General features: G+C 41.1%; 3 protein-coding genes across 5 annotated transcripts in view; 1 reads left to right on the forward strand and 2 right to left on the reverse strand.

Annotated features, from left to right (window-relative positions):
- Positions 1-13,824, forward strand: part of WNT2 (Wnt family member 2) — a 19,338-nt gene extending 5,514 nt beyond the window's left edge. The window contains exons 4-6 of the mRNA XM_061467663.1: positions 906-1,183; positions 4,484-4,748; positions 13,237-13,824. Of these exons, the coding sequence (XP_061323647.1) occupies positions 906-1,183; positions 4,484-4,748; positions 13,237-13,466 (773 nt within the window). The 3' untranslated portion in view covers positions 13,467-13,824. The remainder of the gene's footprint in view (positions 1-905; positions 1,184-4,483; positions 4,749-13,236) is intronic.
- Positions 13,825-21,387: 7,563 nt separating this feature from the next.
- ST7 (suppression of tumorigenicity 7) lies at positions 21,388-171,025 on the reverse strand. 3 transcript variants are annotated; one of them, XM_061467661.1, is made up of 15 exons: positions 170,597-171,025; positions 93,127-93,209; positions 84,413-84,572; positions 79,367-79,421; positions 78,716-78,831; positions 77,492-77,567; positions 74,288-74,442; positions 70,442-70,539; positions 57,874-57,988; positions 48,591-48,663; positions 46,935-47,037; positions 37,319-37,469; positions 30,535-30,627; positions 27,400-27,539; positions 21,388-21,711 (listed from the first exon to the last, which is right to left on the reverse strand). In XM_061467661.1, exons 1-15 carry the CDS (start codon positions 170,745-170,747, stop codon positions 21,616-21,618), a joined length of 1,665 nt encoding a protein of 554 aa, XP_061323645.1. In that variant the 5' UTR covers positions 170,748-171,025; the 3' UTR covers positions 21,388-21,615. The 3 variants fall into 3 exon arrangements, with proteins under 3 accessions (XP_061323645.1, XP_061323644.1, XP_061323643.1); XM_061467660.1 differs by lacking the exon at positions 170,597-171,025 and adding an exon at positions 153,527-153,563; XM_061467659.1 differs by lacking the exon at positions 170,597-171,025 and adding an exon at positions 133,373-134,006.
- A 13,318-nt stretch (positions 171,026-184,343) lies between these two features.
- On the reverse strand, positions 184,344-216,400 carry CAPZA2 (capping actin protein of muscle Z-line subunit alpha 2). The gene is made up of 10 exons (XM_061467664.1): positions 216,300-216,400; positions 200,115-200,178; positions 198,145-198,196; positions 197,372-197,435; positions 196,629-196,835; positions 195,405-195,484; positions 192,536-192,614; positions 188,911-188,982; positions 186,209-186,271; positions 184,344-185,322 (listed from the first exon to the last, which is right to left on the reverse strand). The coding sequence occupies exons 1-10, from the start codon at positions 216,336-216,338 to the stop codon at positions 185,182-185,184; spliced, it is 861 nt and encodes a 286-aa protein (XP_061323648.1). The 5' UTR covers positions 216,339-216,400; the 3' UTR covers positions 184,344-185,181.
- Between the last annotated feature and the right edge of the window lie 21,011 nt (positions 216,401-237,411).

Genomic DNA, 237,411 nt, shown 5'->3' on the forward strand with positions numbered 1-237,411 from the left:
ACTGCACAGAAATCTACTTCTCACCTTTTCCACGCTAAAACCTTTAAAGTATGAAAATATCCCATTACTATAGAGTTGTGACAATATAATATAGCTCTGTTTTGTAAATTACTACCTCCTAAAATAAACTTAAGCAATTACTGCATTGAAATACATTCCCAATAGCCTAAAAGTAGGCACAGTCTAGAAATGCAGATAATCTTTGGTATAATAAAGTATCTTCATTAAGTGGAGGGAAAACTGCCCAAGCAGCTGGCGTGTAGAAGTCACAGCTGCCAGGCCAAATCCTGCCTCAAGCATGACACACGCAGTGCCACTGATTTAATGGAACTTGTTTGTGTGAATTACGGTTACCGGGCTTGGTTCTGGGCAGAAAATCTAAATTTAACTTATTTTCAGCAAATAACACCCAAGATTTCCCCCTGCTGCCCTTTAAGCAGGAGTGTTTATTCTGAGTGCTTCGGAAGAGGAAAAGCTGGTTTCAAGCCTTATTTGCAGTATTTTGCAAGCGTGCATGTTGTTTCAGAGTCCCTGCTTAATAATTTCTTAAACCTAGCTCTGTAACAGCACTTCATATATTCTCTAAATTGATGAAACATGTTAGAAATACCAGCTGTCCTATTCACATATCTGTAGAGAGCAACTGATCCATGAAAGTATATTAATCAATATCAGAAGCAAGCATTTAATGTTTTCCAACTCTAACACTATATTGATGAGCTTTTACCAGGGAGGGGTCCAAGTTTAAGCCATGACTAATTCTGGCTCCAGGGAATGTGTATTATTTGTGTGATTTCAGCCCGGTTTTATCTTCTGCTTCGCAAAAATGTCCAGGCTAGCTGGGCTGGGATAGCTGCTCAAAATAAGTACCCCAGTGGTTTTAAAGTGACTTCTTTTTGTTTCAGGTAGTCGGGAATCTGCTTTTGTGCATGCCATCTCCTCCGCTGGAGTTGTTTTTGCCATCACCAGGGCATGTAGCCAAGGGGAGCTGAAATCCTGCTCCTGTGATCCCAAGAAGAAAGGCTCTGCTAAGGACAGCAAGGGCCATTTTGACTGGGGGGGCTGCAGCGATAACATTGACTATGGCATTAAGTTTGCCAGAGCTTTTGTGGATGCCAAAGAACGGAGAGGAAAAGATGCAAGGGCGCTGATGAACCTTCACAACAACAGAGCTGGAAGGAAGGTGGGTATATATCCAGCAGATGCCTGGAGATCCTCTCAGAGAGTTCTCAGGGGTCTGGGGCAGGTAAAGGTTGGCTCTGGCTGACAAGTCTCAGTAGTCAGGAAGAAGTATGGGATGAGCAGGAGCCTGAGGTGGTGTTTCTCCCTTGGAGGCTTAGTGTGGCAGAGATCTCCAATCAGGTCATTTTCAACTGCTTAACAGTACTCCTGTCTGAGTCTGTTCATTGGCTCCTTGTGTGAGAAGATAAGCAGGAGTCCAAGTTGTTGTAGCATCAGTTTGCATGGAGAAACCTTCATGCAAATCTCCATGTTTTGAGCCTTACATATGGAAGGGGTTTACTTTTGGTTAATATAGAATAGAAATTCCTAAGGGAGGCTGAAGGCCAGACTGAAGAACAGGCTTGACTGTTAAAGAGCAAACTCAAAATAGCATTAGAGGGAAAAAAAAACCATCGTGTCCCTTCATGTATGCATACGGTAAACCTAAACACAAAATGAGCAGAAAGAAAATACGACTTCACTTTTTTAGACAATGAATCCAAAACGCATGTCCCTCCAAAAGGCATTTTCTTTGTGGCATGACCTGCTCTAAACAACCCCCTTTTAGAAATGTTGTATGAAAATACCATTCCAGAATTTCCACAAAAAGACTCCTTACTTTTTTGTTGTAGGCGAGTAGGCGTAGTTGCTGAGTGTACCGGCAACTGCTGGTGCGAGGGCTGAGGAATACATGTGCTCACATTTCGTGGTGATAGCTATAAAGAGTAAGAATAGGGCATGGAACTGGAATATGCTGTGCCATTATTCAAAACATAATCAAAATCTGCTCCATCCATGACAACTGGAATAGCACAGAAAAATATTTCATAGTGCTGGACCAAGCCCTTCTCAGATGATCATAGAGACCTCTCTGTCTTTGGTTTTCCTTAATGTATATTCAGTAGGGAGGAAATCGATCAAATTCTGATCTTTTTTGTATTAAGAAGTTCCCTTTATAAACTGTAAAATTATTCTATATTAACTATCCCTTATTAGAAGCAAAGATCTAATTTTAATGGCTTGTACTGCAAGAAGATGATTTTCCTGATAAGTATTTCTCCTTTGACATCTTTTCTTCATCTGTTTATTACCAGCAGGTGTAATGAATTTGTAGTACAGACAGACGAACCTATTGCTTCATTACTGAGTGATACTCATATGCAATACTATGGCTGTATTTATGTCACTGTCCAAAAGAGACTGCAGTCTTCAACACAAGCAAAGACTTCATCAGGGTGAATTAGCTCCCTGTACTTCCTGTAATAGTTGAGCATCTTAATAAGTTTAAAAAATATATATATAGAATCACGGAATAGTTTGGGTTGGAAGGGGCCTTAAAGCTCATCCAGTTCCAACCCGTGCCGTGGGCAGGGATACCTTTCACTAGAGCAGGTTGCTCAAAGCAGTAAAGAATTTCCTCCCAATATCTGATCTAAATCCACCCTCTTTCAGTTTAAAGCTATTCTCTCTGTTCTATCCCTACAGACCATTGTAAAAAGTCCCTCTCCATCTTTTTGTAGGCTCCCTTTAGGGACTGGAAATCTACTCTAAGTTCTCCCCTGAGCCTTCTCTTCTCCGGGCCAAACAAACCCAACTCTCTCAACCTGTTTTCACAGGAGAGGTGCTCCAGCCCTCTGAGCATCTCTGTGGTCTCCTCTGGACTCACTGCAACAGTATACGCCAAATAGTAAGGCAGTATTGGTAAGGAGGTAGGGTTTTTAGAAAAAGATCAAATTTTCCTTAATAATTATATTAGATTAAAAATAACCCATTCTCAAATGCTCTAGGCCCTTGCTTACTGAGAGGCGCGCTGTTTTGTAACCACCATGCAATAGCGTAGGTTTAGCTGTGCAAGGATCTCACAGCCTCAGCCTGCCCACAAGCCGGGCATTTGGATCTGTATGAGACCAGCTGTGAGCTCGCCATTTTCTCACCCCCAAAAGGGGTTTCGATAGGTTTCTTTTAAAACTAGTCTATTCAGTTTTTACTAACTCAAAAATACTTAGAATCAATATTTATAATATTCCCATATGAGTCATACAAAATAATATGCTATGTATCATTATAGGAACATCACTGACAAAAAAATTGCAAGTCCTGCACTCCTATGTATGTGATTCTTCCACTATTCCAGCAAGTTGTTCTAAACCTACAAGTAGTTAAACTGATTTCTACTCAGATAATTAAAACCAAGCATCTGCTTAAATCCCAGTTCGTGATAGTACTATTGGCAATGAAGTGGGGCTGTGGGAATGCCAGTGACTTCTTTGAAGTAGTCATATTGTTTACAAGTTGCAAAGAAAATTAAAAGTACTTTGGTTCTAAAATACAATTCTCACTTTATAACTTAATGCCTGACTGAAAAACACTGCCCTGCTGTGCATCAGTCTCGTTTCTAATCATGGACCTTTCCTCTCTCTTACTTTCCTCCCATGATGCTGGTCTTCTTGTACAAACTCTAAAATGTCCATATTCCATGAGCCCTTAAGGCATAATATTTATAGATTAAATATCAGCATCTTCAAAATTACAAATGAATTATTTATTGTCTATGGACCCATCTGTTGTTCTCCAGCATCATACAGGTAGCCTGAATGTCTGAGAGGAAGCTGTAATGGCTTTAGTGCTATCCAAACATTAAATTAATGATGAAGGTGATCTCTCCAGTGCAAACTAATGAAGGGCTTATTCTAAAGTGTTTGCTTGAAGGTTTATAAGCATTTAAAATCTATTGTATTTTAAACTTTTGCATGGATGTGATGCCGAGCCCGGGGGGGATGCTTTGCACAGTCTGTCAAATTATTTAAATACGAAATGCCTATAAATGTCTGGGCAATATTTGAAACACTATTCAGGGCAGGGAGCAGCTTTGTGAATCTGAGCTAGAGAGGGGCAGCATGGCGGTGCTTCCGTGGGAACAGTGGGGAAAGAGGTACTTTGGGCTACCAAGAGGCTGAGTGATTCTGTCCACTTCCCAGACCTCTTCCTCCTGTGCAGCCTTTGTCCTAGCGTTATGGAGCATCCCGACCCTCGGGACGGCTTGCAGGAGTGAGGAAGATAAGCCCACCAGCCGGAGGCTTGTGTGTAGGGTTGAGTCAAGCAACCAGAGCAGGCCAACCGTGTGGGGATGACTTGATGTTACCAGTGGGTGTCACTACAGACCGTGATTTGGAGACCTGCAGGTCTGCGAGGCTGGCATTGCAGGATGAACGGAAATGACACTTTGTTTTATCTGTGTATATTTTACTGCGTTTCTAAACAGGCCGTGAAGCGGTTTTTGAAACAGGAGTGCAAATGTCACGGTGTGAGTGGATCATGCACTCTAAGGACCTGTTGGCTGGCCATGGCAGACTTTAGGAAAACGGGAGATTATCTGTGGAAGAAATACAATGGAGCGATTCAGGTGGTCATGAATCAAGATGGCACGGGTTTCACTGTGGCTAATAAGAGATTTAAGAAGCCAACTAAGAATGACCTGGTATACTTTGAAAGCTCTCCAGACTACTGTATCAGGGACAGGGATGTAGGTAAGCCTCTATCATTACACCTGAATGGTTTTATTTCAGACATTTGTACTTTGAAGTACTTACTATTGAGTGTGTGTGTATGTGTATATGTATATGTAAATCCATGCATGTAATCAGCAGTAAACGGGCAGGAACATATTTTGGAAGGCCGGTTCTTTACAAGAAGAATAGCTCTTCGATACCCCTAGATGTTAACCAGACACTAGTTCTAGTACAATGCAGCAGTTTCTTCCAGGTGCTAAGGAGCTCTGGAGCTGCTGCAAGGCAAAAGCTGCTTTTAGGACAAGTTTGAGTTCTGCTCTGGGGGCAGGTCCATACTTTACACAGCTTGTACATGCTTGTATCCCACAGCTTACTCCAGAGCTGCCAGATGTAACTACATCAGTCCCAAGCCTGTTAATTCTCTATGTCCCCTTCTGTCACATTTCTTCTTGTCCATACTGTTATGCTACTGCTGCAGACATCCAAGAGACCAGTGTCCTCCTCTATCTGGAGCTGACTGTGGATCCCCTAGTTGCAGACACAGCTCTCCCCATCGATAATGTAGGTGTGCCACTGTCAGTATGTGGGACAGGGCATCTAGAGGACATGCAGGTGGATGAAAGGATAGAGGTCAGTGGGGCACAGCACACTGCACTGAGTGACACAGCTCTTTGCGAGACAGTGTTGGCTCCGTCCATGATAACCATCGCGTTTTCTGAAGAGCTGTGCCAGCTCCAGTGGGAAGAGGTGAATTTTCAGGGCTGCTGTTCACATGGAATTTTTTCTGCTTTTGTAGTTTTCAAGAGAGACGCACTTAACAGTGTTACAGGATTCAAGGACCTGCCAAGCACCAGGAATCCCAGTGTTGGTTCATGACCCACGTATAGTATTTCCTGATGCAGCAATTAAGAACTAGCAACTAGAAAACCAGAAATTTGGAAAAGAGAGCCAGGCTGAATAATGTATGAGGGATGTTGTGGAACTAATTAATAGGTTGTATAACATACCGGATTGCACCCTGTATGACATATCTGTAAGTATCTGAATAGCAATGCAGCTCAACTCCTTTTGGCATTGCTGCATATTTACAGTCCAAGTTTACTTGGAATAAGCATTGCAAAACAACTGCACTCAAATAAGAACAATATGTGAAATCCTGGTCATGTACTCTTGACTTCAGTGAACCCAGGATTTCCTCCAGTACACTCGTGTTGTACAGTGTTTCTGGTTAGTTGAGTAGCCAAGGTAATTTTAAATGTTATTCATGGCTTTTGCAGGTGATGCTTATTACCTGCACAAGTACATATTGTTCCTTGAATAGCGGTTGATCCTGTAAAGTCTAATACTTTAATCCAAGTGAATAAATGGGCATACTGCAGCACTGTGCAGGGACTAGCTTTGGCGATTAGGATTTATTCAGAATTTGAAGTTGCCTCAATCATTGTAAAACCTGTGCTTCCTTTCTCCTGAAAGGAGAGCTTGTACGTGAACCACTTTTATGTCAAAAAGCCATTTAATAATCTTTTTGTGCTGAGCCTAATCTCATCTGTCAGCCTTGCTATCGTGGAGGAGAGTGGGCATTTTTGCCTGCAGTATGTTGTGTGCTCTTGCCTGATGCTGTCAAACCTGCCCAGAGATGGCAGAGTCTGACATGTGCTTTGGCTCAGCTCGAGATAAGGCTGTGGGTGAGGCCGTGTTTCTTCCCTGCCCAGAATTCAGAGAATGTGTCTGTTTGGAAGAGCACATTTTTGGCAAGCTGTGGTAAACCTTGAGTGGGATGTGGGATGTCCTGCTGCCTGCATGGAGCAAAAGAGAATCTAAAGCTCATTTGGCTTTGAAAGAGGTGATTTCTGCAGCTGAACAGCATTTTTTCTTTATTATCTTTGGTTTTCCCTCTTGAGTGGTCCAGAGTGTCAGCCCTGTTAAATGACTGGAAATGAAATGAGATTATGGAAGTCTGAGTTTGGAAATAGGTGGGGAACATCTCAGCATCAGCTAAATCTAATAACACAGCACGTCAGTATGCCCTTGAATACAGTTGTGCCTTTCATTCTTGCGGGAATTTAATCGATTTAGTGCTTCAGGAAACAATCAATCAAACAAAATATCTGGGGATTGGTTAGTACTGGGACTGAACAAAGGATTCCCACAGTAAAACTTACGAAGCGTCACAACTTGACTAAGAGACAGCTTCACAAACTGTAAAATGACCAAGCCAGTGTCCTCTGTGGCTTGCATAAAGTAATTTACTATGGCCAGTAAATTGAAGGTGCTCAGGGCCTGTATCATCAGTGCCTTAACCAAAAACCCCACATCCTTCATCTTCTGCCGTAGGAGCTTTTAGCACTGGTTCTTTTTTCTGGTTGCCAGGCAGGCACTGGAGGGTCCTAGGGCTGAATATACCCCACTGGGTCTGGCAGTATTTCTGGGGGAGGCAGCTGGACGTACATACATGGATCACCCGTACAAGATGAAGAATGTGGTATTAATATTGTTTTTTTTCTAAAGGAAAAGAGGAGTTATTAATTTGGGGAGAGGTATAATCTATGGAAATCACTGCTAGCATCTCAATAGCAAGAGAACGCAATAACCTAACCACGTCTTGTCTAGCATTAAGATTTCAGGACTTTCAGAAAAGGACCAAAGGAAGATTATCAGAAGTGTTCAGAATTCATTTAACTCTGCTTATGCGGAGCTGAAACAATCTTTATTCACAATTTTGTACTCACAATCTGATAGAAACAGAGGTAGGACATCCAAGAGGGATACGAAAACCTTGTCATAAACGTACTAATTTTTGCCACACTTTGCATGATCTTCTCTTACATTATCATGAATTCCCAGCTCCCCAGACCAGTGCAGAGTAGCCAGGACTGCACATGGGGAGACCTGTTAGAAATTATAAAGCTGTGAAGGAAAATAAAATGATTTCTATGCAAGCATCAGTCCTTATGTTGTACATACTGTCTTACCCTTACTGCACCTCCAAAATGCTCTGAAAAATGCCTCTTGCTTATCTGCTTGTAAGCTTCAGTCAGTAGCCGTTGAAGTTTCAGAAGATTGCTGTCTGACCATCCACACAGGCTGGGTTGATTGAAAGCTGTTGTAAGTTTACCATGCTTTGAATGTACTATTGGGTAAGTAGAGACCGTGTTATAACATAGAAGCCATAGCGTGGGCATCACCAGGTTGCTGGCCAAGCCTTCGTTACAGGCTGCTGTCCATGCACACTATGAAAGCAGTGTAATGTCTTCCTGCAAAAGAAAACATTTCAGAACAGGCTTATTACAAATTAATTTGTACAAAACTCTCCGGGCAGTGTTTGAGTGAGGCCTCTTCCTGCAGGGACACCCCCACCAGAGTGTGCAGAGCGAGCTGGGCTCAGCTATGTGTGTTGAGGTGGTGCATATGAGCGGGCAGGTTGTGTGCCCAGGCCGGGACACCAGTGTGGAGGTGATGGGTGAGCGGCAGGGTGGCGTTGGCAAGCGTGTGCTGACTGTTCACAACTGTTCTGGCAGCAGTGAGGCTTTGGCCATGTGGGGGTGGCGGTGGAGCAGAGGTAGGGCACATCTGTGTGCAGATGATCTTGAGCTGTTCCAGCAGTCCTTCAGGACCTGCTGCAAACCCATGTGCTATGTGCTTCAAGTCATCTGCAGGTTTCTCCTGATGCTCATGTGGTCATGATTTAGGCACTTGTAAAGCCAGCATCGCTGCCTCTGCCTGTGCGTGGGGTGGGGATTATGTACCTGGGTTGCGGTGGCTACTTTGTGTATTCCCAGTAGGCATCTGGGGTGTTGTGATGGTGTTTGAAAACCCTCCACACCCAGCTCTGTGGAGATGCATGTGCAGTGCTACAGGCAGCCCCTGGAGATGCGCATGGGGCAACAAGCAACATGCCCAGGGTCTGTTGCTTCTCTTCACAGAGTTATTTTCCTGTTAATTTATTTCCCCTGCTGCCCAACATGAGCTATTTGCTGCATTTTTGAGATGAATGAGACAGAGTCCAGAGCGAAAGACAGGTGGGAAATTCAAGTATAGCCTGCAAAGTACTGGTGCTATGCAAGATGTGTTAGTGCTTGAGGTATGTAACCCATGGAGGGAAACCAATGCTGATCTATGTTAGAAACTTCTCACTGAGATTAGCTACATACAGGCAGTTCCTGTGTGACTTCTTGGCTTGTGTCTCCCCCTTTACACATTGCAAACTTGTTGGGTGCACTCCCAGCCCCGTGGAAGCTGACAGTGGAGCTCGCAATGACTTCCATCAGGGCAGCTCTCCTACAAGCACCGTCCGGCCAGGGAGCCGTGCAGTCCCCCCAAGAGCCACTGGGAGTGGAGAGGTTATGGCAGCCTTCAGAGCAGTTGGAAACTAGAAAGAGACACGTCTTCACTCTAAACTGAATCTGTTGCTGGCCTGGGAAATCCCAGCCCCTCCAGCAAGGCTGCTGCTGGTGTGCGCTGCCTGTTCTCTTCAGTGGAAATTGGTTATTGTTGTTGGGGGTTTCACTGTTTTATTTTGGGTTTTTTTTTTAGGTGAAAGTCAAATAATCAACGATTTTATTGCTTAAAATCAGATTGTTAATCAGTAGGAATAGAAGGGAAAACTTGAGTTTTAAGGGAATAAATACATCTTAGTGCTGTAGGGTGGGAAAAAGATGTTTTTCAACTCTACCATATGTTTGCTTAAGAAAAAAACTGTGCAAACCAAGAAGAAAGGGTTTGATGTATGGGCCTTAAAAGTTGGCAGTGTTAAAAGCTGAGGATGTTTTGGCAGGTATAACGTTGTGTTTCGGTGTGGCAATTCCAACGCTTGAAATAAACACAAAGAGGTTGCATGAAAGCTTTTTGCAAGTTAGAACATCCTCCTGCCTCTTAAATGCTGAGTAGGTGCATTGCAAAGGTCGGAAAACTGCCTTGTTTAGTTTGGTGTCTTCTGCTGCCTTCATCACCTGGGCACCTGAGTGCCCACTGAGGAGCACTGGCCGCTTGCTGTCAGTATTGCTCATTTTCTTTCTCATGAGAGAAGCTGCAGAGATGCTGAAGATGCTGTCTGAACTGTCAGCAAACATTGGTTTTGCTCAGAAAATAAGTGTTTGTATGAGCCTGCTTTCGTTTCTGTCACGTTCTGTGGATAATTTAGCCTCCTCTCCTAGTGGCACAGTAGATGATGTATTCTGGGCAGTATCAGATGATACCAGCTTCTGACTCTGTTAGCAGCTGAAATCATTTTGCATTTGAAGTCAGTGGTAAAACTCCTGTTGAAACCAGTGGGTGTCTCCTGCTGAGGTTCTCCTTCACTGCTGTGCTATTTCCCCAAGCATCTGGAAATGAGAATTTTGGAGTTGGAAACTAGCCTATGCCTCAGCTGAGGAATGTGGTCAGACCTTTCCAGGGCAGGTCCTGCAGGGTGTGGGGGGGCTGGGGTCTTTCGTCACCACCTGCAGCCAGGCGGGAGGTGAGCTGAGGTGGAAAGCAGCTTTGCTGTTCCTCTGATGGAGAAATGACACTGGTCTGGCCACTAAATGACAGTGGCACAGTGAAGGATCCATTGAGTGACCAGCTTGTAGCACACAAACCACATGCAGAGAGTGAAACACTCAGTGTTTTGACATCTACCCCAAATCACAGGTGGAGATAGTTGTCCTGGGTGTGCTGCATTACACAGCCCAGGCACACCAGGACACTGAGGCTGGGCCTTGTCCGTGGGGTAAAGCAGGACGCAGAGCAAGGGAGGTGAAGGGGAGTGGTGCAGGGAGGTGAGCAGGAATTCACACCAAATTCCTGACGCAGAACATTAATCGCAGCAGTGGCAAGTTTTGCCTTTGTACTTTCCTTTTTCTTTGAGCAGAGGGCAGGACAAGCACCTATAAAAGTGGCTATTCAGTTGTATTTTGTACAATCTGGGATGCAATGGATATTGCTTTGGGCTGACAGAAGCACCAGCACTAAATAAGATGTCACAGTGCTCTGCACAGCATCGTGGATGGAGGAGAACGTGGTGGCCGGGAAGCAGGGTTTGGTTTGCTTTCTGCCCCAGGCTTCCTAAGGGACCACAGGCAGATCCTGTAGCTTTGCATCCTCCTGACTCCTCAGCCCATCCCCAGGCTGCGGGCACCCGGGATCACAGGAAGTCTTTCTTGCCCCAGTGTCGAGCGATTCCTAAAAAAGGATCTGGGAAGAGCCTTTTGGCATCCCTGCTTTGCCTGTTGAGTAGGTTGCCTCAGTGCAGCTGGCCTTGTAGGGATAGCTGCATAGCAGAGGGCTTGCTAGGGGTGATGTCTGCTCATGGTGGTACTTCTCTGCCCCAGGACCCTCTGCATGGGATCCAGGCACCAGCACTGGCTGTTGGGACAGGAGACCGGGAGTTACTGCTGGTTCCTTGGTGCAGGGTGAGCCCGATGCAACGTCACTGGTTTTTACATCCAAGTGAGGTGCTCCCCAAAACAGCAGAGACTTTTAAGCACTGTTCAGCTGCCTGCCAAAGATGCTGTGCAGAGTGCTAGTCCCTGGCAACAGTGTGAGCAGGCTTGGATCCACAGGACATCCGGGATTTAACAGGCTACTGGAGCAGAAGCCCATCTCTGGCTCTGTCCATCTGTCTTCTCCCTCTGCCTTTTCCCTCTTGGGTGGCTCAGCAGGTCTCTACCTTGCTGGCACAGCAGCACCTCTGCAGCTGAGGACCCTTGAGCTGGGGGCAGGTGGCCACCCAATACCTCTACTCACTGAATATTTGAATATTTAAATAAACACAGGTGTAGAGGTTATGGGGGAGAAGGCTGAGATGCCTTCCAGGGACTCAAACACTCCTCCAAGCAGCAGTCAAAGCCTGTCCTGACTTAGATGCAAGAGCCATGGTCTGAGAAGGTGACTTCATGGAAGTCCATGAAACTCCTCACTGCCTCAGGGGCTGGACCCAGGCCTGAAAAGACATCAAGTGCTGTAGGGGATGGAGAAACAACAAATACTGGTGTGTTGTGAACTGCTTCAATACAGCAACATCAGTGCATACAACCAGAAGTACACCATAGGGGAAAAAAAAAAGAAAATAAGAATTTATGAAGCTTAGATTTTTAATAATTACAGCTTATGATTTATTAAGATGGATTTGCTATCCTCACTCATGCAAATTTCAATTAACTTCTGCACGTATTTTTTTTCTTTGAGAAAGTAAATTGTTGATGTTTGATGTACATCTGTTAATAAACTTTGTAAAATGTTTCCAGTTAATTTGATGACCACAGTCAATATTTAGGGAATCCTGTTTTGGCCAACAACATAAGAATGGAGCTATAACCAGGTCTAGGGAAAATGTCAGAACAAGTTAATCTTCTGGATATACCTGAAATTGGTTTATTGTAGCAATACATAAGAAATTAGATAAAGCAATGAGTAGTCATAATTTTCAGATCGGTAGCAATAATCTGTCAACAGCTGGGGTGTAGATCCCAAAGGGTACCCTAAAATAAGCTTGTGTTAGATGAGCAGTTGCTCCTCTGTGGTTCAGTTGCTGTTCCGGCAATGACATGCCTTAAAGAGCTGTTTTGTGCCACGTGGAGATAGGCAGAGGCATTTCAGCCACTCCAGAGAGGTTTTAAGAACATGAAGAGACACCCCACTTCACACAGCCCTGGGGACTGGTTGCACGGCTGCCTCGGGGAGGGTGTCTCCTTGCTGGAGAGGACAAAGGTGCTATGGAAAGATGAAGCAAGCATGGTGATACTAACAGAATCAGGCAGCGCCTTGAAGTATGGGGTCCATTTTGCACCTTCTCAACTCCAGACCTGATTTCTAGGAGAAATTTGAGAGCAGTTTTACCTTATTATAGGTATTTATAGAATCATAGAATAGTTTGAGTTGGAAGGGACCTTCAAAGGTCATCTATTCCAGCTCCTCTTCAATAGATCAGGTTGCTCAGAACCACATCCAGCCTGGCCTTGAATGTCTCCAGGAATGGTGCATCCATCACCTCTCTGGGCAACCTGTTCCAGTGTTTCACCACCCTCATCGTAAAGAATTTCTTCCTCACATCCAGTCTGAATCTCCCTTCTTTTAGTGTAAAGCCATTACCCCTCATCCTATTGCAGCAGGCCCTGATGAAAAGTCTCTCCCCATCTTTCTTATAGGCCCCTTTAAGAACTGAGAGGAGAGGCCACAATAAGGTCTCCCCAGTCTTCTCCAGGCTGAACAATCCCAACTCTCTCAGCCTTTCCTCATAGGGGAGGTGCTCCATCCCTCTGGTCATTTTTGTGGCCCTCCTCTGCACCCTCTCCAACAGGCTCATATCTTTCCTGTACTGAGGACCCCAGAGGTGAATGCAGTACTCCAGGTGGGGTCTCACTAGAGCAGAGCAGAGGGGCAGAATCATCTCATTGGCTTGATACTGAATCCCTGGAGGTGTGATGCTAAAGGATCAAATACACTGCAGGTTATGTCTCCTACCCCTATTTCATGTGTTCTATCCTTCCCTAAAGCCCACCTCCTGACCTTCACTGCGCTCCCCTTGCAGGGTCCCTCGGGACAGCCGGCCGGGTTTGTAACCAGACGTCCCGTGGCATGGACAGCTGTGAGGTGATGTGCTGTGGGAGAGGCTACGACACGTCCCGTGTCAGCAGGATGACAAAGTGCGAGTGCAAGTTCCACTGGTGCTGCGCTGTGCGCTGCCAGGACTGCCTGGAAGTGGTTGATGTTCACACCTGCAAAGCACCAAAGAGCGCTGGCTGGATCTCCCGTACATGATGCGCAGGCTACTGGTGCTTGAGGACCACAGCTTTTGCCCTCCCTGGTCCACGCAGGGAATATGCCCAAGGTCTTCTTTACTTTTACGTCAGTTTTGCCTTTGTCTTTCATTGCGCAGAAGCTGATGACTAATCAATACAAATTCTGCAGCATTTGCTTCCCATTTCTGCATGACAGTGCTGCTGCTGAGTTGTCTCTGCATAAACTGAGGCAGCTCTGGAAGGATGTACTTCTGGCAGGACTCTTCTGACCGACACTCAACTCTCCTTCAGACTCCTTGTGGCTATTTGTTCCTGCCATGAGGAACACAGTGAGATGCAAAGATGGGGCATTTTCTGCAAGGCCACCACCACCAACTGCATGGCTGACTTTGCTCAAGCATCTTCCGAAGGATCTCGTGCTGGTCCACAGTCACGCGTCGGATACTGAAGCGCTCAGGAATTTGAGCACCAGTTGGTGATTCCTCCGTGAGAGAAAATCTGGGGCCAGGCTGGGTGAAAGGCTTTACTGAAGGAGTGTTTGTCCATCCCCAGTGGACTGGGGTTTGCAGTAATGTGGCCACCTGAGGCCAACCCAGCCACCGTTGGCACACTGTGGCTTCCTGTGGGGCAGAAATTGGCCCATGGCGAAAAGCAAAGGAAACTGCAGGAGATGTATCCAACCACAACACTCCCATAAGCTATTGAAAAGTCAAAGCAAATGTCTTAGTTATGTATTTGTGAAAACTTGCCTTAAAAGCTTTTAAAAGGCCATTAACTGCTGTGGATTTTGTGATCTGAAGGATCAAAGCAATTTGTTTTGCAGCTTAGTGAGAGCTGGGTATAGCGCACTCAGCTACCAAAGGATGAGGTTTTCTAGTTGCCACTTACTGAATAAGCAGAAAAACATTTGCATAAAGCTGATAGAGAAAGAAATACCTTGTCTCAGTAATGATCGGGTTTCTAAAGAATCTATCGACTTCTATGTTCTTTTAAATGTAATAAATCTATTAAATGTGTTCAAAATTACACTTTTTATTCAGATGGGAACAGCTAAACAAGATTTTCCCTGAATACTTTCTGCAAGGACTTGTGTTTATGATTAAGGGTGCACTGGCCTTCAATGGAGGCAGTTACAGGTTGTGCCAGGTCTATATGCTGGGCTGGGATCAGCATAAAAACCAAATTGCTGGAAAGATGTGCAGGCTCAGGAGGCTCAGAAATCACAGCTTCATGGGGGAGGAGCTGGGTCAGACAGGGACCAGCTGCCTCTCCTCTCCTCAGAGCAGAGGCCAGCAAATGCACCAGGATGAAAGATAGGTTCTGTGCCAACCGGTCTTATAAGGCTCTAGAAAAGCACCAATGAACTTCAGGGACGGGCAAGGTAACGAAAAAATAACATCGCAAATAGAGGTTGAGTGGGTGATAGAACATACTGTAGATGCAGGTAAAATTTCTGTATGAAAATGAAGAAGATGCAAGGAACCCTAACAGGTACAAACAGTGCATGAAAAAATAATATACAAGTAGCATATCATGGCAATAATGTGAGCACTCTGGTTATGTTGATTTTTTAAAAGGAATATTTAAAAGGAATGGGATTTTACATTCAGGGGCTTGAGGGAGCAGTCATTTCCATCTGTAAGGCTTTGGAAAATGTTTGTATCATTAAAATAGGTAAGTCATCTCCAGAAAGCACAGCTGGAGGGTCTAGAAGGGTATTTATTTGGAAAATAAGATGATGTCTCGGTTACTGTATACGGCATTAATGCCATGATCATGGCTAGAAGTAAGAATAATCACGGTATAAAGCAACTGCTGGTGGGAAAAGCCCTATCAGCGTGTACAGTGTGTGCAGTACGCACGCATACAGTGCAGGTGTATATATGTGTACACATTTATTTCAGTGGTTACCCTGTTGGCCTCACTACTGCTGGCAATTCTGGCTCTGGGCTGGATGAGGAAAATTTCATACCTGGTTGTATTTAAAGGTGAGCTCCAAGGAGGCTTTTTATTAGCATTTCATTATGAAATTAAATCCACATGTAGTTCGCAGCCTGAGCAATATCACACTTAAGCCTTAAAGAACTTAAAAGCAGTATAACAATTTATATATATATATATATATTTTTTTTTTTTTTTTTTGCGGCAGGTTTTTTTTAAAGATCCAGGGACCCTTTGAGTAGTCTATAAATTCCCATGTAATAAAGCTGAAAATATTTTAATATTCTGGGAAAAAAAGGAACTTGCTCCAGGCAGTTGAGTAACAGGCAATGAAATCAGATCACTTCTTAACTCCATCATTTGGTTAAGACATCAGAAAACAAACCCACCTCAATTCTGCAGTCTCAGGTAAAATGTTTTGTGGTCATTGTATTAAAGGTGGAACTTCTGTTCCCCAGCATGATCCTCATCCTCCCCCAAGTGCATCTTCTTGCTCCAAACTTTCCCCTCATCTCAGGGGCCTGAGGTTCCTGAAGGTTGCTCTTTCCAGTTAAGACCAGGCAGATGGTGGCGTTGAGTCCTTTGGCCTTTTTGGGGTCCTTCCTGACCAGATCCCTGCCCCATTTGGCAGCAAGCCCTCCAAAGGTGCACACAGCAGGCTGAATGCTGTATTTCACACAAGTGCCATATTCATAAGCTTCAGTGCAATGCCTCCACCAAATTCCTTTTACCAGAGCAAAACCAGGATATTTCTCAGCACAACAAATGTGTAACTGTTGAGCTGGCCAATTATTTGATTACTTTTTTCTTTCTATATTTATTTATTTATCTATTTTTAAAAGAGCTCAAGGTAGACTTCTTACAGCATTCCTGCTGCTTCTTCCATCAAGAAAAGTACTTCGGAGAGCTTTTGCTATTTCTTAGTGGGAAAAGATGCTTGGAGATGTAAATATTGTTAGGAAAGGTACCTCCTTGACCTTCGGCTAACTAAATAAAGGAAAAAAAGGGGGAAAAACCCACAAAGAAACAGAAATCAGGCAATGCAAATGAAATAATCCTGTATAATATTCTATGGAATAAATTTACTCATGTATTTAGTCATGAAGAGGAAGCAGCAGTCCCTAGGTAGACACTTCAGTGTCAGAATAACACTAGCTGAGGCAAAAGGTTGTAGGATTACTTTTGTTTTAAATATGCAGTCCAGTTTTCTTGAGGGAGTTCCCTTCAATTTGCTGCATGAAATCAGAATCTAGCAGTGCTCTGCAACAGCGATAGCCTGCCAAGCTTCTGCGATTGCTCCCTCCCTGCAATTTTCTTTTTTAACAAACTTTCCCCTAAAAAGCCTGTTGAGCTGCTTTAGGAGAAATGGAACTTTTCTGGACCCCAACTTTTCTGAATTGGGGTGTATTGTTAGGGCATGTGTGTATTGTAGCTCGAGAGACTGTTGTGCTGCGTCTTTGTTTCTTTCAAAACTATCTAAACTCAATGTGTGCACCTCACCCTGATCTCCCATTGTGTGCAACCTTCTCTGCAGATGTGAATTAGAAACAAAACACTGCATTTTTGGTACTGGTACAGCAGCTGAAGAGCATCCAGCCTGGATGCCCAAATCACACCTACATTGAGCAAGCAGCTGGTGGTCCCTGCCTGCTGGCTTCATGTCCAGCCTCTTCTGGGTCTTGGTTTATGGTGGCAATGGGGAAATTAATCTTTTACTGGGGATTAGTGAAGATCTGGGGCTGAGGAGGATGCTTTTGCTAGGAAAAAAATAGCTCTTAATCCAATGTGGCAGCTTGAAGTGTACCAAGGCTTGCTCGTCTCCATTGGTTTTGCCTTGCACTCTGAGGAAGGGCTACAGCCTCCAGGTGCAGGGGCTGGCCACTTCTGATGGCAGAGGTGGTTTTGTGGTCACATATAAGAACCTGCAGGTTTCTCCTGCCGCTTCAAACAACACAGGCACACTTGTATTATTACCTGAAAACCAGCAGTAGTTCATGGGCTGTGAACATTAACGCGGTTTTGTGGGGTTTTTGTACAACAGCTCATTTGCCTGATTGATTAAAGGGATGTGACTTTATAATGCAACATTACAGAAGAGATTCAGAGCAGCCCTGTGGAGAAGGACTTGCAGGTGTTGGTTGATGAGAAAATGAACATGAACAGGCAGTGTGCGCTCACGGCCCAGAAAGCCAACCATATCCTGGGCTGCATCAGAAGAAACGTGACCAGCAGGTCAAAGGAGGTGATCCTGCCCCCCTACTCTGCTCTTGTGAGACCTCACTTAGAGTACTGTGTGCAGTTCTGGTGTCCTCAACATAAAATGGACATGGAACTGTTGGAACAAGTCCAGAGGAGGGCCACGAGGATGATCAGGGGACTGGAGCACCTCCTGTATGAAGACAGGCTGAGGAAGTTGGGGCTGTTCAGCCTGGAGAAGAGAAGGCTGCGTGGAGACCTTATAGCAGCCTTGCAGTATCTGAAGGGAGCCTATAAGGATGCTGGGGATGGACTCTTCATTAGGGACTGTAGTGATAGGACTACAGTCCCTAATGGGACTGTAGGGTAATGGGTTCAAACTTAAACCCTAATGATAGGGGTAATGGGTTCAAACTTTAACAGGGGAATTTTAGGTTGGATATGAGGAGGAAGTTCTTTACTATGAGGGCAGTGAGGCACTGGAATAGGTTGCCCAAGGAAGTTGTGAATGCTCCATCCCTGGCAGTGTTCAAGGCCTGTTTGGACAGAGCCTTGGGTGGCATGGTTTAGTGTGAGGTGTCCCTGCCCATGGCAGGGGGGTTGGAACTAGATGATCCTTGTGAGAAAGAAGCAAACATAGACAAATCTGTGTATGACTGCTCTCCCTTGGTGGTTCTGTGTGCCTTTCTGGTCCCACAGTGGTGGGAACAGGCAGGAGCCCTGCAGGTAGTTGGGTGGCAAGTGGAGTTGGGGTTACCTTGCACACTTGCCTTAACTACAGCTGCTGAGGTATTCAAACCTTCTGTTCACAGCAAATAACTGCAAACAACAGCCTTCCCTTAGGTATACCACTCACCTCTCCCAGTGTGGCTCTTGCCTTGGATCAGCTGTAAATCCATGCAGTCAGAGGCCAGAAGGTGGCCAGCTTGGTTTACCTGATGCTCCTGGGGGTCTCCTTTTGCTCCGTGCAAGCTACAGTGTAAAGAGATATGTGCATCCAGAATAGTATTAGGTTGTCTTCAGAGAAAAAAAACAGGAACTGTTGATATTTGGAGTTTAAAAACCTTCTTTGCCTCCTTTCCTTCCTACCCCCCCCCCACTCCCCCCCCCCTCCAATTTGCAAACTGAAGATTCGGATGTGTTATTATCTATTCCAGATTTCCAGAAGGCTCATCTCCACACTAAGCCAGAGGCTCTCCATCATTATAATCATGGGCTATGTTTGCCTTTTGATCTAAGCTATGCTGAACTTCAAAGGAAACATGTCAGGGGCACAAAAGCCTAAGGCAATAAACTGCTTGATGAAACAGAAAATCCTTCTGTCTGACTTTCCTAGTCTCCAAGATTCCTAGAATTATAATTAGAGCTAAAAAGGTATTTTCTAGATTAAATCCATGGTTCATTACTGCGTATAAGGGAGATGGATACTGGAAACAGCAGAAACGGGATTGCATAACTGTTTAGCCTGGATAAGAGAAGGCTGCGTGGAGACCTCATAACAGCCTTCCAGTATCTAAAGGGGGCCTATAAGGGTGCTGCAGAGGAACACTTCATCAGGACTGTAGTGATAAGAGAAGGGGTAATGGGTTTAAACTTACTTAAACAAGAGAAATTCAGGTTAGATATAAGAAGTTTTCACTGTGAGGTTGGTGAGGCACTGGAACAGGTTGCCAAAGAAGTGGTAAACCCTCCATCCCTGGTGGTGCTCAAGGCCAGGTTGGACAGAGCCTTGGGTGACATGGTTTAGTGTGAGGCATCCCTGCCCATGACAGGGGGGGTTGGAATTTGATGAATTTAAGGTCCTTTCCAACCCTAACCATCATATTTTTGAGTTCCTGAAAGTTTCCCATAGTTCAATGAAGAGACCTAATTCTTCTAGGAGGTCAGCATTCCTTTTTATCAGATTATTACAAATCATAATTTCCACACAATCATAACTTGCATTTTCTGTTCTTCTAACAGAAGGCCAAATTGCTACCTTAAATTGCTGACAAACATGGACCTCTGTATATAGCCAGTAAAACACTGATAATGCAAACACGTTTACGTATTAGGACTCTTAATCACAGCAGTTTCTTCTTTTAAATGTAGGGGGTATATATAAATGAACTTGGAAAGGTTTTTAAGCGGCTGGAAATAAGCGACACAAAGCAGCACAGGATAAAAAGATCTGATTCTCAACAACCTTAATTCTGAAGGCACCTTTGCGAGGCAAACCAATGGATATGATTATCCCTGGTTCTACAGCTGGAGAGATGCAGGAGCACCTCCTGTATGGGTGTCCTCTGTGCCTGTTCTACCAATTCAGATTGAAGACCAAGAACACAAATATCAGCCCATTCCACACTTCCCATGTGCTGTTCACTAGCAATCCACTTACTCTAATCTCACACCACATCTCACATTAAATGTGAGCTGTACTAATTTCAACATTAAGAGTGATTTGTTTTGCAGGAATAATGGCCAGAGATGAAAAACCTGTATGGAAATCCCCAACAGTGACATAGCGCACTGGTTTTAACATTCGGCCACAGGGCTCTCTGATCTTCTATGTACTCCCTTACGACCAATTTCTCCTGGTGTGGGGCTGCCTTGCTTCCTCACAGCATAGCAGTCACGCTTTAATGCACTACTATTGCTCACTTGGGCAAAAATCTTTTTCCTATGTAGAGTAGTAAATCTGTAATCAATGTAATGCACCTCCTGGTTGTGAAGAAGCACTTTTTGTTTATACCAACTCTGTAATGGGAGTTTTGTCTTTGCTCACTCAAACTTACCTTCTGGTGATCACAGTCCCTGGAAGCTGGTCAGCATATTTAGAACAGCGAAGTTAGCCTGGCAAGGTTGAAGTAGCGCTTTTGATCCACTGCATTGGGTTTATGCTTCCTTATCTGGGGGAGGAGTGGAAAAAAAATCTTTGTGGCATCTGTAAGGTGCACTTTCAATTCATGCCAGACAGGACCACTTGCTTCAACTTCCAGATCAAATTCTTAACCTCAGAGCTGGGCTTGTGCATTAGCTGAAGTGTCTGTGGGAAGTTTCCATCTCCACTGGGTAAGTTATAAACGAATACTTACTCTAAACCTCCCACAGCACAAGGATAAGATTTCCTGAGGCAGGCACTAATGACAAAATGCCAACCTCTCTATGAATTGTGCATGAACTAACATTAACTTTGCTAATGAGCTTCTGGTCTCAAGCCAGCAGTTTATAATGCTGATGTTTAATCCCTACAGGAAGATACACTTGCTTTTTCATACTTGAAAAATACTAGCAATGCAATAAAAACTCAGCAACAAATATATAACAGCATGAATGCAATGATCACTCACAAGAAGCAGATTTATTTCCAGTTCTCTGCCATTGCCTATGGTTTGTTCTGTAGACAGAGAGCAAAGTATGGAGCTTCGGGAGGAACTTGAAGTAACAGTGGTGTGAGGAAAATCTGTGAAGTGTGTGGACTTTCTGAAAATTCAGACTGACCTCTGTGCAGAGATGGGAGTCAGAAGCCCAGTGTGCCATCCAAACTGCCTGGGGAGCCTAAAGCTGCTTTAAGCTTCTAGACAGCTTTAACTGTCTAGAAGGCTCGTCTAGACTGTCTGTAGCAGTGAGAGCTTCACCCTGGCTGAACTCTGTAAGAAAGGGCAGTGATAGTGTTCCTTAATTGTAAAGTTATTAGCATTTTTTCATTAACTGAATGGAAAGCCAAGCTTTAGCTGTGGTGAAGCAGATACACCACACGTTTTTTTAAGAACAGTAAGTACAATCTGAGCTTTGAAGAAGATGCCAACAGACAGCAGTGCTGCAATACACAAAAGTTTATTTTTAAGTTTTTCTTTTCCGAAGGCAAAATATAATAGAACCTAACATCAATGTATTTTGTACAACAAAACAGATTTTATATGAGAACAGACAATCCATGAAGAGTTTTTAAGTCTTAGAACTGCTTCCCTTTTTTATCATGCTTTCTTGTGGTCAACAAAACGTTGGCACAGAAGATGTCACGGCAGTCAGTCAGCAGGCGTGCTCCCTCAGATCCTTGTCAGCTGGTGCCACAGGCTGGAGGGAAGGATACTTTCTACTTTTTCCATCACAAAATTTAGAGGGGCAAAGAGGGTGCTGAGGAACTGCAAAGAAATCAGATAACATTCAGATCAAAATCCAGGAGACAATACACCTCAAAAGAGAGCTGTCCAGTAAGACGAGAAACTCTTGCTGTGTTATTCTGTAAACTCCTGCAGCATGATAAAAATTATACAAGGCACGTAGAAAGATTTTCTGCCAAATTCTGAGCCTTGCACATACACAGATGTCTGGATTTTTGCAGCAAAGAAAGCAAAAGCCCCATTTTTATGAAGATCAAAGTGATGAACTAAAAAAGTTTTCACACGTCCCATATCCTACAGTCAAGCTCATATGGAAGCCACTAAAAGCTCAAACCAAAACCTACTGAAGGGAAAAGAGAGGCTTTTTCATAATGGCAGAGTCTGCCAGACCACATCTCAGAGACAAAAACTGTGTCTTTAGATTGAGGTTTAAAATGGTTCAGTGTTATGTACAGTTCTGCTATATACACCACAGCATCTATAACTGGAATTTATTTTAACATCCCCCCTCGCTAACACAACACATCTGGCAATGGTGAAAGAGATTTCAATATATTGTTAGGACAGGCATATGTGACAAAAACCAAGTGAATAGAAATCATTTTATCACAAGAAAAAACACTGCCAGCTACACTTCTCAGAACTCAGGTACTCGAAGCACTCCCAAAATTTTGGGAAATACATACTAACTGTGCTTTACATTAACTGTATGTGTTACATACAACTATTCTGAGGCCCTATACAGGTACAAGAGAGCACAGTAACATACAAAGTCATCTTCACCTTGAGACTGTGAACACTGTGGCTTCTAACCATTTAGGCTAATGCAACTTTGCTAAAAATAAACAATTCTCTTTGCAACTAATTGGCAAAGAGGTGAAAGAGGTTTGTGTTTCTCTGCAGTCAGCACAAAACAGGTAAACTCTGCTTATTGCACCAATGGGTAAATGAACTCAGCTTGGTAGGTCTATTAAAGAAAATCTGGTGCTAGATGTGTTCTCTTTTTTGCCCAGAAGAACTCTCTCTCCTGATAAAAGAGAGCATCAGACTGTAAATCCTGTACATCCCTTTTCACAGTCTGAATTTGTTCCATGTTATCTTTACACACATGAAGGACACAGACGTGAGGGTCTGGTTCGCCTGTAGTCACTGAAGAGAACTAAGCACTTCCAGAGAGCAACTATACCCATCCCAGGACCAGAATGGCCCTTTGAAATGGTCTCTTTCCTCTCTGCCCCCAGCTGCAGAGGGAGTGGTTGTTTTTTGTCTTCTCCTGTAAAGCAACGAGGAGTGCCTCACAGTGCAGGCTGCTGGCCTGCCCCACACACTCCAGAACTGCTAGCACAGCTCTGGCCCATGCCAGTTAGTCTCTCTTCAACAAAGCCCAGCAGAGTTTAGGGATAGCACAGGGCAGGGACAGTTCTAAGCAGCCAGCAAGGACAGGGCCATCCTGCCTCGGAAGGGAAAATAAGTTAGCGGTGCAGACGTGAACAGAGATAAGTCACTTGCCTTTGGAGCCACAGGACAAACAGTATTTTATTACTTCATACAGATATGTCCTTGGTCTCTAATCTAGGCTCTGAAGTACCTAAAGTATGAACAATTCAGAAATTGTTACAGGTCTTTGTGCTGCTTAAACACAGCTATATATGGCAAATGTATTTAAAATGTTTCAAAACTGCAATATCCAACAGCCAGGGATTATAACCATTTCAAGGTATGAAGCAAGAAAACGTCTGCAAACAGTTTCACTGTTCACCAAAATGGGCTCTCTGCAGAGTTTAACTGTAAAAATGTATGATGTTGACAATGTGTATGCATTTTAAAGGTAATAGTAAGCATTCAAATTCTTTTTACCTCTTGGACATGTTTGCATAGAATACAGACACTACACGATGGACAACTTGTGCATCAGAGGAAAAACAGGTAACACCATCCCTGGTAATGAGGTTTTGTCTTAAGCACAGGTTGAAGAAAAATCTTGTAACTGAAGCTGAACAAGAGTATTTCAGTTGTAGTGCCAAAGGTCAAGCTGTGTAACATGAATTGCAGCTGAATTAATATAACACTGATTTACCTAATCTCAGAGTTTGTCATTACTATTACAAGTGGCTTAGCCTAAGTAGAAGCATTCCCTCTGGTTAAGCTGTGAACAGTTTAAGTAAATAAGTCCCTTTAATTTTGCCAAATGCAAAAAGCTCACTAGAGGATATTTTCTACTCTTCGAGTAGCACTTAATCTATGTGGTAAGCTTGCACCATCACATCTACTTGGATAAAACTCAGCTTTGTAACCAATGCAAATTACACACTTGTTAAATCAATGAAACAAGAGTAATTTGCTTGACAGTAAGTTTCATTGCAATTCATAGGAATTTTGTTGCTGAAATAGTTGACTGTATCCTGTAACAAACTCAGCAAAGTATCTGTGGCTTAAAACAAGCCAAGCTTTTCTCCACTTGGAAAATGAGCTGGTGTACAAAATAGATTTAAATTCATGGATACCGAAGCCTGGCTTCACTGAAGTCCAAGTAAAACTTTTCCTGACAGCAAGAGGTTCAGAATAGCACGTACTCAATTCTACAAGCCCATGTAAACAACATCTGTGCTGGGGGCTATCTGGGGCTTGGAAAGCTCCTGGTGCTCCTGTCCTCAGATAGTTATGGGCAGCTTGTTTGCCACATGGCAGCACCCAGGAGGGCTCAGTCAGCATGATACAGGTTTTTTTTTTCCTTTCCTTTTGCCACCATGTTGGTTGGTGTTCGAATGGAGGAACTATTTATTGCTCAGATTGGATGTACATGTTCCCTGACTCAGTGCCTGTAGAGATCCAAGCAGATGAAATATCTCCCTGGGTAAACCCTCTTTTTGAACCGAGGTCTCATTCACCGTATGTGAAATACTGAAACAGATCATGTCAGTGATCTCAGGCAAACAAGGGAATCAAATCAGAGAAAAATAAATTACTTTCTTGAGTTTCACTCATTTAAAAAATTTAACTAGGCCCTACACTTTTAGACATGACTGATGACTTCAAATGCTTTTGACTGCTGCATCCAGCAGAGGAACACAGGGCCCAAAGGGACTGTCCATCACAGTGGCACAGGCCACATTTGGCAGTCTCTCATGTGGAGGGGATCCTCAGCACTCAAGGGCTTTTTCTGCCTTGAAGAACACAGTGTCTGGGTTAATGGGCTATGGAAAAGGGGCAAGAAGATGCAACCTGGAGGTCAGGTCAAAGCCAGTTCCCAACTCCTAGTCATGCTAACCCACTCAGGTTTTATGAAATATGGTGAATATCAACTTGTAGTAACACAGCTCTGGGCCATGATGGCGATATTACATCTGTGCAATGCTTTTGGGATTGGCAGGCGTAAAAGAAGCAATAATTTTGACCTTTTAAAATTAAAGCATATGTGTACAGTTTCACAATGTAATCTACCACATCACAATGACTACCAACCATACCAGCATGGGTAATACAACGTACATAACCACAGCAACGGTCAGCACATTCATTTTTTAGCTATTTATGAAGCTAGTTAGTAATGAAACAATCTTCCCTAAAATTGAAAGGGACTGGCCAACCTCTTCTGTTTTGTTCTGATACAGCTACATCTCAGAGAGATGTCTGCCATTATTTTCTTCAATCTCAGACACCTGGGCTACTTTTCCCAGAGGAGACAACAAAATGAGCCTTCTGAAGCAAAGGTGTTCTATGAGCTACTAAATGAATGTCACAGGCTTAAATCGTGCCCTGCCTGTGTACAACAGAAACTCAGCTGCTCCATATAGTTGTTTATGGGGATTAAGATACAGCTCAAACAAGTCACAATATGTATTAACTGACATGCCAACTGCATCCATACAGGTTCAGAGATCTTGAGTAAGCTTGCCAACCCTATGCACATAAAGCAGCCCACATTTCAATTATATTTGTCTGCACTTATTTTACTAACTAGGAGCTTCACCTGCTCCTATATGCAGAACTTAACAGCCACACACAGAATCCTGAGGTATCCGCTCTAATTAACGTCAATGGCAACTGCACTTACACACCAGGGAAGCAGATCTTTCTGGTCTGCCTCTGCTTCCCAAATGGCTTTGGAATGTGCAAGCTCCAAATCACACAGAGACAGTTACTAATGCACCAGTAGTGATATCTCTGTTTGACTGCACTCAGCAACCAAAGCCAGGTGAGTTAAGACCATGAAAACATGCTACTGATTTTATCAAATTCCAGTTGCTCACTGCCTATAGCAAGAGCACCAAGTACAAATTCTCATCATGCTGCCAGCTTGAGATATATTCTTTGTTCAGGATATGAGGCTGAGAAGCACATGAACAAGGCTAACAGGAAAAGATTTGGGACCATTAACAATGCCAGTATCAGAGAATTGCACAGTACATTAAAAGAGCCCGCTAACAAGGGTCATGCATTTCGATGACTTCAGGAAAAAAACATAAGAAAAGCTTTAGAAAGAAGTTTACGATCATATGCCTGAGTTACACTTACTGTCCACAAAACACCTACGTATACACTCAAGAAACAAGAGAAAGTAGTATTTCAGGTACATTTCAGCGCTTTTTGCTGGTAGTTGTAGTATCTTTTGCTTGGTGACATCTAACTTTATTTCCTGCCTTTTAGAGCTAAGGAAAGAAAACACTTAACATTAGGAGCTTGTTACTGTACCAGACCTTTATCGCTCACAATTCTGGGTGGTAGAAGGTCTGGTTCACTAGGTTGTCTCTTGCCATTTGCAAAGGATTTTGAGTAAATACGATCTGGAATTTGGTGAAGCCTTTCAGCCTTGCCTCCTCCACCCTGCTTCCTATGCTTCCCAGAAACAAAAGACATTAAATAGCCAAGAGTCTATTTTGTAAACACAAGATCTAAAAGAGACACAAATACACATGAGATAATATCTTGCAGCAAAGCATATTCAGTACTTCTTGGAGAAGCAGCAAAGCATATTCAGTACTTCTTGGAGAAGCAGAAAGGAGTTTTTACTATCCTAGAACTTTTCTGTAAGTGGATTTTTCATTACCTAGCACACTGGAGCAGTGATGTTCTTGGTTTTGAAAAGAAAAAAAGCATGTTTCAACATAATTCACAGCCCTTCCCCTTCATCCTCCAACATTTATTAATCTTTGGTGGACTAAAAAAGAAGAATTAGTAGAGGCTTCCTGGGATGTAATTAAGAAAAATTATGAGGGAAATATTGAGACTATTTCTTTCATAGCTTTGTGGGGAAAGAACACAGAAATTTGCCCTGGTTAACAGAATACTCTCTTTCTGCTCATTCTAAGAGTTCATATTGCACTGGAAAGCATGGCACAGTCATTATGGCTCTACACAAAATAAGAGGGATTCTGAAAACCATTATTAGGTTATTTTATTGGATTATATATGAAAATACAGATACTCCCTTCTCAAGGGAATTCCCTTCCCTCACCAAGCCTTTTTGGCAAAATCACAAAAGATCTGCCCTAACAAAAGAACCCTATAAACCAGAGAAGACAGACAGTAGTGTATTCTACTGATTAACTCCCTTAACAATTGTTCAAATGTCCCCCTCTCAGACATCTCTTGATGTTTTATTTGTATTACTGAATATGCATATATTTAATAACCGGCACTATTAAGCTCAGCTTTTCCTGCATCTGTGTCTTTATTTACCAGAAGAGAGCAGCAGCAGAGAATACTCACAGCTTTTGCGAAGACCCCCATGAGCTCTGGGAACTGATGTGTCAGGAGGGCTAGCATGGCTGTGAAAGAACATAGTCCAGCAGTGAAAAGGATGAAGAAGGGAAGCTCCTTCTTGGGATAAACTGAAACTTCATGAAATGCTGTAGAAAAAAAGATGGGAAGGAGAATGCATTATAAGTTAAAAAAAAAAAAATTGAAGCAAAACCTAACCAAAACCAAACCAACATTCCGATGTGGTTTAAACAGCCAGAGACACTGAAAGATGCTTCTGAAGGCAAAAAGACATAGAAGGTCTGAAACACCAAAGGCCAACATTATTGTTGTGTCAGTCAGTCACTGCCAAATAATACTCATCTAAAGACTGTATTTCTGGCTTATTCTGGTCCTACATGCACATTACTTTTGCCTTCCTTGGTCAGCAACTATGAACCCACAAATAAAATACCAGGTTTTTAATCCAGGTCATTGACTAGCCCCATGTTTGCTAATGCTGATACACAGATTGCATGGAAACATACACCTGGGAGCAGCAGTGAGACCAAGCTTGCAGAAGCATTATCAGTTTAAGCAGGCTATAAAACTACAGTCTTTGCAACAGTAAATTCTGAGGGTTTAATGAGCAGAACCAAGAAAAGTTAACTCAAAAGTAGGACATATAAACAAATACTTTAAATTCAGATTTTCAGAATTATCTGTATATGCAACGCAATTTTCTAATGTGTTAAAATCTGGGATTTAAATTAGTAGTGATTTTTTTCTAAGGTGTTTGTTAGTCTACACTAAAAGGAATACAGAAATTTGACTCTGGTATGATAAATTGCTCACTGGGCTTTGGAGAAAACAGCACTGAGAAAGCTGAAAAGGTCAGAAGAGGATAATTAATATTTTACTGGAAGAATATATATCCCTTTAGCTTCTATAGCAGCTCAAGTTCAAGGTGAAAATTTGGCTGGGTTGACAAAAGGTCTGGTTGACTCTTAGCTGTCTGCTTCACTCATTCAGTCCATAGTTTGGAGCTACAGCCATGCTAAATGCAAACATCTTTCCTCACACAGGACCAACCTCAAGGCTTCCCATATACTCAAATCCTATGACTACGCATACACACAAAACACTGCTCTCCCATTTTGCCTACTTTCTTTCTTTGCTTCAGTGACCAGCTCTCTTCTCATTGTACTTGTAAACAACATAAACACAGGGTAATCCAGCAACATGGCAGGACAATATTCTTGACTGCATTCATCCAGAGTAGCGTAGACCGCAAAACTTAACGGCAGGAATTCTAAGAGTTTGATTAAAATATTATAAGCTAAAAATACATACGATCTTTTGGTCTGACAATTCAATCAGTCTAAAAATAAAACCAGATAATCTGCAGCTTCTCTTTGATTTAAATTAAATTTAGGGATTGGGAAATACCAGATCATGGACTTCGTATGTTTCTTATGCTCAGTTTTTTGCACTTGCTTTTGACACAGGCTCAGACTTGTTGTTCCAGTCTGTTATCCAGTCATGGCAAAAGTTTTGTGATTGATATTTTTAATTTGGATAGCCTACCAGATCTCAGTGTTCTGATATAATTCCAGATGACTATCCTTCAAAACACACACACAATTAAAGGGTGTGGACAGGTATGCAAAACCCCTTTAAACAACCTGTGTCTGTCATGGTATGTTAAACCCTTCCCTACTAAAACCCAAGAGATTTTGCAGCGAAAAGCATTTCCCGTAACTGCCAGAGTAGAACCCAACTGCCTGCACATGCTGTTAAAGAGTCCCTTGCTTCTAACATTTGACAAGAACAATTAGTTTTGCATCTAAAAAGAGAACACTGAGCTATTCTGCATGATTTTGACATTCCTAAATCTCCTGACACTCCACCCTTCCCAGCTCAGCATCCCTCTGAGTAAAGCAAGCAGAGCGCTCTAAGAGGTGTTGTTATAATTAGGGTGATTATAATGGGGTGGGGAGATACTGTCAGTTGCCAAGGATTTCTGTGTAATATCAGCAAGAATGTACTGTGAAGGAGAAACTCGCAATGAGCAGATTTTTGCTGTATTATTCTCACCTAATGTTCACTTATGTAGGCTTATATAAAGTGGCAATGAATTTTTTAGCCCAAACCAGAGAGGTTTTGAATGAAAGAATACAGAAAGAGCAAATTCCCTCTAAACCAGCCTGCACAGCAGAAGCAAGTTGCATTGTACTTTTCTCAGAACAGATTTCTCTTTGTTCCTTCTTCAGGATAAAGATAATGAGAGAAGAATCTCCTTCCTCGGATCAACTTGGATCTCCTTTGCCCTGACCCTGCAAACCCCTCTGCACTTGTGTGTGTTCCATTTGTGCTCACAAAAAGACCCACTGTGAGAAAATGAAGCATAACTGTTTGCAAGACTGGTTGCTTTGCTCTTTCTCTGCATTCTTGTGCTTCACTGCATGCACTGTAGTTAAGTCTTGTTAACTTGGACTGTAACACTTCTTGAGTGCTGGATCTATCTGTGTAACTTGCAGAGCACTGGGAATGCTGTTGGCACTTTGCTGCCAACAAATATATGTGTTTATTGTATGCCAAACAATACATGTGTTTATTATATGCCAAAAACACATATAATAAATGACTGAGGTAATTTCACATCAGTTTCTTCAGCACATACACCATTACATGAAGAAAACCTTTCTTGCTATTTAAGCATAAGCTGTCAGAGTAACAGCTGCATTAGTGATCCAGTTGTCCTCAAGCAGGTTTGATCTTGCCTTGGAATTCAAGTAACTAGAGTTAACTCTACAAAAGACTAAAAAGGCCATGCCATTGTGCTTTTGGTTTGATGGGATGTTACCCTAGATGAAAGATCAGACATAGTTTTTAGTGTCTTGACAGGAGAGAAGATCAAGATCTAATTGATTTTTACCTCTTCATTAATCTCTCTCCCTGTCCCTACACTGTCACCAACGACAAATATAGTTAACTCTTATGAACTGTGGTGAGGAGCTGCCTCTTAAACCATCAAGGGAGCCCCAGAGAACTGATTATTCTAATCCAGTGTTTTCAATTTAAAAGGCATTACTGGAGATCAGTGCCGCAAGACTCAGGTAAACAATTATTTTATGTCAACAGTAAGAGGGAAGTTGGACGTACATGGTAGTAGTTCTCTATCTGCAGTTTCTGTACAAATAGGGTAAGGGTAGAAAAGATGTCCTTTTTCCAGTGGATAGGGGATCATTCTGAAAGCTGGAAAGAAAACAACACCGTGTACAAGTTACTGTGTGACAGTCACATATTTACAGACAGTAACTATATTTACAATTTTGAAAAATAAACACAGACAAACCACAACATTTATATTTGGTTGCAAACACAATAGAAGTTGCTTAATGAAATGCCCAAATACAAATCTACATTGAGTTTTTAATCCTGCAAACATTTATGTTTCTTTTCTTGGGAAGAGGTTCAAGAGCGTCAAGTGAGATAACATTGCAAGTACATACATAAATGATTGTATGATCAGAGCCCATGATACTTACAATTCCATAGCCAAATTTACATACTCTGCTGCCGCTTTTAGTCTGTAGAATTTTTAACCTTCAGGTGAAAGAAGTGTATCTAATATAACAGGTACAGCCCTCAAAAATGACCAGCTGAGCTTGCGTATTCAAGCCAATACTCACAAACTCTGTGCATCAAGTGAAAGACAAGTTTTGCATGGAAAAAAGTAACACTACCTTTTTCCCATCGCACTCTAGCAAATCAGGTAACACTGATGACTCAAGGTCAGAGAACCAGTTTTCCAGCACAGTCATGTTTTCATTTTATATTTGGCTATCAAAGATTAATACAGAATTATTAAAACCAGGCTCCTCACATGCATTCTTTTTAAATGCAGCAGATCAAGTGAGGTTTCCAATATAAATCTCGAGGTCATGGATTAAATACTCCTTAATCTTATACATTTTAAAAATTGAAAATAATAACAGAGAGGGAGGGAAATGGATTACTAAATCTGGATGGTGCTGATGTCATAGGCCTTCTGAGGGAGGTTTATGGAAACATCAGAATGCTTGACTGAATTATAGCTTTGCAATCAAGGCATCCTTTTCCATTATCCTATATATTATTCTCACTGTTAAAATGTCATCAGGGTGTTATTCTCACTACTCCTATGAACATCAGTCACTGAAGCAATATTTTCCTCAACAGATGTCCTAGGAGCAGTGTTTATTTCAGACGTTAGGTACAGCCCACTGCCACACGATAACACTCTAGTCATTATCTTTTGCTCACAAGACAACCGAGGAATTGCTTATAATACACAATACCCCAAAATTTTCAGTTGTGCACACTGCATTTGAAATAATGCTAGCTGTATTTTTTGGTGCAATTATGAGAGTGTATTTATTCTGAATTATTGTGTTTCAAGCAATAGTAAAGAAGGTAGAAATCCTCAAAGACTGTAAAACAACCTGAGCTGTAATGCTCTCCCAATATTCCCCCCCCCTCCACAGCACCCCAAAAAGCCAAGCAGAAGTACAATAATCCAAGACTTGTATGATGTTCACATGCAGCAAATGTGAGTGTCTGTGTAAAAATACGTGGAGGGATGTTCAACACTCATCATTTCAAAATCACTAGCACAAGCTTTTCCTTCCAATTTGCCTTAATATTTGAACAGATAATCAAGCCTCTTCTGCCTCACCTTGAATCACAGTAGTATTACGATTCTAATAAAAATAAAAAGGGATGGTAAAGACGTTGCTTTTATAAAACAAGTGAAAAAACGTCTGGAAAGATTTGTCAGAATATAAACAGCCATCTTTGATGTGAGACCAAATATGGAATATTTAACAGCAAACCAGTTTATTTAGCAATGTTATCAGCCATGGAAGAAAGTGCTCTCCTTCATCTGTATCAGTTTGTGTTTACATAGGCATTTCTCTGCCTTGCTTTTACAGTATCACCTGATCCTATTTTATGTTAACCAATTCAGGTAGCACAGAGGGAGTTTGCCATTCATCCATGCGCTTGTCCTGAGAGCTACTGCAGCATTTGAGAACCCCTAGGTTTTTCTTCTTCATGCACACAACAGGAAACATGACATGTTTAGAAACTGACAAACAAGCACCTCACTCTCTTTTGAAATTTGGTTACATTTGAGACTACAGACCCCTTGTACAGAGCACCTGGACCAAACCCAGGGCAACGTTTCACATGGTGTCACTTGGGCTTTTTCAGTTGTACTACGAATAAAACTGTGCACTGACTGATTGAAAGAAGAGAGATCAGGAAACAACCAACATTCCAGCTCGATGATGATCATTATTTTTATAACCTCGCTTTTCTCCACTGTTGAATGCATTTTGGGAAAAACATTCTGTGAGAATTTTGGAGTTTTAAATATCACAGTGATATTTCTGCATAAAGTTTGTTAGAGGTTGTCTTAATTAGGGGTGATCTTATTCTCCTCCAAAGCATTCAAAATGTAACCCCCAAGTGGCTGACTTACTGTATTTAATTCTGCTCAATTCCCACAAGGTCAGAACTAAATAGTGTATATATGTGGGCATTAAATTCCTACATGCAAGCTACTAAAATGAGACTTGTGGTTATTTAAGCTCACTGACAGAATATTACAAATTCAAGACATGGCAAACGCATAAATACCTGGGAAGAAAGCCAGGTCACTGACCTGTGCTGTATATAGACAGTTGATTAGAACTAATATTTAATTAAATTTAATTTCTCTGTCATGTTTCCACTGCTTTTAACTTACATTTGTGCAAAGATGCCAAAGAAACCTTTTGCAAGTAAAGGATATAAGAGTGACATAAAGAATTCATTTCATCCGTATACAGACTAAGATACGAACCAAAAGTTATGATTATTGGACTAAATACTGGTGAAATCATTAAAACCCATGGAAGTCTTTATGCGCGAGCAAAATCCGAACAAAATTCTTGAGGGCTGGGGCACTGTTCATCTCTCTCTGAAGGCACTGAGCAAAATGAACTATGGATTTTTCTTTAGAGGTTAGGCAACAATACTCATGTACACCTTTACAGGCTACTATACAAATATTAGCTAATGAAGTGCAAGTATCATGGAATATAGCCCTAGAGGGCAGGGGGCCCAAGACTGTTGGTTGATATTCAAGGGTCATCTGCTACAAGCTCAGGAGTGTTGCATCCCCAGATGCAACCAGAAGGAAGTGTAGCAGGAGGGCCAGGAGACCTTGGATGGATAAGGAGCTGCTGAAGAAAATTCAAATGAAAAAGACGCTTATAATAAGTGGAAACAAGGACAGGTGGCCTGGGAAGAGTACAGAGATGTTGTCCGGGAAGCCAGGGACCAGGTTAGGAAAGCTAAGGCCCAGTTAGAATTAAACTTGGCTAGGGGTATTAAGGATAATAGGAAGGGATTCTACAGGTACATAGCAAATAAAAAACAGACTAGGGAGAACACAGCGCCCTCAGGAAGCTCTTGGGAGAACTGGCTACACAGGATTTGGAGAAGGCTGAGGTTCTGAATGACTTCTTTGCCTCGGTCTTCACTGCCAAAGGCTCTGACCACACCACCCAAGTCTTGGAAGGCAGATGCAGGGACTGTGAGAATGAAGACCTTGCGCCCACTGTAGGGGAGGATCTGGTTTGAGACCATCTTAAAAATCTGAACGTGCACAGGTCCATGGGTCCTGATGAGATCCATCCACGGGTCCTGAAGGAGCTGGCAAATGAAGTTGCTAAACCGCTGGCCATCATATTTGAAAAATCATGGCAGTCAGGTGAAGTTCCCTACGACTGGAAAAAGGGAAATATAACCCCCATTTTCAAGAAGGGGAAAATGGATGACCTGGGGAATTACAGACCAGTCAGCCTCACCTCTGTGCCTGGCAAAATCTTGGAGCAGATTCTCCTGGAAGGCATGCTAAGGCACATGAAAAACAACAAGGTGCTTGGTGACAGCCAGCATGGCTTCACTAAGGGGAAATCCTGCCTGACCAATTTGGTGGCCTTCTATGATGGGGCTACAAAACTGATGGACAGGGGTAGAGCAGTTGATGTCATCTACCTGGACTTGTGTAAAGCGTTCGACACTGTCCCACACGACATCCTTGTCTCTAAATAGGAGAGACGCCAATTTGATGGATGGACCACTCGGTGGATAAAGAACTGGCTGGATGGCCGCACACAAAGAGTTGTGGTCAATGGCTCAATGACCAGTTGGAGAGCAGTAATGAGTGGTGACCCTCAGGGATTGTTGTTGGGACTGGTCTTGTTTAACATCTTCATTGACAGTGGGATTGAGACATGGACAGTGGGATTGAGTCCGCCCTCAGCAAGTTTGCTGAAGACACCAAGCTGTGTGGTTCAGTTGACAGGCTGGAGGGAAGGAATGCCATCTAGAGGGACCGTGACATGCTTGTGAGGTGGGCTGATGCCAACCTCATGGTGTTTTGAGACCTCACCTGGAGTATTGTGTGCAGTTCTGGTGTCCTCGACATAAAAAGGACATGGAACTATTGGAACAAGTCCAGAGGAGGGCCACAAGGATGATCAGGGGACTGGAGCACCTCCTGTATGAAGACAGGCTGAGGAAGTTGCGACTGTTCAGCCTGGAGAAGAGAAGGCTGCGTGGAGACCTCATAGCAGCCTTCCAGTATCTGAAGTGGGCCTATAGGGATGCTGGGGAGGGACTCTTCATTAGAGACTGTAGTGATAGGACAAGAGGTAACAGGGGAAGTTTAGATTGGATATAAGGAGGAAATTCTTTCCTGTTAGGGTGGTGAGGCACTGGAGTAGGTTGCCCAGGGAGGTTGTGAATGCTCCATCCCTGGCAGTGTTCAAGACCAGGTTGGATGAGGCCTTGGGTGATATGGTTTAGTGTGAGGTGTCCCTGCCCATGGCAGGGGGGTTGGAACTAGATGATCTTAAGGTCCTTTCCAACCCTAAATATTCTATGATTCTATGATTCTGTAAGTTCAGATTGCTGTGGAGGTAATAAAGAGCAGAATCAGTTAATGTACTTAGCTGGGAATGCCCTCACTGTCTTCAGGCACAGATGACTAGATTTCTTTAGTGGCAGGAGGACTGCAGAGCAGCCAGCCTTCTGTGCCAAAAAGCTGGTCCTTGTAAACAGCCCTTTAGGCACTTCCCAGCCTGTCAAAGCTAACGAAGATCTATTTGCGATTCCCTGCAAAATACTGCTCCATGATGATGGTATAATGAGCCTAGGGATAAAGAAATTCTGCAAGCACCTGAGGAGAAGAAACACTACAACCCACTGAAAATAAGCCACTGGGAAAGAAGCTCTGACAGAGAAAGTAATAGACTGGGAGAACTGACAGGAAAAGAGCACGCAGGTAGGACAGAGAACAATGCAGCAGAGCAAACTCCAGGTGGCAATTGTATGGATTACTGAGTAAGGTGCTCCATACACCTAGAAATAAAGCCATTGATTCCTCAGGGAGCCTCCATTGGAAATGAGGCATGTTCAGCCCATTTCATGCAGTGACTGAGACAGTAAGTCTTTTACAATGGAGGTATTAACTGCATTTCTGTAGGAATTATCATGGTGACAAACTTTTTTGTCAAAGCTAAATGAGAACAGAAAATGGAGAAAGAAAAAAAAAACCAAGTGGTACAATAAAGCATGGAGAGGCGGAAAGAGAACAGGAAAACAGAATAAGCAGAGCAGAAAAGGGAAACGAGATTTCATCAAGAAAAACCTGCATTAAAAAAAGGCTGATTATAAATGGTACTTTTCAGTTCTCTTAAACCTGAAAAAAATATCAAAGACAGGATAAGACAGGCTAGAATATATGACCTTTGGAGGTCATATAACTCAAAGCAGGGTTATCTTCAAATTTAGGTCTGGTTGCTCAGAGCCATGTCCAGCTGAGCTCTGAATGTCTCTGGGGATGGAGATGCCACAGACTATCAGCAACCTGTTCCAACACACCACTACTCTCATTCTGAAAGTATTTTTCTTATGTATAGATGAAATTTCATGTTTCAACTTGTGTGTATTGCCTTTTGTCTTTCTGTTGTGCCATTCTGCAAAGACTCTTCACTCTGTCTTCCATATCATCATTTCTGTTGGGTGGTTGAAGGCAGCAACTGGATCCTCCCTTCACTGACTAGAAGTGTTTTCCAAATTGAATAAAACCAGCTCCCTCAGCGTCTTTTCCTACATCACATGTTGTAGTCCCCTTTGTATCCTAGTAATTCTCCACTGGACTCATTCCAGCTTGTCAATTAAAAAAACCCACCATAAAATACTGTGTTGTCTTATACTGCACATTAATATTTATCTACCTATAAGGCACTTTTGTAATTTCCCAATATCAAACCATTCACAGAACCACAGAATCATTTGGGTTGGAGAGACCTTCAAAGATCATGCAGTCCTACTCCCCTGCCATAGGCAAGAACATGACTAGACCAGGTTGCTCAAAGCTCCATCCCACCTGGCCTTGAGCACTTCCAGGGATGGGGTATCCACAACTTGTCTGAGCAACCTGTTCCACTGTCTCACCACCCTCACTGTAAAAAATTTCTTCCTTACATCCAATCTAAATCTACCCTTTTTCAATTTGAAACCGTTAATTCAAATAATAACAAACAACTCTCTACAACTCTGGAATAAGGAAGGCAAATTATTATCCCCTTGTCTGTGAGTAAGACAATATGCCTCAATAAAGATGGGAAATCTTGTTCAGTATTACAGAGACAACACAATGAAAGACTTCACAACCCTTTTTCTCATTAAACGAAGTTTGTATTTTCAGTTTTAATTGCCAATATTTCAGTGCTGTGAGGATATAACTGACCTCCAAAATTCCCACATATTACACAAAAAGCTAGTATTTTCTCATGACATTCAATAAAAATATTTTATTAGCTCCTTTGTAAGAATGAGGATTACTTACTGCCTTCCCATGTACAGTGTAAGAGATTCAATGCCCCCTCTACTCTTTTCCAGTGTTGAAGATGAAAGAAAGCATATGCTATTGCTTCACTGTCCCCTCTCTTCAGAATATGTTCAGGGGGCAGAATTAAGCTTTTCATTTCTAGAAGATACTGTAATAAAAAAGCAGAGCACAATTATTTCAGAGGTAATAAAAACCACAAAAAACTGCCTGCAATTCAACAATGCACTCTGAAAGGTCTATTTCCCTAAAGTACTTTCACTCATCAAATGTGTAACATCACCAATTGCACTTGAAGATAATTACTGAATTATTCCCAAAGACTAAGATATGCTGACAGATGGTTAATGTTCTACTCTTCAGCTGCAGTAGGAGGACTACAGAGAATTTCAAAGTGAGATGTCTCTTATCAAAGGAGGTGGAAATAAAGAGCTTAAAGCAGAAAAGAGAATCTAATTACAAGAGCTCTCTTAAATTAAAAGTGTTTATACTAAGATTAAGCAGTTTGATGCACATAGTCTTTCTATAAGCAAACATGCCGTGCTTGCAGTTTGCACACAGGTTGCTTTACTGCATTGCAATCAATTGGTTGCTAGGTCTATGAATAAGCAAGGTTAGTAGGCACCAACAAGTTACAAAGTAAAAAAGTTACAAAATGGAACAACTAACTGATTTCCAGAAAAATAGTTTATCTTAAACTTGCTACTTGATATAGTTACTGAAAATGGTATGAAAATGAAAAGCACAACTGACCAAACCCACAAGCAATATTCCTCATTTCTGGACCCCCCCCCAGCAGCAGCTGATGCCACAGGAGAAGACAGAGGTCCTGGCTGTCATTCAAGCAGGTGATCTTTCCTCCTTCCCCAGCCCATGAGATAGACCACTACCATTTCAGCAGACTTCAGCTCATCAGTGGTGGTACACTACATTCCAGTTAGTGGAGGGGAAAGATGTACCCCTTCTGACATGCTTTTCAGGGAAAGGAAGGACAGTCAGACATCACAAGGTACTGAATCAACTCCTGTTTGTCAGATCTCCTCTGAGAAGTGTAACATTACCCAGCTGTGTGCTGACTGCTCTTGAACAGCATAGGAAAACTGTTGCTCTCTTCCACGATGCCTAAGACTAAATGTTCTCCCTACCAGACTACTTAAATGAACACAAAAGGCAGCAGGAAAGTCAGACAGTAGGCTGTCAGGCCCTAACACAAAGTTCGGAAAGTAAAGTTATGGTTAATCACTGGCATAAAGAGAGTGAGTGTGCAGCTCCTCAACTTTATCCTGTGGTTACGCACTGGTTTGGAAGGAGGAGGACTGCAGGACCTAGGGACTGACAACAACCCAGTGCAGGCACCCAAAAGAAGGCAACCTGCCTTCAGAGGCGAAACAGAGGAGGCATGGGTGGTAACCTTTCACAGCTCCTCTTAAACACTGACTTTTGTGGACAGGATGAGCTGGTGCAGAAAAGAGGAGGAAAGAGGGCAAAAGAAGGTAATGAGAACTGAAAATCAGACTTGGGGAAAGGAAGAGGAAAGGTCCAAAGGAAATGAGCACCACTAGCATGAGGTTATGGAGGGATAGAGCTAGTCACCCTTTGCCTGAAGGAGCCTGGAAGGAGCAAACAGCTAAAAGATTTGAAGAGACCATGGTCAAAGCAAAGAACCCTGCAAAATAGATACTTCAAAGGCGAAAGCGAAACCACAAGTGTTTCTGATGCAGGTAACAGTATTAAAGAAGGAGAAACTGAAATAGCAGTGGGAGTAGTAAGTGTGACACTCGAATTTTCTCTAAAGCCTTTCAGAAAAATCTGACAGAGCTGCAGAGCAGGTGGGTTAACGCGGGAAGCTGCAACTTAGTACGCAGGACAGGGGATTAAGAGTGACAGAGAGAACAGCATAAAGAGCTGATAAGAGGGAGGGAGTGCCAGGCTTACAGAAATACAGCAAACATTCTTATGTTTGCTCTAATGAATGTGCCAGCCTTTTAAAAACATTACAAACATACATTATATTTAAAAACATTAAAAACATACATTATACCTGTTGAGTAGAAAGGAATACAGCTGCAAGAGCTGCATGTTTGTATCTGGTTTATTAATTTAGAACTCTTATTTCCATTCTCTTTTCAAAATTAAATGAGAAAGTAAGTACTCATATTTAAATATTTCACTAAAAAAACAAAAAACAACAAACAAACAAACAAACCACAAACTCAATGCCATGTCACTATTTGTAGGGAAAGAAAAACCAGGAAGGAATATTCTATTTCTAGGAGCATTGAGATGAAAACATGTTATTTTGATTCTTACGTATTATTTGTTATCGGTGATTAAGATCCAAATCAAATGGAAATACCAGATGGAAGGATATATCTTGGCACTTGCAAATCATTCTTAGCCCTTACTCAGTTGTGTTGATTTTTCAGTCTGTATTTTTCTCAGTTTCAGAAAGAAACCCCTCCCTCATTACTCTACCACAGCTACTTTCCCAAACAAAAAGTACATAATCTAGTTCAGTGGCATTCAAGAAGACACACACACAAAGTTGACTGATTGCTCATTTGGGCCTCATAATAGTTTTTGGTTTATACAGAAAGGTCAGCCACAACTTTTTGCCATGCAAGCTGTCAATTAATTTATTCTGGAGGCATTCCCAGCAGGAATGCTAACTGTACACAGCTCCAGAGATACCTTGTCTGGAACACTCTGTACGGTTCTCATCAGGTACTTACAGAAACGTAAAGACCAATTTTTTTGTGCAGAATAGAGCTAATCAAATAAATGTCAAGTTTGTTTTGTGACAAGGCACTTGAAGGCTTCCATTTGTTTAACTTATCTAAATAGGAGTAATAGGTACCAAAAGGCACCTAGCTGCACATAGGGCTTGATTATTATGGAAGAAGAGCTATAAAAATTAGGATGGTCTTGATGTCCCAGAATATCATATCTGTTTGTGCATTGCTGTATTTTCAAGGGGAGTTCAGAGCCTGGATGGCTTTCAGGTTCCTAGATATCTCACTGACAGGGCACAGGGTCTACCTGGAGAAACCATGGCCAAGGGCAGCCCCCTTTTACAGTAACTGCAGGCCACTGGCACCCAGATATTGACAGGCAGGACTGAGCTCCAGCAATCTGATGGTTTTCTAGCAGAGTGTTCATGAAATCAACATGGTGCCCCTGGAACGTTTTGGATTGGACAAGCAGACAAATTCTAATAAAATGAAATTGAATGAAAAAAAAATCTTCAAACTATCTAATGATAGCTGCAGTCCTCATGCTGCCCATATAACATGTGAATCACAGTCCTGATGGACTTCTGCATGCAACAAGTATCTCCAGCCCTTGGAAAAAATCAGCCAAAGGCAGACATCTGATTGTAGTTTCCAAGAGGCTGTCATTGCACTTAATCAAAGATACTACACTAGACAGGTACAGTCTTCTCTTCAGCAACCAAAGACTTCAGGGTGGGAATGTAACTATTTATATCTCAACATTTCCAAAGGCCTCAGTCCAGAGCTCAGCCCTTGTTGTTAAAGTATTAATATAGACATGAGATCCTACCATACTACTAAAATTCATACCAGTATGAACTCCATCTGGCTTTAGAAGAAAACAACCTACACCACTTAACAGACACCCTATCAACTGTAACTCCTGATACACTGGCATCCTCTCAGATTCAATCATGACCTTTACAATTGAAGTAATAAAACTTCACTACCTTTTCAATACATAGGGAAGATGTGAGCTCTCTGTCATCCTGACAGGGCTTTGAATGTACGCATGGTTCCACTTCAGAGGGAGGGTTAAGTAACAGGCTAAATGAGAAACTTAGTGAAGAGCCAGCCATCATGGAGGAAATGAAGAGAAGGCTCAGGCAGGACCTTACAACAGTCTTCCGATACATAAACGGTGCCTGCAAGGAAGCTGGAGAGGGACTTTTTACAAGGGCAGTTAGTGATAGGACAAGGGGGAATGGCTTTAAACTGAAAGAGGGTAAATTTAAATTAGATATTAGGAAGAAGTTCTTCATTGTGAGGGTGGTGAGGCACTGGAACAGGTTGCCCAGAGGAGCTGTGGCTGCTCCATCCCCAGCAGTGTTCAAGGCCAGGTTGGATCACAACTATATGAGATTATCATGTTTCTTTTAAAAAGTAATCACCTCAGGAAAGACAGTGTAGAAAACTTCAGCCAGAATGACCTAGTCTTAAGTTATGAATGAATACTGAAGTTGTGCAATGATTTCCTGTCATCAACAGATGGCTCAATCAGCCTTTCTCCACTGCGTTGTTATGGCTTGGCTTTTTTTTGGTTGTCTTTTGTTTTTCTGGTCTCTCTCTTCTCTCACCCCAAACTTCTTCCTGTCAAAACCCTGTATTTTAGTTATGACAAAGGTCACTATTTTTGACAGATGGCTTCTGGGCCAGTTACATGACACTTTAACAGATACTGCTCAGCTACAGCCATTCTGTACACATATGGGAATATGCCTTTTAATGAGCATTTGGAGGATGACAATGGACCTTGCATACAGGAAGTGCAACATGGTGGAGTTTCTATTTCTCTTGCTTGAATTGATTGAATATACATTCTTTATTTCACAATATTGACAGTACCCTGGCTATTAATGCTCCTCTGGGAGTGCTTTTAACATTCCACATTAATGAGCTACTTCAATATCCTTTTATGAAATAAATCAACCTATCTCAGGCAAGTTTCCTTCTTTTCCTCAATTGTGCAATTTGCCTCTGAAATTACAGCTCAGGCCACAAATAGGCAAGAGTCACCCCTGCACCTGTGACAGCATTCCTCCAGGCCAGAATATGAGAATTTAACATTGTTTGAACAGGAACTCTCCTTATCCCAGAGGGATGAACAGCACAAGCTTAAACCAGTTCCAAAACACCGGTTTCTACATGCCCAGAGAAGCTACTTTTAGGTCACCTTACAAGTTCTCATTGGACTGATGGTAACTAAGAAGTTTGGCCTCTTTGCTGAAGATACAAAACCAAATCACTGTCTTATTGAACCATTAAAAACTCTCGTAGACATGTCTGGAATAGTTTCTCTGTAATATCATGGGGTGTGCAGAACAGATTCATTTCCCATCTGGTATATGAATTTGTTTGCATTATTTGTTTCTATTAGCAACTACAACTTACTAGAAACCACACAAGCATACAGACAGACACAGGTCTTATAAAAAAAATAAAATAAGAAATAAATGAGAAGGGATGAAATGGAGAACAGATAAATATTGAAAAGTGTTTAAGTCAATGGTTTGTCACATCCTTTTAAGAAACTACAGACAAAACGGCATTTCTTAAAGTAATATCAATTTGAAGTTGTCTGATTCAAATGCAGCACACTTCAGCAGATATTCTCTTTAAATCAACTCAGCTCCTGACTTACTTAGCAAACACATACAACTGTGTGCAGATCACACTTTTGACTCACTCTTAACAATCAGACATATGGCCCATCATCTGCTTTCCTTTTGACTTTACTGAATAGCTTGTGTCTCACAGATCACAGAAAAGAGGGGGTGCTTTTCAGGAGTTTGAATGTAGGGAGGGAGCCTTGCAAGTCAGTTCAGAAAGAGTGTTCCACAATTGAGGAATGTCCCAGAAACAGCTGTGGAACTTTATCTGTATTAGCTTGGGATAGTTGCATTACATATAAGCGGGGAAGCTCCAAACACTACATATGCATAATAATGAAGTCTTTATATGCATACATACATATACTTTTTTTCCCACCCACTCCACAAATTATGTACTCTCCATGATGTAGGATGACTACTGTCTTTGTCATACAAAACACTCTGGAATTACAGTGATAACCCAACTCCTTCAGTGGCAACAAAACCCTTTTTGTTTAGCTCTTAAGTTTTTGAGCAGCACATTATCAGACAGCATCAGCACATTTCCTTGGGACTAAAACTCCACAGTGCATGGTGCAACACTAAAACAAAAGGATGCTAATCCATAGAATCTCATTTATGATATAGATGGTTGAAAAAAAAACCAGGCAAATCTTCACAAACAGGTGACCCAATTTGTTGGGATTCGTCTCATAGTGAAATTCACAGCTCTTTCCTTTGTTATCTTTCCTGCTGTACTGCTGACTTCCAATCTGCTAGTGGTTATGTCCCCCTTTTATTATAAAGAACCCTCAAAACATTGCCTGGTGAAGCATTTTCTTTTCACATAGGCAATCTCTGCCAAAGTATAAAGCTGCAATTTTCTGTGACTGAGTTTTCAGTAACAAACAAGACAAACTGTAGATAAATGTAGTATCTTTTATGAGATATTTTTCTAGGACAGCATAAAAAATTGAGCCACTTTCAAGCACAGAAACCTTTTTACAGATTAGATGTCTTCAGAAGGAGAAGTCTTGATCAGTTTGACAGTGGTTCCATTTTCTCTGCAGTCAAGGAGATCATAGTTGACAGACCTGAGCTGGTCTTACCTTGCACAGCTCAGCTTCCAGAAACAGCACAGCCAGGCCAGTTGCCCAGCTTCCTGGAGAGATCTGGCAGGTTGCACTGAGCTCTGTACTACCTTTTTTCACTTAAACCAAATTCTAGTACCTCCACATGTCATATCTTGACTCCACTTTATTGCAAAAACAACGAGAATTTATCACCTATATCTGAGACTTAATGGATTTATCTCTGGGAATTAAACTGCCATTGGAATGTACTCAGAAATGGAAGAAAAAACCTGTGTCAAAAGGAGGTGATTTGCTGAAAAGGTGGCTGCCTAAAGAAAGACTGTCAGCCATACTGGGTCTTTGCAAACGCCATTTTTGTGCAGACAGAAAATAAACCCCAATGTGATGTACAGTCATCTAGAATCAGTGAAAGTGAGTGTCAACATCTTCATGACATACACACTGGAAAGACCCCAGGACCATGCATACACACTGGTTCCCACGTGGGGAGTAGGTGTTTTTGCAGGGTTTCTCACCTCTGAAGATTGAAATCTGGGACTTTTAAACTTCTTCTTCTTAAGGGGTGTCTACATCTTTAGATTACATTCAAAGGAAAGTGTAAGAAGTGTATCTGACCTCTGCAACATCACTATCAGCAGTGGACTGCAATCTGGCCATAATCTCCTAGGAAAAAAATCAGCAGCATTGTAAGAATCCCATGGTCGTTTTACACAAACCTGCAGTAGGTCACAACGGGAGACTCAGTCTCCTTTTCTTGCTAAATCCAGCTCAGCAACATCTCAGTGTGTACAGAGTGTCTCCCCTGCATTCCCTCCCAGAATCTCATTAGCAAAGATATGCCATTTCCAGTTAAATGTGTTGAAAATGCATATGCAGTAATAATCTTCTTATGTGATAATTCTGAATTTTAATGATTTGCACTGAAAATGATAAAATCTCTTTTTGTGACAAACCAGAAACATATCAAACTAATTTTTTTTCTCTTTAACTGTGCAATTCTCTGCTTTGAAAGCTTCTGCTAGGCACTTTGCAAGTGTTCTAAGTAATTTGTCACCTTTGTTTTTTCCTCACTCTGACCAAGAGACTCATTAGTGTTTAAATCCTAAAGAAGCTCTGTAGGGGTATTAGTTTTGCGACACTGCTAGATTTCTTGTGATGCTGCTTGCTAAAACTTATCTCCATTTTATTAAGAACAAATTGGATATGGCTTAATCATAATTGAGTGGAAATTGAGGTGTAACATCCATAAAATGTGCATAAAATTATAATGAAAATAATATTTTTGCCACTTTAATATCCTTTAGCTAATAGCAGAAAAAATGAGTGTGAAATCAGTAGTGCTGCATATAAATCTGTATTAGGTTACACTGTTTTAATGTTAAATTATGAACTAAAAAACCCCCTCTGGAGTCTGCTCCCATTACTACCTTGTTATCCTGATAATTTGTATATTTCACAAAGGTTTGCAATGTCAGTGAAAGTTTGAAAAACTGAGGGAATCAATGGAATCAATTAACAATGTAAATTGACAGAAAAGCTCAGGATCTTAAATGAGGAAGAGCACTGGAATTTCTTGATTTTCCGAAGTACCAAAAGGAACACACATTCTGCATTTCACACATAGTGATACTTGTCAGAAAGGAGATTCAGCCCTGTATTGAAAAGCCACCTACACAGAAGCTGGCTAGTGAGAAACAGGTCACAAGCAATGAATGAAAGTACTGATTTACAGGAAATCTTGGAGATCTGGGAGTGCAGAGGTTATGCAGCATCTGCCACAACTTAGAGGCAGATTTTGCAAAGGAAGTCAAACCAAAGAAGAGCAAGTTCTTTAGGATAAACAGAAGAACAAGCAAAAAGGTAGCAAATGGAGACTCAGCCTCAGTTTCATGGCAGTGTAGAGCATGGAGACAACAGCAGGATGGACATTAGGAGCATGTACGGAAGTGGAAGCCACTGCAGCCTTTGTCTTTGTCCTTGAGCAGTGAATTAACCAGTCCCAAGACAGACTAGTATAACTGACTTAAAGCAAAAAGATCCCCATTCAGAAACAAGTAATCCAGTGATAAGAGAAGTAAATGCAATACCATTTATTTAAAGAGGAGGGAAACTGTGTGTGTTAATATGGAATCATTAGTATGTAAGCCGTTAAAAAAGATTTTGATGGAAAGAATTACCAAAAGCATGGAGGAAGTGAGGAAAATGAAACAGGCTCCCAGGGGCTGCTCATGACAGGCTAAACTGGTATCTTTGCTTGGCAGATATCCAATTTTTTAGACAGCAAGGACAGATACTCTAACTGGGCTTCAGTAAAACATTCAGAAAGGTTCAGCCAGAGAAGGACTGAAATAAAGTCTTCTGCACCCCAGTGGAGGCTGCTTACTTTAAAAGGGCAATACCAGTCCAAAGGTTTGTGGGGTGAGGTTCAGAGGCAGATGTCCAAGGGCCAAAAAGCACGTGCCTCTAGTCTGCCTTTATAATGAACTTACAGACTGCAATACTAACAGATGATGAAAGAATAATGTACACTAGCCTTTAGTAGCCTCTGGGTAAGATTCTTACTTCTAAGATACATATCTAGAGAGGAGATTAGGGCATTAGACATAAATCCCTCTTCTTACTTTGCAGTTCTCAGCAATCTTTCATCTCTGAGCTTTGCATTCTCAGAACTTAATGACAGGGTGCTGCATCAGGAATTACTAATGCAACTTCTATGAAGCACACCATGAACTCCAAACATAGGTTCCTTTGTATAGCATGCCAAAAATGTATTCTTACATGTAATCATCAAAACAAATAAAACATGCTATTTTCAACTAGAAGATCTTTAATGACTATTTTGTAAATTACAATCTGTCTTTATGTATGATTCTGTCCTGCAGCGTAGCATTAGCATTTGGTGGTGTTTACTACCACAGTCCACCATGTAATTGCTACTCACGTAAAGGACTCGCTTCAGCTAAAACTTCAAGTTGCACAGTCCAGAGTAGAAGACATTGAATGTGAAATACCAAATGAAAAAACTGTGCATACTATCAGCTTCTTTCTCTTCTCACTGTTTGCTTCCCTTTCCATATCATCACTTGTTAATCTAACACAGAAATCAGGAATCAGGTCCTCATCAGTGTTAAAGCTACAACAATGCTTTCTCCATACTCACTTTTGGCACATGTGGATTAAATTCTACTGCTCTGTGAATAGCTTCTACTGCATTCATCTCTGCAGTACTCAACCCTCGCCTTGAGGCAGCCTCTGGAGAAAATCTGCAAAAGCAAAGAAATAAATACATTAGGTCAGAAATTCTAGTAAGAAGCAGCAACAAAAAGAATCTAGAACATGGGCCCATGTAACCAAACTGAGTCAATTTCCTATGCTCTCCAAACTTCCATAGCAAGTGGAAACTCTGAGTGATCTATTACATCAAGGCCAATGAAAATCCCAGCAGAAGTGGAAAGCATGTCTGCGTGTAATCATGGAAGAAATTCAGTTCAAACAGTCCTTTCTCTGTCACTACTCTAAATTTGCGCTAAGTACGTCACTAAGGGGCATAATAAAGGCTGAAGTTGCAGAAAAAAGAAAAGCAAAAAAAACCCAAAAAACAACCAAACCAAAAAACCCAATGTCACATTATTGTTGGAGGGTTTCTACTAAAAACAGGTTTGGGGAAGTTTTAGGGAAGTTCCCAACCCAATGCCCCTGGGTCAGGTTGGGATGGAAGCACGATGCAGCAGCAGTAGCGGGTGGTCTACTGGCCGCAGCACCATTGAGGGTAGCATGCCCAAACTGTGGGCAAATCATCTGCCCCAGTGAATGAAAAACCAGACCATGCAATCTCTTTCTCACCTCACACCCCACGGCTAACTCCAGAGCTGTACTTGGCAGGCAGACACCACAGGGAAAGCTGTGACAACCTTAGCCCTGCCCTCCCAAGCTGGAGTCGCTGTGTAGGGAGGAAAGATGTTGCAGTAGGTACTGGCGATCTACAGGATAAAAAGAATGAAAGAAAATTACTTAGATCTTGATGTGTACATACACTTTAAAAGCAAAAACTGTCAGGATGTCAGTCAAGAAAATGGCTTTCCACCCTACTTGCTTTCCAACTTTAGGGAGGCATTCGACCCTCAGGTACACAGACACAACTCTGCCTGGGATTTGTGTGAAGGCATCTGAGAGAAGAATTGGGATTTTTGAGCTCCATCTCACAAGGAGCTGAGCACCCTTTCATAGTGGGCCAATGCTCTTAAGTCCACAGGCATCAAGTAGATGTGCTCAGCACCTTGGAAGGTGGAGACCCAAGAGAAAAACATAACAGGAATGAGCAGATACTTGTGTCTCTAAAAATATGAACGTCATCTACCTTTCAGAATCCCTGACATAGTAACGCTAAATCCACCTGCTGCTATTTAAGTAGACGAGCAATCATCTAACAGCACTTGCAAAATGACATTGCTACCAGTGCATCCACATGTATTTATTACCTTTTTGTGGTGAGGTTTATACAAAGTCGAAGAGGTTCAGCCACACAACACCTTTTAGTTGCATCTTCATTATACTATCTAGGAAGCCAAAGCTCACCCAGAGAGTATATGCAAAACTGAAAAAATAACTGAATTTATGCTATTTCTCTTGTGTTTTTCTGTAATATCTGAAATGCAATGTTTGATCACTGCAATTCTTCCTTATATATAAAGTAATTTTATGAATTTACTGCAGGACTGAATTCTCCTGCTAAGCCAGCAGATTGTTAGGGTGTGGGCTCAGCTATGAGAAATGTCAAGTTAAATCAGGAATTTTGCAGTGGTTCTGATGCACTTACTTGTCAGAGACGGCTCTGGCTTTGAGCAATGCAGCTGTGTAACATATTGTTGCTGATTTTGGTAAGCTTATATCTGTTGAAAAGAAAGAAAAAAGCAAATGTGAAAATGTAAAAGTCCTCAGAAATACTAAGTGATTGATACTTTGGAGTATGCATGGCACACACAAAATTATTATGTGAACTAAGAATACTTTCTAATCTTAGGATTTGTACTCCCACATCACATGTATTTTTGAATTTCCACCAAATATGAAGGCTTTAAAACCTGTGTTAATGACTACTGAAACTGCTATTTAAGCAGCAGCTTAATGAGCATTAGAGAACTAATTTGAAGAGTGGCATGACAGAGACATAATGAAAGAATTCATCACTTCATACATAAAGGTACAGGTAACCTGGAATACATTAATTTTTCCATAGTCCACAAAACATCTAGGTAATAGCTGAGGGCTATCTTATTCTCTCTTCTTGTTTTCATTTAGATGTAGTTGTCTAATGTGAGTATGTGGCAGCTATACAAGTTAAGACAGCTACTTAAGTAATAATGGATTTGACTTGTAAGCAGACAACCATTAGATTTATTGCAGCTAAAGATCAACAGTAAAATAAGGTGGTTTGCTTCTTAAGGAACTCTTGGAACAAAAGATTTACCAGTCTCTGGCCATTTATGGTATTCCAGAGACATATAGGAGCCATAAACCTGACTTAAACCATTAGTTCAACTTATACCTGTTCTCTACCAACAGACTGGCACAAAGCATCCAAAAGTATACATTTGTTCCCACTGTTACAGAGAATTAACTTCACACTAGTCATCTACTCAGCAGACACATTATTGTATAGTGACTGAAATATTCCAGCATGAAAAAGTTAAAGATTAGAGCTAAATAAAAACCAAACAAAAAAAATCCCCCAAACCAACCCTCACTAAAGGCTGGATTCTGCAAACACTTCTGCACACTGCAATATTATAGCTTCCTATAGTAAATAGCAAATATACACAAGGCACTGGAGTAGGCCCAGTGTAAAACTGAGGAGCAGCTAATCTGACTATTCTTCCAAGAAACTATTTAGCCCTCAGTTTGTCATTAGTGTTGATTAGAAAGATGAAATTATCATGGAGCTTGATAACTTTAGGGTTAAGGGAACCTTGTTATTTACTGAACCCTAATGCCTTAAAAGACAGGGCTCCAAAAAGCAGTTAAAGAGGACAAGGAAATCCTATCTCAGTAGTCACCATCCTTCACTTATTAACAAACAACCAAGCAGAACATTGTTCTATTAGACAGGAAACTTTGCCAGAATGACTGAGGCACTTTGAAAATGCTACCTGTTAAATCCTCTCTATTGTCTTTTTATGCACTTGCACTTCAAGTATGAGATGCAAAGATCTTGTGGGATGCTCCCCTACCATATATTCCAATTATAATTTCACTGGAGTATGTAATTGTAGTGACTAAAGTAATTAAAATCAACAGCATGCCAAGCAGTCTGGATGACAGATATGTTAATTACTCCCCTAATAGCAGCTAGCTACAGACACAGATGTGAGCACATCTTCAATGACAGGAGGAGAAAATAGTTATAAGCATCTTCAATAATTCTGCTTATACCAGGTTTTCTTTAACATTAGGAGTTAAAAGCCATTTTCAGTAAACAGAAACGACTTTGCAGAACATACTGGTCTCTGCCTTTCAGTACAAAACTTATTAATCAAATCATAAATGGAATGAAATGTAGAGGAATGGAAAAGAAAAAAGGAAAAAAAATAAAAACCCAAAACCCAAAGAAAACCAAAGATGTGCTGTCATTTTTAAGGTTTTCAATTGGTTTATAGAATACTTTATTTTCCTCTTACCTGTAAGTGTTTCTCTGGGCCATCAAGCCACAATTACCTTACACGAAATATTTTCCTCTCCATCAGTTCAAACCTAGCAATGTTGGTTTAGGATCTGACCTTCACAACATTTTGCACAGAACAAGAGATCTTCCTAGCAGTCCTTGGAAATGATTCTATGATTCTATGAAATACATTTTTCATAGACAAACTCCACATATTAAAAAAGGACCAAGAGAATGTTTGCCTGGACTTCCTCAAATAATGCAGCAAGAGAACCACTGCACTTTTCTATGTTAGAAGGAGCTGAAAACTAGGAGGAATCAAGAGGTCTGCAGTATGAACCGATGTAGCAGAGGATTCCCTATGCCAATGAAAGCTGCTTGCTCGATTTCATCAATGAAAGCAGGTATGCCAGTAAAAGTGAGAATGACAGCAAGAAAATCACAATTCAGCCACAATACACAATCCATGAGGTTAAACAATGAGACCACTCAACACACAAAACCCGTCTAATCGCATGTATAAAAGCTAGTTTCTGCATCAGATCACTGAAACTTGAATGGAGAATGTTCAGTGGAAGTTGTATGGACTCAAGTTGTGAGTATGAGTACAATTACTGGCTAAGAGATTTAGATATCATACAGTGGGAACTGAGCTTGATACAGGGTTAAGTATATTAAATCAGAACACCCTATCACAGAACAATATCTTCTAGTAGGTAGTAAGTGCTCCTGAGCTGGAAACATCTACGCATATAGATTGCAGGATGATCCACAATGAACTGCAGGCATCTGTAAGGAAAGGCAATGTGGTGAGGTGAGATAAGGCTCAGGAACACCACATGAGTCATTCCTGCAGAAGAAATAGGGTTTCTCAAGGAATGTTGTGTTCAAATACAATCACCCATGGTCAAGAACAAAAGTAAACAAAAAGACTGGATTGAAATAATGAAATAATGTCTGAGAGAAGATACAACTGTTCCCTAGGCATACCCACAAGGAACACAAGGAAATGAGAAGTGTTGCTTAGGTAAAGGATAATGTTGGCATATGTAAACACTTCAGAATTTAGGCTGGAGATAAAAAGGTTTTTGAGAAGGGAATTTTTGAGGCAGATTTCCGGGTAGAATAGTGGGGGCAAACAAAATAGCTTATTCTAGAATGGAGCTTGCTCAGCTCATGGAAGGGGTAGTATCATATAGTGAATGCAAATACAAGGGACCTTACTTACCCAGGAGGCCTCTTCCAGTACTATGCTCCTAATGTCTACAGTCCCTCAGAAATGGAAAAAATACATACAAATGGCAACGTTTAAATTACTATGGAGATAGCCCTCAGTAGGTCCATGCCCGCTTCCCTCCTAAAGTGTTTTGCTTTTTATTTGCTCCATATTAGCCCATAAGAATTTAGTTCAGCTATAGTCTGGTCTGACCACTCAGTACTTCAAAATCCTCATATAATTTAGGCTTCATCTCCAAAAACTGGACCCTCATATTTAGAGAAAAGCATGAATCAATTATTTTTGGTTTACAACTTGCATTTAGCAAGGGAATCAAGCCTAAACTAGCCCTAGAAGAGGTCCTCTGTCAGGAACCAAAGTGAAGTTTTTCATAAATGACTGTGTCCGACTCTGTGAGCCATCTGGCAAAATATCTTCACATATACTGTTTCCCAACCTCCTGTGATTACTTGTGGGCTCTCACAATGTGCTGAAAGATGTGACTGCTATTCTGTTGTCAAATCCTTTGGACATTTTTGCCTAATAAGAACTGATGTGTCAATCTAAAAAAGGCTCTCTTTCCTTACTTAAAGGTACTGCTTGTATCTTTAACAGTATATAAAATAGTCTAGGCTCAATTTACTAACATTTTCTTTTGAGTAGCCCCGGTCAGCTATGGGGAGGGCTGGGAAAGTTAATTGTTACTGTCATTTGCTTCATAAAGCAGTTTCTTATGAGAGTGAACTCATGGAAAGATGCTACGGATACAGACTTTCAACCATAATATTGCTACTTCTCTGATCCAAGATATCCACAATATGCAATATATCATCCAAATAGGTCATGGGATCTACCGTTCGTATAAAATAGCAACTAAATCAAGAAATTATGAATCTGAATATAGACTGGTGTAACACTCCCTATCCAAGCCATCAGAAGACCCCAAATGTGAAGACAGGCATGTTGCAATTGCGTTAGACATTAATAAATGCAAAATCTAAGTCACTAATCAGAAATTATTCCTAAATTTGACCCCAAAGTGTACGATATTCCTAAGACAACAATACCTATTTCTATGGGCTTAACTTTAGATAGGTGAACAGTTTTATAAGCATTAACAGAACTTAAATATTTGCTGAAATCTGCTGTACTTACGAGGCCATAATTTGCACAGCAAGAACTGCTAGTTCTTCTCCATAGCAATAGAGACTACATTAAGCTGCTGGAATCATTCATATATTTCCAAATATGTAATTGAAAGTATATCAACACACTGGACTAAGCTCTGTGAAGATGTGAAACAGAAAACGGTGGAATACAGGACTTAATATTGTGCTGTGACTTGAGGGTGAACCCCAGCTCTGAGTTTATCTCCTTCAGCCTTTCTGTAGACAAACAAGTTACAGGCCAACACTTGCTCTGTCAGCACAGAACTCTCCCAGTTCTCTGCACTCGCAGGCCAGATTATCCACTCTTGCACAGGTGGTAGAAAAATTGCTTATGGGAAAGATTGAGTGCTCCAGCAAAGAAGTATGTATAGGCTAGATCAGTGATGACAGAAGAGAGATGCAGTCATCTATGAGGACACAAATACTAAGAAAAAAAAGTGAACTAAGATGATACAAATAGTCAAAAAGCAAGAGCAATGGGATAGAATTAAAAAAAAGAAAGTATGAATGGAACATCGGGGGAAAAACACTTTGTCAAAAAGATCTAGTATTGTGTAGTATTATGTCCCATGAGAATAGTCACTGCATTTTTCCACAAAATGTGGTAGAAACCATGCTGGAGGGAGCAAAACTATGAACACAGTAATCTAATGTTTGCTTTGTGCTTGCAAAATTAAGCAGTTCTGATTCTCTGCATTTTGACATTCTTCCTCAGTGGTGGGAAACACCCCAAAACAAACACAAATACATATCTATGTATGTTAGGGCCTGGATTTTGGTCCCCTGATAGGACAGGGAGAACATTTCAGTACAAACAAAAAGTGTTTATTTTGCCATGACCACAAGGAAAACTTAAAACTCTTAAGTTATAGAAAGAACTCTATGGTCACTGCTGGTTGTAAACACTTCATATGCGGCTCTTGCTGAGGTGCTTATCTCAGTGACCAAGCAGATGTCAGCCCCTTTGATTCAACAGATTTCAATTCTAAATGCATATAGAGGGGAAGGAATAATTTCTTCTACAGGAGATTAGAAAGAGGAAGATTAGTATAATTAGTTTAGACTTTCTGTGCTTTTTCACAAGCAGGAAAAACCAAAAACCCCACAGAATAGTATGGCAAAAAACCAGACCAGATGGTATGAACAGACACCTAGTTGATGCAGAGACCTAGTTGAAGTGACAAGTGATTTTGACAAGAGGGAAAGAGCTGAGTTCTTAGAAGCGGAAGCCGAAAAAGATGCAATGAAAACAAACAAAAAAAAAAGGACAAATGAATCTCCTGGTATTGCTGTTACACAAAGTGGAGCTTTTACTTGATTTGCATCTCTTGGAGAAGGTAGACTAGACTTTGGTATAACCTTAGCTAAACTTTCTCTTAAGGCCTCACTTTCAAAGAAACAAAAAATTATAAAATAGTATGCATAAGGCAATGGTTGCTTCCATCCTGCCACTTGCTACATCTTTAACTCAGAAGGAAACCCCTTTTGCACTTAAGACACCTACTCAGTTGGGTCCACCAGGTAGCACATCTTCTCAAAAACATAAAACATAATCATTACAAGCAATGAAACTGACTGAGTGGAGCCGTGATCTTAAATACATACATACACACAAAACCCCTGGAGACCATAGCTTATGTAATTGAAGTTTCTATGCAGTTAGTTCATCAATCTGCAACCATCTACAAAAGGAATACCTTCAAGTTCAATGTAAATAGAATTTACACATTTTATAAGTATGTAAGGACATGAAGAACTTGGACAGAGGAGGACTGGAGATAGGAGAGTAGTCTTGAATATGCTACATTTTAGTGAACCAATTTCTCAACATGAACTGTTTGGATTCCACTAAACTGAAAGTATTCCAAGACAAAGAAGACTCTGTTTCTAAAGTGTTTTTCCAAAGGCCTACATTTTGATTTGATACTAATTTAAAGCAGAATTCTTTGAAGTAAGCTGTTACCAAATAAAAAAGTGTCAGAGCCTAAAGCAAAACGAGACCTTTTGCATTTAAACCCCATCTTCTTTCTATGTATCTTTTCGTCTAAATTATCTTCTCAAGTGAATTCTGGATTTGGCACTCTGTCTACATGGTGATATAATCTTCATCCTTCTTTGCAAGGGTGTAAGTGAAACGGCAATCTCTATAAGGTGTTCTTCCTGCAAACCAGAAGGCTTACAGTCTCACTGGAAAACACTGTCATTTAAAAAAAAGGAAAGGAAGAACGGGTTCAGGGAGGAACCATTGCATCACTATGACTAAATACACAGGCATCCATTTTTTTTTAAATCTGACTTTCAGTTCCAGAAAGGTCCGAGTTTTCACAGTGCCCAGGTTACAGATAATAACAATCAAAGCAACTGGCTGCCCAAGGAAATTCACAAATCATTTGCTCTAAGCATCACAACAAGTAGACCTACTCCCCTGGAAAACAATCTGTTTAAAAAGCAAGGATAGAGGAGCAGAGAAACTTTATCTACTATGAATACCAGAAGCTTATTCCATCAAGAACAGTCTATTTAGCAGCCATAACTATTTCTGCTATAAATAACGTGGATATGTGTTAAATCAGAGCCAAAAATCTTTTCAGAATTCCAACAGTATTGAGGTCATCTACACTCTATTGACAGACACTGAACTCTGAAACCATAATGATGTAGCTCAGCAACAGTGCATGCCGTCCCACTAATGAGGCCCTTTTTCCATGAATAATGAGTATGGACATCAGCTCTGTTGCCAGGTACATAATATAAACAATTTAACACATGGCTTTTGGTAAAGCAGTGTGTCTGCCTGCAGAGGTTGAAGTTTCACATAATGTGATCCAACTTTCTAGCCCAGGGTGGGGGCAGACTGCTCAAGGAAATAATTTGTTCATATGTTATCAAAATACAATAAATCAGGTTTGGTCTTAGTCAAAAAAAGGCAGTGGAGGGGGACCAAAAGAAACAGCAGATAGGAAAGTATAAATGAGTTCATTGTTTTATATTCTAATAAATCTTACAACACATGAAGCTGATGAGTTCTAAAATGAGCTGAGACTCCCTGAGATGGGCCTTCTGAGACTCATGAACTATAAGGGTTATACTGGTTAAGACTGTTTGCTGAGTCCTTGTATACACCTAGTGTATGCACACACCTTTGCTTCTACATGACAAAGCATGAGTTGAAACTGAGGTTCAAAGTCAGAAGAGTTTTATTTTGAAAAGCCTCATTTGTTGTATTCATGACCTTCGTTTTGATTCCATCAGATGCTTTTAAGAAAACAAAACATGCCTTCAAGTTTTAGCAACTTCCATGACACCAAGTGCCACCATGGTATTGTTTAAAACTACGTATCAGTGCTTTAATATGTATAAGTAGAGCTGGAACAGGAGTTTAGCTTAAGGCTTGGGAGGGCATGGCTTAACTCCCTGTTCTGTCACAGTTCTGTTATCTCCCATGACTATTATCTCATAGCTACATTACAGACTAGAAGGTGCCAAGATCCTGTGGTGCCTGGAGCAAAAAAATGGGCATTTCTCTTTACTTGTGTCTTAATGAGCCAAAATAAAGTTCATGGGGATCTACACCTGTGTCACAGGAATACTGAAACACAAGATGCTACAAGAAAGGCTCTGATGTCACCACTTTAACTTCAACCACTTTGCTTCAACCAGACAAAGAATCTCCAAGATCTCTCCCAGAGTCATTACTGCTACTGCATGGCAGTACTCAAGGGCCTGGGTGACATTTTTATCTCTGCTTAGAATGATTCCAGAAAGAGTTTAAAACATTGTAGGCTGGACTGTTGCAGTGACTACAGTTGCCTGTAATCAGCTGCTTATTTATCTTGTGCTAAACAACTTCAGCTCTGCTACAGTCTGCTGCCAGGGTCTGAAATTCAGCAGTATGATTGTTAGTATCAAGCCAATGATTTCTTGCTAGCCTCATCAAAGTTTATCTTTTTTTCCTAATATGTTAGAAGAAAGTAGTTAGTACATACTCATTAAAAGCTTCTGCAATTTTTTTGGTATACCCTCCAAAGATTCTTTGCTCGTTAAGTACACAGGGGTCAGCACCCCAATAAACTTCTGCGCCATCCCCTTGCCACTGTTCCATGTGACAATATGGGGCCAAGTACTGGGGTTGATAACAAGCTCTAACTGTTCAGTTTTTTGGCACCCAGGCAATGCAGAAGGAAAAATTAAATGAAGAGGAGGCAGAAGCCACAGAGAAAAGAGTAGATGGAAAAAATGTCTAGTAAGACAGGAGTTGGAAAGTGGATGAAGAGATGTACCATGACCATCACTGCCCTGAAGACTGGGACAGGTAGGTAGGAGAGGCAGAAAAGTATGCAAGTTGATGAATGCTGCTCAAGAGAACTGGATTATATTCCTGTTTCTATCAAAAGTTTCTACGTAATACCAAGAAAACCCATTTAATTTAAACTAAATGAAGTATGCCAGTTGGCATTTCTTATGCCGTCCTTTCTCTGTTTGAGACCCTGGTGTCAGGAATTCAAGTTCAAAGGGGTAGAACTGAAGGCAGCAGGAAATGTGATTTGAACATAAAAAGTGATGTAATGTTGCATAAACCAATGTTTACTGAAAAATGCTGAAAATTAATGCAAAAAGTTCATCTAATCTTCTGAGCTTTCCAAGTTTTCCCATAAGACATTAAGTCTGCTACTCACTAGCCTGCTGTAAAGTTAAATCAATTAACATCTGTAAAACACTTGTATGCTAGTAAGTCAACATTCATGTCAAAGTCCACAAGGGAACTGATAATCCTTACTTCAGACAAGGTTTGAACAGCATGCAATAAAAAGTCTGCAGAACCTAACAGAACTTTTAAACATCAACAGAAAGCAAAGAGCATTGAAGAGCTGCTAGTGAGTTCCATTATGCTGTACGATGAATTATGCATGGTCTGCCAGAAAAAAATACATAATATTTAATTTTTTGAGTAAAGACTGTGTAAAAGCATCCATGAAGCTTGTGATCAAGAGTTTGACTTGGAAACATTGCTTCTGTGCTTACCATATAGAGAAAATATAAATATATATGAACTTACCATCATACTTTGCTAAAACTGCCTGGACATCTGCATATGCTTGCAGTTCCAACAAAGCCTCTAGCAGGTTTTCATGGATGTTGAACATGCTGAGCAGAGGAAACTCCTTCATCAGCTAAAATCAGTAACATAGGAAAGGGTTAGATTACTTACATGAAAAGGACTTGTTCAAAATGCACTGAAATAACCACAGCCAATTTCAAACCCCTCAGTTCCCCTGTTCTTGAGTTTTTAATTGATACTGGGTCAGGTTTCTTGACAAGACGTACTTTGCAAAAGATGTAATTATTCAAATCCAGGAACACAGCTGCCTGAATACGTAACTCTCCTTCAAGAGACTTAAGAGGCTTCTTCACAGTAAAGAAGAGTTATCTTATTGTACTGAAAAAGAATCTTCAACAATGTAGCTTCTGTGTACCAACAGTGAGTAATCCAGCACCCCTCTCATATATTAGTTGATAGACAACCTCATAAAATACATTTTAAAATAAAGAGAAGAAGCTTACATATATGCGACTATACTATAAAGTATGTGCTATTAGGATCTGTAATTACAGATACTTTAGGACACAACTGCTATTGTGGCCAATAATAAGAAGGGTAAAGTTTAACACTATAACTAAGAATCCATGTTGTATGACAAACTGAATGAAATGTGTAGTTAAAATAATCTAATCTTTTTATATGTAAGTGCCTTTACTTTACAAACTAACCCTTTGAGAGACACCAGGGATTTGTTCTTAGACATCCTCAGTTTTGGTGTCTGCATAGATTCAAATGACTGAAGCTGATACTCTATTGCATCTCCTTTTTGAAGCCACACCTACTAAGATACATCCATGGTTTTTACTGCAGAATTGGTTAAATAATATTTTTATTGTCAGAATGATTCTTTAAAGAACTGAAGCGTTGAAAGATCCTTGCTTCCTTGTGTCCTCTTTATTGTTCTTATACCTTAATATGATGTAGGTTCAGCACAAAAAGGTTCAATACTGTGTGGAGCTGATATTACTGCTGTTCTTCAGGAACTTGCAGGGAACACTATGATATACAATCTCTCCAAGATGGTTTATGAGAACAGAAATAGTGTAACAAGTGAAGTAAAGATAATGATTCAAGGTCAACCTTGCTCCATTTGAAAATAACAGGCTGGACCTGAAACATCTGTCACTTAATAAACCTACCTCTGAAGACAGAAATACAGAAACTTATGAGAATCCAAAAATTTTAATATCACAAACAGACAACGTAAACAAAACAATCCAGAAATAAGAAGGGTGGAGAGTCACCATGAACCTTAGAAAATAAGAAACAGGTAATACACTAGACCTTCTTCACTCTGTTAAGGAAGAGACCTTAACAGGTAATCTCAGATACAAAGCACAGAGAATTTCTTCCTAGCATTAACGCTCTGGCATAAGCTAATATAAGAACTATTCTGACATTAGGAGATAAGTCTGTCTAATTTGGCTCTTTGGATAGTATTTACTTTGCTGCAGTTTGAGGATTATTAAAGTATCAAAGGCAGGGATGGCAGTCCTTTGTTCAACTGATTATATAAGTTTCTGGTGCTAATCATGATTACTGAGACTAGGAGTTGAAAGAGCTCGCTGAATTTTTGATGCCAATGGCATGGGGATGGCCATCAAGCTCCTGTTTCCAACGGTAGGAGCTGAACTTGTGAAGAAGAACACAAATAAAGCTGCATAGTTTGCAGGCTTTTGCCTTCCTCCATTTTACCAAAAAACAGACCACAGGCCTTAGTGCTCCTCTAGGCAACTGGAAGGATTTGACAATAAAATAAGAAGTTTAAGTCACTGCTCATGAAAAAAAATAACTGCAGGTGAAAATTCACATAGCTGGATTCATCGGTTAGGGATCCATCATACAGCCTACTTCTCTTCATTCCTGTCCTTACTCATGATTGCATTTTTAACAGAGGGAGCTACTATTTGTCAGGAAAAAGCATGACAGAACCTCGTCCTACGTGAACAGTGATCGAAGGTTCAGAACAAACATCTTACAAAGAAACCTTTCCAAGGGATTAAGAAGATTATCCCAGCTCATTGAGAAGGAATAATGGCTGGCAGAATAAAGTTCCCTCCATCACTGAAGAAAAGGGAAGAGCAGCAATTAGTTATAGATGAATTGTGGCCAATAAAAGCTCTTACTCTAGTTTTCTGTTTCACACAGACATCACTCACTGATCATCCTTTTTTTTCTATTTTAATTAGGTTCTGTCAGAGTGATAAACCCTGCCTAAGACACCAGCAGAATAAAGGTCAGTTTTTAGACTGCCAGAACTCCAAACTGAGAAGTGTTAATAGAGGTTTCATCTGTGAAAGGTCAAATGTTAAGAAGTACAACCAGTTATTATGAACTCAGTTGATATTGTAGCTGCAAAAATAAAACACCTCCCAGTATCCACTCTGCTATTCAAACACTGACTGTGCATAAACGACAGCATGTTTGCTATTAAAAAAAAAAAGAGAGGACATGAACTCATTTCTCTGTCATTTTAAGATATAGAGTATATAGTTTTCACTGCAAATAACTTTCAGTCACAGTAAAAATTTGGTTTTTGAGAAACTTCCCAGAAAGTAAAGCTACTCAGATGGAAGAATATCACTGGGGAAATAAAACAATGACACAAAGGTTGCAACATAGGCCTGCTGAGTAGTTAGGGCAGGCCACACACTGCATCATGATGAGGAGCAAAGGAGAGAAGGCCATGAGCCTGCTCCCCTCCCTTCAGATGGTGAGTAAGGCTGGCTCATACTCTGCAGAGAGATGCAAAGATGGGCATGTTAACCCTGAACACAGTATGAAGAATGCACCCTAGAGTTCCCCAGACCTGTACAACATTGAGCTCTAATGTGGACTCCAGTTTAAGATGCACAGACCTCACTCTGCACCCAAAGATGTGACCGACTGGACTTAACGCTGAAGTGACCAGAAGCTTCCATATAGTTTGGCTTATCAATTTTAATTCTCATTATGTCTTTACTGTAACCTGACAAATGCTTTCGAGTGGCAAGCACTGCACTCCAAGAAAAGATGAAGACTCCATTACCATCTTTCTCCACACTTTGAGCTCTCAAGAGACAGCCATCAAGCTCAGCCCCCGGGATTTCTCACCACAGCTGCTATAGCTTTTCATGTGAATATTACTTAGGACTAAAAGATTCATTATCATAGAATGGTTTGGGTTGGAAGTGACCTTAAAGATCATCTAGTTCCATCCCCTCTGCCACAGTCTGGGACAATTGTAAAATTCCAGTTGGTTGGTTTCTGAGCTGGTATGAAAGAACAGTGGTTCACTGAGCAAAGCTTATTTTCATACCATATGAAACCAGATACCACATGGCTATGCATGTATCCCCTTTTTACAATATAAGGATGTTCAAACAGCTATTGAACATATCATACCAAATCTATGTTCACAAGGCTTTTACTTTAAACTTGTATTGGTCAAAAGGCCTTCTAGTGATGAAATTCAGACCCGGGGCTGGGTTAACCCACATTCTGTTCTAATTGCTCTGCATGTCTGGGGGGAAAATAGGTACATGTGTAAAAAGTGGAAGTGCTTTTCATTAAAAGATTCATTAGGTATACAGCAAATATACAGAAATGGTAGCTTTTGCAGATAATTAATAACTTTGATTTTTTTTAGATAAACAATATCTTGGGACTATAAGTTTGCAGAGAAATTCTCAAAGTAAGTCTGACACAATTGGATATCTTATCACTAGTCCTGGAAGAATCAGATTTCCAGTCTCACTCCAACCCATATTACAGGGTGCAGGTTCAAAGGCTTTGTGATGGATATGAAAACGTGATGATCACAAAAAATGCTTTACGGTACAAGGAAAGCCACATCTGATTTATTGGATCGGCAACAAGCTTTATCTCCCAGAGAACAGTTTAATGAAGAGAGCTCCCTTCCCTGAGAATATTTCAGTCACCAGCACTTTCTCATTTAGATCTAATTTTTGAAATATTTTCAAGGAATGTAGCTTTAACTGTTGCATCTGTTCTTCTCCCTGTGCTGACATTAACATCAGGCATCAATGAGCTATGATACATTATTTGTGTAGAAAACAGCTCTAAGCTACAGTTTATGACTATAACTAGACTGGACTCAAGGGAATACAGAGGTGGATAAATGAATGATATTATTTATAACCTGGTGTTGACACATTCATTCTCCATTTGCATTATGGCTGTATGCATGGTCACATATTTTATGGCCAGTGCATGCAACCATTCACTGCTGTTTGTATCTTCTCAGACAAACACATTTTAGATCAATGTATACAATTGAGGGCATTTGTAAACATGAAAAATTAATTCAACTTAAAAAGAACAACCAAAACAATACGCAAATAAGGAAAATTCAGTGCAATCAGTGAAACTGTTACAACCTTAATTCCTAGCGCATCTATTCCCACAGTGAGTATCTCAAATGGCAAAATCTGTCCCCTAAAAGAGGACTGACCGAGGCTGCCATCTTCCAGCTGCAGCTGTTTACCACCACTGAAGAATCAAGCACACATTAAGGATAGCACTGTTATTTTCACAAGAACTTCACATAACTGCTTTCTAGCATATGACTTGTAATCTGTAAGAACTGTTAACTGACAAGGGAGAAAAGGCATAACTCTAAGCCATTTCTGAGTAGAAAACCAGAAACCTCAATTTCTGTGAGCTTCATTGTCTACAGCTGAGCTTTCAGATGTCTAAGCTCTGACTGAAGATTAACCTGGGCTTGAGGCATTTGCAACATGTCCGTACATGTTGACTCTCAGACACACTAATGCTTAAGTTTTCCTCCTGGCCAGCTCACCTGGCAGGAACAGAAGCACCGTCAGCAGGCTAAGGCTGGCACACAAAAAGGCTCTATTAACAATGTCAGATGCTTAAAAGTTAGACTAACTCCTGGCCCGAAAACTGCAACTCATTCCAGCATGGTCTTTTTGTGAGTGAGATTCATGTGATATAAACAGACACTCTCATAGCTCTCATAGTTGGAGAATGATCTGAAATAAACTGGACCTACCTGAATTAAAGTTCTTCTTAATTACAGCAAAAGTAGAATTCTAATATTTAACAAACTTCCCTATATGCCGCATTCCTTTTGGCAAATAATCACTATTTTTTTTGAAAACTGCTCCACAGTTACTCTTCCACAGCTCTGAGAAGATGGGAACTAAGAAGCAAAATCTGCCAGATCCTGTTCTTTTGGAGCTTGGAAAAGATTAGCAGTAGGACCTACATATTTTCATCTGTATGTGGAATTCAGGGAATTTGACATGTCATCTAGTGGTTGAACTTCAGTGTCAGAAAAGAGACCCAGATCCAGTCTACACTAATTGTGGAATGGCACATGTATAAAATTTGCAGACATTCCATTTATTATTTGCCAAATGTGAATTTAGTCCTAGTGCTCTGTAATATTCACAGATAATACGACTTCTTTTTAATGTAGGGTTACCAATAAGTCAATAAAGTGGAAAATATCTTACTGAATATGTAAAGTCTAAGGAAATATGCTAGAACATGCAGCCTTTATGTTCTCTCTTAATTGCAGGATTAAAGCCTTTAGAGTATGACTTGAGTTCTTTAAGGAACATAATTATGAAAATGCTGTTATTCAGACTGTGTTGTAAAAATGCATGTGTTTCAGGAATTTTAAAGGCAGATGTGGAATGAAACCAGAACAGCACAAGTTGTTCCAGATGTACATTTACTACTAAAAGATCACATCACACAAAAGTAGTAACAGTGATAAATTCTAGTGTTTGTTACATCAAGGATTAGTAACTTTATAAAGCACAAGAAGAAAGTCATTACTCATAGGCCACTTCAAAAACATTACCTTCATCATCCCAAAGTACTTTTTGCAAAACTTTGCCATATTTTTAGAAGCAGGTTTTAAAATTAAATTAAAGTGAGGAAATTATCTAGTAGCTCAAAAATGAGCTAGGAGATTCCAGAGACGAAAGAACATAATTAAAGGACTGTACAAAGCCCCTGAACACAGAGTAATGCAAAAGGGCAGACAAAAAGGAGTCCAAGTTACCAGGGCACCTACCAAGACTGTGTGAACACATTCTATCTTAAGAGAATCACAATGCTGGAAGCCCTTAATTTCTATGAGAAGCATCATTAGGGACTGTAGTGATAGGACAAGGGGCAATGGGTTTAAACTTAAACAGGGGAAGTTTAGATTGGATATAAGGAAGAAGGTCTTTACTGTAAGGGTGGTGAGGCACTGGAATGGGTTGCCCAAAGAAATGATAAATGCTCCATCCCTGGCAGTGTTCAAGGCCAGGTTGGACAGAGCCTTGGGTGACATCGTTTAGTGTGAGGTGTCCCTGCCCATGACAGGGGGTGGCACTAGATGATCTTAAGGTCCTTTCCAACCTTAACTATGCTATGATTCTATGATTATTAACAGGTTTAGGTAGTAGTCATCAAATTTCTAGTTTTGGAGGGGTTTCCGCAGGATTACAGTCATGACAAAAGTGAGGCACCTGCGTCATGTGCATGTAAAAGGCATGTGTAAAAGCACCATCCAGGGACTCACAGTAGTCTCCATTTTGCTTGAGTCCATTCAAATAAGGGATGTTCCAACCTACCCCCCTGCCCTTGCCCGTAATGTGAATCTGTGACAAAACAAATCACATTTGAATATACAGACATGTTAAACTTGGCAATGTTAAACTCAGTATTTAACTCTGAAATGTTAAACACTGCCTTTATCACTTGCTCTTACTGCAGGGCTTGGGGCTCAAAACAAGAATTAACTGAAGACACTACTCTGTGGTGTAGAATGGCAAACATCACCATTCACAAAAACAGCACTCTTCTAAGATTTGTAAGATAACCCTTGGTCTCATTTAACTAGGATGTACTTTTCCTTCAGATTTTAATAAATGGTACTTTAAATAACTGCTGCAGATGTTAATAAAACTAGAACCCCACTCAAGCAGAGCAGCCTGCTTAACCCGGTCTGTGTAACACAAGCCAAATAACATAACTCGCTAATCCTTGCCTCAAGCACAAAAGTATTTGGGAGAAAGAGAGTAGCTGCAATACAAGTAGCTGCAGAAGTACGTTACTAAAGAGCTAGAGATCATTACATCTTTATTAGCAATTAGTAATCTCCTTGTTTCACACAGCTTGATTCAAGATGCAGAACACTGCCCCAGCACCTCTTACCCAAGAGGAAATCAGCAATGCACACAACGATACAGAATTGAAGAAAATATTGAACAGAAAACCTTATTCAAAGCCCAGCAAAAGAGGTTGTCAGGAAAGTATGCTAGCTTTGCAGAACCATCACACTGGCAAAAATCACTAATACCACTGGTCATAAAAAGATAAAAACCCAACCTACCCATATTGTTGAAATTGATTAGTATGGCTGAGTACCCTTTTGAAGCCTTCAAGTGACATAACCATTTTAAATGCTCAGGGCAGCCCAACTATTTAAAGAAATTATCATGCACCCCTTTGATGTCCATTTACCACTCTTACAGTAGAAGCTGCTTAGGTACTGATAATTCCCTGGTGTCTCCTGGAGCACAACTATACACTTAGAGTCTGCAGGTGGGTACCAAGATGAACACATAAATACATCTAACTGAAATATCTTAGCAAAGTTCTCAGAGCTACGTACACAGAATTAGACATCTAGATCCTCTACTGTAGTCTGAAGAGTAATTTCTCAGGAGATGTGGCTGATCCTAGAAATAAAATGTACTCTTCTGACCCTTAGAAAGCATTTTTCTTTCTATCCTTGCCCAGAACTGAGAAGAGACCCAGAAAAGTTGCTTCTCTCCCTAAACCTCACTCATCTGCAAATAAAGCTGCAAAGCATGGGGCAAGTTGCAATTCCACTGTGTCTCAGAAAAGTATACTTGTTAAGACTATAAAACAGTCATGAGGGGAGCACAGGGCTATGGGATAGGTGATAAAAGACATTCTAGAATGAGTTTCTTTCATGTTCTCTCTGACAGGGGAGCAATTAAGAGCTTCTGTTCACTCTGTCCACTAGCATGCCTTCTGCCTGCCACCATTCCCTTTCCTGAATGTACATCACCTTTCAATGAAAGCTTGTTCCACAGTGCTTCAGAACAATCCCCAGAAACTTGAATTAATTTAATAATTCACTTTCTTGCATGGTACATTTGCACCTGGATATTCCAGTAACCCAATGGAGGGAAATACTGTGTCATTTCTCCTAAACTCAGTAGAGCAGTGACTGATCCAGCTGTCCACAAAGTACAGAGGGAAGTGCCTTTGCGCACCCTCCATATCCTCTTGTTTTTCAATCAATAAAAAAAACACAGAACACAAGCCCTGTACACCTGCGTTTTCTGCCATTGAAATGGTGAGGGAATCTTCAAAGAGCAGACAGAGAGCAGCTGGTTCAAAAGGCTACCTTTGCTGGTCAGCGTGTAGCTACTTGGCTTGCAACGCTGTCCACCGTAAAGATTCAACACAAAGGTATACTGGGGATTCCCCACAGCCATCATTAAGGCCTTTCACCTCTGCATACACCAAATTTGCCAATGTCATTTAGAACAAACTTGTTTAAATCCTTTTAACATACTCAGCACAACAAATAAAACAACCAGCACTGTAGTCTTTCTCCTCAGGGACAGTAAAAGAGATCTAGTTCCCTCACAGACTGTATCATGCATGCTCTGTAGAAACAGGAATAAAACTGGAGTAACTCTGTTGACTGGAGTTCTTCCAACAATACACTAATCAAAATGAGATCACAAGTGAACTCAATATATACAAATAGTGACAGCTGCTGGTTTCTATAGCAAAATATAGTAAATAATCATCATCACAAAATACAAGCAAAAGCAACACCTATTTATGATGCAATTACATGCTTTCATGAAAATTTCAGGTTCATAATTCTCATCAACTCAACTCAACTAGATGACATCCAAGCAGCCAAGCTAGCAACAAAATACTATCTCAAAATTAATCACAGAAGCAACAGAAATTCCTACCCTATTTTTTTAAATTTAAAAAACCCTGGGTTTAAACAGTTTTAAATAAACTGGTTTTAAATATAGCATCACAGAATCATAGAATAGTTAGGGTTGGAAAGGACTTTAAGATCATCTAGTTCCAACCCCCTGCCATGGGCAGGGACACCGCACTCTAAACCATGCCACCCAAGGCTCTGTCCAAACAGGCCTTGAACACTGCCAGGGATGGAGCATTCACAACTTCCTTGGGCAACCCATTCCAGTGCCTCACCACCCTCATAGTAAAGAACTTCCTCCTCATATCCATCCTAAAATTCCCCTGTTTAAGTTTGAACCTGTTACCCCTTGTCCTATCACTACAGTCTCTAAGGAAGAGTCCATCCCCAGCATCCTTGTAGGCCCCCTTCAGATACTGGAAGGCTGCTATGAGGTCTCCACGCAGCCTTCTCTTCTCCAGGCTGAACAGCCCCAACTTTCTCAGCCTGTCTTCATACGGGAGGTGCTCCAGTCCCCTGATCATCCTCATGGCCCTTCTCTGGATTTGTTCCAACAGTTCCATGTCCTTCTTATGTTGCAGACACCAGAAATATCTTCAATATAGTATTAAAATACGATTTTCTTATCAGCAGTGTATATAACCATAACACAAACACAAAAAAAAAAACCTACAACCATAAAATCAAAACCTTATCTAAGTCACCAACAACTCATTTTTTTTCCATTAAGGTGTTTTAAGCAGGATCTCAGTCTTTTCTTATATAAAATTCAAGTAAGACAATCTAATCTATCAGTAATATCCTCAAGATGGCCTCATATATGCAATGAATTAAACACTCTGAAATACTTTATTTTTTCAAAGTGGCAAAGACTCACTACATCCCAATATTTCCCAGATGGTGTCATGAACCTCTTAACACTTCATTTCCATCTTGTTCCATGTCTTGAGAAACCTGTTTTCAATCTTTGAAACACAAACAGGGCCTCCACCCTCTGTCCCCTGATGCTAGATTCAGCAGTCCCCAGCCAACATGTTCTTCATTTTTTTTTTTAGGGTGAATAAATTCATCTCCTCCCTCATCAATCACACAGAAACATTCAATGACATATTCGTGTTGTTCAAACTTTTTCATAAGTGTATTATTTACATCTTCTATAAAGAAATGGAGGATACGCATTCATCAGAAATAAGTAGCTCCAAGTCAGTCTAAGCAAAGCATCTGCAAAGCTGACTTGACCCCACTCTTGCTCCCAGTGTACTGGAGTTGTGACCTAGAGATATTGCTGCTTTTACATGCCATCTAGAGACCTGCTAATTCTCAGCTCTGCTTGCTCACAATGAAGAGCTCTAGAGGTATCTAAATTCAGTTCTGAGAATTTGGCTTATTGTCTGCGTGTGGAAAAATACAGAATACACTGATCAGAGCTGAAGCTCTGGAACCTGAAATTCTATCTTTATACCTCCTTTGTCCTGCATCCAGTCCTTTCATTTTAGTAAAACATTCCTATTGATAAGATCATTTTCTGTCCTTCGAATGTCTCACAAATGATGACTCTGGCTCCCTGTTTTTTGAGATCCACATTATACCTAAATTCAACCATACATAATTTTCTTTCTAGTGACAAAATGAGCCATTCATTAACATCAAAACTTTCTGGGTCTCACTTGCATATGAAATCTAGGACTTTCCCTAGAGGGACCACCCAAGTTCTCTGAATCCAGTGCTCTGCATACAGAATTAACCACACATACTGACATCAGCAGAAGAAGGCTTCACGGAGTATTTTTTCCACATAGCCCTATCAACAAATCACAAAACATATCCAGCAGCCCATAGTTAGTTCCAGAAGTTAACATAATTATGATCTGTGACATTTGAATGTTAAATTTAAAATTTTATCTTTCTTGTATATTAATGCCAGAACTTAGAATTCCAGTGTTTGTCCCTGAACATCTCAGTATTTGTCCCAGAGTGCCTGTGCAACAAAATTCATGAAGAATCAGTAGAGCTTGTTGGACCAAAACCAACATCTTTGAAATCAACATTGTCCCATCTGACCGCAAGACTGCTAAAACAGGTCGTTCTTCCTCATCCCTCTTTCTCACACTCCTAGCTGTACATGGCTGGGTTTTCAACAAGTTCTTTTTCAGCACCTCTGTCTGGGGTATCTAGCCTAGGGAGTGAGAGCTGTGTACCTGAAAAACCCCCGATAGAGACAGGAAACAAAGTTACTCACCACTTGCCATCTGGTAGATTATTTAGGAGGAGGACCTGCATTACTATGATGATCTCTGCTCAATGTTTTCAAGAAACATTCCTGAGTGCCCCGGTTCCAGGAGAAGATGCTGGGTGCTGGATTCTAAGCTTGCAGACTTACATGCCCTATTGCCACTGATGTAAGCACCTCAGCACCAGAGAAAGTCACTTGCCTTTTTACACTAAAATTCCCACTGACTTGCAGTGAGAACTTCCCTTTTCACTAGGCAAGTTTCAGGACCATTCATCTGAGCTGCATAAAGCACATTTTACAGGTGCTTCATTATGGTCTGGGACTCCATTTTGTGCCTTTAAAATCTAGGTCCTTCAGCTTAATTTGTAGAACTCTACCTTCTGCTAGATTCATCTCTACCTCACTTTTGTGGGAACTAGAAAACCAAGTGTAAGAAAGGAGGACACAGGAAACGGGTAAGCAGTTCTACCATCATCTGTTCTGAGTTCTAGGACTCCATTTCTCCTTCTGTCACAGATGTCTTAGTTCAGGTGAGGCAAGTCACTGCCTCAAAGAACTTTGTTCTTAATCTGCATCCAAGGGATCTCACTTGAAGAAATGCTAGGCATTTGCAGCTCTATCTAAACTTGAGCATTTTACACACCTGAAAAACATACAGTGCCTTATGTGGCAGGGGCCCCTCCTGCCATCCCCAAAATAGATACTGTTTGGTGTTTCAAATTTGTAGCTTTGTAGCTTACTGACTTAAGACTACCACGGTAGCTCCCCTGCCTGTAGAACAGGGATATAGTAGAACAGGGATATAGCCATGCTGCATCTCAGAGGGAAACTAGTTCATTATATATTAATTACTTGGGCTGGACTTCTCAGTAATAGGTTTTGCATGAATAAATAACTCTGTCCTTGGGTGTGAACAGTGTAATATAAATAAGGCACAGAGCCAAACTGCAGCTTTGGAAGGAGCAAACAGAATACCTAAGACCTGTTTATTAAGTTAGCAGCATTCATAACATGCTTCAGAAAAAATGTTAGGAACTTCATGATCAACAATAAAAGACTGTACTCCACTGCACATGTACCAGAATAGGAAAGACAGTCTGTATGGACAACTGTCAATCTGGTATTTTATGACTTCATAGTATTACTTTGGTAGCCTAGCAAATAAATGATCTTTTAGCTTAATCTTTATGTATATTATCCACACAAAATTACTATCAGCAGTGCTCCGTGCAGCATGAATGGATGTTAACTTGTAAAACAAATGTGTATGACTTCTAGCCACTATTATCTAAATATCACATGCGAAACAAATCCAAACTCACATCTCTCATCATTTTCACTGCTTCCCTGGTCCTTCCCAGCTTTCTTGCACACATTGCCAGCCTCCTCTTAATATAAACTAACACATTGGTGTCCCTTCCTGTATAAGAGGAAAAAGAAACAGTATTAAGACAAAAAAATTAAAAACAAAGGTTCATTTAATATTCCAGTACAAAATGAAACACAGTTTTCTTGCCATTTTTTATTAGCTATCATCAATGCTGTCACAATAATTTTAATAAAAAATTACCAAATTCTACTGATTTAATGTGACATAACATCACTGAAATCAGTGGAATTACTCCAGATATTCAATGGTATAAATAAGGAACCATGTGTTGGAGTTACACCTATGACATAAAAGCAGATCTGAAGGTACAGAGAAAGCTGCAGGTTATAGACCATCAAGTAATCAAGCAAGGCAAGGAGAACCCCTATGAAGTTAACACTGGCACAAAACTCTGTGGTCACACACAGCATTAAATGACTTACCCATTCATATACATGGATAAGACAAGAGCATCCATGAAAATGCACATTATATCCAGCTTTTTTTTTTTTTTTAACTCATGATGTACGTGCTTGTTAATAGGAGAGGCAGCAAAACAAATCCTTATCCTCTAACAGTCTTTTTCTTAATGATTAGAAGAAAGTAAGTATACCCTGAACTTTCTGTTTACAAAGCCTTTACTTGTTGCTCAATTACCATCTTCAAATTTCTCACTTTGCTAGTTACGGATAGCAAAGTAACACATTCCAGATATAACAGTCCTATGTGCTGGAAGATGCCCTACCAGCAAAGAGAACATAAACTAAACAGCTGCAATAATTGTTATCTTGGAGAATTCTTATTTGTTTCATTTCTCATTCTCTTCCCTGTAATTCCAATCTGAAATCCTAACATGCTTCTGGACCATCAGGAAATAAGCAGACAGCTAATCATCTATAAAATTACCTTATTGTGAAAATGTAAGATCTTTGTTTATAGCATGCAGTCTGCAAAGATTTTAGTCTGTTCCTAACATTTTCAAGTCTGTCATAATAAGAACAAGATGTACACTAAAAAGTTCCAAGTTCCTACAAATTGTTTTAAAACTGTGATTACAAGTTTCAGTCAGGTTAAGAAGCAGATTGAAAGGTTTGACTTTAGAAGCAAAGTAAGTATGAGAGCGAAGGAATTTCTTTAGCTTATGCAATTCCTTGTATCTGTATTGACTTCTGTTGATTTAAAAAACAATTTATTAGCTACATCTGTTTTAACATGTTTATGTAGTGAAACTAAGAAGGTATACATTTATGTATACATATATTATACATTACTGACTGATGGCTTTGCTTCATGAGCGAAGATTTGGGAAGGGCTTTAACCATGCTTACTACAGGCACGATGACCAAGGGCATGTGGGATATGCAAATCTGGTTGGAAAAAAAGGCTGCTTAGGCAATCAGGAAGTGTCCGACCAGGACTGTCATCTCCTGTGCAATCTCGAGCTACCCATGTGCTGGTCCACCTGCATGCAAGGCTGGATCTGCAGCTTCCCATGCACCTTGTCACCTACTGTTTCGACCCTCGCCTGTCCATTACAGACAAGTGAGAGTGAGCCCTTCCAGCCTGTGCAGTGGATTTTATAGGTGAGGCGCAGCTTGTGCAGAACTGGCCTCACCCTTTACACCTGAGTTTTAACTCCCACGGCCTAGTTAGCTAGGATGGTGACAGCAAAGTCCACAGGTTGCAGCTTTTGTAAGAGTGTCCTTCTCTTCGATGGAAGACCATACAAGACTAGGCGAGCTCCATTATATACTATGTAGTGAAACTAAGAGGTATACATTTCAGGCCATGCTTCTTTTCAGTCTTTTCAGTCAGAATGGTCAAAATTTACTCACTATGAAATCAAGACAACATTTCAGGCCAAAATTTTCAGAGGTGAGTAATGATTTAGGGTGCCTAACATTGGCCACCTTAAAAAGAAGATTGCCCATGCTTTCTGTAAACTAGCACCTTTTGAAAAAGGCTAAGTTGGGTAGTCAAAGTCATTATTTACTCTTAAAATTCATGGTCTAATGTAAAATACTGTATGAAGGAGATGAACATGTAAATAAACAGAAATATAGAGTAATATGCTGTTGTTCAAGAAATTACATTGTGTTTTTCACTGTAAAGTTGAGATGCCCACTTTCATCCCAAAGTCAACTTCAAGGGCCAGAAATGGAACAACAGACATCTCAAAACCATGGAACTGCAACACATCTGTCCATGGTCCTCCCTCTCTAAAGAGAGATGACCTCTTCACATTTGCCAGCCATGCATAAGTCCAGCATATAATCAAGAGAATCCTACATGAAACCCCTGTGTCCAAGGCACCATCTGAGGCTGGAAGTTCTCTAACTCCTCTGGGCACACACTAATGCTATTAAGGGGAGTCTGGGTGGCATAGAGAAGTGTGACCACCTAGCCCCTTCTGAAGCCACAGTCAGAGCTGGCAGTCACTTTTCAGCCCCTCCTGCTCTGTGGCAATGCATTTAATTTGGCAATTCAACTAGTTACCTCTTCTGCTGTCATACTGAACGTTCAGGATATCAAATTTAATGATGACAGTAGCCACTCAGCACACACAGCTTACAAAAATACCATGCTTATATGCCTGTACAAACTTTGTCAAGTTATCCTGGACATACACATTGTGAAAGTATTTAATTACTCTTATTGTGTATTGTTCATAGAATCGCTGTTATTTTCTGCACTCAGGATGTATTGAGTGCACAAATTAAGGTTTCACAGGCAACTGTAAGCCTGCTACAGCCTGAAAATCGCTTCAAGGGCTCAGCTGCTCTATTTTTTTTTTTTCACAAAAAACACACAAATCATCCTTAATATAATTTTATAACCAACAAATGTTTAAAACACTATCCCCAAGCTTTATAAAACCTCACATTTTTAGGCACAGACTTATGTACACTTTTGAAACCAGAGATCACAGACAATTTCACTATGTACAATTTTGATCCGCAATCTTCAAATTATGTGATAGCCAGAGGCTCTGAATTCAGGTCCTGAAAACTTGAAGATGCCCAGAGTATGTTAGTGTTTCTACTTCTGTAACTGCTGTTATTTTTTGCCTGAGGTAGCCATTTAAGACTAGAAATAACCTAGACTGCTTTATTTACCTTTTTATTCATTTACTAGCAGTGAATCCTCATGTATTTTCTTATGCTTAAAAAACTTAAAAAGCATATAATAAATATCATCACAACAGCTAAATCTGCTTATTCAGTTTCTTCTAAATATACCTTCAATTAGAGCACTGTATTATTCCAGTTGTTAACTTTTATGTTTCTGTGACTTTTCGTGATGTATGCAATTAACTTTCCAAATGTCACACTGGTTAATGGGTCTCACTAACTTTTACACAGAACAATGTGGTATATATATTTACCCTCACAGCTGATGGAAAGAAGCTGGCCAAGCACCACTTCACTCCTGTTTCCATCATTCTTTACTGCCTTTTCACAACATGAGCCCATGAGCAACTTCCTAAACCAGTGCCCAACATTTTCTTAATATCAGATCTCTGACACCTTTTGGCTCTACTACCTTTTCTCTTCAGTTAAGTACATGCTCCAGTATTCTGCCACACAAAAGAAAAGGTGTATCCTTAATCTGAGCATTACTAGCTCAGGAACTGAATCAAGCAGAAAACACTGAAGCCTGGCTCTCTTTTCCAGCCAATATTAAATACTGAGTACATAGTTATGAGAGGGAAAAGAAAAAACACAAAACAACAAAACCCAAAGAACTCCCTGGAACCTCTCTCCATTTAGAAATGGCTATTCCCTCCAAAGAAACTTACTGTGTTGGGCTTCATACTGGGCACCATGGTGCTGTAACTGCTGACTGCGCCTGTAGCAGCCCTCTCCAGCTTTCAAAGCTTGCTTGAACAGCTTCTCTGCTTCTACAATTGTTGTTGCTTCCTCTTCAGCCAGGAGAATATAGGCAGTAGCACACCTGCAAAAATATCAGAGGAAAAAACATGAGAAATTTGCACGAAGTGAAAGCTGTACAAAGACATGCAGCCTGGTAAGGATGTACTGGATACAGAGGCCATGGAGTTTTGCCCATACCCATATAACTTTCTAATGAACTATTCGGATGAATAAATATTCTAGCTACCAGACCACGACTCTCATTTGTAGGTACTGCATCACTCAGCCACTTCAGGAAACCTATTGATAACTGCCCCAGAAAGTAAAGCACTGTCTCACTAAGCAGTCACGGCCCACCTCACTAAAACTCCTTCTGGAAATCAAGACTAGTTTTATGCACTATGGTTGTAAGTGAAAAGTCCTGCACCCGGGTTGGTGCACAAGTACAGGCTGGGCAAAGAATCGATTGAGAGCAGCCCTGAGAAGAAGGGCCTGGGGTGTTGACTGATGAGAAGCTCAACATGACCCAATAGTGTGCACTTGTAGCACAGAAAGCCAGTGTGCTGGGCTGCATCAAAAGGAGTGTGGCCAGCAAGTTGAGGGAGGTGATTCTGCCCTTCTACTCTGCCCCATGCGACCCCACCTGCAGTGCTGCATTCAGCTCTGGGGCTCCCAACACAAGAGGGACATGGACCCACTCCAGTGAGTCCAGAGGAGAGTCAAGAAGATGCTCAGAGGGCTGGAGCACCTCTCCTGTGAAGACAGGCTGAGAAAGTTGGGCTTGTTCAACCTGGAGAAGAGAAGGCTCTTGGGAAATCTTAGAGCAGCTTCCAATAACTAAAGGAGGCCTACAAGAGATCAGGAGAAGGACTTTTTACAAGGGCATGTAGTGATATGTCAAGGTTGGAATGGCTTTAAACTGAAAGAGAGTAGATTTAGATTAGATATTAGGAAGAAATTCTTCACTGAGAGTGGTGAGACACTGGAACAGGTTGCCCAGAGAAGCTGTGGATGCCCCATCCCTGGAAGTGTTCAAGGCCAGGTTGGATGGGGCTTTGAGCAACCTGATCTAGTGGGAGGAGTCCCTGCCACATTGGAACTAGATGATTTTTAAGGCTCCCTCCAACCCTAACCATTCTATGATTCTATGATTAACACAAAATGTCTCCATTACTGCAATGGTATAAAAAGGATCAGTAGACCTGTAACACTTGCCATATGCAAAGAACAGATCATGAATGTAATTGTAGAGATTAAAAATCAAAACAAAAAACCCCAACCAAGCCACAAAACAGGAAAGCAGCTTCAGGAACACATAGAAAGGTGAAATGCATGGTGGGAGTCACCTCATCCAGCTTTTAGCTGTCTAATTTAGATCTCTTAATTATCTGTGCCCCTCCATCTCCATCAAGAAGCACCTTCACAAAGTCATTCATTCCACATTTAAAGATCTCTCTAAGAATAGGCTGAATTGCTGACTGGAGGTGCGTCTCCCACTGACTGTAGAGGGAGCCCAGGTAACTACTTTAAAATCAATGGCCACAATTTACAGCTGAAGTTAGGTGTGTTATAGCTGTTGACTTCTTTCCAATACAAAGCACAATGCTGATCAGATTATTCTTTATACAGAAATAGAATCAGGCTGCAGCTGCCTGTAATTCAGTTTCACAAAGAGTCATCAGCTGAGGAACAAGAAACACCACGTCTGAGTGAAAACAAGATTCCAGGCACTAGTTGTTGTGCACCACCCAACTGGAAAGCAGCTTGACAGAAAAAGATATGCGTGTCTTTGTGGATACCCAAGTTGACCACTACTTAGCAATGTGCCCTTCAGCAAAGAATACAAATGAGCTGTATTAGGAGGAGTGTAGTCAGCAGGTCAAGGGAGTTGATCCTTCCCCTCTAGTCAGCACTAGTGAGGCCGCTCCTGGACTGCTGAGTCCAGATCTGGGCTCCCCAGTACAAGAGGACAAGTACAAGACAGTACAAGAGAGTCCAGCAAAGGGCTGTGAAGATGATTAAGTGACTGGAGCACCTCATATATGAGGAAGGACTAAGAGCTCTGAGACTGAACCCTGGAAGCGAGAAGGCTCAAGGGGATCTCATCAATGTTTGTAAATCATTTATGAGAGGGTGCAAAGAGGATGGACCAGGCTCTTTCCAATGGTGTCCAGTTACAGGACCAGAGGCAAAGCACACAAACTGAAACACAGGAGGCTCTGTCTGAACATCAGGAAACACTTCTTCACTGTGAGGGTGACTGAGCACTGGCATAGGTTGTCCAAGGAGTTTGTGGAGTCTCCCTCCTTGGTCCTGGACATGGTCCTGTGCAATATGCTGCAGGTTGCTATGACTGACTGGGGATGGTTGATCCAGATATCTCCAGAGATCCCCGCTAACCTTCATTGCAATTCTGTGATATGTGAGTGAACAGGATAGGCCTACTTCTGCAAAAGCCTTTTATGCTATGTGCTCCCTCAGTTAAACTGCTGTCCAGGAACAAACAATTCTTTTTCTTCTGATGAAACACATGAAGGACAATCTGTAAGGCACCAGTTCATGGAATTCTAGAATGCAGTAATCTCTGACAGCAAGCTAAGGGAGTCTTTCTGCTTTATGCACTTCACCATGCCAGTAAATCATCACAGCGCTGCATTTACCGTGGGATATTACATTTCTCATTGAGAAAATAAGTACCAGACTCAAAAAGCTGAAAGTCCCAGAAAATTACATCATATTCCCTCTCAATATGAAATGAATATTTCTAAAGGTGTTTATGAGCCCCTTCTTTCTTGCCTCTCTTCAGGATGACTGAAAAATCCAAAAGGAAACTCCATCCCATAAAGGCATATTTCACATGCTCATTAGGAGGCAACTTAATTAATACTTTGCTGTGCCAACTGAAAGCCCACTGACATCAATAGGAAGACTCCCACTGTCACCACTGCCCTAAGGATCTTCTGGGTGGCTAGCAAAACATGCAGCTGTGCTTTTTTGCTCCCATTGTAGGCCCTCCTGTGACAGGCCTGTAATCACGATTAAAAATTGCTGTTGCAAACCCCCTGCCTTAAGCTACCATCAAATGGATTTTTAAATGACAGGAAATAAATGTTAATGTTGTTGTCACTCACTCATTCAATTCCAAGGCTTCATGTGCTGCAGAAATTCGGGCTTGGGGGTTTCTCTCTCTCCAGGCTTTTTGCATTACTATTCAATAAACAAAGCAGAACAGGGGCATATCAGTCATTATGGCGTTAACAAGAAGTATCTACTGCATTAGAACAGCAGAATTTATTGCTCTCAGCCTGACTCACTCCAGAGCATTTCCAAGAACTCAGTGATCACTTGAAAGACACATACTCAACATGAGCTTTTTTTCCCCAAATATTCAGCTTCATTTTTTCACTTAATCAAACTTTTTTCCATGGGAAAATCCAGTTAAGAGATCATGCCATCTGCACTGTCACATAGAGAGGTAACAAGCAGCTTTTTCCTCTTGGGGTAGTAAATCCCACAGGGCACAAAAGAATACAAGAATAGATGGCATTCTTACTTCTTCTAGTTCCTTACTTTGCTGCTGCTTTAGGTGAATGTTAAATGGCAACAACATCCAAGCTAATCAGACATTCTTGTAATTACTCCATTGAGTTAGGAAAACAAGATTTATATTTATTTTGTGCCAAAACAGTATGTTCTCCTTTGAATTATGCCCTCAGAATGGAGAACCCAACTGTCGGTACCTCTCCCTTCCTAAGAGACAAAGACTTTTCAGAGGCAAATTCTGATAATTGAAATCGCTGTCGTATATTTTTACCAGAACCAAAGTCTGCATGTGGATTTAACAGTAAAGGCTTAACACAACTAAAGCTGCTTATACAAATTCAGTTGTAAATGTGTTCCCATTTTTTACAGAGCTTCTAACTACATCAGGGAATGAAAAACAGGACTGAGGTTTTACATAAGCTCTGTCTTCTGTCATCATAGACTAAATGGGACCTGGATAATGTAACTCAACATACTACACTGCAGCTGGAGCCACATCAAGTTATACGTGTTTGAAGCCACTGCTAGAAACAGGAGGAAAAACCAAGTTTTTACACTTGCAAATGGTACCTTGAATGACTTCAGCACGACAGCAGAATAAAATAGTGACAAAACTAAATAGGTTTATACTTATATAGATACATGTTCAGATTTAGAATACCATGAATCCATCCGCCATGGCTTTCCATGCTCAAACTTTTACTTTTCCTTATCTACCTCAGAGAACTGATGTCTGACTGCATTTTTTTTTTGCATCAGTTTGAAACAATCATTAACCTATTAGCAAAAACAGTTGTTCACAAGTCTCTTACTAGCATCTGCAGGCCGTAAATGATCTGTGTCACATGTGAAGAATGTCTGATGGTCCTGTGCTGAAAGATTCATATCGTAGTAAGTCAAAGGTTCTCTCCCTGTCACCCATGTATACCTGCAAACATGCCAAGAAAGACATTTTGGCTGATGAGATCACATTCAGCAAAATTAATCTAGGAAAGAATCCTAGACGTTAGAGATGGCCATAGCTGACTAAGTTCACCCAGACAATCTCCTAACCAATATACACTGCATTTCACTGTACTGTGATGGAGTGACAGCAGCTGAACCTAAGCTAGTAAGGATGTTGGAAAGCAAACACTGGAAATCGGTAATACATATATTCAAACATTAAGACTACATGAAATCTAGATATAATTCATTAGGTTGTTTGCTATAACTATTTGAACAGAATTACTTGATTAACAGTACCAGCTATTTCTATTCTAAGGTCACCAAAAATTTATGCATGAGCATGAATTCCTATTTCTTTTCATTCAGAAACATTTCACAAATGACAGAGAAACCTGGCATGAGCACGTGTCCGCAGCTGGTTTTGGTTTTCCATCTCTGAGTTAGATTAATGGAAAAGTACAGTTAAGGTCCTTAACGCAGTACTATGCCTGAGACTGGAACATCGTAGCACTTACCGATTATATTCTGCTCCTCTGAACAGATTTAAAGGATTTCGCCAGACTTTGCATTCTGTCATAAATAGAAATACATAATAATGAATCTCTGCCAAATTACAATGGTAAGTGAGGTTTATCAGAAACATCAGTTACCTTCTAATGAGCCTTATCAAATGACATAGATTTTTTTATAAGTACAAATGAAGGCAGAAAAAAAAACAAAACAAATCAAAGCACAGAGATGTAGGTAACCAGACTGTTTTCCCTTTTAAAATAGTAACTTAATTATAAATTAGTGTCAGCAAATGTAATCATTCCAGACAAATAACCACTAGCAAAGCTCCAAATGCCAGATGAAAAGATAATACTGATTAGTTCCAGGATGTGCGTTTACCATAATGCAGAATTGAACAGGGATCACACTGGGTTATTGCACTGAAAACCAGCAATTAACTCAGCCCCTACAGACTTGGTATTTCTACAGAAGAATTTCATTGTCCAGTTAATACTGTCAATCAATGAGCATCTCAGCTCCAGTTGCCAAATGTAATCCTTCTTAGCTCGTGAGCTAAAGGATCCATGGCAACATCTGCTGACCTTACTGAAGTTATACCAGGGTTGACAAAGGATGCTGAATAGATTGGCAGAGAAAGTTCAGTTCATTGCAAGTGTTTGGCAACACTAAAAGCATTTCATACATTTCTCTTGGGGAAAAAAAAAAAAAAAAGCAAATTCTTCACACTACAGGGGGGAAGAGAGAAGAATATTCGTAACAGCAACAGCATATTTTAAAACAGAATGTAAAAAGAAATAATAAAAAAAAAAATAATCGATTTCTATAGCTTTTGAAAAGGTGAGCTCTTAATTCTGGCTTTTCTTCCTTTACTTTAACACCAGACTTGTTCTCTTCATTTCAACACAGACAATTCACTCCAGTGAAGGTAAGACCAGAATCAAACCTACTATTTGCACAAAGTCTCACTGAGAGGCAACATGTTGCACCACATATATGCTATTGGATGATCCCTCGTGTGGTGCTGTGCAAAAACTCATTAGCAGCATTGGCCCTCCAGCATTTCACCAGCTGCCTTCCACCACCAAAAGCCAACCAGCACATTTTTCCCTCTGAAATTTTGTGCCATCATTTCTAAAATATCACAGCAACAGTTTTTTTGGTGGAATACTGAGTCAGCAGGATATCTACCCTACTTTATACAACCCTGATAAAGTATATGCATGTTCCCTTTATGCCCGTTTCATTAAAGAGACAGATGGAAATACAGACTGGCAAATCCAGCCCTTCTCTTTTCTCATAGACATAGCTCCCAGTTCTGAGTATGAGGCTAAAGTGGCACAGAGAGAAAGCTTTTTACATAAATTATTTGCAATAACATGATAACACCCACAGCTACACAAAAAGTAGTCAAGTGCCATAGGAGGTGGGCTCTCAGCTTGCTGCCTACATTACCTAAGACATGCATAAAACATGGAGACGTGAATGGGAAGATGTTTGGGAAGAGTGAGTGCACTGACTATGCATCTGCATCTTTCAAGCAACCACTTCAGCAGGCAGCTAACATTAGAAAGATCTACTGGTTTAATCAGCAGAAGTGCTCAATCGACATTCAGCTGTTCAGTTGTGCAGCCAGAGGGTACATCTGTTTGACCAGCTTCAATCTGACAGTTTTTACATAATATGACTTTCACAGCATCGTAAATGTTAAATCAACATCAGCCTTCTCAGTTCCAGAGGTACAATTCAATTCAATGGCTTGGCTTACTTCATTTGCAACCAACAAGATCAGGCAACAACTACTTGACCACAGTGCTCATCTTATTTAAATTTAAGCCATTACACTTTATCTTAAGTACGAAGTACTGTAGTACTGCTGCAGGGAAAGGTAGAACTGGGGAACAAAAAGCAGAGGTGAAGAAGGGATTTTATTATCACCTTCTGTCCTGTGGGTAGTCTGGCATCTGTCTAGCTAGTTAAACATGATGTGCTCTTTGCTCCTTCTATCTTGGTATCTGCTGATACCATGGTCTCAGTACAACAACCATTCTTCTGACCTTTTGAAGGCAAAAATATCTACTCCAATACTCTACTACAGTCAGACATCTACATAGGGAAACATGGTGAGCCAACCAAAAAAGCCATCTTTGCCTTGTTGGATAGCGAAAGAAATATCCCAGTGCTGATGCATGGCAAATTGCAAAGGTTGCCTTTTCTGTTACATTACAAACTAATAATATATCTGTCCTTATTTTATATAAACAATAAGGATTTATTAAAGAGTAACCTTACTAATCTTTTAGTTCCTTGTCCAATGATCACATTTTGAGCACCAATATCTTTCTGAAGGCATGAGTAACAGGCTATCTGTACACACTATCCAGAGACACTGGGACAGTCCCAACCCATAGCCTCAAATGCCAATGCACACTCCTTTACTATTTCTTTATATCAGAAAAGTCAGGGTGCTTGGACAAACCTCATTACTCAAAATACTGTGCCTTCTACTTTAAAACAACGGGAGTTAATTCAGAGTTGCTGGTGTGACTGACCACACTAATGAAGCCGCACAGATGTTTATAAGCCATCCCATGCTTTCTGCCAGTTCACCCAAATCTAGTATCTGGACCATGCAGTGCCACTATTCACAGCCTTTGCTGAGGTGGGAATGATGAGAGTTGAATTTGCTGTGCTATATGGAAGCTTCCTGACATATTCAGTAGAGAGCAAGATTTTTTGAGGCCACTTATTTTATTTAACTTGTGAATTCAAAGCTGATTTTTGCTTGCTTGTTTTCATGAACACTGAACAGCAGAAATAAAAGTTGCCATGTATAGACACAAGCACCTCAGCTGCTAAACGATCATGTTTTCTCCATAACTGAATTTGGTGTTTTTTTTTCCATTCGTGTTTCCTCACTTGTTAATTCTAGTATATTTTAAAAGTCTGCAGAGGAAATAAATTTCATGAAACCATAATTGATTCTAGAGGCACATCCCTAATGAAAGCTGAATTAATGTCCAATATTAAGATAATGGTCTGTATTCCAAGCTAGGGCTGAAAGAGGTAAGCTTCATTTTACAGATGAGGAACACAAGTCAAGATGCTCCTCCCCTGACCTCCATTAACAGCAAGTATTTCCAACTCAAGCCAGCAGCATTTCAGCATCTTCCATCAGTGATGGCCTAAGTTCTCAATCCATCCTCTCCAGGTAGCTGAGTCACCCAAGCACAGAGACGAATTTGCCTGGGACTCAAGCTCTTCGGTCCAGCAAGATCAGGACATAGGAGGCTGATTCATTTTAGGCAGACTGGCCTGTCTCTCTGAGGAATGATTTACAGACAGTCAGACACCTGACTCAAAGCTCCCCAGCAGAATCCCAAACCCTGTAATGTGAATGAAGTGACCTGCAGGTATAATCCTTCTGTGGCAGAGCTGTAGCAGGACTTAAGCTGCCTCAGTTCAAAACTGACATCCTCCCCTCCATGGCATGAACATCTAATTTCTTCTGATATAACTCTGTCTTTACTGGATGTCTTTTCTTAAAACCTGCATTATGACTTGCCCAAAATCACAAATCAAATTAGTAGCAGAGTCAGGAACAGAACAAGCCCTTAAGCTATAAAAGTTGCTGTGCTTCCACTTACTAAAGTAAAATCTAAAGTAAAATCTGTTTACATACTACTTACATGTTCTAAAAAATAAACTGATGCAAACAGAAGGAGATGGGCATGCCTGACATCTTTTTCTGATTCTTTATTTTAACAACACTTATTCTTCAAAATATTTTAATAAAAATACTCCCTGCCTTTAAAGATAATATTGCAGAAAGAGCACATGCAATTTAGCAGGGCTTTCAAAAGTCAGAAATAGATGCACTGGCAACATGGCCTCAGCAATAAGCATTGCATGAATTAGGAAAGATATAATTAGCCAGAACAATTAATGAAGCAGCTCTGCCTTTCATCTGACCACAAAACAAGTTTAAAGGAAGCCTTATCTGGTCTCATGGCTCAGCAGAAGACGGTGTTTCTTGTTGCTACAACCCCATGCAACGCTACTGCCTTGAGAAGAGTGGCTGGAAAGCTGCTCAGCAGAAAATGACCTGGGGCTGATGACTGACGGCTGCTGAACATGAGCAGCTTGTGGTCAGGCAGCCAAGCAGCATCCTGGCCTGTATCAGCAATAGTGTGGTCAGCAGACCAGGGCAGTGATCATACCCCTGTACTGGGCACTGGTGAGGCTGCACATCTAGTACTGTGTCCAGTTCTGGGCCCCTCACTATAGGAGAGACATTGAGGTGCTGGAGCTGGTCCATATAAGGGCAACAAAGCTGCTGAAGGGTCTGGAGCACACGACTGATGGGGAACAGCTGAGGGACCTGGGGTTGTTTAGTCTGGAGAAGGGAAGGCTCAGGGGGACCCTACTGCTCTCTGCAACTGCCTGAAAGGAGGCTGTAGTGAGATGCAGGTTGATCTCCCAAGTAACAAGAGATCAGACAAGAGTAATGGCCTCAAGCTGGACCAGAAAAGGTTTAGATTGGATGTTAGGAAAAAATTCTCCACAGAGAGGGTGCTGAGGCATTGGAACAGGCTGCCCAGGGAAGTGGTGTCCCCGGACAGTGTTCAAAAGTTTTCAAAAAACATGTAGATGCCCTGAGTGACATGGTTTAGCGGTAGATTTGGCAGTCCTGGGGTAACGGTTGGACTTGATGGTCTTAAAGGTCTTTTCAAACCTAGCTGATTCTATGCTTCCGTGGGCCTTCCCTTCAGCAGGCTGCCCAAGGCTGCCACAACAGACCTGACCTGAAGTCGGGGGTGGCACCGCTGGCTGGGGTGACTGTGGAGTGTTTGTGGGCAGGAGGGCCGACTGCCCACGACGGCTGTGCCACTCACCTGAGCCCCGGCCGGAACCCAGCAGCCCCATCCTGCTGAGGTTCCACACCGGAGCGACCGCTGGCGCGCAAACCCCGGGCACACACTTCCGCCTTCCCCCGCGCTGCGTGCCCGGGGTGCCGCAGCAGGAGGTTTCGGGCGGGAGGCACCGCTCACCTGAGACGCTCTGCCGGCTGGAGTCCGCGTCCCCGTTGGCGGCGCTGGCGGCGCTGGGCGCGCTGTTGTCCACCCCGCCCAGCAGGGGTCGCAGGTGGCTCACCGAGACCTGCTCGATGAAGGAGGTGCCGTACTTGCGGAAGTACCACCACTCGAAGATCTGCAACACACACACAGCGCGTCAGCCGCGCCCGCCCGGCCCTCAGCCCGCGCGGGAACCCTGCACAGGCGCAGGCAGGCGGGTTCCGGCCGCCCAGGGGTCCCTGCCTCCTGAGGGAGGCACCTGCCACCGCATTCCCGGCCGAGGAGGGCCGAGGCACCCTCGCCGAACCGGCCAGCCGGTCTGCCGGTGGCATACAGAGGGCTTAAGTTCCATCCAGGTTTGTGCCGAATCCGGCAAATCGCTTTAAAAACCTGGTGAAAAATCTCACTCTCGTCAGCAGAAAGAATCTGGGATTTATTCATTTATTTTTTGTTTTATCACAACGTCACATTATTTCTTTTTAAGGCATTTAAAAGTGCTAGGACCATTCCTTTAATTTGACTCCTGGAAAAAAAAAATAACAACCAAGAAGATAGGAGCTCAGCTCCACCCATTCAAGGCCAGGCTGGCCAGGGCTGCGAGCAACCTGATCTAGTGGAAAGTGTCCCTTCCCGTGGCAGGGGGTTGTAATTGTGAGTGAGCGTTGAGGTCCCTTCCAGCCCAAACCAGTCTGTGATTCGATGATCCTGTCTGACGGCCGCGCAAATGGGATGCTGCAGTCAGGAATATGCTCTCCCCTCGCCTTTCCCCAGCTCACACTGCAGTCAAGGGAAAGTGAGGAAAAGCAGGTTTGCTTGTTTTCCCAGTAATGCTTCCAAAGGACTTTACTGGGTTTAATTTAATGTTAAAAATACCTAACAAACTCCAGGCAGCTGAATCCTGTTCTGTTCAGGGCTTTTTTCCCCCAACTGAACTGTGATTTTGTTTGTGAACTGTGTTTGGTTTGGGTGACTTGGGCTGATGCCAAATTAATTTTATCTTCAGCATTTTGGTTCAGTGATCAGGGAAAAAAAAGAAATATTTACAAAGCTCTACTTGGAAAATCATTCCACAGCCTCAAAGAACCCCTTATAATTGAAATTATATACATAAATATGGACTTGCAGTATTTTCACTGAGGAATTCTATTCTTGGGTAAGAATACATGTATTTCGGGAAACCACATAAACCTAGAAATGAAGCCTGTTTCATATAAACAGGAAAAAGGTTCTGACTGTAAAAATTGTAAAGGCACAGGCACTTCTAATGAGTATGTAAAATGAGTGCATTTTGCAGTTGCACTTGAATCATCGCCCAAATGTCTTCATACCAACTGAAACAAAAGCAAATCAAAGGGGTTTTGAAAAATTTGGCAGTACTTTGTAATACTGATTGCACTAGAAATTGTGAATGAACGGTCTTCGCCCTTTAGACGTTACTCAGTGCCTCCATGTTTTATGCCAGTGCTGCAAGCTTTTACAAGACATCTACCAAAACAACGAAAAGGTTATTTATTAATTTTTACAACTAGGCACAATCAGCGAAGGAAACATGTCCACACCTCTGACCCCATCAGCATGCTGTGCAGCAGCTTCTGGTGTGCCAGCCAGAAGTCAGCCGGCTCTGGAAGGCCTTATGGAAGTCCACCTGCTGCAGAGAGGTTCTGGCTGGGCTTCACACTGTCACTCACACAATGTGTTTCCAATTTTTAGCTCTCCTGAGCTCTTTCTATAATCGAACTGACTTGTGTCTCCATGGGATTGTCTGTAGACAAGAGATACTCCTGCTCCCTTTAAATCATTCCATGGGGGAAAACCTTCTGGCATAGTAAGAAAATGTTCCTTTCCAAAGAACAGGCCAATACGTTGCACACTGGGGCTTCCCGGATGTGCAGCTATGTTGTTAAAGCACCTAGAGCATTCATATGGATAAAGCTGCACTGGGATGGAGTGGGAATGCAGCTGGCGGCCACTTGAGACAAGTTCACACAGGACTGCCTGGCAGCCCTGGTGTTCACTTGGTCCCCAAAACAATCTAATGGCTTTTCTAGGAGACATCAACTAGGAAGAACAGATCAGCTTCATGAGTAAAAGACAGAAAGGCTATGTGAACACACTGAGATCACAAGCATTTGGGAAGATAAAGCGATGGTCAGAGAAACTAGAACATAAACACACCCAGATCTCTGTGAGCAAGACATCCCAGGCAAATGACCAAAAACCCGCACAGCCAGGGCAACTCCTCCTTACACAGGCTCCACAGTGCCTCTGTCGCTGTACTCATTCCACCAGCAGACACTTGCAGCAGTGCCCAGGTGGGAATGCTGGGAGCCAGGGACAGAGTGCTGAGGTACTATCACTGAACACTTGTTCTGTACTGCTGATATACTTCCCCTGGCATGCAGCACTGCCTCCAAATGCTGGAGATGGTGGACAGGGAGCTGGCATGGCTGAGCATGCCAGCTTTGGTTTTAGCTGTTCTCATGCTCTTAATGCACACAACACTTTCTAACGGGTTTAGAATTTAACTCTTCTGATCTGAGACCAGGCAGCATGTGGCTGACTATGAGAGAACGGCTGTGCCATAAGATAAAAGTCCCAGATCTGCTGTGAACATCTGTTTCTGTTTTATCTTTGCAAACTTTGAAGCTTGAACCAATCAAGTTCTACCTGCCCAAGGCCTCAGAGGGAATGGCTGTTTAGAATCAAAGATTACAGTCTTACACTGAGGCAAGGGATGCTCGGTAAGACTGTCACTGTAATGTAAGTCAGGGCCTGAAGTACAGCTGCCAGACTGGCTGCTCACATCTCTTGGCAGTTATAGACCGTATCTAACGGTATCCATGGCAGGGGGGGCTGGAACTAGCTGAATCTTTAAGGTCCCTTCCAACCCTAGTCATTCTAGGATTCTATGATGATATGATTCTAACAAGCTTTGTACCTTCTGTAGGAGAAGAAAAAAATTAGATTTTTCCAAATGTGCTAATAAATTCTTGGTCGTTATTTCAATCATAATCAGCTTTCCGATAAAAAGTCAGTAAAACCCAGAGAGGGAGAGTGGCGCAGCACAAGAGCATGCTTGAACCCACTTGCACCGCACAAATATATACCAGCTGGAAAACTGTCACACTGAATTTCAGTAAAACTGAGAGTACAAGCAGAAAGAATGTAGATATGTGTGGTAAATACTACAGCTCAGTGACAGAGACTTGCTGAAACGTGACACAGCTGTAAGTCTGCCTCGCTAGACTTTACATTAATTACTTTTAAAAATGACATTAAAGCTCCTAAATTGTTTAAGGCAGCTTTAAAAATATTTACAATGTTGAGTGAATTCAGTGCCAGGAAACATCAGCCAGATCTCAATGCATAGAGTTTCTTAGAAATTGAAGTCATAAATCACCATCATAATAAGTCTTTGCTTGGAGTGGTTTGTTCAGGGTGTATGAGAATGTAATCTGTAACCTGGTACTGAAGTCAAAACAATAAATTCACTGTGCAGAATTTTTATACCTTTCTCAGTGTCAGCTGTTTTGAAACCCAGTTTCTGCAAATCAAATTAATTTCTAACTGCACCAGCCAGTTTGAGAGCAATGTGAAGTCAACAAGCTTTTCACACTTCAGCAGATGAGAGGTATCTTCAGAATAATAGCTGACTATAAGGCTTAATTAATTACCCATTGAAAAAGGTCTGGATCAGAGAGGAAATTAAGGAGAAAGATCATTTCTGCACCACTTCTAAAAGATAAGGCTACCTCACTTCTGGCACAGATACAGTGGGAGGGAAGCTCATCTTCACAAAGCTTGTCCCCTCCACAGGAATAGCATATTTCTGTGGGCTTTTTCTGTTTGGTGCCTGTGCTTTCAAAGTGGAACAGGGTCGATAATCTCCATTATGTTCACAAAGGCCAAGTTGAAACCCTGTTCTGAACATTTACAGAAATCCAGATCTAGAATTTTTTAGTCTAGTATTGGGTAAAATGCTTAATGTAAGAATATTTGTTCTGGAAAATCCTTACTGATGATTTCTAAAAATGCATGCCTATGAAAAAGCAACCTGAAGGTGACAAATATATTTGGTAAGCTGGTTAATCACTCGTAAGTCTTCTCAATGCATTTCAGATATTTGCTTTGGACTTTTTTTGCCTTTGCTTCTCTGGGTGGATACTTCTCTTCCCCTGTGCAATGAAAACATTGCAGTCATCCTCTTTCTTATCTCTGCTCTAAATCCTGGATCATTTTATTTCTCTGTGTAGCAACAAATCTATTTTGCATCACTTGTATATCTGAGCTTCCTGCCTGTTTTTTCAGAACAGATATTCTACCATAAATGCACCAGTTCACAAGGGATGGTTTTGATAGTGGCTCTCACTGAGCCAAGTAGCGATGTCTATCAGTGTTTTGAATTACGCTCTGTTAATCGTATCCAAGACAGGCATCCTCTCTTACAGTGATCTCCGTAGTCCTTTTCTAGTGTACATATATCGAGTCTTCAAGAGAAATACTATAGGAGCAACTTCCACAGCTCCAAGTTTTCATTAAGCCTCTTCCAGGTCTCTGAAGGGTAAGATTTGGAGTACTCTCCTAATACGGTTACCTCAGTGGTAACAACCATCTAATGGATTTAAATGAAATTTACTCTCTTGAGGAACAGGATATCAATAGTAGCACTTGATTCCACGGTTAAGCCTATTTGATAAATAAAACAGGACCACAGCACAGGTTTCGCTGGCTTCATCATTCGTACTGTTTGCTAGCACACTGCCTGGCCTGTGCCAACTCTCCCAGGCAATGACTGGACACGTTCTAGGGATATCAAAGTCCAGGGGCTGTTTCCAGTAAACAGAATGGAAAAGATCATCCTGTTTTGAGAGGCAAGAGTGTTTATCCATATGGATGTAACTATACACTGTTACTTGCCTTCCAAAAAAAGCAAGTCCCAGGTCTGTTTTACTTAGCTGTTAGGGGTAGCCAGCGACTCAAGCAGATCTTCCAGTCCTGCCCAGCTTGGTTCTAGAAAAAAGTATGCTTCTGATGATGCTTTCAGTGCTCTTAACAGCAATCGTGAAGGCTATGCAGCCCCATTCCTTCTGGATTAAATACACCAGTTTAGCATCCTCTTAGGCTCTGCTCCTGGTTACTGAACACCTACTTGTCGTATCTCAAGAAGTCAGCATGAGCAGGAAGACACATGCAGTGCTAATGAGCAGCTATTTACTTACACTTCATCTACCTCTGGAAATACAGAAATGGGAAAGAAAGTAATATACTGCTTATATTATAGGCACTTAAGGCTAAGTGTAGTACTTCTCTCAACATTGGGTAGACCCCAGTTACTTATGATACCTCTCTCTTGTCTGTGGACTGGATTATAGGTCACCTTCCTACAGACCCTTCCCCTCTCATCTGCTCCTTGGCAAGTGTTTCCAGTTTCTTAGGAACCCCACAGGGATTGTGCCCTCCCTGACCTGTCAGCCTCTGCTGAGCAGAGCAGGAACTTTGAACAATTACCAGGTATTGCTTTTCAGCCACCAAAGATTGTCTCCACACAATTGTCAGACTTTCTTGGAATCTGTGGCAACACCCAGAACTCAGTCACCTTTCTGCCTCTTTGCGGCAGACTACACAAAGGTAATGAAACAAGCAGAACACCACTTAATATCTACAGAAAATGAGAGGTCCCTTCTGGGTTACTCAGGTCCTCTCTCTCTGAAACCTCCTGTACTAGTACTGTTGGCTATGAAAGGCTGGGACTCTCACATACTATACGCACTCGGGTAGTAACAGACAGCCCAGCTGCTCAGTGCTAGCCAGTGTGCAGACTCACCCATGCTCTGCCTCTGTTAGATTTGGTTTCTAATTCTTTTTTTTTTTTCTGAAAGACTGGGTATTTGTTCATTGCAGAATGTTTCTCATTGTGTAGGAGAAAACTCTTGTTTGTCCCAAGCTCTGAAGTAGAATAACAAGGCATTCTTGGTGGAGATTCAAGACTGGGCTTCACTTCTGCCTGTGCTTTGTTAGAACTGAGACTCCTTCAGTTTGCAGTGCAAATGCCACCGGCACTTGCTAACCAGCTTTCACTCTGGTGATAACTGTATGTTAAATACGCAGCCTTATTTAGAAATCTCAGTGGCATTTACATAGTTCCAGTTCACAGCATTTACTGGATGTCAGTTGTGTTTCATGACAGTTTTATTACCCTACCTGTGGAAAACCTTTGCCTCTCAAACACTGAACACAATGCAGCTCATTGTATTCTGTGAGACAGAACCCTGTTTTTTACTGGATCAAAAGTAACTGTGGCGAAACCAAGTTTCCAATACAATATTTCTAATGCACCTTGGAACTTAATCTGGTTCCTGTTTTTGATGCCTAAAATAATGCAGGCATGAACTGAATATATGATAAACTGTTCATTTTAAACTATGTGCTGTAGTCAAGAATTATTAGGGAGAATGCTTGAGATAGAAGAGTATTTTCTGTACAGTTCTCAGCTATGCAGAAAAGAAAGTCTGAAATCCTTGCTTCATTTAAGTCACATTGCCTACAGCAAAGCCAGAATTTCACCTAAAGAATGAAAACAAAGTAAAAGACAAAATAAGAAGGGAGAGTAGTGTTTTGCAAAGGAGTCACATAGCATGCAATTGCCCAAAGCTGAACTCTGCACAGTCATTATTACATGAACCAAACATGAAATAGGAAAAGCATTCACTTTCCCATCGGTTACCACACTTCTGAAATGATGGATTTTTCCATAATTTCATAACCTGCAGTGCTATGATTTCTCCTTCTGATTAGGAATTGCAGCCAACTGATAACGGAAAGAAATCTGCCAGACCATATGGTGGAAAATTCCAAGGAATATTAGTACATCTATACTGAAAAATACCCCAGTGATGCAGTTTTGACAAGAGAATGTTTATTTTATAGATGAGTTTCACTGAATACCATTAGCAGGAGTGAGAATCCTTTAGAACTGAAGCTGCTGTTTAGTGTGACAGGTAAGTGTGCGGTCATAAGGGCAATTCAGCATGTTACTAGGCCATTGGTAAACAGCAAGATGATTAAGAGATTATTAATCTGAACCACAACTGGGGCTAGTGACAGACTAGCACTACCTCACTAGGACTTACTCAGCTGTCTTTCCTGATGTATGGTTGTTCAGTGTGCATTTTCTTCTTGCCATGACTGTGTCTGCTGAGTTCCTTTTTCATTATCCAATTTACAGACCACATGTCCCTCTTGGACACTGGTCCCTACAATCTCGGTTTCCTGGTTGTTACCTGCCAGGCCTATGTATCTTTTGCACAGTTAGGATGGTGGCATATGAAAAGCAAACAACAACTGGTAGCAGTAGTAAAGGTCCACAAAAAAGAGCTTTCAATCTTCTTCCAGTCTGTGTCTATGCCTCCATCACCTCACTGTCCCTTCAACTTGATCATAATGGACTTCATCATACAGCATTTAGTGATTTTTTTTTTTTGTTAGGCTGGCTCAGTCTAATCTCTTCTTGGAAGGCTTCTATCAGTCTTCTTTTGCCCCTTCTTCATATCACATTCTTGAAAAGTCTTTGCCACTTTCTTCTTGTACTTCCCATCAAAGTACAGCACTTAGAAATTTCTTGCTTACAAGTCTCCTACTGGACTTATTCTTCAGAAACTGCCTTCATGACTACGCTATAAAATGTAGCTACACTTGCAATCGTGCTATACACAGAATGTAGTTACAGATCATTTGGTCTCTCTTCAGGGTTTTTGTTCCTGTTTGATTCTGTAAGGTATTTTCATAAGGCACAAACTGTCTTTTTTGTGCCCTCTGTCTTCACTCTCTAATATGGAATTGTGCCTATGAAACCATGTTATTTCTCTCATTCCCTCTCATCTTGGTGATGGGGCCCGGCCTTTTAAACATTTCTTCTTTCTGAGTGGCAGTACTGAATGAAACAGTATTTTCCTTCCATGCATTTGAGTTGTGAAGAATTGAATCCAAGTCTTAAATGCTGGCCTCCTGTTCCTATGCTGAAAGAAGCGTTGATATCTCTGGAGCTCCGTCCTGTACTTTGGGTCTCAATCCATACAAGAATGATGAATGCTCAAGGTGCAGACATTAAGTATTTGCCTTCTGCTACAAAGAAACCCGAGAGCAAGGCACAGCAGCAGTGCACCTGATGCTTTATACCTGAAATCATCTAAGGGATGAGTCTCATATGCATTCAGAAGTTAAGGATGCCATTTCTTTGTCTACACCAGCTACAGGCAATGTGGAAGTGAAAGGTGTGGATTTCCCACACCAAACTGATACAGTTTAATTAAGATCCTGCTGTAATTAAGCTGAGACAGTTGGAAGCTCTTCTCATCTTTTTACCTGCCTTTTTATTTCTGTAGTACTTGCCAATGGAAACACCTAATGTGCAAACACTTAAGAATTACTATAAGGTTGTTAGTGGGGCACATTGTCTTTCAAGACTTTTTTTCTTCAAAGACATATAGCACTGAAACATTTTCTCTTTTATTTTGTTCCCACAGTAAAAAAGAATATACTTTCTTTTCTGTAAAGAAATACAGATTTTATGTACTGCAAAAATGTAAGTTTAAGGGGGAAAAAAGACACCCATTAACTTGGATAAAGCCTGAAATCTCATTCTGGATAACGGTATCAATTTATAAAGTGATATTAATGTATCTAGTACTTACCAAAATAAGTCCAGAGATTAATGAGGAAGTGCCTGTCAGGGCAACATAGAACTTGGGGGTTAATGTGTTCAAAAACATACTCACTGGAAAAGAAAAGAGAGGAAACCATGAGTACAAGAGCAGGACATGTTCTCCACATGTGTCCCCTCCTCCTCCCAACTGTTTTCCAACCTCAGATAAGTTATTACCTTACTTTTGGTGAAAAAGACAAATTTTAAAAAGCATCCTGTTCCATCTGCCTAACATGTGATACAGCATTAGACTGCCACATGCAGAATTTTGTTTTCACAACAGTCAGCCACAATTCATTGGAAGATCGCTGCACATGCATTCAGGTCTTTCATGTTCCAGTCCAAGCTCCACTGACATTGAGTTCAGGACTGCCCACATTACATGGAAGACATTTCTTTATTGCATTTGCTACTCCACTGCAGTTAGAAATTTTAGGGTTGATCTCATTGTCCTGCATTCAACACTGTCTCAACATCCTGCATGATCTTGGTAAATCTGGACAAATTTTTAAAAGCCTTTTATTTCTCATCACCTTGGTTCCTATTTTATGAAGTAAATTATAATAGCATTTCCCTAATTCGTTCCACTTCATTAAAGTTGGTGAACCACTCAGTATGAGAACAGTGAGTAAATGCAAATAACAGATTAGGAGAAGACCTAACTGGCTTTTTGATAATTAGGGGTGAAAATCATGATAGCTATCCAGATTATCTGAAATCTAGGGCAGAAGCAAAGCCAGAGAAGCTACAGGGAATGGCAGTTCCATCTGTATGGGCTTCTGGAAATTCAAAGAGCTTTTTCTAGTCATATCCTATTTTGACTAAAGCTGCTCAGAGAATCCCCAGGTAGTTGTGCTCAGCCCCCCACAGAAAATCCCTATGTCCTTAAGAGAATAAAATAATGTTTTTATAGGTTTTGGATCACTCTACAGAAGCTACTAAGGAGAACTGGAGCTCTTCCATGAAATTCTAGGTGTTTAAAGAAAACTCTCACCTTCCCCTCACCTCCACCTTCCACAAATGAAAACATTCTGTATTAAACTACATGGAGGGTTAGAATATCTTCTGTAAAAAAAAACCTACTGTTTTTTTTTACACTGCCAGTGCCAAAGTATTTCTCAAACATATACACATATATGTATACACACACACACACACAAGCATATATATTTGTATACATAGATGCATCCATGACTGAAGAGGGAACTGACAACAGTTAGCTGTTAAATTTAAAAGGCTTGTATCAGACTACCAGTCATTAAAAAATGCTGATAAAAAGATACGGATACATAGATGGGAGGCCCTCAGTTCATTCCGTTCTCTTTAGAAATGACACTTACTGAGATTAAATAATATGGAGCCAAAAAAAAATGAAGAGAAGATTACAACAGCAGGATACAAATCATCAAACATATGATTAATTTTCCATGACCAGTAAAACAGAAAATTGCCTTCCAGAAATGTATCACTAAAAGAGACTGAAACCCTGCAATTCAGCTACTTTGTTTGGGTTTTGGCTGCATATTTTCTGTATTTTTTTCTTGAAAAAGCCGTAAATTGTTAAAATGGAAGTGTCATTTTCTGCTCTGCTGGAGTGGCATTAAGCACTGAGCTGGTACAGCAAAGAACTAGTTTAGTGGGGTTTAATTCCATTGTACATTTTCTTTCACAGATGAATTAGATGTCAGATTCTCAGCTAGTGTAAATAAGGATAATATCCCAAATTTTACTGTGTGCAGTACAGCTACACTGATTTATGCTGGCTCTGGCTCAATAGTTGGGATTTTCCCACATCTTTCTTTCTTTTTTTACTGCTCCCATTCTTTTTTTTTTTTTTTTTAATATGTCTAATACAAGCTGCCTTTGAAATAGCAGTCCCTACTTTCTCCAGCCCCAGTACCTGCTAAGAAGGGAGAGGAATGGAGAGACTGAAATAGCTTTGGGTTCTGCCAACCAGCATGATTCCTTTAGAAGAAACATTCCTCATTCTGGAATGCAAATCTAAGCCACAGACATAATCAAACTATGTCACTGGGGAAATTTCAGACTGCCAGTGAAATTACTTCCTCTGCTTAGGTCAGGATATTCCTGAGAGAGTATATGCTCTGATGGGATATAGATGTTCATAGCTCCCATGTAGCACAGTGCTGCTGCTGTGCCAACAATAACATGAAAAGCCAGGCCATGCTTTCTCTCCCACTCCTCCGCCACAGCTTCACAGCTCCTGGAATGCTGATATTTCTTCTATTAAACTGGTAAATTTTTCCTATTACCCTAGAGGAAACTTGATTTCCAAGTTGTGAAGCCACCTAAATCTTCTGTGTTTTAGAAGAATCTCCATGAAGGCTATCCACTGAATATGGATATAGTCTATTTGTTTTAAATTCCTATTGCCTGTTTCACTAAGAAGTGCTGCAAAGACAATAAAGTTTCTTAATCAGTGATGAGATACTCATCATTACTGACTGCCATCAATAGAATTTGCTTTCAGAAATGCATTTCCATTTTGAAGAGCCCCCTCAACAGATCAGCTCCATGGAGCTTATCAATGCAGTAGAATAAATGAGGCTCTTAAGAAATGCTGTTAGCTTCTCTCCATCACCACTCTTTTACAAGGAGTGTATACTGAGTCATAGACAAACTCTGTGACCTGAATGAAGACAGGATTCAATTTATGTGTCATTTGCACCATTGTTACTGCTTTCTTATTTGCTTGAATGTATACTGCTGCTCCTTTATGATTTTCACTTCACTTTTAGAGCTTAACCATGGGAGCGGGCAAGGCGAACAGATACAGCGCTGGATGCTTTTAGATTCTATGGGCTGGTCTACCAGCTAACTGGAGTAGCTCAGTACATTTGCTACAGTTGCACTTAAGTACCAGAGCTGCTTATCTGGACTGTATCTCCCTAATCCTTTCGCCATTCTTATTACTACTCATTAACTATAAGAATATTCTGTTTATTAAGAAAACTATCAACTTTTGCAAATTATTAATTACTCTCCCAGTCCCTTTATGTTCATAAATATTAACAGAAGCAAACACTTTATAAGAAACATCTCCAAAACAGTAAAACAAAGCACTGGAGGATCTGCAGACAGACTGTTTTTATTCTGAACTTAATGAGAATTCAGTAATTAGAATCATAGAATCATAGAATACTTAGGGTTGGAAAGGACTTTAAGATCATCAAGTTCCAACCACCCTGCCATGGGCAGGGACACCTCACACTAAACCATATCACCCAAGGCCTCGTCCAACCTGGTCTTGAACACTGCCAGGGATGGAGCATTTGCAGCCTCCCTGGGAAACCCATTCCAGTGCCTCACCACCCTAACACAGGAAAGAATTTCTTCCTTATATCCAATCTAAACTTCCCCTGTTTAAGTTTTAACCCGTTACCCCTTGTCCTGCCACTACAGTCTCTAATGAAGAGTCCCTCCCCAGCATCCCTACAGGCCCCCTTCAGATACTGGAAGGCTGCTATGAGGTCTCCATGCAGCCTTTTCTTCCCCAGGCTGAACAGCCCCAACTTTCTCAGCCTGTCTTCATATGGGAGGTGCTCCAGTCCCCTGATCATCCTCGTGGCCCTTCTCTGGACTTGTTCCAACAGTTCCATGTCCTTTTTATGTTGAGGACACCAGAACTGCACACAATACTCCAAGTGAGGTCTCACAAGAGCAGAGGGGCAGGATCACCTCCTTCAACCTGCTGGTAACTCTCCTTTTGATGCAGCCCAGGATATGGTTGGCTTTCTGGGCTATGAGCGCACACTGAAGCCGGCTCATGTTCATTTCCTCATCAACCAACACCCCCAAGTCTTTCTCTGCAGGGCTGCTCTGAATCTCTTCTCTGCCCAACCTGTAACTGTGCCTGGGTCCCAGGTGTAGGACCTTGCACTTGGCATGGTTAAACTCCATAAAGTTGGCATCAGCCCACCTCACAAGTGTGTCAAGGTCCCTCTGGATGGCATTCCTTCCATCCAGCATGTCAACCGAACCACACAGCTTGGTGTCATTGGCAAACTTGCTGAGGGCGCACTCAATCCCACTGTCCATGTCACTGTCAAAGATGTTGAACAAGACCGGTCCCAACACCGATCCCTGGAGGACACCACTCGTTACTGGTCTCCAGCTGGACATTGAGCCATTGACCACAACTCTTTGTGAGCGGCCATCCAGCCAGTTCTATATCCACCAAGTGGTCCATCCATCAAATTGGTGTCTCTCCAATTCAGAGACAAGGATGTCGTGTGGGACAGTGTCGAACGCTTTACACAAGTCCAGGTAGATGATATCAACTGCTCTACCCCTGTCCATCAGTTCTGTAGCCCCATCATAGAGGGCCACCAAATTGGTCAGGCAGGATTTCCCCTTAGTGAAGCCATGCTGGCTGTCACCAAGCACCTTGTTGATTTTCATGTGCATTTCTTTACAGTTACCATTCTGGCAATGCAGAAATCATTATCATATCAAATGTCTGTCCTGTAGTGAACTCAGGTTTCCTTCAGTGTGCTGCAATAAACTAGCATCATTAGACAATGCTAAATGTCCATCTGCCCAAATTTGGATAGCAGTATTTTTCTCCTCTCTCCTTTTTTAAACTGTCTAATCCTGGGGACTGGGGAGCAGAAAGAGATTTCTGGGAAATGAGATTTGACAATGCCAGCAGAATGAACTGCAATGACTGCAGAATAAAGAAGCCAAGTAGAATCACCAGGGAAAGGTGGCACTGTACATCCTTTCTTCTGAATTCAGAACATACCTGTGTGTGCCTAATTATGTCTGTCCACAAAGGGAAGATGGTGCATCTATTCAGCTTGGAATATCATCTCTGTAACTTGGTAGGACTTAAAAAGGGCAACTAATGAGTATCTAGAGAAAGAAACTTGCCTGATGTTCCTACAGAGCCAACTCATCTGAAATTACTGTCAAAACTTGATTATTTCCACAGGCTTCAGATGATGAATGATTTATTTTAGGTGTGTTAGCAGAGATAATGGAATACAGTACAGCCTGTTTTGGTTTATTGGTTTTGGTTGTTTGTTTGCTTTTTTTATTATTTAAAGACAACCAGAATGACCTATAAATGCTGTCTAAACAAGCCAAGTATGTGTGCTTGTGAGAAGCTCCTGGCCTTACAAATACCCACCCCCCTCTCTCTTCCCTTCTCTTTATTGCTTTTATTATAATCATGCCTGAGTCACCCAGAATAAGGCCCTACTTACATTTCCAGAGGTGCCTACATTACATTGGTGAATCATTCCATCCTATTGTATAATATCTAGGGAAGGACTGTTATTCCATTGTTAACTGTGCATGCTCACAGAGATGAATTTACATCTTATTTGGTTCACGGCAGACAAGCTAAAAAAGCACACAAGTCATAGCTAAGATTTCCTGTTGAGGCTAATCAAAAGAGGCAACTGAAATGTTCTTGAAAGCTGATGCCATTTCATTCCTGTTATGTATGTTATTCATTTCCAATATTCATGATTCATTCTGAATGTGGGAATTAACAGGAGAGGAAAATCCAGACATTTTTCAAGCAACAAAACCATCAAATCACATACAATGTATCATTCAAGGTGATAAAAACTATGTTGTTTAAAATATTTTTCAAGGACTTGAGGCATTCAGATTTCAGGCATGTGAGGAACCCCAGTAGGAGGGAAATAATGGGGTTAAACTGCTTAAAGTATCATCGTGCTGCTGTAGAAGTTAATTACATTAGAAGATCACTAGGAGAGGGAACATTGCAAACTGCCTGCTATTCCCACATGTGGATCTACTGAAATGACAGCCCCATTACCTACTTCTGAATGTGAGACTATGTAGCTTGCACACTAGATGCAAACAAAAATTTAATAGCAGTGTTACAGAAATCACACATAAACAGAGCGAAGATAGGACTGCATCATTTACAGCACTTTTAAGAAGAAAAATAATTTTCTGAAAATACAGATAAAATTAAATATATGTCAATAACTGAGTATAATAACTATGTGAGACAAGGTTTCTGGGTACAGTAGTAAGTTTTATAAGAACAAATGGCCAGAAATCATAGAAAAGCTTATAGTAACAGAACCCTTCCAGTGTGTTACTGATCCTCAAGTCATCATGGCTAAAATGTGTGTCACTAAGAAATTTTGCTGTATTTTATGTTCCCACTCTCCATCATATTTGCTTGGTATGCGAACAATGCAAATTCTTGTAACACCAGAGCCAAGAGCTCAAATCCTTTAGAGAGGCAACAAGCTAAGAAACCTGTTGCTGAAGACCTTTGACACAGCAATTCAGTTGCTTTTCACTGCAACCATCCATTCAAGCTAGTGTTCAAACACGATACAGACGACGCAGCAGAGAGTGGCTTATCTCACAGTGGCCTCACTGTATGGATTAATGCAGCCCTCTGATTCCAACTGGTTGCAGCGGTGAAGAACTCTTCCACCAAACTGTCAGCAAAGAGGGCAAAATAAAAATGAATAAACTTATTTTAATAAATATATAAACTTCCCCTCTCTGAGTAGAAAGTGCTGCATAATCTTGAATTTAATTGAACTATTTATACATAATCTTTTTGAATCTTCAACCCATCTGTCTTAAGAATGTTAACAATACACTTTTGGGAAAACATGCTAGGGTCAGGCTGAATTATGCATTATATACTATGATGGCCTCCAGCTCAATATAAATATAATCCCCACCAGGTTTAAAGCCAGTGCAGTGTGTTGTCTCAGGTGTCTCAGGAAAAAAGAAGAAAATAAAAGAACAACCCAAAACACCAAACTCACAAGCTTTTACCAGGGTTTTCCCTGGGAAGCTGCTAAGATTGTTTTGACGTCTTCATGCTTCTTGAATAATTACCAAAGAAGAAGTAATCATTCGAATCTTTAAGAATGCTGCAGAGTGAGTTTCATTTTTCCTTGTTGCAAATGCTATGAAGCTTCCTCCTGAAGGCCTTTTCTCCAGATCTGGTTTCAAAACTTGAAAAGATTTGTCACTCAGAAACAAACATGTGGCCAGTCCATGCAGGATATCTGTGTACTATGCACAAGGAAATCCAGATGCCCACTCACTTTGTTCAACCACATTCAGATGTCTGGAGCCTAAGCTAACTGGCCAGTGAAGCAGTCTGTTGCTCTCAGTGAATCCTGGATTAGACCCTAAGTGAGAGAAAATGGTGATGTGCCAAAAGCCACCTATTACTTGAGAAAAATAATGAACTCTGATTAACTGTACAGATGTGCATAATCAAAGTTCTGCCCTCACAGATATTTCTAATTAATGAAATAGAACTTTCTGGACTGAAGAACACCACGCTCTCTCTCTCTTCCATGTTTCCACATCTTAAATGTAGCTTTTCGCTTTCAACAGAATACCTTTACCACAGTTAAAAGGGGAGTGAGTAGGAATGGTCACAGAACTGAGGGCAGAAGGACATACAGGTGAATCAAGGCAACCAAATCTGGATGACAAAATACAACTTAGACGCTACTGTGACATGGAAAAGAGAAAATAAAAGAAAACCAGATTAGAGACAGACAAGTATAATACAGAGATGAGTTAAAACAAAATAAATGAAAAAAATGAATGGCCATAAAAATTAACATGACTAGAAAGGAGATAGAGACATGAACAGCAAAGGCAAAAAAGACACACAAGAAATGACACATGCAACATGAATGTAAATAAAGACTATTTTTGTTTTACAAAAGATGTCTTGCAATTCAGAAGTACCTTTTCATTGGGAGAAGACTGCCAACGCTAATAGCTTCCGTCATGTAGGAAAAGATACAGTCAACAAGTTATTCCTTGGTATCAATGTGCCTGGACATACAGGCACCGGACACAGTACACCTACCCAAAGAAAAACAATTTCTCTTGCGAATTCAAATACTAAAACCAGTTAGGATTGCTAGACTCAAGCACGGTATTCTGCTGTTCCATTTGTCTGAGGTCATGAACTCCCCACCTTGTGGATTTGAAGAGAATAAAAGTATGGAGAAAAAAAGATCAACTTTCCCCCATGAAAGCTGCTATTATAATGCAAATTTGCTGCCACGCAGTTGCCCCTGCCAAGGGACAAGGACATTTGCTTTTACTTTCACAATGTGGTGGTGACATGAGTTAATTATACAGTTCCTGTTAATTGCAGAGCATGCTGCATGAACACGAATATTTGCTACTATACTGGCAGAAAAAAAAAAAAATAAAAAAAACCCAAAACACCCCCAAAAACTGCCCTCCCAAACAAAACAAAAAAAAAACAACCCAGCATTTCCATTTAAAGAAAACATGGGAGAAATCCTTTCCTGGGACCTTAGAGCCCTTAACCGTCAGGGACTAACTACTGTACTTTTTTTTATGATCACCACAGTGTCCTAATGCTAAAAGCAGACTCCAGGTATTAATATGTACAGGTGGAAGGGAGCAACTGGGCAAGTAAAAGTGAGGCATGAAGGATGAGCAATGACATACTGAGTACAGACATTAGTATTTGGATTTTCAGAGCTGTGGATGTGTAAAATTAGGTTGTTGTTTGGTTCTTCATCAACTTGTCTTACAACACTTTCAATCTCACTTCTAAAATCGGGCTGCTTGCCGCTTGATTTGAAATGCTGTTGTTACACAACTCCCCTGAAGATTTTAAAGTTTCGATGACACCAAGCTGTGTGGTTCGGTTGATACCCTGGAGGGAAGGAATGCCATCCAGAGGGACCTTGACATGCTTGTGAGGTGGGCTGATGCCAACCTCATGAAGTTCAACCATGCCAAGTGCAAGGTCCTACACCTGGGTCGGAGCAATCCCAGGCACAGCTACAGGTTGGGCAGAGAAGAGATTCAGAGCAGCCCTGCGGAGAAGGACTTGGGGGTGTTGGTCGATGGGAAAATGAATGTGAACCGGCTTCAGTGTGCTCTCACAGCCCAGAAAGCCAACTGTATGCTGGGCTGCGTCAAAAGGAGAATTACCAGCAGGTTGAAGGAGGTGATCCTGCCCCTCTGCTCTTGTGAGACTTCACTTGGAGTATTGTGTGCAGTTGTGGTGTCCTCAACATAAAAAAGACATGGAACTGTTGAAAAAAGTCTAGAGGAGGGCCCGAGGATGATCAGGGGACTGGAGCACCTCCCGTATGAAGATAGGCTGAGAAAGTTGGGGCCATTCAGCCTGGAGAAGAGAAGGCTGCATGGAGACCTTATAGCAGCCTTCAAGTATCTGAAGGGGGCCTGTAGGGATGCTGGGGAGGGACTCTTCATTAGGGACTGTAGTCTGTATTCTTCCCATGCCACCTGTCCTTGCTTCCACTTATTATAAGCCTGTTTTTTCATTTGAATTTTCCTCAGTAGCTCCTTATCCGTCCAAGGAGGTCTCCTGGCCCTCCTGCTGCACTTCCTTCTGGTTGGGATGCAATACTCCTGAGCTTGCAGCAGGTGATCCTTGAATATCAACCAACAGTCTTGGGCCCCTCTGCCCTCTAGGGCTGTATCCCATGGCACCTTCCGAAGCAGGTTCCTGAAGAGGCCAGAGTCTGCTCTTTTGAAGTCCAGGGCAGTGAGCTTGCTGCATACTCTTCTCACTGTCCTGAGGATCTCAAATTCGAGCATCTCATGATTGCTGCATCCAAGGCTGCCCTGGATCGTCACATTTCCAACGAGCCCTTCCCTGTTGGTGAGCACGAGGTCAAGCACGGCACCTCTCCTTGTCGGCTCCTATATTACTTGCAGAAGGAAGTTGTCTTCTACACAATCGAGGAACCTCCTGGATTGCTTGTGCCGGGCCGTACCTTCCTTCCAACAGATGTCAGGGTGGTTGAAGTCACCCATGAGAAAAAGGGCCTGCGAGCGTGAGGCTTTTCCTATCTGTCTATGGAGTGCTTCATCCGCAGGTTCTCCTTGATCAGGCGGTCTGTAACAGATGCCCACAGTAATGTCTCCCATAGCTATATTCCCTTTAACCCTGACCCACAAACTCTCTGTTAATTGCTCACCTGTCCCCAGACAGAGTTCCATACTCTCCAGCCTATCCCTAACATAAAGAGCAACTCCCCCTCCCCGCCTGCCAGGCCTGTCTTTCCTAAAGAGCCTGTAACCTTCCATACCAACACTAAATCAGTAATAATGTATTTCATTGCAAAACTGTACTCATGCACTGCAACCAAATTACCTTATTTCCACTCTGTACCTCCAAATGCCCAAACAAATCCATATTTTAAAATTATTCTTAACATCAACTATGTTAGAGATCATTCATGTAACTGAACTGATGCAGCTTTATCCCGTTTGGACAGGCACTATTTGTGAAGTCGAACCTGCCTCTTAACTGTTGCTTATTCTGAGGCATTACACAGATTTATGGGGTTTAGTCTTTCAAAGCTGTATTAAAACAAAAGCCAATTACTAAACCTTATTATCTAGAGTCATTTAAGACAATTAATGGCTTTTGTTCTAAGTGCCAGATCAGCAAAGTTCTCTCAATGGAACAGGGGAAGTTTTGCCCTCTTCTTTCATGCAACACTCAAGGAGGTAAGAGCTTCATTAAATCTTCTTGATTTTGGTTCATTAGCTGTCTAAAGAATATCCTAAACTAAAAGTTTGCCACAGTGATTAATTCCAGTGCCTCAGATAACAAAGATGAATCTACTCTTGAGAGATAAATCATGCAGAGTTTTCACCGCCAACTACTGGCATTCCACAAAAGAGAAAACATCCCATTGATTCCCATTATCCAGGAACCTCTCTTGGAGGAGCTATTCCCATGCTAAGACAAAAAGAGGCACATGAACAAAGCATCCTCAGCTGCCCTGCAGCCTCCTTTTGTTCCATGCAGGATTTGATATTTACACTAAACCTACAGATAAGAGAAGTGTCACATCTTCCATCCTTGCTTGTGTTTTGCATTCATAGGCATACAAAGACAAGTATCATCATGGTTTGCGCATCCAAAAAAATCGTGTCAGCAATGAAAAAAGTTCAGAAAATATCCCTGAAATTTGCATCTTGACTAATTTTTTTCTATTTTTCAGATAGATTTCTTTTTCTTTTAAATTCTGAAGAAATATTCCATTCTGGACTTTTTTATTCTAACCTTGATAGCCTCATTCTATATAGCACATCTATTTTGAGAGTCTCTAAGATCATGATCTCTTTGCATGCAAGAAATTTGCAAGGTGCTTCTTGGAATAGAGGTGACTGGAAAACATTTTCTTAATTAGAGCCAGCAACCTCATGAAAACTCCCTGGAGGTCTACAATAGTTAGTATCATTATCCCATCATTGAAAACTCATCTGTGCTTCCTACTTACAAAATCAATAGGGTATTTATGCTATTTTTCCTCTATAAGAAATTTCTACTTATAATAAATTTCTATATGAGGCAGGGATTTTTTTCCCCAGTAATTGATGGTCTGAGTAATGCAGCACAAAAAGAAGGGAAAAATAATTTTCCATTACGTGTGATTGATTATTCTTCTGTATCTAATAATCAGCTTTCCCTTTTTAAGCCTTCTTAAAGCTGACACACTGAGTAATCGTACCAAATGGACAAGAAGACAAGTTAAGTAGAAAACTTTTACTTCTCTGCCTCCATTTTGGGTATTTCAAAGAAAGCATAGGAGCAGGTTTGACAAGTGCTGTATAATTTCCATTGCCTATCAGTCTCTTGGGACACCCAAAAGTTATTAAAATGGAAAAGGCTCTGTAGTAACTCTAGAGAGAGCTGCAATCTGCATTCAGGACCTGACTGATGAGGAGATAAACTTTTGGGGGCGAATTCTGCATAATAAAGATTTTCAGTAGAGTGAGCTCTAGAGAATGTCTAACCAAACGCATGGCAAATGGCACAGCAAAGGCTGAAGTCAGACTTTTAAAACATGGGCTGGTCCTCCTCTCCCTAGAGGCAGTGAGTCTCTCTCCAGTGCAATTTCCTCCAAAGGTCTCATGTATCTGTTAGACAAAACTGGACTGTCCATAGTTCTAAAGCTTGTATTGTTTCACAAAAAGACAAATACAATGCCACTTAAGGGTACCTCATTAACTATAATGTTATTTAATTTACCCTTTGATGAAATCCCAGGAGAAAAGGCAGTGCAAGACACCCACTATTTTTCTTACTGAGTATTTGGTGATTTTAATTCCAAACACAAGCTGTGGCTGACCTGGCTGAAAACAACTGTGAAACAGCTTTCTGTCCAATAGTGTCTTCTGTAATTTTCCTTTCTTCTGTTTAAAATTACAAGTCTTTTCAGAGGCAGGTCACCTCATGAAGGTAGGAGGGACCACAGAAAGAGTGGGACAGGACTCGCAGGCAGAAGTTGGTGAGGTTACTGCTGTGCAGAACTGTCACTTGACCTGCCAGAGCAGTCAGGCTGTTCAGAAACACAACACAAATACACTAACCCCAGCACTCCCTGTTACTGTCTTATCTTTTTTCCTCTAAAACCAAACAGCAGGGAGAGAGAAATGAAAAACACCAAACTAAATCAGCCAAATGAAGCACATCTGATAGACAAGCCTGTATGAGAAATAACACTGTGCAGGACTTAACTATACCTGTGTATCACCCCTGTTGCTGATCCACTCAGGTACTGTATTGGCTCTCACTTGAAAATTCAAAGCTGTGTTGGGAAGCTCCCACTTTTAGGTCCAGCCTGGAACCTGTGACAATAAATGCCCACTTACCTAAATTCTCCAGCTGGACATCCAGGGGCTGTAGAGTGCACCCCACATTTTAGTAAATAACTCCAGGGAAATATTCTATATATCATTCTATATCAAACTATAGCTGGATTCCAGATACCACAATGCAAAAAGCAGCTTAAAAAATACAAAATCTCCTTGTGATTACCAGGCTGTGTCTTGGTTTTTGTGAGAAAAATGCTGAGCTAAAGGGAGGACACGCCAGAAGCGTGGCCAGGCAGCAGGGCTGCCCTTCCCTTCCACTGCATCATGCAGATGAGGGTCTCAAAACAAACAGGTAATGGCTGAAGATCCTCTTTGCAAGTTTCCCCCTTGATTCTGACTTGAGCTACGGGAATTCTGAGTTCCTCAAAACTCGGGCCACGATGGCTCAAATTGAGCATCTGCAATTAGAAATTGGTTTTGAAAGTTTGGTCAGGCAGGCAGTGAGTCGCTGAGGTGAGACGAACATCAGGAGCCGAGCTTTCCATTCTCCAAAGGCTAGTAAAAGCTGAGCACTGAGCAAACACTGCTGCCTGTATGCATTTCCAAACACGACTGAAAGCTACTTCACCACTGCACCCGGAGACCAGAGAAGGCTGAGCTGCAAAACAGCCTGTCAGAATGCAGGGAATTTCTTGCACCTGCTTGTTCCTCTTCTGTTCACATTACTGCACCTAGCACTAGTAACCACGGCTGTGCTAATCCTCAGATACTGGTGGTTAATTATGTTAATCACTGCATTGGGAGTTTTGTCAGCTGTCCTTTAAGTTGGTCTACTCAGATCACCCTGGCAAAAACTGCCTTTGGAGCTAAAACTTGCCATGTTTTCTCTTGATGCAGTAACAAAAGCTTCTGATTTTTTGGGGGGGTGAAACACCAGCTAAAATATTCAACAACTGGGGACCTCACATCTGCTGCCTGGTTTCTCTATGCATATGGTTAGGCACTAATTCCCATCTAATCCTTGAGGAAGAGCAATAGGAAAGTCATCTCCAAAGGTGTAGCACGTGGAACCGATTCCCCTCTGAACACACACATCTGAGTGAGCAACTGCTTCAATGGAAAAATCCAGAAAAAAGCTTTGAGAATGGCAGAATACCAAAATCAATACAGCAATACGTTCAAAGTGGGCTCTGGTACAGAAAGCTCAAAGAGGGAATGCAAAATTATTGTGAGAGGCTACTTAACTTAATGCTTTTCAAAATGCCACTTGGCTCAGAAACAGGGAGATTTGGAACCTGCTAAGTGTGTTTAAGTGCTTGGATTGTGGCATTTAAATGACCAACAAAACCCTTATTGCTCATTATTCAAAGCACGAAATACCACCAAGAGAAGGGCAGCTGACTTTCTGGCTACAAGTGCCCATTAGAGAGATGCACTTAGGGATATATAATACCACAGCAACATGGAATTTGCAATAGAGCTTGGCTTCTGCTCCTAGCTTTATGGCTGGCTTGCCTGCAAGTCTTACAATGCTGTGTTTTGGGGCCTCGGTTCCATGCCTGTACTTAGCTAAGGGACCTAAGTAACGTTTTGTGTGCAGTAGCAGCAGAGATCTCTGCAGTCACCTACAGCTCCCCTGTTCGTTTCTTCACTTACACATAGCACCTGCCTAAGCATCAGCAAAGTAAATTGTTCTGGCCTTCTCCAAGGATCATTTCTGGTAATGTCATCCTCCAAGCCAAGAAGGCTTTACAGAAAACAGCCGATTATTTTCAAAGGAAGGTATTTCATCTGATCTGAGTACAGCCTGAGTACAGCCTGTCCCAGGACAAAATGGTAGTTTACACTATGGTGGTCCATGAAGTAGACTCACCTGCTCTTATTATGTAACAGGTTTTGAAGATGAAGTAGAGCATGAGAAGGTATGTAAAGGTGATTAGAACTAAAAATTAACAGTTTTTCAGGCTTAAAACCCCCCTACAGCAGGAAAAGTGAAGACTCACATATTTTAGTTATCTAATAACTAAATATAATACTGTATTGGGCTTGGGTCTCCCTGTATTTTGTTACCATCTCCCTATTTTCTTTGCTACTTTTAAAGAAGAAAAAAAGCTCCCCAAAGGAGTTTCTCTGAGCTCCAGCAACACTAGCACTATTAGGGAATGGTCTGTTGAAGACCTCTTTTTCATATTTGATTAATATTTCACATGGTGAAGAGCTGCCACTCAGCAGAAAGATCCAAAACTTTGAAAATAGGAAACATCATCAGCAAGGGGAATTAAGGAAAACCATCTGGGCTTATTAAAGCATTGCTGCCTGAACAAAAGAGCACAATGTCCTAATATGTGTGACAGCTCACCATCAAAGCCAAGCCATCAGAAGCCAAAGGCAGGAGATGCCAATAGGTCTGTGAACTTGAAATGGTATCAAGAGACATTACCACTTTGTAGCTGCACTAGAAAATGTCTTTAGCTGACATGCAGTGGGGCAAGATTTGTTTATTTCTGCATGAATGCATCAACAAAGAAATATTAAATTAACCGTTTCCAGAAAGACTCCCATTTTCTCAGTAAAACATAACACTTTTTTTTCCCATTAATGAGTCCTTTGCCCTGAAGATACTCAATTTTTAGATTAAATATATAAATCCAGCGATTTTTAACATGAGACTTATGAATATGGCTTTGTGGGCAAAATGCACCTCTTGAATTGGAAATGTTCTAATAGGTTTTAGGCTTCTCCGAAATGATGGTTTCCTTTTGCTATGAAGTGAGACTCCTGAGGAAACCACTCCAGGTCTGTTGCTCACGAAGTACATGCGTAATTTGGATAATTAACTGAATGCCACAGGGTCATTATCTTTTCCCTAAAGCTGTATTCTCTTTTTTTTTTTTCCTGTAAGAGTTTTCCCAAGTTAATTTAATATTGTCAGTTTTCCCAAGTTAATTTCACACTGCCAACTAGGTAAATCCTTCAGAGATCAGTTCGTCTCACACCAGAGCTGGGCAGACAGTTCGCAGTGGTTTTTCCTGCAGTTTTAAGTATGTTGCTCTTACTGATTTTCAAAAACAAGGAGACATTTTTAATCCTATGCCTGATTGCTCCTTGTGAGGTAAAGCAAAAAAGGAAGGCAAGAGGGCATTGTTCAGAATAACAAAGCTCTTTTTGCCCCATCTGCCAGTCCCACTGCTGTCGATGCTGTTCAGCTGTGAGAAAACGCTGACTGCATGGACGTATGTCAGGACAGCTGAAGTGCCACAAAACGCTGCAGACGTTTTCCCGTACTGAAGGTTCGGGAAATGCAGGTGAATGCTATAGAAGAAGATAAGCATCACTGAGGCAAAATTACAAGCAAACACGTAGCACAGATATTCAAATGAATAATTAAAGCTGAGTTACAGCGTGTGCCTGGGTGTTTGAAAACAAGCCCCTGAGGAGTGGGTAAGGAGAGGCCTCTTCACTGAAGTGGCCCAGGATGTTCTCAGGGGCTGGAGAACCTCCCCGCCATGCAGAGCACACTGATACTAAGCAGCTCAGCTTGCCTTCTGATGGGCTGCAAAGGGAAAACAGAATTCATATCCTGTGGTTTCATGCTTATTTCATATAGAAGTAAGCAATTTCTGCCAAATTCTTACCAATAAAATAAAATAAGCAACAAAAAGAAAAATCAAGAAATAAAATGAAACAAGCCTGCAATTCTCTATCAACAGCCACTAACTGTGTAATCTTCTTTCTGTGTAGACCACTGCTGCTTTCTCTGTTTTGCTCTGAGCAGAGAGAAATTTTTTCACCACAGGTATACTCCCTTTCTTTGAAATGTTTACCACCAGGAGCACTCCACAGAACTGACAGGGAAAGCACAGGGGCTCTGCTAGCAGATGGGTTCATTAAGATTTTTTTTGCTCAGGGCCAGCATCAGTGGAAACCAAAGTGCTCTCCATACATCAGATTAGCTGAAGTGCTTGCCTGGGTCTAAAGGACTGAATTACTTGTGCTTCCATGTCTTCAGGGCACACCTGCAGTTTGTAAGTTCATTTGCCTACCACACCAGCTTCCAACTCACAAGGACGTTTTTGTTTTCTCTTACGCTGCAGTAGTTTTAAAGCCTCTTCTTGACTTCTTTTCTGCAATGTGCATCCACTTCCTTGCCTCCATTGCAGCTCCTTCCCCTTTGACTTTTACATTATTCATTCTGGCTGTCATCTAGCTCAACTCAGTTTCAGTTTGCAATGTCATCTGAAAACAGAATAGATCTGTTGTCCTATCCTGTCCTGTCCTTTCCCATCTGCATGCATCAAGAATAACCTCAGAAAGGAGAAAGAACTGGACTTGCGAAACATCTGTCCATGTCTTTTCTGCCAGGAACAGACAACAGTACCCATTTCTGAAGAGTTCAGCAGAAGTTGCCACTTTTCCTTACACAATCTAATCATATGGTGAACAACAGTGGACTGAATGTGTAATGAATGCTGATGGGCAAAATCTCTGACCAAAGTCCCCACTGCCACAGAACATTTTTATATGTTTATTTTCTCATTAAACTGTTTTGCAAAGCTTTCCCTAAAATCAGATTTCCCTGCAGTTCAGCTGAAAAGGCAAGGAAAGAATTCCAAGAAAGTGGTTGATGAACAAACAGATTTGAAGGAGAAGGGGGAATGATCAGGAAATACAGCCAGTTATTTAGAATAGAAAGCTCCTTTAACCTTGAAGGAAAATAACCCTGCTAAAGAAAAGGAAGTGGCACCACTGCTGTGGCTCTGTTGCAAGAATAAAATCTATGATTTCTGTACCACCTGGTGTGGTGAAGGCACAGAGGCTCGTGGAGGGCTGCCCTTCTGTGAGGATAACCCGATGAGGTGGCCACAGCCACCCCTTCCACTTTAGGGCAGCACTGCCTCTGCATGGCTGAGCCCTTCTTTGAAAGGGAGCCCCAAGAAGCTGAAATCAGTAATTGCCACACACTGTGTGCCAAGGCAGGCAAGAGGCAATGCAGGCCATCTCTGGACAAGGTCATTTAACAGGGTGATGCTGCCCAGGTGACACATCCGGCATGAGGAGCAGTGTAAGGAGACCCTGCTTCCTACTGACAGGTTATGGTGCCCTTGTCTCCAAATCCCATGGATACAGAAATACAGAATCACAGAGTCATTAGGGTTGGAAGGGACCTCTGGAGATCATCTAGCCCAACCCCTCTGACAAGGCAGGGCCACCTAGAGCAGGTTACACAGGTTACCTTCTGTTTACCTTCACTTCTCTCTGTATTGTTTAAAAGGCACGTACCTTATTTTTGCCTCCTCTTCCTAGATTTTTCAGAAGTGTGTTGAACTCTTAGGCCTTTTTCTACCCTATCCTGATAGATTCAGCTCCTCTGGTGCACTCCCAGGAACTGGACAGCCATGGCACGCCTTCCCTTTGAATGAACTAAGGAAGAGGTTAAAACCAGCTGAGTGCCAAAGGGCTCAAGGTCTAACTCTGCTCCCTTATCATATACCACACAGTATCTTGACCCAGGCACAGTGCCTTCTGGGGGCACAGGGCTGCAGGTATCAGAACTCACCACTCAGGGCAAACACAACAGCATGGCAAGAGTTCATGTCATCAACAACGTGTACTGCACTTTAAGTGACTTCATTTCTGACTCACAACTCAAAGAGTGAAACAGTACGATTTATTATAATCCACCTTCTAATGCCAAAAGACCTGTTAAAATATATATATATACCTGTTAAAATGTATATTAGAGAACCCAAAATTCACTTCATGTGCCTTTTTTCTTCTTTATTCAACTGTCTTCCCCCTTCCTCCACTTCCACATTCATGTGATGCTAAGCCACTTTCTAAAGTAGGATTAACTGCAGCTGCTAGAAAGCAGCATAATAATGGTGCTTTTTAATATAAAACTAATAGAGAAATAACTTCTGGATATCTAGCAAAAGGGAATTTATTAATGAAGTCACACACAGAAGCATGTTTCTTGCAAGGAAATCTAGGAATGGCCAGAACACTCCACTTGTTGTTTTGTCGTTGTTTTTTTGGTCACTTCACAATACAACATGAAACACTGATGCAAAACCAGCATGCAGAGTATGTTGCTTATATCTGCAGTGCATGGATCGGTACTTGTCTATCATGAGACAGAGCTAAAAGCAGGTATAGAAAGAAATTAATAGAACTCAACAGCTCTTGCCAACCAAAATCTCCCAGTGTTTGCCTAATTACTCATTTTGCTGGTAGTAAGCATGTTTATAATCTCTGCAATTTGCCATCATATTTCCATATTTGTTACATTATTATGCACAAGTTAAAAGGAGAAATCCAGGAAAATCTAAACAGGTCTCAGCATCCAAATGTACTGAATGGCATTTGGTAAAGAATTAGTGACATGACTGTAATCTCTTCCAAATGGCCTTTTCCAGTTAAGTTTGGGCCTCTTATTCTATTTTCCACCATCCCTCCATGAGATTACTAATTCTTCCAAACCTCAACCTCATTTCTGTCTTCAGGCCATCACAATCATAAAAGCTCTGCAACCACAACATGGAAGATGCCAAAACTGATGTCCAAAAGAAAGCCTCTATAACTCAAAGCAAAATAAACCAGAGTAAGTGACACTACTGCTTCAGAAAGGCTTGCATGTATGGAAACTAACTTGTTTTTTCCAACTCTAACAAATGGTCTGAGGAGATCATCCCTTCTAATAAAATTTGCTTTGCACTTCAGTGTCCTTTCCCTGTAGATCTCAAACTGCACTGCTAAGCATTGCTCATCAAATTCGTATTTTAGAAGGAAAAACTTGGATACAGGTAAGCACTAGTAAACAGTGAGTGAGCAGCTGATCTGAGAAGAGAGTGGCAGGGGAAACCCATCTACTACTCACCTTGAAAGCATGGGAAGTTTTGATACTGGCGTTAGCAGGACCAGGATTTCACCCCAGCAATCTGATGCCTCTGCCATTTCCCTGGTAGGGTTAACAAATAACTCCACAAAGTCTCATCCAGGTAAAGCCATTTTGCTAATTTTGCCTCCAGAAGGCTGTCAGCATTATAGCAGTAAGCTATGCAGGGGGTAATTAAGTGGTTACAGCAGACTGCACAGTTCTTGGATGATAGCTTTTCTCTTGCACATTGGTTATGAGTAACAGTTACGTACATTGAAGAGAAGAAAGCATCATCAGGGCCCTATTTCCAGGCAAGAATGATCTTAGAGCACCCAGAAAGACGGATCCGATAGACAAAACCCATCTGTTTCAGAGCTGATTTCATTATTTTGTACATCTGCTCAGTTCATTTCATTTGGCGTTAACACACTCTGCTCCACAAGACTTTTTTACTACTGAAATACTAGTTAAAGAATAATAATTTGCTACTGTTCTCTCTGTATTGCTGCCTTTTCTGGACAGCTGTCATGCTGCAGATGCTGGGAACAAGCCAGCCACCACAGGAACTTTTCCAAAGAACCCCACTGAGATATGAGAACTTGTTGTTCAAAGAAAGTCCTCTCGTGCCACCACAGGGAGACCATTCTTCTGTTCCCTTCAGGGCACCCTTTTTTCCTTACATAATTGTTATGCAACTTTTACATAGATTTTTATGATATGATTCATGTGTGAATGTAAGCACAAGCGCAGGCATGCCTTAGTGGGGGAAGTAACAAAAACAAAATGGCATAGTGCAGTTCCCTTGTTTGGGTATGTTTTGGGGTTGGTTTGGTTTTTTATTTACAGCTTTGATGGTCATTTTCACATTGACATCATTTTCATCATCTAGCTGCTTGACATTGTCCTGCCTAGTGGTGACAAGGCTCTCTTTTATTGACTTTATTATTGATAAAGTAATGCTCTAATAAAAAGGGGACTGCTTAACTCCCCTTCTTATCCTCAGGGGATGAAACCTTCATCCTCTTCAACTCTGACACTTGCTGCTGGTTAAGGACGGTTGGCTAGAAATGAACCCAGGTATCCTGTAACTTTCTGTACCTTTCCTCTACCTATTCATGTACCTTCTCTGTAACATATTAGGAAGCACCATACACTGATTACTGTGTTGTAGGCTAATAAGAATCTACAGGTGATTCACAACAATTCAAAAAAAGCTCCCTGCTTCACTACATGCCCTGGAGCCTCATACCTGATAATACCTAGAGCCTTGCTGATCCACTTCCCTCTAAAAGCAATAGAGAATATGAAGCCAAAGGTGCATGTTAAAGAGTGCTTCAGGCCTTTCTGCTGGAAAGACAGGAACTTCCCGCTTCCCCAGTGCAATCTGGATAGCTGTGTAGGCTTCTTGAGGAGATGTCTCAGGGCTCACAGGTCAGCCTAGAAGCTTTGCTTTGTGATAAAGCTCCTTCTCCACCCTAGTTAGGGCATCAGAAAGGCTTTTGGGGACACCCAAACAGCTGCCTTCTTCATAAGTTTACAGACAGGCTTTTAAGATCACTTGGACATCTTTTACCCAAGCAAAGAAACGAGGAAAAGTGGTCCTCTTGCATGTGATCTTTAATGGGCATGGAGGAGATAGATGTCTTTATTCATAGCATGGAAGGCTTGAAATGTGTTTGCTTATGTATTTCTCTTATTTATGTAGCACATGCTGAAGAAGAATGTATCAAGATACCTGTGCAAAAAAGATTAGAAAGCCAATCTATTTTACTGAGATCAGCAACTGTTCATGTAACCACATCTGATAGGTTTATCTCCCAGTATTTTCCTCTAATCTTCCCCTTGCTGCAAGCTAGAATCTTCCTGTCATTCTCTATGTGGGATGTTAGTGCTACAAGTAGATTGGAGACATATATTTCATTTCCCCAGCCTGTTTTTCACTTTTGGAACTTAATTTCATGTCTTCTTGCATCTTACTGGAAAACAGCATAAATGCCCTCGCACCTTCTTCAGAAGAGATGCTTGAGAACACAGTGATGCTTCTCCAGGCTGATCAGAGCTTCTGGTTTTGGTAAAGCCTCTTTTACTTTACAGAAATTTCCTCCTACTGAGAATGGCCTGGTTTTCAACATGTTTTGTAGAGGGGCTCTGAGAGATACAGATAAAATTATCTGGAGATTTTCTTAACTGAACATATTTGAAGGTTATACCTCTTCTCCTCTTCTAGTTTAAAATAATTGTAGAATCATAGAATAGTTTGGGTTGGAAGGGACCTTTAAAGCTCACCTAGTCCAAACCCCCTGCAATGAGCAGGGACACCTTCCACTAGATCAGGTTGCTCAAAGCCCCATCCAACCTGTCGTTGAACACTTTCAGGAATGGGGCATCTATCTACTCTCTGAGAAACCTGTGCCAGTATTTCGCCACAGAATCATAGAATCATAGAATAGTTAGGGTTGGAAAGGACCTTAAGATCATCTAGTTCCAACCATGGGCAAATGAACATTCATCTAGTCCCTGCCATGGGCAGGGACACCTCACACTAAACCATATCACCCAAGGCTCTTTGCAACCTGGCCTTGAACACCACCAGGGATGGAGCATTCACAACTTCCCTGAGCAGCCCATTCCAGTGCCTCACCACCCTAACAGGAAAGAACTTCTTCCTTATATGAGATCTAAACTTCCCCTGTTTAAGTTTTAACCTGTTACCCTTTGTCCTGTCACTACAGTCCCTAATGAAGTGTCCCTCCCCAGCATCCTTATAGGCCCCCTTCAGATGAGATCTTCACACAGCCTTCTCTTCTCCAGGCTGAACAGCCCCAACTTTCTCAGCCTGTCTTCATACAGGAGGTGCTCCAGCCCCCTGATCATCCTCGTGGCCCTCCTCTGGACTTGTTCCAACAGTTCCATAACCATCCCTCATCATAAAAAATTTCTATGTTATATCTAGTCTAAATTTAGTCTCAGTTTAAAACCATTACCCCATGTCCTATAGCTACAGACCTAAAGTCTATCCCCAAATAATGGCTCTGTTTGTCTGCTGCTGAGAAGTATATTGATTTGGGGTGAGCTGTAGTATGAGCAATAACAGCAACCAAAAAATAAATGAAATGTTACATTAAGACCAATTGTTGGAATTTGAAGGGTCTGATTCCTCATTCAGCGTACTGATATAAGCAGATATTTTTATTCCATGGAAAGAAAAATAAAATGCATGTTTGTTCAATATTTCAAAAGCTTATTCCATTTAGAACTGCATGGCAGTCTAAACTTGGATGAAAACCAAATAGTTAAGCAAATTATCAGCATATTTTGATGATAAAATGTTTCTCAGGAGGACAGTAAGAAACAAACATAGATCAAGATTTTTGAAAATACCTTATAATTTTAAAGGTTTAAATTAAGGCACTTTAAAAACTTCTAATTGAGGAACAAAGCGTATCTTCTATAGGATCCTTTGGAAGACCTTAGATAAAGTGTCCAATAAAATGGGATATAAAAAATATCACTGAGAGCTTGTTTAGAACAAAAGCAGGGGTTTTGGCCATGGCAGAATGTTTGCTGTCAGAAAAGGAAAAGCCAAAACCCAACTATTGTCACACAACCTCTCTAACAACAATAAAATCCTTCAGTATAAATTCAGCATAGATCTGGACAAACCTGACGCTGCAGAAGATGGGGAGAACATCTAAATGTTTCATCAAGGTTTATTACAGAGCACCCTGAACAACTGCTTACTGCTGCAAAACCCCATGAGGTGAGGTAGGGCAATGCTGTGTTAAGATGCTCATTTTCATCCAAGACAGCTGCAAAACCCTATTAAACAGCTTGACAGACTAATTAGCTGAAGTACAGTGCTGAAGAACAGTATTTCTTTGGTATTATTCCACTAGCTCACTTGAAACTCTCTCTGCTGCACAGTGTAGACACATTCGTCATCTGAAAAACTTACCACCATTTATTAAGTGATGATCCCCTCATGACTCAGTTTGTCCCTCAACCTTTATATTAAATTCTCATCTTCAGATTTTTGGAGCTAAATATTCTGCTGCATGTCGAATGCCATAAATAGCAGCTGAATCTAATGAGGCCTGTATCCAAAATCATAAAAGAACTCACATAAAATGCCACTTCCATATTTATTTGAAATGTTAAAAACTCTCAGTCTTCTCAGGCATAATTAAAACTTGTGTTCTGCATGAACACAAGTATTATGATTTCCCCCTCTAGGAAATAATGATCTATTATTTAATGGCATTGAGGCATGTTTGTATGACTGGCATCTGACAGATTTCATTAAAGTCGTATTTCTTTGAAAAGTGAGATCCGTAACTCTGTTTAATGTAGGACTCCCTCTGTGCATTTTATTTGTGCAGATAGTGAGCATGCTTGTATTTTCCCTCTTTGCTGACAGTAAATCTGCTTCTGGTATTAAAGAGCAATACATTGAAGCAAGCAGAAATTAGACCAATTTTGTATGTAAATTTAATGTATGCAATACATATTATACAATATATGTGTGTGTGTAAATTATATGGATTTTCTATTTGATGGAGTTAATTAATGTTTACCTTACTGCTGGTTTCACAGAGTTGGCTTAATACCTAAGAAGGTGCTTTGCTGTTCAGACCCCCCACCCTGATCTATACCTTCAAGACTGTACAACTTTCTGTCCTGCAGTGCAACCCCAGCAGCTTGCTCCCGCACAATGCTGGACCAGAACATCAGCCTACAGGTGCCCTGGATCTCTGTGCGCACTCACCAGCAGGCTGAGGACCAAACAGTGATGAACTGCGGGTCTTCCCCACTACTACAAGAGAGATTCAAGATGTTGCCCCACTCAAATTTGCATGTCTTGCTTACCAAATGTATTGCAGTCATTAGCTAACCACAATTCTAATTCCTATATTTGAATGCTCTTTCATTTACTACTTCCTTTGGTGACTGTAATTACATTTCAGAGCTTATTGGCTGGGAAAGTCAAATGACATGATATGAAAAGAACAAGATTAAAGCAAGTTTTCAACTCTGTCAAATACACAAGATTGTACTCTGAATTTGCACCACATAAGACTGCCATTCTTTATCCCATAGTTAGCTATACACAGAAATTGTCCTTTCCATTCCATTCCTTTTCCTTACAGCTAATGGTTAAATTATTATGCTTTGAACAGTAGGAAAAGGCCACATCAAGATAAAGTATGGCAGAACCTGAAGTAACTTCTACAAACATAAACCCAGATTTTCAAAAGAGCTTTCTTCCAGTGACCCTAAGGCAAACATTGCTCACAATCTGCAATCTTTTATTGTATTTTATTAGTATTATTCAGAACTACTGCTAGTACTAATATCTATTAATTTTAATAATTATGGTTATTATTTTGATCACAGGAAGTACAGCTATCTACTTGGGATAAAAAGGGCACTTGCATCTTTCAGGGCATTGTCAAGATTTTACATGTGGATGACTGCTTCAATCACTGGATAGCCACATAAATAACAATATATTTAAAAAATAAAAATGAATGTATTTATATGTTAAATAATATAATCCTATATGGAAACTGACAGTAGTAGCTGGTTCTGTGTTTCTCCACCAAGGGAGGAGATAGAGTTAGAGTTTAGTCCCTAAAGGGCTGAGAGAGGAGAATTCGTTTTGGATCAGAGGGAAATAAATGGAAGGAATCTAGAACAGTCATTATATTAACACATGACTTTCAGTACCTACAGGGAAGGCACAGGCAGTTGCTGCGCTCAGTGTCTCCCCTTCTCCCAGTGCCAAGTGTAATTATAGACAGCAGCAACAGATGCTGCCAATAAGCTTAAAAGGAGAAAGGGAAGTGGTAGGACTAGAAATGCAGAATCATACAGAAAAAACAACAGGAGGAACACCTGAAAACACAGTGACTTTCTCTCCCCCAAAGACAGACCTGCGGCAGCAGTGCCTCTCTCTCGCTTCAGTTAAACAGATGGTTGCAAAGGCTCCAACGATACAAAGATCACAGGATATCCCACAAAGCCATAGAAGGAAGGAAACCAGTAGCATTGCTTAATAGTCTGCTTATTTTACAGTCAAGTGGATTGCCAAGCAACTAAGCTATAACAAGTCCCATATTTAGGAGAAGAAATGTTTGTCTTCTGTCTGTGCCTGCTTGCAAATGGCAAGTGGAGGGCATTTCTAAGCCAGATAAGTCGAGTACAGCATGTTCCCAGAGTCCCAAGTCTGTGCTGCTGAGCAGCCGGTGTTAATCACAGCAGCAGTTGACACACACCTTGCAAGAGTCCAAGTTTCTCATCATCCGTGTGACTTACACTCTCTATTGCTCAAAACAACAAAAAAGCCCTAAACCCTGCAGAATCCGAGATTCCCACACTACTTAACATGACCAGATCTCTTTAGGATAACATAAAAGACAACTCCTCATGACAGGAACAGCTTGATTCAGTAGTCAAAGCCTGTGCATTGAAAGCTGTGTGAGATGCTGATACAGTCATACAAGGCACAGACAGAATACTCTCAGGGACCAACAGCTGGAGGCCAAGTAAAATACATCCTAGGGCACCTGAAATGGCTCTATATGCCTCATTCAGACAACTGATCTGAGCTCTGAATGACCTCTTCATGTCTCGCACTCTTCAACTGCATCACTCACCAATAAAAATGGGTTAGTATTGCTATTAGAAAGCAGCTATATAAAAGTACAAATATACACAGTGTGCACATTTGGTAGCATACCTTAAATCAGTGACAAAGACTAAAAACATAATATACCTTCTGAATACAAGTAGATATTGAAGACTCTCACCCAAGAGAATCATCTTGTAAACACAATGCTCAAGCCTGAAGAAAGATGTGATTTGCCCAAACAGAATATGCTGAAGGACAGCAACTTCCAAGACTCCATGTTGTCAGGTCCCTATCCCAGAGCATCCCCCTGCTGGAGAAAGACAAGCAGCAAGAAAACAAGCCTATGGGTCATAGGTGACAGTGGGGCTAAATGATGCCAGCCTGGGTCATCTATGCCTGTGACATTTCAGGGATAAATCTAGATTGTCAACCTCAGCACTACTAGCACACAGGGGAAGATGTAATGTGATGGACATCTGTTATCTCATTAATGGCTTCTCAGGCAGCCCCTGACTACCTTTATTCAGAAAATACATCTTTTTCCTGTCTCAGCTCTCTAACACCAGTGTTTTCCAGGATTCTGCCTAATGGTTATAGAATAAAATTTAAGGTGTGATGGAAAACTATAATCTAAATGTACAAGTAGTACCTCAACTTAGACTGATATCACATTAATGCCCTGCTGAAATATTAAGGAATGAAAAAGAATTGTTAAAAAATAATTATTTAAAGCTATCAACCAATTTTGAAATGGGTTCTTTTTGTAACTCGCTGATTTACTTCAAATAATAGGATCAAATTAATGACAAAACCACTATTTTCCTTCAATCTGAAATGATACTAAGAATCAAAGTAAGATTCAGGAGTGGAAACATCCACTAGCTGGTTAGTGCTAAAACTTGACTGGAGAATGACTAAAACATCTTTACTTGGCAAATTACTGCATTTAAAGTTGCTGTTTTCAGTTCCAAATTTGCTACATTTCATTGCCTTGACTCAGTTCCTCACTTTATATCCCAACACTAAAGCTGACAACAGAAACCACCAAACCCACAACTGCCAACTAGACTTCTCCCTGAAGGAGGACGTGAAAAGGTAACCTACAGCTTCTTTATTACATACAAGCTATACGTAATAAACATTGTATGCACATGTAAAATGTTTATTGCATAAAAGAGGAGCATGTGTTCTTATAGTTTTACCCAGTAACTGACACAAATACAACTAGAGAACACAAAAATGGGGGTATAAATAAGTACAACATAAATTCCGCCATTGCTTTAAGCAAGTGCTGCCCTGCAGGCACAGCAGCTAACTTCTTCCACTCACCACAGGCACTTGCTGCTAAACAACTTTGAAATCTTGCTCGAAGCAGATGGAAATAGTGACTGGAATTGGAAGGAGCATTGCATTTTACAGAGATGTACTGAAGTGAAAGTGTTTCCAGCTGTGAAGCTGTAGCTGAAGAGCCAAATTCTCTTCCTTACCTGTTAAAGATGACCCTTGTCAGTCCACTCAGAGACCGGAGAACCCCAGGGAGCAGAAAACTACCTAACGGCACCTGATGAAAGTCGCCTTTCAAAACTAGGTGCTTAACAAAATAATTCACTGAACAATTTCTGAGATAATGTCATGAATTGTAACTACACAAACCAGAGTGGCCACAGCAAGGTCTGGAGCCCGAAGAACAGCCAGATATGTTTGTAGTGGACAAAAGGAGTAACTCTGGTGCTGAGATGCACGGTGCATCGCCCTGAGCCCCATCAGCCAAACCACATGCAGTGCTGGGAGTCAGTCACTAGCAACAAACAAAGTGACAGGTTCAAGATAAAAATATGATAGACTGCACCAAGCCAAATAACTGAAGGTCGTGTCATAGATAACAATAACTATTTTCCCTGGATGTCTGTCCCTTCTACAGGAGGACAGGCTTGTTGCCTTACTTATCTTTCTTACTGTTTCAGGGATTCTGTCAAAAAAAGAGTAAGTCTATTAGCTTCAGAACAGATTTATATCCACTTTCAAAATATTCAGTGCCTGTTAACTGATTCTGGCTACCTATACTTTGGACTCTGCCTTGTTTATGCCAGAGACCTAGCTAAACCCCCTCTGTAACAGATCACGCTCTCTAAACCTGTTCTGTCCATCACAGTCTGAGAAATGGCTTTTTTTAGATTTACTGAATTGATTCAGTGCACCTTTTTATGCTCAGGCAACCCGTCAGGCATGCTGTACGGTCTGTAATGGAAAGAAGAGCATGGTGCCTTTTACAGCTGAAGACTGTAAAGACTAAGCTTCCAGGGAGAACCTGGAACACTGACTGTTGGAGGTGATCATACAGCACATGAAACTGTGGTATGTTCAGCCATCTTCTCCACTGTCACCTTTAGAGTTCTCAGAAACAGGGAGGAAAATCAGTATCTCTTCCAGTAAATTCCTGAAAATACGAGATTTTTCAGGATAAAGGGAAAACGATCCAGCAGGAAAATCTCTGTGGGGCCATACTGGTGGTGCTGAATGGGTGACTAGGCCTCACTCAGAAATTCAAGTTCTGAACAAAAGTGCCTGCAGAGCAGCTGGAAGCTGCAGGAGATCTCAGCAATAAGCAGAGACTTTCAGTTATTTTGTCTGCACTACAAGATGCTAGATTTAAAACAAGCAATGGATTGAAGGGGATCTGAAAGTAAATGCAGCTGGAAAGAGGGGAGCCATCACTGAGGCAGGCATACATGCATTTGCCGTTCCCACTTGTTCATTAGAGAAAGAGAAAAATTAAATGGAAATGCCTCATTTTCACAGGAGCTGAAAATAACACGGCAGCCCATAGGAAAGCACAGCTGGTACTGAGGCTTATTGCTGCCATCAAGGCTGAATGGCTAGCAGGATTAGGAGCAAGGCAGGCTCAAACAAAACAACACCAGGCAGTTTCTCCTCTCCCTGGCTCCCACCCCACCCCGGTTCTGCTCCTTCCTAACTACACTATTAAGTCACACCCCACCATTAAATCTGCCTCAAATGGCAGGCTGCACCAATCTGTGTACAAGACTACAGCTTGGGCTCCTGCCCGTTCTGTTACAGCACAGATTGCTTCCCGTATTGAAGAGGGAACCATCTGGGAGAAAGTGCAAATGCTCGGCTACTTAATTGGTGCTGTCAGTAAAACAGGCTACAGTCAGGATTGACAGACCTAGCGAAAACCACAAAAACTGCCACTGGAAATGAGGGTAGGCAACAGAAGCCTGCCTCCACTCCAGAATCTGAACAGATTTGGAAACAAAGTAGGATTTGTGTCAGCCGCCTCAACCCTGGGTCACCACCCCAGCCCAAGAGACACTGCCCTATTCTGCCACCCCAAGCAGGAGCAGGGGGACTGGCTCCACGGACATGATAAACTCTTGTTCACATAGCAGTGAAGGACTGTGTGATAACATTTACTGTGGCAAATCATCTACTATCCACCTTCTCATCTAGATACTGGAGTAAAGGGAGGCCCATGTCTTGCTTTTAATTTCTAAAATGGCCTCATTTACTAGGATCACTTCAATAGCATTTCCAGCATTTGCATTTTAGATCTTAAGGATGTCTTTTGATTTCTTCCTGGGAATGGCAGCACATCTTCACAAAGGGTGGGCAGGACTAAGCATTCCACCATGAGGCCTGCTCACATCTGCCCCTCCTACAACTTGTCTCATCCTCCCCTCTCTCTTAAACATATATACTCAGGGTGCCTATTCAGCATATGAGGTTTTAGCTCTCGTGCTTTCCAAATCCCCCACAATTCAAGAATTTACTATTCCAGGATCTTCCATGTTGCAGACTTCCTTGTCTCTTCTAGCTCATTACACCTCCTCGGTTTTCTTGTTGCTCAAGAGTAAGATAGTCTGACCTCTTCCTTCAGGTTTCCAGCTGTTCTTCTTCCTCAACTTATTTCAGTCACCACAGATCAACAGCTTGTAAAATATATTATGTGCTCAATTCCTGTTCTTGTCATAATCTCAAGTTTTAAAACCAGCTCAAGTTTAGTATTTAGATCCAGAACACAAACAGTAGGCTGTGTGGTGGAAAGACTAACTTTCATACCACCTTGCACAATGGTTTATGTACTGAACTATGACAGCTGACACCCTCATAAATTTAAGAAGGTTCTCACCTCATGCTCTCAGAATTGTTGATGCTCTGCCACTATGGATCAATAGAAGTATCTCTAGGCTCTTCCACTAGGAAGCATCTTAGGGAAGCATGGCCTTATCTACGGGTTGAGCGATTGACACTACCTAGCATCCATTTTCTTGGCATGCTCCAAATATCTAGCATTAGCTTTGCAGAAACATCACCAGTGGCAGCAAGAAGAAAGAAAACAAAATTATTCATGCTATGCCATGAATAGATGACCCATAGTTCATCTTTGGCAGATGTGAAATTTAAACCCTTTATCAAAGGCCATTTGTGCTTGTTAAGAAACTGAGAGTGAATTGTTACAAAAGACATTAAAAACAACAAACCATGTTGCCATTTTTACATGAGTATTGCTTTAAAGCACTCAGACCTGCCTGCACCCACATTTTGACACAGTATAGTTCATGGACATTTTTATTTCAGCTAAGAAGTTTATTTCAGTTAACCTTAAACCTACATTTTGTTAACTCAATCCTAATTGAGAATCTGTGAAGGTTTTTTTGTCCCATCTTAATTAACTGTGTTAAAAAAATATCACACTTTCATTTAAGCCTAAGGAAGGGTACGTATAAGCAAACCTTATAACAGATCACCTACTATTTCTGAGAATAGTAAGCACAGAAAAAACTCATCAATTAGCCCAAGCTTTTACAAATCGAGCAAAAAGGTTTTCAACACCTATTTAGGACAAGTCTCTTATTGCTCAAAACCACCCTTACATGCTGTTCCCAAAGAAAAGGTGACCAGCTGCAAATGGCCAATACTCAAACTTGACTTGTACCTTAAGTCAGCTGCTGTTGTTAACTTATTATCGGACATCACCATCCTGCTGTAGCTGGTGTGAAATCATTGCACAGAAGTAATCAGATGAAACTGGGCTCCATGAAGGCCATATTTTGCCGTGGGCTCATGTATAAGGCCCATAAGAAAGCAACTTTCTACAGTAAAAGGGACGTTAGCTCTACTTTAGCGCGTAGCTAGCCCTCCGTTCTTCTTGCCAAGAATAAAAGCAAATGAAATGTTGGGAAACAATGTGATTTTTTAAAACGTTCTAAAATATTTCTTGTCCTATCATGAGTATCTTGTTCACCAACTCTTTTATAGTATAATGTCTCAGACTGTTGTTCATAAGTTTATTTTTGTTAGACTTCATTAGACATCCATATCAAACAACAACTTTTGCTATTATTTGTTCACTCTCATTTTCTTCTTCAAAATTATTTAATGAGGCAAAGTCTGTGTGTCTGGATGCTAGAAAGCACAAGCACACCCCAACCACTATGATTCAAGTTCAGGATTTAATAGTTGCGCATCTTTCCCTTTGAAAGGTTATTTCCAGACTAAACTTTTGAAACAAAAACAGGACTAGCAGCCTGATTTTAGCCAATTAAAAAACAAAACCAGTAACAAAGCTATCAGTAACCTCCAGCAGCTGATTTTCAGAGATGAAATTCCAGCTTCTGAAAGCCAACTTGGCAGCATAATCCTCCTTACCTGTACATTAGGCAGCACATGAGTCAGCTGCAATGCAGGCTTGCCTGTGATGCCTGTGACATACCTCCACCCCCCTTCAGTGAGCATGTCTGCAATGCTTCTGGAGATCAGAGCGCAGTCAGATTTCCAGATATATGTAAATTTCTGGGCTCCCTGCACACAGGAACCAGTGTTACTAACTGCCATGGTACTGAACACCCTGGAGAGAAGCAGTAAGACCACAGCTTCACATCAGCAATGACACGATATTTGGGGAGGCACCTTCAGGCTCTTCCTTCACTAGGAAAAAAGCTGCTTTAATGTTGGTCAACCAGTCTGTTTTACAGCCCTAGTAAGAAGAGGGCAGTTACAGTTTTAACTCACAACAGCTGTCAAAGTAAAAACAAAGATTAAAAATATGTTAAGAAATATATATGCATACAGTACATACATATAAAAACTGGGATGTTTTTTGAACTCCTCTGACCATAGTTAGATTGCTCAGTGACATCAAGTCACCTCTTTCTCCCCACTGTAAACCAGAACAGATCCGGAGTACATACAGATCAGTGAAGGAAAGGAGAACAACTGAAAATGCCAATGCCGTGCATTTACTGCCAAGCTGCAGGCAGCAGCTGCTCCCGCAGCGCCTGGCTCTACAGCGAGGGTGGCTGTGCTAACGCTCCAGATCAGAGAGTTGCTTTGTTTCCTCAAGGAAGCCTCTGCGTTTAAGGGGATGCTATTAAGGATGGCAAGTCCAAACATGAGCTTTTTCTTCTTGTCTTCCTGCGTAATTCTGTGTGAATATTCACCTATACTTTATTTATGAAAGAATTGATTGAATGTCACTACAGACACACAAACAAGACAGAACCTAAATAAATGCCAGGCACGCTGTTCACTGAACTTCTGCAGTACAGGGCATTTGTTTTAAATCTACGGCTTCATTCCTGTCTGACATGCAGCCAAGACCCGCAGAGACTCCAAGTCATTAGCATACATGCAATGCCCCAGAGCTAATATCTATCTGCTTGGTCTGTTAGCACAAGCTAATGTCTATCTGCATCCAGACGGTCACTGCAGGCTGTGACACACAATGCCCACAGCAGTGCCACCTTCCACAGTGTGGAGGTGTATCCTAGTATAGTGAAAGACCCAGGCACAGAAATACTTAGACCTATGAAGATAACACTGGTAAAGTCCCATGTGAATGCCCTTTCTTTATCGGACCCTACTCTGCAGTGACAGACCATCAGTGCTTTATCCTGGGTAGGCAACATAATCTCTTGGTCACTGCAGCTGTTGTATCCCTATGGGCTGGGGCAACACCATGTAGTCCCATGAGTTTGTGGCAGCTGTAAATGACACTAAAGATGATGTAGTATGTCTTATTTAACACACTTGAGAAATCCTTCATCCCACCGCCATCTCCTCGTGCTATCACAACATCCCAGCTGAAGCCTCAGAAAGACATCAGTAACATGTCTGCACTGGTAGAGAAATCTGCTCCCGCCTGTACTGCCACAGAGCCCCTTGTCTGTAACAAAGGACACTGTATACTCATGTTCAGTGTTCACACATTAGGCCATTTCCTGGAGGAATTTCCACTCTTGAACATGAAGTTACAGCTCAGATCTTGCTGCTTTTTATTTGGCTGCTCATTTCCACCATTCAGAGCTTTTCTCCATCCATCTGCTCAGGCAGCCTGATTATCACCCTCTTCGCTCTGCACATAATAATAACAGCTTATCTGGAGTTATCACTATGGACCATGCAAGCAGCAGAGGACACAGAGAACAGCCGGGCAGATGTACATTGCTGAGTTACAGGAATACTTTCCCCAGCTTACTTAACCCTCTAGAAGAATTCTGCCTCTACTCACTGCCTATAAAATTTCCAGGGCTTTTTAGCTGGACTTGTTTGGGCTCATGCCCTTGTGGATGACAAAGCACACCATGCAATCTCCACACAACTTGACATGTTTCTTTACCAGCTAATTTGACATTTCTGATTTACTGTATTCTCTTTGATAATCTAAATAGAAGCTTGAGAGTATTTTTTCAGCAGATGGATGGTTTGAGTGACTGGTTATTACCACTATGCAAATACAGCAGCACAATTTACTGCCACTGCGACAGTCCTAGACACCTTACTAATACTGGTAATGAATGCAGCTGACAGGAAAAAAGGTTAGTGGTGCTAATATTTTCCACGTTCAGCTCTTTTTGTGAATGTTAAATACACCTTTTTAGCATCTTTCAGTACTGCTAATTACAATGCATCTCTTTTCTTTTTTTATATTCGTGACCAGCAGTATTTTCCTTGTGCTAAGTCAGTTCAGAGTCAGTGTGACTCATGTTAAACATCGATAAGTCAGTGATATATGCAGTTCAGGTTCTGCTTGGGATGCTATCTTCTTACAGCAGTTTTTCCTTTTCTCGTAGCAGAGATCTTGTAAGTGGAGTCAGTTGCCATCTTCTGAGCCCCGTGGAGGAGCAGTTTATGCCCTTCCCCTCAAATCTGCTTTCTAGTTATGTCTTCATCACACAATTCCTTACTACTATTAAAAAATGCAGCAAAGACATGAAGTGAAACATGTCTGATCTCCTTTTTCTTCTCCCATCCAGGAACTTTTGTAATATGTAATTAAGTACATTTTCCTTTTGCTGCCCTTGCACGACCACATCAACTCCAAGCCCATATCCTCTCAAAACTCCTTGATGCACCATAAGACAGGTACTTCCACACTAAGGTGAATACAGCAGGAAATCTAAATACAAGACAGCTTTCCAAGACTCAGCACTAAAATGCAAGTTGGCATTTGCTGGAGTGATGACATACATGAAATCGTATCATCACTGTAGACTGCAAAATCACTGGGCTAATGAGTGACATGTTAAACGTGAGAGGCCAAGGGAGATGGATTATCTTTCCATTGCCATCTTCAAAACCACCTCACTGCTTCAAGGACTACAGGCCTTTTGAGTGCAAGGCCTCACTTCTGGAATGTTCTTCCAGAGTTCATTCCCATCACTTTTTCCTCTCTGTTCAGTCAAACCTTTACAAGAGGGAAGTCCCCACTATAGCCATATACTTCCTCTGAAAAGCTCACCAACTTTGTATTGTTTTCAACTTAGGTTCTTGCTTTGACTGAAACACTATCTAGCATGCTTTGAGGGTCACTTCATCATCTTTTGTCCCACTGCACCAAGGAAAGAGCTTCCTAGCCACTGTATTTCTCAAAAAGAGGTCAGACATACCAGTTTTTGGTTTTGTATTACTGCCTCATAGTTTCACAAGGATGTCCCTTCTACTTTCCATGTACTGATCAAAACATTTAAACCTCAAGATGCCATTTCCAAATTAAATCCATGGAGAGCCATAGGAACTCCTAAAATACTTTTCATCTAATGCTGGAGGGCAATGGCACATTTCTTGGTCTAGCTAAAATATGGGTTTACTTACACTCTCAGTTTCTGAGCATCTTAAGTCAATCTCTCAGTATAAGCTTCACCTTGATCACAGACAGCAAAGCCAGCCAATTTTCCACTGAGCTACACCAGATTCTGGGTAGCAAGTGTTTTTCTCTGTAGTTGTAGAGCTTATTTCCCGAATATAAAGCCTCAACATCCTATCCTTTACAATAGGGAACATAATGGCATTTCTAAGATTCTGTCATCTCTCAATGGTCACTGTGAAATAGTCTAAGTGGTGATGTTACTACCTCAGTATTTTCACCAAACAGGAAAGACATCCATTAATCTTGAAATCTGCAATACTCTATCTCTCTGAATCCCACATGCTCTTTTTGTAGCACATTACAGACCTTTTCCTGGTGCTTCAGGGATCTAACTCAGAAAAAAGAGACTGCAAAGAAGTGGGTTTTTATTGCTGGGCATGCCTGCTAATCACCCTCAAATTACATGAAACTACTGCTTCTACACCAGCTCAAACAGTATGACACAGTCCTCACTGCATGTACTGCACTTCCTATCTGGGTCACATGGCCCAGAGGGACTCTAATAAGTTGTCCTTGGGCATAAAGATTTATCCTTGTTTCTGGTCCTGTCAATTAAACTGGTCAAAGGACAATGGAACTGCAGGAACCTCAGCAGCCAAATACATTAGTTTACAGTTACAGCTTCTGGTATGTTCCTGTAACCTCCCTTTGACGTACAGTTGCCTGAGAAACCAGCATAACATCATTGTGAAACTGTGGCAGTCATCTGATGCCAGGTACCCATACTTACTACGATTACTCATCTTGGAAATTCAGGACAACAGTGGGCTATTTATACTCAAAAAAATAGGAGCATTTTGGTCATTTGCTGGTTCAGTGGAGCCCACGGTTGCCAAGGCTGACATCTCACCAGACTTTCAATGGCCATGTCCCACCCTTGTGCCACTGCCCATTTAGTCACCCCATGAATCAGACTGGGGAGCCAATGAGCTCAAAACTGACTACCTGTAGAAGTGGTCAGGTTTTGGTTGGCTCTCCCACTGGTGCCAGAGGAAGGAGAAGGCAGGTATACCAGCCCAGGACAGCAGCAATGATGCCTATCAGATCATCCTTGTTCTTAATATCTGATAAGATCTCTCATTTCTCCACTGTTGGCTGCTGCTGTTTTGCAGGGGTTTGTAAGATTACTTTTCTGATGCCACAAAATCAATTATCTTAGTGCAACCTTGCCCATTTACTGCATTCTGGCTTGAAGAGAATCTGGGGGAGAAAAAGTGCCCACAAACAGCATTTTCTGAACTTACAGAGCAGAAGACAGTACAGTGAGCCTAGGGCAAGCACAGCAGCTTTTCTGGCACACTGAAGTAAGCAAGGTCTCCCCTCCTCCACAGCACTCCCCAGCTCCTCATGGAGAGCAGCCTTCCAGTATCAGCCTTGCGATGGGGGAAAGCTTCGCCTGCCCTTTGGTTTTGCATTTCTCCTACCCTTTGGTCCGCTCTCCTTTGGTCCAGTCTCTCCCTGCCCAAGCACAGCTGCTGATCTGACAGACAGGGACCACCACAAACACCTCCCTGAACAGCCCCGGATGGAAGAGTACCTCCCAGGCAACCTCCCTATAACTCTCACACTTTAGTGTCGCTGCTAGGTTAAAACACTCTGGCATGAACGAATGCAGCAGTACTGAGAACATCACCTCAGACACTGACAGCAGGTATTTGGGTCCTTTCAAGAGTGTTGGGGCGAGTGGTGTACATGTGTGTGCAATTCCCTCCTCGCAGCTCCCTACTGAGATACTCTGAGGTACCTGAAGAACACTTAGTGTATGTTCTCACACATGCATGAAATGGCTCTTTGCTCACTTTACAGATTCTGAACCACATCCTGCCCAATTCCTTCCCATTACAGAGACTGATTTGGTGAAGCCATGCTGCCCTGACCACCCCCAGCATTCATGAGCCCCAACAACCATGGCTGCTCCTGCATTTCAGTTTAATCTGTGCCTGTACTGTCTCTCCTGTCAGCTTGCAACTGCCACTACTATGAGTTAGACAAGGGATTTTGCTGGTTATTTTCCCTAGGCTTGGGGTTATCTCTTCTCCCTGAACTGAGGGTGTCCTTCTCTTGGGGCCCAGCTCATCATCATCTCACCTTCAAGAAGACTTCATTCTCAACCCAAGGTTTTATCAAACCAAGTTCTACTCACCCCGTACAGCATCTAAAACAATTACAGTGAGCCGATAAACCTGTCAGGTCAGCAGAAGAGGTGGCACAGGATGGAGAGCTGCCCCCCCATGCAAGCTGCCCCCCCGGCAGCGGGTCTGCAAGTAGGTAAGCACACGTGCCTGATAAAAAATACTGGGAATGTCCATAGAGCAACTGCCCTGCACAGCACAGCCCTTCCCACAGACACTTCTTGGGGGTTTTGCTTTGCATACTCTTGTCTTTGCTCAGCGTTAGCAGCTGTTTGTGGATCGCCTGCTGCCTTATCCCTCTTCACAGGCCAGCCTCACCTTCTGTTTGTCTTTCCTTGCATCCAGGAGGCGATAAGCAGATGCCTCTGTTTCTACAATAGCCCTTGGACTATCTTTTACTGCCCTTCTAACTGCTGTTAAAAGCAAGATGAAAAAACAGGAATGCTGAATAGGAGTTAACTTGTTAAAATATTTTGATACTGAGTGACAGAATGAAGGTTCTAAACCAGGATTTGCTTCTGACCATTTTTCTTGGGTTTTTAATCAAAGAAGAGAAAAATAAAAGCCTAAATACTAATTGTAAACAGGAGGATTAAGAAAAATGCAATTTGCTCATTTCATTGGGCAGCAGCAGAAATGGCTACTGTTGTGTTTCAAGGACCAGATGATGCTGAATCTCATTGACTTATTTTGTTTTGTTTATTTTATGTTCTAGCTGGACAGAAAGACTAACTAGTCACATTGCTGTCATTTTACAGCTTGGAAATACGAAGGAGACAAGAGGAGACGGAAGGCCAAAAACCACCATCTGAGACTGCATTCTGAGCACATTCATTTTGATGCCGTTTTCCTTCTTTGAGAGCAAACCTGCAGCTCCCCAGCAGTGGTGTGGGCAGGGCTGGTTACTGGGGGGGGGGGGCTGCCCAGCATCACCCCACTCTCCTGTCCTGTGCCAAATCCCACGACAGCAAGCAACAGCACACCCAGCCTGGCCCGAAGGACCTGAACCCGCGTCCCAGGGAGCCCTTTGGTATAACAAGATCCAGGCCCAAGCAGAGATGCAGGGGAAAAGGACTGCACAAAGGCAAGGCCATCACACTGCCTTTCCCTTCCTCTGGCTGGGGAAGGCAGGCAGGGACTGGCCACAGCCTCTGCTTGGATCAATGGCAACAAACCATGTTGCATTTAACCCCTTGTTTAAAGGCAAATCATGCTGCTAGACCCTTCTGGGAAACCGGTATTGGCTGCTACAAAAGGTCCTGTTGCCCTTTTCTGCCTTGTGGGAGCCACGGAAACAAAAGCAGCCACAGCTGCTGGTGGTACAACTGGTGACCTTAGCCAAAAGCTTGATTTGACAAGCAAGCTGTTTATTAATGCACCTCATAAAACAAGAGAAGGAATACAAGGCTGGATAGCTTAACAAGACTGAGTAATTTTGCTTTCCAAGTATGCAATAGGCACTCTCTGCAGGAGGGCAGGTACACCCCTGATGCTATCTCGCAGCAAGTCAATATACATTTTGCAGAGGCAGACTCCATGGATGCACATGGGGCTCACAGATCTGGCAGGGTATGAACAGATGCAGCTGCAACGTTCGGCATCTCGGCTCACACTGCACAGACCCAGAGCTGCAAGCATGTTTACAAGCATGCATAGAACAAGTGTCCCTAAACAAAAGAAACTTAAAGACAAATTTTGTGTTTATGCTGTCTGACCTTGACCAGTGTTGTGGCAGAGGAGGGGAGAGTTGACAGAGCCAGGTAATAGGAATGATTAACCCTTTGGGAGCATGGGGCTTTGACAGCCAGGAGGACACGATTATGAGGTATCCCAATGCTCTTACCACTTCCCAGGAAGAGCCAAGCCACAGAACGGGTCCCAGCCTAACAACACGGAGTCATTACAACATGCTGCACATTAGAACACTATAAAAATGCCACTGCTTCATATTCAAATGAGACACTTTTCAACAACATGCAGTACTATTTGTGCACAAAACACAGTGTAAAGCAACTGTTCTCTGTTTTTGTCACCCGACAATCACTGGATCAGACTGGTCTCCATACAGCCACACTGTCACCAGCAACATTATTTATACACAAACCCTCAGCCTTCCTCCATGGCCAGATTTGCCAGGTAGGTAATTGCTGCTCCTGTTGAAGCTAACCTGTCTGGCTTTCAGTGACATGCGTCTGCACTGCTATTATATAGCAGACTGCCTCAGTTGAGATTTTCCAGTGCAAAAGATCAGGAAGAAACAAATAAATGATCCTATTATTTTGAAATTTTATCATATTTAGAATTCCACCTAATTTAATTTTGGATTCTCCAGTTACAGGAGGGATCCAAGACAAGCCGCCTTTTTCCTTGGAACAAAAATGAAGCAAATGACACAGATATTCTTTTCCTGCTGACTAAATCACTCTCCCCCAGCTCTCACCCATCTAATGCTGCAGCATTCCCAGTCCCCAAACATATCACCCAAGTAGTGCAGTCATCAGAGTGTCTGCAACTCCCGATCATTGACAGATCACACATTCAAGCAAAACTGCCTTTTTCCCCCCATCTTTCAGTGGCCTGAATTCAGCAGCGCTGAGTGCTCTGCTGCTGGCATCAAGGATGCACCCACAGTTGGGAGGTAGATGCTTCCCCTCTGGCATCTTTCATCCCCTGGTAAACAGGCGAGGATCGCAGTATTTAGCCAGTGACCTACAGCAAAGGGAATGCAAATACGGAGGGTACAGCAAGACTAAAACAAGCCCTATTCTCAACAGAAAAAGGATGTAAGTAGGATGCATTACTTACATGAAGATTCAGTGCCAAACATGGCTGGCCCCAGATGCTGCTATTTTAAAGAGGAAAGAAGAAAAAAGAGTGGAAGACAGAGGGAGTGTATGAGAGTAGGGATGAGACTGCTACACAGCAGGGGTCATGAAGCCAGACAATGCAGTCCAGGCTATCCAAGCTGCCAGATTCTCCGCTCTCCTCCTCTTCCCTCCTCTGCTCCACACCGCAGCAGCAGCAGCGGCTTTTCCTTGCAACCGCAGCAAAGGTCCTTCTTCAGGAAGCAAAAGGCAGAAGCTTCTGTTTTAAATCCAAGAGATACAGGCAGGCCAGCGTCCTTTCCGTGATACCGGCCGGCATAAATAGGTAGCAGCCACCAGATACTGCAATCCCCAGCCCCTGCTCTCGGTAAGACAATAGCAGAGCTTATGCATACACTGGATGACGTCAGGACACTGCAAAGACTGACTGCTGCTAACCCAGAGGCTTGGAGGGGGCTTGAACAGAGCACAGCAATTCAAATGGGAATTCCTTTGTCACAAAAAGCAGAAGACAAAGAGCCAGACATGTATTTCCCTGCGTGATGTTAAAGTCCCCACCCGGGGCTGTAACACTAGCAGGAAAATATCTGCCTTGGATTCACACTCCTTTCCTCAGCTGCATGAGATGCAAAGTGTTTCCATGCAAACAGAATAAATTTTGAGGACAAATGTCCCAGTAAATGCTACTTTTGCATCTTCAATAAAGAATAACCATGATTTCTATCACTAACTCTTTTCATGATTTTTTTCTTCAAAGAAAAAATAAAATCTGGCCCCTTCTATTCTTCAGACCTATTTTTCACATCAAAGTGCTAACCAACTGTCTCATTTACTTAAATCTATTATCAGAATACAATACACTGCAGCAATGCTCTAACCATAATAGATAAGCCATACATCTAAATAAAAATAAAAAAAACCAAACCACACTGATCTCAGTGATAAAAAGGAATCCTAGCAACCAAAGGAATAGTTTCCTTATTTCTTCTTTATTCTTCTAAACCATCCAGATCCAGTGTTTCTTAGCCTCTGTGAATGCATTTTTAAGTGCATTAAGCTTATTTTTTCTGACACTCAGTCATTTAAAAATGTTCAAACACAGAAACAAACCCCCAAGCTGGCTCCTTCCAGTTGTCGTGCAGACAAAAGGAATTTGCCTGTCTTGTGCTGGCAAGAGCAGCCAAGCAGTAAGTTAGCTGATGGTCAGAAGCTACCAGACACTGGGGGCCATCCATAGGAATAGCTGCCCAGAGGGGGAAAAACCAAGAGTGTTTTTGATAAGCATCACCGAACAAGTATATGCAGTTCTCGAGATGGCAAAGACTGAAATGTGCTGCTGGTGGAGGAGGAGAAACGATGCAAGTCCATTATGTGAAGCACTTAAAGAAAAACAACCACTTCTATTTCTGAGCTTTTGTGGGTTAACTGTTCCCAAATGCTCCTGCTGCTCTGTGTGCTAAGGACCTTTGTGCTGTTTGTGGAATATATAAAGCCACCACGAGCAGCAGGCTGGAAAAATGAGCAACCTGCCACCTGAGGATCTCACTGTGCTTAAATCATCAGGGAACTGAGCAGGCTGGCTAGGGCCACCACTGCCCTAATAGCAGACTGGGAAGCAATGTACAGGTCAGAGTCACAGTGGTCCATTGCCACACTAATCCCCCGATCCTGAGGATGGGAAACATAGTCCCAAGCTCCTACAATATGCCTGTCCAGAAATGGCATGTATGGACCCTCAACAACCCTGGCCCACAAGTGCTGGGAGGAAGGATAGCCATCAAGAAACTGTAGAAACTGATCTTGTCCTTCCTGTCCTGGTGGGGGGCACCTGCTAGGCACATCAAGCTGTTCTCCTGGTAACCTCTGTTCGTGCAAAATGCTCTTCAATTATTTCCCTGCTTTCCAACCACACACTGAACAGTCTCTTTGTGTTCTGCACACACCCTAAGAATACTTAGGACCAGCAGGCTTCTGGGAGCATTTACCTGTATTTCATCTCTGGAACAAAGCCACAGGAGAGGCCATACCCTGGGATGAAACACCTCACCTCACACCTCACGGTCTAATAGGCAACTTTTATTCTCTCCATCAGCAGACAGGACACCAGTGCATGGTGACTTAAATCAACCCTTAGGCAGTGACTAACCAGATGTCCTCAGATTTGTTTTTAAGAACCTGAATTAATGGCCTGGCTGTTCAATTGTATAGTGAATATTTGCAGTCATGTGCATGGATGCTCAGCACCAGGAAGGTACATCCAAATTACTTTTGGCCATAATGCTACAATAAGAGTGGCGCAAATCCTCTGACAAGGACCATAGTTTTGCTGTTCCCAGAACTAAACTAGTTATTTTGACTATCTGAAGCTGCTAAAATCTCCTTTAGTCAAAACAACTTGACAAGAAGCTGTACTGCATGGAGCAACACAAGTGTTCTGGCTTGGCTTCCCAGCAGCCAAGGCAAGTTCACAAAAGAAACGTGTCTATTATGTACTGGCAAGTCCCCCAGCATCTTTAAACACAAATCTCTGGAACAGAAGCCCGAGTGCACTTATGCAATGGCTGAAGAGTAAATTTTGCTCAGATGGGTAGATCTGGACTTCCCACAGCATTATTTCCGAGGAAGATGCGAAACCTCAGGGCTTTCCAATGACATGCTTGAAGGTGTCACAGAGCCCAGGCTCTCTGCCAAGTTCTCAGCACTCTGACGCACATAGGCAGCTGAAAAGCCAAAACAACCATGCAGTATCTGTGGAAAGATTTCATAATAATCTATTTCGTTAGCATTAGGCTTGCCAGGTCACTGCTTTGCCTTGCAGGGAAGGTGACTCTTGACAAGCCACTGAAAGACTTTTTCTGCAATTCTTTCAAGCCTATCGAAAGCACTCTGTGAAATGCCTTAGAGGAAGTGTTAAAATCTGTTTCTGATCCACTGCTCTTGTAAGACCATAACCTTTTAGGTTGCTAGCTGGTTAGCAGAATTCCAAATTTATGTAAATTAGTGCACAGAGAATGTCAAATGACATCTTCTGCAAGTGTTAGCATTGCTGTGATTTGCTTATGATGTGCATAAGACATAGTTCAAGTGTGAGATTAATTTACAATGTAACTTCCATACATTTCTCCGCAAGCCAGCATAAAATATTTAAAGTAGCAAATAATACATATTCATTCAAAGCTCTCTCCTATACATTCACATTTTCCAGAGAAAGGCATGTGCTCCTCAACGATCACCATTCTTAGAGCAGATACTCTTTATTCCTCAGTTTATCACTGCAGAAAAATAATATACATATCTTACATTGTTTTATAAGGATATATGTGTCTAAACCCTGAAGCATAGTTTGGGTTTTAATAAAAAAGTCGGATAATGGAATGTTACATTTTATACAGATGTAAATTTCTCCTTTAGAGTAATTTGTCTCAAGAAAAAGAGTGCAAGCATGAAATTTGAGCTACCAACACAGGTAGATTTGTAGGTATGCCTTATGCTGATTCACTAGACCAGAAGTCTTTATTCTCTCTTGTCACTAGAGAAACATTTCATTTTGAGCTTAACCTCCTTTTCCACAGGGGAAACTCTAGAAAGGGGAAATGAATCCATTCCTCCTGTGAGGTTCTCCTGGCCTGCTGCCCTGAGCAGCAAACCACAAAAGGGGACATCTCACCTGTCTCCTCCCAGGCAAGGGAACAGATCCCACACCTTCAAGTCTCTAGAGGGAAGGCAGGGGATAATCTCAATTATCCTCAAAGATGGGAAAGGATTTTTATTATGTTACTTAAACTTGACTTGACTTTCCGAGTTCCCTGTTCTGTAAGTTTTTAATGTCTGAAAATGGGAAGTTTTTTAAGTCATTGAAAAATGTAATGCATTTAAGGTGCTGCTGGAAATCTCTGACCAACTGTGCACTTAGTCCACACCGTTCAGCAACCCCCAGAAGGAATTTATTTTGCCTCTGGGAACGTTAGCTGTTTTCCAAAAACCCAGCGAGAGCCCCAGTCATGCTTCTATAGGTTTTGTCAGCTCTGGCAACACCAGTAATTGACCGACACCAACAAAACACTGCCCCTAGAGAAAAATGAAGCCAAACAGCAACACACATCACTGAGCTACAGCTCCTTGGCTTTACACTTTCCCTGGCCTTGTTTTGCTCAACTGTGCTGACTTTAACAAACATCTCTGGTGAAAAAGGTTGGCATCCTGATTACACCAGGGAGAACCTACAATGCTGGTACAACTTCAGCTTCAAATATGGGACCCTATACTTAAGGTATGGGCAAACCCCCCAAATGACCAAACTGAACAGCCTGTGCTGATGTTATGATGCTGAGTCCCCGACAAAGAATGATTACCCATCTGCAGGGTAATTTATTGATACCTCCCTCACCAAATGAAGCCAGTGTCTCAGAAACGGCACCTTTGGAGCCATGGCCATGGGAAGAGGGAATGTGGCTGGCCAGAAGAGAGGACAGTCCTGACGAGTGCTTCCTGGCAGAAAAGTGGGCAGTGGGGTAGGGGTCCTGTGGGGACCACTGGCTTGGATTACACAGCATTCAGAACCAAGCAGAGCCAATTAAGGCATGTCCCACTGGAAGGAAATGTCTGAAATGCTTAATTTGTGCAAACACCAGCATGTTCCCACCAGGATCCAGGCTGGGCAGCGAGGAGAAGAGCAGCCCAGGGAGGCAAGGGGACTGGCTAGCCAGACAGTGGGAAATATCCCTGCACATCTGAACTGTCTGGAAGTCCCCAGTGTTCTCCTCATAGCCTGCTCTTATCAGCTTTTGTTTAAGGTTTTCCACCCACATTCCCCCTCTGCAACTTTCTGTTCCCTTGTTGCATTGGCACAGAAAGGAAGGAGACTGCTGGTAGGAAAAAAGTCAAGGTCTTTGTCCTGTTCAACATAGAAAAAAAGATTTTATACCAGACTGAGCTATGTACTGCAGGAATGGTTTTTCCTTTTTATTATTAATTGCTTTTGTGCTGATTTTTAAAATATTTCTGTGCAATCCATATTGCATTTATGCAACCCTATTTCATGTAAAAATCCTTTTTCTACAGCATTTTTTGACAACTAATGCCCAGCAACTGATTTTTTTGATTAAACGTATGTATGCATACACACACACAAGTTACAAGACAGACTGAAGAATAAGTATTTAATTTTGCCACACAAAATATTTTTCTGTCTGTGTTGGTCCTTATCCCAGAGATAAAGTTGAAAAGACAGATTGCTTTTTAAAAAGACATACGATGAACCATAACAGCCAATTACTGTATTACTGCAATGCCTTTTGACTTCAATTTTAACAAAGATCTTAGCTTCAGCACTGTTCTGTAGATGATTACTGCAACCATTCACTAACGGCAGCGAGAGGCAGCTCTGAGGATATGCTCAGAAATTAATAGAGAAAGTTCTGTGTGTTCTGCCTCTCCCAGCCCACCCACCCATCTGGGCCACATCTAAAGGACATGAAGATCCAGCAGTTATGAAATGGTAGAGCATTACACACAGAAAGCTGTAGGAAAAGAATATTGTGCTCAAGAAAGAAAATAAGAAAGGATTAGCCCAGCTTAAGCGCTTAATTCTGGGACACGGCTGAGACTGTGGATTCTAGGAGGGAACCTGGCTCTTTTCAGAGGGCTGGGTACTTGCTCCCCTTTAGAATCATGATCTTCAAGAAACCCCAAATCTTGGGCTCCTGCCTTCTCACAGGAACCAGAAACTTCTGTAGGCGACATAACCTTGAGATATAAGCAATACAGTATCTGTTTCTTTCCTGGCAGTAGCCCCTGCACTCTATTTGAATATCCAGGGTCCAGAAACAGGGAACAACAGAACAGAAAGGTATTCCCATTCTGTACAACAGAGGATACAGAATAAATCTTCCATTTTCAACAATTACTTCCCTTCCAATATTCAGTGTGAGACTGGAAAATAAAGCAGCATTATTTTATAAGTGGCAGAGTATAGCTCCCTTTCTGTACAGGACTGTCAAAAGATTAGGATCATGATTCACCTCTGATTTATTTCCATTCTGTTGGTTTGGTTTTCAGTTTGGTTGGTTTTGTTTTTTACATGAAACCATTTATCCACAAATACATAAGGCAGTTACCAACATACTGAGGCAATCTACTCACTGTGTGCAAATAATGTATCAAATCCAAATCAAATGTGTTATTTTTTTAACATCAAGCTCCAGCGCTCAACAGAGCATGTGTAATGGCTTTGTGAAATTCTGAGGGCAGTTTTTGTCCCAAATGCCGGCTACTATGTGATGAAATGGTGCTTCTACTGTATCTGAAAAGTATCCCGGCAGAACACACAACCTTTCAGTATGATCCCAGGAGAACTGAAGTAACCAAATCAGCACTGTGGTTAAATTAAGTACACTAAAGTAACCAGCTATTTAAATACCTCTTTAAAATAATTAAATACAGAAGAAGGCAAAAAGTGGATTTTCTACATTAAGGGAAATACCTGAAATATTCTGGTTTGGGGTTTTTTTTTTGTATTCTGAGGGTCATTTCCAAGGATCTATGCCACAGGACTGCACACAACGTACACATGAAAGCCTCAAGTGTCAGAGTGAACAGAGGTGGAAAACAAATTAAAGAACAGATTACAAACAGAAATATCATCATTTCTTATGCAACTTTGAGGGACCACAAATTAGGATTAAGGCTGGCTCAGAATAAACCCCATGCAAACTGTAATCAGAGGGAACATGTGTGCCTCAGAAAAAACACAAATACCAACATGCATAAGTCAGAGAGACTTAGAATAGTAGTAAATATTGTCAACACTGCATTATGATCTGCATTAATAACATCTGATCTAATGCCAAGACTTCATGATTCAGAGCAAGTTTGATTGTTGAGAGAGGAAGATCAAATTTAAATTACTTCTCAATCCAAGTAAACACAATAAGAAAATTAAATTTGACATTATAAATAGCAATTATTTCATCTTACATATGGGAAAAATTAGGAAGGACTTCGGACCCTACGAGAGAATACCCACAAAATAAGGTACAAAGGTGTCCAAACTGTTCACAGGAGCATGCTCTCTCTGTCCCTGCTTAGAAACTCTGAAACCTGTCAGCCATTTCAATCCAACTTAGTGAAGGGACAGGAGAAACATATTTATCCCATGTTCTATGTTGACAGCAAGGAGTTAGGTAGGGAAGAGATAACTTATGAAGGTTGCTGCTGGATGAGTGAGTGCTGTGTTGAGCACACTCCCTAGAAGACATAAAATAATCCATAACATAACCATGGGAAATCAATCTGAGTTTTATTTTCCTATGTGGACACTCGTGGGCATAACAGTGGATGAGCTGACACTGCAGCCATAAATATACCACCACTGTGGAGTCAGTGGTGAAACCAAGCCTGCAGGAAACGGTTTCACTAGTTCCACTGGACAAACCTGTAGTCATTTAAGGATTTTGATTTGCCCAAGATGCAGCATGTTGGTGGTATCCCAACCCCTCTTTCCATGGCTACCCACTCAGCTTCCATGCGGTGCCAGCCTCACAGACTAGAGATGTAAAATTCCTCTCTTGGAATAAAAAAGATTAACCCCAAAATCAGTAACTGTTTGGATAACTTGATTATAATAGCTTTTCTTGAGAAAGAACAACTTCTAAGAGTCAATGAAACAATCCAAGCAAGATAGCCTCATGAACCTGCAGCTTGACTGGTGTTAGGCCGCTGCAGTCCATTGATGGGGCTCAGGGTGCAGGTTCCAGGCAGCAAGCCTGGGTACAGCAGTCTCATTTGTTGAACACCCAACACCAGAAAAGTAAAATCCATCCTGTAAATGCAACATTCTCCAAACTAAAAGGAAGACTTATGTGGATTAGGGCCTGGGGAACAAATGTACGGTGACGAGGAAGCCACCACTAAAGCACTTAAGTACCACTGGCTTTTAGGAGAAGTAGGCTCTTAAACTTGCAAATGCTCCCCTAAACAAAGCACTAGAGAAAATGTTTTACCATTTAGTCATGGTAATAGAAGGCTTATGCACACAGAGGAAAATAAGACTGGAAAAGGTGATGGCATCTGCCCTGCTCATTGCAGAGTCAACTGCCGCGATGTCCTTCTCACCAGGCACCAGTCACAAAGGAAAAATGCAGAATCCCAAGTTCCTGCGCCATGTGGGAACTCATCTAAGGATGCACAGCGACCTTTATTAGGAGCTCAAGGTACTTACTAGTTCACAGGGTCCCTCTCACAGGAAACCGCCATGCTGCCAAAACACAAAGAAGCCTCAGTAACTACAGCTTACGCCTTCTGCCCAGTAGTGGTCAATGTATGAACACCGTGATAGAACCGTGACTCCAGGTGGGCATGACAGTTAAGTGTCATTAGCCATTTAGTGGCAATCAAATAATCAGACATTAACACTATTAAAGTTTCTCAGAGCTTGATACCAGTTGTGGATCTCCATCTGAGCAGACCACACTGCCCTGGACCAGGGTGCTGCTATCCTGCTTTCTGGCCTCTTGCCTGGAGAGATGTTCAGTACCTGCAGAGCTGCTGCATTCTAGCAGCATGAGGAGAGGATGGAGACATGGAGGTTGCAGCTCCCAATCTCCACAATGCTCATCCCAGGAAAGTCTTGAGAGGCTCAGATGTAGACATCTATATATGTGTATAAGAAGTGACTCCTGTGTGTCTGGGAGTTTTAGGGGAAGCACAGGAAAATGGAAGGAGATGTTGAGATCAAGGGCCCCATACTTCAAGGGAGGAAAAGCACTCCAAACCTATCTTGAACTGTGACCTTTGTTATGGGTACAAGATGGCCCAGAACATGTCCCAGACTTCAGAATGATCAAGTCACCTGGATCAGCACGTGTTCAGCTGCGAGAGACACCCTTTCGCTCCCTGCAGCTGTGTAAAACTCCACCATAACAGTGTTTTCTCCATGTTTGGAAGCACTGCGCTACTTCTCTGCCTTCAATGTCATGAAGGATTCAAGGGCTTGTGCCCAGTACTAAATGGCACACAGATGGTTTACCATCAGCTTCATCAGCCCAGGCAGGAAGATCATGCTAAGCACAGTGTTTGCAGATACACTTCATCAAAGAGCAAATCTCCCCTGCCATCAGAGACATTCCTCCTCCTAACAAATTTAACACGGAAACACACTCTTTTCTCCAAATGGAAGGGTTTCTGGCCCTTTCAGTATAACTGATTTGTTTACTTAGTACCACCTAATCAGTTGTCAAACTAGACTGAAGAGCTTCAGCTAGCAGTAGAGCCCACGCATACAATTCTGCTCAGCCTTCATGGTATGGTAAGCAGATCACCTCCTGGCTTCATGAAACCCATCAGCCCTCAGATGGCTACAGGCTCTGCCTAGCACTGTTTGTTGTTAGTGTCATTTGCCCACTTCAGCCTCTGGCCCTGTTTACACTACAAGCAACTAGTGTTTGACACCACTTCTCCTTTGCAGAAGATGGTTTGGTGGTTGGTCAAAACAACTTCAAGCCCAAGCAGAGACTCGCCTCTTGAGTTTTGTTGATTAAGGCTCCGCATCACCACAGCTGTGCTGTGGGATCTCTGCAGGCATGCCAGAGCAGTAGCTCGTGGGCCCTTTAAATATCAATCAAACAGCATGAAGAATACATCATGTGCAAACAGTTTCATCTTTTTCAATGAAAGATCTCAAGAAACTGTATTCTGAAATAAATGACACAGACTGTTGTGTCTTTCTTCACAGCAAACATCACTGGAAACAATGCACTGGATGAACACAGTCCTTTATGGCACCTTCCCTGATCTTGACCCTTACACCTTTTTATATACTGGTAAAAACAGACTTTCAGGCTTCAGTACTTTTCTTCTTGATAATTGTGTGTTTGACTGAAATTGGTACAACACATTACGGGTAGGGTATACTTCTGCAGACGAAACAGTACAGAAGTAACTCTTTCAACTGCAGGGAAAAAAAACATGCTGTAACGACATGACTGAACATTTCCATGTCATCAAGCCCAACAAAACAGATTGTGTCAGGCAGTTCTGAAGCTTCTGCAGATAAAGTAAGAACACGAGAGCCTTTGATTTCCCAAATCAAGGACTTTTCCATGATACTTTCCATAATACTTCGGGGTATTGCACTATAAGTGGGCTAGAAGGTAGTTCAGAAACATATCATGGTTTGGATTTTCTTAAAAGTTACAATGCTTCTTACTGTTTCTTGAAAATAATCAGACAACCGATATACTTACTTGCACTTGTGAAAAAATTGAAAAACAGTTTATGAATGTCCTTGATTTGAAATATCACTGACCTCAAGAGAAAAACATGATCTTAATCAGGTCTTCGGGTTTTTTCTTTCAGTTGACAGATGACTTACTATACTGTTGGCAGTGATCAGAACTTTTCATCCTCTTAAAATGCATCACTTTAGCTCAGGCTGAATATTGAAAACCCAGCTGTTTGCTTTTCTTTCACTATCAGGTAAATGTACACTTCTAGCAATACTGTGGCATGATTAAACCCACCTTTGGTACTTGCTTTCCTGAGCGGCATGTGGAGAAGCACGTGAGGAAGCAGGGAATGGACCTGGCTGAGCATAACATAGGGAAGAGCACACAGTGAAACCAACTGCCCTCCAAAAAGCTGTTCAGCGGAGCACAGTCACCACTGACTCACAGCCATCTCTGCCTTCTTTACTGCTCCGTGGGATCAGAAAGTTCCTGTTACCTGGGATGCTATTACTGCAGCAAATGCTGTGGTCACGGCCAAGCTCACAAAAAATACAGCCTTTGGTCACCTTTGTACCCCTAGATACCACACCAGCAGATCTAACACACTGCTCTCCAAACAGACAGAACTCTGCCTTTGGGTAAAATAGACTTCAGACATCAACAGACTGCACATACAAGCTATTCTTTTCAAAACAGTACAGTTCTTTTGGGAAATACAAAACATCCTTTCTCATTTCAGTGACGGTTGAAGTCATTTCTGAATAGCGTTTGAAAAGAAATGTAAGTTTCTCTAGATTTAAAGGTGCTGCTTAAATGCGAAAAGAGTATACTGCACCCCAAATGACAAGAGTTGGTCCCAAGGCACAAGGTAGTTCAGGGAAATGAAGCACATTCCCACAAATGTGGATCTAGTGCAGACTCCAAATTCCCACTGAAGTAGGAGAGATCACCAGGCATCTTTCACCCATTCTAACTCCTTTTGGCCTTTATCTATCTATCTATTTATTTACTTACTGCCTACAGTTGCAATAAATAGTCCAAGCTGTCACCAGGACCTTAGGAAGGCTTTGGCCCTTTCAAAGTCTCACCTAATTGCCCCTACACTCGAAAGAGAAACCATTTCTGTCTACTTCCCTCTCAGAACTCTGAAACCCTCTTTCTACAACCTGCACAACTGATTAGAAAATGTTTTCAGCAGAGTGCAGTGAGCATTCCAGTGCCTCCCCTACTCTCAGACCCCAACCCTCAGTAATAGATTCCTAACAGCTCCAGTTACATTCATATTATATATTTTTTATGTAATATATATTTTTATATAATATAAAATACAATTTCTACTAAAATGCTTTCAGACCCTGCCAGAAGGAGCTGGGTTGTCAGATTTTGTATCTGTGCTCTCTACACAGCACTCAGATGTGTTTCTGCAGTGTATTAGCTCTCAGTGTGCCACGCACTTTTCCCTTTACACAGACATGGCTTACAGAAGTCTCCCCTCTTGTGCTACTGTTCCTCACTCATTTCTAGTCCAGACACAGCCACCTTCTGACACGAGGAGCTAGCAGACAAGCGCCCATCCTGCCGTGGTCCAGAGATTCCCATTAACCATCATCATTCACTTTACCCCCTTAAAAACACTATTCCCATCATGAGCCTCTTCGCATGTCTCAGAGCCCACTGCCACTGCTCTGGGATTTGCATACCCCAGATTTTCCAAATCCCTGATTTTGCTTTAGCAGGGAGCTAAAAAAACCAACCCTGAGTTGTTCTTATCAAAACCCACCTCCACAGGACTCAAGAGACAGCAAAAGCCTTGTCTGAGAAATATGGGCTAATGATAGCACTACGAAGAGACTGTCTGGTGTCATCACAGCAGTGCAACACAGAGCACTTTCCAGCAACCGGTGAGGAACCCCAGCTAAATACCTCTGGATCGCTGTGTGGCAGCAATCCATGCGACAGACTGGCGCCATTTCCCAGGTCAGCCAAGGCTTTCATTGCTACAGGAACCTACTTGCATTTGCATCACCATTTTATCTAAAATCTTTATAAGGCTGCAATAGAAAGCTGTGCTTCAAGGACCAGGCTTCAGTGAAAAGCCAGAGACCTGGCAATCAAAACACACTGCAGAGGAGACAGAGCCAGGACAGACTCAGGTGCGAGCACAGCATGGGAATGGCAGGAGGTGGGAGACGGTTAACGGACTAATATGGCAAGGAACGTAGTCCATCCCTCTCCGTGTGGTCACAGCTGCCTGAGCCACATCCTGTGACCAAAGAGAGCACCAATAACAAACCTCCTCCAACCCAGCCCGGCTGTCAGAGGAATTTTCCCACAGTAAGTATCACATTCATCGCTCTGTGCCAGGAACAATATTGCATTGTAACATCCCCGGGATTCCAGCAGACAGAAGAAAAAACATCCAACCTCAGCCATGAGCAGACTCTGAGAAGTGGCTGACGTGATGAGGGGCAATGCTCTTCTGGCTGCGCTGCAGCGTGGAAGGTTTTATACATGTTGACCACATGGCCAAGCACAGTGACATGAACTCAAGTGAAGAAGGCAGACTAGTTCTTAATAAACCTTAAAAGCCTTATGATTAAGCAGCCAAGCTTGACCTTACCTTTTAAATTCAAGGGAAAGCTGAAAAAGGTCAGAAACCCCCAAGCTTAGAGACAAAAACAAGTGTCTGAACCCTATGTATATGGCCAAAAGGAAAAAAAAAAAAAAGAAAGAAATGAAGAGAAACAGAAAGAATGAAGAAGAATTTGAAGTGCTTTTTCACCTTTGAAATCTCACAGGTCTGTCAGTGGGAAGAGCACATGAAGATGGCCATGCAGACATCCCTGAAAGCTTCACTGTTTTAATAAAAAGAACAAACTAATAATTGCAAATATTGTTTTCAGGGTTCTTTTTTTTCAGTTTCCCTAACATGTGGCAGACCTTATGTCTTCCTAAATATTAGGCTTTTCTTCTTATCTGTAATGGTCACTGTTATTTTTATTCCTACACATTTTTCAAGTAATCTTTCCCAGTATTTGTATGAGAACAGGATTTCACAGCCACCCTGTTATTCTTTCGGTCCGGGACCACTGGATGCTTTCTCACAATCCTTACAGCAGGAAAGCTGCAGCCTGCACAGAGAGGAAAGCATAAATTACGCTATGACAGGTTTATAAGACTAATCCGAATAAATATCTCTCAGTAGTCTCCTATTCACTGTTTCCTTAGAAGAGCAAGGAGGAAATTTTCTGCTGGTAGCCTTTCCAGCTGTATGACTGTATTTCATGGGAGCACATTAATTTCAACACCCCTTTGCCAGGGAAGCCCAGACAGGCCTGCAGGCCAGGAGGAACAGGGAGGACCCCTCAGAGCCCCTTGGTCAGAGCACTGGCTTGGGGTAAGACTGACCGGAGACTCGACCCTATTTGATCACCAGATGCGTTCAACCTACTTTTTTCACCTTGGATTACTGCAAGTCAGGCTTCTGATCCAAGCTTCTTCCCCCACAAAACCCTGCTCTGGCCAACTCAGCTGACCTGGAGCCCGGCAGGGCAGAGATGTGAATTTAAATATTGGTTCAGCTGCACCACTGAAGCTCTTAGAAACTTAGAAAACGTGCCTTTTTCAACGTTTAATTAGGCACTTCCTTATTCAAGTACCATTTTATTTCTTAGAAAGTCACGTCACTTTTGAAAGTAGGATTTAGATGCATGATGATGTGGAAAGAATTCAGAACAACTTCGTTTTGGAGACATTAACCAGTCCAGTAGCTCACCTGTACCACTGACCCATAACAGTTTCATTTGTTAGCCAAGTCTCTTATCACTGATAATCAAGTGAATGCTGCAGAGGCCAGAGAGATCTGTGCATTCACACCTATTTAAATCATACAAACTATGAAGGTCTAGGATTAAAATCAGAGGCTGAAGGATGGTGTTCAAAAGCTAGAAGCTGTACTTCTAGCAACACTCAGAGAGTTGTCTTCCTATGTTACACTTGACATGGAACATATCAAACTCATAGAAACACAGACTCATAAAATGGCTTGGGCTGGAAGAGACCTTAAAGATCCTCTGGTTCTAACTCCCCTGCCACAGGCAGGGACACTTTTCACTAAACCAGGTTTCTCAAAGCTCCGTCCAGCCTGGCCTTGAGCACTGCCAGGGATGGGGCATCCACGATTACGGCCTTCCACCCTCAGACTAACTCCATTCTCTGTATCATGCCCTCAGTACACAAAATAAGACTCAAAAGAGCAACATTAAAAAAAGAGGTTGAAATAAAAGTAGAATTAATCTGGTGATACAGTTCTCGCCACCTTTATCTACCGACTCCTTTTCTGATTATATAGGGACAGTTGCACCATCTCCAGAAATATGGAGAAAGTTCCCTTATGCATCTGGACTTCTTTGCTCTCCATGAAATGCCTTTTACGCAACCTCTCTGCACTTTTCATCCCAAGCAGAGTATCTGACCCCACCTCTGCTTTTTGTTGTGAAACTGGAACATGCCCAATATTTCTTCCTCTGTAGACAATTTATTTTTAAGTCCATGGCTAAGAATGCAGCCTAATATATTTTAAAACAAATGTTCTTGGTCATCATTTCCATAGTATTTCAATCCATTCACAGGAAATATCATTCAGAACAGTAACAGAATAAAACCCAACGGTTTTCTATTAGCAAGTGCCCACAGCTCTTCATTTTGCATCTCAGCAATAATAAAGAAATGCAGTACCAAGAACTTGGACAAAGACTGACTCTTTGCAATAGCACTAATCAGAAACTGGAGATCTCTCTGAAAGGTACACCGTATTCCAGTGGCACGTGGTTGCTCAGCTACTGAAACGAATGCTTAGATTACGTTATCTTTATTACAAGCATGACAGACCTTAGAGGTCTTCAAATAAGTTTAATACTTACCAGGAGATAATACAGGTCTAAAACTCAATCGCCTTCCTCAAGCAAATTCTCATTAATCCCAACTGGCCTGTTCTCCTAAGGAAAGTTCTCTTCCTGGATGAGGAGAGAAAAGGTCTCCTATACTGTAATTCCCGGTTGCTTCTTAAAAGTACATCATACATTCACAGAAAATGAAGCTAAATGCCTTCTAACAAACTAGTTCATTCCTCCTACTTTTTCCCCTTAGCACTGATAAATAAAGGTAAGTGTATTGTCAGTGATGCAGCAGGGTAGATGTCAGGTCTGAAGTGACAGGTTAAAATGTTAAGGTTTTGTAAATTAAACTTTCATAAATGCCAGGCCACAGAGCTACTCCACAAGTCTAGGTAGGCAACTTCAGTCCCAACTAGGAATTATTCCTTGCTTCTATGCTTCCTGCATTACACTTTGGTACAAAAGTGCTACTGCCATATAATGTAAAAGCAGATCAATCTCTCTACTGTACTTAGGGATCTTGTAGGTAATAAAATACTTTATTGAGTAAATGTATCTTACTGTGTGCAGCTACTGGAAAAAATAGGAAATGCTACTGCAAATAGATTTCCACTAAATTGCTACATTTCTTCTTTCCTTTAGTTGAATTATTACTTCTGCTTTGCTCACTGACATGTTTTTTTTAAGTTCTTTCTACTAAAACAAGTCGGAATAAGATGTATGCGAAATAGTAAAAGTTACGCTGCTATTTTTCATATGGAATTATTCAAAGCCACACACAGCATAGGTTCAAACCACAAATTCATGACCGAACAGACTTTCAGTCATGTTGCCATGAACTTTTACCTACAGAAAGCCGTCAGGAATCGGCTGCTAAACACCACTGTGAGCAGGTCAGAATAAAATGTAACAGGATAATGTCAACCTGGGATTGAAGAATTTTGTAAAAAAACAAGTGGTAATCAAAACATACAATTGTCTGACCTGTATTAAATGTTTTCTCTCAACTCTATTAAAAGGTTAAAGACAGTTACAAATGCATTGTTTTCTAAAACTGGCTTAACAGAGGCAACATGGGCAGAATCATGGACCATGTCTGATACTCGAAAGCTATAGCATTTGCTGCCCTGCTGAGACCATGGTTTGCTGGCTGCAAAGAACAGGATTTCTCTTAGAGAATACACTGCACATGACAGAAAGTATTTGCAGAAAACAGTATCTCTGCCTCTGTCTAAATCTTTCACATCCACACACTGGACTCTGTCTGAGTACCCGCTGAACTCTGAAGAGGAAAGGACATTCATCACCATGGCCATGGAGCTCTGAAGGACACCTACCTTCTACAGCAGTATTAACAGGACATTAAGTAAGAAAAGCAATTGCACCTACACAGTTACTTTTGCAATTAGATTCCCTCAGAAAACCTACCTGTCATCACTAATGAACAAGCTCTTACCTCATATTCCTGGCAGAGTCCAGTGGTCTCAGTCCCAGGGCTTAAGACACAGCCTTCTGGAGCCCCTGGGTGCTCCAGGTGACTGAAGCAGGTGACTCCCAGAGAAGGGGTATGGACATGCCACTGGGCTACTAGTACTTACGTGGGACAATCTATCCAAAGAAAATGGCTAAAACTCCCAAGGTTTCCAGGCACAAACGTCCTATCTCGAAAAACAACATAAATCCAGCACGCTGTTGGTAATACCTTACCCCATCCCAAAAGCCCAAACCCCAACAGTCCTTGCCTTTTCTAATTCTTGTCCATCAGGGTAAAAGGCTTCTATTCCTATGGAAGCTCATTTTTTCAAAGCCATTTCTCTTGCTATCCATGCAGTTCACAGAGCAGAAATCTATCTTGGCTCATGAGTGCGGTTGGTTTCTGTCTAATTGCACAGGGGTATAAAGTCTGGAGTCTCACTGGCAGAAAACAACTGCTGCAGTTATACAGAAAAGCTGTTGCACTGAGACCATACCTTCCTGTGCCAGAAAATCTCCTCTAGCCCTGACTGTCCATGAATCATCACATCTGTGCTGAGATACAAATGCTATGAACCAGAGCGCAAGTTACAACTATCAATGGCTTTCATGCACAGGGTGGAATTCATAAAGTTATATGGGGATATTTCACACATGGTTACGAGCATGCCTAAAAGCTCCTAAACTTCTCACTTACTAGTAAATAAAGAAAAAAGTAACGGTGATTCCTTAACTTCTGTTTCTGGTTAACATTGACGATGAAGAACTGTTAATAAACCAACAGCAAAAAGAAGACAAATACCTGGTAAAAATCTGTTACCCTAAAGCAGAGTCCTGCGTACTGATTTGAGACAAAAAAGCAGGATTTTCCAAATACACCTACTGTTTGGATATGTCTTCCATGATTATGGGCTATTTGAAGTCCATAAAAGAAGTAGCAAGGAGTGCATAAAATGCCTTTACTCTTGGCTTTAGAGAAAATTAGTAATGGAAAAATTCATCAAATGTCTACGTCATACAAATTAAACAGTCAAAACCACAACACACAGTCAAGATCTTGTTATGGGTAAAACATTCCTGTGTATGACTTTACAAGGTCAAATTTTTAACATCCACAATTATCTATAATTCCTCAACACGGTAAAACACTTCAGCACCTTGTTGTAAAGATTTTCCAAAGGAGCCGATTTCAGGATCACAGAACTATGGAATGGTTTGGGTTGGAAAGGACTTCTAAAGATCATCTAGTCCAATCTCCCTGACATGGGCAGGGACACCTTCCACTAGACCAGGTTGCTCAACCTATCCAACCTGACCTTGAACACTTCCAGTGACGGGACATCCACAACTTCTTGGCAAGCTGTTCCAGAGTCTCACCACTGTCATTGTAAAAAAATGTCTTCCTTATGTCCAATCTAAACCTCCCTTCTTCAGTTTAAAACCACTGCTCTTTGTCCTGTCACTGAAGGCCTTGGTAAAAAGTCTGCCTCTGTCTTTCTTAAAAGCCCCCTTTATATGCTAGAAAGCAAGGTTTCACAGAGCCTTTTCTTCTTTAGACTGGACAAGCCCAACCCTCTCAGCCTGTCTTCATAAGAGAGGGGTTCTGGCCCCAGGAAGAGAGATCAGAAGTGACACCCCAACACACACATCATGTTTAATGGTCAGACACGGGACAGAGATATACTTCCATCTCCCAGGCAGAAGACTCATGTAACGTGCAGAGAGAAATGCCATATGGCACACAGAGGAGAGCCGTGATCCCTTGGAGGGCAAAGATGGTCTAGAGCATCAAATCACTAGTTTGAGTGAAACCTCTGGGGTGAGTGAACACCTATGCTTTCAGCGTTCCCCAAGTTGCCCAAGGAGCATCAGATGGAAGGGCTTGCCACCATCTTCAACCACCTACACAGCTCCAGAGGAACCTCCGAAGCACGTCAAACTAAATCTGGCAGCATTTTTAGTAAATAATGTTTTCCATTAGCTACAAAAGCTATAAAATTAAAACTTCTGGTCAGTCAATGCCCTTCTGTTTCCATTTACGGTTAAGAATGCAAAAACTTGACCATAATTTCTTTCCCAAACTCTCCTCATCCGGTTCCAATTTTGGGACAGAATTTAGCCTAGTCAAAAATATTTTTAAACAATATGTGGTTTATTTATAATCAGAAAAGTGATCTTAGTAATCATCAGAATTACTAGAAGTTACTAAATTTAAAACACAAGGACTGCATTTTCTTCTGTCCCCACACAGAACAGCAGATTGAGCAGAAAGTCTGAGTGCTGCTGCACACAGCTCAACAGAATCCCTTTCCTCTATGAACAGCTGCAGCCAGAGACAGAAAAAAAAAACAAAAAGCAAAAAAATCCCAAAGCAGACAAACAAATGCAGTGTTAGGAATGGCAAAAAAGCATGAAATAAATAATCTCCTTTATATATTCTTAGCTCACCTTATACTTAAAAGTGCTACTACCCTGCCCTAAATGATGACTGCAGAGGGAAATGTAGCAGTGGCAATAAAAAAGGTAAGATTAATAAAATCAGTATCATCTAGGTCACATAAGAGCCAAAGGAGAAGGGATACTGTAACTCTATGTAGAATAAAGGAGCAGAATTGCAAAAAAACAGCCATTCAATAAAATAAAGGACAAATTGAGAAATGTACAAGAAAACAAGCTTTCACTAGACACATAATATACTTGCAGCAGTCATTATGAAAAGAAGATGCTGACATCAAGAACTAGCAAACCTCAAAGTTGGAATTATAATAAAATCATCCAGCGGAGTAACAAAAGGAAAGCCAAGTGGCAAACTTACATGTGAGAGTAAATGAGAGATGAAGGAGCGGCAGATTACGACTGGCATCTGCTCAGTAGGAGTTATTTTACATTGTCTGCTGAATCTGCATCTGGTGTTAGCAATCCTCAAGAAAAAAATACAACACCCACAAAAAAACACATCAGTCCCCACCTCCCTGAAAACAACAGTAGAAATGTGCTGAGTGACTCCACCACAGAGTGGTTTCTGTGTTCTATGCAGTTTCTGGAGCAGAGCCTGCCTGCACACACAAAATTCCCCTGTGCTGCTCAAATATACCAAGAACACGTTATAAACCCTGCTTTACAGACAACAGGAACCTGTTGGATGATTTCCAGACTAACCTGAAGAAGCTTTCAACATACACTGTATTATGTTTGAACAGGAGACTGTCTTGTCTTCCCAAGTTAGCACTGCAATCTGTCATGCTTACTCCAGCTATGTGACAGTCTGCAAAAGCAAAACCAAGACTAAGGCTGTGGTCTGACAGGTATTTCTGGCTGCAGGTCAGGCGTTGTGATTTTTCAATGCCAGCGGCTGTCGTCACTGCTATCCCTACCTGGGGTAACCCCCAAAGGCCTGCTGGTGTTAACAGCACAGCAGCCGATCTATGTGTCAGCTCTGCCTGAGGGATGGAGGTCCCAACCAGAACCAAGCTCAAACACTGTGTGGAAAAAGTTGCTTGAGCTGAGATCACTTCTTCTTGCCACATCTGTCCAGATGTGTACCTCCTTTTGCAGCCCAAGTCAGATGCAGAACAGAAATGAGGCATTTCCCATAGGAGGCTTCAAGTGCGCTGGTTTTCATGCTGAATGAAGTCTAACCATGATTCAGTTAGTTTTGACTCTCAGTAATCCCAGATTAGGACTATAAAACAGCCAGGGGATTCATTTGCCTTTGGAGTATAAATGTTGAGATTTTGCCTCCGCTAAGACTTTACAGCAGTACTGCAAATGCCTGCTAATTATATCATGTGAGAGACAGAGAGAGAAAAATCATTTTGGTAATGAAGACACTGCTTCTTGGTAATCTCTGGATGCTAATCTCCATTTTATTAAGCATCATTTCCCGTTCCCCCATAAACACACTGAACTCATGTGTCTGACCAATAGAAATGAACTTTCATGGCAACTAAACCCCATCCCTCCTGCTTATTTATTTCAATCAAAAGACCCTTCCCAGGAAGGCAAACAGCCTAGTTCCAAGCACAGGTAGAGGAAATTAAAATAAATGCTAGCAAAGATGCAATAAATTTGATGTTGATGGCTCCTAAACAGTTTCACAGAGGATGCAAGAATGGAGGGGAAAGCTGTTATGTTCTCTCTCTGCTCAGAGAGCTGGATGGTAAAAACTTTTCATCTAAATTCAATTCTAAAATTGTAGTAAAAAAAAAAATCCAAAACAAACCAGTGGCACATAGATTTTAGATTCTTTCCATATCAGTGTCCTTCTAATTTACAGTGGGGCTGTGATGACATGAGTGAAGCAAGAAACAAACTCAAATACAACTGGAGGAAGACTATAAGAAAGCTATCACTTATTTAAGATCTGGAGAGCAAATGAGAACTTGACACTCAAATGATCATAGAATCATAGGACAGTTAGGGTTGGAAAGGACCTTAAGATCATCCAGTTCCACCTCCCCCCCCCCCCCCCCCCCGCCATGGGCATTGGATAACACTTCAGAAATAAATCAATAAATCAGGCATTAATTGTTTTTTCCTTCATATATGAAGAATTGTTTCTAATGAAACATACACAGTAAGCCCCACTCACATTTCACATTCAATTCTATGTTTTCAGCTTCACATGGAACAATGCAATTGGACAAATTTAGCCGTTAAGTTATTTCCATGGGAAACTACTTAACATGTAAACTTCTTTTAATTCTTCTGACCTTGCCATTGTTGTTTGGCACTAGAAAACATGGTAAGCTTAGGAAAGGATGAGGGCTTGTCTACAAAGGCAGCTATTCTTTAAAAGTCACTTCCCTTCCAATTATTTTATACCATGTTAAGCTTTAGAGAAGACAAGGCTGAAATATGCATTACGCAAGGAGATGCTTCAATGGAACAGAACACCTATCCTATGCCCTCAACATTCAACATGTTGCTGGTAGCCACACAAATCTGTTTTCTGATATTCTCTCTTTGAGAATAGCTTAGTTAAGCTACTGCCTTGGTAAGACACTAGCAAATATTTTTGCTTCATTTATGAATACATAAAAACACATCACAGCTGAGACTGCTCTTACTGAAATACTTTTCAAACAAAATATTTAAGTATTTAATTTGCTTCTACCTAGTATGCCGCACTGTAAGTCTCCTTAGCTGAAGCTGTGGCTCACTTACAATAAGCCACGTATGCAAAGATCAATTTAATAACCACGAAGCAGGTGGGGACATGGAATACAAAGCCCTGAGACCTGCTCAGCACTTGGCAACCTACTCTAAATCATACCTGAAAGGCTATTTTTCATCTTTTATCACTTATTTATTTTTGGTTTCTCTGGATAGATCACAAGCTCTCCCTGTCCTTGGGTACCTCCTGTGTCTTTAACAGGATGCCCTCTAGTGCATGGACTTTCCCACGTCTGCCTACATAATTGCCTATTGAACGCAAAATCTGTTAAGGCAGCCTGGGCAGGGCACAGTGCAGGGCCAGCTCAAGCAATAAGGAAATGACTAGAAGAGAACTAGCAGAGACAAGAGGAAAAAACTACCTACAAACCAACAGCATAGAGCAAAAGTCTCATCTCACTGTTCCCACCTGAGCAGCAACCACTAGGAAATGGAAGTGACTCAAATGCAAGTGCATTGGCTTCTACTTCTGCATGAAAAACATCTGCTGAATTGCAACTGTAATTTTATCCCCTTCATAAACAAATTCAGTGAATCCTTTCTACTAAACTGCAAGATGCCACACAGTGATGTTAATGGTCTCTGTAAACAAATATGTGGTTTATTTTGTTCACTATAAATTAAGAACAGAATTCAAACATTGGACCATTCCCACCTACTGCCATGCAGTGCTGGTAATCCCTCATTATTTTAATATGAGGTCTTGAGTCAGCCAGCTCATCTTGCTGAACTACAGCATCCACAGAAAGCATATTTGTTTGAACTAGCACAGATTTATTATTACTACTATTATTATGTTCTCACATCTCTCATTAACTTTCATTTCAAACTGATAGTATCACTTCCTGCAAAAGCATCAGCTACGATGCACAGTACAGAATTACACTAGCGTATGCATAAAAGGATACTGTGCCATTACAGACACACATTATGCATTGCATATCAGATATTTAATGCTTTTCTTCCAGTTAGCAAAGCACTCTCTGGTTTATTACTATGATTATTATAAAGAGTACATAAATAAGTACACTTTAGTAAGTAAACAAATGGCTGACTAAAGCACCTAAGTGATGAAATACCATGGACACTTCTAAAAACGTTATCCTGCAGATATAATTCCCAAATAAACTAATGCTATAAACAGAGAAGATAGTTTTAAAACCCATTTGTTTCTACCTCTAAGACCAAAGGTGGATAAAAATCTAAGGAGGGGGAAAGGAAGAAGACAAAGCCCTTAGTTAAAAGGCAGACTCAGGTACAGCTGGTGAGGGTGCATGTGTATGGTACTGATTCTGTAAAGAAATAAAAGTACATGTAGAGAACTGCAGAGCTCACCCCAAACAAGATATATCGGCACCTACTCCATCAGTGCAATAGGAGAAAGCTCTGAAAGGCTAAGCCCAAGCCCTGCAGTGCCTGTGGTTTTGAGGCCCTGCAAGGAGATGTAAGCCCCCTGAGCACCACCAGCCCCTTTGCTCCAGAAACAAAGGTGTTTGTGAGAAAAAGCTCCATAAAATCTCATTGCTTCCAGCATCCTTCTCCCTTAAATGCTGCTCTGCCACCTCAGATTAGAAAAGGAAAAGAAATGTGAAATTAAACAAGAGAGGTTTTGGTTGGCAGGCCTTTCGTCATTCATTTACTGTTTATAATTGATTTTTGTGCCTGTGCAGAAGGATCACGTGTGTGTGTTGGAAAGAGGATGAGTGCATCTACTGAGGGCTGAGTACCCAAGGGAGCTCAACAGCCAGAGCTCTCTGTGGATTCTCTCTGAGCCTGGGGTTTGGATTGTTTGGGTGGGTTTTTTAAACTAAGAAAGTCTCCAGTGTTCATCCTGGGATGAACCACAAACTCCTCTGTCACTCCAAGGGTCCACTGCAAAGATACAAAGGGGTAAGGATCTGGAGTGGAAGATCTGAGACCCTGGGTGACCCCCAGGGCAGCTGCTGACCTGCCAGTGAGCCAAGCTGGGTCACCATTTACAGCTACAGACCCACCCTACAATAACTGGCAGCTGGTCTCAGAACAGCCCCAGCAGCCCTGCAGTGAACTGGAGTCTAGAAGACCACATGAACACACATGTTATGGCCATCCAAGTAGAGGAGCTCCACTGTATCTAGGGAAGAATGGATTTGTAATGAAGACATTACAAGATATTAATTTCAAGCCTGTATTACAAGTTCACCTAAGGAAAGAAGCAAATGATGCTGACTGGTCCCACACATCACTGGCTCTGCACCCCAACTGACAGAGCATCTGTAGAGCATCTGTAGACCTAGACCCTCGAACACAAGGGGGACGGTACTATAGAATTATTCGGAAACCTAAATATAATGACTTTCCTAATGAGGACGTTGTCCCGTAAGCAGTCACTGCCATCTTGAATGGGGCCTGCAGAACAATCGGGAATTTTAGATCTGAGTTTGAGAAGACAACAGAATAGTACTTGAAACTCCTGAAATTTTCAGCTGAGTGCTTTACTAATTACTGGGTTTGGCTTACATCATATAAAATTCATGATATTGTGATAAAGCTTACAGTACCTTGTAAAACTGAAACTTTATCTTCCAACTTCAAGAGCTTAACGAAATGTGTGGGAACATAATTGATTAAAACTCTTTAAACATAAAAGCACTTGAGAAACTTTGCAGTTTAGGCTTCAACAAGTAAGCTTTTTAACACATAATACTCACTAAGTATGTGTATTTAATGCTGTCTAACATGCACTGCTATCTGTTCTCTGTTTCTTAATGTGCTGTGATGTTCCAAACAGAAGAAGTCGGCGAATGTGCAGACCTATTTCAGATTGCTGAGGAGTGTCTGGGAGTCGATCACCCCCTTCTACCAGGGCCTAATGTCAAAAAACTCTTGGGTCAACACAAATGTGTCATTGGAGTCAGTAGGAGCTTTGCTGACTGCTTCCAAGAGGCCAGAACTGCAACACAGCCTTTCTCAAAGTAATCATGGAAAGTTAAATTCCATTTCTACCTCACAGACACCAACCTATCAGCTAAAGCTTTCAAATAAAGCAACGTCAGCCCTGCACAAGTAACACCCACAAGACCTGGGATGTTCAAAGATTCTCCCCTGCTTTGGTGAGGACAAAAAGCATACAAATAAGACGGTATCTGCTAGAAGTGAGACTGAGTTATACCTTAGGAGTTGTATAAAACCACTTAATATATATCTAAATAAACACAGTAAACCAGTAAGATTAATGGTTTATTATAAAATACATAGAGACAACAAGGTAAGAAATAGTAGACAGTAATCCCAAAACAAAGAATACTTTTAAATGGCAACAAAACTGCCGAATGTAGAGGAAAAAAATAACAGAAGTGCAAGAAAGGAAATACTGTCACAGGAGAAACAGAGATGTGATTCAAAGAGCTTAACACGTTCAAGACGCGGCTGAGTGCAAGATGAAGGGAATATACATAAATCATCTTATTGAAAGAAGTGGCATTTGAAATATGAAGCCCAGCATCAAGACAGCTTTAATAAACTGATGAAACTCCCCAAACTGTGCCAGAGCACCTCATATTTCTATATTTAATATGCACACCCAACTACTGACAAAGAAGTACTATGTGAAAGTTCAGAATTTTAAAGATAACAATAAGTTAAGCACCAGAGGTAATGAAAAATTGGATAAATCACAAAATAAATCGTGCCAGACCAACCAGACATGTCACTTTATTAAAAATACTCAATCTTCTAGCCAAGAAAAATGAGTAGCTCTAAACTGTCTGGATTTCAGTAAAGTATTTGACAGTGCCATAGGAAGTTGTTAAAACAGGAGACGTGAGGAAGAGAGAGAGGAACTGGCAGAGATGGAGAAACCTGCAGCTTGCCTGGGAGCACTGGGCTATGAGGAGAGTCCATGGAGCTGTCAACTGAGTATTTTAAATTACTGCGTATTTTCATTACCAAAACCAGAAGGCTGCAAAAGAAGGTTGGTATAAGCTGCCAGACAAGACAGATCAAAGTTAATCGTGCAAAGGGCAAGGGACCAGTGTGGGTTTGTGCTTGCAGCTGGTCAGCATGCATGACCACATACTGCTACAACTCGCCAAGCAGACACCGACATCAGAAAACGCAATTTTAACTGCATGACTACACAGCAAAATATTTCCATTGGAAGGAGAAATGAGTAATTAGACTATGTAAGGCAGTTAATGAAGCCTTCCCTTGGTGCACAATGTACAATGCTGGTTACCCAATTATGAAATGGATAGAAATTACAAAATATATCACGTTAGTATAAGCAAGGACATCCAGCTGTTTTAGGAGAGCATGCTAGGATAGCCTAACTGACTCAACCTCCTAAGGGGAGGACAAACAGGGATAACCCCATGTGAGTGCATTGGGAACCAGTCATGGGAATTCCTGGCAGTAGTGCAGTTTCTGAAGGTAAAGGAGATAGCTGTCATGAGCACGAATGCATGCAAGCCAGCCACAAATACATCTGGGATGGATAAGACCAAGGTTTCTAACTGTCAGAGCTATCAAGTTCTGAGAAAATCTTTCAGTGCAGTGGTTTATGGGAAGATAACATTAAATATGACTGAGGATTTGGGTCAGGGATCCAGAGAGCTCCATCCACCTCTCTAGTCCCACAAAACACAGCTCCAACTTCCTCCCCACAGGATGCAGGGAGCAAGAATGAAAACCCCGGCTCCTGAAGAGCCTCAACTGTAATACAGGTCAAACCCTCACCCACCAGGTGAATCGAGGGAAATCCTGCAGTATGAGCACCTTCATAAGCCCTGGAGGTAATGACAGCTCCTCATGGCTTGTGCTCCCCTCAAGACTACATGGCTTTTGGGGATGCTGCTAACACAGCTCTGGTCAACACTTTTAAAGCATGGACTTTAGACAATGATTTCTGAGAAAATGTAGGACAATATTTATTGCTAAGGAGATTCTCTTGTGTTGTATCAGTCCTCCTTTGTTCAGACCGAAGAGCTGACAGATGGAGATCGGGACCGGTAGGCACTTCTATACCACCCAAAGCGGCGCAGTACAGGAGCCTACTCTGAGCAGGCAGATAAATCCATCAAGTCAAGCAGTACTGAGGAGACACTTCTGGCGCCTAAAAGAAGTAGTTCTGCATCAGTGCAGCCCTGCACGAGGCTTCCTCAGGCCTCCGTCTCTGCAGGGAGAGCTCCTCAGCTTGGCTGAAGCGTCCTGCTGCTGTGTGGCTGGCTGCTGCTCAAGCAGTGGCCCGAGTTGCGCTCAGGGTCTCTCTGTCCCCTTGTCCCCTGCACAGGGTGTGAGAGGCCAGCTGCACGCCTTCTCCTAATGGGGTCTGGTTTAACCTTCTCTCCAAAAACTGAGGGAATGGCTAGTCTGGGACTCTAAGCCGAGACCTGTGTAAAACATACCAGCTGGGCACACTGCTATCAAGTTCACTTTGGAATAAAAAATAGCAAGTGAAAATTCACATGGAAGACTAGTGGATCATATAACCTTGCTCCAGACCAAGCCACGCTGTCAACAATTTTCAGTCCTCGACAAACAACATACAAGCAGTGCCATCAGAACATTTAGTTATATGAAGATCAACATCTACGACACTCTCAGGTTACAAGCACATCTTCTTTAGAAGTGAATGGCAGCTTTACAAAATATGAGGATGATAACATTTATGGTGCTTTAAATCTGATCTCTGAGTGTCTCGGCACTGAGCACAAGACCTAACGTATCAGCCTAACAAACTTGACATTTAGCAAGCCAAGTTTATTTCTAGAAAGTGAGCTGGAAATTAAATCTCATGGTTGCAACTGGCACGCTGTGCAAAAGAGGAATCTTAATGATGACTGCATTTAATTTCTGCCCTATAGCTTTCATCCTTCTAATTGGTATATTTAAGTGCACTTAATCACTTAAGCATTGAACCTACTGCCGTGGTAAATCTCCAGTTTAGACTCCACAATAATAAATCTTTGTCTTCTCTCAGCAGCTGGCGAGATGATTTGGACTTTGAATTTAGGTCTTTTCCTTAGGCTTAACAGTAACAACTTGTTTGTTCTGTCTGCTGAAAGCATGACATTAACTACTGTTTTTAAATGCATTATCGTTGCTTAAGCTTAGAGCTCTCGATGTTAAAATCGGCTGCCCTTCTAAGAAGCACTTCTAAGTGCCCAACTAAGAAACACACCAAAAAAAAAAGTACAATTAGCCTGTGCTCGGAGTGTACAAAGCAACTTTAACTCATTAGTATTTACACAGCATCACTGGTCCACATGACACTTCACAGACACAAGGACAAGCTGGAGTTTATAACACAATCTTTCAATAGATGCCTCCAGTGCCACAAAGAGCTGATTTAAAAACAGGTGGAAGTAGCCTTTGGACACTCCTCCTTTTAAGAGTTAATGGAGGAGTAACACCCCTGAAAGCATCTCACAGTCTGGCCACAGCACCAAGCTAGGTTTTATCTTGAATTCTGTGACAAATGACCCTAAATTCCTGAAGTAGCTCTGGTAAAAAAGTTAAAACTTAGATGCATCCATCAAATCACAAGAGGGAAAACTGCCTTTGAAGAGGCTGTGGGCTCTATCCCTTGGTTTTGCTACAGGCTTCCTGCAGTACCTTGGTAAAGTATTTAGGACCCAGTTATTAAGAATTCATGCATATTAATTATCTTTGCAGTAAACCCCTGGGCCTATACTTGCAGAACAAACCATGCCATTAAAGACTTGTAGGATCAGGGTCTCATTTCCCCATGCCATAGCTCTCCCTGTGCAGTTCAGCACAGCTCTCAGTTGCAGTCACCATACCAACAGCTGCCTGAGTGGGGCCTTGTGTTTTTAGGTATAAAATATGTTTTTAACAACTAGCCTTGTTATAAAAAAGCTGAATTCTGCCTTGTTGCAACTGCTGCGCTGAAGACTGCGCCTTCATCCTTTTCTGACGGGGACATTAATTTCAGTAGCTTTTAGTCCAGAAGAAACTGCTCAGTCATCCGAGTCACCACTTGAGTGGTTCTGTTTGCTTTACCACTTGCCAACAAGACAAATAACCCTCCCTTCAGCACAGTGCTTGCCAGCTGACCGAGCTATGCACAGAAACCTTGGACTCAGTGGGGACGGCGGTCTGGCACATGCACTGAAGCCCTGCACATCCGGGGACTATTGGAGCTGCCAGGCTTGCACAGCCTACCTGCACGCTGTCAGTGATTGCTTCCAGCAGGATGTGGGGGTTTTAAACTCAGCATGATAGGGTTTTTACTAGCCAGCAATCCTGTTCATTAGATTTCAGTCCTGGTCCTCCCACTACTGAGCTTGGCAATCCCATGACAGCGAGATCTGCAAAGCCATAGCATCACTTGCCATAGCAGCTGGGTCCAAACGCACACATCTTCAAAAATTTCCTTTAAAAACAAACTTGGCATGTGCATTACTCTGGATTCAGCTTGCAGCCACCCATTTTTGTAACATTTGTCTCCCCTATAATAAAAGTTACTTAAGTACCTGCTATTTTTCTCCCACCTTATAGTTTACAGTGCAAGCAACCAGCTCTCAATTCTTTGTTCTATTCAACTGAGGGCATTGCAAGCAGCATGTCTCACAGCCAGGCTGCTTCTTCAGACCACAGGTAATTTGTCGCCAGTTCTGCCAAGGGCAACACATGCATTTTAACCCCAAATATTGAGGAAGCTCACTATGTTTGCCAACCAGATTAAAGCACTTACTCCTCCTTAGCTACAATTGAGTTCTTCTGTAGCTTCTCTGTGATTAGATAAGTTTGAGCTTCCTTACACTAGCAATGTGCTCTGTGTAGTTCCTCTCAAGAGATGCTGCAGTTTTCAGAGCCTGCTTTAAACCACAGGCATACCATTCCCTCCCAAATCCCTGTTTTAACCACCAGCATCATCTTCCTAAATCCTGCTAAGTGTTGCCCTCCAGGCAGGCATTATATCCTTCCGTCTTTCAGTTAATGTGGAGTTTTGGCACTGAATTATGTATTTCTCCGAGTCCTTTAGGCACTAACACCACTGAGCACTTCTTGTGTCTTTCACAAATGCAAATTCATGATCTGGATTTTTGCATTTGCTTTGCTTACAAAACAACCACATACACAAAAAAATCTATTTTAAATTTTTCCTTTACTTTAGAATCACAATATTTTCAGGGTTGCGCAGACAATTAGGACCTACAACCTCTGTGAACAATGGAGCTTATGTTCTTTCAGGCTAAATATATCCAGGCACCCAGCGGATGCTTTGGGAAAATCCCATTGCATATATATGCAGTTTTAGGAGGGCTCCTGAAGATTTCCATCAGCACACAGAGGACACCAGACTTCAGTCAGAAGCTGGCAGTACAACTCTGTGCTTGCACATCAGCCAGTGTCACAGTAAGCTCACTCCAGCTTTTATCAAATGTTGTTTTGAAGGCTCTGGCTTACTCATTTCCCCTGAAATCCTGGCTGCAAATCTTCCAGAGTTCTGGCAGTATGAAAGTCCATTTCTTAAAGCAGTGTTTTCTGAAAACCTTGCATTTGCTACAGATTTCTCTGAGTTTCCTGAACTTGATGCTGACTGAAAAATTATATTCAATCAAAAAAAAACTCCTGAAGAAATGCCCAAATTGACAGTATCACTGTATGCTGCATCCATCAGGAACTGATCTAACAAGTTTTCTTAGGGCTTTTTCCCCCACAAGAATCCAAAGTTTCATCTATAAAGACTTCTGTCAAAAATAACACTGCTTTCATGCACATCATATTCTTTTCCATAAAAATTAAAGGGAGAGTTTCCAAGTGTACCACGCTGAAAATACACATGCTTAAAACGGTTAAAATCTGTTTCAGAGTAACCTCTTGAGTATTAGCCTATATCCAGGCAACAACCAACTTTTTGCAAAACCCCAAAAGGCAGTCCAAAGAAACCTCTAACATCCAAACCCTGCCTGGAGGCTCAGCAGCCACTAGGGCTGCTCACAGTGCTGTAACTGATACAACTGAAGACAGAGGTTAACAGTAAACAAAACACTGTTTACTTTAATTCCATTAGGACTGCAGAAAATGAGACCAGCATTTAGGAAAGACTTCATTTACACTCTCAGAAATGCAAAAATTACAAGAAGTGATCTGGGCGCAGTGGGTAAACGATCAGTATAGCTGGTTTTGTGAAATCCAGATGCAGAATTAATGCTGACTTTGTCAGAAGCGGTCGTGTATTTAAAATTGTGCTTTCAACACTCAAGTTCATACAAACCAAAAACCAACCTACACTGTACTTGCATCTTTTTATCTTTTCCATCTTTTAGTGGCATTGGGGTTCTGCTCCAGGTTTCCCATGGACAGGTTACCACACTCCTGCAGCTCACACAGCAAAACCCATCTCGACAATGGCACATGACTTTGAAAGAAGGACAAGCAACTACCAGCAAGCCCACAAACATAAAAGTAGCTGTCCTTCAGCTCTGCTCAACAGAAAGCAGCTGCTCACTCATTTTTAATCCATTTGAAACTCCCCGGCCTTGGTCAGGTTAATGTTTTCCAAGACTCATGGTTAACTTCCTGGACTTAAACTCATGAAGGGGAACGATACCTCCTGACCATGCTGTCAAGATGCTATCACCGCAAACACACCCCAACACGCCCAGCAGCACCAGCACCAGCGCCCACAGCCATGCTCCCTGGCCCAGGGGGGACAACCCCCCCGGCATCCAGTACCCCAAGAAACCTGCTGCCCCAAGGGTGGTTCACCCATCACTGTAGCCTGGCCCACATGCAGCTCCAGGCAGACAAATATCACCAGCAGGAAAGAATGGTTAAATTTTAATACCGGTGAATGTTTGCTGCTGCTGCCTGAATTTGAGACCATGGGAATGAAAGTTACTTATTTCTCACACCGTTTGTAGCACATTGTACCAGTGTCCAATATAGATCTGCAAGGTCAGGAAGCCAGAAATGGAACACTAGAAAGATGAGCTTCATTGAGAGCAACCACCACCCTCAGACAGCATAGCCTAAACCTGACAGGCACTCTTCACCTCCTCCACATCCTGCAGTATTTCTGCTTACAGAATCACACCCAGCTTTCTTGCATGGTTAAATATTGGAGAGTTTTCATAACATGAAGGAGGGTTCAGTGAGATAGGAGTGGTCCAAGGGCTTTACTCACTGAAGCCTGTGAAATGTACACATCAGTGAATGCATTTGAGGTGGAGCAGATCACCATAGCCTCTGGCTGCCTAAAAAACTCTCTGTTGTGGGTCTTCACAGAGATGGAAAGAAAAATGTTATCCTTATTTCACAAGGAACAGAGGAGACACTTGGAACACATTCTATCTGCTCTGTCCTGCCCATGCACGCACAAGTGAGGAACCTGGTGCTGGCCAGTGCCACAAGTGCTGCTGCACATGAGCCTCTTCCTCCTCCCCTCCAGTGGCTGGCACCATGTGCAGTGTTTCAGGCTCTGGGCTCTAAGAGAAGGCTATTACCTGGTCACAAACCCCACCTTAATAAAAGCCCTGAGTAATTATTTCAGCAGGAACGCCATAATGATGATTTAGAAACTCATACAGAAGAAAGGCAGCATGCTCCTCAGAACACAACTTTGTCACAGCTACCAGTTCCCCACCAAGGTGATGTGGTCTTATTCCTCCAGCCACGGTTCTCTTGGGGCTGCTGACCGCGGGGCCCAGCAGGACAACATTACTTGCTTTCTTTGTTGCTGTAGGTTTCTAACCTCCCTTCTCCAGACATTCAACCGGTGGCAGTATAGGGCCTTGCTCTGGCGCAGCTCAAGTGGGATGTCCCACACAAAGCTAACACTACTTCACAGACACCGACAGAGCTAGATTCAACCTAGAGCTCGTACCACCAGCTTTACGATTCACACTTTCAGTAAAACAGTTTTTCTGATTTCTCTACCTTCAGCAACGCAAAGGCTTCCTCCTGTCTGCCTCGTCACAAGCCAGTGGTACTTAATGCTTGGTTATTAAGCCCATCTTTCTGTTGCACTTTGAAAGGATAAATAAATGATCAGAATCGGTTTAACTTCTGGGACCCTCTCCTTGTTCAGGCATGATCAGAAAGCTAAACTTACTTACATCAGTAAAAACAAGCCGGGTTGCCCATTCTTAGAAGTGGTGTGCCCTAGTTCAGATTAATGTGGCGTTCAGAAATCATGGGAGTGCCAACACGGGAGGAAAATACAGCACATTATACAGAATAATTGTGTTTGTTCTAATTATTTTAGAGTACGATGATAACACCCATTTCCTCAGCTACTTGCTCTGTATTTGGTATTTTAGCCTGGCATATTAAGTCTCCTCTCTTGCCTCCTGGCTAATCGTACAGTTACAATAGTTCAAGCACTCCTATTCAGAAAGGATTTTATGATATGCTTTGAACATCAGGCTTCAACAAAATGCAAAAACCATGAAACTGCACAGATTTTTAACATAATTATCATTAATATATTTATGCAACAGACTAGATTTGCCTTTGATTATACCACAGTAATGTACTCCACTGAGGATACTGAAATTAAACTTGCCCTAAACTGCGAGGACTTCCAAGCCTGGAAGCCCAGTGAAACACACAGGGCGAGTGCTTGCAATACCATGGATGCCAACGCTCTGGGTGTGCACACCTGTACAACATCAAAAGAGGTGGAAAAAAGGCCCCATGCTTCACCTTAATAGAAGTGGTCTATCTGCCCACACAGCCCACTGCCCAAGTCCTTGCTGAAAACCCAATTAAAGCTGTATGCACACCAGTGGCTCCTGTTCCACCACCTGATTTGAAGACTTCCAGCCATGGGAAACCCAAAGGTTCTTTAGCAGCTGATCATTAAAAATTAATGCCTGATTATGACTAAATGGAGCTTTCACTCTGCTTCCAGTCATCAATTCTTATTATGCTTTTCCTGATTAAAAGGTCGTTTCCTCTTCCCCCATTACAATACCTCTTTACTGTAATTCAGTAACCACCCAAGCAAAATCTCTTATTCTGATGCTTCTCTCAAGCACTTTTCCACTATTTTGCCCAGCTTTTCAAATTCCTTTCAAAAAGACTGACATCAGGCATAGAAAAACAAAATCACACAGCAGCACAAAGTACCAGCCCCACTGATAGGTACCCTTCCTTACATGCCATGCTTGTCCTTACTACCACAACAGCTCACTGAGGACTCACGTTAAGACGTTTGATCTAAGTATCTAAACCCTTTTTAAATCACTATCCTGTGAGGTGCAAATCAAACCTGTGGCACTGCGTTTCTCCCACCGGCTGCCTAACCCTGTGTCTGGTGGTACTGAAAACCAGTTTGTTTGACCTCAGCTTACCAACAGATCCAGCTTGTTCTGGGAAAATGCCCAGTCATTGTTTTTAACCACCATACTATTTCTTTATGTCATGCAGAAGTTTTATTAGCAACATTTATACTCCCATTTTCACATCACTGAGATATATTTGATTAGTGTCACATCAGGGGCCATTACTTTATGAGTAACCTTAAACCAATGACAGTACCCTATTGAGATCAACTAGGGGAAGGGGGGGAACACAATAAATCAGATTGGTTTTAATCCATTCACAAAAGCTTTGAAAAACAAAAGAAAAAACCCTCAACCCTCAGCCAGTGCTGATTTTTTAAATAAACGGAATTTAGGAATAGATGATGCATAAAGGCCATATTGTGCCTATTGTTTTCCCTTGGTAACTAATTTTCATCAAGTACTTTGGGACTTACTGTTAATTTCTTCAGTCTTTTTAACCCCATTGATACTTAAAACACACAGTTGTGGAAAACCACTCCTATTTACAGATTTTATTCTGTCATTTTGCTTGCATTTGGGGACATCTCAATGAAAACAAAGATGACCATGTCAGGGGTGTTGGAACTTGATGATCTTAAGGTCCTTTCCAATCATAACTATTCTATGATTCTATGATTCCATGACTCAGCTGAATGCAGACCCAAGTAACATTTCAAATGAGAAACTGCATCAAGAATTAGTTAGTTTAAACTAGTAGTGATAGGACAAGGGGGAATGGCTTTAAGCTGAAAGAGAGGAGTTTTGGGTTAGATATTAGGAAGAAGTTCTTCACTGTGAGGGTGGTGAGGCACTGGAATGGGTTGCCCAGAGAAGCTGTGGCTGCCTCATCCCTGGCAGCGTTCAAGGCCAGGTTGGATGGGGCTTGGTAAAACCTGGTCTAGTGGAAGGTGTCCCTGCCTGTGGCAGGGGTTGAAACTGGATGAGCTTTCAGGTCCCTTCCAACACAAACCATACTGTGGTTCTGTGATTCAAACTCTGGAAAAACATCACATGGGCTCGATGAGGTCTCAGATGGATGCTGTGATTATTTTCCAATGGTGAAAATGATAATATAAAGCATTGTGACATTTTTGCTTGACGGCCATGGCCTGCAATGTTTACCTGGGCCATATGCATTACATCAATTATTAAGACCAAAGCAACAAGAATTACATCTTGTTCTAATCAGTGTGCAGCAATGCCAAAACAAACAGGATACTTACTCAAAAACATATTGAGCAAATTTGACCAAAATTGTATTTAAAAGTAATTTTAATTGTGTTTACACTTAAAGTGAAAAGTGCAGGATGCCACATCATTTTCTTTTTAATTTTTTAATTTTTATTTTTATTTTTGTGCTGGATTTGCCAGCAGAGGCTTATCAAATGAGAGGAGGGCAGAAAGACGGACAAGAACATTCAGGTAACATTTGGCCTCCCAGCAGCAGGGGTGCCGCATGGGTTACATCTCCTCTGCACCCACAACAAATAGCCTTCCCCCAGAGTGTGCGTGGGGGAAATTAAATGATGAGAGTACATAGGAAGGAAAAATAAGCAATTTCAAGACAAAGACGGAACTGCCCAATTCAGACTGGCCAACACTACCTAAGTTAGTTCTGATTCAGTATAATAGCAGCATACTACCTCATTAAGGTAGTTATTAAAGTTCTAACACTTAGGACTCATTAAGGTCCTAACAGTCAAAGCAAAGTCCACAGCAACAGTAATAATCTTCCAGTAAACTTGTGTGCTCACCATTTGTCATCATTCAGAAGAATAAACTGATATCTATTTTTTATCAGAAACGTAATAAAAGTTTCAATCCTGTTGAAAGAATACTTGAGTGTAATATAAATTGTATGGGAAAAGGTATTAATTTTACTCCATGCACTCCCTGAATACAAGCATATTCCACATAATAACCAAGATCCTTTATTATCCTTCAAAGAACCCAAGAATTTTCCACAAATGTAATTTCCCTTTGGAATCCCTCAAGCACACATATGCCACCTGCTCCTAAGAAAACTCCCAGAAAGAATGTGCTGCCCTGCAACTGAAGATGGGTCTGTATTTACATACTTACTCAGCCTACATCAAAGATAAGGCTGTTACAGAAATGAATTGAGACCGGGAGCATACGTGATGCAAATTACTTTTGGTTGTTCCTGACTGAGGCTTGTGAACTGAACACACTGCACAGTTTTTACTCAACAGCCCGAAGTTCTCTAGTTATTCTCAAAAGTACACAAAAAGCACAACACTGGGGGTGGGAAGGGAAGTTTTGCTATTTAGCATTTATGCAATAAATATAAAATGCAATAAATAAAACCCAAGCCCTGTAAAAACAGCTTAAGTCACTACCTGAAAAATCAAACATGAAATATTTTCTCAAAGAGCCTGCTATCAAAAATCAATTTGTTAACTCCCCTAGTAAAAGTCCAGCCTGAAATACAACTCCAGCAAGCTTCAGCTGGTGCATGCCCACGGTTTGCCCTATCCTCCTGAAGTCATCTTGACCTCCCCACCTCTACTAACAGCATTAAAGAGGAGACAGAGAAGCTCCCCCAGTGCCACCGCAGCCCTCACACCCCAGAACTCAGCCTGGAGGCACAAGGCCCCAGCAGAAAGTTTTGCAGCATCCCTCAGGTAACCCGTTCCAGCAGCCAAAACAAGTGGGAGAATTATAAATCCCCAGCGGATGATCTCCCTGCACACCACCAAGCACCCTCTGGGTGACGCTGGGATTGCTCCAGCCTGTCCCTGCTGCAGCACGACTACTGTAAGGCTCTCAGATCCACTGGGGAACTCTCAGCTGAGCTCTCTGCGCACCTTCAAGCCCGCTTGGGGCTGGCTGGACCAAGCACAGAGCCCACCAAAAGCAAACACTGGATCCCATCCGCACCACCAAGCCACGGAGAAACCCGCTGCCTCCGGCTACCCCCCCCGGCCTTAGCACGAGAGGACACCCAGGCTCCTCCGAGGGTTTTACGCCGATCGCGGAGTACCGCGGGGAACGGTGGGGTTCGGGCTGCCAGGTCAACCCGGCATCAGAGGGGGCAGCAACCGACCCCTTCCCCCGGGAGGCAAGAGCCCCCTGGGAGGAAGGGGACGGCAGCTGCCTATGGCGAAGAGAGAGCACCGCGAGGATGACCGCACTCTACCTGTGGTTAAATTGTCATTGATCTTCAGGGGCACCCTTAGGATGTAGACCAGGAAGAGCATGATGAAGAACCACAGCGTCCAGAGATAAGTCCAGGACCAGACGATGCAAGACTTGAGCTGCTCCAAAAATCCCGTCCCAGCTTCAGCCATGTTTTTGGAGGAGGAAAAAAAAAAAAAAAAAAAAAAAAAAAAAAGGGGGGGGGGGGGGGGGGGGGGCGGAGGTTTGAGCCCAACCCAGACGCTGCTCTCTGCTGCCACAACCTCCCAGAGTGTGCAGGCGGGGCACGACTCACCGAGGCGCCTCTCCCCCTCCCGCCGCACCGACCCGTGCCCCCGGGGCGCTGCCCCTTCTCCCAGCGCCGCGTCCGCAGCTAAAATGGACTCCTCCGGGCACAGCACCCCCCCGACGGCAGCCGAGCGGGTGGGGGTTTCGGCAAAGCCACCTCAGCGGCAGCTCGCCCCCCCGCCTCCTCCTGCCTTCGAGGGGCGGGGAAGGGAGAGCCGAGACCAGAAACTTCGCCCGGCGGTCCCCGGCCCCAGGGGGTGTGCGGGGAAGGGACGGGACGTGCTGCGGCGGCAGCTCCAGACCTGGCCCCGGCCGCTGCCACCCCCGCCCCGCCGCTCGGCACCCCGCGGTCACGGCAGCTGCATGATGAAACGCGGGGAAACGGCGAGAGGCTGCGGGGGGGAGGGAATGGAGAGGAAGGGGAAAAGGAAGGATAGGGAAGGGAAAAGAGAAAGAGGAAAGGGAAGAGGGAAAAGAAAGAGGAAAAGAGACAGGAAAGGGGAAAGGAAAAGAATAAAAAAGAGAATAAAAGAAGGAGAATAAAATTAAGAAAAGAGAAAATACAAAAGAGAAAAGAGGAAAGAGAAGAGGGAAAAGTAACAAAAGAAAAGAACATAAAATGAAAAAAAGCCGTGCAACTCTTTTCTTTATGATTTTCAACAAGAATTTCAGGCGGTGTTTTCATGCACCAGGACTTTAAGCCTAAAAAGGGCTCGTGGGATTTCTTGGGGGGTTTTTTTGGTTGTTTACTCGCTAAGCTTCTTGCTGGGGTAATATCTCGGGCTTAAAACTGCAGTTTTGCTTGTATTTGTGTGTACCATGCCCACAGCAGGGTCCTGAACTGCAAGCTCTCCCCCTCTCCAACCCACCTTGGAAGCCTGGATGCACAAGGAGTGCGTGTCCTGTTAACTAGTGTCAGTAGAGCAGAAACTTCGTGCAATTGTGCTTGGGTGAAAAACACCTCTCTTGTTTCAGGGCTCTCTCCAGAGGTGTTGCTTCATGGGACAAGATTTGTCAACAGAACATGGCAGAAGTCCCGGGTCCAGCTGACACAACCGATCCCTGCTTCTTTCTTTGACGTTCCAAGGGTTACACACATTGAAGTAGACATGCACCATGAGTTGCAGTTTGTTTGGATTTCTCTCCCTTGTTTCCACAATCTCTGTCCTGTAGGATAACATTTTCCAGCATTTTAAGAAACAAGCAGCACTTCTTAAGCAGTACCAAAAGAATAGAAAATCCTGGAGAACTTTTCCAACTGGTAATAGCCACTCTCTCCTGGGATTTTCTAGTCTGCCAGTGAAAATGTCGTCATGGGGAAAAACATAGTTGCTTTTCCAGAGTGTTTGCAATACTTAAAGACATCAAACCAAAATAAATGTGTAGTTGTACAAATCGATCCCTCCTCATGGCAGCAAAGGCACCGCATTACTTCTTCCAGACTATGCTACGGCACTTGAAGCTGGATGGGGAATACTGGCTATGTCTTGTGTGTTTGACAGCAAGGGGGATCTTCCAGTCAAGGGGCTGTGGCCTCTGTATGGGAATATTGGTGCAGAAGTTTTTCCTGCTAATAAGTCATAACACTTTTAAAATTAGAATACACAGAAGAACTGCAAAAAGGTCATTTAAAGTTTAACTACATACCACAGAAAAACACATTTCAAGTATTTTGCCTTCCCCTTCCAGTTAAAAAGGCAAGAAATGCTTAACAGATAAGTCATATCTAAAGAAGTCAACATCGTTGCATCATGCAGTTATTTATAAATCAAAATATTTACCTCACATTCTCTTTTGTGTTAGTAAAAAACCCAAAACACTAAGATATTTTTTTACTTTTACAGTTTTCCCTCTACATATTTTAATTTTCAGAACATTAGTGCTCATATCATAGAAGTAACTGTGCTCAATGGGGCTTTTTTAAACTTTATTTTTGTAAACAACTTCTCCTTGTCACTCTGTGAAGCAGTCTTTTATTGAAAGATTGGAGTTGGTTTCTTCAGCTATGCTTTATATATATAGAAGATGAAAACACTGTGAACTGTGCCCACTTAAAACACAGTTAGTAATTTTATGCCTCTCTTTCTATTAGCACCTTCTTCTCCTAGAATTACAGCAGTTACTAATGTCTTGCAGTAATAGTCTGCATTTCACTCCTGGACCACTAATGTTTTTGCAGTGAGCATAAAGTATTTAAAAACCAACTGGCAATGGAGTCCAGCTCTCCAGGCTGCCAGTAGCACACTCCAATGGATTTCCCATTGGGTGCTATATACCAAAGTTAATAATTATCATCATCATCATCATCATCATCAAGACAGAAGAAGCATGTGTCCAAACCCAGCTGTTTGCATGAGGTGAAGAGCAAATCCCCGTTAGGATATCTTGGCTCATGACCAGCTTGGCGCACTCGAATGGCAAATTGCATCTCTATTGTCCCTGTTAAAGAAACACCTCAGCTGACATTCAAGACAAGTTCACAGTTCAGGCTCGGTTTAACACAAATTATCTCTCCTCTTTCAGTTCTGTTCAAAAGAACTGCCAAGTATTAATACAAAGCCTTAAAACATGCATTTCACAAGTCAAAGAAGCAACCTGTTCAGTACTATGAAGGGACATGATTTTACTAAGTGTCATCTGGCTCCAGGCACTCATTTGCTAAGTTAAGACATAACAGAACACAGCTGAAATGATCACTGGACAAAAATCATTTTGAAAAGAGTCTCTTTACATTTCTGCTAAGATTTTCCACTCAATGACCTCACTTGTTTAAGTGTTTTCTCACACAAACCCTCAGGTACCCCCGTTCCTACAATACCTGTAACTGTGAACACTACTGGGTTGTTTGCCATTAACTTGATTCTGGGTTCCTCATTTCTCATATGACTGTGGATGACCTTGCTAAGTGAAATCAGCAAGGAGAAGCGATGACAGTCACTAAACATGAGGTACAGTGAATATGAGGTACAGTGAAGTTACTGCTTTTTTTTCCAGGAGAAAGAAATGCTCTTGAACTTGGGTCCAGGCAAGTTAGAGATGGGACCACTGTGCAGCAAGAGTCTAGTTGGAGAATTGTGCCCACCTGATATTTTATGGGTCAAGATCCAAAGGAGTGGGGGTTGAAATGTTTGGGTTTTTCTTTTTTAAATGAACCTTAAAATACCTTCTGTTGGAACATTTCAGAGATCAGTAACGTTTGCTAGGCCCACAGTGTACAGCCCCCTTGGAGCCCAGCTATAAACCAGGATTGCAGCGGGTTTCCTGGCAGGTGAGACATGGCCAGGCACGTTTGTTGAGGACATTCAGAAGGGGCACAAACAAGACTGACATCAGCTCCAGAGACCTGTGAACGCTGGGAAACATTGTCAGCTTTGTTCAAGGGGGCCAGGCATTCCTCTGACCTTCACCTGATGCCTGGTTAGCAACTGAATCCAGCTAAGCAGTGTTACATGTAACACCTTTTAATCTCGATACATATTAAACAACAATCTATATATGCACGTGAGCATATATCTACACGAGTATCTACATGCACATAAATACATAGGCCTATAGTGCATCTATGCTATTAAGCGTATCGGATGCATATTAAACAATATCAGAGATGAACTGGAGATGGCAGTCTAAACTGGAATCAGTGATAGTAAGAAACAGTGTGCCAATGTGAGTGAAAGCACTGGAGGAGAGTTCACAGGATCGCACACCCAGAACTTCTCAGACATAACCTGAGTAAAACGGCCTAAACACTTGTGAAAAGTTGCTTTTGGGTAAAATACACGCTCCTTATTCACAGCCCGCAGAACTGAAAATATGCTAAGACTGAAATAAAAATTCATGCTTAATTCACAACTCAATCAATATATGTTCATTAAACAAAGATATTTCAAAGGTATGCAACTACGGACTTCCAAACAGCATGCCCAGGCTGAAGATTCTGTTCCCCATCTTAAGTGAGATCTTACAGTACGGCATGAATATTCTTCAGCTTGAAGGAAAACAGATATAAAAATATGCCATCATTACTAGTGAGGAAAGTCAAAGAATTGTTCATCTGCCTCAAGCACCACTTGTGAAAAAGCTTAAAATAAAATGGTGTTCTGTATTACTCCCAAAGCAGTATGTAGGTGGGGACATGGGGATGGAGCTCTGCCTGTTTTATTGGTTCGGAAAGGAGGGGAGCTGGGTTTGAGAGAGCTGAATGTTCGGATCCCCAGAGACTGCTTGAACTGAAGGAGGGCGGAGGAAACAATGAGATAGCAAACGCCCCTAAACTCATGGGGCTGTCCATGGCCATAGGGACTCTGCCAGGAAACAGGGTGATATAGAATGTGTCTGGGCAGTTGCAAGGGAGGGAGGAAACACCAACCAACAAGCCGCCTTAACTGCAAGACAAAAACTGAGTTACAGCTGGCTCAGTTAGGAATCAGTCAGTCGTCAGCACAAAGACAGGGCAAAAAAAAGTGTTATCAAATTAATTGGTGCAACTCAGAGCAGTGTGTCAGTATTTTCAGGCAGTGTTCAAAATAAATCCTAACCAGAAAAAAAAACAACAAACCAACAACTCCAAAACGAACAAACAAACAAAACACCAAAAAAACAACAACCCACCAAACCCACTCCAGACCAGTTTTCCGCTTTTGCCTAACAAATTACTTTACTCTCTAAAAATGAGATGGGAATTCCACCCTGACCATCAGCACACTTAGGCGTTAGTGCAGGGCAGAGTGCCCTAGGCCAAACACACACATTTGCTAAAGCCCATTGAAATTCTGTATGTTTTTTAAACCAATGGAAATTTCCCCCAGTAGCAGATATGTTTATGAAGTAGATGGACACACACATTCAGTGAGGCATTTTACGGAGATCCTTTATAAAAACCAGGTGGTGGCCCAGGATAGGTCAGTATTTGTACGAGATGGTACGTGCTTTGAGTTCATAGAGGACTCGTGCAAGCTGTGAGGTTGGCCCCTGGTCAAAAAAGGGATCTCGGCAAGTCAGAGTGTGGCATCTGCAGCCACATGTTCTGTACGTCACGGAGGCAAACAAGGCTGTTGGAGAAATGGGGAGGCAGAAGCAGATGGCAAGAAGCCTGAGGGGAACCAGTGTTGGCTTGTCTCCCCCCCCTTTAGGTTGTGGAAAAGGACAAGAGCTCAGCTCCCCACATCCATGCTTTGGGCTGCAGCCAGACAGCAAATCTGGGTTGGTTTTTGTTTTGTTTGGGTTTTTTTTAAGGAGATGCATGGAATTCTGTTGCTGTTCAGTATCTTGTCCATTTTCCCTTTTCTTTTTTTTTGGTAAGAAAAAAGATGTGGAGAGTGACCTTTAATTTGCTGAACATTGATACTGTATTTAATAACCAAACCTTTCAGAGAGAGAAAAAGGTCTCAACTCCTCTGCTCTGAAATCTACAATTAGCAGAGCAGAGTTTATTTTCCCCCTATCATTTGCTAAACCAGCATCTTTACCAGCTACGTATCACTAGAAACAGAAATCCACTGGCAGCTGTATTTTACTTAATCTCCAGAAATTCAGATGAAGGAAATGGAACAGTCACAGTGCTGGGTCACGCACAGATAATTATTGCTGTTTGAGCCTGGCAGCTATTAACGATAAGAACAGCTATAACTGGAGGCAGAAGGGGACTGAGGGATGTGTTGCTAAACATCCCCTGCCATGGAAGCAGGTAACATCTAAATGGCACACCATTTCCTTATATCACAGCGAGGTTTGGCTCCTGGCCATTGTGTTCCCTGTTTTGCACCCAGCATTCTTCACTTCCAAATTCCTTCCTCACAGCATCCTTTCACTCATTCCATCATGCCTCCTGTTTTAGTAGTGAAGCAATCACTAACCCAAATTACATTTACCTATTATGTAGGTTATAATATTGTGGGGAAAGGAGGAACATATTTTGCTGATGTGTAGCGAGAAAATGTACTGAATAGCCTCTATCTAAACAGAAAGCCTTGTTGAGAACCTTGATGTAGTTTGTTAAGGCGAAAGAGAGTTCTGGAAATGAAAAACCATGGTGGCCATTTCTTGTGTAGACGTGACCTGGCTGAAAAACTGACATTTCAGAGTAAGCCTGTCCTAGGATTTAAGCTAATCCACTCCCTAAATGCTCATGAAGCAGAATAACCCCATGGGCATTGTTTCTCACTTCTGAGCCGCCTGAGAAATACAGCCCTTGCTATAAAACATTTCTTGCTCTGTCAGCAGGAGCTAACAACATGTCTCAGGCCCTGCATGGGAAAGTGGTGAGTCCAGGAAAGAGAGGATGAAGCTTCCCACTAGTAGAGACACCTGGGTTGACCAACATCCTAAAACAAAGCTCGGTGTTAATTGTTGGTGCCAGCTTCATACCTTGCCTTGAAGTGGGATTTGTTACCTGATTTGTTACAGTAGGCTCTCCTTCTCCTTTTAATATTAATCTGAATAGCTCACATCTCTTTTCTTCTACCTTATTCAAGTAGATTCTGTACTCTTTAGCTAAACCTAGACCTAGGTGAATTCTGTTATAGATATGCTTTTATATGACATTTTCCATGACAGCCTCCTTCCAACTGTGAAGAACATGGAAGAGTAAGGCGATGGAGTCCCACTTGCTTTGAGAAGATTCTCTTCCTTCTCATGCTAGTAAGCTCCAAGTAAAATGATTTTGTCATAAATCACTGCTAGCTTATATCCCACTCAGCATCTCTTATCGTACAGCGCTGAGTTTACTGCACAACTGAGCATAACTGGACAGCCTTTGCCGAGACTGTTGTACACACTGGTGTGAGGTGGGTGCGCACAACCCCCAGAAACACAGCGCTTTTTTCACATACCCCGCTGGCTTATTGAGAGCGAGGTGTGTTTGTACTGAAGCATCGGTTGATACCTGCAGCCCCATTATTCACTGCATAGCCCTGGCCCCATTTACTACTTATTATTGAAATTCTTAAATATATTTATATAGCATATATATGAAAGATGATAGCAGCTTTCATGACACTTGGCACTACAGTACCATGTTCTTCATCTACTTCATATAGACTTTTCCCATGATTTCTTTTGCAAACATAAAGCTGTGATGGAGAAAGAACAATACTAAATACAGTCGCTACTATGGGACCTTGTGCATCACTGAATACTCATGACATCGTACTTGTTGAGCTCCAGCCTCAGTTTGAAATAGGAAGTGCTTCTGCAAATTTGGGCTTCTCTGGGCTTGCACACCTCAAGGTGAGAAACATGAGCCACCCATAGCAAAGGAGGATTATAAGGGCCATTAACTGGAGACAAAATTCTCCTGAATCCCAACTGCTGCTGCTGCTGCATGGGGAAAAGAGTGGTGGCTCTGCAGCTGCAGGGAGAACCAAACACTGCAGTGGCTGTGAGAAAGCACCAAGGTCAGAGCAGCTGATTCAGTTCTAGCACCAAAATGTTGTGCAATGGCTCTGAATACACAAATGGAGCATAGTGACACTTGCACCAGAGCTTTATACAGATACAGACTTGTAAGAGGCCAGTGTTTCTAAAAAGCTCTTTCTCTCAGACATGTTCTCCTTGCCAAATGGTGACCATGCAAGATCACTTGCAGCCTCCCACGATAGGTGTGACAGAGACTTGCCGAGCATCAGGGTCCTCTGCATGCTGGCAAGGGCAACGCATGCAGGTAATGGTTATCCGAGTGGCTTTCAATTCCCTCCCTTCCCATTGTACCCTGCCCTTCTGAAACACTGTCCCTTAGGAACAGGACTCATTTTAATTCCTGCTTCTACTATTCAGCCATTTTTGGAAATAAGAGCAGAGTTTCTTCTGCTTTTCCCATTCCTTTCCCTCAAGACATTTGTGTATTCTTCCCTCAAACTCCTTGGAAAATTAGCTGTTTGGCCTTTTCCATCTTTAGATACAGGCTGTTCCCCAAATCTTTCTCTCATCTATTTTGTGCTTTATCTTCTATGCTCAGGAGATCTTAAATCCTTAGGAACTCCTCTCCTACAGGCTAGCCCAAGTCTGCTGCAGCTGACTGGTTTTAATGGCATAACTTCCCCTCTGCTGCTCCAGGAGGAATTCTTCTGTCCCATCTTGATTCCAGAGAAACACACATCCAATGAATGCACATGTACATTTGGCTCACTTCACTTTCTGTTGAGACACAATCACTGCAGCTGAAGAAGCCAGGCTGTCTTCATCCTGCTGACAACTAGATGCTTTGCACAGCAGCAGGGAAGAACAAGATGAAAACCCTGATGGGCAAGCAGGGAGCTTCACCCATACACTTCCATTCTTTCTCCTCAGTATTTCCTAACCTTGCTGGCAGGCACAAAGAGCCATATGGAAGGCTTTTTTCCTTACAGTTTCTTCAGCAGACCATGAGAGGTTCTGAGCAAAGGACATAATAATGGTTGCTGCTGAATGTTTTCATCTATCACCATGTGGTACAGCAAACCCATCATCTGCACTGAAAACCCACTGTCAGAGATAACCTTGGAACCTTTTCCACTGGGTCCTTTACTTTGTTGGCAACTTTGATTTTTCCTAGAACAATAATCCTTGGTTGTGGGATTGCCAAGGTTGCATGTGGTACCACCCTGTTTCTCAGCCTTGTCATCATCTGTGTTTTGAGGCACTGGATTACCGCACTGCATCATCAGCTACAATTTTGGTAGCAACTTTACTATTTCTGGAATGATCTGATCAGGAAGGTGAGGTATCAGATAGCTGGATTGAGTCTTTGGGAAATTATGTACTGGCAACCCTCTACCTTCTTCACCTACATTCAGGTAAGTAACTCTAGTCACACCATCTGCGAAGCACATAGTATCCAGATGAAGAAGCTAAGGAGAGGTAGACAAATTCTTAAATGTAAAATGATGGCTCACTAGGTTTAGTAACGAAGTGGGACAGGACACATACTCATTACTGACTTTATAATGGATTCTTTTGCACTCAGAGAATCAGTTTTGTAGTAGCATTTGCATTGCAGCAAAGACCTGGAACAGGAGCACTTCAACTCTTCATGAGCATATGGCATTTACTTTCTTAGCAGCATCTCTCAGGCCTAGTCTTCTGCAATTGAGCTGGCTCCTAGCATCTGTGACAGCTAAAGGACTCTTCATGCTCAGTATATGCCTACAGAAACTTTAAACAGGCTCTTGAATGACATAGGCTTTTCTGGTACCCTGTAAGAAGTTCTGACTAACTTGGTGAAGGATACCACCTATCCCTACACATGGAACTGTTGGGACACATGGGAAATGCCTGCATGGATGTTATGCCAGTTACCATCCAGTCTGCACCAGTGCATGGCAGGGAACGTAAGACTGCCTCAGTGCTTTTGAAAACAGGACAAGTTCTTCTGGCTGCCTTGTCAACTCTGATCATTGATCCCTTGTCCTCCAAAGATAAAAAAGGTAGGAAAAAAGCATATTCTGCACTTCTTAGCACAAGAAAGAGTGGTGCATTCCACTGCCTCAGTTTTGACTGATAATCAGTGTCTACAAGGTACTGCTAAACAAACTGCCCGTTGTTGGCACAAGCATTCCAGATAACAAGGATCCAGTTCATTATTTGGACAAGTTCACAGCAGCCCCTGACCCTTTATGCCAGGATGTGCTTAGCTCAGAATCCATTTGCTGGCTGGTCCATATTATTAGGATAGAGAACAGTCTCATTTTTGTACACTCTCAGTGCCTGCTTTGTCAATGGAGAAGGATAACTAACATCATGTACACATACCTAGCAGTAGTTCCTTGGCTGGTTCCCCCCCCCCTTACTATGGCACAGGCTTTAAAATTCTTCTGCTATTGAAAACAATGCTAGAGAATATTATAACACTCAAGGCCAGATTCTAGCAAAAGGAAATCCAAGCATTATGTTAATATCAGGATAGTCTGTAATAACATGGAGGACCAAAATGAACAATATGCAGAGAAAAATCAAGCTTCTAAAAATGATCAGAAATCCAAAAGCAGGATGTAGAGTGATAACTTAAAAGTACTGGATTTCATACAGAAATCAGAGTTGCTGGATTCAGTCTTTACTCTAAAAGCCACAGAGTCTGGAGAAGCTCTTCAAATACATAAAATTTGTTGCAACAAAAATGGGAGCAAACTGTTCTGTATGCCCACCGCTAAGATAAAAAGAGGTTAAGATCCAGCAAAACTCAGCGTTTCCTAATATCTACCTTTATACTAGTAATACCAAAGCCCTACAAGAACTTTGAGAAGGATGATCTTTATCACTAATAATTACTTTCAGAGCAGCCATTCAAGGATTTCAAGATTTCCACTGTCATTATTGTTCAGAAATCTTTCAGTTGAGTATCTGAACTTTAACCACAACTGCTCTTGGCCAGTCGTGATTTTGCTACCTCATGTTCCTATTTTTTACAACTAACTGAAAGGCTTGCACAGCTGACCATTTCTGCAGCCTCTCAAAGCTGGTTTAACAATGCAGCATGATGTCAAAGGAAAGAAGGAAGCAGATATTTCTTCCTGCTTAGTTTAAAACTGCTAATGGGTCTTGAAGCTCAGATTTCTACCCTAGTTGCTCACACAGCTATTAAGTGTCACAGGAAAGTTGCAGATGTATTAAAAACACCTGTTTATCTTTGGAATATTTATTTATTTTGTAATTAACTTACTCTTTTTCCAAGCCTCTTTCCCTGATTCCCAAATTATGTGGGAGTTATTTCTACACAATACCTGTTACAGGACAGCCAATCACAGTAACAGCCGAAAATATTGCTAGTAAATAGACCTACAAAGTATTAAGCACTCATTCTCACAGAAAGAATAAAGTACATATTCACAGCTCTTCTTTAACTATGGAAAAAAATGATGCAAGTTTTTCCCTTTCAAAAAGAGTTCTTAGTTGACATTGTCACACAAAAATTGACACTTCATGGGTATGAACAAGCTAAGTTTCATCTAAACCTAGTTTACAGTTGCACCAGAGGAAGAACAGTTTCAGTCTTTCCAGTAAACAAACGTGGCAGAAGCTGTGTCTGTGTCACGAAGTAATTCAGCACAACAGGAGTGAACCCACACAATCAACAGTTGATGTTCAACCTCTATGTCTATAGTATATACAGCTTGGAAATCTGAAGACCAGGTTTCTTCTTTTCCTCCAGACATCCTCAACACATAGATGCTTTCAAGCTGCCTGAAGGAAACCTCTGCTATGGAGTCACGTAACCATTTGGAGCTGGAGGGGATCTGGCACACGCCGAGAGCCCAGCTCCCAGGTTCGCAGAAGGAAGTGAACTTGAGCACCAAAACTGCTTTGTCAGCCAAACTACCATGGGGCAAGTGGGATGAGAGAGGGATTTAATACAGACTACACAAACTACATCACTGCCGTAGGTGCAGCTGGAGTCATCCCCTAAAGAGAACACATCTATCAGGATATTCAGCCTCACACACCACCATTAACCCTGGGCCAAATGACCATTCACTAACGAACTATGTTACAGTGCTCCAACTGAACCAGCCAGCAGAATTGTTACCAGCATGTAAAGCATAAGAAGCAGTAGTGGTGTAATCAAAACTACAATGATTTTAAAGTTTCATTCTACCCGCAGTATGGATTTTAAGACAGACATACAAAAAGGGGTGGCTTAGGAGAACCTGAAAGCCGAATTGCCACTCCCCTTGCCAGCGTACACAAAGAAGTTTAAAACTACTTGCAGAAGTTAAAATTCCTTTGTATAAAAGGGCACTGAGATGCATAAGACATAATACACTTCATAAACACAAGAATTTTACAAGTCCATATTATAAGACATAATGTCCAGTACATCAGCATTCCACAATACAAAGCTTATCTTTATATTTAAAATAGAGTATAAATAAACAGTAATTCACATTAAGACAATTGCCACAGCACTGTTTCTCAGAGGAAGTGCTTTACCTACACACAGTACCGTGAAGCCTACCAAGCAAGCTATAAAGTTCTCCAATTTAAAAGGGGTAGGGTAGAAACAAAAGGAAAGAGCAGGAACATCCAAAATCTTTGAGAGACATCAAGAACTCCAAATGTGCCTTGTGCCTGAGCTGATACTCAGGTCAGCTTCAGCCGGGGAGTCGTTACCCCTAAATATGATGCAACATACCATCTCAAAAAAGTAACAGAATAGTTATTTACTTATAAATTGCTTTATTGAAGCTATAACTTAATAAATTTGATGTTCAAGGTGTAAAATCATCCCACAGACTGAAAATTAACACAATAGGAAAAAAATGTAAGTAATACAAATCTACTTATGTTGCCCTACTGGTAGAACTGAACCTGTAGGATACTATTCTTTGAAGATACGGCATTAGACTGAAAGAAAAGAGAAGAAAACAGAATAATAGAGTACTTCACAGTAAAATACCTCTTTATTAGGAATATATTTAAAACTAGCTTTTTATTTCAGGTAAGAAAAATAGCATTCTGACTTTTAGCCAGTGCTGATTCCGGTCATACACAATAAAAACAGCTAGAAAAGTTATTTGCACAGTTGTTGCCCAGTAACAGTCCTCTTAACTGACCATTCATTGCCTTTGATTTTTAGCTTGCTCCTAAATATGTTGAAGAAATTCTTCAAACAAGGTGTGTATTTAGATCTTTCTTAAGACTGACAGACTGACTTGACAGCGACTCTGCATGTTACTAGCTCACATACAACTGTTAAAAGCCTTCTTTTAAAGAACAACATGATTCAAAGCTGATCTGTGGAGACAATTAAGAGGGCAACTCTCCAGGAAGACTGCGGTAGAACAAATCCCACTCTTCTACTATACAGCTGAGTACTGTAAAGTAGCAGCAATGTCAAGAACTTACAATTCATATGGTAAACTGTTCTGTGTGTACATTTTTATACAAGTCCAGACTCTCTCTTGCTATGCTATAACTTAACAGATGAATTAATTGTATCATGCTGCAAACAAAGATATGAAACCTTTGTGTAAGCATTACTGGTTTAGGAGTGTGCATAAATACCTGCCTTCTAAAAAAATACAGAAGCTGTTTAATTTTCCATCATAAGCTTATGTATCATGAGCTATATAATTAGGCAGCATGATTTAAAACAGGTTTTCATCCAATTAAAAATGAAATCTATGCATTTCGTGAAAGTGTTATACAGCATTTGTAATGAAGTCCCTGTTTTTTAAGATACCTGACATCCATTTTCAATACAAGATATATCAGACAGGGAAAGTATTCCCAAATATATTGGTTTTGTTTTTGTAATTTCTTCCATCCTCTGTGGCCAATATGAAGCTAAAATATACCTGTTTTAAGTAGACTTCCATATTTTGATGTTTCTTAAATGCAGATGGAAACAATGGATGATGATATTACAACAATCTCCAAATACACTGAGAATAGCCAATAAGCCACAAGTTTGTGGCTGTTTTAAGCAGTATCTTAAAAAAAATACATAACACCAAAATTAGGCTATATCAGGAAGCAATCTGATACTCAAATAAATAGAAAATTTGCATTTTAATGTAACATTGAATTTTAGTACATTTCAATCCAAGAAAAAAATAAACTGACAGACACAGCAAGGAGTACAGGGTTATATATTACAATATGCCTTGTTATAATACATTTGTGGCTTATGATAGAGAAACCTCAAGGGCAGACAGCGTTTGAGCTCATTTAATTGTCAGATACAAAGCATTAAATGCATTTCTGAAATAAGTACTTTCATTTAATTTTGAAATCTTAAAACAATGTTAGAACTTGCACTTTTCTTTTAAAAAAGAAAAGAGAATTTAATTACCACGGAGCTAAATAAGTATTCTGAAAGGTTTAAACGACACAGAAAATGCTTTTCCCAATTTTACATACAACAAAAGGATACACGATTTCAAAAAGAGCACCTACAACACTCCATGTTGACCTTGACCTAGAAATGCATATTATTGATCTCCACAAAGAATCCAGCAGATTTTGAAAGTTGTCCATTTCACACGAAAGCAAGAGAAAGGGTTATCATATGCAAAAATATTTTTCCGAACTGTTTTTAACTTGCAATTGAAAACTAAAGGCATGGTCTCTTCATTATAAAAAAATAAAGGTACAACAGAAACTCTAAAGGAAAATATTCAGCTACACTGAAGTTGCAACCCTCTGAAAAGAAAGAAAAAGGAAGAAAGTCAATTAGCTAAGCTTTGTGCTCTAACCAAACTACTTACAGTGACTTTCAATGGCAAAAGCCCATGCTGACTGGGTGATTTGACAGTTCCAAATACTTTTTGTAATAATTCTTATTTGTATACAAGGACACTAAAATGATCCAGTCATGCAACGTTCACTTTAAGCATTTTGCATCTCTTTTCCAATCTTATAGCTAAGGATCTTGTTCCAGTCAATCTTGGTGCGGGTAACTGGCAATTGTCGACGTAAGGCCTTGAAAGTAGTGTCCGACATAGTCTGATAATTCTCACTGATAGCAGTCTGTTGAAGTCATACAAAACAAAGGCACATCAAGAAAGGGATGTTATAGAAGAAGTTAAATGACTGAGTAGTCTTGTTACCTCTTAAAAAGGCTTAATAAAAATATTCTACGTTAAAATAATATGTTATGAAGGAAAGCTGCTAGATCTAGACTGAAATTATGTGAAGAAAATCAGTGAGACAGCTGCAATAAACACGGCTGTAGACTAAGGGCTTCAGCAAACCACAGCAGCACGAATAAAGTGCTGATCAGTTAGCTCATACATCATTAATTTCAGACACCAAAGTCTTCCACTGCTTCTTCTGTGGTGATAGTTGGGTCAGTCCACAATATCGTATGAACTTGAATACAATACATATGCTACATACATAGTAAATTTTTATTAAAGAGAATTTTTTTAAACCGACAGAACATGGCATCTGAAATTTACCTTATGCTCAAGACCTACATGAACATGAATTGACATCTACAGAGGATATCTACAACAGTTACACTTTGCTAACTTTAAAATGACTAATTGAAATGGATAATACTTACACTTAGCAAAGCTGTCTAACAGACTCTAAATAGAATCTGTACAAAAATTCCACTTCAGGAATACACTAATACTGAAAGAGCTCAGAATTGCTGATACTTGATAATGCCAGGGACTTTACTGCTCTCAAAGAAACCCATCTTAATGTTGCTTTAAGTAGGTGACTGCAATCACCAGAAAATATGAAAAAGGAGGATACAGTTAACAGCAGCATATAATCTATTTATATTTTTAAGGAACTGCTTTATCTTGATATCATAAACTTGCTAATTATAGAATACTAGCTTTGGTTTAAGTATATGGTAATGTTATACATGCGAGTAAGGATATAGTTTTTGTTTCCAACACACCTGATACTCGTTTTCTGCAGCCTCTACTATTTTTATAAATTCCTTTGCTGTCTGGGCTTCATTCTAGAAAAAAAAACAAAAAAAAAACAGCATACCTGAATGAGGTCTGATGTACAGCATGTTCCTAAGAGCATCTGGATTATGGTTTTTTTCCTGTAGTTATGAGTATTGTCAGGTAGACTCCAGGTAGACACAACCATTTACTGGCTATACCAAAACTGAACAAAACTTTTATCCAAAAGGCACGTGCCACATAAAAACAGTTGAATGGCAACGTGCATAAAGATTACTATGGAGCTCATTAGTATATTCTGATTTAAAATTCTATGGCACGACAAAAAGACACGTGGACCAGAATAACATCTGGAAGTATGACCATGTACACACAGAAATCTCTAAAAACTTGCAAAGTATTAACATTATCAATGTTAAATTTCCAGTACAAATTCAGGAAAACTTAAGAGACCACCACCTAACCCAGAAGTATGAAGAATGCAACCAAAAAATCAACACAAATTGTTCACCTCTACACATTCTGAATCCAAAGACTAAACAGAGGGAAACACTCGACATTATATACCTAGACTTCTAAAAACATCCTCAAGTACATTTTGCAAAAATGAGGGTACCACATGCCACAATGTCCAAAATTCATTATGACTGATAAACACTTCCTTAGCTTCAGGCCTCACCCTTAAGTATGCAAGTGTGTGTTTTGAAAATAAAAAACGACCCATCAGTCAATCTGGAGACAAATTAACTGAAGTGCTTGAAAGAAGTCTCAAGAAGGAAGTGAGGGTTCATGAATTTCAAGACTTCCAACTTGGTGTTAGAGACATTCCTAAGGGTACTTTCTTCAGAAGCTGTTGAAAGCTAGGAGTGTTCTTGCCCCATGTGATCCCTCATTCCTACAAAGATAAAGACTGGGAAAAAACTGTGGCAGCTTCAATTACAACTGGTTCAAAGTTCCAGTGAAACTGCACCTAGCAGCTGTGAAAGCGCTCCTATACACCACAGAAAGACATAAAGGAGGAGTTAGAGACCAAGTAGAATGAATGAAAGGGCTTTGACTTTTCAGTGAACTGAGGCAAGGAATTCAAAGGCTCTGCTCACAAAAGGAAGAATTCTGGGGTATGAAGTCTTATTTGGCTCAGAGAGAAACTAGGGATAAGAAAGTAACCTTCAGCAAAATTATTCATAGCTCTAGCTACAACGGATCTCTTCAGTCATGTATTTCAGTTGCAAACATTAATGGTATAAAACTGCTTCTCTGCCAAACAACAAAAAAGAAGAGTCATTCAGGCTCCTTTTAATCTACCTACCATTCTTTCTGTTTGAAGTAAGAATGTGTGCAGCCTCTGCCCTCCATGAAGCTCAAAATCAAGGCTAAAAATTAGCAATCAGCAGCATGCTTCCTTTTGTTTTAACAGAAGGTAGGAAAGTTACATAAAAGATGTTTTCCTACTTATCGGTCTTCTGCTGCCTTGTTAAATTGCAGAATAGGATTAAATTATTTCCCAATAGAAACTGAAGCAAAAGCTACTGAAAGGGGAACTTCTTCCACATAATCTTCCCTGAAGCAACTTTCAGTTGAATGATGGATTAAACAGATCCCTTCACTTAGGGGATCAAAAGTAATTCTATACCTACAGCTCCAGGAGCGTTATCAGTTGGCACCACCACCCCCATTCTTTGTGGTTCTATTGCAACTGAAAAGCCAACAAGCCTTGCTTTATATTAGCAAACAATATTCTTTATTGATGAGTTGAGCTTTTCAGCCAAATTGGTCACGACTAGTTATTATCTTTTAAACATTTCTACTGTTCACTTTTACAAATGCCCTTTGCCAGTTTGACCTCACCAGCTTAAGTTTTATCACAGAATACTCCAACAGAAAATCTCCCTGTTTATAAACACAATCTCCAGCAGGCAAGAGAAGCATTACTTCAAAAGCAGTAGTTGTTCATATTACCACATTCCCAACTCTTAAAGGATACATCTAATACTGTTTTCAAACAATTTGTACTTCCACTGCCTGCTCCTCACATAATCCATTTGGAATGAAGTTGAAAAAAGAAAAAAAAAAAAGATGCTTTAAATATAAAGCGTGTTACGCTTCTCAAGCTGACGCATCTCTGAAAGGGCTTTTTGTATAGAAAAGCAAGAGGCTGACAGCACCAGTTACGGACAGGGAGGAAATGAAGGGGGAGTACTCACCAACTGGTATCATTTGATTACTAATTTTAGCATAGTGGTCTTCTCCCAGTGAAGCAAAGGAGAATCTCCTATTGTACTATGTAAGTGGGTTGTTATAACTCAAACCTTCTTCAGATAAAAAAAATAATTTTATAGGTCATTCTGCAGACCTACAAAAGTTTAAATAAAACAGTGCAGAAAGACTGACAGGAAGATAATTACAGATTTACAATCAAAGTTAATTTAATTTATATAAGCCACATGCAGTCATATATTAATTTTAGGTTTTGGGGTTTGTTTTTTTTTTCCTTTTAAACAATAACTATACTTTAGGTAGAAGTTGTAAATGTTACACACACACTATTTAAAAATTAGAACATTCATTGCCATTCATGCAAAAGAGCAAACTTGCATCCCAACTTCTGAGCCTTTTTTCATCTTGCTTTTCTTCTTAAATTGAAAAGTCACTTCAATATATGGACTAAGCTTTTTGAAAGTTCACTTACAGACACTGTTAGAGAATCTTGTATGTCTTTATGGCTCACCAGCTGAACGTTACCATCTTCATAATAATGAACCTACAGAAAATTAAACAAAGAATATAGTATGAAATGTTACAGACCAACAATATACAGGAAAATCAAAGCACTGTAGTATTTATCATAACAACAAACCTATACAAATGAAATGAAAACATACTTAAAATGTTACAGAACAACAAAACAAACTGGAAAACCAAAATGTTGTAAAATCTAAATATTTTTGAGGGGAATAGTAAAGAAGGTACTCTGGAAACATTTTTGTGTTGATGTTAATCAAAACGTAAACATCTTTACATGAAACATCATGACAACAACAACGTACTAGTTATGGGACCTTACTAGGAACTCTTGAAATGAACAGATTATTCTAAATGGTGAAGATATACTCAAAATAAGAATAGTTTTGGCAAGGCCTCAGGATACTCTGAAGTTGCTTTTCTATGCCATCCAAACTGTTTTCTAGGGACACCGCAACATTAAGCTTCGCCTTCTAGATCTATGTGGTTTTGGTATTTTCCTCTATTACATATAGCTCATAACAAAAGCTGGTATTTATCTAAATAAAAGAGCTATTTGGAACAGAGTCTGCCAAGGTTAGATAGCAAAGCAGAATGAAATCTATTTCCTCTTGAAATGTCGTATCTACAGAATAGCTTCCTTGATTATTTTGCAGCATGAGGAGACCAGTAAAACTCTACCCAAGCTGACTTCAGTACTTTCAAATTCAGGTGGGAGGGATCTGAAAACATTCAGTTTCTAATGCAAAGGCTGGAAAACTTAAAAACCAGGAAGCATATATAGTTACATGTAATCATTCATAATAACTGATACAGAAGACACTGACTTTTAAACAGGTATCCTTAAAGATCTTTTCACAATTTTGATCAAGTCAACATAGTCAATGTAGCTGGTATTATGAGAAACTGAAACATTTGTGTCTCACCCTATTAGTCAAGGTAACATTTGAATTTGCAGAGCAATGCACAATACTATAATTTCATATACATTATGACCATATGTGTAAGAGATTGCCAATTTTATAAACAACAATAGAGGAAACAACAGAGTAAGACAGCTGTAATACCTAAGCAAAAGAAAGGTTTCCTATATGAAAAAAAAACATTTCCTATGATTCATCTTATATTTTTATTTTGCTTATTATCAAATACTTGTTTTTCAACAGAAGGTACCATCCTAACCATAAAATAAGCTTCTTTTCAAATCAAATACTACTGGGTAAAACTTCTGCCAGCCTTTTTCAATCCAGTTCCTAAAAGATGAGAAGTACTTTCTCAGTTCAAAATTCTGAGACCTCCCAATGAAACAGCATAACCCAGAGAAGTATGAATCTCCCCTCTTCTCTGTCTCAGTCCACTGCAGAGGGCCTAAACCACCCCTGTGCTCTGAGGCCAGCATCAGCATGAACATCTTATCTATCTTACCAAGTCACATTCCTGGCAAATGCTCAGGCCTAAAAACTTAACAGGGATGAAGAGTCAAATCTATTCTGGGACGCGCTGTATCTTACACAAAATACGAGAAGTAACTGTTCTGTACTACAGCTCACTGCTGACATCCTTCTAGAATGCTAGGGCTGGGTTCAGAAGGCTACAAGAAGGATGATGCTTATGAATAGAAGCTCTTGGAAAGGTTAGCTAAGGAGGGATGAAAATAACAAATTATCTAAGAGATAAAATTAGTAACCAGTACACTTATCAGTTTTTTTCCATGCACAGTTGGGGAATGTCCAAGCACCACAGGGACTGGTTTTAGGAAAAAGCTCTGCTATTGCAGTTTTACCCTTAAATATAATTAGAAAATTAATCAATGTAAGATATTAAGACAGTTGAGAATATCCTATATTAGAATTTATTAAGAGATATTTCTTTTCAAAGGGAAGAAACTGTGCAAGTGACCTTAAAAATACTGAAAACACCTGAAGATAGCAGGCAATGCTGGAATCTGCCCCAACTTATTTTTAAAAGCTCTTATCAGAAACAGAGCAATGCCTGTATTGCTGTCAAATAGGGCAATGGCTGTATTGCAAATAACACAAACTTCAGTACTCTGAAATTTTGCTAAAGTTGCAGTGAGTTCATATTCTAGAGGATTATTTTGCTCCTTAACAACAAAACAAAAATAAAAAAAACAAAGAAAAAAAAAGGCACTTTATTTGGAGGGGGTAAGAGGAACACTCCCACAAATGTTGAAGAAATGGTACACAATTTCTAAAGAAATTGAAACTGACTTCAAAATTCCCTGGTGAAACAAGTAGCTCCTGTAAAGCAAAAAAGTGAAACTTTTCATTACTTTCCAGAACACAGGCTTTAACAGATGTAAAGAATGCCTTAATTATGTGAAACAGTAATAAAAGACAAAATTAGCTGGTGCCCAAATCAAGATACTTATTAAAATCTGCCTAAAATCCCTAATCAGGCTATTTTCTAGGCTACTGGGCTAACCTTTCCCAGAATTAGGTATACATCTGCCTGCTTGTTCTGAAAAATCTCCTAAAACATTTAACCAGAAGTGCATGCTGCGGAGAGAATGCTTTGCTGCCAGCTGGATTTGAGTGACAGTTTACTTACATCCTCCCAAATTCTTGAGAAGCCTAAACGTTACTTAAGATGCTTACCATGACCTTGATCAGACAACAATAATGGTTGTCGATATTTTGACTATCATTCTAGCTGTCAGAGAATTTGCCCCAGAAAGTGAAACCAGATTCAGGCCCCTGCTTGGGTGGATCTGAACACCGCTACCTACCACATCCTAAAATAACATCCTAGCTTCAGGGTATGGCTAGAAAGACATTGCATTGTATCTTCCTTCTGCAGTCAATTCACTGACTAGTAAGGAAGTGCAAAACTCATGGGGGCACAGAAAGAGCAGGAAAATGGAACTTGAATAAAGTACTGTGCTAAAAGCCAGGCTGCACTAAGATCCTAGTCCCTGATTCCAGAATTGTTTTAATAAACTCCTGGAAAATATGCAAACACATTCCAAGCAACCAATCCAGGAAGTCAAGTCCCCCTGCTGACCACATGACAAGTCAGGCTTCCTTTGGTCTCAAGATTTCTGCATTCCTGCTCAGGCAGTATGAATGCCCTAATGCCACCAGTAAGGGCAAATTCTGAATGAAGCAGACCCTGATTCAAAAACTGCAGAATGACTGAATGACTGAAACCAAAGATTCCCACCTTTCTGAGCAGTTGGGTGGGTAACATTAAAAAAAACGAAATCCTGCTATTACCAGCTAAAGAAGAAAAAAAGTTGTACTTTAAAAAAAGAGCATCCCTCAGGAAAGGCTTGTGCCACTTTGAATTCAAGAAGCAAGAAACAAGAGGTACATGCCTAGCTGAGGTGAGCACACCTTCTGAAAGTCTTCTAAATCATTGAACACATATTCTTCTGTTTGTAAGATTAGGTAAATATGCAATTGAATTCACTAACACTTAAGTGAATGGCCATCTCTGCTTTGCTTAGTGGGTCCCCAAATTCTCTTACAATATTTAATACACTGGCCTGAATCTCCCTTGATAATAACTGGAGAGTTTACTGATCAGGACACAGTCTGAGATAAGCATACCTGAATTTTCAAGATGCCAGCCACTTGAGTGGTTGAAGGGGTGATTGTAAACTTCCATTCTGACCTCCAACGGCCATTCCTTTAAAGAAAATAAAAACGGAAATCAGATGTCACCCCACTGGTTAAGAAGAAGACCCAACATATAATGATAGTCAAAGGCAAACAGAATGAAATATGCTGTGCACACATGCACAAAATCTCTCCTTGAAGATTCAGCCCTATAGTAAGTTGAGAAGAGAACAGTTTCCCAAAATACTTAACCTAAGTTTTGGATGTGGACAAAGGAGATTTATTAGCACGGACCTTTTAACAAGGAATTAACTACTGAAAGTACCTAAAGCCTCCAATGTTCTTCCCCTCCTTTATAATTAGTTAGGCATATATAGTCAGCATTTTGTTTCCGGGACCTGGATGTCTTGCTGGATCAACGGAAGTCACACTTCACATCAGGCTATGAAAAGATTGAATGGAAGCCATCTTAAAGTAGCAAGACTTTCCACTATGCTGAACTGTAACTAGGCCTTTCAGCACTTCTAGTATTTTTGTTCCAGGACAACTATTTCCTTCCAGTTTCCTTCCACAGATTCAACATCCTTGCCAGATTGCTTAAAGGGAGTTTCAAACATCTGGAAAAGAGTATGGGGAGATTGTAGTTTCACCTGATTTCTTTCCTGTAGACTAGACATTTTCTTTTTTAGTTATGAGGTTAGTGAATTAGAAGGTTAGTACATTAAAGCTATATTAAAAATGCATTGTGGCTGTCTCTTGTTTCCTCTTTTGATTGCACTTAAAGAAGGAAAAAGTTGAAACTACGAGTTCCAGTTCTACTAAGGTTAGTAGGGGGAAGGAAAGAGAGACTTTAAGATTAACAGCTACTAACAGATCTATATTAACACATCCCTGATACTAACAACATTAACTCAGTAATAAAGCCATTCATAATTATTTCAGACAATATCTAAACTACAGATTATCACTGAAAATTCAGACTAAGGCAATTCAGAAGAAGCTTGTTGGAATCTCTAAGAAACTGAAAGGGCCCCCTAACTCAGTGATACTAGTATTATCGGTAGCCTCACAGACCAACCCATTAATTATAAGAAAGCTTACATGCTGAACTACATTTTATAGATGCACAGGATTCAATGACTAGCTACCACATTTTTTTTTGCTTTTTAGTCGCTTTGTAGTCCTAAAAGCCAAGATGAACACAATGCTTCTACTCTGGGATATCTTCTTTTGTCCTTAAGATGCTATTACAATAAAAAGTGTTCAAGTTCAGAAGGATCCTTCAGCAGGAAATGCTCTAAGTTAAAGACAATGCATCATTATTTAGCTCTGCTGACTTCAGAGGTTTTGTAAGAGATTGACTGTCCTTCCTTTTCTTTCACATTTTTTAATAAACCATCTCTGCTACTATGCTGATAGTATTTCAGAAATCTTAGAATGTTTCTCTTTGGTCTGTATTGATTTTCTGTCATCCCACAAACTTGGTTTCATGGTAGGTTGCCAGCCTTTCAAATGCCTAAAAACCTGCGACACCTTGAGAATAAACACTGGCTGTGGCCTGGGCTGGACACCCAGACATTCAGGTGGATAACTGAGAAGTCTGCTTAACTTTGGTTAACATTCCTCCATTCCTAAATCCCCCAAACCAATATAAATTTATTAAAATTTGCTAAGAGTTAGAATTGGAGCTTAACTAGCCCCCTATAAAAGTCTTAGAAACATGCTCAATATTTACCCACGCAGGTTTGACCATAACTTTATTAATGAAAACTTTCAGGAAAGATTTTTTCCATCTATAAATGGTTGTTGCATATCAGTCTCTTCTTTAAAGACTATAGTATTAAAATAACTATTTGGAATACCAGAATTTATTTGTACTTCTGACCTAAAAAGAAAACTCAATTATTACTTCAAGTTACTTTTAATACTGATTACATCAATATTAAATTGATTTACATCAACTTTTAATATTGATGTAAAACTTAGCTAGTCAAGTTTAAGTCAGTGGAAGAAATTATTAACTGTGTAACGAGTGTACTGGGCAAATCATTGATCAGATATAGACACATGCTCAAATTACTATACAAATATAATGTTCACCTTCAGCATCAGAAAACAATATTTCTGCACTTAAATACATTAACAGGATTTCAAGTAGATGCAAAATAGCAAACAAAATAACGAAATCCATTTCTTCATAGAACTGTGTATATTAGCTATCTTTCAGAGATAGCTCCTTATCTCATTTCTGATACTGTGATACCTCTGTTGTCTCTGGCCAGTTTACTGCAAGGAGCTACCCAAAGTTCACTCCAGACTGTGGAAAACATCTCTTAACCAAGTGAAGAAACAAGAAAATCAAGCTGCAATTTATGAGAGCTCATTCCATCCAAGACCACTTTCATCTTCCTCACCAAAAAATTAACAACTGAAGTCTGACAGTACATTAATCTTTGGTCACCTTTCTCCAAGACATTCAAAGTAGGAGGAGCTGGATTTATGCTATCAGTCACAAAGGAAACAACACTAGCAGAAGCAACTGTATTAGGGAACAGAGACACGGATATCAGTGCTGTTGTGATAAACTGGAAGAATCATAAGGAATTCTATGAAGTTCACAAAGCTCTTCAAGGAAGATGCAGACATGTAACCTACCACTTTACTTACCACAAAGGAAGATATATATATATATTTTTTTTTTTTTTTGACAGAAAAACTTGGGGTGAAAGGAGAGAAAAATGTCACATGCAAGATGTGCCAGCACCTCCTTCTCTGAACTAAGGGTTACCAGTGTAATGGCACTAGTGCAGTTATTCCATTTGCTGTATTTTACTGTATTCGTATCCATACAGAAACTTACCAAAAATTTTTTGCTTGGAACTGATGGCTCTCTATGCATGCAATAATGGTCTGCTGTCCATCAACTGTTTTACCATACACCTGAATTAGAAATGAAAACAAACAAAACAAAAACCCAACAACAACAAAAAGTTGTTTCAGCATCTGTCTTGCTCAAACTGCTTAGAGGTATCTTGTTCTCTTATTGTTACATAAATTGTAAAATTTAATTTTATAACCATTGTGGTTTTTACATAGTATTTTATACATGAAACATTAAAGTGTGTATTGCAATGCAGAAAAATGTAAGATTAGAAAATCTGAAGGTCAAGCATCTTAACTGAAATTTTATGTTCTGCAAACTCATTTTCCTACATTATAGGCATTTTAAGCCTATAGCAGTGACCGGTGTGACTATATGCTTTACCAGCTGGGTTTTAGGTATCAGTTATTCTACAACTAAATGATGAGTTAAGCCTTTACGGACTAACAAAAAGGTGATTAAAAGGGTGGGTTTGGTCTTCTGTCCTGCTTATCCCCTAAAATCAGATACTACTAAAATTATCTCAGTGAACATGCAATCTGGTTTCCTTAACAGAAGCTGGAACTCATCTGGATTGCCTGGAATCAAATTCAATGTTTTAACTCAGCAACTGATGGTTTTGGGTTTTTTTCTGTAGTTAATTTTTCCATCAGGTTAATACAAACCACAGCTATCACTAGATCAGTTTGCTGAGCTTCAGTCACAGGGTTCCTTAACAGCAAATGAATGCTATTTAGGCCAGACTGAGAGGTTTTATTTTAAGAAGCCATCAGAACCTGCTGATTCTGGTGGTAAGAATATAGTACTTTGATAGACAGGAAATGTCATGGAAAGAAAACAGTTTGCTTTGCTGACAGTTTTGTCTGTCAGGTTAAGCCAAGGCAAGTCTTGTGGATAATTTTTCTTTTTGTAAGTAACCAGCCAGGATCAATGGGATCAATCTGCAGCAGTCTACAGAAGGTCTTAAGCACTGAGAGTCAGCACTATCACCTGCAGTAACCACCCCACCAGTAATCCAATAGCTGAAATATGAAACATCTGAAGTTCTGCCTCATTTCCCTACATGAACTCTTGACAGGACTAAATTCTTTGCTGCCTTTACTGTTGGAACTACACATCTTCCTGGTTTTCAGTTTCAGTTTTTTCATTTCTTTTTAGATTTCTGTCTATAGTGGTACACTGGTTATATAATTTAGTACTTACTGTGCAGACACCATTTGGGTAGTGTTCTTTCACATATGCTTTCATTGCTGTTTCAACTGAATTCCTCCAGGATTCTATGGCATTTTCAACTTCATGGGGTCTGGGATCAGTAGCCTCCTTTCTTAAGTGATCAAATTTAAAAGAAATCTTGTTCTTGGGATCCAAAAACTTTCCATTTCCCAAATCACCATGTTCTGTTATCAAAACCTGTATTGTAAAATTTTATTTAACAACATTTACTATTGGGAAAAAAAGGGGAAAAAAAAAAATCCCACACCAAATCTAATTATATCCTACATTTAACTGGAGCTTACTTATAGCCAAAGACTCACATACATATATATATATATATTTATTTACATATAAACTATGCATATAACACAAGAGGACAAGTCTAACATGACACCGATTCGGAAACAAAGCATCCTGAATCATACCCTCTTACTGCAACAAACAATGAAATACAGTAATTCAGGTTTTCTAGTACCACAGATGGAGCAAGCTGTTTCTACAACTCCAAATCATGTCTGAATGAATTCAAGCCAACACCACAGACTGAAATTTCAAGCTCTTCAGATGCCCTAAATGATTAGCTTATGGAACTAGTACGATTGGACGTCCATAGTCTCTGTATTTTGGCAGGAAAGATGCATTTCTTTTCATTTTCTTGCCAAGATATGTTCCAATACCGGAACATCTTGAACAGTTTAAGGAATGTGGCAAGGATTTCATTGTATTCATACCTGTTCGTCATAACCGTCAATTTTTACTGGAGTAAACTGGTCCAAGTTGTACTGTGCAAATGCACTACAAGAGGAAAAAAAAAAACAACACCAAACGCCTGCGTCAAGCACAATCTTTTTCCTTAGCAGCTGTAAGATATCTAAATAGTATCTAATGACCTGGGCAAGGATGCATCAAAAAAATTATATCAATACTTTGTTATCTAGTAGGCCCAAATTCTTAGAATCACTTTGGTTCAAATTACAGATTCCAATGAACACCACACAATGATTTATGTTCACAAGTAACCTGATATAAACAAACACATAGGCTTTACAGGAACCCATAGAAACTGGAGCAACACAAAGTTTAAAATCCACAGGGATCCAACCTACTAAGCTGGACATGTCTGTTCTTAGAGATGAAACTAATTTTGGCATAAAATACAGTAAGTGTAATGTTTTGATATAGAAGGGTCTACGGAAGCAGTATCTTACTGATGTTCAGTGCCTAACACTGAATGCTTGGTACCAAGAAACAGAAAATGAAATCCAAAAAGATGGATACTAGTTCCAAAATCCAGGTCACCCATTTCCAAAACGATTGTTCTAAATATTAGGATACAGTACAGATCTCTCCTCTGCCAAGAATTTAATCTTTATCAAAGATGTACGACACAAAGTTTTACTTGCCAAGCACTCATCTTTTTAAATAAATTTCTTACTGACAGTCAAAATCTTACTGAAAAACATCTTGCTTTTATGCAACTGAGTATATGGCATCTGGTACTTACTGGGCTGCTCCTTCCCTGAGAAGATTGTCATTATTAAGCAGCAACCGAACATCTGAAAGAAGGTATTTACAACATAAAAGTACAGTTAACTAGAAACTTGTTTCAGTCACATAGCAAATGTCAACAGATTGTACAAACACAAACCATAAACCACCCCATACCCATAAGATTACTAAGTATGAAATTTATTGTGTCATATTTCATAATTTTGACTCAACAAAATTAGAAGAGTAGTATGGAAATGGATCCCTTCCAACACAACCTGGTAAGCATATATAAGCCCCATTCTTCAGTCTGTGTGACAGCTGTAGGAATCTGTCAGACTACCTTTTAGAGAAGTTCTGAATGAGAACAGTACAGGATTCACAAGTTCACTTTTAACACGTAAACTACCAAATCCTTCACACTATACTGATTGTAGTGATTACTGTATTTTGACAACATTAATATACGTGTTGTACTTACTAATTTTTAAGCCTTATCATTTTTCTCTTTGTTCCTCAGTGACACTTAGTAGCCAGAGTACAATATATCATAATACCATTTCTTCTATCATCATACAAGAAACACATGAATATAGAATAAAGTCAATACTCTCCTCAGAATGACTTCATATTTACTAGGCAGTAAATGGTTGTTTATGTACTTGACTTACTGGCTTACTATTTACTAGGTACTATTTTAATAACAATGTAATGCACTGATCATTAGCTGATCATTAGTCTTGATATAACACTTTAAATTCTAAAGATTCACAAGGTATCATACAAGTAAAATAAATATCTCGAATATACTTGAAGTATTACCTAAACCAAAACACAAAACAACAAAACACCCCAAACAAAAACAACCTCACAAAGTCAAGAAAACCCTAAGCCAAACCAAATGAAAACACAGTTTGAAGGGCTGGAGTTTAAAGCTTTCTCTCTTTTTTAAGAAGTCAGTTTGAATCGTATTGAACACTTGTCAGGCATTTATTATCAAATGCTTTGTTATGTGTTTTCAAACATATTGTACTCAGTTACTGAGCAGGTAGCTGCGACTATAAACCAGCTTAACAATAAAGTTGATAGCAGTACTGCTGTGAGAAATTGTATTAACTTTCAGGGAGCTGGTTTAATGGGCAGCTCATCAATTGCCCATTTCACAAATGCAGTAAGTTTAAATAATAATCAGCTGGTCACAGTTTAACTGAAGAAAAACACTTTTACATTCTCTAACAAATTTAAGCTCTCACCAGCCTGACACTGACTAAAAGTTTAGGATATTAAAACTTCCTTCTTTACTTTAATAACAATAGAGAGATTTGTAAGCTACAGCTACAAACCATATGCTTTATGTGATATGTATGCCCACATACCTTGATGCAAGACAAACACAGTATTTTTTAAAGAAAAATAATATCTTAGGTAAAGTTCAGGGAACAACAGTTGAGAGAAGCCAATTTCAAATTTCCTTTCACTTTAAGATGAAGTGTGTTCAGAATTTAAGGGTTAAAAATGTCTGAAGAAAATTAATATTCTTTTCACAACTGGCATTAGGCAGTAGCCCTCTGTATATTCAGTGTTAAATATTTGTCATTATATTCTTCCTTAGATATAGAAGACCATTTTTATTCCAGCTACTTCCTGTTGGAAAATGTAATTGTCTATTAAAGACTAAAAAATAAAAAAAAAAGAAAGAGTACATGTCTCTCTTAAACAAAACCCCTAGTGACTGTTAATTCACGACTGATTAAAAAACAGAAAGCAAGCTCATTCTCACATCACTGAGAAAAGTGGTATTTTCCTCCTTTTTCCACTTAAATTCTGTCTTGTGACTGCAAAGCTTACTATGACAAGCTACAAACCCAGCTCTTACAGCAAGTGAGTTGCTAAAATATAAGCTACATAAAATTCAGGAGAGTAACTGGCAATACAATTCTGGCTACAGACGCTTTAAATGAAAAGACAGAGTGGAGAGATACTCACCATTGAACACCTCATTGAATTCCCCAGGAGGAGCATGAATTATGAATTTTGCTGCTATGCGCACCTGAAATACAAAAACAGTTATGTGGTTGTACATGCATTCATTCCTATTCCAATCAACATGAATTCCAGACATGAAATTGTGCAACTCTGATTCCTGTATTTGTTCACATTATTTAAACTACCCTGTCTTTGTTAGAAACACAGAATATAAAGTTTCACCTCTTCAAACAGAATAGAGATTATATGTGACAAAAGCAGATAAAGGAAATTGAGTCACTCATGGTTTCTATTACTGGCAAAAAGAAAGAGATTAATATAACTCACAATCTATTTCAACTTCCAGTCCATAGATGTCTGGTAGTCAACACACAAAAAACACAATGAAGATAAATTCAATCTTCAAGGCTTCCCCTCTGATTTTATTATACTTTCCTATGGTTCTAAACTTTTGGAAGGCCCACAGCCAGACAGTAATCAGTAGATTACATGAGCTTAAACACTTTCATAGGCACTAAAGCATGTAATTTCACCTGTGTCTACCTGTAAGGTCTCTTGGTACCACAGTACCTAGGTAAGGTTAAAAGAGTCCTTCAGCAACTGCCTTCAGCCACAACCTTTTGCAGACAAAACACAGCACAAGCCAATACTCTCACTAAAAGCATGTGCACCTGCCCAGGCTTTCTCCCTCCTTCTGCTTGCCCAAGCACAGTGAATTTAGTTTTCCAGGCCGGTTCCCAGGATTGTTTGTTGCACAGCTGCAGACACATGTGCTTGCAAAAGGAACATAAAAAATGGTATTTTTTTTTCTTCCATGTGAAGCACCTTAAAACTTTTCAACTGTTACGTTACTTGCACAATGTCACTCAGCAGACTCACTTTCATTCATTCTTCTTTCCCCCTTAAACTGTTAAGGGCACCTGTCATTAAAAAAGTGTTGATTTCCTAACTTAACTTGACAAAGTTCTCAGCCTTCACACTATGGTTATATAAATTCAGGAGACATTCAAAGCTCTCTTGCACCCTTCAATATTCAAATACAGGATACCACCTGAACCACAGTTCCCATTTCTGACATTGCCAGCTATGTTTTTATGAAATAAACAGTTGGAGTATTAGTGTCTGCACTCTCTGGGCTTCCTGCTCAAAATTAAAGTATTTGAGAGGCACATACTCCATCAACAAATACTTAAAAATACCCAAAGAATACTTCATGTTTACATTTTTATATTTATTTTGAGCTACAAAAGAACTACCTGAGCATGCTAGAGCTCCTGAACTGACAGCCGAGGGTAGCAATCCAGTGTTCTAGCCCCTGGTTCTTAACAGAGCCCAAGCTTCACTGTGGCATTAACAGTGTTCAAACCTCAATGAGATCCCAAATTACTAGCCCAGGCAGCTTACCGCTCACAGAAAGTCAGCACATGGCCATAGAGCTGGCTAATGGAAATGGAAAAACTGTCAGTTCCCAACTTTCTAAACTGAATGCTGCATTCTGGATTGCAGACAGCCTTTACCTGCTACCTCAAATACCTCAAATTCAGAACTCTTTCCATGCAAACAGAAATTTGCATTATACTGAGATAAATGCCACAGGGTTTACTCTTCTCACAAGAGACACAGAGAGGCAAGAGCATCTTCTTCTATAGCAGCTTATTAAAACACCTGCCCAGATAAGAAAAAAGCATGACTTGGATTGCCTGCTTTGACCCAAAGGAATGCGAACTCATCTGCCTTAGGTAGATTACCCCAATCACCAATCTGCATGTTTCCTAGGTACGCACTTTGTACCTCTCCTGCTAAAAACAGCATACACAGCTCAGTGCTCACACCAAAGAAATCTAAAGGCTATGAAATACAGCTAACCTACAGTACTAAGAAGGAGATTATAACTCATGAAGGAGAAGGGGAAGACAGGCTCTAAGTTCTGAAATAAAAGGTCCATCACTTTGGGGTTGGGCAGCAGCTAAATGAGCAAAATTAAGCAAAATATGGGTGCCCAAACTGCACTCTGAATAATCATTACACTGGTCATTATTTATTACTCATTTATTACCATTCATATCATATCGTTATTACTCATTACCACTAAATCAGTAATATCTGTTAGGTGAGATATTAAGCCTCTACTACAACTAGAATAATGCCTCATTTTTCAGCTGTTTTGGTAATGTAAAACTGGGTTTTCCTTCTTTTTTGCTATCAGTAAGAACTATTCTTATGAGTCAGATTAATACTTCTGAATGGATATTACTCATAATATAGCTAAAGAGTAACAGATGTTTCCTCAGGACAGACTAACCAGAATTCGATGACCTCAAGGTCCCTTCCAACCCAAACCATCCTATGATTTTACTTGTAAATTTAATTCCTCAATGAGATTTGTTTTTCAGTGTGGTAATTCATCATCCTTGCCACTTCTTATAGGACAAATAAACATGCAAATTAGGAATGAATTTCTCATCAAGAAATATACTCATGCTTACATAAGCAAAAAACCTAGTAGGTCTTCAGAAGCTGAGTCTTGTCAGCTAAGGCACTCTGCATTTTGCTAACCTGCCTTTGTGAAGCCCATTTAAAGCTAATCCATTTCATCAGTTAAAGCCATTAACTTACCTGTGGAGATGAGTATCTGAAAAAGCTTTATTTCCCCAACTCATACAATACAAGAAGCACACCTAAGAATTAAATCTAGTAGTCTCATTTACACACAAGAATTGAAAAGCATTTACAGCTTCTTTATTGCCACTGATTTTTTCCAGAAATAAATGCTCTAAAACAGGCTTCTGTTTTCCAAATGCAGACTGATACTGAAGGATAAACGAACACATTTTCATGAACCTCAGTGAGATGAAGATCTCCTCCTTTTGGCAGTCAAAAGCCACTGGCTCAGCTATCACTCGAGAAAGCACATTTTTAAATAACAGGACAGCCCATATAAAATGTGGTGTTTGTCGGCAAGTAAAAGAAAAGATTTTAAAATGCACATATAACAACAGGCACATTACTTTTAATATGAAGCAACAGGCAAAAAACTCAACTGCAATACAGTCCAGTTGAGATAGGAAATTTTTTTTGCTGAGAACTGTTGAAGAACACACATGCTCAAGTAAACACATCAATAAGATGCATTACAGTTGAAACCAATGTTGGTTATTCAATATAATAAGACTTAAAATCTGATTAGAATAGACCTGAGCAAGTCAAAACAGAAACAACGTAATATTTTGAAAGTCTAAATGACAAAAACTTTTCAGTGAAGAGAAATGCACCTTCACACACAGTATGAGAACCTTATGAAATGTATTAGCAAGTAATAGAAAAGGAGGTTACAGTTGAGTATTCCCTTAAAAATTCAAAAGACTGAGAAAACACCTGAAGTTTCTCCACTTATTATTACTGTAGTTACTCCCAAAACACCACCTAAATTTTAAGACAGTTTTATTGATGTAGTTTCCAAGATTTGATTTACAGACACCGTTTTCAGTTAAATGTCTGCAGAGCTGCTTGCAAGAAACTATACAATTCAGAGTTCACTAATCCAGAACATTTGATCAACAGTGGCTCACAAAATCCAGGTCTTGCTAACAGCTTTTACAACAACAATTGCACATTTACTATATTAAATTCCTTGAAAGCATAAAATTAATCTAAATACATTTTAATGAAATGTGACTTCATCCAGGTTTGCACAATAATTTGCACAAATCATACAGAAGCTGAGAGGAAGTTATAAAATAAAAAAAAAATATAAATCTCTGAACATTGAGAAGAGAAGCATTCCCCACTGCAGGGTTTCTCTTTATCCAATTTTCACATTTCACAGTCTCACTTCAATGGAAGTCTGATACAAGCAAGAACTACTGAGATTTACTTTCTCAACTCAAGTGATGCCAAACGCTTCCCATCACATCAGTTACAAGCTTTTTGATTTTATAAACTATTTCAAATAAGGTAAAAATTCAGCCTGAGAAGCTTAGTGAAAGACAAAAGGGCATGTTTGTTGTATGAGATGAGCATAGATACCAGGCATAATAATGCCTAACTTCATTCTGCTAGACAACTGGTCTATCAACAAATGCTTACACTCAGTTACTACAGTATTTGCAGTTTTCAGATTACACAAGCACAGAGGTAGCAATATACAGAAAGGTGTCAGTTAAGCTAAATCCACCTTGTTTTCATGCTTCTGCCTTTATTGCACAATACAATTTCTCTCAAAGCATGACATCTACCAGATAGACGGAGAAATCCTACTTCTTTTTCAGTCTTGTCCAGTCTGAGACATTCTAAAGTTTGTTTTATTTTAAAGAAGTTACACACAGTGACTGCACATGCCCCAGACTACTCTTCCTGTTCCTGGTACATCGGAACTGACACTGCTTGAAAAAGCCCAACCTTCTGAGCTCTATGTGCCTAAATATGGTCATGGACACAGCCTAGCTGAAGCACAGGGGCTCCCCCAACACCACCCAGTCAGCTCCACTACTACATACTTGCTCCTGATAATCAGCTAGGGTACACCTAGCAACAGGAGAGACATTAAAACTTAAGGTAGCCTTCCCCCTCTCACCTCCCCCACCTCCCTTCCCCTTTTTTTCTCCCTTTTAATTTTACTGAGGTACAGCTGTATTTGCCAGGGCTCTGACAGTTTCCTCCTTCAATCAACTGCCACGCTGCTGCACAGCAAAAACTTGCTGGTATGCAAGACGCTGTGAAACCACATACTTTGCCCTTACTCCTTGCTACACATCACTTATTTCAAGTTCAGCCATAAACTCCTTGTGGCAGGGAGACCCACCCTTCCTTTACACTCAGTAACAGGTTAAAGTTTACTGTTCCAAAGCAATAAAAATGCAATAGTGAAGGAGATATTAAAAGCCCGTTTCACCTAAAAAACTGCATTAAAATTTGAGAACAGGGAGAGAGAAGTAACATAAGACCTCCACAGTAAATTTCCACTCAAAGACATCTTTGTTGCTAATCGCAGGGACAAAAAAAGAGTTACTTTTACCACAGTGATTATATAAAGTGCGAGAGCAGGAGAAAAGCTTTATTTATCACACAATCATTGAATAATTTGGGTTGCAAGGGACCTTAAAGATCCTCTGGTTCCAACCCCCCTGCTGTGGGCAAGGACAACTTCTACTAGACCAGGTTGGTCAAAGTCCTGTCCAACCTGGCTTTGAACACCTCCATGGATGGGGCAGCCAGTCTTTCTGGGCAACCTGTTCCAGTGCCTCACCACCCTCATACTAAAAAATTTCTTCCTAATACCTAATTTAAAGCTACACTCTTTCAATTTAAAGCCATACCCCTTGTCCTGTCACTACCTGTCCTTTAAAAAAAGTTCCTCTCCAGATTTCTTGCAGCACTCCCTTTAGATATTGGAAGGCTGCTACAAAGTCTATTCTGGATTTCTGAGAGCACCATTCCTTTCTTGTAAAAGAAATCTCCACTCACAGGAACCTATGACAAAAAAGTAGATGAGAGACCACTTTTAGGAGAAGGGAGCTTTTTGCTTCTACTCTAGGAGCAGTGAAGAACCCAGAGAGCCCTATTCCCAGAGCTGTGCCTTCTGCTGTAGTTCCTGCTCGTTCAGGAAGCCTTTCTACAGGCAGCTAAACAAATAGCTTGGTCTTGACCCACTGAACTCTATTTATGGGTAGCTACAGGCACAGCCTGTAGTCACAGAAATATTAACACAGTGAAGCCTTACTCAAACTAGGTAAGTTCCTGTTCTCTCAAGACCCTGGAATTCATAGTCAATAACATGCAAGTCATTTTGGTATCCTGTGTGTACCACATGGAGTAATACTGGACAAGACAGTAATAGCGGACAAGACAGTAGTGTATAGAGTTCCAAGTTTGATTCAAACTCATGTTTTGAGTCAGCTGAGATGTTGTTTTCAATATGCAGCTCTGTCTTCTAATGAAGAACAAAACTGCTCTGATGTCTTCTACCAGTCAAAAATCAATTTTGTATTGACACATATTGATGTAGCACATCAAGGAACACAGCGTAAGGTTCAATCATTTGCAAGATACAGTGATTGATGTCAGTCAGTACTGCAAACATTAACAGATTGAGTTTGCAAACCCTGCAGTTTTTAAAAAAAAAAAAAAAGTCACTGTTTTTCCCTTTGCATAGGCAGGCAGATACTTGGTACTACCAGCTCCAATTGCTCATTAAATTCTTAAGTTAGATACTTCCCAGGATGTTACACCAGCAGCTACAATACACCCTTTAAAATTAAAAACAAGCTGGTGGTGTTTCCTAATGGCATAAACTGACCTACTACCATGCTGCTGCTGCCACCAAAAGGCCTAATCTCCTTGCTGTTCCTAAAAGCCCTGTGATCCGTTTTTACAAACTCCTTTCTATCACCAGTGCTCATCTATTTTGTAAGCATCTAGAGAAGCAAACTGATCTGGCTGAAGAATATATTTAGAAGGTGGCAGGAACATAGCAACCAATTCACTTATGAAAAGAGCTAAAGGAAGTATTCCTTCTTGCTGCTAACAGCTTAGTGATGTGAATAAGCCTTCAAACAGCCAGACAAACACTGAGAAAGTATACAGACTCATAGAACAGTTAGGGTTGGAAAGGACCTTGACATCATCCAGTTCCAACCCCCATGCTATGGGCAGGGACACCTCACACTAAACCATCTCACCCAAGGCTCCATCCAACCTGGCCCTGAACACCGCCAGCAATGAAGCATTCACAACTTCCTTGGGTAACCCATTCCAGTGCCTCACCACCCTTACAGGAAAGAACTTCTTCCTTATATCCAATCTAAACTTCCCGTTTAAGTTACCCCTTGTCCCATCACTACAGTCCCTAATGAAGAGTCCATCCCCAGCATCTTTATAGGCTCCCTTCAGATACTAGAAGGCTGCTATGGGGTCTCCATGCAGCCTTCTCTTCCCCAGGCTGAACAGCCCCAACTTTCTCAGCCTGTCTTCATACGGGAGGTGCTCGAGTCCCCTGATCATCCTCGTGGCACTCCTCTGGACTTGTTCCAACAGTTCCATGTCCTTTTTATGTTGAGGACACCAGAACTGCACACAACACTCCAACTGAGGTCTCACAAGAGCAGAGTAGAGGGGCAGGGTCACCTCCTTCAACCTGCTGGTCACTCTCCTTTTGATGCAGCCCAGGATACGGTTGGCTTTCTGGGCTGTTAGCGCACACTGAAGCTGGCTCATGTTCATTTTCTCATTGACCAACACCCCCAAGTCCTTCTCCGCAGGGCTGCTCTGAATCTCTTCTCTGCCCAAGCTGTGCCTGGGATTGCTCTGACCCAGGTGTAGGACCTCGCACTTGGCTTGGTTAAACTTCATAAGGTTGGCATCAGCCCACCTCACAAGTGTGTCAAGGTCCCTCTGGATGGCATTCCTTCCCCCCAGCATATCAACTGAACCATACAGCTTGGTGTCATCGGCAAACTTGCTGAGGGCGCACTTAATCCCACTGTCCATGTCAGCAACAAAGATGTAGAACAAGATCAGTCCCAACACTGATCCCCGAGGGACACCACTCGTTACTGGTCTCCAACTTGACATTGAGCCATTGACCACAACTCTCTGCATGCGGCTATCCAGCCAGTTCTTCATCCACTGAGTGGTCCACCTGTCAAATTGATGTCTCTCCAATTTAGAGACAAGGATGTCCGTGCAGGGCAGTGTCAAATGCTTTGCACAAATCCAGGTAGATGACGTCAACTGCTCTACCCCTGTCCATCAGTTCTATAGCCCCATCATAGAAGGCCATCAAATTGGTCAGGCAGGAATTCCCCTTAGTGAAGCCCTGCTGGCTGTCACCAACCATCTTGTTGTTTTTCATGTGAGAAAGTGATTACCCCATGTCAGCAGCAATCTGTCTTCTCAGCATCCCATGAAACCTCACCCATATCCATGGGTATCATTTCAAATATTGAAGAATCATCCCAAAACATGCAGCATCTCACACAAATACAGAGCAAAGGCAATGACTCTGGTTGAGAGGGAATCAGTATAAAAAAGTAGCGTTGCAACTGCTTTCCTACCAAACTCAACTGAAAAAAAATGCATGGTAGTATTCAACTAACTTCTGCTTCTGGGAGAGCTGAGGAAGAAAACACTGCAGAAATGTGGTTCTGTAGCACAGGAAAGGAGGGGCACATTCCATGCGTATGGCTTTGAACAGGCATTTCCTTCATAGCTATGCCTGAAGCTGCACTGCAACTGCAATGTGTGTATTAAAAATAATTCAGGAAAACACAAGTATTTGGAAGTATGTAACAGTACCAGCACTTAATAGTGGTGCAAAAAGTAATTCTTACACAGTGTGAGGCATTCTAGCTGCGTTCTTTCTACCTGAAGAACTGGCCTGGATAATGAGATTTATTTTTACAAAAACAACCATTTTGAAAGGTGCTGACTACTTCACTGTAGGGCCTTTCAGCAGCAGTGTATCTAAATATCCATCTTAAAAGTCTCCATCTTAAAATAGCTTTATATATCACACCATATTAAAATGAAGGATAAAAAAATAAAAAAATAAATAAAAATCAAACAACCCCAAAAGAGGACTTCTGAAAGCCACTGCACCAGATACAGGCAGCAAAGAGGAATGGGAAACTAATGTGGGCTACCTGAGTAATAACTAGAAACTAATTACTTGGGCTTAACTAAAAAAAATAAAAATAAATTTAAAATGATCCTTCTTACTACTTCAAGATCATTATTTATAATTCATAGAACCATACAACACCAGGATGGAAGGTCCCTCAAGGATCATCTGGTCCAACCTTTTTCGGCAAAGCATGACTTAAGATGTCCCAAAACCCTGTCCAGCTGAATCTCAAGAGTCCAGCACTGAGGAATCCACCACTTCCCTGGAGAGACAATTCCAATGGCTGATTGTTCTCATTGGGAAAAATTTTCCTCCTGTTCTAGCTGGAATCTCCCAGTAGTACGTTGTGCACATTACCCCATCTCTTTTCTATGTGACTCCCTATGAAAAAGGGAGTTTACATCTTCTTTGTAGTCACTCTTTAAATACTGGACATCAAGCCTGGATTCAACAGCAGCAGGGGAAGAAAAGGAACAGTATGAGAGCTTGCTCTATGAAAAATGCCTTTATTAAAAGGCTAAGTGAGATGGGGCTTTGACCAACCTGCTCTAGTAGAAGGTGTCCTTGCCCACAGCATGGGAGTGGGAACCAGGTGATCTTTAAGGTCCCTTCCAACCCAAACCATTGCAACAACTCTATGAAAATTCACAGAATAAGGTGACATGCTAAAGGTATGCCTCCTCCCTCCACATTTTAGTGTCTTAAAATTCTCTCTTGAAGACAGAATTAGCTTGAAAGTTTTAATGCCTTCTGTCAAGTAAAAACATTTGAAATATTTTAAATTTCAGAAGCTTTTTACTCAATTTAAGTAATTTCCATATGCTGAAAAATTTGCTTTCATTTCTCCATGGACAGTTCAAAGTCCTTTACACCCTGCTTGCAGAAACTAGAAGTGAGTATTACATAGTGCTGCCCAACAAAAACACACTGATTTGCTCAGTAATGTGGCTAAAATCCTTATCGCACTCCTTTTTGACTGCCAACATTCAAATCAACCAAGGCAGCTCCTTCATAGCAGAACTGTAGTTTTATGACTGTTGGTGAGCAACAGAACCTTATTTATCACAAATTATTGTTTCTGGTTTCACTACTGGATTTACCAGTAACTTGTTCTATTGCCTTATTTATTTTCATAGAATCATAGAATAGTTAGGGTTGGAAAAGACCTTAAGATCATCTAGTTTCAATCCCCCTGCCATGGGCAGGGACACCTCACGCTAAACCACGTCACTCAAGGCTCCGTCCAACCTGGCCTTGAACACCGCCAGCAATGAAGCATTCACTACCTCCCCTGGCAAACCATTCCAGTGCCTCACCACCCTTACAGGAAAGAATTTCTTCCTTATATCCAATCTAAACTTCCCCTGTTTAAGTTTTAACCAGTTACCCCTTGTCCTATCACTACAGTCCCTAATGAAGAGTCCATCCCCAGCATCCTTGTAGGTTCCCTTCAGATACTGGAAGACTGCCATGAGGTCTCCACGCAGCCTTCTCTTCTCCAGGCTGAACAGCCCCAACTTTCTCAGCCTGTCTTCATACGGGAGGTGCTCCAGCCCCTTGATCATCCTCATGGCCCTCCTCTGGACTTGTTCCAACAGTTCCATGTCCTTTTTATGCTGAGGACACCAGAACCGTACACAATACTCCAAGTGAGGGCAGGATCACCTCCTTCGACCTGCTGGTCTCACTCCTTTTGATGCAGCCCAGGATACAGTTGGCTTTCTGGGTTGCTAGTGCACACTGCCGGCTCATGTTTGTTCAGTTTGTTTCTCTTATCTATCTAAACAATATGGTTTCCTGGGTAGCAAGCTTCCACAAAGTTCTGCAAGCACAAAGCCTGCAAGAACAGGGCTTTTGATGGTCTTGAGGTGCCACCACACTACAAATACTCCATGACATAGTAAAAGTCATAATCCACAAAAAGTACATAATTTCCTCAAAGTATTAGTAAAAAAAAAAGAATATATGAACTGCAACTTTAGAAATCACTGATCTTATACTCAGAATAACAGGTTTCATTTGTATCCATCTTCAAGCTTCAGATAATAAGTTTTAACTAATAGAAATGGCAGACATATTTGCACTGCATAATAGTTCTATATGGAGGTGAACAAAGACAAGCAACACAGGACACAAGTTGCAATATTTCCACATTAGGAAAAGTTTCTGACCATGGAAGTAGTCAAATATTGCAACATGTTGCCTAGAGGAGCCTATGGAGTCTCCATCCTTGGAAATACCCAAAGGTGAAAGAGTAAGTCCCTAAGCAACCTGATCTAAGTTGGCCTGCTTTGACAAAGCTGCATTCAAATTACCTCAAGAAATTTCTTCCAGCCTGTACAACTCTACAAATAAATGAAGTTATTATTTCCAGCTATAACAGTATACAGTATATTTCTCAGATATCATTGAACATTTCTATAATTTCACAAAGTGATTAAAATTTCTATTCTCTCCTTCAATCTCAAGACCATTGATGCTTTTGTTTAAAAAAAAAAATAAATAATTCCTAACTCAAGAAAACACACTATGGTATGTCAGCATGTACATTAAAAACCTTAAATCTTGGTAGAACTGCTGTATTCAAAATTAGATGTCAGCCTGAGAAGCATTCCCAACTTCCTTATTTTTATTAGAGAATTTCCTCAAAATGTTATCAAAGTGTAAGTATTGAGTTTAACCTTACTTATCTAAAAAGAATTCCTTCCACACAACTTCTGTCACATTTCACTTGTGGAAAAAATGTTAACTTTCATAGCTTTATTATGCAGCAATTCAAACAGAAAATATGCTTAACTGTAACTGAGTTATTACACATTTAAGTATTAAAGGTTTTTCAATCTTTCACTGGAACTTGCAACAGCATTTCCAGTTCCATACAGAATTTAAATATAAACAAGAATCAGAGAGCCCACAAGTTCCTCCTGTTAGATACACTTGCAAAGCTGCACTTTTAAATATAAAACAAAATGCATATTGATGAAAGAACATTAAGGACACTTGCAAAACTTTACCTTATAGGTTACAGTGCAATTATACCCAGAAAAGGCTTTTAAAATCCTGCTTCTACTCCAACACATTCTGCTTCTAGTCATATATGGTCTTGAAGTCTCATTCAGGGCAATTCTAGAGGTCAGAATTTGAGATTTTTCAAAAATGAATGATTTTGAGAACATGCACTGCTTTAAAATATTCAGAGATTTTTTAAAAGTTTTGGGTTTTTTTTTTTTGGTCTGCCTGTTTTGTGGGTTTTTTTTTGGTTTTTTCTTTTCTGTGTTTTGTTCAAAGAAAATCAGCTAATACTTCCAAAGCAGAAAAAAAAGTTTGTTTGCATTAAGGAAACACCCGAACCTCCCACACTGGTGAGCTTGTACGTGCAAGTGCAATCTCCTGTCAATGTATTACATGTTAAAGACAAAGTTACTCATATGAGAGAGCACATTTTACTGGCATAGACTTTTCATCTCAAAACAGTGACTAAAGAAAATCGTTCTTTAAACAATGTGTCAAAACTACACTGCAGAGTTTGTTAGTGTAAGACATCCACCTTTATTACTTTGACTTGTAGGCTTTGACATGTAATTCAAGAAGTTACAAAGTTACCCAGTGCACCAGGAAATACTTGGAAGTAGTGCTGGCTCATTTTCACAAATGGGACTGCTTCCACATCAGGAGAGAAGTTTTGCTCTAATTACAGTAAGCTCTGTAATTAGCAAGACCTACTGTTAAATCCCACCTTCCTGAACAAGTGGAACTACCAAGAGATAACCTTACTGAAAAAAATATGTGGTCCCTTTCTTATCTTTTTTTTTTAAGATAATGTTTGACAATTCCCATATTCATAGCCTCAGCATTTGAAAGAATGCAGAAGCTAATTTTGCACTAAAAGAGACAGATGTGTTATCTTTTCCTACAAGGATTCTCTCCTTTCCTCCCCGAAGGCGTCCCAATTTTCTCAGGCTTTATACTGATATCAACACAGCTATTTAACTCCTATGCACCAAAAACCCACTGCAGAACACTGGTTTTAGGATTTAAATAGTTTTAATCCTGTTTTGCATTTGCACTGCTGTTTTGTTAATTAATATTTACATTAGTAAATGCAACTTTTACATCAAAATCAGTACCTTCTGCTAATCATTACCTAAATTCATGTAGATAAATTACAGCTTTTATATTCACACTAATACACTCATTAAATACATTTTTACATGCACTTAATTACTTTGATGCAGCCATAGGTAGGAAAACAGAAGCTTGAATAAAATTAAACTGCAAAAAATGATTACTAGACTTTAACAAAACTACTTCAAATATGCTGGATAAATAAAGAGGTGTTGCACTCGAAACTTAAGGAAGATGCACTACGCATAGGAAGGGCACAGAAGCAATGACCTCCCCCTGCTATCTCCTGTAAGAGCTCAGGGCCTCAAGATTTCCACCTCTCACACCTCATTTTTATTTATAGGCTGAAGCAAACAATCTTATGTTATTCCACCTATTTAAAAGCTTCTGAACTTTCAGTGACCTACATGAATAAAGTGACTATGGAACAATGTATCTCACAAAAGCTGGTTTTAGCACTGGAAAATCCCTGGTACTGAATGCTAAATCCAGTAACTTTCACTGGTAATGGCCCAACTTTGTATCTTTGGATGTATACAAATCTTAATGCCATAATTACTACAAATAGCCCTCAGGTTTTTTTTTAAAGAAGAGCTTTTTCAAACTTATCCCCATGCTGTCATCACTGAAAGATAAGCAAAGTTTCAAAAATCTCAAGCTAAAATGTGAATCTAAGGTGCAAGACTGGGTTCTAAACCAGTTATGCAACCTTGCATACTGAAACCACCTTCTTTTTGTAAACTGGCTCTTCTCCTTCCTTGGTTTTAAAACTTCCTTACCCAAACTGCAACCCTCTGTTTGCCACTACCAGTTCATGCCTTTTCTGTACTCTCAACTATGCTAAACACTGCAAGTTTTAAACCTGAATTATGTTAGAGCTAAATACAGCCATCCCAAACTGACTACTAGATAGCAACAGGAAGGCATAGCTGCTATAAATGGAATTGCTTACTGCCTTTGCAACACTTAAATCTATTGACTATACATGAATCAAGATGTGAACTGAAAACTGTTCAGAACTTGTATCATTGCATCACTTGATCTCCTACTTATTTATTCTTTTACAGCAGTATTATTACTTCGAAAAGGAGGAAAAAAAAAAAGTTATTTGCTCACCTTCTTTCCTCCTTGAATTTCTGCAGGTTTAACCAGTGTCCCAGTTATGCAAAACTACCCACATCTGAAATTACCTACAAAACTATATCACCACCACCACCTCAATCAGCCTTCAATACTATCAGTTCCATGGGATTTTCATGGGAGAAAAGTATACGAAGGAACAATGCGATTTATCCCCTGTGAAAATGAAATGTAGGAATAGATGAAGACAAACATTATTTATAATCCAACCGGATGGGTGAGAAGGGAATGCTTTTCAAATGCTATCCATCTTTTTTTTGTTTTATCTCAGTATGTTTGAGACAACATTTTTAATGTAAAGTGATAGCACAGTTTAAATGTACCAAAATTAAAATCTTACAGCATTAGAAGATCTGCATAGATATTTGCCTACTTTTCCAAGAGTTCGCAGTGCTATCCGTCTTTGCTTTATTAGCCAATAAAATATACTGCCAGGCTTGCAAAATTCCACTCATATAGGACAATCAATTTTATATGGGACTGAAGCAAATGAATCAATTTAAATGTACAATGGAAGAGTGCTGATTCTATTCAGTTATACCAAGGCAGGAAGTCTCTAGAAGGTCTGGGAAAAAAAGAAAAACTGGAAATAATGGACAGAAGAAAGTTCAAAACTTAATTCCATCAGTCACAAAAGCACAGGCAGAGCTTCCCAGATTATACAGAGGCAAGATATAGCTGTGATTCTACCTTGTATTATTTGACAGGACAAATAAACCAGGCACAAAATGAAACATAGGAGGTGCCCTCTGGGCATCAGTGGACACTTTTTTACTGCAAGGGTGACCAAGCACTGGCACAGATAGCCCAGGAAGGTTGTGGAGTCCCCATCCCTGGAGATTTCCAAAAGCCATCTGCACATAGCCCTGGGCAGCCTGTTCTAGATGACCCTGCTTGAGCAGGGGACTTGGGCAAAATAAACTCCAGAACTTGGGCAAAATAAACTCCAGAAGTCCCTTCCACCCTCAACCATTCAGTGATGCCAAGATAATTGTAATCTAAGCATTTTCATGCATACGATCCAGGAACAACACACTGGATTTGTGTTGCTTGTATTTTCTATAAGGGGCTAAGAATCATGGATTACCACATATACTTCTTGATTACCTGACTACTTATAGGTGTTGTATGAATGCAAGTTAAGCAAAGGAGGACACAGTCTTAAAGCCTCTTGGAAAAAAAGACAGTAAGATCCTGGTGGTATGCATCTTGGCATATCAGTGCATCTCTAGCTCTGAAATAGGGTCCTGTTAACCTCAAACCTGCAGAAAATCTGCTTTATTGTAATCCCTGAGACATGAGGCATTCTTCTAATCTCAAAGAAGTTTTAAACATCATTTATCAATGTCTCCTACATTTAAGTCATCTCACAGCTTCCAGAGTGATGAAACCCTACATTTTTTTAGTAAAAAATGAATAATACTGTGTGTTACATAAAGACATGACAGCACACTAGCACCATGCACACACACCACCACACCCTAGCTCCTAAACAAGCAGCTGTCATGGAGCTGGATCCAACAGAGGAAGACCAAAACCCACTGATAACTGAGGTCTTACCAAACACCCTGCTCCTTGTGTGATTTTTCTGGAAAAAATCTGTCTTAGATTTAAGACGTTTCCAACTGGCATAAAAAGAGATTACACGCACATCTCGCTAAATTCTGACCCTCTGCTCCTTGACCTTACACTTCCCCAGTTACTGTCTCTTAATAGGAAGTAAAACAGCCCTCCTCATCCCCACGCCTCCCCTCCCCTAAACCTCCCGCATCCTATCTACTTCGGGACCCTGCGGGGTGAACCGCGAGACGATGACCAGGGCCGCAGCGCGGAGCCCCTCTAAGAGCAGGGCCGGGCTGGTGCTGCGGAGCGGCCGGCTCGCACGGGCACGGCGCCTCGGAAACGGGAAGTGGCTGCTGGGGAAGCGGAGGGGAGAGTCCTTCCGCGCCCCTTCTCCCTCTTCCCACGGCCACACACCAAGCAGCACGCACTGCCCGTGCGCGGCGGCAGCGGGGAGCCGGCAGAAAAGGGCCACCGCCTTCACCGGGCACCGGGCCCCGCCCCGCGTAGGGCCCACACCGTACAAGGAGCGGCGAGAGATGCGCCCGGGCCAGCCCTCCCCCTGCCTCCCCGCGGACCCTCTGACCGCCCCCCCTCACTGACAGGCCCGACCGCGCGGCGACGGTAAAAAAACACGAACCACGGGTCGAGAGGCGGGCTGGCCCCACGGTCTGCCGGCTCAGCGGCCCGGGAGGACAGACGGGCAACCCGGCTCGGGCAACATCCCCACCCAGCCTTACCTTCTCCTCATCGGACAACTGCTCCTCCAAGTCCGCCATCTTCCCGTCTGCCTCCGCCCGCCACCCCCGGCTCCTCCTCGCAGGAAGGCAGGAAGGGCGGGGCGCTCCTCGCCACTCGCCAGGGAGGGGCGCCTCTGCGCATGCGCAAGATGGGGGTTTGCGCTGTGAAGCGTGGGAGCGTGGTGGCGGGTGAGGGGCGGAGCCTTCCTGCCGGTGCCCATGCCCGTGCCCGGTCGCTGGTGCTTGTGGCGGTGGTTGCCCGGAAGAAGAGGCGGTCCCAGCCGGTGGCTGGGTGTCGCGGCAGGGTCCGAAGCGCCCCTCAGGTCGCCTGCGGATGAGCAGTGGAGGTTACCATCTGTGTTCTAATAGCGAAATCGGGCATTTAAGTGAGATCACGGAAAGGCTGAGCAGACAATTAAAACACACCCCTTATTCGCATGCTCAGTGCGGGTCAGTGCCGCACGGCTGGAGGGAGCACTCGGCCGTGTGATGGGAGAGACTCTAGAAAAGTTTGCTTTGGCACCAGCAAGGGAGACCAAGGAAACAGATTGTGTGAAATGATTTGTACTGTAGGAGGCTGGACATGGAAAAAGAACGTGGTCCCTGCGAGGAAATGCAGAAATAGATTGGAAATTTCACAGAATCAGCTAGGTTGGAAAAGACCTTTGAGATCACAGTCCAACCTTTATCACAGGACTAACAAGTCCACCACTAAACCATGTCACTGAGGGCCACATCCACACAGGTTTTGAACACTTCCAAGGGTGGTGATTCCACCACTTCCCTGGGCAACCTGTTCCAATGCCTGAGCACCTTCTTGGTGAAGATATTTTTCCTAATATCCAATCTAAACCTCCCCTGGCATAGCTTGAGGCCATTACATCTTGTCCTACTACTTGCAGACTGGGAGACCAGCCCCCTCCTGGCTCCATCCTTTCAGGCAGCTGTAGAGAGCAATAAGGTCCCCTTGAGCCTTCTCTTCTCCAGACTAAACAACCCCAGTTCCATCAGCCATTCCTCACCAGTCTTGTGTTCCAGACCCTTCGGCAGCTTTGTTGCCCTTCTGTGGATCTGCTCCAGCACCTCAATGCCTCTCTTGTAATGAGGGGCCCAGAACTTGTTACCATAACAGTAAGAAAATGTGAAGAGCATCTTCTAGCCGTGTGACACTGCAGGTAGCAGAGGAACGTTTGAGATGATGGCTTGCAAGGATCACTGGAAGAAGATAAAATAGATGTTTTGTGGGAAACTGTAAGAGAGACAATATTTGTGTGGCTCAAACCATGTGGGTTTGAAGCTAGTGAAATTCTGTGTCCTCTCCTAGCAGTGATCTAGGAGCAGATGCTCAGGGAGTGGTGAGAGAACAAGGCTGTACATGTTGGCACTTCCTGGGAAAGCTCCTCCCATCCAGCCAGCCATGACACAGAAGATGCTCATCCTCCCCAGCGACTTCATCCTAACATGGGTTGTTGAACTGTTCTTCAAGGGTCTGGTAGACAGTGGGAAGTTTTGTTTTTGTTCAGAAGCTAAGTCAGACTGAGAAATTGGAAAAACAGGAGAAGCTGCTTTGGTCTGGCAGCAGTGATAGTCACAGTCTCTGCCATGCTGCAGAGGGTGAAAAACTGAAGAGGTCTAAAAAGGAACTAGAAAGAAAAGTCAGATGACTTAATCCTTTCTGTTCCTTGGTGTCCTGGGTTCAGCAGTACCAGTCGTTTTTCTCCTTCTGAGTAGTTGGTTGCAGTGCTGTGTTTTTGACTTTTGGCCTGGGAACAGCACTGATAACACCGATATTTTTAGTTTTTGCTCAGTAATGTTTACTCTGACCAAGGACTTTGTGAGTCTCCTGCTCTGCCAGGGAAGAGGGGAAGCCGGGAGGAAGCAGAGACAGGACACCTGACCCAAACTAGCCATATTCCATACCACCGCACGTCATGCCCAGGGTGTAGAAGTGGGGGCAGTTACCCAGAAGGACTAGATCACTGCTGGGGTCAGGCTGGGTATCGGTGGGTGGTGAGCGTTTGTATTCTCTTCCCTTGTTATTTCCCTTGTCATTATTATTATTGGTGATAGCAGCAGTGGTTTCTGTTATACGTTAGTTACTGGACTGTTCTTATCTCAACCTGTGGGAGCTGCATTCTTTAAGTTCTCCTCCCCATCCCTCTGGAAGCTAGGGGAGGAAGGGTGGGGGGGAGTGAGAAAAAGACCATGTGGCTGACTGAGTTTAAACCACAACACTTGTTCAAAAGCAGAACATTGGAAATACTGCTGTTAGCAAAGTAGAGTGTTGGGTTTTGTGAAAACACTAGGATAAAGTATGAATAAAATTGGATGTCTGTAGGCTGCATCTCATTAAAACAAGTGCTGAATTTGTGGGTGATACAAGATCAAGAGCAGCTGAGAGAACAAAATAAATATCCTCATTCCGTGTTCTAAGAAAGGATGACCCTAAAGCCTAATGAAGTAAATCCAAATGTTATATTGTTTGTAAGGGTTACATCAATCTTACATCTTTAATTACATATTTCCTACATATTAATGTTAGGAAATGCAAATATGTATGACGACTTGGAGCTTGAGAAAGACTGTATGATTAGTATAGCAAAGCTAGTGGGTAGAGTCTCATATGATGTTGAAATTGATGGTTGGACCTTGTTCATTTGGGATAGCTAAGGTGTATTATGCCAGAGCGGACATGAGCTGCTTCAAAGTAAGTAAAGTTTCAGAAGAATAAGAAATTAATTATTTTTAAATTAAAGTTCTAATTCATTAAATGAAATATGGCCTGATCTTGTTGAAAAGAAGTTGAATTTCTTAACTGTCTGTTCTAATGTGTGGAAAGAATAAAGTGTTTATTGTTACTTCAAACTGAAGGAAGTATGGTGGAGGAATTATAACCTGATAACTCTTTGGTAACATTTAAAAAATGCATTTTCTTCATGTCCATCACAGTGTACTTCATCCCAGTTATGATGGGCAAGGAAAAGTTGATCATTGACTAGAAAATCACAGGTGTCAAGATACATCAAAGTCGTTAGCGGTTACATGCATACCATGGTTAGTGGTATGAATTTAGCCAGCTTCTACTCAAAGGATCTTGTTATGCCTTAGAATTCATCTACATCTATGTTTTTGCAGGAGTATTTGTACACAATCATTAATGCTGTCACATGCAGTGTAGCAAAATATCACTCATATCTGTAGTATTCTTCAAGGCTCTCATTCTAGGTACCCTAACAGTACTGTTGAATGGAAATCAAGGGAAGTGATATAGCACAAGAAGTCATTACAGTCAAATGGATCCGTGGAAATTACAATGCCACTGAAAATCAATATATGAACAAAGGATGAAAATGAAAAAAAAAAAAAATCAAAATGAATGTACAAGTTGGTCAATAGGACCAATTCAGAGAAGTCCCATTGTCTACAAGTATTTAAAATAACTGTAGCCACAGAGGATAAAGATCATAGACAATAGCTTATTCATATCGGGAATAAAATAAAGGACAACCAAACCTAATGTTTGATAGACCATTGCTAGATGCAAAATGGCAAAGTGTAGAGTGGAAAAGGTACATCTGAAGGACATTTGGCTTTGGAAGATCACACATGTATTATTTGTGATCAATAATAAAAGGTAATAGTCTGTAGCAGGGGAAAGCATTGCCCAACATTCAGTTTCATGCAACAGGAATTTGTAGGTTCCACCCACGAGTCTCAACAGTAGCTAGCTGAGGAGGTCTCTGTTAATTTTTAACACACTTTGGGATATACCAGCTAGGGGATGTTGCTGAGGATGTTGCTTTATTTAGTACGTAATAAGAGGATAGTTCAAAAAGGTAGATCTTAGCAGATAAACACAAATAGTTTTCTTGTGAGTTAATATATCTATCTGTTGTTGGTATCATGTTTACAGCAGTTTTTTTTTCTGTAAGTTTGCTGAAATTAGAATGATGAAGTGAATGATTCAGGGGAAGACTGTGCAGTCATCGTAGGTACTCCTGGGAACCTTCTGTATAGAACACTGGCAGGTGCTTTACTGTGACCTTTGGACTTACTGGGAAATGAATAATCACACAGAAATAAGTATTGTTCTTGCCTTGTGACTCAATGTTTTGCAGTGCTTGTGTGTCTTTTCAGGAAGAATATGGAAATTTCAGAGGAAATTTAAAGAAGGACTAAAAGTAATCCTGAAGATACAGAAAAAAAATCAGGATGTGAGCTTAAGGATGTTAAGATTAAGAAGGGATTTAGGAAATAAAGTGATACCTAAGTTAGTTTGGAATTTGTGTGCATCTTATCTGAAGTCATACATCATTATTTTCTGTTTTAAATTGAACGCATCCAATTTTCAGCCAGTGAATATTCTCATGCTATGAAATTCACCCACGTTAGCAGTCCTTTTCATGTGCCAGTATCTCTACACATTGATCGGAGGTTAATTTGCACTACAATCACATACAGAACAGCAAAATTTACTGTTGCTAACCAGCTAGCTCATGTCTTAGTAGATGTCTAGTCCCGCTACATGAAGCTTACTGTAGGCTATCACATCTGTCTCATGAGCAGTGTGTGGTTTACTGATGCAGTGAGAGAAAAACAAATTAATAATAATAAAGAAAGCAGCTATTGTGTTCCACTTAATCTCAGACATGATAGAGGTACCAATCAAGTATCTCACTGTTTTGCTGCACTGCTGCTGTAATTTCTTTCTGTACTGACTCTGTAGGGCCAGACCCCTGGCCCTTGAGTAGTGCTGGGAGGAAGGGCACAGCAATCCCTCCTGCAGGGCTTTCAAAATGGCTTGAGAGAAGTATTGTTTCTGTGCTAAAGCCATTGCGAAGACTGGTGAGGAGGCAGTGTGACATGGGGGTTAGCACAGTCCTCTGTCCTTCTGCACTGGCCCAAAGATTGAAATAAACAATACAGAAAAAAAGAATTTGCATTTTTATTCTTCTTATTTGAGACAGGTGATTGACATTTGACCTGTTGCAAATGGACAGGAGGACAAGTTTAAATGAGACGTATATTTGCTCAGAGAACAATTTGATGAGCGGTATATTTGGTGCCTACATGTTTAATCTGGTGGATATGCTATGCTCTGTTTCCTAGGACAAAGGTGGACTCTGGCCAAGCCCTGGGCCCTGCTCAGATGGTGCTCCTGGCAGTGGAACAGGAGGAGTGCCAGAAAGGTGTAGTGGGCTATGTCTCTTCTGCTGACTCCTTTCTGTGGGAAGCATCTTCCTGCATCATGGCACTTGGTATAAATCCTCACATTCCTGTGAGATTGGTGGGAAAAATACTCTTGTCCTGGAGACTCCCACATAGGTGTCAGATCTTAGGGCCTTGTGAATCACCTGCCGATTTGTGTCCATATTTTGGGGGAGTCAGTGTTCACAAAGCTTTGCATCTTATAGACCCTGTGTAGCAAAACCTATTTGATTTATTCTAGAGAAGTTGAATGTTAAATCCTCACAACAGTGCTGAAAAGAAGGCTGTGACAGGAATAAAACTGTAATAAAGTGCAACTGTAGAGCAAACCTGAGACTGAGCTTCCTTCTTAGTTAACACGTAGAATCTGTCAGGTCACAACAGGCATTCAACAGAATGGCTTAGTAGCTCTTCACCTACTGTGGAGGTCCCATTTAGAGTCACAGAACAGCCGAGGCTGGAAGGGGCCTTGAAAGATCATCTGGTCCCTTTGATGGGAATGGGAGTATAGGTGAGATTATCTAGCACCCTGTTCAACTGCATCTTGAAACCCCCCCTCCCTCACAGTGATGGGTACTCTGCCACTTTCCTAGGGAGGTTATTACAGTTAGTTATTATTCTCACTGTGAAAAATGTCTTTCTTATATCAAGATTTTTGTTCCTACCTTAGAATTTACTGTCCTTTGGCTTCCTTTCTCATCAAGTTCATGGTCTTGCTTACTGTGACATTTTTAAAATTGTCACAACATTCTTTATGCTTCACAACCATAATATTTTTACAAGTTTTATTAATTTTGCATCATATTCTGTGTTTTTCATGGAGGCTGTGCAATTCATAATTATTTAGATGACAAACTCAATATGTAGAGTGGATTTTTTTTGGCCAGTTTTAGGGGCCTTTATTAACATATTTGCCCTTGAAGCTCTTTTTAGGTTATTTTTAGGATGGCATTTAGATCTTACCCAGGCTTGCTCTGTGCCTTTCTAGTCTGTTTCTATTCCTGGGAGTTTTCTCAGCTTCTTTCTCCAGCCCGTCCCCTCCAAGAATAGTCAGCTATATATTTTACCTTGTGTAATTCAAATTCAAAGTCTTGCATTTGCCTTTCTTTTGACTTATATCTATGTTTTAGGAATTAGATACCTATGTTGTTTCTTAGATTTATCTTAAAATGCAGGTCAGTAGTTTGCTTCACTGGTTGCAACAAGGCATATATATAAATTCTCATATAAATATATAAACTTCTCATATAAATTCGGGTACTTCGAGGCAGATACAATCTTTTGAGTAATAAGAGTGGGATTATTTATTTGTGATACTGAATTTTCATTCAAGGATGGGAATGTGCAAAAGTGGGGTGAAAAAGCACAGATGTTCTGCATTTTAGAGGAAGGCAACAAAAGAGAGGAAATACACTTAAGTCTTGCTGGCTGCTGTTCTTGCTCCAGTAGAGTTAAGGAAGTTGGAAGGTCTTTGAAGGCAACAGGCAATAGTGCAGCAGTATCTGCAAAGAGCTGAAGGCAACAAGAAGATGATAACGAAGAAGTGCTGCATACTAAACTACCTGCTTTTAGGTTCTAGGCTGTCCCAAGCTATCTTTTGAAATGAGCAATGCTTTTATAATCAAAATTCTGTGCAGATTTTCAGAGGTGAAAGAAAAAATAATGTTCTACTGATTCTGAAGCCTGTAATTTTAATACATGGAATATGTGTCAGTAGGTTTCTGTTAACATCTTTGTTATCTTTGCTGTCTTATCATGTTAACCATTTAAAAGCCACAGCATTGGCTTTTAGAATGTTATCTCTACATGCCAACTTCTTTTCTTAACCTGTGCTTTGACTTTTTGAGTATATTGTTTGCTAAAGTTGTCAGGCTTGCAAAAGCACTTCATCCAAAATTTCCTAATGAAAGAATCCTGATTTCCTTCTGAATTGTAAAATGAAGTAGTGTCAAGGAAAGAAAATTAGTCACTGCTTAGAAAACATCTTTCATTACACAGTATCTTCTCTTGGTGCCAATTTATTTAATTCTGATGCAACACAAGGAACAACAGCATAGTAAAAGTTTTTCCTACAAGTATTCTTGAAGTTAGCAGTGCATGATGGAGTGCAAGTACTGAGCAATTTTAGGGCTTTAAATTACAGCAGCAAGGTTTTCAGGAAAAATAAACAACTACAAGTTTTCCCTAGCATTGCTTACAGTGTCTGTGGAAAGGTTGTTAACATAAACATTAGTCTGTGCTACAGTGATAAATATTTTAGTAATAAATTACATCATAGTCATGTGCTGTGACAGTGCTTTGGAAAGAAGAGTGCTAGCATGTCTATTTTACAGCCTATTTTTCAAAGATAAATGAATTTGCTATAGACACGTATAGCTGGAGGGATTCAAGGAGAGCATTTATGAATTGCAAAGGGTTCAAAGAATAATCAGAGACTGGAAAATGTAAGCAATACAATTTATCAACAAAGATAAATCCCTAAGATTTGTAAGTACTTAGGGAGATCAGAAAGTTATTAATAGGATGTTTTGATGTATTAGGATACTACAGGATTCATGGCCAGAAGTTAAAACAGGACAAATTCAGCTAAAAATAAACTCAGTATTAATAAATAAACTTAGTATTAATTGACAGTGTAGTTGACTACTGGAACTATTTAACCAAGGCAACACTGGCACTAGCAATTTTAGAGTAAGGATTGACCATTTTTCTAAAAGATATATTCTACAGTTCAGCAAGGACTTAACGAGTCTTGTAGCCTGTGTTGCAGAAGAAGGTATCCAGGAAGATCCTGAAGCAATCCTCTCTGAAGTTGTACAGCACAATTCTCTGGGTACTTTTCCTGTTCAGCAACTGATGGAGAGAAACTCCTGTGAGAACAGAAGTGGTTCCATGGAAGAGCCAAAGAAGAAATTTGAGTGTAGTTGGAGCATAGTAAAGAGCTGGATCCAGCAAGAATGGACTGCAGAAGGGGATCTGGCTTTTAAAAGGTGCAGAGAAAAAGTACCAGGGAAATTACTGAGGTTAGAGTGTGTATTAATGAAACAGTGAACACCAGGGTAAAATTGAAGGTGTGTAGAAAAGTAGAGTATTGAAATGGGTTTATCTGGGGAGTTTTTTTGACACTTAACATACAAACACCCAAGTCTGAGCTGGGGGCCGTCGGCTGCCATTACATCAACAGGGAGAAATAAGCACTCTAAGGGTGAGATTCATCTGACCTAGTTAAGACATCTGTCTTAGAATAAGATTATTGGCTATAATGAGGTGGCTGGTTCAGATACAGCTGTCTAAATATTTAGGTGCCTGTGTTATGACAGCCAAATCCCCTTTCAGTGTTAGAAGATCAAAGGGCAGGAAGGTGATGAACCAAGGAAGGGGGACAAGAGCTAAGGGAAAACCACAGGGGACAGCTGGAGTTACAAGGCTAAGGGAAGGGAGAAAGGACTATACTTGTAATTCAGCATTGCTCTGTGCTCCTCAGGAATCTGTATCTGAAGAGGTAAATTATACACCCACAATGGACTTTGTACCAAGAGGTACAGTACTGTATTTCCGAACTGCCTTTATTGCAGCTCCTACTCAGACATCAGGAATGCTCTATCAATAGCTATTGCTAATACAGAGATAGAGCAGGATTAGGGTTAACAAAGGGAGAGGACAGGATTGGGATTAGGAGGTATGGGGAGAAGCAAAGTGTAAGGGTTCTGCACCCTGTAGTGGCTGAAGAGGGACTTTAAGATAACTGTGTGCCTTACAATAGCTCTGAGACTTCTCCAGTCTGAACCAGTCCAGCTGTTCTCTGGTGTACATCATTCATTGGCCTTTGCTCTGTACTGGGGTAGGTTGAGAAGAGAAGGGAGGACCAGGAGAAAGCTGAAATGGTGCTAGGAGAAAGAAAGTAAAATTGAGGGAAGAAAAGGAGCTGGAACATTGCTCTCCCCAGCCATTAACTTGTTACAAGAATAAAGCATTAACTCACAGGAATAGAGCAGCCAGCTGATTTTGAAAAGCTTCATGAGAAAGCACAAAAATTACTTTCCTTCCCTCTCACTGAGCCTGGTTCCTGTTTATATTTTTAGTTATTCCTTTCTGAAAAACGAAAGTAGGCTTCTAGCTGGATTTATTTATTTTCCTTTTAAAGGAGACATTGTTTGGCAATTTTATTTTTCAACAGGAAATGGTAAATGCGCTGATTTGTTTAATGGAGTTGAGATTCACTGGAGGAGTCCAAATTCCTTTTTATTTTACTCTCTGTACAACTGAATGTGTTATAAAGATAAAATCTCAATAAAGGTAAACCATGCAAGCAGATGTGACGGAAGGGCTGAGAATTTCTGTGCCTTTGTAGAGAAAAATGCCTCAGAGCCAGTGGTTCCTCATACTGCTTAATGGTGGTATGGAGAAGAAATAGTAGGAAGAGAAGCTGGAATTTTGATGTAAAGCAAAGTAATTTTACTTTTGATTGTTTGGCCCCTGAATGATGCACAGAATTAGTACTTGAGTATACTTGCTTCTGACTTCAATAACAGTCCTGAACTCTAAATACCTGTGAAAATCAGGACAGTGTCTGAGTGTTAATGTGTGAATGTAACTTCAGTCATCTACTTTTTAAAGAGTTACTGTTTTGTGTTTTGATAAGATGACATCCATCTATTAGAGAGGGTTTTTTTTACTTAATTTATTCTGCACTGCTTAACGGAAGATTGGTGCTTATGGTGGTACTATTTGCCTATAGTAGTCAGAACTCACCTGTGGCCTTGTGGAGTGCAAGATCTGCTTCCTTTGGAGATCTGCCATTTCTTATCTCTGCATAGGGACACAGTGAAACCACTCAGATATAAAAGGAACTGAAGCATTAACCTTACCATTCTCCTTTAGCAAACGTAGTTCTATGTGTATATATTATATATACTATGTATATATAATAATTCCATTGTTCTCAGTTTTCTGGTGCTCTAGAAATTAGTAAATCTCTGCCTGACTACAAGAGAGCAAAGATTTGAGCTACCAGGATTCTGAATTGATGGTAACCATGGGCCTTTTCAGGTAAGACTAAATGATCAGGAGTCAAGGGAGGAGGTTACAGACAAATGGGCAGTGTGTCTGTGGGAAGAAATGCCAAGTTTTATGTGTCTGTACATTGTCTCAAGATAGCATATATCTTGTTTGACTTCAGAAAACCCCCATTTTCTTATTTTAAGGCTTCAATTTTACACATAATTGGTTTATATAGAGCAACAGAGGTCTGTTGCAAAGACCAAAATCAATATCAGAAGCATAAAAAAGCTCAGTGCAGGAATTATCCATCATTGTATTTCATGCTTGTTTTGTATTCAGCTGTGATCAAATTCGTAGGTTTCATATTAACACCCCTTTATTCACTGGTTTGCAAGGAAGAATTCCTGCCCGCTTCCCCAAGCGTTTCTGCTATTGACTATCTCTATGGGAATGGGATGATGATTAGGTTAAGAACTCTGTCTGTTCTTGAGAAGTCTGCAAAAGAGAAAGAAGGCTTTTATTCCTATTTTTTTTTTACAGTAAATTGGGATATAGGGATAGTTGATCAAATTCTCCCTCAACTGGCATGAAAGGCAACTGAAAAAGTCTAATGCTAAACCAAAGGGAATATGTCCCACCATAATACTCCCTCGAAGAAGTAATGTTTTGGTTGAGAAGAACAACTCAGAAGAAAAGTAACACAAAGATTAAATGTCAGGTTATACTACTTTAATTTCTCCATGTTCAAGAAATACACAGAGGAGTAAAACATTGTGCTTACTCTGAAAATAATGCTGCCTCTTTGTGATCCTTCAGCAAGTGTTTTGTGTGAACTGATTGGGAGTGGAAAGTATTAAACCTAGAACTGTATTTTGGTAGTAATTAATAACTTACTATGAATTTTCAATATCTAGATGAAATATTTTGAACCAAGGAAAATTATTTTGATCTTGGAAAGAGAGCAAAGTTTTATTCCACATGTGCTTTAACCAGTTCTATGATTTTTAGAGAATTGCATTTGCTGTATATATGTGCCTGTTTTAGCTCCTGTTGCTGTTGTTATAATGATATCCCTGACTGATACAGATCATCAATCTGACAGAAAGCCTCATGTACTTAATTTCCAGATGGTAAGCTCAGGCTTTTGCAATCTGTGGAGAGTTAGTGCAAACGCTGTGCTCCACTTCCTTCCTCACCAAAAGATTTTGAACTTCTGATTTTAGTCTCTCATGTCAAATCAGGATATACATAAAATTTTTTAAAAGAGTCTCATCCCTGTTGCAATGAGTAGAATGAAGTAATGAAGAGATGCGAACAGAAGTGGGATATACAGATATGTAAGGCGACACCATCTAGTGTGATGAAGAGAGATCACTGTTCTCATTATTCTCTTTGAAATTTTTGTAGCCCTCAAGTCAAAAGTCATTTTTTTGGAAATTGGCGAAAGAGAGCAGCAATAAGCCTTTTAGAGGTGTTTCAAGTGTAATACAGGAGAAGACAGAGATTTTTCTTGAAAATGGGGCTTTGCTAGCCTATGAAAGACCTAGAAGGAACTATAACAGGGAGGAGGTGGTGCGACACAGGCGAACCACTTTTTGTGTGCTGTTTGCTGACATGATGATATGAAAAGCTGCTTCTAAACCTAGTCGAACTTATTTGCCAGACCTGCTGTAACTGAGTCCAGCTTCTCATGTGACTTGTGTCCTCCCACAGTGCTAGATATTGTTTTCTGGCTGTTTCTCTGTAACACTTGTTGGTTGGACCTGTTTCTGATAGTTTTTAGCTTTTCATTGCTATTTACTTGTTTCTGACTTTGGCCTTACATTCCTTTTAGTCACCATCTTTTCTTTGGTCTGAGTCACATCAGGTTGCTGCTGTCACCATTGCTCCCTGCCTTGTGTGCTGGACTTCTGCAAGAAGAAAGAGAAAACCTAGGAAAGGAATGGGAAAAGGGGAGGGTGGGGAGGAAGGGAAGAATGTCTCATGTCATGTTTTTTCCATACAGCATATTACCCTTCACAGTTTCCGTGCAATTCAGCCTGCTCTTGTCATGGGCTATATTTCAGGGAAGGATTTTTCAAATGGAATGTTAATAAACCTTCCATCTAGTTGTGAAAGTCTGTTGCAGACCTCTATAGTTGACAAATTTGGGGTTTGCTGTGTGTACAGTGTAGGACCTGGTGGAGTTACTTGCTGGTGACCAGCCCTACAAATAGCCAAGGCTGAAAGGGATGGTGATGAGGGCCTGCTTCTGCCCATTGCGTGAGGTGGAGAGGAGCAGACTAAAACAGGCCAGGTCTGTGTCAGCCCAAGGGTTTTGTGTTTTAACATTTACAGGAATTTCTGTTAGCCAGGCAAAACAGAACAAAAGGGAAACCAAAACAGATAGTGAAGTGGTTTCAGTGGGTGTCAAGAATACTAGTTCCCTGATGCCAAGGAAGAATGTGGTAAGGAAGGCATAGAGGAATTTCAGTTTTGACTAAGCTGCAAAATATGAAGGATACGTGCTTGACTACTGTGCACACACATCTGTGTGCCCAGTGTCATCTGGGACGTGCTTGATGCTTTTTCATATGGATTAAAGACTAGTGATACCAGGCTATGGGTGCTGAAAAGCCTGTGAAATATGAGTCCTTGGGGTGGAAAGGAATCTGAGGCAATTGGCATAGAGATTGTAATCTTTTTTTTTTCCTGCTGCAGGATATACAGCCTTTATTTTGGGCTCCCTTTTGTAGTTAAGAGCTGACAATGAATGTACATTAATCTAATGTAGAGGGCCAAGGATGATGCTATATGCGGTGGGAGGACTCTACAGGGTTTTGGGAAAAGGAAGCCAAGTCAGCATTCATTGTTCCTGAAAGGGAACATTTAATAATAGGGACATTAAAGCAGCCAGAGAGAAGCTAAAATTGGGTGGCAACAAAATGGGAGAGCAATTCTGTGAACTTGTGACTTCTGCGAGGGCTCCTCACTTGAGTTGGATCCTGGCTCTTCTAGGGAAGAGGGTTTAGGAGCAAGCCCTGCATGCTTTGTTAGTGACATATGGGCAAAGAAAAGTTAATGGCTTACAGTTTTCCAATAAAAATTATCAGTTCCCATTAGCAAGGGGTGTATTTACCAGGTCTTAAAGCAGATACTAACTAAAAAAAGTTAAAATGGCACTGTCCTTTTTTGCTTTCTATTTTTGCTCAGTGGTGTGTGTACATATCCATCTATTAAAGGCCATAAAAGATATCCAGAGATTCTTATCTAATTTATTTTAGTACATGTTATAAACATGCCATTTAAAGACAACAGAGATGTTACAGTGTGTCTGTTTTGAAACAGAACAGTTTAGAAACCCAAGAATTACTGTCAATGCGCAGTAGTTAAATCTACTAATCAAGTAGGTTTATCTGTATAGTTTTATTAATTATACAAATGTAAATAGGATTTAAGACTTTCTTTATGCCTTGGGACTTCAGGCATATTGAGTGTGATAGTAATTTATCAGTCCTTTTTTGTTACTTAACAACTGAAATAAAGAATGATGTTGACTGTGCGTTCTGGTCTTTGAACACAGCGATGCACTAGATGGCACTGTTGGTTTTAGTTTTACTGCTGTCTTCCAGGGAACTTGTCTTAATTAGCTTCCTTTTGAAAACAAACATGCTGTTTCAACAGAGGGTCAGTGTCAGTGTACATTGTTCTGGGCTGCTGCTTTTATGTTTATAGTCATGTAATCAATATGTTGGAAGGGTAATTTATTTTTAACTTCAAGCCAATTGTAGATCAAATGCCAGTAGTTACTGGGTGGAGACAGTTTAATTTCTTTTGAAGCAATGATACTGATTAGCTGTAAAGGGTTTGCACTGAGTTGCTAGAGATCCAGAAGACCTTCTGCTTTGAAATACCGGTGTTAACTTTAAAGTAACATTATTACTGTGATACAGATTAATGAGTTGTGGCATAATTCTGATAAAGTTCCTCTCATGTACTTTCTATATTTTGTCTTGTCAATTCCTGTTTCAAAGCAGCTTTATTTACTTCGACTATTCTGTTCCTATCAAAGGAATGGTACAAAGTCAACATTAAATTGATCAAACTTGCTTTCTGCTTTTTATCCCTTTTCTCTCATTATCTGTCTTCAGGGACTCTTGAGGGCCCACTGCTAGCAATGAGATGTGACCCTCTGTGCAGCAGCACATAGGATACTGTAAGGAGCTGGGGAATTTTGAAATCTCTCCAACCCGTGCTTGTGGGGCACACTGGTGTCCTGGCCTCCCTTCCCTTTCCTGTACTGTCTAGGGCAGCTCTGTCCATCTCTCAGTTTCCTTACTTGGAGATACTTGCTAGCTCAATACTTGCAGTGCTTTCAGCCCATCCCCCTGACACTTCCATGTCCTCTGAGCTGACCTGTCTTGATCCTATTTTCATCCGTTCTCTCTCGTCTTCTTCCTTGCCTCTGTTCTTCAACATTAAAACAAATGAGAATCTCAACACTCAGTTCTCCATCCCTGTCTTATGACTTTAACATCATCTTCCTGCTCCTTTTCTACAATGAATAAATGGGCCGTTTTCATGGATTGACATTGATCACTTCTCCAGGTGTCTGGATTCTTTCTGATCTAGTGTCTGTGATTTCTATTACATTAAAATTTCACTACAAGCTTGGCTATCCATTCTTGGGCAAGTCTTAGAACCTCTTTGTTGTCCTCATCTTCCTTGATCTCTTGGCCAACTTTTGATACTTTGATCATTTAATTGGATGCCATGCCAAGTAAAGCCATGAGCACTGTTTTAATCTGAAATTAAACTTTTGTTTAGTCTAACTTTAAAAAATAAGGTTAATTTAAAAATAAAAAATATTTTCCTTTCTCTGAAAAAAAACAGCCTGCCTCTTGTATTTTTGGGCTTAAACTATTAATTGAATTCAGTCTGGACTGAACAACAATTTCTGTCCTTTTGAGTCGTACTTTCTGTAAATCTTATCCATTAATAGGACTGTGTTACTGAGCTGTGCTGCAAACGTCTCTGATTTCTGCTGGAACCAAGAATAGCCCTCAATATGGATAGGCACAGCCATCAGCTATTGAGACTTGTCAGTTTTTTAACCTTTGCAGGAAGACAAAACATCATAAGTAGGATAATGATCAGCAGAGGTTAGGGTCCACGCCGATACATTTTCTGTCAGAAATTAATATTGTGACTAATAAAGGCAAGACTGCAGTTACTGCAGCAGACTGCTCTGTAGACTGTAGTCTACAGTTGTTTGTAAGATATTAGATTAAGATCATGAAATTTATTCTAGTTTTGAGACAAACTAGAGATGGATATTTGCAGCATACAAGAGGATTGAAAACCCAATTATCATAACCACAAGAACTGAAAAGAAAAATCCATGCTGTCTTTCTGTCTGTTGGTTCTGCAGGATGCATTTTTTCGAGTGATCTCAGTCATGGTGCTTCAGAACAGTACTTTAATCAAAACTGACCGTTCTGGGAGGTGATGGCATGGCAGGCTAACTATACTGATGTATTTACAGTAGAGGGAGCTGATGTTCAGTGAGTGCATACATGCGATCTTACTGCTGTCCTAGTCTTTGTACAGTATGAGCCATCAGAGTGTGTGTGTAAGCGCTGCTGAAGAAATAATCATCCTCTCTCACCAGAGTGAGGGGGTACCTCTGCATCCCTCACCCACTGGCTGCAGGCATGGTGGAGCTCTCTGGCAGTACAAGTTGCCTCAGAGAGAACTTGCTAGGAAGAGGCACCTCCTGGGGCCCCCGGGCATTTTTCCATGCATCAGGTTTGACATGAGGGACAGATTGGCAGTAGCACTAGTATTACATCGCAAACACAGAGCCTCTGGACACCTCCTCCCTTACCTACCAAAGTCTGATGTTTCCATCTTTCCAAATATTATAACTTCCTATTACATTACAATGTCTCTTTTGTGCTCTTAGCTTTGCTCTGCTCCCTAGGTTTGGCCTGGTTTCTGCCTGACCCATCTAATGAGTAAGTGCTCAGAAATTCTTTCATTTATAGCACTCTTTAGAAACCAGAGGTTTCTAGTTCTCTGGCACTGCCTGGCTGGATTATGCAAGTTATTCAAAGTTAATTGATCTATTCTAGTTAAAATAGAGAGGAAGTAAGTGTGAAACGAGATTACATATGCATGCAAAAATATGTAGAGTTATCGTTCTTTTAGTGTATTTAATTGGGTAATTCAGACTGAGGGATTGAAGGACTGGGGTTCCAACTAACCTGAGTCCTGCTCCTGGCTTTGCTGTAGCACTTTGGGTGAAAGCTGTTGGAACAAGTCCAGAGGAGGGCCACGAGGATGATCAGGGGACTGGAACACCTCCCGTATGAAGATAGGCTGAGAAAGTTGGGGCTGTTCAGCCTGGAGAAGAGAAGGCTGCGTGGAGACCTCATAGCAGCCTTCCAGTATCTGAAGGGGGCCTATAGGGATGCTGGGGAGGGACTCTTCATTAGGGACTGTAGTGATAGGACAAGGGGTAACGGGTTAAAACTTAAACAGGGGAAGTTTAGATCGGATATAAGGAAGAAATTCTTTCCTGTTAGGGTGGTGAGGCACTGGAATGGGTTGCCCAGGGAGGTTGTGAATGCTCCATCCTTGGCGGTGTTCAAGGCCAGGTTGGACGAAGCCTTGGGTGAGATGGTTTAGTGTGAGGTGTCCCTGCCCATGGCAGGGGGCTGGAACTGGATGATCTTAAGGTCCTTTCCAACCCTAACTATTCTATGACTCTATGAAAGCTGTCCTCCTGGTGAGGCAGCTTTCCTGACCACAATGTTTCAGCTAAGGTAATCACAAAAGAATTAATTAGGGAAGGGACGTTGTCCTGAGACAAATGTAGGATATGCACTTAAAAAATAGAGGAGTCAGAGAATTTCAGACCCAGCTAACTTGTATAACCAGAAAGATCCTCAAGCAAGTTAATTTGCCTTGTTAGCACCTAGACCCATAGGTCTCAATTACATGTTTGTGGACGAAACCTCTAAGCACATCATGTGCCAGGTGTAGTGCTTTGCTTTTCCAGACTACTTGGATTGTATCACTGGTGGCTTTCTTTAGCCATGAGCGACAGAGCTGCTGACCTAATAATTCCATAAACTAGCACATTTTGAGAGTACCAAGTCCATCCTTGGCACCACCCTTAAGAAATTTGGGTAGACAGGGAAGAAACAGCAAGAAGAAAGTTAAGAAGTTTAGAAAATAAAAGCTAGGATATGTTTAAGGGTCAAAACCCAGCACCTTTTTAGCTTAGATAAAATGAGATTAAGGTGGGACACCTTTGCTTAAAATCTGTCTATAAATAACATGGCAATGATTTGTTCAATATGCGGCCAGTGCTGGGGCAAAAAGAAAGGGGGTGAGGCTTATGATGCAGCAAAGAAGATTTAGAAAACAAATCCAGGAGAACTTTAACACTGCACAAATAACGAAGCCCTGAAATCTTCCTGGCTTTTACAGGTGGTTTTTTGTTTCGTTTGTTTTTAATAAAATATTAGTCAAGTCGTTGCCAAGGTGGCTTGGGTGCATTCACTCTGTCTTAGTGACATGGGGTGGACCAAATGATCTTCTGATATTTCTTCCAGTCCTAAATTTCTGTGCAAGTGCCTTGAAATTTATTTGTGAAATATCTCTCTCCAAACTGGGTACCACTCTTCTTTATACTTCTTCTTAGTGTAGTTACAAAGGAAAACTCTTATCTCCAAAATTGGTTCTTTCTGCTCATTCTCTGGTTAGCTTTCCTCCTTTGGTCTTGGCATTACCATAGCAGGCTGGATTTGTCGCTGGCTGTTTAAACAGAGGAGTGTTTGGTTGGAAGCATCAAGAAAGAAAACAAAGAGGCTTTTACGATGACACTTCTATTAGGGAATTCTCCCAGTGTTTCAGTATTACCCAATCACACTAATTTGGGTACTTATTTCCTTAACCAGTCCTCCTCAGAGTGATTGATTTTTGAGCTGTATGCTGTAGTCCCTGTTACTGGATAATACCTTCATGTTGGACAATGTACTGACGTCATCTCAACTGATCACAGAGGTAGGATGGATTTGCCTCTCTTTCAGCAGCCTTTATCAGTTTTCTCTTGGCTTGAAGTATAAAATATCTTTAGCTGAGTAACATTCCTCATATATTCTAAGTATATCTTGCCTCTCTGGGAAGATGTTTGTATATGCAATCTGTATCTAAAGAAAACCCACTCCACAATATAAGCATCTGAAGTTGTGGATACCTTTCATGTAAATGAAAGGTACAACACTGGCATTGCAAAACGGCGATAAGGCAAAGCAGCCACCCTCCTCATTCAGAGCCTGTCTATCTGACTGACAGCTCAGTGGTACTCTACTACTAAATAGAAGTTCCCTTGCAACTGTGCAAGTCTGTCACTTTATGCTTGGATGTTTGGAACATGCAATACATCTGGGAAGTGAAAAAACACTGAGAAGCATTTCAGATCTCGGGGGAGCTGAACACTTCAAACAGATGGCTTCTTTCCAGAGACAGCTCTTCCAGCTTTCAGAAATGCTCCTCATAAATTTTGACCTAGCTGTTAGGGGTACTATATAACTACATAAGGGGGTGGGGAGGAGTGGTATTAAACTGGTAGAAAATAGTGTTGGGTACCTTGAGCAGTACAATCCTTTGATCTCACTGCAGTCTGTAATTTCCTGATTGTGGCTGAATGTATGAACGATGGACAAGGTTTCTATAGTCTTATTCAGGTTGTAAAGAAAGTTTGGTTTTGGTTTTGTTTTTTAGTTTTCACTGAAATGAGACCTTCTTAGTTTGAATACAGGTTAAAAATTCCAGAATGTTGCTCCTGTGTGTTGTACTTTATGAATGAGCCTGTTTTATAATATCTGCTTGGCAGAGCAGTGCAAAAGTACAGTATAAAAAATGTGATCTACACCAAGCATTTCATTAAGGAAGGACATTTGTTATTGGCTTTCAGTACGGGCCGTTAACCTTCATGGACACCAATTTCCCTGCAATGAAGTTACTGTTTTAACACCATTCAAGGGTTTATGCAGTAAAATACAGGACTACATAAATTTTAATGTGGTTGTGGTAAGTACTGGAAGAGGGTGCAGGGGAAAAAATGCCATGTTGATAATGATTTGTTTGGTGCAGCAATAACAATTTGTTTATATTGAACATCACAATCCAAACATTATCTTCCTATTGAATATTGTCTGCAGAAAATAATATTGGGTAGATAATTGGACACAGATCTCCATATCGTGATGCTTTCTGGTAGAATGAAGACAGTGGAGACAAGAAAAAGGGCAAAGTATTTGGTAAATCAGTTCTGGTGAATGGAAGAACCCTCAAGTATTGCTGAGAGCTGTAGTTTATGCCAAGTAACCCAAAATAGTTTTCCCTGGGCTCACCCCCTACCAACTCAGTTTTGAGAAGAAACAAAACCCATTTCAAGATGCTCAGAATGGCTAATAGAAGAGAATTCCCTTCATTTATCCAAATAAGCTGGCCGATTCACTCTCCTAGACATATATTATAGCCTTAAACATATTTTAAAATAACTTACTTTGTATTTATGTGGTGGTGTTAAGAATATCCTGCTGCTATAAGTTCATATCAAGACATGTAGCAAATATATTTTATCACTGTAGTTGCAGATGTACAAGTATTTTTCCAGGATATTTTCAAGTAAATTTAATATTCACAAAACAAAGGAGAAATAGTCCTGACCTAGGTGCCCTTTATTTACCTGCTCTTTCTATAGCAGCCCAGGTTATACTTGTCAATGAGGTGAGTTTGTTTTTATCACTTCAGTGACATGATTCAACTCTCATGGGGACTGTGGGCCTGACAAACTTCTACCCCCCTCCCACATGATTCAGAGCTGCTGTTCAAGAGTTCTGCGGATAGCTGCAAGGATTTGGTACTTGGAGGCATACAGAGGACATGAGCAAAGCTGGAGCATTGACTGCTATTGAACTGTTGACCTCTGAGGAAAATACTTTGATTGCTGTTCTGGCTCTTGTGACCAGGAGGCAGGTATAGACCACGGGCATGGCCAGTAACTTTACAGACAAGCTAACTTCAATAGATACGCTTCCAGTAACTGACAATGAATGAAGAAGATATGCAGATAATTACATTTCTCTACAGAATGCAAAAGTTACACGGTGAGAGGCTTTTTGACTTCTGAAGATGGTTGTGCTTCCTGTAGCTGTAACCTCTTCTAAGAAAGAGCTATTCTAAGAAAACCGTTAGCATATAATTGGAGTTGGCTGTGACTCACTCCTTGCTATGTCCCACTTGCTGAGCAGGGTATGTGTGTTGTCACATCATTGCATGTGTTTGCATGAAATCTGCACCATGACCTCAGCAGGCTGCTGCCTCTCTTAAACTGCCTTTACTTTTTTCTGAGCTGCACAAAAGATAGGGAATATACCACTGTTGTCTGAAGGCCTTTTTGCCTTCCTAATTAAAGCTCGATCTGTATTTTTAGTGTTGGTGTTCAGTTTTGTCGCGCTTGCGAAGCATGCCAACTGCCCCAGTGAGCTCCAACCTCACAGCAGCTGAGGTGTCCATGTTTGGTCATGCACCCCAGAGTTTTTGGCAATAACACTTTTCACATCCTAAAGGAGGATATTCAGCTGTCATTTGTACCAGAGACGGGATCAACATGCGCTTGGCAATTAGAACTCTGGCAAGTGTTAATATGGAGTGTTTGCAGAAATGCACAGGGCCTCAGAGGCCAGAACAAGGATGAATTCCGTGCTGAATTGTTGTGATGAATGTGAGAAGACGTTCATCAGATACTAATGAAACTCCTAGTGGCACTAGGCTGTGGCAAAGCACTTACTACTGAAAGAGAATGGCGCATGGAAACCAGATTAAATAAATCACTCTTCTTTGGTGT

This window comes from Pezoporus flaviventris, unplaced genomic scaffold (assembly GCF_033815535.1).
Source record: "Pezoporus flaviventris isolate CSIRO_AGI_PZ_B2104156 unplaced genomic scaffold, CSIRO_AGI_Pfla_v1 ptg000045l, whole genome shotgun sequence".
NCBI classification, from domain to species: Eukaryota; Metazoa; Chordata; class Aves; order Psittaciformes; family Psittacidae; genus Pezoporus; species Pezoporus flaviventris.

Excerpts from the sequence above, each read along its gene's own strand:
- ST7 (XM_061467661.1), bottom strand. The coding sequence starts at position 170,747 with ATGGCTGAAGCTGGGACGGGATTTTTGGAGCAGCTCAAGTCTTGCATC. Across the intron at positions 78,832-79,366 it reads AGAGGAGCAGAATATAATCG|GTATACATGGGTGACAGGGA; the intron begins GTAAGTGCTACG and ends GCATGTTTGCAG. Across the intron at positions 77,568-78,715 it reads TTTACGGCCTGCAGATGCTA|TAATGCAAAAAGCCTGGAGA; the intron begins GTAAGAGACTTG and ends TTTATTGAATAG.
- CAPZA2 (XM_061467664.1), bottom strand. The coding sequence starts at position 216,338 with ATGGCGGACTTGGAGGAGCAGTTGTCCGATGAGGAGAAG. Across the intron at positions 195,485-196,628 it reads ACCCAAATGGTGTCTGCACA|GTGTATGGTAAAACAGTTGA; the intron begins GTAAGTACTAAA and ends TTTCTAATTCAG. Across the intron at positions 186,272-188,910 it reads AAGATTCTCTAACAGTGTCT|AATGAAGCCCAGACAGCAAA; the intron begins GTAAGTGAACTT and ends TTTTTTTTCTAG.